Source organism: Lynx rufus, unplaced genomic scaffold, assembly GCF_022079265.1.
Source record: "Lynx rufus isolate CCGP_SWC_20201006 ecotype Redwood Valley unplaced genomic scaffold, mLynRuf1.p SCAF_8, whole genome shotgun sequence".
Taxonomy (NCBI): Eukaryota; Metazoa; Chordata; class Mammalia; order Carnivora; family Felidae; genus Lynx; species Lynx rufus.
The window spans coordinates 119,946,668-120,233,789 of record NW_025814896.1 but is presented as its reverse complement, the minus strand read 5'-3'; the positions used below and the strand labels follow the sequence as shown (position 1 = coordinate 120,233,789).

Genomic DNA, 287,122 nt, shown 5'->3' with positions numbered 1-287,122 from the left:
ACACACTCAGAAAGTTGCATTACATGAATACACCACTTGAAGAATTATTATAAACCAACATCCCTGTACCAAACACCCAGGCTAAACCCAGGACATTGCTGGCATCCCAGAAGTCCCCTGCGGGACCATTTGCAACCACATTTCTCTCCCTCCTCTCTAAGGTAACCACTCCTGATTTTTATGATAGTCACTTACTTGCTTCTCTTTGTCCTTTTACCATCCAAAGAGTATGGTTTTGGGGCGCCTGGGTGGCTCGGTTGGTTGGGCGTCCAACTCTCGATTTCGGCTCAGGTCATGATCTCACAGTTCCTGAGTTTGAGCCGCAAGTCGGACTCTGTACTGACAGAGCCGCGTGAACCTTCTCTCTCTCTCTCTCTGCTCCTCCCCATCATGCATGTTCTCTCTGTCAAAATAAATAAGTGAATTAAAAAACAAACAAACAAACAAACAAACAAAGAGAACAGGTTTGTTTTGCCCATTTTTTAAAGTAAACTCTATGCCCAATGTGGGGCTTGGACACATGACCCCAAGACCAAGAGTCATGTCCTCTACTGACTGAGCCAGCCAGGCGCCCCAGTTTTGCCCATTTTGGGGTTTTATGGAACTCGTGCAGTGTGTATTCTTTTGTATCTGGCTTTTTTCTTTTTTCGTTTATTTGATAGACTCATCCATGCTGTTGGTCTGTTGTGTGGAGGGTTATTACCCTAAACCGTTTCACTGTGTGGCTATACCACCTCGCATCTGCTCTTGATGGACATCTGGGTTGTTTCCAGTTTGAGGTTATTACACATTATGCTGCTATGAGCATTCTCGTTTATGTTTCTCGTGCACCTTGAACCGATTTCTTTTTTTTAAACTTTATTTATTTATTTTGAGGGAGAATGAGAGAGGGTGAGAGTGCATGCATGAGTAGGGGAGGGGCAGAGAGGGAGAGAGAGAGAGAGAGAGAGAGAAGGAGAGAGAGAATCCCAACCAGGTTCCATGCTGCCAGCAGGGAGCCCGACACAGGGTTCAATCTCCTGAATCATGAGATCGTGACAGCCGAAATCAAGAGCCAGATACCTAAGCGGCTGAGCCACCCATGTACCCCGGACCCATTTCTGTTGCGTATATTCCTAGGAGCATTGCATATATTTTCTATGATCCTGTGCTGAATGATAGAGAATGCAACCTTCAACTTCAGTTGATGATGTCAAACTGTTTGCCAAACTGGGTGTAACAGGTTGTACTTACAGCAGCCTGTGAGAGCTCCGGCTGCCTCACGTCAGAAGCAACACTTAATATTGGCGTTCTTAGTTTTAGATACTTGGCAACTCATGGGGCGCCTGGGTGGCTCAGTCGGTTAAGCGTCCGACTTCAGCCAGGTCACGATCTCGCGGTCCGTGGGTTCGAGCCCCGCGTCGGGCTCTGGGCTGATGGCTCAGAGCCTGGAGCCTGTTTCCAATTCTGTGTCTCCCTCTCTCTCTGCCCCTCCCCCGTTCATGCTCTGTCTCTCTCTGTCCCAAAAATAAAATAAATAAACGTTGAAAAAAAAAATTTAGATACTTGGCAACTCGTTATGGTTTTAATTTGGATTTCCCCGATGACAAATAAAGCTAAACATCTTTTCATAGGCTGGCTGACATTTCATATCTTCTTTTGTGAATTGCCCCTTCTATCTCTTGTTCATTTTTCTACTGAGTTGCCTGTCCCGTTCTTGTTGCTTTATAAGATTTCTTTTATATTTTGGCTTTGAACCTTCTGTGGCTTATATGTGTTGCAAGCATTTTCTCTGTAGCTTGACATTTCATTCTTTTCACGGCACCTTTTTATAGCCAGTATTCCTGAAATTTAATGCACACACACGTCTCCAGTTTTCTTTCTCAGGTTAGCACTTTTTGTGTTCTGCTTTAAAACTCTTCCCCTACCCAAGGTCACAAAGATATTCTCCTATATTATTTTCTAAAAGTGTTACTTAAAGAAATTTTTTTACACTAAAATGTTTGACAATTTTATGCAAGAACCACTGAAGTTTAATATTTAACAGGACAACAGACTGAAATCCAAGATATAAAGTTATCGTGTTCAAGAAACCGGGGAGAATCACTCTATCAACTCACTATACAGTATGTGATAAGAAGAACACTCACTTTATCATAGAAAACCTGTCTACACGTAGTAGTTGCTTCAAAAAACAATTTGGGGGGCACCTGGGTGGCTCAGTCGGTTAGGCATCCAGCTTCAGCTCAGGTCATGATCTCACGGTTTGTGAGTTCGAGCCCCGCGTCGGGCTCTGTGCTGACGGCTCGGAGCCTGGAGCCTGCTTCGGATTCTGTGTCTCCCTCTCTCTCTGCCCCTTCCCAGCTCATGCTGTGTGTCTCTCTCTGAAAAATAAATAAACATTAAAACATTTTTTTCAAAAAACCATTTGGTCTTCTCTTGGCTTGTAAAAATGGTGTTCCAGATTTCAGTGTAAATTAGCAACCTTCGACTCTCTGGTGTGGCAGAGATGTGGTTTTCACCTTCCGGTTCTTCCACCCCAGCCTGTGCCTCGAGGTCTGCAATGTTTTCTCCAGATCGTCACTGGGACTACCCATGTCGTCACTTTGCTGCAGGAGGGTCGGTACCACCTGGGTGAGATCCTGCACCGTCTTGGGGTCAGACTGGGGCATCTCTCTGGTTCCCAGCTTGACAGTGAAATCTCAACCGTCACCTACACTCTCAAAGTGTTACTGTTTTATTTATTTATTTATTTATTTATTTATTTAAATAAAATTTTTTTAGGGGTCCCTGAGTGGTTCAGTCGGTTAGGCATCCGACTTGGGCTCAGGTCATGATCTCACAGTTCATGGGTTTGAGCCCTGCATTGGGCTCTGTGCTGACAGCTCAGAGCCTGGAGCCTGCTTCAGAATTTGTGCCTCCCTCTCTCTCTGCCCCTCCCCCACTCATGCTCTGTCTCTGTCTCTCAAAAATAAATAAATGTAAAATAAAATAAAATAAAATAAAAAACTTTTTAATGTTTATTTATTTTTGAGAGAGAGAGAGACAGAGCGCGAGCAGAAGAGGGAGACACAGAATTTGATGTAGGTTCCAGGCTCTGAGCTGTCAGCACAAAGCTTGACACAGGACTCAAACTCACGGACTGCGAGATCATGACCTGAGCTGAAGTTGGACGCTCAACCCACTGAGCCACCCAGGTGCCCCTATTTCTTTCTTTCTAAAGTAGTCTCCATGCCCAACGTGGGACTTGAGCTCACAATCCTGAGATCAAGCGTGTTCTACTGACTGAGCCAGCCAGGAGCCCCTAAAAGCCTTGTTTTAAATGATGACTTAACTTTATAACTGTTTTCAGATCATAATGCATTTCAGATCATTCTCTCTATTGTTGCACATTTGGGGTGACCTTTTTGTTTTTCTTTTTGCAAATACTTCTTTTAAATTTTTATTTTATTTATTTATTTATTTATTTTTATTTTAGAGAGAGAGTGCGAATGGGGAAGAGGAGCAAAGGCAAAGAGAGAGAGAGAATCCCAAGCAGGCTCCACACTCAGTGCAGAGGCCGATGTGGGGCTCAGTACCAGAACCCGGGGATCATGTCCTGAGCCAAAATCAAGAGTCAGACATTTAACCAACTGAGCTACCCAGGCGCCCCCAAACACTTATTTTAAACGTTGTGGGAACAGCCTCCTCCAAGCCCTCTGGCACTTGGGGAAAGGAAGTGGTGGGAGGTATTGCCCACTAACATTCTAGCCTTGCTCTCTCTCCCGAATTCTAGATATTTCTCCCAACGCCCGCCAGCCAAGCTCACCATCGTCACCAAACGCGGGAGGTGCCTTCGGTGGAAAGTCAGGAGACCTGACTCTGGCCGCTTTGGCATTGACCTTGACTGGAAAAGCACCCGACTCTGCCTCATCCGACCGGTGTGTGTCGGTCAGGGCACAGAATCCTGCATCACCAGACTGCCTGCCTGGTGCCCTTTCCCCTGGTCCACCACCACCAATCAGCAGTGAGGCCAAGGTCCTGGCTTTCACATCCCGGAATGTGGCAGGGGCGGTTTTCCTGGTGTGATTCACAAACTGCAACAATGTTTCAGCCGGACACGGAGACAAACTAAGGGGAGGGGGATGCGGGTGTCCTCAGCTAGGAAGCTTCCTCAGAGCCTCCCCGTCCCCAGGGATCTCTGCCTCTCTGAGCTGGTTGTGTCTCTCATAGTGGAGGGTCATGGGCCCGCCCTCCCCCGCCTTGAGAGGGCACTCACACCATCCTTCTAGCTGTTTCTCACGTGATGCTGTCTCTCCAGCTGTGAGCACCCGCAGGTCAGGGGAGCAAGCATGCGTACACTTCTGGGCCCCTCCCCAACCCCGTGGCTGGACAAGGAACGATACTCACCAGCTGAGAGAGTGAGCCACCAGACGGTGTTTGGAGGAAGGATTCCAAAGTGGTCCAAAATGCGCACCTCTGGCCTCCCTGCTGGCTGAGCGCTGTCACAGAGGAGTGACAAAAAAGGAGCTGGGACAAACTCGCACAGGCCACGGCAAGTAGACTTTCAAAACCCAAGTCCGACGCTCCCGGCAAAGGCTCAAGCGTTCTCGGCAATAGCTCCACCCACAGGCCGTGCTAACTGCCGTGGGGACGTCGATCCCCTCGGAAGGTCCTCCCGCCTGTACCCTCTGCGGGTTTAGAAGCTAAAGGGAACGACAGCTGTTCTGAGCTGGGAGCGAGTGGCCCCAGGGCTGGGAGCACGCTCTGAGCCCGAGTCAGGAAACCTGAGCTCGGGCCTGGCTCGGCCACAGTGTGCCCTGGCCTCCTGGTGACTTCACCCCTCTGAGCCTGTGCCCTGATATGCCCAGCAAGGGGCAGTCCTGCACAGCCACTGCACAGGGATGGAGTCAGAACAAGTGACACAATGTGTATAAAATTACTTTGCAAAGCTTAGAGCGTTGTACTGACATGAGGGTCATTAGACAGAAAAGCACGGACAGATGAAAGGGGTAGGCCGCTGATTTCTCAAGGTACTTTACTCAGTAGTAGGAACAATCCTTTATTTGTTCAGTGCTTGATAATTCACAAAGGGTTTCTGGGTTCTTTATCTCACCTGAGCCTCACAACAACCTAGCAAGGCAGGACAGGGATTATTCTCCCTGACCACTGAGCAGGTAAAGAAAAGGAGGGCTATTTTCCCATGGTCGTACAGTCACAGAGCCAGGACTAAAACCCCCTTGTGATAGCTCTCTATGCTCCTTATGATGGGCCCATTATGGTGTTCTCTGTTTCAGTTACTGCAACCCCATGGGGCAATTTCCCACAAAACGTGTGAGCACATCCTAGCAGGCCCCAGAGCCCCCCTGTGACTGGAAGGGGTGGGGAGGGTGGGGAGAGAGTAAAGAAGGCTGCGGTTATCTCATTAGCAATGGGAAGTTACTAAAAGCAGGAAAATACTGTGATCAGATCTGTGTTTTGTTAAAAAATGCTTTCCTTCTCCACCTCTTCCTTATCTGCTCCTTTTTTTTCCTTCTTCCCTCTTCTTCCTCCTTCTCCTCTTTATTCTTCATTTACTTTGTATAATTCCCCACAAAGAGAAAGAAAGGAAAATTCTGGGACTTTCCATCACCAAAACCCTTGCATGTTCATCAAGCTGAAGTCCTAACTGGCTGGCTCCTTGTATTTATAGGACACCAGGGTCCCGCCCAGAGACTCCGCTCTCTGGGGTGGAGGAAAGGGGGGAGGGGGCGTTCTAGAAGCTTCATGCTCCAGGAGCAACACCAGGATTCAGCGAAGGAGTAGGATGTAGCAGGCATGTACGGCTGGAACCAGGCCCCTGGTCCCTCCCTGGCCTTCTGGAAAGAGCCTTGCCTCAAGGACTGCCTGAAATAGCCCAGAACCTGAGATCCTGGCCGTGTGCTCTTCTCCACTGGGTGTCTGCCACTCAAGAGTTCACACTCCCCAGGCCACTAGCAAATGGCCAAGTGGCCGATGTGTAATCTGGGGTGCCCCCGCCCCAGGACGTCTTCCTCCCCAGTTCCCTTAGATTACAGGCCTAACTTCCTCTCCAGTTGGTGTCTCCTACATAGATCACATGCCCAGCAGCTGGGTCCCCAGTCAGAGAGTTTGGGGAGGATCTGAACAGAAAAGGCAAGCACATCTGCCCATGCACGTGTGCGTGCATGCGTGTGCATGCGTGACGAGTGTGTGACATCTTGGGAGGAAGGGGTTCACGCTGTCTCTACAGAGAACCTCTGCCTCATTCATCTTGCTCAGTATCATATCGCCAGCACCACGCAAGTGGTTGGCACCTAACAAATATTCTCTGAATAAATGAATGAATGAACAATGAATGAACCGGTGAGGATTGTGGCCTGGATATAGCAACCAGAGAGGCCTTGGAGACCTCGCCAGCACGTTTCTAAGGAGTCCCAGCAGGGCAGGCTGGTGGTGATGGTAAAGGAGTCAGCAAGGCAGTGTGGGAAGCCTGTAAGGGGTCTGGAGGAGGCTGCAGGGCACAGGAGGGGTGGGGGGTGGCGTGGGGATGGGAAAGACTGTTTGAACAGAAAGCAAGAGTCCTGTTGAGAATGTCACCGGCCACAGGCCCTCTTGCACCCGCATCCATAGCAGCAGTCTCTCTTTTCTCGTGTGTGTATGTGTGTGTTTAATTTGAGAGAGAGAGAGAGAATCTCAAGCAGACTCCGTGCTCAGTGCAGAGGCCGAGGCAGGGACCTGAGCCGAAATCAAGAGTCGGACGCTCGACCGACTGAGCCGCCCAGGCGCTCCTCTATGAAAACGTTAAAATTCAAGAGAAATGGGAGTGATTTTTGTTGTTGTTTTTAATGTTTATTTATTTTTGAGACAGAGAGAGACAGAGCATGAACGGGGGAGGGTCAGAGAGAGGGAGACACAGAATCAGAAGCAGGCTCCAGGCTCCAAGCTGTCAGCACAGAGCCCGAAGCGGGGCTTGAACTCACGGACCGTGAGATCCTGACCTGAGCCGAAGTCAGATGCCTAACCAACTGAGCCACGCAGGTGCCCCTGGGAGTGATTTTTGAAGGTGATGATTTCTTTGGCTCTTCCTCCACACTGGTCCCCTGTTTGTCCAAGGCCTGTCCTCCCTTCAGCCCCCAGTCCAGTGACACTGGAACTTTTTCAGCACCTAGAGCCTCTTGGGTGCCCATGGACCCCCTCAACCTGCATAGTTTAGTATTGAATCAGCTATGGTCTTTTACTGTCTTGTTTATTTGTTTTTGAGGAATATTACCGTTAATTTCACAGTTCACACGTAGCTCATCAGCACTTACGGATGAACTGGGAACAATTTTGGGTCCCAGGAGACCTCCCCCTCTCCTGGGATGTTTAACACTCCTACTGTTGCCCAGCTGGTGTCTGCTCGGGGAGTTCATGATAATTTTAATTTTGGCCAAAAATGGAAACAAAGAATCCTATGGGTTGAGCTGTTCCTTAAGGGCTTCACGAGCCTTGTTCTCTCTCTAGTTCCTTAGTAGCCTCCTCCAGGCCAGGAATGGTGTCTCCTGTTCTCTACCTTTCATAAGACCAAGCGCTGGTGAACATATTTTAAATGTGCTGGTTGATATCCCTGTTAGGTGATTTCAAAGTCAATCTTGTTAAAGAAGCAGAAAAACAAGCCAAAAAAGCTCAGTTGGAAGGGTTTCTACTCATAGCCTGGTTCACAGAGTCCCCGGGGCCTGCAAATCTCCCACTGACATATGGCCCCGTGATATTTACTCTAGTCTCAGAATCCTGGTGTAACTATGGGCACCTTTCCTGGGTTCCATGTTCTGGAACCTCCCTCCTCCTTAGGGAGTTACCTTCTTACCACTTACCTCTCCAGAACGACTCCCTTTGTAGCCAGAGCCAACAGAGATGCTCCTTCCCACACTTCTTGGAATGCCTCCATCAGTCCCAGTTTCTACTTTAAGGAACATACTTTGTCCAAGTAACTGGAAGGAAGGCAGAGCCTGAGCGTGAACTTCACTTTCCAGAAGGGACCCTGCCTTCTCTGGTACACAGTGGATAATCCCTTCCTTCCAGCCCAACAGGAAGGCCTACTTCAATCATTTAATGCCCTGAACAAGCATACAAGACAGACATATAAAGCGTCATGAGGACTCAGGGACAAAGAATGTCAACCCAAAGAAATCTTTTTCTTTTGCAGGGATATTCTTCATGCTGGCAGGCTGTCGGGAAGATACGTGGGGACCCTGGGATTTTCCTTTCGCTTTCTTGTGCTCTCAGAAACCACCCCCTGGTGACTCAGAAACATGAAGGTAAGGGCCAGGTAGGTGGGGCACAGCTTCCCATCCAGGTTTACCCAGTTTTACCAGACAGAGGAGCGCGCTGAGGCTGTAAGCAAGAGAGGAAGCCCCAAAGAGAGGAAGGACAGGGTGTTGGTTCCTCAACTTGTTGAGACCAGAGTTGTGTAGCAAGACAAACTTGAGTGTGCTCAGCATTTCTCCTTCCTGACTTGGGTTCACCTTAGCCCCAGTTCAGTGGCAGCCCTGTTGGCTCAGAGGGCTGAAGGATCCAGGAGGAAGAAGCTTGTACGATCCTTCATGTAGTGGGGTGGGGGTGGGGGTGGGGTGAACCTTTAAAGTAAACCTCTGGCAAGATCCCAGTGGGTTATGCTGCCCCAACTCTGGATCTGACTTCTCTCGCTTCTCTAACCTACCCGCTCTGCCCTCCGCTCATAACAAATTTCTTATCATTCCTCACCATGACAGGCATGGCTGCTGTGTACAGCTTCGTGGGTTGTGCCCTGAACAATTCTTAGAGGTGCCATTTCCATAGACAGAGGAAAAAATCATGCACAATCTTACCGGGCAGCCCTGAGACAGTCCTTTTATGACTTCTTTCCCATATATTTCTTCCTCCACCAAGAATGCCCTTGTTTGCTTTTCCTCTCACCATATATTCACCTGGTAAATCATCTAACACTTAGCTTTCAAACTCGGCTCAAATGATGTTGATGAGCACAAATGTAACAACTGAATGCATCGGGAAATGCTCACACAGACATTGGGAAGAAACACCGTATATATAGGAGTCTCTGGGCACCTGGGTGGCTCAGTCGGTTAAGTGTCCAACTTGGGCTCAGGTCATGATCTCACAGTTCTTGGGTTCGGGCCCTGAGTTGGGTTCTGTGCTGACAGCTCAGAGCCTGGAGCCTGTTTCAGATTCTGTGTCTCCCTCTCTCTCTGCCCCTCCCCTGCTCATGCTCTGTCTCTCTCTGTCTCAAAAATAAAGAAAAACATAAAAAAAATTAATATAGGAGTCTCAAGCTGGCACACCGTTAGCTCATTCTGCCTGGTAGTTTGATTATGCCCATGGGGTGTTCTGAAAGGCAATGTAACTAAAATCCATCAGAATGAGTCAAATTAAAAAGATATAATAACGAGTGTTGGTGAGGATATGGGGCAACTAGAACGCTCATACAATGCTAGTAAGAGTGTAAATTGGGATGTCTGCTTTGGAAAACTACTTGGTGGTATCTTCTAAAGTGGAAGAGATTCCTAGCCTACGATTTAGCGGTTCTGGCAGAAACGCATATGTACACACACAAAACATGTGCAAACATGATCATAAAGGCACGATTCATAATAGGCCCAAACTAGAAATAACTTCAATGTCCACCAACAAGACACTAGAGGAAAAATGTGATATATTCATCAAATAGAATATTACACGGCAATGAAAGTGAATTAATCATTGCTTTTGCATAACAACGTGAATGAACCTGACAAATATAAAGTCGCGTGAAAGAAACCCAGACCTAAAAGAATACATACACTGCGTGACTCCATTTATGTAAAACGAGCACTGTGGTGCCAGAAATGAGAATGATGGTTACCCTGGGAGGGCAGGTAGTGACCGGAAAAGAACACGAAGCTTCTGTGGTGCTGGCAATGTTCTATTTATTAACATGGGAGATAGTCACACAGATGTGTGTTTATTTTGTGAAAGTTTATCGAGCTGCACACTTAGATTCGTACACGTTTATGTGTGTATGCTACGCCTCGATAAAAAAAAGATTGCTTAAAAGAATAAAAGCAACGCCGACTTTGGGGAATGATGTAGTAGCAGAATCTAGATTTATCCTCTGACTTCATCAGTTATAAAATGGAACAAAATATAGGAAGCAATGGTTTGAAGACATTGGATGGCAGGCGTCTCCGGACAGGGATCCCCGAGAGACGGGAAGCAGATGAGATGAGTCTTCTGGGGGGGGGGGGGTCCCGGCTCACTGCCTGAAGAGACAGCTTCCAGGCTACCGCACAGAGAGAGGGGCAGAACTCTTGGAGATGTGCAGAGGAATGTCCTCGAAAGTTTTGCCTGGGCACCGATCGGTACGTGTGATTGTGGACATGCCCAGCACTGGGAAAAGAAGCCCCGTAGAGGCGAGGAGATGGACGAGCCCCCAGAGCGTGTGCGAGGCTGGGAAGAGTGGGTGTGCCCACCAGCCAGAGCAGAAAGTGCTCCCCAAACACGGGGCTTGGAGCCCTCAGAGGAGGGTGGCCTCAGGGGTCATGCCAAATGAGTCCCAGGAGTTGTTCTGGACTCCCCTAACAAAGCTGGAAAGCAAGCCTTGTGAAGGTCAGACGATTTCCAAGTAATTTAACCGCAGCCTATACTGAAGCCACCAGATATTTCAAAGAATTAAAAAAAAAAAAAAATTCTGGTACCAGGACGCCTGGGAGGCTCAGTTAAGTGTCTGACTCTTTTGTTAAAAATTATTTTAATGTTTATTTATTTTTGAGAGACAGAGAGAGACAGAGCACGAGCAAGGGAGGGGCAGAGAGAGAGAGGGAGGCACAAATTCTGAAGCAGGCTCCAGGCTCTGAGCTGTCAGCACAGAGCCCAACGTGGGGCTCAAACCCACCAACTGTGAGATCATGACCTGAGCCAAAGTCGGATGCTTAAGCAACAGAGCCACCCAGGTGCCTCAAGTGTCTGACTCTTTTTGTTTTTTTTATTTAAAAAAAATTTTTTTAATGTTTATTTTTGAGAGAGAGAGAGAGAGGGACAGAGTGTGAGTGGGGGAGGGGGAGGGAGAGAGAAAGACACAGAATATGAAGCAGGCTTCAGGCTCCGAGCTGTCCGCACAGAGCCTGACTTGGGGCTCAAACTCACGAACTGCGAGATCATGACGTGAGCCAAAGTCAGACGCTTACCCGACTGAGCCACCCAGGCGCCCCTGGTTTTTATTTTTTTATGTTTTTTTATTTTTGAGAGAGAAAGAGACAGAGCATGAGCAGGGGAGGGACAGAGAAAGAGGGAGACACAGAATCTGAAACAGGCTCCAGACTGAGTGGTCAGCTCAGAGCCCAACCCGAGGCTCAAACTCACGAACTGAGAGATCATGACCTGAGCCGAAGTCGCACACTTAACCAACGAAGCCACCCCGATGCCCCTCCAAGTGTCTGACTCTTGATCTTGGGCTCAGGTCATGATTTCACAGTTCATGGGATCAAGCCCCATGTGGAGCTAACATGCACTAACAGCGTGGAGCCTGCTTAGGATTCTCTCTCTCCCTCTCTGCCCCTGTCCCCTGCTCACGTGCTCTTTCTCTCTCTCTCTCTCTCTCTCTCTCTCTAAAATAAAGGAATTCTGGTACCCAACAATATAAACTTCAAAATATCTGGTATCTCATATGGTTTCACTTATATGGAATATAAAATAACAAAACAAACGAACAAACAAACCCAAACCCACAAACAGCCCCATAAATACAGAGAACACACTGGTGGTTGCCATAGGGGAATGGGGTGGGGGAGTGGGCAAACTGGAAAAGGGGCGTGGGAGATACAGGCTTTCAGGTATGGAAGGAATAGGTCACAGGGATAAAAGGTACAGCATCGGGAACATAGTCGGTGGGATTGTAATAGGGCTGTGTGGTGACAGATGGCAGCTACTTATGGGGACCACAGCATAACCTACACTTGTCCAATCACTAGGCTGTTAAAAAAGCAGTGTTTCGGGGCGCCTGGGTGGCGCAGTCGGTAAAGCGTCCGACTTCAGCCAGGTCACGATCTTGCGGTCCGTGAGTTCGAGCCCCGCGTCAAGCTCTGGGCTGATGGCTCGGAGCCTGGAGCCTGTTTCCGATTCTGGGTCTCCCTCTCTCTCTGCCCCTCCCCCGTTCATGCTCTGTCTCTCTCTGTCCCAAAAATAAATAAACGTTCAAAAAAAAAGAAAATTAAAAAAAAAAAAGCAGTGTTTCTTGGATGTTACCTAAACTTCTTGTGGTGATCATTTCACAATATACATGTGTATTAAACCATTATGTCTCACACCTTAAACGTACACAATATTGCACGTCAATTATAGCAATAAAACTGGAAAAAACCCCACAAAATATTTGGTGTCTAATAAAAAATTACCTGTCACTCAAATAAGCAGGAAAAAAAATCAATCCGTAGAAACAGAAACAGAAATGATACAGCTAATAGGAGACAAGGGCATTGAAACAGCTACTATAAATATATCCCATATATTCCAGAAGGTACAGGACAGCATGAGCATCAGGAAGAGTGAAATAGAAAATCTACAAGATGCCCAAATCAAAATTCTAGAGATGAAAAATATAGTGAATGGAATTAATAGCATAGCAGATCAGACATTAAATAAGAAAGCATTCTTGGCTATGAAAACATAGCAACAGAAAAATCCAAAATACAACACAGATAAGAAAAAAAGATTCATCTCTAAAATAAGAATATTGGGGCACCTGGGTGGCTCAGTCAGTCGAGCATCTGACTTCAGTTCAGGTCATGATCTCACGGTGTGTGGGTTCGAGCCCCATGTCAGGCTCTGTGGTGACACTTCGGAGCCTGGAGCCTGCTTTGCATCTGTGTCTCCCTCTCTCTCTGCCCCTTCCTCACTCGTGCTCTGCTTCTCTCTCTCTCTCTCTCTCTCAAAAATAAATAAACATTAAAAAATGTTTTTAAAAATAAAATAAGAATATTGGGGCGCCTTGGTGGCTCAGTCAGTTGAGTGTCTGACTCTTGATTTTGGCTCAGGTCATGATCCCAGGGTTGTGGGATTGAACCCCATGTCAGGCTCTGTGCTGAGCATGGAACCTGCTTAAGATTCTTTCTCCCTCTCTCTCTCTGCCCTTCTCCCCTGCTCTCACTCCCTCTTTCTCTCTAAAATAAAAAATAAAAAAATAAGCAGAACATCAGTGAGTGGCGGCAGCATTCAGGGCCTCACGTGCGTGTACCTGGAGTCCCGGAAAGAGGGGATGAGGTGAGAAGAGGACAGAAAACGTGTTTGAAGACATAATGGCTGAAAATTACTTAAATTTGGCGAGAACTATAAACCCACCACAAATCAGAGAAACTCAACAAACCCCACTCAGAGAAAAAATGAAGAAAAACCACATCAAGGCGCATTGTAGTCAAATTGCTAAAACACGATGATAAAGAGAAAACGCTAGAAGCAGCCAGAGGGGAAAATACACTCTGTGCTGAGGAACAAAGATAAGGACAGTAGCAGACATCTTCTTGGCCACATGCAAACCAGAGGATAATAGGGAGACATCTCCAAGCCACTGAAAGAAAAACTGCCAACCAAGAACAAAAATATCTTTCTTTTTTTTCCCCTTTTAAAATTATTTTTTAAACCATGTTAGGGTGCCCGAGGGGCTCGGTCGGTTGAGCGCCCGACTTCAGCTCAGGTCATGATCTCGTGCTTCGCGAGTTCAAGCCCTGCATTGGACTTGCTGTTGTCAGTGCAGAGTCCGCTTTGGCCCTTCTGTCCCCTGTCTCTCTGTGCCCCTCCTCCACATGCCCGCGCACATGCTAGCTTGCTCTCTCTCTCTCTCAAAAATAAATAAACATTAAATATTAAAAAGAATTTTTTTGAGAGACAGCACGTGCTCATGGGGTAGGGGGAGAGAGAGAGAGAGAGAGAGAGAGAGAGAATCCCAAGCAGGCTCTGTGCTGTCAGCCCATCGCCTAAAGCAGGGCTACATCTCACGAACCACCGGTGAGATCCTGACCTGAGCCGAAATTGAGTCAGACCCTTAACCGGCCGAGCCACCCAGGCGCCCCCAAAAATATCTTTCAGTAATGAAGGTGAGATAAACTTTTTCAGAAATACCAAGGCTGAGACTCTACTTCCGAGTGTGATAAAGATTTTACCATGTGACTCTTCACTGCAGAAAACAGTGATCAACCCTGAGCTTAGTACAAAAAGGAACTACGTGAAAATAGCGGAGCGAGAACAGAATCAGATGGACCCCCCCACCCCCCGCCTCTCTGACCCACCTGACTCACGCACGCAGCCCAGCCAAAGGCACACTGGACGGAGGCTGAAGCTGGCATCTTGCAGGTGGTGGCGGGAGAGCAGAAGGAGACAGGTGGAGGTGTACAAAGAAGCTCTCACCTTCGAGACATTTAGCCCAGGGTGAAACGCATCCCATGTTGTACACAGAAGGCAGCCAGGTTCACAAGAAAAAACAGGTTTTATGATGTGAGAAACCAGAAAAGAAGAAGCCAGGACAATAGCGAAAACTGACCGGAGTGGAACCCCGGGGAAAAAAAGACCCAAGGGCTCCTGGCTGGCTCATTCGGAAAAGCATATGACTCTTGATCTCGGGGTGGTGAGTTCGAGCCCCACATTGGGTATAGAGATTACTAAACAAACAAACAAACAAACAAACAAGTGAATAAACTGAAAAAGAAAGAAAAAAGAACAGAAAGAACAGAACCAGAGAGCTCTCCAAACTGTCGTATCTCTGAGTGATGCTTGCACCACACTTGGCACGAAACAAGAATGAAGATACTGCACAAGACGTGGGATTTGCCATGCCAGCCTAGCCAAGAAAATCACCTGCTAAAACAAAGGAAATAATACTCATTGGTGAAAAACAGCTGTGTTAATTAGTCAGGGTTCTCCAGGGAAACAGAACAAAGTATGTATGTGTATGTGTGTCTGTGTGTGGACAGGGGGTGAAAGAGAGGGAGAGAGGAGGAGGGAGTGAGAGAGACAAATCGATTGATTATAGAGAAGTAGCTCTGCTGGCAAAATTCCTTTTACATCAGGGGAAGTCAGTCTTTGTTCTATTAAGACCTTCAACTGATTACATAAGGCCCACCCACATTATGGAGGATAATCTGCTTAAAGTCCATCCATTTAAATGTTAATCTCATCCAAAAAACACCTTCACAGAAACATCCAGAATTATGTTTAGGCAAATATCTAAGCCCAGTGACCCAGTCAAGCATGCACACAAAAGTGACCATCACAATAACAGTCTGAGTAGCTCCACAAATTCACATTCATGACATTCATATAAATAGCAACCCAAAATTGCCTGCAAATAAAAGACCAAGAAAATAAAACATATTCTCAGGAGAAAAATCAAAATTGAAGCAAAATTGACAGAATTAAAGGGAGAAACATACAATTCCATAACCAGAGTTGGAAGTTTAAACTCTCCCTTTCTGGCAACTAATAAAATAACTAAATTAAAGAAATTGAAAGCTTGAGTAATTCTGTATTTGGTGAAACTGTCTTTATTTGTAGATGGCACTGTTTGTGAATGAAAAAAAAAAAAAAACCCTTAAGAATCTACCAAAAAGAACTTACTACAATAAATAAAACTTGCCAGTTGGGCATAGTACATAGTCAATATATGAAAATCGATGGTATTTCTATATACCAGCAACAAGTAACTAGAAAATAAAAATTTAAAAGTCAACTCCACTCATAATAACATTAAAAAAGCTCACATAGGAATACATTTGGAGAAAGACTTATAGGCTGGAAACAATAAAATATTGCAAAGGGAAGTTGAAGAACTAAATAGAGAAGATAGTGTTATAGTTTGGAAGGCTCAATATTGTTAAGATGGCAATCCTCCCGGTTTGTTCTTTAGATTTATGTGGTCCCGGTCAAAATCTGAACTTTCTCTTTTGAGGAATTGACAAGCCATTTTTATTTGTGTGTTTATTTTTCAAGTTTATTTATTTATTTTGAGAGAGAGAGCAGGAGAGAGAGAGAGAGAGACCGAGAATCCCAAGCAGGCTCTGCACTGTCAGCACAGAGCCCGATGTGGGGCTCAATCCCATGAATCATGAGATCGTAACCTGGCCTGAAATCAAGAGTCGGACGCTTAGCTGACTGAGCCACACAGGTGCCCTGACAGGCTATTGTAAAATTTATATGGAAAGTTGAAGGACTTAGAATAACTAAAATATTTTGAAAAAGAAAACCAAAGCCGGAGGACTTACACTGTCTGATCAAGACTTACTAGAAGAGGGGCGCCTGGGTGGCTCAGTCGGTTAAGCGGCCCACCTCGGCTCAGGTCATGATCTCACGGTCCGTGAGCTCGAGCCCCGAGTCGGGCTCTGTGCTGACCGCTCAGAGCCTGGAGCCTGTTTCAGATTCTGTGTCTCCCTCTCTCTCTGACCCTCCCCTGTTCATGCTCTCTCTCTGTCTCAAAAATAAATAAACGTTAAAAAAAAAAAATTAAAAAAAAAAAAAGACTTACTAGAAGAGGGTGCTTGGCTGGCTCAGTTGGTAGAGCATGCAACTCTTGATCTTGGGGTCATGAGTTCAAGCCCCATATTAGGTGTAGAGCTCACAAAAAAAAAAAAAAAAAATTACTGTAAAGCTTCAGTGGTCAAGAGAGTGTGGTTTCCCCATAAGGGTAAATATAGACCAGGGGTCAGCAAACTTTTTCTTTAAAGGGCCAGATAGTAAATATTTTAGGTTTGCAGTTCACATGGTCTCCGTAACAACTACTCAGCTATACTGTAGCTTGAAAGCAGCCAGGCAGAATACAGAAATGGATGAGTGTGCCTGTATTATAATAACACTTTATGTAAAAAGCCAGAGTAGGCAGGATTTGTTGACCCCTGATATAGATCAGAGGAACATAACAGAGTCCAGAAATAAACTCTCACCCATCAGATCAGCTATTTCTTTACAAAAGTTCCAGGGTAATCCAATTTCATTGAAAGGATAGTATTTTTTTCTTTTAACATTTATTTATTTTTGAGAGACAGAGAGAGACAGAGCACAAGTGCGGGAGGGGCAGAGAGAGAGGGAGACACAGAACCTGAAGCAGGCTCCAGCCTCTGAGCTGCCAGCACAGAGCCCGACGCGGGGCTCGAACTCACGGACCGCGAGATCATGACCTGAGCCGAAGTTGGACGCTTAACTGAGCCACCCAGGTGCCCCTGAAAGGATAGTATTTTAAACATACAGTACTCTAGCGAAAGGATATCTGTATGGAAAGAAATGAACCTTGACACATACCTCATGCTAAACTCAAAATGGATCACAGACCTAAAACTGTTAATCTTCTAGAACGTATAACGGGAACATTTTGTGACATTTGCTTAGGCAAAGAGCGTGATAACAAAATCACAAATTATAAAATAAAAATTTGATAACAAATGACAAGAGACCTCAGCCCGGCATGGCCCTTTTCCAGGATCCTCTCTTTTCAGTTTTGCAGATGTTGGGCCTCAGAGAAGGAATCACATTCTTATGCTTTAATTTTCAAAGTTTCATCTTTCCATTTACATCTTATTCCTTTTTTTGTTTTGTTTTTTTTTAACTCACCAGTATATGTTGAGTAACTACTATCTTTCATGTTGTGGCCAGGTGCCAACAGGATTTCAGTGAACAAAACCTAGATATATATTTGTGTTTTTACCTATTAAGTCTTGTTTTTATTTTTATTTATTTATTTTATTTTATTTTTAAAATGACATCTGGATTTTATTTTTTATTTTATTATTATTTTTTAATGCTTATTTATTTATTTTTTTAACGTTTATTTATTTTTGAGACAGAGAGGGACAGAGCATGAATGGGGGAGGGTCAGAGAGAGAAGGAGACACAGAATCTGAAACAGGCTCCAGGCTCTGAGCGGTCAGCACAGAGCCCGACGCGGGGCTCGAACTCACGCACTGCAAGATCATGACCTGAGCCGCAGTCGGACGCTCAACCTACTGAGCCACCCAGGCGCCCCAATGCTTATTTATTTTTGAGACAGAGAGAGACAGAGCGTGAGTGGGGGAGGGGCAGAGAGAGAGGGAGACGCAGAATCCAAAGCAGGCTGTAGGCTCCCAGCTGTCAGCACAAAGCCCGACGTGGGGCCCGAACTCACAACCGTGAGATCATGACCTGAGCCCAAGCTGGACACTTAACTGACTGAGCCACCCAGGTGCCCTACATCTGGATTTTAAAGGCAACCTAAGGACAATTGCCTCTACCAAATACTTTCTCCTCCCTGCCTTCAAAGTTTTTCACTTCAAAACCAAGCTCAAATAGTGAAGAGATTGAAAGGTACATACCACCAAATTGTTATCAATGGTGGCTTTCAATGCCCTTCGTTTTCTGTATTTTCTAAAGTTGCATCATTTGTTATTTTTGGAAAGAAAATACAATCGAAGTTATGTAGGAAAAAAACTCTCTAAAACCTCAATTTAAAGATCCTCTCCTGAGGGAAATTTTCCCTGATCACACCTCTCAGTATGACTTAGGGATCGTCTTCTCTCCACACAGTCACCCCGCATTTTTGTCACTCCTAGCCCATAGAAGCAGCAGGGGAACCATAAATGTGGATCTTCTTCCTTGGACTGCGAACTGGAGGGCGGGGACCATGTCTTAGTCATTTCTGAATCCCCGGCTCCAAACAAAATGCTTCGTGTTCAGTAAGAACTCAGAAAGTGTCTGTTGGATGAACAAATGGATGAGGTTATCAAGTCGTGGGTAGGAAACAAGATGGAGGTCCATGGTCTAGAGCGCTGTGGTGGTAAAGGAGGCTGTGGGTCTTTAGTTATTGAAACTCAGTTCTCAGGGTCCAGGACAGATCAGAGAGGAAATTTCATGCTGAGGCCTCTGGCCTTGGGCTAAAGCTTCTTAAGTTGACCTGGGAAAGATGAGAGGGGGAGGGTTGCAGAACCCGGAGTACAGCTGAGCCTGTTGGAAGGAGTTCAGTAACCCTAGGTGGGGAGTATCACAATTTGAAATTATCTATTGATTTGTTTGCTTTGTTACATGTCACCTCTTGTTAATGAGAGCACTCTATGAGGATAGGACCTTATCTGACTTGTATCACCAGGGCTCTGACCAATGCCTGGCACATAGATGACACTCAATAAATATTTGTTGAATTAATGTTGAATGAACAAACTCACTCTCCACCAAGCCCACGAGAAAGAGCTCAGATGCAGCTTTATTCATTCATCCTGTAAAATATAATTGACAATAGATCTGAAGAAACCCCAGTCAGCACATTCTTTACTCTGTGGGAAGGCGTGCTGCGGAAGCCAAAAGTAGATCTGAGAGTTGCTTGGTAAATACAGAGTTGGACTAAGGGGACTTGGAAGATCTTAAGAGACTGTGTCATTGAGCTGGGGCACCCTGATGAGTCATGCTTTCCTACATGAGGACAGACGTTCCTTGCCAAACAGGATCCTGCCTTGCCCAATGCTGCCATCTTTTCCTGTCACTGTGGGAGAAACACAGTCTGCCCCATTCCCCCTTCTCAGCAAGACTTATCAGTCCTAATGTTTCTTTCTTTCTTTCTTTTTTTTTTTTAAGGCTTTCCCTCACATTACCGTGCCCAGGATTACAGAGTGTCCCTTGCTGGTTACATTTTCCACTGTGGCTTCCCAATGAGATTTTTGGCTATAATTCACATATCCTGCTAAAGATGAACAATTCTGGATCCCAGACTGAAACCTTCTACTATTCTAGTTGCAAAAGTTACTCGTTGTCACTCTATCTCAATTTATCTTTAGAAAATGAAATAATAATACCTTTTCCATGTGTCCCACAGGCTATTAAGCAAAAGAAATTGAAGACGATAAATATGGGTGGCTCAGAAGTTGTGCTTCGATCCTTTTAATTAAAGTTCCATACCTGATTTGCCACTGATGAGCTACCGGACATTAAATAAGTCATTTTATCTGATACTTAGCCCATTGTCTTGTTCTTAATAAGCGGAAAATCCTCATATGGTTCTATCGCCATAGAGTGACCTGAGACACCTCCCTACTTTCCCAAGCAGCCTGAGGAAAGATAGTCGGTTGCTTTTTTATGTAACTAGTGGGCTTTTACTCTGTTGACTGTGTTATATAAATTTGAGACCAGGGGCACCTGGCTGGCTCAGTTGTTAGAGCATACAACTCGTGATTTCAGGGTTGTGAGTTTGAGCCCCACATTGGGTGTAGAGATTACTAAAAAAATAAATAAATAAATAAAATTAAAAAAAGAAAAAACTTGATAACACAGCTGAATGGTTTGAAAAAAGAAGGGAATTTCAGAAGTTGGGTAGTAGGAGGGATGGAGAGAAGAGACTCCGCAATGGAGAAAACTTTGAAAAAGAACAGGTCTAGCAAGACAAAAGAAGGGATCTAGTTAAGCTTGGCTATGCGATGCAATCCTCTTCTCCATCTTCCCATGAAACCTTCAGTATAATGTCATTAGTCATAAATAGTTTTTTTAAAGTTTAGTTTTGAGAGAGAGAGAGAGAGAGGGAGAGAGAATCCCCAGCAGGCTCCATGCTGTCAGTGCACGGCCCAACTCAGAATTCAAACTCACAAACCGTGAGATCATGACCTGAGCCAAAATCGAGAGTTGGCCACTTAACCGATTGAGCCACCCAGGCGCCCCCAGTCATAAATACTCTTGACTTTGAATGTATTAGGAGGAGACAAACAAGTGCCCAGTCTGGCCTTGATGCATATATGGTGTGTACAGGCAGTACAGGTAAAAGCCAATCATCTTCTGGTTATATAATTAAAAAATGAAGAGGTAAATTGTGTAGTCTTATGGGGTCTTACAGCTCTAATATTGTGTGATTCTATATATGGTATAAACAGGATGTTACCAGGAAATTCCTTTTCTTGTTTGTTTCTGAACTGTAGAATCTTTTTAGGCTTTATTACCTATCTTTTTTGTTAACTTCTTTTTATAGATTAAAAAAATGTAATTATAGTATAGTTGACATATAAACATATAGTTTCAGGTGTAAATATAGTGATTTGACAATTATATACTTTAGGACGTGCTTACCATGCTAAGTGTAGTTACCACCTGTCACCACACAAAGTTATTACAATATTATTGACTATATTCCCTATCCTGTACCTTCTATCCCCATGACTTATTTATTTTATAACTGGAAGTGAATTCCCCCCCCCCTTTTTTTTTAATGTAAGCTCTATGCCCAATGTGGGGCTTGAATAGAGGACCCTGAGTTCAAGAGTTGCATGCTCTCTGATTGAGCCAGCCAGGTACCTCAGGAAGTGTGTACCTCTTAATCCCCTTCACCTATTTCACCTATCTCCCCACCCTGCCTCCAGGAAGTTATGATGCAGTGGGTTAGGGTGAGGCTTGGAGATTCCCATTAAAAAAATTTCCCTAAATGATTATGATGCACACCAAACTTTGGGCATCATTGTACAAATACTTATCACATTCTGTGGTCAATGTTTAATTGCCCACACATGATCACTCTTCTCCCAGTCCTTAGCATGCAATATTGCTGACAGAAGCAAATGGGGTGTGTTCAGAGAATGTAAATTCACATTAATATTATTCTGAGTGAAACATGCTTATAAAAATAATATATCAATGGGAAAAAGAATACAACAAATGGTGCTGGGACAACAGGATATCCATATGCAAAAAAATGAAATTGGGCCCCTACCTCACACCATATATATATGGGCCATCCAGGCTCCCCTACCTCACATCATATTAAAAGAAAAGAGAGAGAGGAAAAAAAACTCAAAATAGATCATAGACCTAAATGTAGGAGGTAAAACTATAAAATTCTTAAAAAGCAATACATAAGTAAATCTTCTTGACCTTGTCTGAGGCAATGGTTTTTTTTTTTTTTTTTTTAATTTTTTTTTTCAACGTTTATTTATTTTTGGGACAGAGAGAGGCAGAGCATGAACGGGGGAGGGGCAGAGAGAGAGGGAGACACAGAATCGGAAACAGGCTCCAGGCTCCGAGCCATCAGCCCAGAGCCTGACGCGGGGCTCGAACTCCCGGACCGCGAGATCGTGACCTGGCTGAAGTCGGACGCTTAACCGACTGCGCCACCCAGGCGCCCCTGAGGCAATGGTTTTTAAGACATGATACCAAAAGCAGGAATGAGAGAAAAAAATGAAAGATAAATTAGACTGTCAAAATTTAAAACTTTTGGGCTTTAGTGCACATACCATCAAGAAAATGAACAGAAACTCCACAGAATGGGAGAAAATATTTATAGATCGTATATTTGATAAGACATTTGTATCCAGAACATATAAGTAACTTCTACAAATTAAAAAGACAACTCAGGGGCATCTGATCAGCTGAGGCAGTAGAGCATGTGACTCTTGATTGATCTCAAGGTTGTGAGTTCAAGCCCTATGTTAGGTGTAGAGCTTACATAAAATAAAATAAAATAAAATAAAATAAAATAAAATAAAATAAAATAAAATAAAATAAAATAAAATAAAATAAAAGAAGACAACCCAGTTGAAAACTGGGCAAAGAATTTGAATATACATTTTGCCAGAGAAGCTATACAAATGGGCAATAAGAACATGGAAAAATGCTCAACATCATTAATCATTAGGGAAATGCAAATCAAAACTACAATGAGATACCATTTCACCTCCTACTGGGATAGCTAAAATTAAAAAGAAGACAATAACATGTGCTGCTGAGGATGTAGAGAAACTAGAAGCCTTAGACATTGCTAGTAGGAATTTAATATTGTTCATTCAGCTACTTTGAAAAAATAGTTTGGTGATTCCTCAAAAAGTTAAACATGAAGCTATCACATGGCTCAGCAATTCCATTCCTAAGTATGTACCCAAGAGAACTGAAACATATATTCACACAAAAACGTAAATACATAAATGTTCATAGCAGCATAATCCATAATAACCAAAAAGTAGAAACAATGCAAATATACATCAATGATAAATGTACACACAAAATGTGATGTATCCATAAAATGAAATATTATTTACCCATAAAAGAATAAAGTACTGGGGCAGCTGGGTGGCCCAGTCGGTTAAGTGTCTGACTCTTGATTTTAGCTCAGGTCATGATATCACAGTTCGTGAGTTCGAGCCCCACATTGGGCTGTGCACTGACAGTGTGGAGCCTGCCTGGGATTCGCTCTCCCTCCCCCTCTGTATCTTCCTTGCTTGTGCTCTCTCTCTCAAAATAAATACATAAACTTAAAAAAAAAGAGAGAATGAAGTACCGATTCATCCTACAACATGCGTGAGCCTTGAAAACATTATGCTAAGTGAAAGAAGTAAGTCATAAAAAGCCATATATTGTATGATTTCATTTAAAAATTTTTGTTAATGTTTATTTATTATTGAGAGACAGAGAATGACTGTGGGAGGGGCAGAGAGAGGAGGAGACACAGAATCTGAAGCAGACTCCAGGCTCTCAGCTGTCAGCACAGAGCCAGATGTGGTGCTCGAACTTGTCAACTGTGAGATCATGACCTGAGCCGAAGTCAGACACTCAACTGACTGAGCCACCCAGGCGCCCCTGTATGATTTCATTTATACCAAATGTCCAGAATAGGCAAGTTCATGAAGACAGAAAGTAGATTAGTGGTTGGTAGGGGTTAAAGGAAGGTTGGGAGGTGGGTGTTGGGGAGTCACTGCTAATAGATACAGTTCCTTTTGGGGGTGATGAAATGTTCTAAAATATGATTGTAGTAACAGTTGCACAACTCTGTGACTATACCCAAAATCATTGGATTGTGTACTTTAATATACATTATGGTATGTAGATTAGATCTCAATAAAGTTTTATAGGGTGCCTCGGTGACTCAGTCGGTTGTGTCTGACTCTTGATTTCAGCTCAGATCATGATTTCATGGTAGTGGGACCGAGTCCCGAGTTGGGCCCCATGCTGAGTGTGAAGCCTGCTTGAGATTCTCTCTCTCTCTCCCCCTCTCTCTCTCTCTCTCTCTCTGCCCCTGCGCCACTCAAAGTAAATAAACATTAGAAAATAATAAGGTTGTTATAAAAATAGTGCAGCATACACAGTATGATCATACAAAAATTCTACATGAAACACAACATTTTAGATTACGCATTCCATTGCTCAACCCAAAACACACTGTATTAGTCAGTGCTTTTGCAAGTGACAGAAATCCGGCTTAAACTGGTTTATAAAAAGAATACAATGTATTGGCTCATGTAGCCAAAAATTACAGGGGTTGTTGGCTTTAGGCAAAGCTAGGTTTAGTGGCTCCAATGATGTCATCCAAGAATCCTTTCTTTCCATCTCTCAGCTCTGCTATCTATCTTCTATGTTGGTTTCTTTCTCAGGTAGACTCCTTACAAGTGGTGGCAAGATGGCCACCGATGTCTACAGGATTACAACCTTCCAAATTAGCAAGATTTGCCTTTCAACAACAACTCAGGATTAGATTTTTGACTGTCATGGCCTGGGTCATATGGGTGCCCTTGGAGTGTGACTGGCCCAGCTTTATGGTATGGGACAAACTATAGTGAGTTATAGTTTGATGCTATACATTTCAAAATTAGGTTACTTAAAATAAATGACCTTTGGGTGTTTTGGAAAAGAAACATGGGTACTTGGAACCAACATTAATCCACATGGACAGATGGATCAAAACTCCTAATTAAAAAAAATAATGCTTGGAGTTTTGATTTCAATGATCAGAAGCAACTAGGTGCGAATGTCCAGAATCAAGACACAAGAGCAGGGCTTGGTCGCAGGCCTGAAACCTTTGCTATCAGCCCAATGTGAGCAGGAAAGGCAAGGTGAAGGCAATGTCAAGGCTAGGGGAAGGAAACCGATGTGTGCTGTGCACTTACTAAGTGCTTTACGTGCACTACTTTTTTGGGCCTTCACAACAAACCTGCAAGGTAGGGATTTCGATTTCTATTTTACTGATGACAAAACTCAGGCTCAGAGACATTAGTGACTAGCCCAAGGTCACATATCCCTAAGTCTCCATATTTCCATTGGAGACCAAATTGGTCTCCATATTTCCCCAGAAGCGGGTTCTTCTGGGCTTGAGCCTAGGGATGGAATCCTCCTCTCCAGGAGAGGAGCAGTGTCTTTATATTTTTTCTGCTTTTCACCGGAAGTAAATCCTAGAATCTCCTAGAGAAGGAAGACTTCCTTTGCAGATAGTAGGAGATGCTGGTGTCCAGCTCATTTTTTTTCTGTCCCAGGAAGAGTCCAGGGTCCTGTCCACGTCTCCAACAGCTGGGAGGTGGTCTTTTGACTCCCTTCAGGGTTCAAGTTTCAGGCAGGAGGTTGCTGCTTTGGATGTCAAGGGAGGTGCCAAGGTGGGAACCCCAGGTAAGAGTGAGGGAACAAGAAGCCATCCACTGAGGAGGAAGCTGGGATGGGGCAGGGCTGGGCTGGGCTGGCCCAACCGGTTCAGACCAGCCAGGAAAGGGCAAGTCATATCTGGCTCAGCAGTGGGGGCTGGGCCGGGGGAGTGGCGCTGACTCAGGGCCTGGCAAGTCAGGTGACAGCCCAAGGACAGCTGTTGCCTGGGTGTTTTTAGAAAACTTTGGCTGCCAAAGACTCTCTCTTGGGCTGCTTCTGTACCTCCTCAGAAAGAGGCAGAGAAAATGAGGGCATCTTCTTTATAATAAGCTCTAGGCATGGAGAATTAATATCTGGCTATACTCTGTTGATCCTTGCCAAAATTATACCTGGAAAACAGGAGCCGAAATTAGCCAAGAGGTCTCTTAATGCCCCCCCTTTTTTTGTTTGTTTGTTTTGTTGTTTTGTTTTGTTTTGTTTTGTTTTGTTTTGTTTGAGAGACAGAGAGAGAGAACCAGTGGAGGAAAGGGGCAAAGGGGGAGGGGGGAGAGAGAGAGAGAGAGAGAGAGAGAGAGAGAGAGAGAGAGAGAGAACCTTAAGCAGGTGCCACGCTCAGCACAGAGCCCGACTTGGGGTTCAATCCCATGACCCCGGGCTCATGACCTAAGCCAAAAATCAGGAGTCAGATGCTCAACCAACTGAGCCACCCAGGCTCTTGTGGATTCCTTTTGAATCCTCTGAAGATCATTAAGGTTTTCCTCTTAGATCTTTTCAGGTTCCTTGTCAAGAATCCAGGATAGAGGTTAAGAGAGTAGGTGTTGAGGTCTGTCGGATCTGGAATCAAAACCCAACCTTATCACTTATTATTTGTACAGCTTTATTCAAGTTTCTTAGCTTAAAAGAAAGTAAAACATAATTTTAATTGTGGGAAATTTCAAGTGTATCCGTATTAGACATAACAGTACGATGAATTTCCGCATATCTATTATGCAGCTTGAGCAATTACCAGCCTGTGGTCAATCTTGATTCATCTCCCACCCCTCTAGTTAGTTTGCAGGAGATCCCAGGCATCATCCATTCCATCCCTCTCAACTTCTTCAAACTTCAAACAGAAACTTTTAACGCTTTATTCGTGTAACTAACCTCTACACCCAACCTGGGGCTTAAATTCCCAATCCCAAGATCAAGAGTCGCATGGTCTTCTGACTCAGCCGGCCAGGCTCCCCCAAACTCTTTTATTTTTTTATTTTAGGAAAAGGGAGAGAGAGCTTGAGGAGGGAGAGGAGCAGAAGAAGAGAGAGTCTCAAGCAGGCTCCACGCTCAGCACGGAGTCCGATGCGGGGCTGAATTCCACGCTCTGGGCTCATGTCCTGAGCTGAAATCAAGAGTCTGAAGCTCCACTGACGGAGCCACAAAGTCATCCCACCCTGTTGTTTTTGTTTTTGTTTTTTTTTAAGTGAACTCTACCCTCAATGCAGGGCTTGAAATCACAACCTCAAGGTCAAGAGTCACAGGGCGCCTGGGTGGCTAAGTCGGTTGAGTGTTGGGACTTCAGCTCAGGTCATGATCTCACGGTTTGTGAGTTCGAGCCCCATATCAGGCTCTGTGCTGACAGCTCGGAGCCTGGAGCCTGCCTCAGATCCTGTGTCTGCCTCTCTCTCTGTCCCTTCCCCACTTGTGCTCTGTGTCTGTCTCTCAAAGATAAATAAACGTTAAAAAAAAAAAAAAAAGATCAAGAGTCACATGCTCTGCAGACTGAGCTAGTCAGGCAACCGAACTTCTTCAAACTCTTGTTTCTTCCTCTGAAAATAGGGATTATAATAGTCCCTACTTTCAAGTATTAATGTGAGGTCATGCTCTAAAGGGCCAGCACAGTGCAGGAACTCAGTAAATGACAATCTGTATTATTAAATTAAATAATAAGAATAAGAACAGTCTTGCTACCCTCCCATCTCTCTGCCTGTGCCCCTCTTACCTCCTAGTGACACTTCTTGTAGCATCTAAGGAATCTCTCCCCTCTCAGCACTAGGCCAGCGCTGACATCACAACAGGGTTAAGATGACCACCCGGACACCTCAGGATGCCTGAGTCCTAGGGAGGGGGCGAGAGGGAGGCCATGGAGTCATGGGAAAGAGAGATCAAAGGTACAGCAGCCTTACAAGACAGACTGGTGGACACGGGCCAAGTTTGAGCAGAGGTATGGCAGGTCCACGGGGCAAGGTCAGCAGAAGATGACAAAGAGAAAGTGGAACATGATGGGCACGTCAGGCAAAATTGGAGTCACTGTAGGAGTTCTGCCAGAAGAGAGTGTGACAGTCAGGGATCTGGGTTGCAACACAAACTGGCTTTCGCAGATAGAACCTGAAAGTAAGTGCATTGAAGGGTTATTGGGAAGCTCTCAGAGTTACTGGGAAGGCTGGAGAACCAGGCTAAGGGATGAGAGGACAGAGACAAGGCTGCACCTGCAGACGGCACGGGGTTAGGGGCCATCAGTCCCCCCTGCACACCAAGGAGGTGCTTCAGCTTGCAGCATCAGCGTGGGCAGCCCTGGACCTGGGATACTGTCCTGCTGGGGCTCACAGCCTCCCTGGAAACCAAGTGCTGCTGCTGGGCCCCACTGCCTTCTCAGGACATTCCCCCCTGCGCCTTCTTTTTTGTGTCATCAGCCTCTGTACCGAGATTTTAGGCTGGTGCTTCAGGCTGGTAGAGCTCAGCTCATGTCCCCACAGCCTAGACGCGTGCTCAGGGGCACGGGTGCCGGGAAAGGGAAATACAGTGGGAGGAGGGCTCTGTATACTGGAAGCTCACCGTGGGGAGTTTCCTTGTCAAAGGAAGGGGGTACGGTACCGAGCAGCCAAAGACCTGACAAATGTCTGTTACACAAGGACGTGAGTGCGAATATGGGTGAGGGGTGGGGGACTGGCACTGGTAGGAACAAGGCAAAAAAGCAGGACTTCCATGTGGCTGTCACGGACACCATTGCCCCCAGGGCAAGGCAAAAGGCAGTGAGGGGAATACTGGATGTACAATCTACGTGGCAAAGGCCTGGTTTCCTCCTGGAGTATTTTGGACATTTGAGATGGCTGCACTCAGATATTATCTCGGCAGTGTCTGACTCAACTGGTATGTAGCATGGAGGCTTTTTCTTTTCTCTTCTGTTTTTTTTTTCTCTTTTCTTTTTTTTTCTCTTTTCTTTTTTCTTTTCTTTCCTTTTTTTTTTTTTTTTTTTTTTCTGTATGGAGTCCAACGCAGGGCTTTAACTCAAGACCCTAAGATCAAGACCTGAGGGGCGCCTGGTTGGCTCAGTTGGTTAAGCGGCCGACTTCGGCTCAGGTCATGATCTCGTGGTCCGTGAGTTCGAGCCCCACGTCGGGCTCTGTGCTGACGGCTCAGAGCCTGGAGCCTGTTTCGGATTCTGTGTCTCTCTCTCTCTCTGGCCCTCCCCCGTTCATGCTCTGTCTCTCTCTGTCTCAAAAATAAATAAACGTTAAAAAAAAAAAATTTAAAGATCAAGACCTGAGCTGAGATCAAGAGTCAGATGCTTAATCGACTGAGCCGCCCAGGCGCCCCTATAGCATGGAGGGTTTTGACACCCCGTGCTTCTATCCTCTCTCTTGCTCCAGGAAAGAGATGGGACAGCCTGCAGATAACTGAGTATTTAGTCCGAAGAGCTGGAAGCGGGGCTGGGTGAGGGCTGACAGGTGACCGCTGAAAGCTGAGCTCCAAGCTTCGTGAACAGACAATTCCATGATGTCTGAGCTTCCATTATGAATCAAGGTGATCAAATAAATCTGTCACAAATTTTAAATGTGCGTTACTGTTGTTATATTATGTGGTAATTAGACATAGAAACAAACAGCCAGAATCTATTCTTTTTTCAAGCCAAACCAAATACGGTTTTTTTTTTCTCACTTTGCTATTATTCTAATATCCATGAAAGGAGTATCAATATTAATTTCCTCTATCTCTGTATCTCTCTGTACAATTGAATCCCTTCCTCACTTTTGTTTAAAAATTTAGATCTGGGGGCGCCTGGGTGGCGCAGTCGGTTAAGCGTCCGACTTCAGCCAGGTCACGATCTCGCAGTCTGTGAGTTCGAGCCCCGTGTCGGGCTCTGGGCTGATGGCTCAGAGCCTGGAGCCTGTTTCCGATTCTGTGTCTCCCTCTCTCTCTGCCCCTCCCCCGTTCATGCTCTGTCTCTCTCTGTCCCAAAAATAAATAAACGTTGAAAAAAAAATTTTTTTTAAATTTAGATCTGGGAGGCAAAGCACTGAGTCACTTTCCTCATTTATTTTACACACTGAAAATTTTTAATGTATTTTTAAATGTTTATTTTTGTGAGATTGAGAGAGAGAGAGAGAGAGGATCCACTGTCAGTAGAGAACCTGATGTGGGGCTTAAACTCACGAACTGTGAGATCATGACCTGAGCCAAAGTTGGATGCTTAACTGACTGAGCAAGGCACCTCTGACATTTCTAATCTGTGCAAGGTTCCTCCCATTTTATTTCATTTCATATTTTTCCCTTCTTCCTCTGTCATTGCCTTACCTTTCCAGGTTCCCTCTGTAATGTATTTGATGTACATTATTAAATATGTGTGAAACCTCATGTAATATAGTTTTGTATGTTTTTAATTTACACAAATGGCATTGTACTATAAATCATTTTCTGTTTCCTTTGTTCTAATTGCTGAATGTGCAGCTAGTTACTAGCTTAATATTGCTATACAGTATTTTATAGCATGCAGGGTAGGCCATGGACAGGCCTGCGGCTGGCCCAATAGTACAACAAAGAATTTTCTTACATGGTAGATTATAGGCCCTTGAATGCTGACCCAGTCCCTCACCAAGCCTAATCCTATAAAAACTTAGTCCCGACTCTGAACTCATTAGATCCATCTTTCTCCCTCCAAATGGCCTGCACTGATCACCAGAATTTGGGCATGTTTCTGGGAGGAACTAGGAAGGCATTGTTCTTTGCTTTACTTGTTTTCTAGTTTATCAGCGAACTGAAGTGATAACAATGTAGCCTTGGGTCTGAGTTGTCATATTAGCCAGCTTTCAAACCAAGCTAACCCTTTGTGATCTGGACTACCTCAATGTGCATCCTTCACAGTTTATTTACTCCACCCTGGTAACAGATGCTTAGATTGATTCCAACAATAGCTGTCACAAACAAAGCCGTGATGAACCTATGTGAGAATTTCTCACAGACACACCCAGGAGTGGTATTGTGGGGTCATAGGCATGTACAACGTTTATTAAATACTGCCTCATTGCTTTCCAGAATGGCTGGGCCAGATTGCATTCCTGCTAGCTAACGGCAAGAGTTCTTGTCCCGCCCTATCCTCACCAACACTTGGTATTATCCGTCTTTTTAATTTTTTGTCATTCTGATGGGCAGAAAATACTATCTTGTTTTAATTTGAATTTCTCTGATTACGAGTGAATTTAAACAACTCTTCATACATTCTTATACTCCTGTGAATCGTCATTTCCCTCCTTTGTTTATTTTCAATTTGTGTATGTAAGAGGTAATTTTTATCTAAATTTTTTGAAAAGTTTAGTAACTTAAAGAACAGTTACGAGGCGCCTTGGTGGCTCAGTCGGTAAGCGTCCAACTTTGTCTTGGGTCATGATCTCGCGGTTCGTGAGTTCAAGCCCCACGTCGGGCTCTGTGCTGACAGTTCAGAGCCTGGAACCTGCTTTGGATACTGTGTCTCCCTCCCTCTCTCTCTCTCTCTCTCTCTCTCTCTCTGCCCCTCCCCGCTCACACTCTGTCTCTCTGTCTCTCTCTCAATAAAAAATAAAAAAAAAATTAAAAAATTAAAAACAAAAGAATGGTTACAAGGCAAGGTTGATCTGGAAGATAGTTTCTTCTCAATCAGGCACCAAATCACCTCAGTCTTAGGGAGTATCCCAATTGGCCCTTATTTCTATAACCTGTTAGTGGTAGCCTGATCTGGGCGTTTCCACAGGGTCATGTCCTTAACTCAAATAATGCTCAATTATGGGTGCCACATTCCACTGGAGGGACATATACAAACCAAAATGGTAGTGCTGATAGTTATCTGAGAGTCATCTTATATGAAGAGAGTTAGCTTGGAGCAGCTTAGAGGAAAATACCAATGTTATCTTCAAATACTTGAAGAGCTGTCATCTGAATGTGAGGGAAAGTTCACTCTGTGTTGCTCCGGAGCACAGAGTTAGGACAAATAGGTGATGTTACAGGGAAGCACACTTAGACTCAGTGTGTGGAACACTTTTCTGTCGGAAATACCAAGCACTGGGGGCACCTGGGTGGCTCAGTCTGTTGAGCATCCAACTTCAGCTCAGGTCATGATCTCACGGTTTGTGAGTTGGAGCCCTGCATCAGGCTCACTGCTATCAGTGCAGAGCCCGCTTCAGAGCCTCTGTCCCCTTCTCTATCCGCCCTTCCCCTGCTCATACTCTCTCAAAATAAATTATGAAATACCAAGCGCTGTAATCAGTCCCATTGGCATCAGCAAGCTAACTGGTGGTGTTCAACGACTGGACAGACCACTGGTTGGCTAGGGCATTTCTGCATGGAGCAGGGAATTAGTTGAGATGCCTTCCAAGATTTCCTCTAATGCAGATATGATTCAATTGAATTTACACGTATTGAGCCCCTGGTACATGTAAGACTCTGGGTTAGGTATTACAGGAGACACAGCAGCAGTCCCTTAGATGGTTTACATCTTACCAGGGGAGGAGAATCGACATTTAAGGGACTGCTAGCCCCACTGCCAGGGTCTTTACATGGATTATTTTAATCTTCACAATCACTTGATTTGGTAGCTCCTGGTAACCTTACTTTCCAGATGAAGAAACTGAAGTTCAGTTTGATTAGTAATTGCTTAAAATGACCCAGCTAGGCACCTGGGTGGCTCAGTCGGTTGAGCGTCCGACTTCGGCTCAGGTCATGATCTCACAGTTCATGGGTTCGAGCCCCGCATCAGGCTCTGTGCGGACAGCTCAGAGCCCGGAGCCTGCTTCTGATTCTGTGTCTCCCTCTCTCTCTGCCCTTCCCCCACTCACACTCTGTCTCTCTCTCCTTCAAAAATAAATAAACATTAAAAAAAAATTAAAAAAAAATGACCCAGCTAAGTGAGATGGATCAGGGCTTCAAGATCAGATCACTGTGACTCCATCACGTCATGCCATGAGTCTATAAATTTGTAAGTCACAAGTGTAGCTTCAAATTTCTTGGCTTGGAAAAGGGTTAAAGCATTCGCCTCCCCTGGTTCTGCCTCTGGAAAGTGACTTTTTCTCTCTCTGTTCTCTTCTTACTTTTGGTGCTTCTGTGATTTTTCCAACCGTCTCATGCAGGTCAAGTTGTCATACCTTATGCTCTCCCCTCTTCTCTCTCTCAATCTACCTAAAGCCTTCTTTGCTCTTCAGCGCTCTGACTTTTGCTGTTATAAAAATTCCAGTTCCTGTGATGGCTCATGTGTGCCTTGTAGCCCATTTTGCATTGATGCACCCAGGAGTTTACTCTGCATATCTTCATGTTAAAAGAGAACTACTATGTTTGTGTCTTGCTGCTCTCATTTTTTTAAGTAGTGCGAATTGAGCAGTTATTACTTTAATGCCTAGTTGAATGGCCAATTATTAGAAAATAATTATCCTTTGCCTTGGATGATTCTTTTTTCTTTAAGACATGAATAAATGGTTAATTTACATATTTACATTTTTATATGTAAATATTCAACCTGTAGATTGGTGAGGGTTCCTACTGGATCCATAATCACTTTTATTTATTTTTATATTTCTATTTTTTATTTTTTTATTTTTTTTTTTTAAATTTTTTTTTTTAAATTTTTTTTCAACATTTTTTATTTATTTTTTGGGACAGAGAGAGACAGAGCATGAACGGGAGAGGGGCAGAGAGAGAGGGAGACACAGAATCGGAAACAGGCTCCAGGCTCCGAGCCATCAGCCCAGAGCCTGACGCGGGGCTCGAACTCACGGACCGTGAGATCGTGACCTGGCTGAAGTCGGACGCTTAACCGACTGCGCCACCCAGGCGCCCCATATTTTTTAAAAAAATGTTTATTTATTTGGGTGCCTGGGTGGCTCAGTTGTGAAGCATCTTGACTTCAGCTCAGGTCATGATCTCATGGTTCGTGAGTTTGAGTCGCACATCGGGGGAGCTAGAGCCCCGCTTTGGGTGAGCACCAGCCCCGCTTCAGGTGAACAGGAGCCCTGCTTCTAGCCCTGCTTCTCTCCCTTTCTCCCTCTCTCTTCCCCTCTTGAGATTCTCTCTCTCTTTCTCTGCCCCTCGCTCATTTGCGCACGCTCTATCAAAAAGAAATATTTATTGGGGCGCCTGAGTAGCACAGTTGGTTAAACGTCCGACTTTGGCTCAGGTCATGAACTCGCAATTTGTGGGTTTGAGCCCCACGTCGGGCTCTGTGCTGACAGCTCAAAGCCTGGACCTGCTTTGGATTCTGTGTCTCCCTCTCTCTCTGCCCCCCACCCCCCCGGCTTGCACTCTGTCTCTCTCTCTCAAAAATAAATAAACGTTAAAAAAGGTAAAGTAAAATGTTTAAGAGAGCACATGCACGTGAGTTGGAGAGAGTCAGAGAGAGAGGGAGACCGAGAATTCCAAGCAGGCTCCTTGCTGTCAGCACAGAGCCCAACGTGGGGCCCAAACTCAGGAACTCTGAGGTCATGACCTGAGCTGAAATCGAGAGTCAGATCTTTTACTGACTGAGCCACCCAGACGCCCTCTCTTTTGAGTTTTCAGTTGTTTTTTTTCTGACACTGAGAATTTCTCCAAATTAGTATTGTTTTCTAGGGAAAAAAGCGAGCTGGTGACTTTCATTTTATTTTCTCTTCAATAAACATGTTTTGACTTTCTGATATGTTGAAGACTCTTTGCAAAGTCATGAATATAATAGTCACAAGCTCTTAAGGAGACTCCAATTGGATAAAATATGTACACAAATACCTTTATAAATGTGGAAAATGTGTAAGAAGTGTCTAAATAAAGAGCTACGGGAAGAATATTTACATGGTTATTCATCAAAATACTAATAGGGGCTATCTCTGGGGGTAGATTTTTTTTAAGTGTGCTCTGTGTCCAACATGGAGCTCAAATTCGCAGCCCCAAGATCAAGAGTCACGTGCTCTCGGAGTCAGCCAGGTAATCCTGGGAGTAGAATTTTTAATAATTAAAAATTTTGGTTTTGTTTATCTGCAGGTTCTAAGTTTCTAAAGATAAATATGTATTACAAAAGAGAAACAGGGGCGCCTGGGTGGCGCAGTCGGTTAAGCGTCCGACCTCAGCCAGGTCACGATCTCGCGGTCCGTGGGTTCGAGCCCCGCGTCGGGCTCTGGGCTGATGGCTCGGAGCCTGGAGCCTGCTTCCGATTCTGTGTCTCCCTCTCTCTCCGCGCCTCCCCCGTTCATGCTCTGTCTCTCTCTGTCCCAAAAATTAATAAACGTTGAAAAAAAAATTAAAAAAAAATTTGTTTAAAAAGAGAAACAAATTCCTTCCAGCAAGAGTGTTGCAGAAGACAGGCTATGGCGAGGATATTTAAGCTGAAGGCTGAAGGGATAGAGGTGGGGGGTGGGGGGGATGCATTTCACATGGAGAGAACCACGTGAAACTAAGCGTGAAGTCAAGAAGATGCATAGTAATTGCAGAAAAAAACGACCAGTTCAGTTTGTCTGGAGACTAATGTGAGGAAGCTGGGATAGGAGATAAAGCTCGTTGGCTAGGGCTTGCCATTAAGTGCCAGCCGAGTAGTCCAGCATTTCAGAACTGAGGTATCCCCGGAGAAGCTTAGGACAAACACATCCAATGGGATGGGGAAGGCTCATGGGACAATCATTCTCTAACAAGAGGTAGGACTAAGTCAAGATATGTAGGCAGAGCAGAATATCGGCAGGTGATGGAGAGAAGAATGGCTGCAGCCTCTCAGCAATCGGGGATGTCTAACAAAGACCTTTCTCATGGAAATCTCTGCTGAAGGCTGGGAGAGTGAACGCAGGAGGTAGGCACTAGCAAATAGGCAAAATCCCTGAGATTGGAGTGGTAGCTTTTATGGCCAGGTGACGACATAGCAGTTGGACTGCCATTCACGGGAATAACTCCATTTTTCAGGATAGAGAGAGCAAGGGGCAGAGAAATCAGAGGAAGAAATCAGGTACAGAGGATGGAAGATACATGCAGGAAGAGGAATAATGATGAGCCTGAGGCATAATAATGATCTTCTGAGGCAGGAATTTTTTTTAAAGTTTGTTTGTTTGTGTCTGTCTGTCTGTGATCTCTACCCCCAACATGGGGCTCGAACTCAAGACTCAAAGATCAAGAATCACATGCTCTTTGGACCCAGCCAGCTAGGCGCCCCAAGGTAGAATGTTCCTTTTTTTTTTTTTTAATTTAAATGTTTATTTTTGAGAGAGAGAGAGAGAGAGAGGGAGCACAAATGGGGGGGAGGCACCAAGGTAGGAATTTCCTATAAGCTTTATTTTTTTTTTTAAGTTTTAAAAAAAAAAATTTTTTTTTAACGTTTATTTATTTTGAGACAGAGAGAGACAGAGCATGAACGGGGGAGGAGGGTCAGAGAGAGGGAGACACAGAATCTGAAACAGGCTCCAGGCTCTGAGCTGTCAGCACAGAGCCCGACGTGGGGCTTGAACTCATGGACCGTGAGATCATGACCTGAGCTGAAGTCGGCAGCTTAACCGACTGAGCCACCCAGGCGCCCCTCCTATAAGCTTTAAAGGCAGGTCCTAAAAGTTGAAGCAGAGGACTGGAAACATGACTTTGGTCAGCTGCATGTTCTCTAGAAAGATACAGAAATAATACCTTAACTAATAATATGAGCATATAAATATATCTATTTTCTTTCTTGGCTTTGCAAATATTTGGGCAAGATTTACAGAGAAAAATTTTTAAGGGCATAAATCCTAAGCTAGTACTAACTAAATTGGCATTTTCTTTCACTAAGTTTTAGGATTTATCAAACATTTCTTCATAACACTAGGTTTTCCTTTTAGGCCTACATAGACCCCATTTTATTCTTTTTTTCCCCCTAAAGTCAGAGGCCTTTCATGCCTTGATCATTCCAGCCACCTTCCATGGCAACGTAGCTTGATGCTTAGGTCTTACTCCAGCAAAACTTTTAATTAACTTTGGGGAAGCCGAACATCGAGAACTGGCTGAGCCTCCCAATTCCCACCTCCATACAATGTGATGTCCTGTAGAGGTCTTCCTCCCTGTCCCCTTGCATATAGTGCTGGCTCTGCCACTAATGTGTGACCTCTGGCAAGTCTCTAACCTCTCTAAGCCTTAGACTTATCTGTAAATTACACACAGGAGTTGAATTATGATGTAAAAGATACGAAAGCTCTAAAATTCTATGATCCGGACCCAATAATAAATACAATTTGTTAATAAGTGCAGTTCACTCCTAAGGTTTCAGAATATGGAGCCCATGGAGAAAAGGCTTCAAGTGCTATAACTGCTCCAAACACCTGGGATGGGGTGCCTGGGTGACTCAGTCAGTTAAGCATCTAGCTTTTGATTTTGGCTCAGGTTATGATTTCATGGTTTGTGGGTTCAAGCCCCGTGTCAGACTCTCCGCTGACTTCGAGGAGCCTGCTTGGGATTCTCTCTTTCCCTCTCTCTGCCCCTCTCCCACTTGTGTGCTCCAGCTCTCCCTCAAACCAAATAAACAGTAAAAAAAGAAAGAGCTAGGATAAAACATGAAGTTTCTAAATTTATTTTTCAATTTTTAAAAAAATGTTTTCAAGTTTATTTGGAGGGGGGCAGAGATACAGAGAGAAGAGTGAGAATTCCAAGCAGGCTCTGTGCTGTCAGCACAAGGCTGATGTGGGGGTGGATCCCATGACCCAGAGATCAAGACCTGAGCAGAGATCAAGAGTTGGATGCTCAACCGACTGAGCCACACAGGCGCCCCAATTTATTTTTTATATGTAACTGCCCTTATTCCCAAATTTTATGTCATGGAATTAATTGGGCTTTCTACATTTAGAAATAATAACATTTAAAAAATGCTTTACAACACTGGGGCTTGAGTTAAACTTATTTGAAAGGGAGAATCACACTAACACTCCGGGGTGCTCAATGTAATGCCTCTTAACGGACGACAAACCTGTGAAGCACTGATCATAGCTCATTTTGTGATTTGCATAGCCAGCCTATATTAGAATTGTTGGCATTATCATAAGACATTCCCAACTATAGAAAGAATGATCCATAGAGGATAAGGTTTAAGTGACAAGAGCAATCACAGAAACAAACTGAAGAGTGACATGTATCAGAGAAGACAAGCATTTTCAGTAGTGAAGCTTCAGGGGTGGTTGGGAAGGAAAAATGCAAGCCAAGTCTTTAAAAAATGGGAGGTTGAAATATGATTACCCTAACGGCCTCGAAGACCAATTTTAATTACGTATTAAACGCACAAACGTTTTGGGGGTGGTGGCGGATGTAAAAATGTAGTTTTTACTTCTCTCTCAAACCCTGTTTCCAGATGTCTCAGGGTTTTCTCTTGTAGGAGTTTGAACTAGCCCACCAGGTTCAACTACCCTACCACCACATCCTGGGTGTGCTTGGCAGCGATGAAGCACATTGAGAATGGCAGGGCAGGGGCGTGACTCTTTAAACGACGGAAAGGAAAAAGAGGAACAGGAAAGGATAAAGACTAATAGGGATGAAAGGGTGTAAGGCACAGGAAAAGGAAGGGCAAGGAAGAGGCAGCGTCGGGTTGGGGTTGGCTTCACTGTCCTTCAATTTTGGACAACGGTGGTTAGCTTTTGGCCGCAGGGACCAGCCCTGCTGCCTCTGTATGGCGCTGCTGGGCTCTCGGGCATTCCAAAAGGACGGCAAGGCCTGGAGCGGGTCCTGGGCGTAGAGCACAGCACCGAAGCTTCGACTTCTCCCTGCACCCAGGTGTTCTTCAGTCCTTCTCCCCTCGCCCTGGAAGGCGGATTACATCATTCCAACCTGAGCAGCCCGGCCAGTTTTTCCATTTCAGACTCCTGTTCTCTGGAACGTCAACTTTTGCTCCTGAAGTAAACCAGGACGTAGCTCTAATGCTTCTCCTGTTACCATTAGCCACCAGGGAGGGCACTCCAGGATGCGTCTCATCTTAGCAAAGAGCCTATTAATGACCCAGGGCGCCACTTTTTCTGGCGTTTACGAACTACAGCTACACAGGAACTCACGGCCATCAAGGGCTGTTGCTGCGCCAAGCCCCTCAGCTCGACACACGCGACAAACACAACCGGGGGCATCCTCAGCGCGGCCGGGGAGGCGGCCCCGGGAGGAAAGAGGGTGTCAAGGGGCTACTCCAGCGTGCCGCGCCTGCGCAGTCACCAGGCAGCGCCTCCCCGCGGGGCGTACTCTTAACACGGCGCACCCTATCAGGCGGCCGCAGGGAGCGCGCCCGCGGCCTCGCCCTCTCTCGTCCCTCCCTTCTCTCTTCTCCGTCCTGCCTCAGACAGCGGCTCGGAGAGCCGGCGCACCACTCCCCGCCCCCGCGTGCCCCTACGCGCTCCGGCGCGCGTGCGCAGCGGCGATCCGCAGGGCTAGGGCGCGAGGGAAGGGCGGGCGTACGTCCTTGCGTGCGTCTCAGGCAGCGCGCACGCCGGCGTGAGAGGGCACGGGGAAAAGGTGGCTCTGGCCGGGGCGGCTCGGCTTCCTGTGGCTATGTAGCTGAGCTCGTCGGCTCGGGGTCCTCCACTGCTACCGCCGCGTCCTGGCGCGGAGTTTCTGCTTGGGAGGGAGACTGTCCTCACGCCCGCCGCACTCCCTCGACAGCAGAGCTTGCTTGCTCGCCCGTGGGAGCGTCCCGGCCGAGCAGCCCTGAGGGGGGAGGGGAGGCCATTTTGTCCCGACCGACTCCCCGGAACCGGGCGGAGCGGCTGGGAGAGGCTGCGGAGCCGCGGTCGCCGCCCTCGGAGGCACCGGACGCCGCCACCGTCGGGGGGCTTCCTCGACGAGGCCGTTCGCAGGTCGCCCGCGCCCTCTCGAGCCCTCGTTTTTCCCACGCTTCCCCGGTCCTCCGGCCTGAGAACGCCCGAGCGAGGAGTTGGCTGTAGTGAGAGGGACCGATCCCTTGGGGCCGCCGGCGGCGAGAGCCTGAGCCGCTCCTCCCAATGGCGAAGAAGACGTACGACCTGCTTTTCAAGCTGCTCCTGATCGGAGACTCGGGAGTGGGGAAGACCTGCGTCCTTTTTCGTTTTTCGGATGATGCCTTCAATACCACCTTTATTTCCACCATAGGTAAGACCTGTGGGAAGATGGTGTACGGTCTGGGTAGCTGCAGACCGTTTCTGTTACTCCAGACATCTTGCTTCCCGTAATAAACGCCTTTGTTTCAGTGATTCCGATTCCAAGCGACAGACCTAAGTTACTGTTTGAATCGACATCGAGCTTACTGGGGCGGGGTCTTCTCCTGCTTTCCATCCGGTCTTTTGCTTTCAAGTCTCCTACTCTGTTCGGTGCCTCTGATGCAAAATATGCAGCATTAACCACGTTCCAGAATGCTGTTTCTTTAAGCGACTGCACTGGCTTTTTCCATATTTGTGTGGCGTTACTAGATGCACGATACTTGTAAGGGATTTATTTTAGTGGTTGGGATTGAAGCCGTAGGTCATTTGGTAAAGGCCTGAATTTATACTTCAGGGCAAAGAGAAGATTCTGTATGGTCATAACTTAGAGTAAACTTGAGGGTTTGTGTGAGGAATAATTAAAGCAAATTAGAGGGGAAAAGTGAGTTCCCCCGCGTTGACTAATCCATTGATGTGTCAAACAATCGGAGGCTCTTAGTGCTTGGGGTGGGACTCAATGGCATGTTTGCCTCACAGTGCTTTTCCAGACATCAACAGAAACAGTAATCTAAGGGAGATGATCAGTTTCTGTCCTCAAACCCGAAAGAATGAAGTTCTCCCTTCTGTTAGACTTTACGCTAGAATTTACGGGAAAACGTTTGGCCAGTCCTAGCCGAAGAACTTCTAATGTACTTTCACCTTATGTTTCAGAATTACTTAGTGTGGAAGTAAGAACTAAAGATTGACCTTTTTAGTTGGTTTCTGGTTTTGGAAAAAAAAAGGGGGGAAGACTCTGGGAAAATTCCTTTGGATTCTGGTTAGAAAATTTAGTGGCATTAAGACGACTTGTGTTAAATGAATTGTATGCGAAAAATGTCCCCCCCCCCCCCCCCCCCGCAATAAATATCTTAAAGGATACATGATTGCCCGTCATTTGGAACCCAGCACTCAGCATTGGGGCAGTGCAGTGAAACCCAATTATACATGTAACTAGTTTCATATTTGAGATGATTTTAAAAAGCAACTGCAGCCTTTTCTGAACTCTGGGAATTGCAAAATTAAGCTGATTTCAATTTACAGCATTATTGGAATGGTTGATTTGGATTTATGACAAAATTTTTGTTAGCTACTTAATTCATATGAAATTATACTGAAATTAAGTTGGGCAGATGATAATTTTAAATAGATTTTTAATTTTACTCTTCCTTTTTTTGGGATGGGTGGGAGACATTGCAATCATTATTGGATGTGTATCATACTATTCTCTTGACCTGTCATAAATTCCCTGAAATTTAGAACTTGTTTTCTGCTTGTGGATTAGCACTTCCTACCACTAAGTTTGCTTTTAATATGCCACCACTTTTAGCTGTAACTGGGTGGGTCACATGGTTAGATAGTTCAGCAAATATTTATTGAGCACCTGATGCTAGGCACGGTTTTAGGTATTATAAGTGGTGAACAGGGTAGACCCCTTGAGCAGTCACAACAGAGCGTGGGAAGTGCTACAAAGGGATGAACATAGGGAGGAGAGGTGACCAGCCTAAATCATGGGGGAATCTGAGTAAGCTTGCATGGAGATGGTATCTGAAATGAAGCCTGAAGGACATAGGAATTGGACCAGTGGAATAGGATAGGGCCTAGAAATTCTGGAAAAGGGAGCATAGTGTAAACCTTTAGCAAGATCAAGATCAACTTTAACCTGCCATTGAGAAGGGTGGAATGAGAGTAGGAAGCAATGCATTAAGCCCCATCTATTCTAGTCTTTTCGTAATGGGTACGTACACACAACTAGAACCCAATCCTATAAGATAATGACTCAGTCTTGTGTAGTCTTTCTTTTTTTTTTTTCTTTTTTCTTTTTTTTTTTAAGTTTTATGTATTTATTTAGTGATTTCTGTACCCATCGTGGGGCTCAAACTCACAACTTCGAGATCAAGAGTTGCATGCTCTTCCAACTTTCAACTAGGCAGCCCTTGTGTAGTCCTTTTTTTAGGGAAAATGTGTGGTGGTTTTGGTTAGAGCTTGCTTGGTTGGAATCCTACTTCCACAGGCTGTGGGACTTTGGCAAGTTACTTAACCTCTTTGTGCTTCAATTTTTTCATTATTTTATTATTATTTTTTAAGCTTATTTATTTATTTTTGAGAGAGAGCACTCGAGCAGTGGAGGGGCAGAGAGAGAAAATCCCAAGTGGGCTCCACACTGGCAGTGCAGGGCATGATGTGGGGCTTGATTTCCTGAATTGTGAGATCATGACTTGAGCTGAAATCAAGAGTTGGATGCTTAAGCAACTGAGCCACCAAGGTGCCTCTCAATTTCTTCTTTAAATAGAATCTACTACATAGGGTAGTTGTGAGGATTTTATGGGTCAGTGAGAGTAAAGCATCTAGCATGGTGCCAGGCATACTGTAGGAGCAGAGTGCTTATTAGCTAGATACAGACTATATGTACCTTTGGCTGTTGAAGGATAGCAGAACAAGTTACTTTATGGATTGAATGCCCTGCGCACATAGTCACTCAAATATTTGTTAGTCTCTGCTAAACAGTTTCACATTAGACTCTGAAAGTTTCATATTTTGATATAAAAATATTTGATATGTTTGGTATTTTGATATAGGGGATAGGCTGAAGAGTGTGAACTGAGAAGTGAATAAGTATGAAATTCTAAGTATAGCTCCAACAGATATTGCATGTATCACTCTGTGTGCAGGTTTAGAAGTCTATTAAACCAGTGCTGTTTAAAACAAATAGAATCCGAGCCACATATTTTTTGATACTGAAAAAAGTAAAAAAAGGTTTTTTTTTTACATTAAAATAAAAGAAGAATTTAATTAATGTTTTAACTCATTTTACCCCAAATGGTATGATCTTATTATGTAATCAGTATTTAAAAATTGTTGAAATATTTTCTATTGTTTTTCTTCAGTGTGTATGTTATACACTGAAACTAATTTCTCTTTGGGTTTGGCACGTTTCAAGTGCCTGATAGTCACCTGTGGCTAGTGGCTACCATATTGGACAGTGTATGTCTGAACAGTCTGAACTAGCTAGTTGGCTAGAAATGACTTTGTATGCTATTTTTTTACTTTTTAAAAAATGTTATCAGTTGACTAGGGTTATCTCTTTAGTTTTGTTTTTTAAAAAATCTAGAGCATTCGCTAATTATGAATGATAGTGAAGTTTGAGTCGTTACTTGATTGTTAAAACCTCTTGAGGTTTGAGTAAGTAGTTACCTTGCTAAGTGAGTATTCAGAAATAAATAGAAGTAGGTATTCACAAGGACCAAACTGCCGATAGAAGGCAGACCCTCATTATTTCAGATGGAATCATTTTAGTTGTTTGTTGGTCATTGATTCTTAGAAGAAAGAATTTTTATGGGCTTATTATGCCCATAGTGCTCACAAAGACTACAGTATTTAAATTTTTCTGTGTACTTTCAATTCCCACACATTTATAGCAGAAATTATGATATTTATGGTCAGATTTATTGCAGAGTTGCAAAAACAAGTTACTGTTATGTCCCACACTCACCATTCTCAAAGTGAATCCAAGGGAACTAGAATATAAGCTGCATGAGGGCAGAGGTTTTTTGTTGTTGTTTTTTGTTTGTTTGTTTTTTGCAGATAGAGGCTAAACACTTAGAAGAGTCTCTCTTGAGGCGCCTGGGTGGCTCATTCAGTTAAGTGTCCGACTTCAGCTCAGGTCATGATCTCACACTCCATGAGTTCAAGCCCCGAGTCGGGCTCTGTGCTGACAGCTCAGAGCCTGGAGCCTGCTTCAGATTCTGTGTCTCCCTCTCTCTCTCTGCTGCTCCCCTGGTCATGTTCTGTCTGTGTCTCAAAAATATATGTGCTGCCGAAGCGAGCACTCTGTGTCTCAAAAATAAATAAAAACATTAAAAAAAATTAAAAAAAAAAGTTTCTCTTAATGGGTGTGAGATAAATAATGAATGAAGACAGGCAGACAAGTAATACAGTCAGGACCCTTTAATATAGAATAGGGGCCAGTTTTATTTTAATATTTTCCTTCCTGTCTACTTTCTGAACATTGTATATGTGAAGTATATTGCAATCAGATTTTGCTTAAGAATAATAGCTGTTTGGCTAGTAGAATAATTTTAGGGTAAAACTGGTTTGAGAAATATTTGCTAAAGAGAGCTATTCAGGGGTCCATTTGGTTATAGCCCTCTTGGCAGTATGAGGTCAGGAAAACATTACCCTTTAATGGTAGTTACATGGACTTGTCCTAAGGCAGAAATTTTTAGTGGGCTGTATTACTGAATGTGCTATTTTTTGGTATTAATTCCTCATTCCATGCCTTGGTGTATTATTACCTTTTCCATAGGGAATACCTTTTGTTGGGAAATGGATTGTCTGGGCTCCATGCAAGAAGTTAAATTGGTAAAGGCTCTTGCCTCTGGAGAGGTATAATGAATGCATCCTTTTTGCTAAGCTTTATTAGAGTAGGATGGTTCCAGTAACCTGCATTTAAGAATTGGTTGATTTAATTGAACTGAGCCCATTTATATGGGGAGGCTGCTTTTTAGAGAAATGAGCAAAACCCCTGTCATATTAAACATGCCTGGACTTTGCTGTGATTCTCAGTCAGCAGCTCATGCTATAGGAATGCCAGGGTGCCTAAGGAATCTTTCATTTTAATACCTAGTTTTAGGATTGATTAAAAACTATCCAGACATTTTTCCAAAGGAGGTCTACAGATGGCCAGTAAGCACATGAAAAGTTGTTCAGCATCACTAATAATTAGGGAAATGCAATTCAGAACCACTATGAGATGTTACTGCAACCCATTAGGATGACTGGCTTATCAAAAATGAACTTTGTCAGGGGCTCCTGGGTGGCTCAGTTGGTTAAGCATACGACTCTTGATATCCGCTCAGGTAGTGATCTTTCAGTTGTGAGATTGATATCTGCATTGGGCTCCGTGCTGAGTGTGGAGCCTGCTTGGGAGTCTCCTTCTCCCTCTCTGCTCCTCCCCTGCTCACATACTCTGCCTCTCAAAATAAATAAACATTTTTTAAAAAAATGAACTTTGTCATACAGTTACCTGTTCAAGTTCTTTCAGTACTTTTGGGTTTAGACCCAGAAGTGGAATTTCTGGGTCATGTGGTAATTCTATTTTTAAGTTTTTGGGAAACCACCCTATTGTTTTCCACAGCGGCTGTACTCTTTTGTATTCTTACTGTCACTGCACCAGGGTTCCAATTTCTCCACATCCTCACCATACTTACTATCTATTCAGCAGCATTATTCACAATAGCCAAATGGTAGAAACAACCCAAATGTCCACATGAATGGATACACAAAATGTAGTAGTATATGCATAGAGTGGAATATTACTGAGCCTTAAAAAGGAATGAAATTCTCGCATATACAACAACATGGATACCTTAAAAACACTGTGCTAAGGGAAACAAGGCAGACCGAAAAAAGGACAAATACTGTGTGAAATCATTTGTATGAGGTACCTAGGATAGGCAAATTCATAGAGAAAGTAGAATAGTGGTTATCAGGGCCTGGAGACTGGGTAATGGGGAGTTATTGCTTAATGTGTACAGAATTTCATTTATTGCTTAATGGGTACACAGTTTGACTTTGGGAAGATGAAAAAGTTGTGGAGATGGTAGTGGTGATGATTGTATAATAATTAGAATATCATGTAATGCCACTGAACTGTATGCTTAAAAATGGTTAAATGCACAAAAAGACATATTCACTATATGCTTGCACTTACATGAGGTATCTAAAGTCAAATTCATAGAAACAGAAAGTAGAATGGTGAAAGGTAGAATGATAGTCCCTCAGGGACTGGGAGAAGGGGGAAATAGGGAGTTGTTTAATGGGTATAGAGTTTCAGTTTTGTAAGGTGAAAAAGTTCTGGAGATCTGTTGCACAACAAAGCGAATATACTTAACATTACTGTACCATACACTTAAAACTTGTTAAGATAGGTAAATATTTTTTTTAACTTTTATTTATTTATTTTGATGGAGTGGGGGCAGACAGTCCCAACAGGCTCCACTCTGTCAGTGCAGAGCCCAACATGGGGCTCGAACTCACCAACCATGGGGCTCGACCTGAGCTGAAACTAAAAGTTGGACGCTTAACCGACTGAGCCACCCAGGCGACTCATGATGGTAAATCTTATATGAATTTTTACCACAGTTTTTAAAAACTGGTAAATTTTATGTTATGTGTATTTTACTAAGAATCCAAAAAACAAAAGCTACCCAACACTTGACCTAGTTCTCTGTAAGAGCATTTAATCACAGGCAGTTCCTCGGTGTTCCATGTGATAGTTACTGTTAACCAGTGGTCTTTGAGTCAAGAGGATCCTATATGGTACTTTCCCACACTTTAGTATCATTGGTCTGTACTCGATACTGAAGGCAGGTTTGTCTTTTTGTTGTGTGTACCTACATGGAGCTCCTTGGGATGTTAGAAAAAAAAACATCAATGCAGGAAAAGAATCCTGCAATTAATTTTAAGTCAAGAAACAGACTGGTGAAGTGAAGTAAGTTCCAAAAGATTTTATGGGTAATTAGTGAAAGCTTTTTTACTAGAATCCAGATCTAGTTCTATGGCCATATTTCTGATTCTGAGAACTTCATGGTTTTGTTTGAAAAAAAATTAATGATGGCTAATTCTCCCATTCATCAATTTCTATTTGAAAAATGAAGTTGCAGTGTTGTTTTTTGTTTTTGTTGTTGTTTTGGCAGGAGTGAAGAAGTAACAAGTATCAGCACCAAATATCAAGGAGTTTTGTTCGGGTTACTTGTCCTTTGCAAACCTAGAGCTTAACAGAGTAGAGCTAAGCTGATGTTAAGGATAATTATTTTCACTTCCAGAATTACAGTGTATAAGAGTGTATAAATAAGTTAAAGGAATACCTGTATGCCTGTTCGGTTTGAAAAAGAGAAAGGGTGATAGAAATATTGGCAATCTCTTTCAACTTTTAACAGTACCAGTTTGCCCAGTCAGTGCTGTGGTAGGAACTGTAATTAATAGAGAACTGTTAGAGCTCGTTGAGTGTTGATTTACAAATTAGAAACTTTATTTAGCATAAAATATAAATTGCTAAAGATGTATTCTGTATAAATATGAAATATAAATTAGCTAAAGAGATATGCATGGGAAAAATGCTTATGGAGTTGGTTAGGTCAGAAAGGAAGAGTTCAAGGAAGCTACAGAGAATGTTAATAGAACATTTTCTGAATCTGTAAGACCAATAAAAGTCTTGTAAAGATCATAGATTTGCTTCCTTTAAATCGATAAATATTGGGGGTTAATGGAATCCTGTTTTTTTTTTTTCTCTTGAAGATTTTATTTTTAGGTAATTAGGTGAACTCTACATCCAACATAGAGCTTGAATTTAACAACCCCAAGACCAAGAGTCGCACATCCTACCTACTGAAGCAGCCAAGCGTCCTTGGAATAAGTTTTTTTTTTTTTTTTCAACGTTTATTTATTTTTGGGACAGAGAGAGACAGAGCATGAATGGGGGAGGGGCAGAGAGAGAGGGAGACACAGAATCGGAAACAGGCTCCAGGCTCTGAGCCATCAGCCCAGAGCCCGACGCGGGGCTCGAACTCCCGGACCGCGAGATCGTGACCTGGCTGAAGTCGGACGCTTAACCGACTGCGCCACCCAGGTGCCCCTGGAATAAGTTTTTAAAATTTGAATTATAAGATAAAGACTTTGAAAATAAATGGTTAGAATAAAATATTAGTGCAGAAAACTCACCTGAAGAGAAATCTGAAATGAGAAAAAATTTTCTTTGAAAACAGTACTGCATATTTTGGATTACAAGCAAAAGTGATTGCTTGATGTTTATCCTTCTTTCCAGAGATGAGATTTTTTTTTTTTTTTTTTTTTTGAGGAAAACAGCCATTGGTGGTGGAACACAGAGTTTCCAGTATGGCCCAGAAACAGAGCATCCAAGGTTGTAAATCATTAGAAAAAGGAAAAACAGTTTTGTGGAGACCCAAATAGTATAATGTATCAAAATCAGTATAGAAGGACAGTGTTGATTTGTTTCTTTCATATTAATAGCGATGTATATGCAGACGTGTTTTAATAGAAATTTTTATTAAGGCAATTGTAGATTCATATGCAGTTATAAAAAATAATACAGTGGGAATTCTTGTGCATTCTACCCAGTTCTCTCAGTGGAAACATTTTTTGAAACTTGTGTAATATCACAACCAGGATATTAACATCTGGCACAGTACATCAGTCTTATTTTACATTTGCATACATACATACATTACATATTTATGTTTCTCAGGTGTTTTTTTTTTTTTTTAGTGTTTAGTTTTGAGAGAAAGAGAGCGTGAGTGGGAGGGGGCAGAGAGAGAGAGAGAGACAGAGAGAGAGAGAGAGAGAGAGGAAGACACAGAATTGGAAGCAGGCTCCGGGCTCTGAGCTGTCAGCACAGAGCCTGACGCAGGGCTCGAACTCACAAGCAGCGAGATCATGACGTGAGCTGAAGTTGGATGCCCAAGCGACTGAGCCACCCAGGCGTCCCTGTTTCTCAGTTTTACTTGTTTTGATTTGTATATGTTTTAAATTCTCCATAGTTTTATCACTTGTGTATGTTAATGTAGCCACTACCACAGTGAAGATACTGAACAGTTCCAAGAAACAAAGATCCCTGGTGTTCTTTTAACTATACTCCTACCCCTGCCCCCATGTATCTCCTCCAGAACTTTGTTTTTCATTTATAAAATTTTGTCGTTTCGTAAATGTTATATAAATGGAATTGTACAGGGTATACCTTTTGGGGTTGGCTTTTATTCACATAGCATAATTCTCTGGAGATTCACCCAAGTTGTTGTGTATATTGGTAGTTCTTTTTTATTGTGTAGTATTCCATGGTATGCATTCACCAGTTTGTTTAACCATTCACCTGTTGAGGAACATCACTGCTGATTCCACTTTTTGGCTGTTGTGAGTAAAGCTGTTAGGAATATTTGTATATAGGTTTTTATATGATCATAAGTTTTCATTTCTCTGGGATAAATGCCCAATAGTATAATTACTGGGTCATATGGTAATTGCATGTTTGGTTTTATAAGAAACTACCAAACTGTTTCCAGAATGGCTTTACTATTTTACATTCCCACCAGCAGTGTGTGAGTGATCTAGTTTCTCTGCATCCTCACCAGCATTTGGTGGTGTTACTATTTTGTATTTTGCTATTCTGGTATCTGTATAGTGATATTCTCAGTGTGGCTTTAATTTGCATTTCCCTGCTGGCCAGAGGTGTTGAAAAATCTTTTTATGGCCTTATTTACCATCTATATATCTTCTGATGAAATGTCTGTTCATGTCAGTTGTCCATTTTCTTTGATTGTTTTTACTGTTGAGTTTTGAGAGTTCTTTGCACATTTTATTTATTTATTTATTTACTTACTTACTTACTTACTTACTTACAGTTTATTTTGAGAGAAAGTGGGAGTGGGGGAGGGGCAGAGAGCGAGGGGGAGAGAGAGAATCCCAAGCAGGCTCTATACTGTCAGTGCAGAGTCCAATAGATGTGGAACTTGAACTCGTGAACCGTGAGATCATGACCTGAACTGAAGTCCGATGGTTACCTAAGTCACCCAGGCACTCCTCTTTATACATTTTAGATACTAGTCCTTTGTTGGATTTGTGGTTTGCAGGTATTTTCTCCTAGTCTGTATCTTGTCTCTTCTTCATTATGTGGACGTTCATAGAGCAGTTTTAATTTTGATGAAGTCTAATTAATTTTTTTTTTTACGGATCATGCTTTTGGTGTCTAAGAACTCTGTTTAGTCCTAGATCCTGAAGATTTTCTTCCATGGTGTTTTCTAAATTTTATCGTTTTACATTTTACATGTGAGCCTGCAATCTATTTTGAGTTAATTTTTGTATATGGTGTGAGTTTTAGGTTGAAGTTAATCTTTTTTGGCTATGGAATGGATATTCAGTTGCTCCAGTACCATTTATTGAATGTACAGGCCTTTTGTTTTTTGTTTTTTTAAATCTCATAATCAGGTGGTGCAGATGTTCTGAAGGCTTCAGAGATTATGTATAAGAGTGAAAGTTGACTCAAGTGACTCTTTTATATAATAGCAACTTATACTCTGCTTTCTGAAAGATTTTCAAAATTTTTATCAGTGATATATATTTGAAATAAAATACTGGTATAAGATTTTTAGTAATAAAGAAATCTCTCGTCCTATCCCTGTCCATCCCCAGTCTTGCTCTTGAGAGGCATCATCTAGCTCTTCTGTTACCTACCTCTATATTTTTATTCGTTTTGTTTTGTTTTGTTTTGTTTTGTTTTGTTTTGTTTTGTTTTGTTTTGTTTTTGAGAGAGAGCAAGCACGTGTGCATGGGCCGGATAGAGGGGCAGAGGGAGAGAGAATCTTAAGCAGGCTCCATGCTTGGTGCAGAGCTGGACACAGGGCTTGATTCCATGACCCTGGGATTGTGACCTGAGCTGAAATCAAGAGTCAGGCGCTCAACCAACTGGACCACCCAGGCGCCCCACTATTTTTTTTTAATTTTCAATGTTTATTTTAGAGAGAGAGAGAGAGAGAGAGAGCGAGCGAGCACGAGTGGGGAAGGGGCAGGGAGAGAGGGAGACACAGAATCCAACGGAGGCTCTGAGCTGTTAGCACAGAGCCCAACATGGGGCTCAAACTTACAAGCCATGAGGTCATGACCTGAGCCAAAGAAGTCAGATGCTTAACTGACTGAGCCACCCAGGCGCTCCTTATTTTTATTTTTTTAAGTAAGCTCTGTGCCCATGGTGGGGCGCAAACTCACAACCCCCAGTCACATACTCTATTGACTGAGCCAGCCAGGTGCCCCTACATACCTCTGTTTTCAAATGATATGTCCATATATCTCTTGAGTCATTAATTTTCTGTTTAAAATTTTTTAATGTTTATTTATTTTTGAAAGATACCAAGCACGTGAGAATAGGGGTGGGGCAGAGAGAGGGGGACAGAGTATCCAAAGCAGGCTCTGCGCTGACAGCAGCGAGCCGGATGTGGGACTTGATCTCACAAACTGTGAGATTATGACTGGAGCCAGAGTCGGATATACCAACTCAGCCGCCAAGGCGTCCCATTTTTATATTTTGAAAGTTTATTTTTTTGAAGTGAGAGAAAGTGCGCACACATGCGTGCACACGCAAGTGGGGAGGGGCAGAAAGGGGGGGCAGAGAGAGAATCCCAAGCAGGCTCTGCATTGTGGTGAGTACAGAGCCTGATGCTGGGCTTTAAACTCATGAACCACAAGTTCAACGACTGAGCCGAAGTCAGACGCTTAACTGACTGAGCCACCCCCGTGTCCCATTAATTTAATATTAGTTGGGAATTTTAACGTTTTATAATCTCATCCTACTCTTTCTCCTTTTTGTCAGATTGGTTTCTGGTGGTTCCATGCTCATGTAAATATTACCTGTTAAGCCAAATAATTTATTATGACTCTCTCTTTCCTTTGAAGTTAAAATTCTCTTTATTTGATTAATTTCATTTTACCCATTGTCAAGTTTTCCTTCATCCTCCAACAACCTCTCAGAATGATTATCTATACAGTCATACTGTCAGAGAGATAATTTTTTTTTTCCTGGACACACCTCTTCTAGATCTTTTCTCCTTCCTGCTTCAGTAATAGATTGGTTAGTAACTAAGCCTATTGTACTGCTATTGCCTTGGGACTTCCCTTAACTGCCTCTTTGTGATACTGTTTTTTGGTTTACTGCCTTGGATCCTTTCCTCTTCTAAGTAGCTTCTTGAAAAAAGGTTGTATGGCAAAGGACATTTTTTGAGACTTTCCATTTTGACAACATCTTAATTCTTTTTAATTCAATTGAAGGTCTGATAGGGATAGAATTCTAAGTTGAAAATAATTAATTGTTCCTTAGGGTTTTGAAAATATTAGTCTATTTTCTAGCTTCTGATGTTGCTAACAAATCCGGTACAATTCTGATTCTTTTTTTTTCCCCCTAAGAGAAAGAGCACACAAGTAGGGGAGAGGGGCAGAGGGAGAGAGAATTTTAAGCAGGCTCCCCACTCAGCCTCATGTGGAGCTCAGTCCCACCACCTTGGGATCATGACCTGAGCTGAAGTCAAGAGTTGGATGCTCACCTGACTGAGCCACCCAGGCACGCCCTCATTCTGATTCTTTATCCATTATTTGTGATCTAGTTTGTCTCTAGAAGTTTTTAGATTTAAAAGTTTTTTTAGGGGTGCCTGGATGGCTCAGTTGGTTAAGCATCCAACTTCGGCTCAGGTCACGATGTCACAGCTCGTGGGTTTGAGCCCTGCTTCCGGCTCTGTGCTGACAGCTCAGAGCCTGGAGCCTGCTTCAGATTCTGTGTCTCCCTCTCTCTCTGCCTCTCCCCCACTGTGTTCTCTCTCTCTCAAAAATAAATAAAAATGTAAAAAATTTTTTTAAGTTTTTTTGATGACTGGTAACAGATTCCAGAATGATGTATCTTAGTGGGTGGGGTCTTTTTTTTTTTTTTTATGAACCCATTTTTCTAAATACTTGGTCTTTATGTTTTTTTCTTGCATTTTTACCCCGTATAATTTTCTTCCCTTTATTTTGTTTTTTGTTTGTTTGTTTTTTTTTTTTAGTTTATTTATTTATTTATTTTGAGAGCGAGCAAGCAGGGGAGGGTCAGAGAGTGATGGGGAAAGAGTGTCCCACACAGGCTCCATACTGTCAGCATAGAGCCAGGCATGGGACTTTAACTCATGACCTGAGCTGAAATTTAGAGTCAGCCGCTCAACTGACTTGAGTCACCCAAGTGCCCCCTTTATTTTGTTTTTAATTGGTGTTTGGACTTTTTATTGTGTAATTTCCTATTTTCCAGCTTTGTTAATTGGTTTTCTTTTCTTTTTTTTTTAATTTTTTTTTTTTAACGTTTATTCATTTTTGAGACCGAGAGAGACAGAGCATGAATGGGGGAAGGTCAGAGAGAGAGAGGGAGACAGAGAATCTGAAACAGGCTCCAGGCTCTGAGCTGTCAGCACAGAGCCTGACGCGGGGCTCGAACTCACGGACCACGAGATCATGACCTGAGCCGAAGTCGGACGCCCAACCGACTGAGCCACCCAGGCGCCCCTAATTGGTTTTATTTTCTGGAAGATTTCCTCAACTTTATCTTTTAACTTTTCTATTGAAGGTTTTAGTTCAGCTGTCGTATTTTAAAATTTGTAGTAGTTTTTTCTTGTTTTTTTTTTTAAAGTGTACTCTTTTCATGAATTATTTTTTTCTTGGGAGATAGCTTGTTTGACATTTCTATTTCTTGCCTGTTTTTTCCTTCAAGTTTTCTGTGCTCTCCCCACATTTGTTTTATTCCGTATTTTAGAGGCCTTTCTCAAATGATTGGTAATTTCAGGGTGTATGTTCATAATTAAGAATGGGTCATTATTATTTTTTTTTTAATGTTTATTTTTGAGACAAAGAGAGAGCATGAACGGAGGAGGGTCAGAGAGATGTATATATATATATACACACACACACACATACACACGTATATACACACACACACACACACACACACACACACACACGTATATATAAATGCTCTTACCCTTTGCCCTAGGTTGTGATCTTCTCATTTAATGATGATTTCCAACTGCAATAGTGATCTAGTTAACCACAGTTTGCTTTTTCAACATTTTCTTCAGTCTTGGGTAACGTCTCCATCCTTGACATTTTGTCTACCCTTGGAATACTTTAGCACCATAAAAACGTTTCTGCTGAAGGGACTCTTTCTTCAAACAGTGTTTTTCCTGATCTCTTAATGAGTTTTAGTAAATTCTTGAGTTTAAAACTGCTCAGTGGAGTAATAATTTTTTTAGGGAACTTTTCTCAAATATAGCTTTTCTTTTAGAATTTATTGATTGATGGGAATGAGTGGCTGCAAGGAAAGAATTGGAAGTCTTAAATGATAATCTTATAGAAAGCCTTATAGCTAACAATTTCAAGAGTAAATACATTTTTTGTAAATTTGTCCTTGATTCTTTTACTTGTAAAACACATCTTTCTGAAAGCAACGGTGTTGTGTGCTTACTTGGTGTTGCATGATCATACGTTGTTTTGTGGATTTTGACATGCACTGTGGAATAGTATTACAGCTTGTCGCATCTTTCTTGCTATTTGTCAGTTAAATTTTCTCACATAACTGCCATGAATCTGCTTCAGTGGATGATTTGCTTTTAGGTAGTATTTGGCCTTCCTTTACCATTATAAAATTTCGACAGTGTGTGGTGGGTTGATTTTCTTTAAAGATGATAATAATGATCCATTTTTAAAAATGTGCAGTGACTGTGAAGAAAGTGGTTCCAAAGTGTCTTTCTTAACAGCAGCAGCACCAGCATCACCAGAAAACCTGGTGGAAATGCAAGTTCTCACGTTCTACCTCTTTTTTTTCTTTTTTTCTCTTTCTCTTTCTTTTTTCTTCCCTTATTTTACCTTATTTTACTTTATTTTATTTTATTTTATTTTAATTTATTTTTAGTTTATTTTGAGAGAGAGAGAGAAAGAGTAGGGGATGGGCAGAGAGAAAGAGAAGGAGAGAGAGAATCCCAAGCAATCTCCACACTATCAGTGCAGAGCCCAATGTGGGGCTTGATCTCACAGTGAGATCATGACCTGACATGAGCTGAAACCAGGAATTGGATGCTTAACTGACTGAGCCACCGAGGCACCCCCCCTCCCACCTCTGATTATTATTATTATTATTATTTTTTTTTTTTTTTTAGAGATGGCACAAGTGAGCGAGAGGCAGAGAGAGAGAGAGAAAGAAAGAAAGAATCAGGGCTCGTGTTCACCTGAGGTGGGACTCAAACTCATGAACTGTGAGATCATGACCTGAGCCAAAGTCAGATGCTTAACTGACTGAGCCACCCAGACACCCCTCTTTTGACTTCTTTGGTGGATGGTTGGCAGTGGAGGTGTCCAGAGTCCAGTTCAGGATTGTATATTGAATTTAGTTGTCCTGTCTCTATAAATTTTCCTTAATTGAGAACAAAACAGATCATGACATTGACATTTTCAAATGAGTATAAGTATTTTGTTAATAGAATGTCCCACATTTTGGATTTGCTTCCTCATGATTAGATTCAAGTTAAACATTTTGGCAAACATACTAACTAGGTGATTTGTCTTAGTGCGTCACATCAGGAAGTGTGCATATGTCATTTTGTCCATTATTGGAGACAATAAATTTGAACCCTTGTGTAAGATACAGTCTGCGAAATTGTTAAGGTATTTTCCCAAATGTAATTAATAATTAAGAGGTGTGGTGATGCTTTGAGACTGTGACTATTGTATTATCTAAAAACATTTTAGGGGCGCCTGGGTGGCGCAGTCGGTTAAGCGTCCGACTTCAGCCAGGTCACGATCTCGCGGTCCGTGAGTTCGAGCCCCGCGTCAGGCTCTGGGCTGATGGCTCGGAGCCTGGAGCCTGTTTCCGATTCTGTGTCTTCCTCTCTCTCTGCCCCTCCCCGTTCATGCTCTGTCTCGTCTCTCTCTGTACCAAAAATAAATAAACGTTGAAAAAAAAAATAAAAATAAAAACATTTTACCCAGTGGTTTGATCCATGAATGAATCCGTGATTACATTTGGGGTTGCAAAAAAATATTTCTCTTTCTCTCATTCCTTTTTGTCTTCTTCGAAGACCATAAAAACTCTCACCAGAGTCCTTTGGCCACCTGCTGTCACTTTTCAGTAGTCAAAATTGTGTTAACATGGACATAATTGAGCATTTTTTTGACTTTTTTAAAACTACATGCACAACCATAATAGGCTTTCTTTAAAAAAATTTTTTTTAAATGTTTATTTATGAGAGAGAGAGAGAAAATGGGGGAGGGGCAGAGAGAGGGAGACACAGAATCCAAAGCAGGCCCCAGGCTCTGAGCTGTCAGCACAGAGCCTGATGGGGGCCTTGAACTCACACAGTGCAAGATCATGACCTGAGCCGAAGTCTGATGCTTAACCAGCTGGAGCCACCCAGGCACGCAGTCTTTTCTTTCTTTAAACAAATTTCAAAAAGTTTTAATCAAAGTAGTAACTATTTGTGGTTTAAAAAAGTTACATTGTACTGCATGATTTGCAATGAAAAATAGGTGTTCGCTGTACCATTGTTTCCACTATGAGTCCTTCTTCCCTATGACAGCCCTTTCAACTCCTAGCTAATTCTCCTGGTATTTACTATTATATTTTTCTTTTTTCTTTGTTTTAATTTTTAATGTTTATTTTTGAGAGAGACACTATGAGTGGGGGAGGGGCAGAGAGAAAGCGAGACACAGAATCTGAAGCAGGCTCCAGGCTCTGAGCTGTCAGCACAGAACCCGATGTGGGGCTTGAACTCACGAGCCGTGAGATCATGACCTGAGCCGAAGTCGGATGCTTAACTGACTGAGCCACCCAGGCATCCCATATTTCTAAATAATATGATTATGTTGCTGTTTATCTATCAATTTTAGACATTATCTGTTGATTTCCTTTTGTGAAATATGAGAGTTTCAGCCTAGACATACTGGCTTCATAATCCATGCTGCTGATTAGTCTTATAAAAGGTGAATGTTCTATTTTAGGGATGTACCTGGGTCTTTTATTTGCCCTATATGTCTCCTTAATTCTGATATTCCTTCATATATCTTTAATTAGCTTTTGTTTTTTAGTGTTCTAATTGTGATTTCTTGATTGGATTTTTAAAGGGCAGTTAAAAACAACAGAAGTCACTCATGTGCGCACATATACACATGTACATATAAACACACAGATGACTCCCTGCCTGAATAATGGAATAGTTACTTAGTTTTCTTTCTGGCATGTTTTGAACTTAATTATGTGTGTAAGTAATTTCATATTGTTCTCAGTATCTATACTTACTTGCTATTTTTAGTGTTTCTTTTATGTACCCCTTTCTGTATCTGTATTCTTGTTATTTTTCATGTCAAAAATAGCACTTTTGATGTACCTGTTAAGTGCTAGGAGCTTATTTTCCATTTTTTGGCCATTTGTTGCTATTCAGTTTTTGAATGGATACTAAGAATCTGAAGTAAATTGGTCCAGTGTCATACCTGAAAAAGAGTATTTCTAATTTTCCAGAAAGAATTACCTTGAAAGTCTAAGTTTCTAAGGGTCTTGATCTGGGTACTAATAAGTCTTGCTGGACATGTAATAGTTTTGCTATTGGTGAACAAACCAAAGAAAAGCTTTTAAATTTTATCTCAAATTAACCTTATTTACTTAGAATATATTTGAGCAGTGCTAAATTTTAGCTCACAGCATATGTCAGCTAATTTTCAGGTTTAAAAAAATGGTTGTGGGGTGCTTGGGTGGCTCAGTCGGTTAAGCGTCCGACTTCAGCTCAAATCATAATCTCGCGGTCCGTGGATTTGAGCCCCATGTTGGGCTGTGTGCTGACAGCTCAGAGCCTGGAGCCTGCTTCAGATTCTGTCTTCTCTCTCTGCCCCTCCCCTGCTCATGCTCGCTTGCTCTTTTTCTCTCTCTCAAAAATGAATAAACGTTAACCAAAAAAAAAATGAAAAAATGGTTTTAATCGAAAACACAACAGATCTTTAGGTTAAAAACACTACTTCAGGGGCACCTGGGTGGCACAGTTGGTTAAGCGTCAGACTCTTGATCTCGGTTCAGGTCATGATCCCACAGTACCTCAGTTTGAGTCCTGCATCAGACTCTGCGCTGATGGCGCGGAACCTGGTTAGGATTCTATCTTTCCTTTTCTCTGCCCCTTCCCTGGCTTGTGTGTGCTCGATCTCTTTCTCTCAAAGTAAATTTCTCTCAAAATAAAAAAAAAAACACTATTTTAGAAATATGTGTGTTAGATACGTGAGATATGGAAATAGGTGAGATATGGGAACACCTCTAATAGTGTGTTTCACCTCTTTTGGTAGTGAGTTACAGAAAAGAAATCGTTGACAATAGAAAGGAAGGTTGTTTGAGGTGTGTTTCTTTGTAATTAAAACTTTTTAGAACCACCAGTTGAAATCTGAATGATGGCAAAACAAGCAAAAACCTTTTCAACCAGTAGCAGTAAGGTATTTGGTTTATTCAGTAAGCATTTATTGGGCATATATTGTGTATAAGGGCCATGATGATTATATAGAGATGAAAGGTAAAAAAAAATATGAAAGTTTCTCTTTTGAAGAGTTCACAATTCAGTGATCGAGTCACTCACCTAATTGTTCAGTAAAATGTGTAAAAGATAATAAAGCTATTATGTGGGAAACGGGAGGGACTTGTAAACTTTGAGATTATAGACCTCACAGAGGAAGTCATTTAAGCTGAGCCTTAAAGCATGATTAATAAGGTGCCAGGGGGTTAGAGGTATTTTCAGGTTGAGGGAATTGCATAGGAATGGAGTCATTGGTACATGGTGTGTTTGGAGACTACAGGTAGAACAAAGTGACCTAGAATGGGAGGTATGGCAGGAAATAAATTGGGGCTGGATTGTAGAAGGATTTTCTAAGGTGTCGTCAAGAGTTTTGTAGCAGAGGAATGGTGACTTTAGATTTAAGATAGGACTTTTTTTTTTTTTTTTTTTTTGGTTTAAAAGGTGTGTACTATATATACTTTGATATGTGTAGAAAAGACTATGAAGAGGTATGTATCAAAGTGTTAACATGGAAGTTAATGGAGGGAGAGAGACAAATTTGCAAAATGCTGGGTAGAATCTAAGAGGGATGATGAGGGTCTGAGCTACAAAGGTGAGGATTAAGGTAGTAAACAAATACACTTGATTTAGTGTGATTAGATATTGGGGACAGGATTGGTGAGAGCAAGGGGCCAGTTAGGTTTCTAACTGGGGCATCTAAGTAACTGATACTATCTTTAACTGAAATAGTTAATGGTAGTTGACAGAGGCAGGAGGAGGTTTGGGATCATCCTCCCTTATTTGTGACTTCATTTATGTGAGGTCTCTATCAATCTGTATAAACCCTATTGGAAAGGTTTTTCTTTTAGTGATGATGGGCATATAAATTTGGGTGGAGTGTAAAGTGTTAATGGCAGAAATGTTCCTGTTAAGCTAAAAAGAACTATAGAACTAAAAATATACTTGGAATGACTGTGGAATGCACATTGTTCTAACTGCTTATGAAGAGGCTACGATTGGGAGTGGGGAGGTGGACAAAATGGGTGAAGGGGAGTGGAAGATAACAGGCTTCCAGTTATGGAATGAGTAAGTCATGGGAGTAAAAAAGATGTAGAGCAGAGGGAATGTAGTAAATGGTATTGCAATAGCGTTGTTTGGTGACAGATGGTCACTCTGCTAGTGGTGAGCACAGCATAAGGTGTAGAGTTGTTGAATCTACGTTGTATACCTGGAATTGATGTCCCATCACGTGTTAGCTATGTTCAAGTAAAAATAAAATGGGGGTGGGGGGAGAGTGGGAAGGCGCTGCAATATTGTATCTACCATTCAAAAGATAGCTTTAGGTGTTAACATTTTGAAACCCACACAATGACTGAGGTACACAATTTGTGATCAGGCTGCTGCTGCTGATTTATATATACATACACATGACTAGCAACATGTGATTCCACTTTTTACATGTTATCAATCATTTTGGAAATGTTTGAGCTCTTAAAGAACTTCATAAATCTACCTAAGTGTCCTACAGTGGCATTGAGCTTTTTTGTAAATGTCTTATAAATTTTGGTTGCATTTATTTGTGTATATATATTGCATACACATTGTATAGTAGACTCTGCACCCAGTGTGAGGCTTGAACTCCTGACCTTGAGATCAAGAGTCACATGCTCCACCCACTGAGCCAGCCCGGTGTCCCTTGGTTGCATTTTTTTAATCAGTTGGAAGTATTTGAAGTATTCAGCGAGTTGAAATGCCAAAAAGTTGAGGTTTTGTAGTTTTTGGCAAATTAAAGTTACTGAAAATAAAACCTTGCAAGCAGGTAAGTGCCAGATGAAAGTGTCAACAATTTTCAATATATCAATCTTAAAAAAAAGTTTGTTTTTTTTAATGTTTATTCATTTTTGAGAGACACTGCATGAGCGGGGGAGGGGCAGAGATAGAGGGAGGCACAGAATCCTAGACAGGCTCCAGGCTCAGAGGTGTCCACACAGAGCCCAATGAAGGGGTTGAACCCACAAATTGCTAGATCATGACTTGAGCTGAAGTCGGATGCTCAAGCAGCTGAGCCACCCAGGTGCCCCAATATATCAATCTTTAAATACAACTTAGGGGACTACAGAAGACTGTTAAAAAAACACAACCATACTGGAAAAAACACATTTTTCAGAGAAATAAATACAAGAGACATGACATTAGATGAAGCTAATAAAGATACATAAATATGACACAAAGAATATGTTTTTGGAATGATCTAATTTTTAGAAATTACATTTTTAGTGCCAAATGTATTACAATATTAAGCCAGGAGACAAGGTTCTAATCATCGTTAATTTGTGAGCTTGAGTAAGTCATCTAACCTCTGAGCCTCTTTTTTTATTTGTAAATTGGGCATGTTAGAGAAATACGTGTTTAACTTAATCATGTTAACTGCTTAACTGTAGTTAACATATGGGGTTAGTCTTGCTGAGTCATTTTCTCAGACTGTGGGTAAGGCTTACTTAAAGCCGGCTTGGCAAACTTCATGACATCTCATATCTGTCCTGTAGAAGTCAGAGGAAAGAAGTTGTTTCATGGATGTTTTATATATTGTTTTTTAATAAAAGTTTTTTGCAGAACAGTGTATCAGTTCATGCAGATTCTTCATTGAGAGAGAATATGGTACATTGTAACTAGGGGACAGGACTGATGATACAGTTTGCATTTTAGTGGCAGTTTGAATTTAAGAATTTTTAAATTTACCTTATGCCTCTCTGTAATTTCATATATATATATATATATATTTTTTTTTTTTTTTAAATTTCAGCTGTTCCAAGAATGATGCTGGATTGTAGTGTTCCTTAGGATTTATAGATTTATGTTTTTCCACAATTTAAACTTTTTGAGGCATATTTTGAAGATCTTAATGCCTTAAATAGCAAAGCATTTAAAAAACTTCAACTGCTCAGTTTGATGGTAACAGTTTTGGTTTTGGAGCAGTGTAGTTCTGTGTGTGTCAGTCTTAGATTTATCTTTGGACTGTCTGTTATATTGAGCTATAATGGATGTACAGCTGTAAGTATTCTACTTGAGCTCCTTGTTTTTAGGGCTCAGTCTTCTTGGACTTGAAGTTAAGCATCCTTGGCTTTCTCTTGGGAGCTGGTCTTCTTTGTCTCACATTTCCCTTTTTCTGGGTTTGGCTTCCTGGCTTTTCCACAAAGAGTGGAGGACTTTAGGTTCTTCTGAGAAGTTCAGAAGTTAGGTTTTGTTCAGAGGGATAAGCTGGAGAGCTCAATAGGAAATGGGGGGAAAGAGTAGATTATATTAAGAAGTTGTGATTGGAGCAAAACAGACTCAAACTCAACCTATACTACTTGCCACAATCAGCACAGCGCAGTTCTACCTGTGAGGTGTTTGTGATCATATTCTTTTTTTTTTTTAATGTTTATTTTTGAGAGAGAGAGCATGCAGAGAGAGAGAGAGGGAGACACAGAATCCGAAGCAGGCTCCGTGCTGTCAGCACAGAACCCGATGCCAGGCTCAAACTCATGAACTGTGAGATCATGACCTGAGCCGAAATCAAGAGTCAGACACTCAACCGACTGAGCCACCCAGGTGCCCCAGTGCTCATGTTCTTGATGAAAAACCTCGGGTGACCTGGGGCATTGATGATTGTGATGTAGTATTTCTTGGTCTCAAACTTCCACAAGATTTCAATGGTGATTTTTTTAAACCTGTTTTATTTTATTTTATTTTATTTTATTTTATTTTATTTTATTTTATTTTATTTTTTTTATATATATATGAAATTTATTGACAAATTGGTTTCCATACAACACCCAGTGCTCATCCCAAAAGGTGCCCTCCTCAATACCCATCACCCACCCTCTCCTCCCTCCCACCCCCCATCAACCCTCAGTTTGTTCTCAGTTTTTAACAGTCTCTTATGCTTTGGCTCTCTCCCACTCTAACCTCTTTTTTTTTTTTTTTTCCTTCCCTTCCCCCATGGGTTCCTGTTAAGTTTCTCAGGATCCACATAAGAGTGAAACCATATGGTATCTGTCTTTCTCTGTATGGCTTATTTCACTTAGCATTACACTCTCCAGTTCCATCCACGTTGCTACAAAAGGCCATATTTCATTTTTTCTCATTGCCACGTAGTATTCCATTGTGTATATATACCACAATTTCTTTATCCATTCATCAGTTGATGGACATTTAGGCTCTTTCCATAATTTGGCTATTGTTGAGAGTGCTGCTATGAACATTGGGGTACAAGTGCCCCTATGCATCAGTACTCCTGTATCCCTTGGATAAATTCCTAGCAGTGCTATTGCTGGGTCATAGGGTAGGTCTATTTTTAATTTTCTGAGGAACCTCCACACTGCTTTCCAGAGCGGCTGCACCAATTTGCATTCCCACCAACAGTGCAAGAGGGTTCCCGTTTCTCCACATCCTCTCCAGCATCTATAGTCTCCTGATTTGTTCATTTTGGCCACTCTGACTGGCGTGAGGTGATACCTGAGTGTGGTTTTGATTTGTATTTCCCCGATAAGGAGCGATGCTGAACATCTTTTCATGTGCCTGTTGGCCATCCGGATGTCTTCTTTAGAGAAGTGTCTATTCATGTTTTCTGCCCATTTCTTCACTGGGTTATTTGTTTTTCGGGTGTGGAGTTTGGTGAGCTCTTTATAGATTTTAGATACTAGCCCTTTGTCCGATATGTCATTTGCAAATATCTTTTCCCATTCCGTTGGTTGCCTTTTAGTTTTGTTGGTTGTTTCCTTTGCTGTGCAGAAGCTTTTTATCTTCATAAGGTCCCAGTAATTCACTTTTGCTTTTAATTCCCTTGCCTTTGGGGATGTGTCGAGTAAGAGATTGCTACGGCTGAGTTCAGAGAGGTCTTTTCCTGCTTTCTCCTCTAAGTAAACCTGTTTTAAAACAGGTTAGTTTTCATAATCAATAAGGTAACTACATCTTTTTGAATTTCAAGGATTTTCCCCCCTTCTTGGAATTGATTTTTATTTGTTGCATAATACTGCTAAATACAGTTAAGAAAAAATTTTAGACTACTATTTTCCTTCTTGCGAGCCTTGCACAATGCTGTGAAGAGGGCAAAGTAGGTAACAATTACTATTTCACAGATGAGGAAGCAGAATTGAATGATGCACCCTTGATAATATGTCAGTTAGAGCCTGATCTTAAACATGGTGATTGGAAGCTCTGGGGTTAGAAACAGTTGGATTTGCTTTTTTGGCTCTACCTGAATTTCCTTCTCTGTTTAAAAAAAAACCTGTTTCAGGATTGTTGCAAGGAACAGATGAAATACATAATGATCACGTCTAACACATGGTATGACATGTAAATTCTCAACAAGTGTTAGTGATAGCTCTGGGATTTTCAAAATTTGAATCTCCACAGACTGGGGGTCTTTTATGACTAGAAAGTCAAAACTATTTCATATTAATTTTTTTAAATATTTATTGTGAGAGAGAAAGAAAGCGTGCTCTCACAGCTCACAAGCAGGGGAGGGGCTGAGAAAGAGGGAGAGAGAGAATTCCAACTAGGTTCTGTGCTGTCAGCACAGACCCCAGTATGGGGCTCCATTCTTCCAACTGTGAGATCGTGAGCTGAGCCAAAATCCAGAGTCGGCCACTTAACCAGCTGAGCCACTCAGGCGCCCCTCATATTAATTCTAAGATGTTGGCTGTTTTTCACCATGTTGATGCTTTAACTGATTGTACAGAAGCAATGGTGTGTAAAATTGCTGGCCTTGCCGTTAACAAAGACAGTTGCATCAAGCTGGACTAGTCATTGTTTTCTTTACCACCATGGACTCACAGGAAAAAAAACAAAGCTTAATTTCACTTAGCAGTGTCCTTGATGAAGCAGAAATAATTTTTATTTTTACTAAATCTTGATCCTTCACGTATCTTTTTTCCTGTGTGACAAAATGGGAAGTAAATGTAAAATATTTCTGCCTCATTCTGAAACAAGTGATGGTTGTCTCAAGGAAAAGCACTAGTGAAAGTCTTTGAATTGGCCACCTTTTCCATGGAACACCATGTATTCTTGAAAGAACAACTGGCACACTGTAGTTGTTCCACCTTGAGTATTTGGCAGACACTTTCTCAAACGAATGATAGTATTTGTTGCTAGTGATAAAATTCATGCTTTTAAATGAAAATTAGAGTTTTGGAAAACTTGTGTCTGCCTTCATGAGCTTGACAGTTTTCCAGTACTTAGAGATTCTCCTGATGAGGTCCATGGTGATATTAATGAACATTTTTTTTCCATGTTGTGTAATGAGATGTGTCAGCAAGTAGAAGAATTATGTTGCTAGTGAACCAGTATTTTCCAAATGACCAATACATGATGTTGTAAAATCAGACATGGATAAAAAGATCCACTCAAAATATAAAGTAACCGATAGATTTAATGCAATCGAATATGAAAAATTTGTTGATATGGTTTCAGATTCTGCACTGCAGCTAATCTTTGAGAAAGTACCACTTGTTGAGTTTTATAGCATCATAGAATTATCTGAAAATGCTCTTAAAATATAACTCCCCCTTTCAGCTATATATCTGTATGCAGTTAGACTTCATATGTCATAGTCTTCATGTTTCAACCATAACAGCATATTGCAACAGATTGAATGCAGAAGCAGATTGAAAATCCATTTGTTGTCAATTAAGCTAGACATTAAAATTACAAAACTATTAAATCATGCTATTCTTCTCACCGAATTTGTTTGTTTTTAGAAAATATAATTACTTTTCATAAAAATGTTATTTATGGGTTTATTATTTTAAAATACATTAATAGTTAAAAGTTTTTTTAGTTTTAATTTTTAGTATGGTAAATATAAATTGACATAACCTACATAAACTAAAGCCTTTTGGAATTCTCAGTAATTTTAGGAATCTAAAGGAGTCCTCAGAACAAAAAGTTTGAGAACTGGTGGTGTACCTCTTTCATTGCTTCTATATTCCCTCCTAATTCCATTTATAATGTAGCATAGGAAGCTGACACAAAATGAAAAGTGAAATGATAGGATAACATATGAAACAGTTGTACTGAGAAGAGTCACCTAAAGAGAATCCATTCAAAGCCATGAACAAATTTTCTTAGCAAATAATGGGGGGGGGGGTGGGGAATGTTGGGAACTTGTTGAGAAATGAAATTAAAACTTATGAAAGCAAGTTTGCTTTATCTTGTATTTGACAAAATTGGATTATAAATTTAATTCTTGGTTACTATTTAGCACTGGGAGAAAGAATCTAGTGTTGGAAGGGTTAGCATACCTTTTCTGACAAAACTGTGTAGATAAGATCCTTTAATCTTACTTTTGACTTTTATATTATGAACATAAAAGTCATTAAAAATATATTTAAAAGTCCATTTCCTCAAGGGACTCTTTTAGTCCTTTTCATATCATTTTAATTTTAAGCCCACTTGTGCTGTCATCCTTATCTATTTCTGTTCATCTGTTAACTCTCCATTCCTCATTTGCCAGTGGCTTAACAGTTGGTTCTACACTAACATTTTTCACTGCATCTTTTATTGGAGTCACAGTCTCTCTGTAGTTAAGTTTACACTGTTACTGGACCATCTGGTAAGAGATATACTAACGATGTCCATGTGATGAGTGAAGTATTTTCATATTGTTATAACTTGTTTTTGCAACCTTGTGATTTGAGAGTTTAGATAAGGAAGATTTGGTGTAGGGGAGTGATGGAATCACTTAAGTAGAAGCATTTAGTGCAGCAGGGTGTGTAGGTTGCAGGTGGGGTGTTTCAGGAAATGTAAAGGGCAAGTGAAGGTACTCCCTTTAGGCTATCTGGAATTAATGCTTTCTATATAAAACAATTGTTCATTTTCTCTTTGATTTAGAAATAAAATTAATTTTAACAGTTTGTAAGTGGAATGCTTTGTTTTTAGCAGTTTAGGACCCCTCAAATGGAAAAATAATTCCTTATTCTAGGTTTGCAGTGAAAGATAATGGGGATAACTAGTTAATGGGAGGGGTTTTTTTTCCAAGGTTTTATTTTAAAAAGTTTTTTAAAACGTTTTTATTATTTGTTTTTGAGAGAGAGAGAGACAGAGAGAGAGACAGAGAGAGAGAGAGAGACAGTGCCAGTGGGGAAGGGGCAGAGGGAGGAGACACAGAATCTGAAGCAGGCTCCAGGCTCTCAGCTGTCAGCGCAGAGCCCGATGTGGGGCTCGAACTCAAAAACTGTGAGATCATGACCTGAGCCGAAGTTGGTTGCTTAACCAACTGAGCCCACCCAGGCGCTCCAGGCGTTTTATTTGTTTATTTATTTAATTAAAAAAATTTTTTTAGTGTTTATTTATTTTTGAGAGAGACACACAAAGTGCAAGCAGGGGAGGAGCAGAGAGAGAGGGAGACACAATATCCGAAGCAGGCTCCAGGCTCTGAGCTGTCAGCACAGAGCCCCATGCAGGGCTCAAACCCACGAACTGTGGGATCATGACCTGAGCTGAAGTCGGTTGCTCAACCTACTGAGCCACCCAGGCGCCCCAAGTTTTTATTTTTCAGTAATCTCTACAGCCAACGTGGGGCTCGAATTTACAACCCTGAGATCAAGAGTTGTGTGCTCTACCAACTGAGCCAGCCAGGGACCCCTAATGGGAGGTTGATGTAAACCAGTGTGAGTTAGAAATGGTTTTGAACTTCTTAGATTTATGCCTTCCATCATCATTTTGTAGCACAAAGAGTAGAAGAAAACTCAGATGGTGAAAGTTATGGGATGAAGAGGTTGAGCATTGAATGCTAATTGAATCATTGGATTTTTAAATTCCAGAAGCTATAAACTGGAATACTTTGTTTCTTTATTCTGTTCTGTAGTAATGTTTTGGTAATGTAGGTAGTGGATGAAACCTTGTATTGGAAACAAAACTGGCTTTGTCAACAATTATTGTTTGTTTGTTTTGAGAGAGAGCTTAAGTGAGCAAGGGGTGGGGGGTGGAGATGGGAGGGGAGAGAGAGAGAGAGAGAGAGAGAGAGAGAGAGAGAGAGAGAGAAGTAGGGCTCATCCGATGTGGGACTTGAACTCAGGAACCATGAGATCATGACCTGAGCTGAAGTTAGATGCTTTACTACTAAGCCACCCAGATGCCCCAACAATAGTTTTTTTAAATAGGCAAATGACTTCATCTCTTGGGCTTAGTTTTCTGTTTATAATAAAAGTAATATGATCTAACACTTAGGCTAACTATGTGCCAGCAACTGTACTAAGTGGTTTATGTGGATTATAGTTGTAGTTATTAACACAGTTCAAGAGATGGTTTGTAGGGTCCTATGTATGGGGAAATAGGAATGTACCAGCTAAAGCCTTTGGGAAAAAAAGCAACATTACATTGAGACATTTGGAAGAAAAGTGACTTAAAATGATATGTAAAATAATTTACATGTTACTTTAGGGCTTTGGAAGGAAACAGTAAAAGGAAAGGCTGTGGAAGCATTGGTAGTGTTACACTGGATCCTGAGGACTCCTTGCCCCTTCTTTTAAATCTTTCCATCATTTTTTTTCTCATCTGGCATCTTGGATAAAACCTAAGGTTGGATTATAAAGGAGGGAGAACTCTTGTTTGCTCTGATTTCTTGCATGGGCATTCTGTAAGTTACAGGGTTTTGTTTAAGCTTAGAAAAGATAGCATTCTGGGGCACCTGGGTGGTTCAGTCAGTTAAGCTTCTGACTTTGGCTCAGGTCATGATCTCACAGCTTGTGGGTTCGAGCCCCATGTTATGCTCTGTGCTGGCAGCTTGGAGCCTGGAGTCTGCTTTGGATTCTGTGTCTCCCTCTCTCTCTCTCTCTGCCCCTCCCCTGCTAACACTCTGTCTCTCTCTAAAAATTTTTTAAAAAAAGAAGAAAACATTCTTAGTTAAGAGCCTGGACTATGGAGTCAAACTGATGAAGTTGAAATGTCAGTCCTGGCACTTAGTAGCCGTCTACCCTTGGGTAAATTACTTATCCTCATGTGCCTTTGATTTCCTCATCCACAAAACCCTGAGAAGTACTATGAGGATTAAATGAGTTAATGTTTGTAAAATGCTTGGAACATGTCTGGCACGTAGTAAGCACTATATAAATGTTTGTGAAATAAAACAAAAAGAATAACAAAAGCCAAGGACCTCAGAAGGGGATAAGAAGTTGGGGGAAAAAGCAGCGGTGTTCTTTTTCTCTTTTGTTGAAAGTAGAAACTGCGCTTAATTTGGAGTTCTTAAGAGACTGGCCTTGTTCTAAATTTTGGAGCAGCTAGATAGAACAGTACGAGAGTACAGACTTCCTGGAGAATTGAAGAAAGATGACAAGAAGAGGTAATTGAAGGTTGGAATATTGGTAAGGAATTAGAGAATATTATGCTAAAGTTTTATTAGTATATCCTCTTTTCCCACGTCAGACATTCTTAACAAGCCAACGTCTCCTAAATTCTTTAGTGCCAAAAGAACTTTCTTTCATTTTCCAGTAGGGAAAACAGTCCTCATTTCCTCCATTAAGTCATTTATTGACTGATCCCATTTGAAGATCCTTCCCAGCCACCTCCTCCCACTTCTCTGTTGGAATGAAATGGTTTTATGCCTTGGTTGGCTGGTGTCCTGAATGGATCAGCGCAGATTTAACTTGTTTAAGCAGATGTTTTGTCTCTCTCATAAATAAGCTTGGGAAGGGGCTGTTTGAAAGGTTGTGTGGTTTTATTCTTTACCAAAACAAAACAAAACAAAACATTAAAACCTGAACTGGAAGTGAGAGGAGAGGAGGGTAGTCAAGTCAATTAGTAGGAATTTAAAGTGGCTATGTTTTATCTAATACAGAATAAACCAATGCCATTGCAAACTGTTATTCTAATGTGAAAGTATAATGGCCAAATGACAAGTTGTCATGATATTATATGGAGATCAGCATTATACATTAATAAGTTTGAAGCATTTAATCAAGTCTTAGATTCTGAAGATTTGGTGACCTTTGGAGATCATACATGAACTCATAATGATTCAGAAAAACTTTTAATATGTGAAAAGTTATAAATTTCCACAAAAAAGGAATAAAGGTGGAAAGTGAGCAAAGGGTTAGGAGATAAGTGAGCAAGTTCTGGGCAAGTTGAGTAGAGAGCTGCTAACCTGACAGTCATGCTGCTGCCTGGGATACAGTTTGGGCTGGATCAAGGAGATGTGTCAGAGGAGTAAGATAAGGACAGGCCAAAAAGAGAATAGACAGTTTGACTCACTAGTGGCAAATCAGTAGACTGGAGAAGCCTGAAATCGAGCAGAGTAGAGTTCAGAACCGCCTTAAGAATAGCTTAATTGAAAGCTTGTTAGGTACCCTCCTAGACTTTTTACACATGATCTCATTTAACCTTTACAACATCTTGGAGTTGGAAATTATAATTCCTACTGTAGTGGGAAGGCAACAAGAGGTCTAGAGAGGTTAAAGTTTCACCCAATGCCACATAGCAAGTATGTGACAGAGCCAGCAGACCATGTTTATCAGGGTACTCTTAATCACTATGCAACACATGGCCTTTCTTAATTCTTAAAATGAATTCACTGTCAACAGCATACTTGTATTTGCTTATGGAGGTGTGGTGTATAACCTAACATATCATAAAAATATGATTGGAGTAGCTCTATAGAGAGATTAAGATAGGTATTTGAGGTAGGGTTACTCTTGATGCTGTGATACCAAATAAGAATATAAGGAGATACTGCCATGTTCTGCAGAACACCTTCTGGAAGGTGCCTCCAAAGTTTTGGACAGTGGAAGTGACAGCAGAAGCAGCAGAATAGTGTTTCATCACACACATACTGCGTCACACAAGCAAGAATTTACTTGCTCAGTTCTTTGACATGAAAAAGTTCCTCCTTCTTTTTTTTTGGATAAGTGTCAAAGGAGCATATAAAGAGCTCAGGAATAAAGGAAATGAAGGAAATTCATGAGGGACTTGAGGAATTAACTACACATGCCAAATTTAAAACTACTTTTGGAAATCTATGACTCCAATGAAATACATCTTATGGCTTATGTGAAACAAAGCACAAAGCTCATTAATTTCTACTGTACTAATTTTGAGTTCAAAATAATTAAGACACAGTAAGTGTGGTTGTGTTTTACTTAGAGCTTTTGATTTTTTAGAAATCAGATTTTGTGAAATAATACTTAAAGTGCTACATGGGTATTATAAATCTATATTTACTAGGGGCGCCTGGCTGGCTCAGTCAGTCAAGCATGCCACTTTTTTTTTTTTTTTTTTTAAGATTTTATTTTTCAGTTATCTCTATACCCCACATGGGCTCGAACTTAAGAACCCTGAGATCAGGAGTTGTATGCTCTACCAGCTGAGCCATCCAGGTGCCCTGAGCATGTGACTTGATCTCTGGGCTGTGAATTTGAGCTTCCCATAATGTGTGTGTGTGTGTGTGTGTGTGTGTGTGTGTGTGTGTGTGTGTATCTATACACATATATATATACACTTACACATGTATATACTTATATATATATATACATATACTTATATACACACATATGTATTATGTGCTTATATATAATACATAAAGTATTAGAGGAAATTTTAAATTTTCAAATAAGAAAATTTAAATTTAGCAGGGTGAATAAAGATATTACATCTTTTGTGCATAGACAAACATGTTAATTTTCTGTTTTTGTGACATTGCTTCTCTTGCTTTTTTTTTTTTATCCTCTGTTATCTGGTATTGTGGAATTAGATTTTCCAGTTGTCTTCTGTAACTATATTTACTTCTGAGAATCTTAATAAATTAGAGGAGTGTCTCTAAAATTAGTGCATAGCAGATAAGACTTTCTTCCTCCTGACTTACACCTATAGATTCAGTAGTTTTTGAGTTTTATTATATACTACTTTGTAATGTCAGCTTCTTTTGTTAGATGAAGTTATTTTTTGTTAGAATGACTTTTGTTATTTGTAATGTAATTTTAATGTAATACAATGTATAGGTACTTCAGAATAGAATAGCTACTTTGCTTTTTAAAAGTCCATAAATAGAATACAGGAACAGTGTACAGAAATCAAAAGTATTTCTGTACATTAGTAATGAAATATTTACAAATGGAATTAAGACGTTAATTCCACTTATACTGGCTTCAAAAAGAATCAGTATTTAGGATAAATTTAACAAAAGAAGTACAAGAGTCGTACACTGAAAACACTATTGAAAGAGACTAAAGAAGATCTCAGTAAATGGAAAGATACGCATTGTTCATGGATCAGAAGACAATATTAAGGTGGCAGTACTATCCAAATTGGTCTACAGATTCAGTGCAGTTCCTGTTAAAATACTAGGAAGCTTGTGTGCAGAAGTTGATAAGTGACTCATAAGATTCGTATAGGAATGCAGAGGGCCCAGAATAGCCAAAATAATTTTGAAAAAGAAGCACAATGTTGGAAGACACACATTACCTGATTTCAAAACTTACAGCAGGGCTACAGTAATCAAGACCATGTGGTTCTAGCATAAAAGTAGGCATTACAGATCGGTGGAATAGAATTGAAAAGTCCAGAAATAAACCTTTATATTCTGGCCAATTGAGTTTTGATAATTAAATATCAAGCACTCTTGTGGCACCTGGGTGGCTCACTTGGTTGAGTGTCCCACTTCAGCTCAGGTAGTACACAATCTCATGGTTCCTGTTTGAGCTCTGCCCGCATTGGGGTCTGTGCTGACAGCTCAGACCCTGGAGCCTGCTTCAGATTCTGTGCCTCCCCCTCTCTCTGCCTTTCCCCCGCTCGTGCATGGTCTCTCTCTCTCTCTCTCTCTCTCTCTCAAAAATAAATAAAACATGAAAAAATTTTAAAAAATAAATATCAAGCACTCTTAAATGTTCTCCTTTACTATTTACCTTTCTGTCTTTATCTTTTCAGCTTCTGTCCATTACTTTTTTTTTAAAGTTTATTTATTTTGAGAAAGAGGACAGGGTAGGGGCAGAGAAAGAGAGAGAGAGAGAGAGAGAGAGAGAGAGAGAATATCCCAAGAAGGCTCCACACTATCAGCACATGGAACCTAATGTGGGGTTCCAACTTAAGCACTGTGAGATCATGAGCTGAGCCAAAATCAAGAGTCGGATGCTTATCCAACTGAGCCACGCAGGCACCCAACTCCCTCCCATTATTTAAAGCAACAGGTATTTATTGCTGAGTATGTGGGACTAGGGTGAATTCTGAAGTGATATTTACTGACATCCATCTGGCCTGACCGAGCTGGCTTATGCTGCTGTAAGGACTAGTAACCTAGGAGAATGCCAGTTTTTAACAGTAGTTAACAAAGAATGAATGTATATATGAAGTGTATATATTTATAATTCAGTATCAATATTGCTGTTGCTGGTGGCTAGATCAGGATAATAAAAAATTGCTTTTTAATAATTATATAACAAAAGAATGCTAATTAGGATATCAGATAAAAAATCTAAATTATTTTGGCTTGGTTTCTTTTTTTTTTTTAATTTTTTTCAACGTTTTTTATTTTTTTATTTTTGGGACAGAGAGAGACAGAGCATGAACGGGGGAGGGGCAGAGAGAGAGGGAGACACAGAATCAGAAACAGGCTCCAAGCCATCAGCCCAGTGCCTGACGCGGGGCTCGAACTCACGGACCGCGAGATCGTGACCTGGCTGAAGTCGGACGCTTAACCGACTGCGCCACCCAGGCGCGCCTTCAGTGATTTTTTTTTTTAATTTTTTTTTCAACGTTTTTTTGGCTTGGTTTCTTTAGTCTGTAATATCAGACTGCCAGTATATCATCATGTAGATATGTGAGAAATATTATCTGCCACATGTGGGGAAAGAATAATAGCTGTATTGTTTCTGAACTTTGTATTAATACTTTTTTTTAAAGTGTCTTCTTTGATAAAAAAAAAAAATGTTTTTCCTTGGTTCAAATACTTGAATTTCAGCCTTAGCAAGTTTTTAGTGAATACAAATTGCCTCTAAAGCTTTGAAAGAATGATAGTGTAGTGCACCAGTGCTATAAACCACAACCCTCTGGTGGAACAGTAGAAGGTGGGGGACTGGGACAGAGGCTTTAAACTCCCTGAAATATATACAGTTTGGTGTAAGGGAATGGGCAAAGGATCCATGATTTTCTTTAGGTTCTCAAATGATTTGAAACCTATTCTAAAAAAGGTCAAGGATTACTTAACCTTCAAAAGACAATAAAGCTGTTGAGAGATCTTCCATTTCTGGACATCATAGAGTAACTGGCACCAGAATAGCCTTCTGGCTATAAACTGCTAGACTACCAGACAAAACATAAGAAACAGCTGTTTTTAAATATTTGGTAACAGGTGCGGCAGAATTGCAATCCTTGAGAGAAGGAAAACAAATAAATAGAACCCTGCAATCCCCCTGGCTTTCTTTCTGAAACTAGATTCCAATTCAGGATCTAAGCAGAGCAAGGCAGTCTTGTTGGGCCAATGAGTTAGAACTCAGAGAAAGACTGAGGGGGAGGCTGGAATTTGCAGGATTGTTTATCATAGAAGATGGCATTATGTGGACAGTGAGATCCAGAAAGGAGTCCCTTTGAATCTTTGGATGCTAAGCTGTGTGGGGCTCCATGGCTGAGCAGAGAACAACTATTAGGGGAAAGAACAACTACCAGATAGTTGGAAGAAGTGTTGAGACTTAAAATGGGTTGGGAGACATTCTAGTTCTGACCACCCAAGAGAGAGAGATCTCATTGAATATAAAGGCCATTTGGGGAAGACCCTAGAAATGGCATTCATTAGGAGTGGGGCTAAAGTAATAACTCTGGAGAAAAGGCTGCTGTAGCCCTTCCTTAAAACTGTGCTGAAAAACGGACCTCAATAGGGTTAAGCTGATTCTCAACTAATTTAGCTGCCCATCTTAACAAAACTCAACATTTAAAAAGTCTATACGTTAACAAAGTCTGTAAGATGTTTAGCATCTAATCTGAAGTTACTAGGCATATGAAGAAGTAGGAAAATGTAATCCTTAACCAGGAGAAAAATCAGTTTCTGGAAAAAGACCCAGAAATGACAGAGATGATGGATTTAGAAGACAGATGTTGAAGCATTTAAAGGAAAGCATGAACATGAAGGAAATGTAGATGTAAAAAAGACCCATTGGAGCTTCCAGAACTGAAAAATATGGTATCTGAAAGGAAAAATTCAGTTGATGGGGCTTAACAGCAGATTAGATATGCAGAAAAAAGATCAGTGATAGGATAATAGAAACTGCCCAAAATGAAGCACAGGGTAAAAAAAGACTGGAAGAAAAAGAGAGCCCCAGTGATGTGTGAGACATTATCAGATAGCCTGCCTAATACCATTTGCATTTGGAGGCTGCAGTTGAAGAAGTATTTGAAGAAATATGGCTGAAAAAATTTTAAATATAATGAAAGCTATAATCCCTTAGACTTAATGATCCCAGATAGGATAAACACAAAGAGAGTCACACTGAGGCACATCCTAATCCAATTGCTGAAAACTAGTTTTAAAGAGAAATCTTAAGAGAAACTAGAGGAAAGAAAAACCGCATTATATATACAGAGGGCAAAGATAACAGCTGTTGACTTTTCAAGAAAAATAATGTAAACCAACAAATGAACCTAACTTTATTACAACTGGACAACAACCACACTGAGGAGGAGGAAGAGAATAAATCATCAAAGTAACTTCAGAAAATAGTATTTTGACTAGATATTGTAAGACTAAAGATAAAAAGAACTGTATACAAGTATTATATTCTAGTTAGTAAATCTGCCCTTTCTCATAAGGATATGGGTTAGTAAGCCTGAAACTGCTCTGTGTATATACTACTTTATGTATATATTAAGATTGAATATATAAGTAAATCTAGTTTAGATCATGATAGCCAGATACCTAACTGTTAAAGGAAGAGGTTACAAGTAAGGAAAGGAAAATGGCTAGAATGAACTTTTTGGTCTTGAATTGGAGGTATCAGTGTTAACTCATGGTTTTATGTAATATATACAGATAAATAGGTCTAGAAATGTAGATGTATGTATATGCATGGGTTACTGTGCATAAATGTATTTCCTCTCTCTGTCCTCTGGGAATGCGTAGAAGCTGTGACACTCCAGGAGCAATGAGCATATCTTGTGCCCAGATCTTGGACTCAACAATTCTTCATTAAGACGTACCACGGCACTTTGAAGAAAGAGCTGGGATAGAGGCAGAAGAGGATGATTCTGAAGCATCTTTGGTGCCAGAAAACAAAGAAGTGCTAGAAAAGGGTGGGACATGTCAAAAGGATGTAAGAGCCAACTTGAAAGAGCTTCTGATGGCCAAAGCTGGAATCAAATAATTCTAGTATTACATAATCAGTAGAATAAAATATCTATGAGTCCATATTGGTAATATAAATAATTAAATAAATAAATGAATGGGGAGAAGGAATAAAATGTAAAAGAATTAGTTATTAAGTGTAAAGTAGTGACTAAACACAGCATCACCATTAGCAAATATTACAGTAATAGTTGTCACGGGCACAAATCGATACGGAAGGTAAAATCAGTGAGTGAAGGTATGGTGAGAAACATATTTTCATAGCCTTAAAGTATTTTCTCCAAAAAATTTATTAGTTACAAAGAGAAAAAATGAATTTATAGTGGAGAGAAACTCTGTAGATACCACCATAACCAAGTTATCAAGGTTAATAGCACAGCAATAAGACATTCACAATGTATATACTCCCTGATAATGAGCTAAGAAAGGCAAAATATTTCATCTGTGGTGTTCTTACCAAAAAATGCAAAGCCTTGCTCTAATTATGAGAAGACATCGGACAAACCCAAATTGAGGGAGGTTCTACAAGATACCTGGCTAATATTTTTCAAAATTATTAAGGTCATGCAAGATGAGAAAATATTGAATAACTGTTACAGATCAAGGAAACGTGTCCACTACATGCAGTGTTGGGAACCTGAATTGGATCCTGGAACAGAAAAAGACATTAGTGGGGTGCCTGGGTAGCTCAGTCGGTTAAGCACCCTACTTTGGCTCAGGCCATGATCTCATGGTTTGTGAGTTCGAGCCTCATGTCATGCATGCTCTGTGCTGCCAGCTTAGAGCCTGGAGCTTGCTTTAGATTCTGTGTCTGTCTCCCTCTCCCTGCCCCTCCCCTTCTTATGCTGTCTCTCTCTCTCTCTCTCTCTCTCTCTCTCTAAAGTAAACATTAAGAAAAAGAAAAAGACATTAGTGAACAAATTGGTAGATTTAAGTCTGTAGCTAAGTTAATTGCTTCATACCAGTGTTACTTTCTTTTTTCTGATAATGATTATCTAAGTGTTAACATTAGAAGCTGGATGAAAGGTATATGTGGACTCTGTTTTTGCAACTTTTCTGTAAAGTCGTTTCAAAATAAAAAGTTTCTTAAGTCTGGATTCCTCCCAAAAGGGGTGTGTATGTGGGTGGGGGGTGTCATGCAAGCCAGAAGACAGTGGAGTAACACTTTTTAAGTTCTGAAAGGAGGGACACCTAGCTGGCTCAGTTGGTAGAGCATTCGACTCTTGATCTCAGGGTTGTAAGTTTGAGCCCCATATTGGTTGTAGAGATTACTTAAAAATTAAATCTTCTTTTTTTTTTTTTAAGAAATAGATCAATCCTTTTTTTAAAGTTTATTTTTTGAGAGAGGGAGGGAGAGATGGAGGGAGGGGCAGAGACAAAGGGAGAAAGAATCTCAAGTAGGCTCCACGCTGCCAGCCCAGAGCTGACACGGGGCTCAGTCCCACAAACTGTGAGACTGAGTTGGTGGCTCACCTGACTGAGCCACCCAGGTGGTCCAAAAATACAATCCTAAAAAAAAAAAAAAAAAAGTTCTGATGTGAAAAGACTATCATTAGAATTTAATCCTGACAAGCATATCTTGCAGAAATCAAGACAAACTGAAGACATTTCCAGGACGCAGGTGTGGCTCAGTTGATTGAGTGTCTAACTTCAGCTCAGTCATGATCTTGTGGTTCTTGAATTCGAGCCCCACATTGGGCTGCTGCTGTCAGTGCAGAGCCTGCTTCAGATCTGCTGCCCTCTCTCTTTCTCTGCCCCTCCCCTGCTCATGCATGCTTACACGTGTGCTCTGTTTCTTAAAAATAAACATTTAAAAAGGCATTTTGCAGACAAAAGCTGAGAGAATTTCTTGCTGACAGTCCCGCTCTATTAAAAATGTTAAAGGGGGATGCCTGGGAGGCTCAGTCAGTGAAGTGTCCCACTTCAGCGCAGATCATCATCTCATGGTTTTGGAGTTCGAGCCCTGCGTTGGGTTCTCTGCTATTAGCACAGAGCCTGCTTCGGATCCTCTGTCCCCCTCTCTGTCTGCTCATTCTCTCTCTCTCTCTCAAATTAATAAATAAACTTTAAAAAAAATCTTTAAAAAATATTAAAGGAAATTTTTCAGGCTGAAGAAAACCATTTTGGGTGGAAACTCAGATACACACAAAAGAATGGAGAAGATAAATGGTACACATGGGGAAATGCAAAATACTTTTTTCTCAAATTTAAATTTATTTCAGACAATTGACTAGTAAAATTCAGAAAATGTAGATGTAAAAAGTAAAAGGTAGATGTAAAAAGTAAAAGCCCAGTAATAGGGAGAAAATGGAAGCACACTGCTGTAAGGTTCTTACATTAATATGAGAAGTGGTATAATACTGTTTGAAGGTGCACTGTGCAAAGTTAAAAATGTGTGTTATGAAGTCTAGTACAACCACTAAAAAATACCTTAGGACTACCTAAGAAGCCAATAATTATAAAAAAGCCCAGGTGGCTGTATTAATAGTAGACAAAGTAGATTTCAGAGCAAGGAGTATACTTCCAGGAATAAAGAAATTTTTTTTGTAATGATAAAGGTGTCAGTTTATCATATTTATATACCTAATAACAGAGTTTCAAAATACTTGAAGCAGAAACTGACAGAATTGGAAGGAGAAATAGAAATCTATAATTATATAGTTGGATACTCAACGAATATTCTTCTGTAGTGATTGATAGAATAGACATATATTAAAGAAATAGAATCTTAATTTAAGTTTTTTCTGAAAGAAATTTTAAGGCTCAGATGGCTTCACTGGTGAGTTTTATCAAATGTTTAAGGAAGAAAATACTACTATTTCAGTAAATGGTGGAGGAGGGCACACTTTAAATCATTTATGGGACCAGCCTTCTCTTGGATATTAAGACCAGACAGAGAGATCCCTAATGAACATTGACATCTCCTTCATGAACATGTATGTAAGAATCCTTATCTAGGGGCACGTGGGTGTTTTAGTTGGTTAAGGGTCTGACTTTGGCTCAGGTCATGATCTCGCAGTTCGTGAGTTTGAGCCCCACATCAGGCTCGCTGCTGTCAGCTCAGAGCCCACTTTGGATCTTCTGTCCCTCTCTCTTTCTGCCCCCTCCCTGCCCCCAAAATAAACAAACATTAAAAAAATAATAATTGCACAGCATTTCTGGGAACTTATAAAAAATAATATGTCATGACCAAGTAGACTTTATTTTAGGAATACAATGTTGATTTCACATTCAAAATAAATTTTTAAAAATCATTATATCTGTCTATCTATCTATCTATCTATCTATCTATTTAGTGCTTGTTTACGGGTGCCTGCATGGCTTAGTCAGTTGTGCAGCCAGCTCTTGATTTCGGCTCAGTTCATGATCCCAGGGTCATGGGATTGATCCCTGTGCCAGGCTCTGCCCTGAGCAGGCACCCTGCTTAAGATTCTTTCATTCTCTCTCTTTCTCTCTCTCCCTCCACTGCCCCTCTCCCTTGCATGCTTGTTCTCTCTATAAATAAAATTAAAAATGAATAAATAAATAAAACAAAAAATTAAAATAAAATAAAATAAAATAAAATAAAATAAAATAAAATAAAATAAGGGTGCCTGGGTGGCTCAGTCACTTAAGTGTCTGACTTTGGCTCAGGTCATGATCTCACAGTTGGTGGGTTCGAGCCCTGCATTGGACTCTTCACTGAAAGCTTGGAGCCTGGAACCTGCTTCAGATTGTGTTTACCTCTCTCTCTGCCCCTCCCCCATTTGTGCATGTGTGCACGTTCTCTCTCTCTCTCTCTCTCTCTCTCTCTCTCTGTCTCTCTCTCAAAAATAAATATTTTTTAAAAACTTATTTTTGGGGCGCCTGGGTGGCTCAGTTGGTTAAGCGTCCGACTTCAGCTCAGGTCACGATCTCACGGTCTGTGAGTCCGTGAGTTCGAGCCCCGTGTCGGTCTCTGGGCTGATGGCTCAGAGCCTGGAGCCTGCTTCCAATTCTGTGTCTCCCTCTCTCTCTGCCCCTCCCCTGTTCATGCTCGGTCTCTCTCTGTCTCAAAAATAAATAAACGTTAAAAAAAAAAAAACTTATTTTTTTAAATTTTTTTTCAGTTGATTTGTTTATTTTGAGAGAGAGAGAGAGAGAGAGAGAGAGAGAGAGAGGAATCCCAAGCAGGCTCCATGCTGTCTGTGCAGAGCCCAATGCAGGGCTCAAACTCATGAACCACGAGATCATGACCTGAGCTGAAGCCAAGAGTTGGACACTTAACTGACTGAACCACCCAGCTCCCTTAAAGTGTTTAATTTTGAGGGAGGGAGAGAGGGAAAGAGAGAGAGAGAGAAGAGAGAGCACGCAAGTGAGCAGGGGAGGGGCAGAGAGGGGGACAGAGCTGACAGCAAAGCTGTATGCGGGGCTTGAACTCATGAACTGTGAGATCATGACCTGAGCTGAGTCAGCTGCTTAATCAACTGAGCCACCCAGGAGCCACTATTTTATTTTATTTTAGAGACAGAGAGTGAGTGTGTCTGAGAGCAAGGGAGAGGGGCATGGGAGGGGGGAGAGAAAGAGAAAGAAAGAGTCTTAAGCAGGGTCACTGCTCAGCACAGAGCCTGGGACAGGACTTGATCCCATGACCCTGGGATCATGACCTGAGCCGAAGTCAAGAGTCGGCCGCTCAACTGACTGAGCCACCCATGAGCCCCCTAAATCAATTTTAATTAGCTCCCTTAATGGGGTAAAGAAGAAGGGTGCCTGGCTGGCTCAGTTGGTAGAGCATGTGACTCTTTGGGGTTGTGAGTTCAAGCCCCAGGTTGAGTGTAGAGCCTACTAAAAAAAAAGAAGAAGAAGAAGAAAAGTCATGATCATCTTAATAGGTACGGAAAAAGCATACGATGGGGTGCCTAGGTGGCTCAGTTAGTTAAGCATCCAATTCTTGATTTGGGCTCCTGTCATGATCTCATGGTTCGTGAGTTTGAGCCCCACATTGGGCTCCATGCTGACAGTGCAGAGCCTACTTGGGATTCTCTCTCTTTCCTTCTCTCTTTGCCCCTCCCCTGCTTGCTTGTGCACTGTTTCTGTCTCCCTCAAGATAAATAAATTAGCTTAAAAAATAATAAAAGCATTTTACAAAATACTCATTTGCATCACGATACCTTAGCAAACTAGGAGTAAAAGGACATTTCCTCAGCCTACTAAATGATGTACAGTTAACATGATACTTTAACAGTGAAGCTTTCACTCTAAGCTTTCTTTGTTAAGGATCAAGTACAAAACAACATTGTATTAGAGGCCCTAGCTGGTAACAATAAGGTGAGAGAAAGAAGGATATCAGAGGTTCGAAAGGAAAATGATTAAGAAAGTGCCTTTTTGTAGACTACCTGATTATATATATGACTTACATACATAGAAAACTCTAAGCACCCTACCTCCCAAATAAAGAGCAGCTAGAATTAAGAAGTGACTATAGCAAGGTTACAGGATAGGGATCAGTATACAAAAATAAGATGTATTCTGTATTGAGCAACAATTAGAAAATGAAACTCTTAAAAAAGTATTATTTATAATAGCACCCTAAACATGAAAAATGAAATGGGGATAAATTTAACAAAATGTAAGACCTAGGCCCTGAAGACTACAAAATACTGTCGAGAGAACTTAAGACCCAAATAAACTGAGAACATCTTATGTGGATTTTACCTCAGTAGAAAATACACAAATAAAAAAATGGAATTATGGAACTTAATTTAGGTTAAGAGCTTGTATGGTGTGAAAAAACAAGTGGAATTGAGTACTGGTTCTGCCACCTTAATTCTCTGACCTTATTTAAATTACTTTAAACTTTCCTTTTCTTTAAAATAGGCATATATGTAGTTTTGCAGAGGATTTTCAAAAATTAATTAATGTTTAATTTACATTCAAGTTAGTTAGCATATAGTGCAACAATGATTTCAGGAGTATATTCCTTAAGGCCCCTTGCCCATCTAGCCCATCCCCCCTCCCACAACCCTCTGTTCTCTATATTTAAAAGTCTGTTCTATTTTGTTCCCCTCCCTGTTTTTGTATTATTTTTGCTTCCCTTTCCTTAGGTTCATCTGTTTAGGATCTTAAATTCCTTTTATGAATGAAGTCATGTGATATTTGTCTTTCTCTAATTTTGCTTAGCATAATACTCTCTAGTTCCATTCATGTAGTTGCAAATGGCAAGATTTCATTCTTTTTGATTGCCGAGTAATACTCCATTGTATGTATGTGTGTGTGTGTGTGTGTGTGTGTGTATACCACATTTTCTTTATACATTTAGCTGTCAATGGGCATTTGGGCTCTTTCCATACATTGGCTATTGTCGATAGCACTGCTGTAAACATTGGGGTGCATGTTCCCCTTCGAAACAGCACCCTTGTATCCCTTGAGTAAATACCTAGTAGTGCAGTTGCTGGGTTGCAGAGTAGTTCTATTTTCAATTTTTTGAGGAACCTCTATACTGTTTTCCGGAGTGGTTGCACCAGTTTGCGTTCCCACCAACAATGCAAAAGAGATCCTCTTTCTCCTCACCTTCGCCAACATCTGTTGTTGCCTGAGTTATTAATGTTTTTAGGCATTCTGACAGGTGCGAGGTGGTATCGGTATCTCGTGGTTTTGATTTGTATTTCCCTGATGATGAGTGATGTTGAGTGGTTTTTCATGTTTCTGTTAGCCATCTGGATGTCTTCTTTGGAGAAGTGTCTATTCATGTCTTTTGCCCATTTCTTCACTGGATTATTTGTCTTTTGGGTGTTGAGTTTGATAAGTTCTTTATAGGTTTTGGATACTAACCCTTTATCTGATACGTCGTTTGCAAGTATCTTCTCCCATTCCATCAGTTGCCTTTTAGTTTTGCTGATTGTTTCCTTCGCTGTGCAGAAGGTTTTTATTTTGATGAGGTCCCAGTAGTTCATTTTTGCTTTTGTTTCCCTTGCCTCTGGAGACGTGTTGAGTAAGAAGTTGCTGCGGTTGAGGTCAGAGAGGTTTTTGCCTGCTTTCTCCTCTAGGATTTTGTTGACTTCCTGTCTTACATTTAGGTCTTTCATTCATTTTGAGTTTATTTTTGTGTATGGTATAAGAAAGTGGTCCAGGTTCATTTTTCTGCATGTCACTGTCCAGTTTTCCCAGCACCATTTGTTGAAGAGACTGTCTTTATTCCATTGGATATTCTTTTCTGCTTTGTCAAAGATTAGTTGGCCATACGTTTGTGGGTCCATTATGGGTTCTCTATTCTGTTCCATTGACCTGGGTGTCTGTTTTTGTGCCAGTACCATACTGTCTTGATGATAACACCTTTGTCGTAAATCTTGAAGTCTGGGATTGTGATGCCTCCAGCTTTGGTTTTCTTTTTTAAGATTGTTTTGGCTATTGGGGTGCCTGGGTGGCGCAGTCGGTTAAGCGTCCGACTTCAGCCAGGTCATGATCTCGTGGTCCGGGAGTTCGAGCCCCGCGTCAGGCTCTGGGCTGATGGCTCAGAGCCTGGAGCCTGTTTCCGATTCTGTGTCTCCCTCTCTCTCTGCCCCTCCCCCGTTCATGCTCTGTCTCTCTGTCCCAAAAATAAATAAACGTTGAAAAAAATTAAAAAAAAAAAAACATTGTTTTGGCTATTCGGGGTCTTTTCTGGTTCCATACAAATTTTAGGATTGTTTGTTCTAGCTCTGTGAAGAATGCTGGTGTTATTTTGATAGGGATTGCTGCAGAGGATTTTTTTTAAGTTTATTTATTTTGAGAGTGGATGTGGGGGAGGCGCAGAGATCAAGGGAGAGAGAGAAAATCCCAAGCTAACAAGCACAGAGCCTGATGCGGGGCTCGATTCTGTGAACTGTGGGATCATGATCTGCGCCAAAATCAAGAGTGTCAACTGACTTGACAGTTGCCCCACAGAGGATAATTTTGAATAGTAAATGAGATAATATGGGAAATGCTTAGAACACTTAGTAGTTATCCAGTAAATATTGTTAGTACTACTGGATTTTAATTTTATTTTTCATTTGTAGTTTGTAAATAAAAGTATAGGTTAGGACTGTTCTGAGGATTTAATGCTTTAATCCACTTCAAAGGGCTAAACACATTATAAATTTTCAAGGTGTTTACTAAGCTATTACTATTACATGGAAGGATCTTTTAAAAAAAAATTAATGTTTAGAGAGAGAGTGCATGCATGGGGGGAGAGGCAGAGAGAGAGGGAGACACAGAATCTGAAGCAGGTTCCAGGCTCTGAACTGTCAGCACAGAGCCCTACATGGGACTCGAATCCACAAACCACGAGATCATGTCGTGAGCTGAAGTTGGATGCTCAACTGACTGAGCCACCCAGGCGCCCCAATAAGAAGAGCTTTAGAGGAAATTTCTGCATTCTGCATTTTCACATCTGCATCCAGATAAGCTAATGGCTGTATTGGGAAGTGGTCTTTTCAAAACTTGTGCTATAATGGTAGAGCTAGAGCTAGGACTAAGAATCATGTTTCTTAAATCATGTTAAAGAATTATGTTTCTTAAATTCCAGAAAAAGCTATATTCAAAGGATTGTAGGTAATAGGATTCTTATTTCCTTTCCTGATGTGGTGAAAATACTTTATTTTCATTTGTTAAAAACCACAGATATTGATCGTTTACCTATGAGCTGTTAAACTTTAGTTGTCTGGAGTTTATTATATTTCTTCCTACATTAAATACTATGTATTGGTGTGTCATCAGAAGCTAAGCTTTGGAAAACTGATACTTACAGTGGCTAGAAGTTGCAGTTAACTTTTCTTGCCACTGGATGGTGCTTCTGCAACATCATTAAGGCAAATATTTTGGCTGATACGTGTTTCTCACTTTCTGAGCAGCTGAAAATTGATAAAAGTTAGAGTGCAGTAAATTGAAATACTCGTTTGAGCTGGGTCCCAGGAATCTGTAAAAATGAGAGATTTCCTTTAGTGTGTTTTCATATAAATACAACCTAAAAGAGAAACACTGGTTGGATTAAATCCTATGTTTGCTCTAGTCTGTGAAAATTTAGGAAATGATAGTGTTGCAGGAGAATCTGATTATTTCTCTTGGCAGAATCTTAAATTTTGTTTACTGTTTATTTATTTTTGAGAAAAGGAGAGAGAGCACGAGCAAGGAAGGGGCAGAGAGAAGGAGGGAGACATAGAGTCTGAAGCAGGATCCAGGCTCTGAGCTGTCAGCACAGTGAAGTTGGATGCTTAACTAGACTGAGCCACCAGGTGCTCCTCCTCCTGGCAGAATCTTAAAGGGTGATATAGGTTTTCCTACCTTCTCTTGGCAGTTGAGTTACTTATTTTGCTCTAATTCCTAAATGTTATCAAAAGCTTTTCTACTCTATCTTAAGTTTTTCCACACTTAGGTGTGTATGTTTTGGGGAATGTAGAAACTACTTGATGGAGTGACAAAGGTATTTACTTGGAAAAAGTACACAGCTTCTTCAAAAAGTTGTGTTTGAAGGTGACTACCGGAGGCCAACTGGAAGGAAATGAGACTGCAGGGGTGGCTGAGGGCCATGGGAGGAATACAATGATCAAATTGAAGTGGTTAAGTAGTGGAGAGAACTTATTTGTAAGCGTCCGTCTGTTAACACAGTTTTTATTTCTATTAAAGTTAATAGAGCAGAATTTTAGAAGTCACAGTATTTCAAGGTCTGTGAGGACAGTAGCAACAATAGAGTTTTGCCCTGTGCCTACCTGTGTATTTCCTTTTCCAAGCATTTTATGACCTTTTTATCTGTTATTCAACACCATATTCCTTAGTCTTGGCTTTTAACTTAAAAAAAAAAACACCACGCAAAAAGAAAAAACTAACATTAGAAATTCTCTCTTGGGGCGCCTGGGTGGCGCAGTCGGTTAAGCGTCCGACTTCAGCCAGGTCACGATCTCGCGGTCCGTGAGTTCGAGCCCCGCGTCGGGCTCTGGGCTGATGGCTCAGAGCCTGGAGCCTGTTTCCGATTCTGTGTCTCCCTCTCTCTCTGCCCCTCCCCCGTTCATGCTCTGTCTCTCTCTGTCTCAAAAATAAATAAAACGTTAAAAAAAAAAATTAAAAAAAAAAAAAAGAAATTCTCTCTTGTTACGGGAAATGAGAATCAATTATTCCAGACATTCCTGGTGCCTCTCTCTTCATCTTCTCAAATAGTTATAACACATGTTTTTTATTAACTGTTAAACCAAGTAGTGTACTATAATCACATTTCCTTTCTTGGATGATTTTTCTGTTTTTACTGTAATTTACAGTTCCTTTATTATTACATTTGCTTAAATTTCAAGACACTGTACATACTTTATCCAAAATCGGCAACAGAATTGCCAAGCTCTCTGAATTTCTGCTTTTCATACAAATTCCATTAGTACCATTTATTCCCTTCCCTCTCTTAGTAGATATATTTCTTGGAATTTTCTTCTCATTTTATTCTGTCCTTTTATGTCCTCATTCGCTTCTGAACTGGTTGCTCTGTAGGCCAGTTTGAGCTCCCATTTACCTCACTCTTTGCTGGATTTCTTCCTGGTTTTGGCAAAGCAACCTCTCCTAGTAGTTGTCTTAGAAGAGATGCATGGGAGCTAACTCTTGAGATCTTTCATGCCTGGAAATGCATTATTTTACTCTCACTTGACTTTTGACTGGAAAAAGGTTGAAAACAATTTTTCTTTTCTTAAGTGGGGCTTAAACTTAGGTCCCTGAGGTCAAGAGTCACATGCTGTACCTACTGGGTCAGTTAGGTGCCCAGGTTGAAATATTTTTTAAAGACATTATCTTTCTGTATTCTAGTGTTGCTGTTGGCTGTTGAGAAGTAGAAGTTCAGAGTTGTCACTTCTGATTATTTAATATGGCTTAGTTTATGTGTGTGCAAGCTTTTATAATATCTTTATTCCTGGTGTCTTGAAATTTCATGGTTATATTACTTGGTATAGATCCAATTTTTTTCATTATGCAAGCATTTGGTGAGTCAGTCTAGAATAGATTCTTTTGCTTCTGTTAAGTTTTCATGCACCATTTTAAAAAAGTTTTTACTTAAATTCCAGTTAAAATACAGTGTAGTTTTAGTACAATATAGTGATTCAGCATTTCTGTATATCACCTGGTATTCATCACAAGTGCATGCCGTAATTCTCATCACACATTTAACACATATCCCCCCCCCCCCCCCCCCCCGAACCATCAGTTCTCTATAGTTAAGAGTCTTCCTTGGTTTGCCGCCCCCCCACCTTTGCTCATTTGTTTCGTGTCTTAAATTCCACATATGAATGAAATCACATGGTATTCACTTAGCATAATTAATACTCTCTAGCTCCATCCATGTGGTTGCAAATGGCAAGATTTCATTCATTCGTATGGCTCAGCAATATTCCGTTACACACACACACACACCACATTCCTTATACATCCATCATTCAGTGGACATTTGGGGTTTTTACATAATTTGGCTATTGTAGATAGTGCCACTATAAACATTGGGGTGCATATATCCCTTCAAACTAGTAGTGCAGTTGCTGGATTGTAGGGTAGTTGTATTTTAACTTTCTGAGGAACCTCCATACTGTTTTCCAGAATGACCACACCGATTTGCATTTCCACCAGCAGTGCAAGAGAATTCCCCTTTCTCCACACCCTAGCCAACACCTGTTGTTTCTTGTGTTGTTGATTTTAGCCACTCTGACAGGTATAAGGTGATATCTCATTGTAGTTTGATATGCATTTCCCTCATGATAAGTGATGTTGAGCATTTTTTCATGTGTTTGTTGGCTATCTCTATGTCTTTGGAAAAATGTGTGTTCACGTCTTATTTTTTAATTGGATTGTTTTTTGGGTGTTGAATTTTATAAGTTCTTTATATATTTTGGATACTAACCCTTTATCGGATATGTCATATGCAGATATCTTCTCCCATTCAATAGATTACCTTTTAGTTTTGTTGATCGTTTCCTTTGCTGTGCAGATTTCTTGCACAGTTTTTATTTTTTATTTTTAGAAATTTTTTAAATGTTTTCATTTTTGAGAGAGACAGAGACAGAGTGTGAGCAGGGGAGGGGCAGAGAGAGAGAGGGAGACACAGAATCTGAAGCAGAGGCTGGGGTCCAAATGTCAGCACAGAGCCCAATGTGGGGCTTGAATTCATGAACCGCGAGATTATGACCTGAGCTGAAGTTGGACGCTTAACCGATTGAGCCACCCAAGCGCCCTTTTGCACAGTTTTTAAATTATTATATTCTATGTGTCATTTTCTTTGTTCTTTCTTGAACTTCTGTTAGTTCAATATCAGACCTCCTGGTTTGATCTTCTAACTTGTCATATATCACATAAATTCCATTCTTGGTCATTTTGTTAATATTTTCTAGATCTCAGTTTTCTCTTGGTCTTTCTGTTGAATATATTATTTCTTCCACTTCCTTTTTTTTCCCCCCTTAATTTTCAAGAGTTTTTCTGGTTCAAGTTCGTTTTCCTGCCCCCGCCCCCGCCACTCTTGTTCCGAGAAGATAAAAGGAACTATCTTTTCTCTTTCTCTGCATTGTCCCTGTTTCCTTCAGGTTCCCTATTTTGGTTTGCTTAGTTTTTAGTATTTCATTGAAACTTTCATCCTTTGTGTTTTGGCCTGAGGCTCAAAAAATCTGGATGCTAAGTGGACAGGTGTGGAGCTTGTCAAGTGGTAAGTTTCACCCTAATGCTGAAATAAAATAAATAAATATGTATATATATGTATATGTGTGTATGTATATATATATATTTTTTTTAATTTTTATTTTTATTTATTTTTTTCTTTGGTGCTCTAGTAGGAAAGAAGGGTAGAGGAGGAGAGAGAGAGAATCAGAGAATCTTAAGCAGGTTCCATGCTCAGCATAGAGCCCACCACGGGGCTTCATCCCAGAATCCTGGGATCACGACCTGAGCCAAAATCAAGAGTTGGACTCTCAATCAACTGAGCCACTGAAGCACCCATCTATATGTATCTTTTCTCGGGTATCATTTCACTTTCTCTAGAAAACATCATTTATCTCCTCATTCAAATACTTTTTGAATGCCTGCTTTTATGTCAGGCTCTAGGTGCTGGGAATTTAACTGAATTAAATAGATAAAAATTCCTACCCTTGTGGATTTTATAGTTTTGCATAGGGAGACAGAAAATAAATAACAGGAATAAGTAAATATAGCATATTTAAGGGATGTTAAAAAAAGTAAGGAAGAAGCGTAGGGATTATTAATAGACAATGGACATGGGGTGGGGGACTTGGGAAAATGTTGCCACTTAGGAAAGGACAAGGGGAAGGAGCCATAATGGAGAAGAGTGGTCTAAGTTGGAAGAACAGTTATATGCAAAGTTCTTGAGGTGGGAATCTTTCTGACTTGTGTGTGGAACAATAAGGAAGCTGATCTAGTTAGCTAGATCAAAGAAAGATACAGAAAATTATGAGGACAGCATGGAATATGAGGGGGTAGGCAGAATGTGTAGGGCCTTATGAAACATTTTAAGGACTTTTGCTTGAGTCTTAGTGAAAGATGGGATTTGCAGATAGGCAGTAAACGGTTATCTCAAGTTTGGAATTCAGGAGAGAGGTCTGGGCTATGATATAAATTTGAGAGTTACCAGTGCGTATTTAGAATTTAAAGCCATGAAATTAGGGAAAATCACCATGGGAATGAGTAAAGATAGAAAAATTCACTTCGGTTTTTAGAAGAGTTCAGAGAGGCAAGGAGAAACTAGTAATGAAGATTGAAGAATGAATGGCCCAGAGGTAGGCGAGGAGAGTTTTTGTGCAGAAAAGAATGAAGAACTGCTTTAACCACTGCTAATTAGTTTGAGGATAGACAACATTGAGAGAGAGAGAAAAGAGAAACTCAAGGAGTCTAGGATGAGGTAGGTGACTTAAAACAGCCTAAAAATCTTAATTTTCCAATTGTACCTGGTTTCTGTCTCTCAAAAGATTTGGAGCTTTCAGACTGTGTCGTAATTTCACTTGTCTTTGGAGAAGTTTTCTGAAATAGTATTGGTTGTTAGGTTTGTTATATAGGTTAATTAGCAAATTGCATGCCTAATTGGAATTGTTAGTCTTGTTCAGAGTCTCAGTAATTCCTAGAGAAACAAAAACATGGGCTGTAGACAAAGTCTGAGGTTTATAAATGCCAGGCACATCACCCTTTTTTTTCTTTTGATTTGATTGTGGGAAACTCAACCCAAGCTGAAGATTTTGGTTGATTAAGGAATAGACAGATCTGGGAGATTTGTATTACTTTTGCCTCATGTATTTTGAAGCTCTGTGTTATAAGATGCATAACCATTTAGTATTTTTGCCTTCTTAATGAATTAACCCTTTTATCATTATGAAATGACCCTCTTTATCCCTGGTAGTAGGTTTTTGCTTTGCAAGCTAGTTAAGGCTATTTTTTTTCCCTAGTGGGAAACTTTTTTTTTTTTATTTTTTTTTGCATTAAAAGGGGCACCTGACTGGCTAAGTTGGTAGAGCATGCAACTCTTGATCTCAAGGTTGTGAGTTCAGGCCCCACTTGGGTGTGGAGCTTAGTTTAAAAAAATTAGATATTTTATTTTTTTTTAAATTTTTTTTTCAACGTTTATTTATTTTTTGGGGGGACAGAGAGAGACAAAGCATGAACAGGGGAGGGGCAGAGAGAGAGGGAGACACAGAATCGGAAACAGGCTCCAGGCTTTGAGCCATCAGCCCAGAGCCTGATGCGGGGCTCGAACTCACGGACCGCGAGATCGTGACCTGGCTGAAGTCGGACGCTTAACCGACTGCGCCACCCCGGCGCCCCAAAAAAATTAGATATTTTAAAATCTACCTTTTCATTTCTTTATTGTAAAAACTCTTTTTATATAGCTGTTTCTTCTGCCATGTTGGATCTTGTATTACTCAAGTTTAAAATTGAATAATTTGTTCAGAATATGCATACTTAGAGGCTATCAAGAGCCAAACAGACACAAATTTTAAAAGTATATTTGTATTTTTTACTCCCAGTTAATTTTGGGAGAGCCAAGTTCAGAGCCATAGATATAATTTACCTTTTTTTCTTCTGTGTTGTAGGAATAGACTTTAAGATCAAAACAGTTGAATTACAAGGAAAGAAGATCAAGCTACAGATATGGTAAGTGATGCTAATTTACCTACTTTATAAATAGAATACCAAGTTCCTGAAGGATTGGCAGTGAAATCCTTCCTTGTCACCTGTTTAGTTTCTGTGAGACTTTCCTTTGTTAAGCCAGCAATCAGGACACCTTCTTTCAGTAAAGTAAAAAAAAAAATTATTGACATGGGGCACCTGATGGCTCAGTCAGGAGAGCATGTGACTCTTGGTCTCAAAGTCATGAGTACAAGCCCCATGTTGGGTGTAGAGATTACTTTAAAAATAAATGGGTGCCTGGGTGGCTCAATCGGTTCAGTGTCTGACTTTTGATTTTGGCTCAGGTCATGATCTCTCACGGTCACAAACTTGAGCCCCATGTCCTCTGGCTCTGTGCTGGGTGTGGAGCCGCTTAAGAGTCTCTCTTTCTCCCTCTTCTTCTGTCCCTCCTCTACTTGTGCTCTCTTTCAGAAAAATAAAAGAAAAAAAAATATATTGACATGGACTTTGGAGTCCATGAGATCTGGCTGGATGTTTTACCTTTTCCACTTGCTCTTTGAACCTTGAGCAAGTTACATAACACTGTGAGGCTGTTATGTCTTCATACATAAAATAGAAATAATACCACTTATCTCAAAACATTGTTCTAAGGATTATATGAAATAATCTGTGTAGAGCCTTTATTTAGCACCATACTTTGCTCACACTCAATAACGAAAAGTTAATATCCTTTCATTGCTTTGAGACTCTTAAGCTAGAAGATTTTCTTTAATGTGTTTATCACTTTTTTTTTTTAAAGATTATTTCTTTATTGTTGAGAGAGAGAGAGCACAAGCAGGGGAGGGGCAGAGATGGAGAGAGAGAATCCCAAGCAGGCTCTGCACTATCTGCACAGAGCCCAATGACGGGCTCTATCCCACGAACTGGGAGATCATGACCTGAGCCAAAACGAACAGTCTGATGCTTAACTGATTGCACAACCCAGGCGCCCCTATAACTTTTTAATTAGTTTATGTAGGGTTTGCCCCATAGAAATAAAATGAAATTCTTTAAATTTGTATTCAAGTCTGAATCGTAGACTTTACAATTAGAATAGCAGTATTGTGTGGTGAATATTAAGTGTTTTACATGTATGTATTAACCTATTAAATACTCGAAATGACCTTGCAAGATGTGTTATTCCATTTTTTAAACAGCCTTGTTGAGGTATAACAGTTTATATAACAATAAACTGCACATATTTAAAGTATACAGTTTGGTTAGTTTTGACATATATATATATATAAATCTGTGAAACCATCACCACAGTCAAGGTAATGAACAAATCCATCACCTTAAGCCTCTTTGTAATCTCTTCTTCCTCCCAGTTCCTGGTCCCCAAGTAACCATTCTTTTGGTTTCTGTCACTGTAGACCAGTTTCCATTTTCTAGTAGCGTATATAAATACAATCATATAATGTCTTTTTTTTTTCTCATCTTTTTTGGGAGGGAGGTCTGGCTTCTTTTACTCAGTATAATTAATTATTTTGAGAATTGTGAATGATTTTATGTGTTATCAATAAGTTCATTACTTTTTATTGCTGAGTATTATTCCATTGTTACATCGTAAGTGGGTTATTCACCACAAAGCTGCTACAAATCTTTGTGCAGGTAAATATTTTCTTTTCTCTTGGGTTATCCCTGTTTTACAGATAATGAAATGGACAAATTTTGAAATAACTTAGCCAAGATCTTTAGCATGTAAATGGTAGAGCAGGGATGCATTACATGCTCAGAATGTAAGGTCGAGAGTAACACTCTTTAATTTTTTTTAATGTTTATTTTTGAGAGAGAGGGAGAGAGTGCGAGCGGGGTAGGGACAGAAAGAGAAGGAGACACACAATCCGAAGCAGGCTCCAGGCTCTGAACTGTCAGCACAGAGCCCAACGCGAGGCGAGGCTCAAACTCACAAACCATGAGATCATGACCTGAGCCAAAGTCAGATGCTTAACCAACTGAGCCACCCAGGTGCCCCTAAAATGTAGGCATTTTATTAAAGATTTTCTTTGACGCACGGTCCACCTGATGATCACTGATTTTTTTCTTTACTTTGGGAAATAACTCAGGAAAGGAACTGTGCCTCATACTCTGTTTCCTTATAACTAAAGCTGATCTCAAGGGAAAGGTTGTCAGTTATTCTCAATTTCAACCAACTCCCCCCCCTCCAGCCCCCTTTTTTATCACCAGTGCCTTATCCCTGCAGCATTGACCCTACAGGGTAATCTAATGTGTGTTCCAAGCTCCTCTTAGGCTCTGCCACACTGGTTGGCTTTCCTCTCAACTGCATCTCCTCTGTATACACCTTAAACTCATACTGTTCAAACTTTTTGGCGGTAACAGATATATTTTACATTGTGACTCTGTGACTCAATATGTATGTACATGTGTGTGTGAGTGTATGTACAATGGACACAAAAGTGCACACACCACTTTTTTAGGATACAGTTTTCTCTATATAATACAGAAAACCTTTGCCCTACTAAATTTGCCCTGTTCCTCCTATACTGTCTGTCTTCCACAGACTTTCCCTTCTGTTTCTTGTCCTGTGACTTTAAAATATTTTTTCTCCCTGTCATTTTAGTTTTTGTAGCATCTAGAAGTAAACAGTAACAACTAACACTTGCTTTTTTAAAAAGAGAGCCTTCCCAGAACACTTTGTTTTGCAACAGTAATTAATCTAGAAAAGATTTCTACTGTACCTATAAATCTCAAGTATGGCACAGAAATGGTAACATTTCTAATTTAGAATTGTTTGATTTTAGGCATTATTAATATAACCGTTTTTGGGTAAAAGCACCTTAAAAGGAAAATTGCATTTAGTCTAGGTTTTCATATATAAAACTGACCGCTTTTAATTTGAAATATCCATTTTCCAATAAAGATTAGGAATGAGTGGTTAAAATTTGAGGTTGATGGTTTTTAAGAGGTTAGCATTATACTGGCTGATTCTGTTTCTTTGGTTTTGAAAGTTTGCATGCTGACAATCCAAGGAGAAGGCTCCAAGTTAAGAGATCTGGGATATGCCACAATAATTCAAGAAGGCTTTTAGCATGAAAAACCCGTTGTTCATAATTCAAAATGCTATCTTCAACGTTAAATGCTTTGCTTCCAGTTCCTAAAAAAAGCACAGTGATCTTTATCTGTCTCTAGTTTGAATGAATATTTTCAGATTCTTGTTTCAGCATGAAAAATTTCTGTGCTTTGATTGAATATTGATTTGGGAAACTTTTTTTTTTTTTTTAATTTTTTTTTTTTTTCCAACGTTTATTTATTTTTGGGACAGAGAGAGACAGAGCATGAACGGGGGAGGGGCAGAGAGAGAGGGAGACACAGAATGGGAAACAGGCTCCAGGCTCTGAGCCATCAGCCCAGAGCCCGACGCGGGGCTCGAACTCACGGACCGCGAGATCGTGACCTGGCTGAAGTCGGACGCTTAACCGACTGCGCCACCCAGGCGCCCCGATTTGGGAAACTTTTCTTCAGTCTGCGCTAAAGATTTTTTTTCTTTACTTGAATGATCTTCACTTCTCGTCTTATTTCTAGGGGTCTTTTAGTGTATCTGTTGCCTAAGGGTGGAGATGTGTGTCACCCTGGCCACGGCATATATGAGTAGGCCTGAAATTTGTTTGGCTGATAGAGAAGCAGCTGTGGCTATTTATTTATTTAATAAGATTTTTTAATGTTTATTTTTGAGAGAGAGAGAGACAGAGCATGCATGGGGGAGGGGCAGAGAGAGAGAGAGAGAGAGAGAGAGAGGGAGACAAAGTATCCAAAGCAGGCTCCAGGCTCTGGGCTGTAAGCACAGAACCTGATGCGGGGCTTGAACCCACAAACCATGAGATCATGACTTGAGCTGAAGTTGGCAGCTGTGGCTTTTTAAATCCCAGATCTCTAGAAATTCCACCACAGTATCTATCTACATTTTCCATAGAGTTGTAGGTCTTGCCAGGAAAATGGCCATAGTGAAGTATTTCAAATTTGCCTTTCCTTGTTTTGTTTCATTTTGTTCTGTTTTGAAGGGAGGGTGGTCAGAAATGTTTGTTACTATTGGCATCTGTATCTTGTACTTTCAATTTAACATCAGCATAGTAACCAGAAATCAATAGTGTCACTTTGTAGAATTAACCATTTATCTATGTAAGGGAGTCATCTTTGATTCTTCTCATTCCCTTAATCCCAGCATCCTTTTTGGTAAACCCTATGATTCAATCTTATAATGTCTAGAATCCAAATACAATTTGCCATCTCCATTGTTAACCCCCCACCCTCACCCCTGGTCCAAGCCACCATTACTACTTCTTTGAGCCACTGCAATAAGTAGGCTCTTAATATCCTAACCGGTTCTTATTTCCCCCTTTTGCCGCCTTCTCTTTTGCCTTTTCCCACATAACAACCAGAGTAATCTTTTTTCCAAATACAATCAAATCTAGATCATGGTTTTTATTCCTTCCCCATTTATAACCATTTTGAGTTTCATTGCATTGCATTTCAGGTTTTTTTTTTTTAATGTTTATTTCTTTTTGAGACAGAGAGACAGAGTGAGCTAGGAAGGGGCAGAGGGAGAGGGAGACACAGAATCTGAAGCAGGCTCCAGGCTCTCAGCTGTGAGCACAGAGCCCGACGCGGGGCTCGAACTCAACTAACTGAGAGATTGTGACCTGAGCCAAAGTCGGACGCTTAACGGACTGAGCCACCCAGGCCCCGTTTCATTGCATTTCAAATGAAAGTCTAAATTCCAAATCCAAATTCTTTACCACAGTTAACAAAGTGGGCCTGTTTATCAGTTTGTGTTCTCTTTTGTAAATATAGTCTCTACCCCCTTCTGATCTCCTTTCAATTGCATGGACATGGCAAGTTCTTTTTCAATTTGGGACCTTGGTGCATGCCTTGTAGATCTCCCTTAAACAACCCCACCTTCACACCCCCACCTGTGGCTAGACTGAACATTCTGAAGTACCACGTTATTCCAGAAGCTTCCCATGTCATCAGAAATAAAAACTGAAAATGTCAGATTGTTAGTACTGGTTCTGACCTCATCATGTCTCACCAGCTTTACTCCAACAGTGTGGCCATTTTCTCTCCCTTGAGCATGCCAAGCGTGTTTCCTGTCTTAGGGCCTTTGTATACTGCTTTAACTGTTCTTCAGCTTGGAATGCTTTTTGTCAGATCTTTGTCCTGCTGCCTTCTCTTACTCAGATCTCAGCTCCACGTTCTCTGAGGTAGGCCTTGCATGATGCTGAGCTAAAGTAGCCCAGTCCTTCAGGCAGTGTCACATGTATCTTAATTTATTTTTATCATAGTATGTTTTTAGTATCTAAAGTTACCATATTTTTTTTTAATTTTTTTAAACATTTTTTAATTTTATTTTTGAGACAGAGACAGAGCATGAACGGGGGAGGGGCAGAGAGAGAGGGAGACACAGAATCAGAAGCAGGCTCCAGGCTCTGGGCCATCAGCCCAGAGCCTGATGCGGGGCTCGAACTCACGGACCGCAAGATCATGACCTGAGCCGAAGTCGGACACTCAACCGACTGAGCCACCCAGGCGCCCCTAAAGTTACCATATTTTTAAAAAGTGTCCATTATTTCCCCCCCTTTGAGGGTGGGGATTCTTTCTGTCTGATTTGTGGTTATTGTGATGACCATCTAGAACAGAGCCTGGCAAATACTGATGCTCAGTAAATATTTGGTGACTAAATGACTTTGTTTGGTTGACCTCTGTTCATACTTCCCACTCCCCTTAAGCATCAGGGACCTCCCTGATCATTCTATCTAGGTTACTTCTTCCTTCCCCCATACCTCATTCTTCATCTCTCCACCCTATTTACCTTGTTAGCATCTATCATAATATGGGAGTATATATTTATTTGTTTCTTTCCCCATTGGAATGTAAGCTCTGCAAGGCCAGGTTTCAGACTTTTTTCTTAAATGAAGATAAATATTAAAACTCATATTTTTGAGTAGAGAAATTGCATATCTATGAGGAAATCCAGGTCTTGCTAAAATAAAACTTAGTGTGAGACGCCTGGCTGGCTCCGTTGGTGGAGACTCCTGATCTTGGGGTTGTAAGTTTAAGCCCTGTGTTGGGTGTAGAGATTACTTAAAAATAAAATCTTTAAAAAAAATAAAAAATGAAATAAATAAAATCTTTAAAAACAAAAAACACTTCAGTGAGAAATTTGACATCTAATTTACAGAGCAAGAAATAACCTCATTATGTTACCAAAAACACAAAGTTATGAAATTTGGGGTCTCTTCTTTGCAGAGCAGATTGATGTTGTCTCTGACCTGTTCCAGTGCTGTCAGTGCCCAAACTAAAAATAACTGTCAGAATAGCAGCCAGGGTACACAACTTCCTTGACCCTGCATGTGGGACTAACAAGGAAATAAACTATTTTAGTTCCTAGGAACATATATCACTCCTTTTATAATATGTCAGTGGAGGGGGGAAATAGGATTGTCTTAGCTGTGTGTCTATTATTTTCTGTAAGGGAAGTTCTGTTGCCACTGGGTTGTAATTTTAGAAACCTTAAATGTAGGCTGAGAAGAAAAACAATTATTTTTTAATTTTTTTTAATTTTATTTTTTATTTTTTAAAATTCACATCCAAATTAGTTAGCATATAGTGCAACACTGATTTCAGGAGTAGATTCCTTAGTGCCTCTTGCCCATTTAGCCCATCCCCCCTCCCACAACCCCTCCAGTAACCCTCAGTTTGTTGTCCATGTTTATGAGTCTCTTCTGTTTTGTCCCCCTCCCTGTTTTTATATTATTTTTGTTTCCCTTCCCTTATGTTCATCTGTTTTGTCTCTTAAAGTCCTCATGAGTCAAGTCATATGATTTTTGTCTTTCTGTGACTGACTAATTTCACTTAGCATAATACCCTCCAGTTCATTCCACGTAGTTGCAAATGGCAAGATTTCATTCTTTTTGATTGCCGAGTAATACTCCATTGTATTACACCATACCGCATCTTCTTTATCCATTCATCTGTCGATGGACATTTGGGCTCTTTCCATACTTTGGCTATTGTTGACAGTGCTGCCATAAACATGGGGGTGCATGTGTCCCTTCGAAACACCACACCTGTATCCCATGGATAAATGCCTAGTAGTGCAATTGCTGGGTCGTAGGGTAGTTCTATTGTTCATTTTTTGAGGAACCTCCATCCTGTTTTCCAGAGTGGCTGCACCAGCTTGCATTCCCAAGAAGAAAAACAGTTACAATAGGAGAAGAAAACCAAGTTGAGTGGGTTTTTTTTTAAGTGTTTTATTTATTTTTGAGAGAGAGAGAGACAGAGACAGAGAGACAGAGTACAAGTGGGGGAGGGGCAGAGAGAGGAAGACACAGAATCCATGAAGCAGGCTCCAGGCTCTGACCTGTCAGCACAGAGCCTGACATAGGGCTCAAACACGTGAACCATGAGATCATGACCTGAGCCGAAGTCGGATGCTTAACCGACTGAGCCACCCAGGCGACCCCAAGTTGAGTGGTTTTGAAATAGGCTTAAAACCTGCATTATGGTACATAGAAATATATTGTGAGTACATACAATGTTTAATTGCTTTTCAGATATTTAATACCTGGCTTTGCTTATTGGAGTCAACCTGCTGTCTTTAATCTTGGGTGTATGTATGTGTGCATGCAAGCCTAAAAATACTTTGGGCAATGAATAAGCAGCTGTGGCTTTTTTTTAGCCCTGGCAGAGGCTCATCAGTTAGCTTAGGGGTAGTGAGCAAGGACTGTTTCTGGTTTGAAATAAATGATTGCTTGCCTTAACAATTGGTAGGGGCTGGTAAGAGTATCCAGGCACGGCTCAGAAAAAAGGTAATTGGAAATCAAGGGGCTGAGGAGCCAGATCATCATGTGGGGTGAATACAGTCATGTTGGGAAGTATAAATATATGGCATGTGTAAATGCAAATGAAAATGGGATATAGAAAGCCTTAACAAAAAAAAAAAAAGACTTCGCAGGGAAAGCATATAAAGAGGGAAGGAAGGTTCTTGGGTGTAAGAGATTTGGAAAGGTGGAGGAGACCAAAGAGCCGATGGGAGTAGAATGCCATGGATCAGAACAGAAACTTAGCTCTGAATCTAAATAGTGATTACTCTCTTTTCAGAGGGGCCATTAATATTTCAGTATCTATTGACATTTCGTATGTAACCAGTATTATACCTCCTAAGTGCTGTTAATTTAGATTTAGCTAAGTAGTTTATTTTGCAGTGTATTCTCTCTTGGTAGAGAATGTAGTTATAGATTTGACACTGAAATGGGTGTATAATTTGCTAGTTTTGTAACGTGAATGGTTTTCATTGTTGAAGAAGAACGATAGAGTTGGGGGTGGCTGTTCATAGTGAGGTGCTGTAGAAATCTCTTAAATTGTTATTATGACAAAAAATGAAGTAAAAGTTTTCCATGCCTCCTGTACCAAAGCTAGTAGGCACTACTGAGTGAGTACATTTCCATACTGGATTTTAGCTAGGAGACTTTAACTCCTCTTCCAGGGTATACAATTATTAGTTGATTTATACTTTTTAGCAGTTCAGAAAAGAGCTAAACTATTTCTAATGTGTTGAAACAAAATTTTTGTGGTTTTTCCCCCATGAAATCATAAATTATGCCTGATTGCAGGTACCTTGTGACTAAATAGGATTAATAAAAGATAAAACAAGAATTTGGAATTGGGGAAAATGGAAGATATAAATACATGATCTCTAAAGGACAACTTCTTTTGCTATGCTTAATTTGTAAAACTTAACCTAGAAACTTCTTAGGGGCCAAGGCAAAAAAAAGGGGCGGGGGGACTGGGAAGGGGGGCTTTCCACAATAGATTGCATTACTCTTTTCAGAAATAATATGAAGAATGGGGAAAAAATGGATCAGAACAAAAAAGAATACATTTTCATAAAGCTCCTTCCTGTGGTGATTTTTAATAAATTAACACATTAAAAGGTAGTGGTGATAAAAACTATGGTCTAAGAATGTGAATAAACATGTAAATACAAATACATATGTGTGCCTGTATGTGTGTGTAGTCTTTACCAGTCTAACCTGATGTAAGAATACAACCTGGAAGAACTGGTAGTGTGTCTCTTAGATGTTTTTTCTTAAATGACAGTTCTGTTGACAGTTTTTTGGTGTTGCATTACCTCCTACCTCTGCTTCTGCGCACACACCCCTTTTCAACACAGTAAATAGAATGATTCTTTGTAAACCCCGGTTAAATTACTTCTTTTTGTAAAACCCTCTAGTAGACTTCCCATCTCAAAGGAAAAGCTGAAGTCCTGTTGACCTCTTTACTCTTCCCCAACCATGTGTCAGGACTTTTGTACTTGTTCTTCCCGTCTTCTTGGAACACTGTGATGCCCTGATACTTCCTCTTTCCCTTCACCTTCTCACCGAAGCCTTCCCTCACCACCCTGTTTAAGATTTTACTTGATTGCACCATCTCCAGCATTAGCCCCTATTCTCTTTACTTTTTGTGTTCTTGGTACTTGAAGATACATAGTTCTAGGAATTACGATTTATTTGTTTGTTATCTGCCCCCAGGAGCATATAAACTTCATTAAAGCAGGAGTTTTTGTTCTGTTTATAGCTTTCTCTCCAGTGCCTAGAAGCGTGTCTGGCATGTACTGTTTGTTCAATAAATACCTACAGAATGAATAAATGGGATTTTATATTATTTTAAAGGGCAGATCCATGTACTTTGAGATGAGATGGGCAAGTGACAGACCTGAAATTCTTTCTCTTCTGAAAATTGAAAAGTCCAGCCAGGTTGTCTTTAACTTGGCTAAATAAAAAATCATCTCATTTTATCTTTATACAGAAATAGGTTTCAGGGAAAGCCAGGGATTTCCTTGTAAAGCAGTTTTGAGTACAGCTTAAACACTGACACACTAACTTGAGAGCATCTGCAGAGATGGTGTTGACTTGGGACAATCACAAAATGACATTATTGCATCTTTGTATATTTTTATTCTACGGATTGCTTTGAGGTTATCTATAACACATACACAAATAAATTATGGAATTTTACTTTAGTTGTTTCTTTTAGTTGTGAATGAAAAAACAAAGATCCAGAAGGGTTGCAGTACCTTCAAGTTCACCCACCTGGAAGGATTAGAACCTGAGGATAAACTTGGATCTGACTCCAAACCCATGTTCTCTGTTTGTTCTTGTATAATGGTTAGCACACAGTAGACAGTCAGTACATATTTGAATTGATGGATAGATGGATAGAGGGCAGATGTACGAACACTGTAATTGTACACCAGGATTGAGCGTAAGGAATATTGATGTATTGGTAGTTGTGTTCTATTTCTGGCTACACATATTTTTAGGCATATAAGCATTATTTTTAAATATTAAAAAAAAATTTTTTTTTAATGTTTATTTCTTTTTGAGAGAGACGGAGACAGAATGCGAGTAGATTAGGGGGCAGAGAGAGAGGGAGACACAGAATCTGAAGCAGGCTCCTGGCTCTGACTATCAGCACAGAGCCCGATGCAGGGCTCGAACTCATGAGCTGCGAGATCATGACCTGAGCTGAAGTCAGACACTGAACCGACTGAGCCATCCAGGCACCCCTAAAAATATTTTTAATGTTTATTTATTTTCGAGAGAGAGAGAGAGAGAAGGGGAGGGGCAGAGAGAGGACAGAGGTTCCGAAGCGGGCTCTGTGTTGACCGCAGAGAGCCTGATGCCCAGCTTGAACTCATGAACCACGAGATCGTGACCTGAGCTGAAGTCGGACACTTAACCGACTGAGCCACCCAGGTACTTCTGAGCATTATTTTAAAAATACGTTTTTTAAGGATTATATAACTGAATTAGAGTGGCTTGATTGTAAAATAATGAAGAATGCAAGATAGGATTCTGAAGTACTGACTCATTAACATTTGAATGCTTGTTCTCCCTTGTAAAGACCATGGATTCTGCGATGAACAAGACAAATCTGATGGAACTTAAATTTTAGAGGACATGGGAGACAGTAAAGAAATAAATCTGTAATAAGTTTTATACAGAGAAGTGAAGTAGGGAGTCGGAATGGAGAGAGACTGGATGACTATTTAAATTGGGCGGCTGGAGAAAGCTTCATTGTTAAGGTGACGGTTCAGATGTGAACATGAGGAGCCAGTGAGGCTGAGTTTTCAAGTGAAAGCAAGCTTGTGAATTTGGTGACGTTAAAAAAAAAACGTGAGACCAACGAGCTCAAATTATTAAATAAAACAAAAACAAAAAAACGCGGCTCTAGCTTTGAAGGAAAGGAATATATCAAAATATGGGGGGCTGGAGAAAAGAACAAGTCCTGTAACCCTTTGAAAGCCTCGAGATAAGGTTTTGAAACTGGTTCTGGTTATAATGAATTGGAAATTTTGTTTTGTTTTTTAGCCTAGTAATCTTTTGTGTTTGTTTTGTGATAGCTTTATTGAGATAAGACTTAATTCATGTACCATGTAACTCATCCATTTTAAAAGTGTACACTTAGTTTTTTAGTGTATTTACAATGTATATATTCACCATCATCACAATTTTAGAACATGTGTATATTCCAAAAAAGAAACTGCCCATCCTGCCCAAACCCTTCAGCCAGGGCAACCACTAAATGTCTGTGGATTTTCCTGTTGTGAACATTTCATATTAATGGAATCATACACTATCTGGTCTTTTGTTTCTGATTTCTTTCACTTAACATAATGGTATCAGTTATCAAGTTTCACCCATGTTGTAAGCAGATAATCAGTACTTTGTTTTGTGGCTGAATAATATTCCATTCTCTGACTAGATCACATTTTATTTATCCATCAATTATCGGACATTTAGATTGTTTCTACTTTTTGGCTATTAAGAATGATGTTGTTATGAACATCCGTGTATGAATTTTTGTGTGGGCATATGTTTTCATTTCTCTTGGGTATGTACCAAGAAGTAGAATTGCAGAATCATATGGTAGCTGTATGTTGCACATTTTGAGGAACCGCCAGACTGTTTTGCACAGTGGCAGCATTAGTTTAAAGAAGATCACTCTGGCTACTATGTGGGGACTGTCAGCCTGTGTATCTCTGAATGTTAGAATGCTAGGCAGAGAAACTGAGAATGAGCAGCCAGCGCCATAGAGCTAAGAGCAGAAACAGGTGGTGTCAGCAGAGTCATGAGAATAAAATGTTTTAAAATGAGAAGGTGGTCAATTTTATGGCATCCTGATGAATGGTTAAAATATACAAAAAGGAACTAAATCCTGGATTTAGCTATCAGTGGTTTCTGGAGACCTTTTGAAGAAGAGCAGAACCTTGCTGGGGAGATTTTTTTTTTTTTTTTTTTTTTTAGATCTAGACAAGCTGGTTTTAAACTTTTTAAGATTTTTTTTTTTTTAACATTCATTCATTTATTTTTGAGAGACAGAAACAGAGTATGAGCAGGGGAGGGGCAGAGAGAGAGGGAGACACAGAATCTGAACCAGGCTCCAGACTCTGAGCTGTCAGCCCAGAGCCTGACGTGGGGCTCAAACTCGCGAACTGTGAGATCATGACCTGAGCTGAAGTCGGACGCTCAACTGACTGAGCCACCCAGGCACCCCAGGTTTCAAAATTTGAAACTTTTGCTCTTCAAAAGACCCTGTCAAGAGAATTAAAAAACTGGGTACAGAACCCTAAACATGCGACAGTTTAAAAAAATAAAATAAGCAATCTAATTAGAAAATGCGCAGAAAACAAGAACAGCATTTCACCAGAGGGGATACATGGATGGCAAATAATTACATGAAAAAATGTTCACCATCATTAGCCATAGAGAAATGCAAATTAAAATGATGAGGTATCACTCGCAACCTATTTATTAGATTAAAAAATAGAGCGACAACACCAAATGCTGATGGATGCAGAGAAACTGGATGTGTTATGTTACATTGCTAGTCAAAATATAAAGTGGTGTAGCCACTCTAGAAAAGTTTGGCAGTTTCTTATAAAGTTAAACATATACGGCTCAGCAGTCACATTCCTGGATATTCATCCCACAGAAAAGAAAACTTAATTTCCACACAAGAACTTATACGTAAGTATTCATAGCACCTTTATTTGTAATGGCCCAAAACTGGAAGCAACCCAAATGTCCTTCCATGGATGAGTGATTAGACATATTGTGATATGTCCATACCATGGAATACTATTCAGTAATAGCACAGAACAGATTATAATACAACAGATTGTATTATATGCAACAACGTGGGTGGATCTCAAAGAGATTTATGGTTAAAAAAAGTGAAAAACGACCATTTCAAAAGGTTGTATGCAGCATGATTACATTTATATAACATTCTGGAAATGACAAAATTATAGATACGGAAAACATAATTGGCCAGGGTGTAGGACTATAGGAGATGGAAAGGTGATGCAACAATTTTCTATCTTGTTTCTGGTGGTGATTACACGTATCTATACATGTGATACAATTGCAGAGAACTAATACATGCATGTGCACATGCATGTTAAAAAAAAAAACTCTAAATAAGGTCATTTGATTGTACCAATGTAACTTTCTTGGTTTTGCTTTTGTGAGATGGTGTATGATGTTACCATTGGGGAGAGCTGGGTGAAGGATACACAAGAATACATTTTTGTAACTTCCAGTGAGCCTGTAATTATTTTAAAAAGAAAGTTCACTGGGGAGGGGAACAGAAATGTGATGTTAGTTGAAGAGATGTAGGGTTGAGAGTGGGTTTTTTTGTTTTAATTTTACTTTTTTACGAAAGATAAGGAGCCCACCTGGTGGCTCAGTTAGTTGGTTGAGCGTCTGACTCTTGATTTCAGCTCAGGTCATGATCTCAACAGTTTGTGGGTTTGACCCTCATGTCAGGCTCTGTGCTCATAGTGTGGAGCTTGCTTGGGATTCCCTCTCTCTCTGCCTTCTCCTGCCCGTGCTTTCTCTCAAAATAAATAAAGTTTAAATAAAACTTTAAACAAAACAAGAGGGGGCACCTGGGTAGCTCAGTTGGTTGTGTCTGAAACTTGATTTTGGCTCAGGTCATCTCACAGTTCGTGAGTTCAAGCTCCACATCGGGGAGCTGTGCTGACAGCATGGAGCCTGCTTGGGATATTCTCTCTCTCTCTCTCTCTCTCTCTCGCTCTCTTGCTCTCTCTGTCTCTTAAATAAACTTTAAAAGATAGGGGATACTAAAGCATGTATGTATGCTGATGAGAAAGATCTATAAAAGGAAGATATAGGTGATGCAAATAAGGGGGAAATTACAGGAGCAAAATATAGATCTTAGATCTCTGACATGAAAGAACTGAAAAATACTATTTACATATTTCCATCTTGTTAACTTAAAAATGAAGTTATGACATTTTGAAAATGATTCTAAATGGGTAAATGTGGCTGTACTACGGTGTAGTCCTTTAATGTTCTAAACATTCCACATGCTTTTGTATTACATTGTGGAACTAGATCACTGAATAAAACAGAATTTTAAGAGTTTTTATTACACTTGCTGGTGTTCATATTAAAGTAATTTCCCAAGAGTTTTACATGTCATTCTTCTACTGTTTTCCCTTCCAGATTTTCATCCAGTATAGGTAGGTCATTAAATTCTTTAACTAAAAAAAAAGTTATATATATTTATTCTTAAGAATAAACCAGAATTATTAACATCTAAGAATTAAATGAGTGGTTCAGTTTTGCTTTGTGGCATATAATGGATTTTTGTGTTTTTCTTACCAAACCATTCTGTTTTGCCCTTTATCTAGAATGTAGTAATATCAAAATGCTCAATACAAATTATTGCTGTTTATTTCAGGGATACGGCAGGCCAGGAACGATTTCACACCATCACAACCTCCTACTACAGAGGAGCAATGGGTATCATGCTAGTATATGACATCACCAATGGTAAAAGTTTTGAAAACATCAGCAAATGGCTTAGAAACATAGATGAGGTAAGACCTAGAAATTGTATAAACCCCTTATAAAGACACATTTTTGTGTTAAGAATAAATATTCTAATTGATGTTTAGTATATAATGTACTGTCTTTATTAGTTATTTCTCCTTTTTAAAGGTTAATGTTATATTTTGCCTACCTTTGTCTTAAAGTTTTGGGTCTGTCTAGAACCCTGTCTAAGGCAGTTACTAACTTACCCAAAACCTTTATGCAGCCATCTTCTAAGATGGCCCCACATAGAAGCTACCAGTGGTTTTACACAGCTCTCTCTAAATGAATTATTTCTCAGTGAATTTTTATTGAATGAATGAATGAATTACTACCTTTTTCAGTAGTAATTTAAAAACAACAGAAAGGTCATATCACTTCTAGACATTTTGAAAGATACAGAGTAGTAATGTGTTAAAAACCTAACCAAGAAAATAGAACCATACCATTGCATGTGAACATGTGAGTTTTTATAAGGTAAAATATGTGTCAAAGCGTGTCTGCTTCTGTGCTGCAGCATAGGTAGCTTCTTGTTGAAATTATTTTTCATGTCTTAGTGCTGCCTTCTAGACTTTTAATTTCATTAAGACTAATAACTCTTTAAAGCATTTTTGGCTAGGTACATGAAGATCAAGGCTTAAGCCAGCATTAGACACAAGATCATGGTATCTTCAGTGGTACCAGTCCTAACAGCTCATTACTACCTTTTCCATCGCTACAATAAATCTTCAAGGAGAAGCCTGTTATTAGTATTTAATAATCAGTTAACAGTTCACAGATTTTTGACACAAAAGGCTCCATTTTCGATTTCTTTTAGCCTTTATTTTATGATTCAGCCAAGTAGCATGTGTAGTAGGAGCAGTTTATAAAGAGACTGTGCAGTGTTGTTCTAACAGCAACCAGTTTTCTGAATTCTGTGACATGAACTGGATGTCCTACAGTTCAATGCCATTCTGGCTCCACAAGTTTAAGGACTCAGTCACACAAGACTGCCCTTCCTTCAAATGTTAAATCCTGGTTCCCCAGGCTACCCTCACTTCTCTCTGACTTGGCTACAAATTTGGGAGTTCCTAGGACCCACTTTTGGCTCAGTAGTTGGCTAGAATGTCTCACAGAACTCAAGAAAGTGCTGTATTTACATTTATTATTTTATTATAAAGAATACAGTACAGGAACAGCTAAATGGAAGTGATGCATAGGCATATAGGTATTGGGGTTGGGGAACACTGCTTCCAAGCCGTCTCTGGACATGGCACCCTCTGGGTATTTTGATTTGTTCAACCTGGAAGGTGCCGTAACTTCATTGTTTCAGAGTTTAATCCAGGTTTTACTGTATAGGCATGGTTACTTAAATCATTGGCCTCTGGTGATTGAACTTAATCTCTAGTCCCTTCTCCTCATGGGAGATAGGGGAGTGGCTGAAGTTCCAATTCCTTAATTACATGTTTGGTTCGCCTGGAGACCACCTTCCATTTTGAAGCTCTGTAGGCACCCTCTGCCCTAGTCTTCATTAGCATAAACTTAGATAAGCAGAAAGGGCATTGTTACGAATAACAAAAGACAATCTGTCACTCTGGAAATTAGGAGTATTGTGCCAGGGGAGAAGGACCAAATATGTTTTTTATTATATTACAGCCTTACATACTTAACTAAGGCTGGATGGCTTAAGTTTCCCAACATGAGAGTTAAGATACATAACTGACATATATAAGCCATCTAAGATATTGGTGGGAGCACCTCGATGGCTCAGTCTATTAAGCATCTGACTCTTGAGACTTGATTTCCGCTCAGGTCATGATCTCTCAGTTCTTGAGATCGAGCCCTGTGTTGGGCTCTGCACTGACAGCACAGAGCCTGCTTGGGATTCTCTGTCTCCTTCTTTCTCTGCCCCTCCACTGCTCATTCTCTCTCTCAAAATAAATATACATTTTTTTTTTTTAAAGGAGTTCTTATCTCAAAGAAGAATGGTGCTGCCTAATTTTCACTTTTTTTGTAGAAATTAAAGCTTTAACTAAATGAAAAGAAGCTGAACTGATCCAACAACATTTTTATTTTTTTAAGGAAACTTAAAAAAAAATTTTTTTTAATGTTTATTTTTGTGTGAGAGAGAAAGAGATACATAGCATGAGCAGGGGAGGGGCAGAGAGAGAGGGGTAAACACAGAATCTGAAGTAGGTTCCAAGCTCTGAGCTGTCAGCCTGGAGCCAGATGCGGGGCTCGAACTCATGAACGGTGAGATCATGACCTGCGCCCAAGTCAGACGCTCAATCAACTGAGCCACGCAGGCATCCCGATCCAACAACATTTTCTAAAGGATTATATATCATGATCAAGAGGAATTTACTTAGGAATGCAAAGGTGGTTTAATATAAGAAATCAATCAGTATAGGGGCACCTGGGTGGCTCAGTTGGTTTAAGCATCTGATTTCGTCTCAGGTCATGATCTCACGGTTTGGTTTCTGAGTTCAAGCCTCTTGTTGATCTCTGCACTTACAGTGTGGAGTCTGCTTGAGATTTTCTCTCTTTCTCCCCCCTCCCCCCACTCTCTCTCTCTCAAAATAAAATAAACTTAAAAAAGAAATCAATCAGTGTAATATACCATATTGATAGGAGGCAAAGAACCAGCACCCTTTCATGATAAAAGCACTCCACAAACTCGAAATAGGAGGGAACCTCCTTAGCTTAATAAAAGATGTCTGTGGGGTGCCTGGGTGGCTCAGTTGGTTAGGCGACCGACTTTGGCTCAGGTCATGATCTCACAGTTCGTGGGTTTGAGCCCTGCGTGGGGCTCTGTGCTGACAGCTGAGACCTTGGAGCCTGCTTCGGATTCTGTGTCTCCCCCTCTCTCTGCCCCTCCCCAGCTCACACTGTGTGTCTGTCTCTCAATAATAAATAAATTAACAGAAATGATTAATAAAAAAAGATGTTTGTGAAAATCCCACAGCCAACATCATACCTGCCCCCTGCAACTAAGAAAATGAGAAGTATGCCACCTGTAATTCTTAATTGTAGTGGAGGTTCTAGCCAGGGCAATTAGGCAGAGGAAAAAAAGGGGGCTCCCAGATTGGGAAGTAAAACTATATTTGTAAATAATGAGATTTTGTATATAGAAAATCCTAAGGAGTCCATACACATACACCAAAAAATAAAACTGTTAGAACCAATAAACACACTCAGTAAGCTTGGAGGAAATAAGATCAGTATACAAAAATCAGTTGTATTTCTATACACGAGCAGTGAAAAATCCAGAAGTGAAATTAAGGATATAATTGCATTTACAGTAGCATCAAAAAGAAGAAAAACAATAAATTAAAAAAACAAAAGAGGAAAACTAGTTATGAAAAATGTAACCAGACATGTACAAGACTTAAATACTGAAAAAATGTTATAAGAAATTAAAGAAGATCTGAGTAATTGGAAACATACTTCATGTTTATGAATTGGAAGATAAAATTCATATGGAAATGGAAGGGACCCAGAATAGCCAAACCCTCTTGATATAAGGAATGACATTTATGCTGAGACGTGAAGAAATGAGTACAAGTGACCCAGAAAAGAATGGGGCTAGTCAAAAAGAATGTGATGGGTTTGAATTTAAGACCAATCAAATCTCAAAATACTCCGTTATCTAGAAAACCTGTACCTTGGCTGCAGAGACATTCAGGGAAAGAAAGGTGTGTTGGGCCAAAGATAGATGATTTGCAAATACTTTTGGTATTCCGGGGGCTGGTTGCCTTTTCACTCTGGTAGTGACCTTTGACACACACAAGTTTTTAATTTTGATGAAATATTAATTTGCCTATTTTTTCCTTTGTTGTCTATACTTTTGGTGTCGTATCCAAGAAACCATTAACAAATCCAGGGTCATAAAACTTGTTCCCCTGTATTTTCTTTTATGAGTTTTACAGTTTTAGGTCTTATATTTAGGCCTTTGATACACTTTGAATTTAGTTTCGTATATGGTGTAAGTTGCGGGTCCCAACTTCATTCTTTTGCTTATTGATATTTGGTATGCCCAACACTATTTGTTGAAAAGACTTCTTTCCCCCATTGAATGGGCTTGGTACTCTTGTCAGAGCACTTGTCAGATGCACGCAAGGGGTTATTTCTTGGCTCTGGATTCTGTTTTATTTGCGTATGTTTTTTTATGCCAGTGGCACACACTGTTTTGATTATTGTAGCTTTGTAATAAGTTTTGAAACCAGGAAGTAAGTATGAATCTTCCAACTTTGTACTTTTTCAAGATCATTTTTGGCTGTTTAGGGTCCCTTGAGATTACATATGAATTTTAGGGATGGGTTTTTCTATTTGTGCAAAAGATGTTACTAGGATTTCAGTGCTCTAGCAGTATAGCTTTTTTTTTTTTTTTTAATGTTTATTTTGAGAGAGAGAGCATGCGCAAGTAGGGGAGGGGCAAAGAGGGAGAGAGAATATCCCAAGCAGGCACTGTGCTGTCAGCACAGAGCCTAGAGCGGGGCTCAATCTCTCAGACCGTGGTGAGATCATGCCTTGAGCTGAAGTCAAGAGTGACTGAGACTCCCAGGCACCCTAGCAGTATAGCTTTTTGAGATTTTAAGGGCTCTATAGAATTTATAATTAAGGCTTCTACAGGGTAATACATATTCTCCAAAATCATCATCCTTCTTGGATTTAGATTATTCATAAGAGATTCCAGTTTCAGATCTTTTGCCTAAATCTCTTTTGGTGAGAATATATTAGAAACTATACAGCCTCTTATTGGGGGAAAATAATATTTGACAGCAATATTAGGGATTGTGTTTCTTTTTCTAAGTAATTTATGAATTTGTGTAGGCCTTAGCATGGGGATGATTTCAGGACGATTGCTTTAAAACTTTCAGATTATAAAAATGACACTGAAAATTGAGAAAAATAAAGTCATTTTTAGAGAATATTAAGCTATAATTGGTGGTAGTGTGTAAATTTAAAATTTTTTCCATTGTAGCATGCCAATGAAGATGTGGAAAGAATGTTACTAGGAAACAAATGTGATATGGATGATAAAAGAGTTGTACCTAAAGGAAAAGGAGAACAGGTAAAAAGCTCTGAATGAAACTAATATGCTTTCTTTGTAAAGATGGTATTGCTTTAGATTGGCTGGTACTGGTAATGGAGGATGCTGAGCTATTCACAATGTTTTATAAATGCTGTGGGAAACAATAGTTTATCCTTTGAGTGAATTTTTTCAGTCCAACATGTATGGGAGAATCAAACCTGTGGTGGTAGTATTGTTAACCTTATTTAAATTACAAAGAGGTTCTCAATTTTTAAACTTCAGACTTTAAGTACCTCACTTAGGCTATCTGAAGTAAACTCCTGAAGTGAGAAGAGGATTCTTTTAGTATTTTTGTTTACTTATTTATTTTTGAAAGAACTTGGCCATTTGAATCTTGACCCATCGAAATAACTTTGTTTTATATAACCTAGTAGAGACTGCCGCCTTTAGAATAATATTTTTTCCTCCAGGATACTAACGTCAGCAGTCAGCACCCTATGCTTGATAATTTTATGATGACCTTTTGCTTCTGTTTTAGATTGCAAGGGAGCATGGTATTAGATTTTTTGAGACTAGTGCAAAAGCAAATATAAACATCGAAAAGGCTTTTCTCACATTAGCTGAAGATATCCTTCGAAAGGTAAGATCGTATTTTTACTTTTGAATTCTAAGGTGCCAGTGTCACAATTGAGCATTTAGTCTTTTTTGAAGTACTAGATTAACATACAGAAATTAGATTTGGGTGGTATTGTTCGTAACTGTTTACCTATCACCAACATCTAACCCTCCAAAGTGAAGTAGGACCTGGGGAGAACAGAGAGCCACTAGAAATCTGTGGCTTCTGGTCAGTGGTAACACTGTTCTGAACTCCCACAGTGACTCTCAGGTCCCTAATTTCATGCTCGATTTTTCAACTTTTTGTCCGGTCCATGGTGTTGTGGCTCTTTTGTTTACTTTTGGACTCATTTCTCTTAATACATTCTTTGCATTTCCATAGGTAATTTCTTAAAATTTAAGCTAATGGTGATTTGTACAGAATCATTTTTTTTCTATATAGTCATTTCTCAGATATGCCAGTAAAGGGCACATATCTGTTATATACTGAATAAATACAGTAAATCCATCTCTATATTTCTTTTAGCCAATCATTTCAATCTGTGATGTGTTAAAAATGATAAAATGTAATCTCAGGGAATTAACTTTGCCTCAAGATTAGTTTCTGGGTTTAATTTGTGAAACTCACCACTACAAGTAACTTGTAGCAAAATTGGGAAATCTGATTTTCATATTTTTCCTCAGATGGTTAGATACAATACACAGATTTGGTTATGAATCCTGAGTTCTCTATTCACTCTATAGTACATTTAAATGCACATAAAAACAGAACAAATCTGTTTTTACACAAATCCTATAGGAGAAGCAAGCATTGTATAGGAGAAAATTTAATTGCTCTGGTAACTTTTCTATTTTTATAATTGAAATAATATTTTTTTTCAAAAAACCAATCCCGGAATTTATCATTTATGTATATATAATTTATGTGTGTGTGTATATATACATACATAGATATAAAACATAAGGTGTAATAGAAATGGTATCTCAAATACAAATCTAGTGAAATTTCAGAGAAATCAAACAACTTACTTTTGTATATAGCAAAATGTAGTTGTCAACTATAATTGTGTGTTCAAACTGGAAAAAACTCATCAGTTATTGCTATTCAGAGTGACTGTAAAACAAACTAACAAAAATGAAGTTAAGGATATAATTCCATTTACAGTAGCATCAAAAAGAAGAAAAACAAACAGTAAATTTAAAAAATAAGAAAAACCAGTTATGAAAGTAAAATACTAGGTGGACAAGGAAAAATGTTTGTACTTTTTAATTTAAAGTTTATTTATTTTGAGAAGGACAAAGCACAGGCGCTGAAGGGGCGGAGAGGGTGGGGGAGGGAGAATCCCAGGCAGGCTCCACAGTGTCAGCACAGAGACCAGTGCAGGGCTCAAACTCATAAACTGGGAGATCCTTATCTGAGCCGAAACCCGGAGTCAGACAGTTAACTAACCAATGGAACCACCCAGGCACCCCAAAATGTTTGCATTTTTAGTTACATGAAGGGAATAACAGGGATAGAAAAATATTTTTTTTAAATTTTTTTAAATACTTATTTTTGAGAGAGAGAGAGAGAGCATGCGACCATATGTGAGCATGCGCGAGCAGAGGAGGGGCAGAGAGAGAGGGAGAAACAAAATCCAAAGCAGGCTCCAGGCTCTGAGCTGTCAGCACAGAGCCCAACGCAGAGCTCGAACTTGTGAACCGCGAGATCATGAAGATGGACTGAGCTGCCTAGGTGCCCCACAAAATACTTTTTAAGTTAGTGATAATATACTTTGTATTTCAGAGCTTTGTGTGTCACAGTGAAAAATTATTCCAGTACCCATAAGATTTACCATAACACTTGTTAATATTCTTTTGTGTTCTTTCTCTTTCTGGATTTTTTAGTTTTCTCCATGGTTTCTGATTTCTTTCTGTCCATACTGTAGCCCTCAACTTCTCACTAATCTTGGAATTTAAAAAAAAATGCTTATATAATCATATAATCTGTTTCCCTATGAAATAGGTTTTCCTTGTTCTCATATTAAAGGCTCAGAAGTATGGATACACCAATACAGAAAGATCTCAGTCTGGAGTCTTCCCCATGTAGGCAGGCCCAAATGTGAGGTTACATTTTTTTTCTATGCACATACATAATGCTTTTCATTGTGGTCAGGTTATGAGTTAAAACATCAAACATGAACTTGTTTTACATTGGAATATGGGAAACAGGAGTGATGCTTGAGAGAGAGACAGAGAGAGAGCAAGCAGGGTAGGGGCAGAAAGAGAGAGAGAATCCCAAGCAGGCTCCACACTGTCACCATGGAGCCTGATGTGGGGCTTGAACCCACACGAAATCATGACCTGAGCTGAAGTCGGACACTCAACTGGCTGAGCCACCCAGGTGCTCCAAGAAAAATTAACTTCAGAGTGAAAGCAATTTAAACCATTTTTTTAACTTAATCATTAGACTAGGTAATTCATTCTCATGGTTCAAACATTTAAAATAAAGAGAGTGAAAGTGCAGAGAAGTTTCCCACTGCATTCCCCCAACTCCTCATTTCTCCCCCACAGGTAACCAGTTTAACCTCTTAGTTATTAATATAGGTGTTAATATGAATATATTTTTATTCCCACTCTTTGGGTAAGGCAGCGTGTACACTGTTTGGCACTTTAAATGTATACGTAAAGTCCACTTTTTAAATAATTGAATGCTACTCCCTTGAGTTGATTTGTCATAATTAAACAGGTTTTCTCAAGGACATTTGAGTGATTTTCAACCTTATGATCTCATAAATTGTATTGCAGTGAATAATCCTGTATTTAAATCATTTTGTTAAGTACATGATTATGTGCAAATATATGAAGGACAGATACCTGGAAGTGGCCAAAGAGAAAATATACGTGTTTTTTAATAATTGTGATACATGGCGCCACATGCTGTCCTGAGGGTTGTACCCATTAACATTCCTGCTAGCAGTGTATGGGGACATCTGTTTACTCACACTCTGACCACATAGTGGGTTGTAAGACCTTCAGATCTTCCCCAACCTGACAGGTTTAAAAACAAGAAACAAAGGTGGATTTAATTTGCAGCTCTCTTGAGTAAGGTGAGCATTTTTAAAGATCTGTTTAACAATCACTTTTGTATTTCCTTTTCTGTAAACTTCTTTTATTCTTTCCCTCACTTTTTAAATGTAGTTATTGGCCTTTCTCTTATTCTTGGCTGGGAACAGCTTGGAGTTGTACTTAATAAACTTGATTAATACTTTTGGCTCTAAAATGTTTTGCTCTGCATAGAATAATTCCCTTTTTTAGGGAGTCTCTTTCAAGGCTCTAAGTTAAATTGTGAAGGGATGGACTGTGAATGAAATGCTAAGTGAATAGATATAGTGACCTCCCTGCTTACAAGCACCCATGTTTGTTTGTTTTTAAGCACCCATGTACTTTTAACTGACCCACACCTGGAAGTTACCAGAGAAAGAGTATTTCCTGTGCAATCATATTCTTCTGCTATGGGCGAGGTGCTGACTGGCCTCTTTCTCTTCTGTTCATTTTTCTCAAGATCTGCAATAGGAATAAAGTTAGTTCAGGAAAACTCACAAAGGTTTTTTAAATGCAAAGCTTGTAGCTATAACGTACAATGAGGAGAAGAATCCCATAAAGTAGTGAGAATAGGTAGGTGACCTCGAAGTGCAAGTTGAAATTTCACCTCAGTATTAGTTAAGCAGGTTTCTCTTGGGCTACATGCCTTTAAAATATTTTGTTTCCCCCCCCTGGGTTACCTTAACTTTATATTGTTTCTAGGAGAGAATATATTCCCAGTTACACCCTAGCTTTTAAATTTTCACTCATGATGAGCTACTGTTAACACACAAAACAATCTGGATACATTTCCCAGACTGATACTGAGTAAAGGGAGTCATGCATAAAAGAATACATAAAACATGGTTCCGTGTATATGAAGGTCAAGAACAGAAAAAAACCTAATCTCCGGTGACAGAAATGAGAGTACTGGTTACCTTTAGTAGGGTAGTACTGGCTAGAAAGGGATATAAGGGAGCCTTCTGGGAGTATTACATTCTAGATTTTGATCTGATAGTTTCACATTATATACTAAGCACAGTTAAGATTTGGTGGCTCAGTCGGTTAAGCATCTGACTGCGACTAGGTAATGATTTTGTGGTTCGTGAGTTCGAGCCCTGTGTCAGGCTCTGTGCTGACAGCTCAGAGCCTGGAGCCTGCTTCAGATTCTGTGTCTCCCTTTCTCTCTGCCCCTCCCCTGCTCGTGTTCTGTCTCTATAAAAAGTAAACATTAAAAAAACAAAAAAAAATTGTATACTTTACTAAATACAAGCTGTTGCTAAAAAATGTTCCTTTCATACATACAGTGTAGGCTGTCCATTGAGAAGATGATACTCTTATGATTTTAAAAGTACTATTTAGGATATTGGGGAAATACAGGAGTATTCATAGAAGAAAATAAAATCACTCAACCCCACTACCTAAGGGTTACTGCTGTTGACATTTGATGTCTCTCCTTTTGACTTTTTTCTGTGTCCATCTTTAACATGAATTCTACAACTTTGTGTTCTGCCCCACCCATTTCCTTCCACTTAATGTTAGCATATCATTGTTGAGACTGCCTTTTTAAAGGTATGGTAAAGTATCACAAGCTTCAGTCTCAAAAGGCAAGTTAACTAGACAGAAAAGGGCTGGTTCACTTCTCTGAGGTTAGACTCGACCCAACATTGGTTTTATACATTTGCCTGATGATGCTTTTTAAGTCCTAAACACTCAGGGGTCAGGGCTAAGAAAAACCTCTGTGCAAACAGCAGAAAGGATATTGGAAGCTTTATTAAAAGGATGCCAGGAGGCCTCTAGACATTCACAGCTTGGAGTGAGCAGGCAAAATGTAGATCAGAAACAAAGCTGCCAAATGTTTACTTTTTGCGTGGGAGAGAACACCTATCTTATGTGACCGCAATTACGTTTTGTTACATTTATGAGAATATTTGTGTTGACTCTTGATTTTTTCATAGCAGTGTTTATTCATGGGTTACTTTCCTTGTGTGTGTGTTCCAGACCCCTGTAAAAGAGCCCAACAGTGAGAATGTAGATATCAGCAGTGGAGGAGGCGTGACAGGCTGGAAGAGCAAATGTTGCTGAACATCCTCCTGTTCCGTCAGTTGCCATCCACCACCCTGTTGGCTCCTCTTGCTGCAAAATAAACCACTCTGTCCATTTTTAACTCGAAACAGATACTTTTGTTCCTCATCTTAATTATCCAATCCACCTATTTTATTTGTTCTTTCATCTGTGACTGCTTGCTGACTTTATAATTTTCTTCCAAAAAAAAATGTATAGAAAAATCATGTCTGTGACTTCATTTTTAAATGTACTTGCTCAGCTCACCACTGCATTTCAGTTGTATTATAGTCCAGTTCTTCTTATCAACATTAAAACCTATAGCAATCATTTCAACTCTATTCTGCAAATTGTATAAGAATAAAAGTTAGAATTAACAATTTTATTTTGTACAACAGTGGAATTTTCTGTCATGGATAATGTGCTTGAGTCCCTATAATCTATAGACATGTGATAGCAAAAGAAACAAAAGCCAGGAAAACACTCATTTTCGCCTTGAATATGTAAATGGGATTAATTTTGTCCTGTGCCTTATGTGGAAAGGAACCGCTTTGGTTTTTCTTTTGTGTTTTGTTTTGTTTTGTTTTGTTTTGTTTTGTTTTGTTTTGTTTTGTTTTGGTGGAAGCATGTGCAGGAGACATACATATCATCCAAACATAAACCATTCAAATGTTTGTGGTTTGCTTGGCTATAATTTTCAAAGTAGTTAACTGAGGACAAAGGGTAATGCAGAAATGATAGCTTTGGTTTGCTGAGTCTTAATTTCAAGTGGCCTTGATACTTCAAATTGTTCCTGCCACCAGTTCTTCTGTTTGGCCACTTTCTCCTTGCTGTCTTCCTGCATGCTGCTTTATTTGCTCCCCCGCCCCCCACCACCACCCAATGGTATGAGTTATTTAAAAATGAAAGGGGCAAACTAGTAGGTTTTTCAAGTTTAACATAAAGTACTGATTTAACTTGCTAAGTAAACTGAAAGAGAAATTCTAACTGCCTACTACTATCTAATGTCTTTCCCTCATTTTCTCTTTCCCCTAAAACTTCTGCCCCAGGTTCCTTCATCAGCTCTTTTACTTCATGCTCCTCTTCCCTCTCTGTTCCCTTTCTATCCATTGAGTTTATGAAATGGAAGAGTTAATTGCATGCACTAGTGTTTGGAGGGTGTTGTGGTTTGTCTTTCTAATTAGGTGTATAGCCTATTCACTTTCCTAGAATAAATCTCTTAACCTAAATTTGAAGAGTCTCCATTTTGGCAACTCCTCTAGCAGTTTGGTAGCCCAGTAAAAGTTATGTTTTTTGTTTTGTTTTTTTTTTTGTTTGTTTGTTTGGTTTTCTTTTTTTTTTTAAGGTGGGAAGGAGGAGTGAGATTTATTAACATGTTTGCCAAATATACTGAGATTTGGCCTTTGAAGAACACTTTTTCAGTGTTAAGTTGTCTTTACCTTAAGATTAGAAGTACTTTAGAGTATTATTAATTTTAAGTCCTATCTTCACATCCCTTTGGAAAACTTGTATTACCATGGATTTGGGAAAAGGACAACAAAAGGCTTTTCATGTACAGATCAGATCTCCGGCTATCTCTAACCCTGTCCTTTTTCACTTCATTTTTCTAGTTTCGCTTCATTGCTTATCATCAGGATAGGGTAAGTTAAGTTTGCTACGCTGCTAGCATCCTAAGATGATACCTTTGTTGAAATAATTGTGAATAGCATGATTCATTTCTAGCAGAGGCTGAGTTTAGGACAGCAGCTTCCATTGAAAAGTCTTTCTGTGTCGTGGGTAGCATTTTAATGCCCTCTTGGCTCACATCACCAACATAGGGACGTATCTGCTCTGAACATCCATGAATTTTTCAGATAGTGCCCTAAAAACAATTTTATATGCCTCACTGGTGGTTGTTCTTAGGTTTTTTCCTTCACTTGACTTTATCATTGTTTACTAGTAAAAGCAGCATTGCCAAATAATCCCTAATTTTCCACTAAAAATAATAATGAAATGAGGTTAAGCTTCTCGAAAAGTTATAGGTTAAACCTACTGTCGTTAGATTAATTTTAATGTATGTGTTGCTTTCCTTTATCTGGAATGTGGCAATAGCTTTTTTATTTTTTAACCCTCTTTAATCCTGATTCAATTCAGTGACTTAAGGTTTGAGAGCTAAACACTGGGATTTTTGGGTAACAGACTGACAGTTTTGTTGTTTGCATAATTATAATCGGCATTGTACATAGAAAGGATATGGCTACCTTTTGTTAAATCTGCACTTTCTAAATATCAAAAAAAAAAGGGAAATGGAGTATAAATCAATTTTTGTATAACCTGTTTGAAACATGAGTTTTATTTGCTTAATATTAGGGCTTTGCCCCTTTTTCTGTAAGTCTCTTGGGATCCTGTGTAGAAGCTGTTCTCATTAAACACCAAACAGTTAAGTCCATTCTCTGGTACTAGCTACAAATTCGGTTTCATATTCTACTTAACAATTTAAATAAACTGAAATATTTCTAGATGGTCTACTTCTGTTCATATAAAAACAAAACTTGATTTCCAACTGTGTGGCTTGGTTTTCATTTATTTATGGAGTTGGAGGATTACTTCTGAAAACAATGCAAAATAGCAAACTGAGTATCAGAGGGGCAGAAAGTTCAAGAACTACCTTTGGTAAGAAACTGCTTAAAAAACGGAGCTCTCTGGGGCACTAAAGCAGCATCGTCCTGGTGTCCAAAGAGACGCCACGGTCCTAGGGTCATGGTCCCTCTGCGGCTGACAGCGCTGGACTCTGCCGAAGGCCAGCTGCCACCGAACGCAGCAGACTCCCCGGGGGCACCGCGGTGGGCTCCCGCGCTGGAGGGCCGAGCACTTGCTGCGGCAGTGACCATCCTCTTGTCCGAAAAAAAGTATTTCCTTTTTTGTGAACCATCAGCAACAGCTTTGTTTTATAGAGAGAAAACGCTTGATCCCGTATTAGGGTGTTATTAGTAGAGATAAATGTTGACGAGATGATCTCTGCTGGCAGGGTAATGATTAGTTTTCTCCTACTGCGATGTTGATAGGAGCCCCCGAGCCCCCGAGAGTGTTTTTAATGATTCCCCATTCACTCCAACTGTCTCTGTTTTGTACGTCTAGGATGAGGCCCACGATTCTCTTTTTGATATTGGTATGGGAAGATAGAACACGGTCTCTGCCCTTAAGTGTATGATTTTGTTTAGAAAGCAAAAGCAGTAATGAGGTAAGCAGACGTAAGAGCCAACTAGGGGCGCCTGGCTGGCTCAGTCGGTGGAGCACGCAGCTCTTGATCTCGGGGGAGTCATGAGTTGAAGCCCCACATTGGATGTAGAGCTTACCCAATTAGATGTGATTCAGGTTTTAAGTGCTGTATTGTATTTAAAACTTTAAAAAATTTTTTTTATTTATTATTTTTGAGAGAGAGAGACAGCAAAGCAGGGAAGGGTCAGAGAGGGAGAAACAGAATCGGCAGCAGGCTCCAGGCTCTGAGCTCTCAGGACAGAACCCGACGCGGGGCTCGAACCCACAGACCGTGAGATCATGACCTGAGCTGTAGTCGGCCGCCCAGCCGACTGAGCCACCCAGGCGCCTCAAGTGCTGTATTAATATTTAAGAGCAAGTTCAGTTGGTGGGTAATAGTTGGGGTGGCTTTTGAGGGAATAGGGACATGAATTGGTTCTTAAATAAGTGAATTGTTTAAGGGGGAGGGGAAGGAGGGTCCACAAGTAAATTTGTAACAGGCTTTGCTTACGTGAGAAACCAGAAGCCCAACCGGTCGATGATTGGCAGTGGGGAATCCTGGTAAGCTCTCGGAAGTGGCAAGAGAGAAGTGTGTCTGAGGAAAACAAGTCTGGAGGTGTTGGAAATGGAGAAAAAGCAGGAGGGTCCTAGAGATTGATCACCTAGGAAGTTAGGTGAATTGAGATTTGAATAGGACCAGGCTAAAATGATGGCAGAGGGCAATGCAGGGTTTTCAGTTCCAGTAGGTGAAAGGGAAAGAATATTTCTTGCCTACCAAGGAGCCTGATAGATACTGTGACGTGGTTCTACATTCTTTGGGTTATGTCCACAACTACCTGGTGAAATGGTATCCATTTTACAAAATAAAACATCTCAGATTAAGTCTTACGGTTGCACATCCAGTTGGTGCTGGAGTTGGGTTTGGAAAACAAGCGTGATGCCAGTGCTCGCTCCTTCTTTTCATCTTCACTTTACCAGTTTCTCAGGATAAGAGTCTTAGGGTTTGGTTAGAGTGATTATAATGGGGGTGATCAATGGCTCTGTGGCCAGAGCCCACAGAAAGAGTGCTGGAGTGTAGTCTTAATCTAGTTTTTAAAAAACAATTTTATTTACTTAATCTCTACACCCAGCACGGGGCTCGAACTCACAACCCTGGGATTAAGGAGACACGTGCTCTTCTTACAGCCAGCCGGGTGCCCCAGGTCTTACCGAGCTAATGTTAACCATTGAGCTTAACCTTGACACTTTTCTAACAGAGTAAAGTCCTTGTTAGTTTAAACCTATATTCCCCCTTGCCACCCGACCAATTTTATGTTTCCTCCTCCTTCCAGACGTCTTTAGCCTGAAGGTCAACAATAAGGCAGTTGCTTTTCACATTTCTCTTAATTGGCTTTCTAAGGGTAGACTTTGAGAGGGACCTGGGTTGCTTATGAATTGCTACCACAAGTAATGGTGAAATAAAATACAGGAGAAGGGAAGGAAGGTAGCTGGATATAGTTTTTGCCAAATTCTTAGGTGGATTTGAGATCGTTTGTAACAAATGACTAGTACGGTATAACTTCATATAAGATTAAGTCATACAAGCTTTTCTGGGACACTGAATTTAGGTCTGAGATTTCCAGCACGGAGGTAAAAAGGTGTGTAGTCTTGTTACATCTTAAAGAGAATGGTTGCTAAGGAAAAAATCTCTGGCACAAAATTCAGAAATTCCCGCCATTAAGGTTTAGTGGCCTACAAGTGAAAATGTCTCCAATGCAAGTTCCTAAAATGCATACATTTGCCTGTGTACTTCTACCCTTTTTGTGAATTTCCATAGAACAGTAAATTGAAAACCAGTGGTGGCATTTGTAGCTTTCTGGTGATTTGACTTACTGTTTATTTAAAGGTTCTTCAAGAGAGGGTAATTCACGTTCTCATTTGATTCAGAAATGGGCTCAGCTCGTCTTTTGACTGAAGCTAGAGAGTAGTCAATCCAAGATTGCGCTCTCCCGTGACTGCTTGAAGTGCAGGGTCTTGGTGTTCGGTGAGAATGGTCCATTTACTTTCGACCAGATGTGCAGGTAACAGAGTGGATATTGCTTTGAACACATGATCGGACTCCAAGGAGAGGCCCTCCACCCGGGCCTCTTCCGAAGTGCTTCAGGTATTCCGTTAAAGCCTCTTGAGTTTCACGAATTACAGAAACCACTTACAGAAACCACTTAGGTCTGGCAGATTTTGGAGGCAGATGCTGCAGCGAGCTGTGCCTGTGAGGTGAAGGCACTGACTTTCTCCCCGGCGAGCTGTGGGATGAGATCGAGCTCTGGAGTGACTGTAGGTCGCGGGGCCGTGGCTGGGCGCCTTTCTCTGTGGCGCCTTCCACGGGCCGCCGCGTGAACAGCCGAGCGAGGGCTGCGCCCTCCTCCCATTCCGCGTCATCAGCACAGCCCTCCCTCCCCGCTCCCTCCCTCCTCACATCCGCTCTCTCCTTCCTCCCATCCTGCGTCAACACAGGCCACGTCAACACAGGCCACGCGCTCTGCTTTGCGCTCTGCTTTCTAACTGGCCGATGAAGTATTTCCTAGGAAAGAAATGTTTGAAGAGAACTGTGTAAAGAATAAATTCCTAGGACAGGGATCACTTTTCTGCTTTCAGCCCGAGGTCCCTCGTGTGGGAGGTTACATTCCTATTTTTCTTATTAATCACCCAGCTTTGAGACCTCAGCCGCTGCCCGCCCTTCCTCTCCCCGTCACCACGTACTGTTCAGTCTCTCCCACTCCGCCCCCATTACTGCCCGCCTTCCCCTTCATACTCCCACCGCTCTAGTTTTGGTGCTCGGTCCTCTCTTCTGGACACTGCACCACTTTCTGGGCCCATCACCCCGTGTTGGCCTACCTCTCACACACCCCTTGTCTATCTTGCACGCATCAGAAGTTCACCTTCTGAACCCCCCTGCTCAGGAATCTCCAGTGGCCCAGTTGCCTACAGCAAGGATGTGTCCTGTGCTTTGATCACAGTTTGTCACCATCCAAGCTTCCGGGGAAATAAAACGGTGAGTCGACCTAATCCGACAGTTGAAGACCTTCTCCAGGCCCCAACCCATGTTACAGCCTTAACTGTCAACCAAAGTGCTACACAAATGTACTTAGCTCTTTGGAGGCTTCAAAACAGGTCAGGTGACAAATCCTTGCCTCTGCCATCCCTTTGCTTTAAGACCCCTCTGTATCCGTTTTGGTTCTTTGCCGCGAATGGTAAAAACCAGCGTGGCTTTACTTACACGATGGAGGACATTTGTTACGAGGTTGTTAAAGGTGCATTTTTATAAGAAGGTGGTAGCAGTGGCATAATTTTCCATTTTCCACAAAGGCCGCCATAAAAACACAGCACGTAGGACAGCAAAACCCACGAACGATGTATACAGCCCAAGTAGTTGATGACGTTCCCCCACAAGCCTCCAAATCTGACAGAAACGGGAGCTGCATAATAGCATCTGCGCAGAAGAAAACGGGGAAGAAGTGGGGCATCTGATGGATCGAAGAACTCCAAGATAACCAGCAAGCGCTTGGAAACTCTGCCAGCCAGTGTTGGAGCCGTGGCTGACACTCACATGGGCTTGCACACTCCAACAGCAAATGCAGGGAATCTTCTATAAACGAGGGCTACCACAGACTGGGCCCTCAGCAGAAGTTCCTTTTTCCCACTAAAAGAAACCAGAGTTTTGTGAAGAAATGGCAGAGTCCATGTTTGTGACAGGAAATGTATAAGATGAACCAGAAAATGTCATACCAGAGAAGTTCTGAAAATCTAAGCGATGAAGTTTTAGGGTGGTGGGGGGTGGGGGGGTTAGTTCCGGAGCCGATGGCCAAGAAAGAATTCTTGAAGATGTCTTTGCTGCAAAAAGGTGATTTTTATTAAAGCACGGGGACTGGACCCGTGGGCAGGAATTGCTACACTGCGGTTTTGACAGGTCACTTATTACATACCCTCGGGTTGGGTGGGGGTCAGGGATGGAGTAAAGTCTCTAAGGTATTTTGGAAGCAAGGTTTCCAGGACCTAGAGGGGTGAGCTGTGCTAGGAAAACGCCATTTATTACCATTTAGCAAAACCTCAGTCATGAGACCCTTCAGGTGTATATCAGGGGGCCATAAGCGTGGAGTATGATTGCCAACATATATCTTGGGGCAGTTGAGATAACGGAAGTTTCCAAAGGAATTTTTATATGTTAAGGTAGACTTGCAGGTTCCTGGTTGGGGGGGGGGGGGTCAGGATAATGTTAAGCCAAGGTTCTCTTTGGCCACTAGCAGTGTCATCATGCAGGCAGCTGAGCTCGTAGAAGGTGGTCACTCTGCCAGTTTCAAGGGCTTGTCAGTGGACTATAGACAGCAAGGGAATTTAATGTTTCATTTGCTTTAGTTTCCCACATCATCATGGCAAGCACTTACACCCCTTTCCTTTGTTCGTGGGTAGCCAGGAGTGTCCGGGGAATATCACACAGATCCCACCTGGGGTGGGGGACGGGGCGGGGTTTGCTGTGAACTGCACTTGGCTCTCGGCCTGCCCCACGCTCCCTCATCATAAGGATGTATGGCTTGGATGCCAGCTTGAAGAAGCCCACTCTGGCCAGAGGGAGGACATCTCAAACACATCAAATACTGTTAAATCTGTGTTTCCATAATGATGTGATACACATGTACGTGCACACACGCCCCTAATTGGTCGCTACTGGAGGTTGCTTGGGAAACCGCTCTCTCCTCCCAACCACACCTCTCCCTGGTAAAGAAAACAATCAAGAATTTACCTTGATTTCCCCATGCAAACTATATCACTGGGTGAGTAAAAGAGTGAAGGGGCCAGAATAAGCCACTGTGGCCTAAAAATTATTTTGAACTTAAAAGTATCCGAGTTTCTGAAATCCCTTATCTGCCTAAAAACATAGCTTCCCAAAAGAAGTCACTTGTCACTAAGGAGCAACTCAGCTTTTGGACAGATTTGTATCACATCCAAATACATCGTCGCAGGACTATTTTACCCCCTGTCCTCCTGAGGGATCATTTATCTTTCCAAAAAGTCACTTAAGTGCTCCATCTCCCCCTCCCCCCATAAGAAGTCATTTGTCCCCTTAGAAGTGCCTCTCTGCCCTTCCCTATCCTCCATTAAAGTGGTATATATAAACCCCAAATTCTAAGAGACACATTCTTCTGTGAACGCACAGATACATAGTGAATAAAAATCTGCTTTTCTCTTGCTAATGTGTCTTTTGGTTGAGTTTGCAAGTTTCCCAACAACTGCCCCTAGGAGGACAGACAACATTTTTCTTCTCAATAAATAACAAGGTGAAGTTAGTCTACAGAGAAGTATTCCACCAAAGAAGAGAGAAGCAACAGAATTTTACTGTTTTGAAACTGCTAATCAATTAATGGATCTAGGAATGACTAATGGCTAACATCACAAAGGGAGATTCAACAAAACAGAGACAGCCAGACATGTACTTCTGACCATTAACAGAGTGCTTCCTGTGATGAGGCCATACCAAAAAATCTCAAGCCTCAGATCAAACCTTTGGTTTGGATGCAACTGCCAGTTTCTAGGAAATCTGAGGACGGAGGAACACACTGAACTGCATCAATCAACAAAATCCAGACCGGTAAATTTTACAAGACAACTGATCCAGTCTCTTCAAACCATTAAATTTCAGTGGGGTCAGAGAGAGAGAGAGAGAGAGATTCTAAATGAATCAAAGACTGAAAGGGGAAAAGAAAAGGCAAAACTAAACTATAAGGTGTTTAGGGAACCACAGAGGTTATATACTATAAAGAAAATTAATGAAATGATTACTCTAAAAGTCAGGACAGGGATATTCTTAGCAGGGAGCGAGGAGTTATAAGTGAGGTTCGGGGACAGCAAAATCATCTGGCATGGGTGTTTACAAGGGTGTTTGCCTTGTAACAATTCATTAACCCATGCATTTGTTTTCTGGTGTTTTAAAGTGTGAATTATATTTAATCATAAAGCCTCTGTGTGGGTTTAAACTGACAGTGGGTAGCCCCCGATCTCTGGGACCACAGAAGCAACTTCAGAGGCTGTGCAGCCCAGTCCCCTGCTCAAAATCAGGCTGAGCAGAATTGGTCTGCTAAGGTCTGACGGTTCCTGCTGCTGCATGTCGTGCCCCAGGAATCGTCACCGCTGCCTCTGGGAACAATGTAGCTGCCACCACTGCCAGAATCCTGGCTAAGGTCAATACCGTGCAGCCTCCGCTCCTTTCAGTGGCTCTTGCTGCGAAGTCTGAGATGGTTAAGTTGGTTGGGGAAGCCCAAAGTGCACACTTGTGCCCCCCGATGCTTGGGAAGTGGGGGAAAGGGTATCTCTTGATTTTAGCTTCAGTAGTGTGGGGGTGGGCTCTGACTCTAGGTGTGTGGGTGGGTGGGGGGGGTTTCAGGTGCTGGGTAGAAAGAGTGACAAATGTCCCCCACATCAGTGATGTTCACACCTTACTCTGCATTAGAATCACCTGGGAAGTGCTTTTATTTATTTATTTTTTTAATTTTTTAATGCTTATTTTTTATAGAGAGAGGCAGAGTGCCAGTGGGGGAAGAGCAGACAGAGAGGGAGACAGAGTCTGAAGCAGGCTCCAGGCTCCGAGCTGTCAGCACAGAGCCCAAGGCGGAGCTCGAACTCACAAACTGCGAGAGCGTGACCTGAGCCGAAGTCGGACGCTTAACTGACTGGGCCACCCAGGTGCCCCTGGGAAGTGCTTTTAAAAATACCAATGCCAGGGGCGCCTGGGTGGCGCAGTCGGTTAAGCGTCCGACTTCAGCCAGGTCACGATCTCGCGGTCCGTGAGTTCGAGCCCCGCGTCGGGCTCTGGGCTGATGGCCCAGAGCCTGGAGCCTGTTTCCGATTCTGTCTCTCCCTCTCTCTCTGCCCCTCGCCCGTTCATGCTCTGTCTCTCTCTGTCCCCAAAATAAATAAACGTTGAAAAAAAAATTTAAAAATACCAATGCCAAAGTCACACCCTAGCCCAATTAACACAGTATCTCTCAGGTGAGACTGGAGTGTTAGTGGTTTTTTGTTCAAGAACCAGTGCCTCCAGCCTTGCTGTTCGTTCAGGTAGGCCACACCGGAATCACCTGGGAGCCTGGGAGAAATGCCGAATCTCAGCACACACAATCTTACTGAGATACAATCTGCGTCTAAACAAAAGCCCTAGGCGCAGCAGATCCCAATTTGAGAAGGGTTGACTTCCACTGTTCTTCCAGAGCCAGCCCAAATCCCACCAGCAAGGGCACCCGCTCCTGAACAGGGAAGGGGCTTCTGCTCCGTATTGAGAGGAGCCCTTGTGACCTACCTTCCCCCGGGACAGACTTCCTTGGTTGCAGTTCACTGTCTCCTGTTGGCTCATCTCATTACCAGACTGTAAACTCTGCAGGGCGGGGACCCTGTCTTGTCCCCTTCGTGTCTTCACAACACTTCACACACTGTGGCAAGAGCTCAGGACGTGGGGTAAGTGAACCAGCGACTTTTACTTCTGTTTCTTTCAGGCCACCTCATTCCGCAGGGACTGCACTGGCCTCCTCGTTCCTACGGCCACTTTCATGCACTCACTTTTGTATTACAATTTGAAGGCAACTCTGAATATGACTTTAAGAGAATTTTAAAATTCAAGCCTAGGGTCTGTTCCAACTGACCACCTCCGGATATAGGACAGATTGGTTGATTCCTGTGGATCTCCATTCCCTTGTCTCTAAAAGTGGGTGGACCAGAAAGTAATCTGAGACTCCTTCCCGCAGAAATATCCTAGATTCCTGGCTCCCTTCTGCTGGATTTAACCAAGATTCACAGTACTTTTAACTCTTGCCGGTTGGCTGGGGTAGTGCGGAGAAACTAGAAATTAAATGTAGAGTCTCCGCGCCACCTTGTGACCATTTCTGGGAACTGCATGTCTCCATTGTGTCCATGAGAAATTTTCCCAGAGCCCATCAGTGTGAGATCCCGTCTTGTCGAATTTATGGTAAACATAGCCACACAAAATTAAGTGGGAGATGCAGACTTCCAGTTATGGAATAAATAAGTCATGGGAATGAAAGGTACAGCTTAGGGAATATAGTCAATGATATTGTAACAGTGTCGCATGGTGACAGATGGGAGCTACACACCCGTGATGAGCACAGCATAAGTATAGGCTTCTTGAATCACCATGTTGTGCACCTGAAACTAATGTAACACTTTGTGTCATTTGTACCCAAATTTAGAAAATATATTCAAAGGCAAGTGACATCTGTGAGGATTAAAAGTTTTATTTATGCAAATATTGAACTAAGTCTTCTAAAAATGAGAGATGGGGAACAGAGCTAAAATGTCCTAGAGCAGAAGTTACAACCTCAATGTTTTCAGAGAAGAATGCCAAAAAAGAGTGAGATTTGCCCTGAATCCCCAGTTCCAGGATTTAGGAGCACCGGGTACCATTGAGATGTCAGGCATGTGGCCATAGATGGAACGGGACAGGTAGAGAGTCCGTATAAGAAATAATGGGGGGCATCTGGCTGGCTTGGTCGGTAGCACGTACGACACTTGACCTCAGGATTCTGAGTTCGAGTCCCATGTTGGGCGCAGAGATTACTTAAAAGAATAAAATGTATGTATTTTTTCATGTTTGTTTATTTTTGACAGAGTGAGAGCCAGCAGGGGAGGGGCGGAGAGAGAGGGGGACAGAGCAGGCTCTGTGCTGACAGCAGAGAGCCCAACGCGGGGCTTGAACTCCCAAATGACCTGAGCCAAAGTCAGAAGCTCGACTGACTGAGCCACGTAGGTGCCCCCCCCCATAAAATCTTTTTTAAAAAAGGAATAATGGGGTCCCCAGGTGTCCCTGATCATCCCTTGCAGCCGGGAGTTGCAGGTTTTTATCTTGAAGGTTTATTATCTGCAGAAATGGAGTGACAGAGGTTCTGGACTCAAGGGCACCAGGCATAGGGAAAGGTGGGGATGAGGTGCAGGGTCAAAAGCAGGGCAGTGAACGGCTGCATCTTGAATGATGGGTTCCTCAGATTCTTGCCTTCTCGCCTCCATTCCCCCAGAATTTGGGGGTGTCCAGGCAGAAGATGAGAAGATCTGCTCTGGGAAACCTGGCGCAAGAGAATACTGTCGCTTGGAGTTATACCACATAAAAGGCCAGCTCGCTGTGGCTTATGCTGTGCTGAAGGTTTCCAGTCACCTAGTCGGACATACATGAAGTTTTCAATCTACCTGAAACATATATGAAATCACTCAAGCATACAGAAAAGTATAGAAAAACGAATAAAAATCCACGTACCTGATACCCAGACTTAACCGATACTTGCATTGAATCAGATATTCAGTTCTTCGTGGTGACATAAAAGAGAATAAAACAACCAACAGAGAGACAGGAAAAGGAAACAAAACCAAAAAAAAAAAAAACCTGGAGAAAACCAAAGAAAAACCTCAAATGCACTTTAATGAATATCCTTGGATACAACATGATGTTGAATTCATAAAGCAACTGTAGGATGCTGGGGCGCCTGGCTGACTCAGTCTGTAGAGTGCGTGACTCTTGATCTCAGGGTTGTAAGATCCCTGTGTTGGGGGTAGAGGTTACTTAAATAAATAAGAATAGGATGCTATATTTTAAATGTTTATTTATTTTGAGAGACAGAACAAGAGGGGAAGGGGCAGAGAGAGAGGGAGAGAGAATCCCAAGTAGGCTCCACCCTGCCAGCACAGAGCCCTACTCCTCCTCAGGGCTCGAACAACCAACCTACCTGTGCCGAAACCAAGAGTCAGATAGATGCTTAACGGACTGAGCCACCCAGGTGCTTCAGGATGCTATTTTAAAAAACAAAAGATGAAACAAAAACAATGAGAAAGAATTCACAAAAATAAAAATGGTCAACTGAAATAAAAGATTCAAGAGAAGAATTAGAAAGTGAAAATGAGGGAAATCTCCCAGAAAGTAAAACACACAAACTAGCAAAAGATGGGGGGGGGGGGGGGCGTGGAGAGGGAAATTGAGACATGGAGACAGAAAAGTGGAAGAAATGGTAAGGAATTCAGAGGGCGAATCCAAAGGCCACAATCAGATTAATTGGAGGTCCAGAAAAAGAAAATAGGAAAAACAGAAGGACGGTGATCATTGGAGAGAGAATGCAAGAAAACTGCCCCAAACTGAGAGATACTAGTCTCCAGATTGAAAGGGCCTGGCACAGAATGAAAAACTACCTGCACCAAGGGACGTCATCATGGCATTTCAGAACCGCAAGGATAAAAGAAAAGATTAAGAAAAAATAAAAAGTATTGGGGGAGGAATACAAAGGATCAAGAACCTGAATGATATACATTGTCCTAAAGTAATGCAGGCAGTATCTTCAAAATTCTGAACGAAAGGGATGTTCTGTGTAGAATTCTGTACTTACTCAATTTACTGTCAAATACAAAATGACATACTCAGATATACAAAGAGGTAAATTTTTCCTTCCCTTGATCACCTCAGGAATCTATTACAGGACATTCTTGCAAAAAGAAAAAGTGCCCCAAGAAAGAGGGAGCCCCGAGTCCCAGGAAGCCAGCCCTGGACGGCTGTGCAGCTGGCCCAGGAAGCAAGCCGCCTCCAGTGGACCCGGAGGACGTGGTCTCCAGAACAAGCAGGAGGAATCATATTAGTGCACTGTAAGAACTGTAAGTGTGTAGCTAAATTCTCAAGAAAGCAAGCACAATCTGAGGGACAGATAGGTCATCTAGAGATCTGGTTGTGGTGCTTTAATTTACAGACGCCGAGAGATGCCGCCAGACATACTCATGGTCACACAGCTGATGGGACCTGAGCTGCAGGGGGGCCCAGGTCGCTCTCTCTTCCCCATCAAGGCCATTTCCACTTTGTCCTGGCGCCTCTACTCTTACTGGGGAACGAGCAGGATGAAGTGCAGGCTTGTGGTGACCTGAAACCTTCCCATCAGGGCTGTGATTAATCCTCACACGCAGTAAGAGGCAGAAAGCAGGGGTGCAAAACTCCAGCCCCTGGAACGTCCCTTTTTTTTTTTTTTATTTTTTTTTTCAACGTTTATTTATTATTTTTTGGGGGGGACAGAGAGAGACAGAGCATGAACGGGGAGGGGCAGAGAGAGAGGGAGACACAGAATTGGAAACAGGCTCCAGGCTCTGAGCCATCAGCCCAGAGCCCGACGCGGGGCTCGAACTCACGGACCGCGAGATCGTGACCTGGCTGAAGTCGGACGCTTAACCGACTGCGCCACCCAGGCGCCCCAGGAACGTCCCTTTTTAAACTGGCTGCCGCAATTAGGAAGCCGTTACTCTGGGCAAATTCTCAGCGTTGACAAAAATGGACTGGATAACTCAGAGGGAAAATGTTTTCTGGAGAAATGGCTCCAAACCACCTAGAACGGGGAATCTCTTCTAAGGGCACAATATTGCACACAAGGGCAGGAAGACCACAACTTGAAAGATGCTGAAATATCTCTAATACTTAGCAAAAAATACAAGCCCTCTCCTTGGGATGCCCGGCTCCAACAGCCATTTCTCTGCTCTGCTTTATGCCAAATTCTCCGAAAGCACCATGTGTACTTGTCCCCAACCCTTCTAGAGCATTCCCTCAGGGCTCCTTCCCCTCCACCCCAGCCAGAGAGCTCCTGCCAAGGTCAGAGTGGCCGCTCACTCTTGAGATGTTGCCTCAATCTCTCCTTCCTGAAACACTTGCTTCACCTGGCTTCCAGAACCCTGCTCTCCATTCCCTCCCCTTCCCCCTCAGTCTTGCTGGTGTCTTCCTCTTGACCTCCAAGTGTCAGAGTGTCTCAGAACTCAGTTCTCAGAGCACTTGTCTCCCCTTTATCTGCACTCATGCCCCAGGGAATGCCATCAAACTCCTGGCTTCAGACACCATGTTTGTCCTTTTATTTTTAAAGTTTATTTATGTATTTTGAGAGAGAGAGAGAGAGAGAGAGAGAGAGAGCCAGCAGGGGAGGGGCAGAGAGAAAGGGAGAGAGAGAATCCCAAGCAGGCTCCACACTGTCGGCACAGAACCCCACGAGGGGCTCGAACTCATGAACTGTGAGATCATGACCTGAGCTGAAGTCAGATGTTCAACCGACTGAGCCTCCCAGGAGCCCCTGCCAGCCACCTTTTATAATCTGATTTCAACTAATCCTGACTTAGGATATATACTCGTTGCATCATTGTCCCCATTTGGCACATAAATAAATGCAAGCTCAGCAAAGTTATGTAATTTTCCAAGGTCACACAGCAGGGAGAAAAACTTTGGTTCAGTCCCAGGCGGGTCTGACTCACAGAAGTCTATGCCCTCATGAAGGGCTATTTTCACTCCTTGATATTTATAGTAAAATTAAGCAGTACTGGGGACCTGGATGGCTCAGTCCATGGAGCGTGTGGCTCTTGATCTCAGGTCGTGGGTTTGAGACCCATGATGGGTATAGAGATTACTTAAAAATAAAGTCTTAAAAAAAATGAAGCAGTACTTTAGGAAATGATACAAAAAGTATATACGCTACGATATCAAAATGGGACTTTGCATCACACAGAGGTGTAGGTATACAATTGATTAGCGTTTACAATTCCCTTTTACAGAACCAATTGTCTTTATTAACATTTAGTTTCCCAGAATACTGTAATAATAAGAATTCACATTAAAAAAACAAGTAGATTCGTGTCATTTCCAAAATAGCACTACATTAAACAAGTTTCAATACATTTAAAAACATTGAAATCATCAAAAAGCCCCTTCTGTCTTGAAAATTACAATGAGATACCACTTCACACCCGTTAGGATGGCCGTAACAAAAACAAACAAACAAAACCAACCAAAAACCCCACCGAGAAGACAAGTGTTCCTTAAGATGTGGAGGACCTGGAACCCAGGTACCTGGCTAGTGGGAACGTAAAATGGTGCAGCCACCGTGGAAAACAGTTTGGTGGCTCCTTGAGAAATGAAACATAGACCTACCAGATGACTCAGCAATTCCACTCCTAAGTCTGTAACCAAAAGAAATGAAACAAACAAGAACCTGTTCCCAACCACTAAAGCAGCACTGCTCACAATAGCCAACAGGAAGAAAGTACCCCAATGTCCGTCAGTTGGTGAGTGGATAAACAGAATGTGGTCTGTGTATACATTGGGCTATTTTTCAGCCTCAAAAAGGAACGAAGTACTCTTATATGCGACAAAAGGGATGAAATCTAGAAGACATTGTGGTTAAGTGAATGAAGCCAGACACAGAAGACCACGTGTGGTGTAGGAGTCATTTATATGATACATTCAGAATAGAACAATCCTAGGGGCGCCTGGTGGCTCAGTGGGTTAAGCATCTGCCTCTTGATTTGGGCTCAGGTCATGAGCTCGTGGTTGATGATATCGAGCCTGCGTCTGGCTCCGTGCTGACAACAGAGCCTGCTGGGATTCTCTCTCTCCCTCTCTCTCTGCCCCCCGCCCCCCCCCCAAATAAATATTAAAAAAAAAAAAGAAAGAAAAATCCCAGAGACAGAAAGTAGATTAGTGGTTGCCAGGGCTGGGGAAGAGAGGGCCTGGGGAAGGACTGCTTAGGGGGTGTGGAGTTTCCTCTTAGGGAGATGAAAATGTTCTGGAACTAGATAGCAGTGATGGGCACACAATGTTGTGAATGTACTAAATGCCACCGAATTGTACACTTTAAAATGGTAAATTTTAGGGGCGCCCTGGGTGGCTCAGTTGGTCTTGATTTTGGCTCAGGTCATGATCTCATGGTTCGTGGGTTCAAGCCCTGTGTCGGGCTCCGTGCTGACATTGCGGAGTCTGCTTGGGATTCTCTCTCTCTCCCTCCCTGCCCCCCACTCCTTCTCAAAAATACATAAGTAAACATAAAAAAAAATTAAAATGGTAAACTTTATGTTGTGTTACCACAAGTTTTTTTGTTACCATAGTTTTCAACAATAGCATTATATCGTTTTTCATTTTATCAGTGGTTCAGTAGTAAATTAAATGCTTTTCTTCAATAGAATTCCACTTAGAACACAAATAAGTTGAAATATATAATTTGCTAAAAACTTTGAAATTCTCATGTAACTGCCAGTGATTTCACAGTGAGTTTGGAGTTTCTGCCTTGATTGGGTATCTACGTGTGAGGCCGCGATGTCTACTTGTGACATGAGGATCGATCCAACTTACCAGGAGGGCGGTCCAGTCACTGTGTAGGTGACTGGGTAGGAGCTCAAGTTCTGGAAACTCCTTGGCTTGACTAGATCAGTTGCCGGGCCTCTCAGTTGCCGCCTTCCACCCCTGCTGCCAGGTGGCTGGAATCCTTGTTGTAAACAGCTGCAAAGCAGTGTCAGGGTAAATTTGTGGTTGATTTTCCTGGTTATGAAAGTATCAGCCATGTTGTACTTTTTTGTGTGATGGGAATAATTCCATTTCCCGAGGAAAAGGGGAAGCTGCCCTTTTCCTGTTCTGATTCAGATGTAGGCCCATATGTTAGTTCCTAGGATTTGTTGCCTTCTTCAAAATGTCAGATTTAAATCTGGAGAAGGAAGCTAACACTCTTTGGTAACCGTGAATATTGTCCACGCTCTATCCACTGCTCAGATTGGTAGAACAGAAGTTTGTAATTTTACTGAAGTCCAATTTCTCTTCCATGAATTTTTTCTTTCATGAATCGTGCTTTCGATGTCGTATCTAAAAAGTCATCGCCCACCCCAAGTCACTTACGTTTTCTCCTGTGTTAACTTCTATGAAATCTATAGTTTTGTATTGTGCATTTGGATCTAGAATCCATTTTGAATTAATTTTTGTGAAGGGTGTAAGGTCTGTGTCTAGATTCTTTCTGTATTTTTTTTACAATTTATTTTTAAAGTAATTTCTACACCCAACTGGGGCTCGAACCTACAACCCTGAGGTCAAGAATCACACGCTGCATGGTCTGAGCCAGCCAAGAGCCTCTAGATTTTTTTTTTTTTTTTTTTGCGTGTGGATGTCCTGTTGGTCCAGCAGCATTTGTTGAAAAGACTATTCTTTCGTTTGCCATTGAATGCCTTTGCTCTTTTGTCAAAGATCAGCTGAGTATATTTGTATGGGTCTATTTCTGGCTCTCTATTCTCTTCCATCGATCTAATTGTCTCATTGCTCAGATGGGAATTTCATTGGAATTATTGGACGGTCCGTCTCAGCAGACAAAGGCAAAGCTGTTAGATGCTCAGCTAATTCATCGACTTGATTCACGCAAAAGATGTTGGACAGTTTCTACAGTTTTGCTTCATCGTTTGCTGTCGCTTGGGCCCAGATGACACGAAGTCTATCCGAAATGTTTATTCAGGCAAATGTGGTTCTGAACAGTATGAACGACACCCGGCGCAAAATCTCTCTTTTAGAAAACAATTTGAATGAAGTCATTCTTTTTTTTTTTTTTAATTTTTTTTTAACATTTATTTATTTTTGAGACAGAGAGAGACAGAGCATGAACGGGGGAGGGGCAGAGAGAGAGGGAGACACAGAATCGGAAGCAGGCTCCAGGCTCTGGGCCATCAGCCCAGAGCCTGACGCGGGGCTCGAACTCCCGGACCGCAAGATCGTGACCTGAGCCGAAGTCGGACGCTCAACCGACTGAGCCACCCAGGCACCCCTTGAATGAAGTCATTCTTAAAGGATTCTGAAACTTGTCATATTGTGAAAATAAAAATATTTAAAAGCAAGACACAAAAAGGATAATGAAACATCAGATGTAAAAACGCCTTAGTGGGGGGGCACCTGGCTGGCTCACTGGGCAGAGGTTGCAATGGGATGGGGGGCGGCGGGGGGTGGGTTCTGAATTCAAGCTGCACCTTGGGCATAGAGCTTACTTAAAAACAAAACAAAACAAAAAGTCAGGCACCTGGGTGGCTCAGTCAGAATGCCAGATCTAGATTTCAGCTCAGGTCATGACTGTAGGGTCATGGGATCGAGCCCCCACGTGGAGTCTGCTTAAGATTCTCTTTCTTCTGCCTGCACTTGCTGGTCTGACGGCCAAGGGTGGGCACAGGTCCTTGAAGGCCCACAGCTGCAGACCAGACAAAAAGAAACCTTGGGGCCCCTGGAGTGCGGGCTGACGGGGCGTTGGGTTGGCTTTTCGTGCATGGTCTTGAGGCTCCTCTGCTGTTCAAGGGAGCGCGATGATGTCAAAGTGGCCACCCGCACTGGTCAAACCAGGGCCAGTTACAGTGTTCAGATCTCTGCATACGTTTGAACCCAGAGCTGCAGATGAACTGTACTTTGAGGAGAGGCGTATTGTCTACACGACTGACCTGAGAGGTACCAGCTGGTGGAAAGTCACCTCCAAAGGCAGGACCGGATTAATCCCAGGCAACTGTGTGGCCAAGCGGGCAGAATCCATCGCACGAGGCTGCAAACAGAGACGATTTGCGCTGGTTGAGAGAGCGTTTGGACAACCGGGTCGGTGTTAATGACTCAGACAAAGCCAGAAGCACTACTCTATACCGGGCCTGCCACGGGGGCCACACAGATACATCGGGAATGCTGTTCATTCAGCCAAACATCGAACTGAACCAACAGAACAAGTTGGGAGACACAGCTTTGCAGGCCACAGCCTGGAGGGGTCATGCAGATATTGTCCAAGAACAGACTTCAGAAACGATGAGAAGGAGCTGGCCCTGGACCCGGCCACTAACACTGCCTTTGCCTCTGTGCCGAAAAAGACACGGGGAGCAGATGCTGAAGAGACTCATAAATATGGAGAACAAACTGAGGGTTACTGAGGGGTTGTGGGGGGGGGGGGATGGGCTAAATGGGTCAGGGGCACTAAGGAATCTACTCCTGAAACCATTGTTGCAATATATGCTAACTAATTTGGATGTAAATTTAAAAAAATAAAAATAAATAAAACAAGTTAAAATTAAAAAAAAAAAATGAACCAAAAGACAACAGAAAATCATCGGCTATTCTGAGAAAAATAGACATTTTAAGAAACTGCTAAAAAAAAAAAAAAAGATTCTCTCCCTCTCTCTCTGCCCTCTCCCCCCAACTCTCTCTCTATCTCTCTGTCTAAACAAACAAACAAATAAATAGTTTTGTAAAAAAAACTTTTAGTGAGGGCGCCTGGGTGGCTCAGTCAGCTAAGCGACTAACTTCGGCTCAAGTCATGATCTCATGTTTCATGAGTTCGAGCCCTGAGTCAGGCTCTGTGCTGACAGCTCAGAGCCTGGAGCCTGCTTCGGATTATGTGTGTCTCTCTCTCTGTCCCACCCCTCCTCATGCTCTGTCTCTCTCTGCTTCAAAAATAAACATTAAAAAAAAAAAAAAAAAACAAGTCTTAGTAAGAGTGAAGTTTAATTAGAAGAAATTTTACAAAATAAAAAAGAGGGATTAAGGAAAGTAATGAAATGTATTGATCACTTAGGACTTTCTTAAGCTTAAAATACTATTTAGAGTCAAAATGTTTTGTTTAGGATAAACATGTATTATTTATTTTTGTAAAAAAAAAAATTTATGTTTATTTACTTTTGAGAGAGACAGAGTGCAAGCTGGGGAGAGGCAGAGAGAGGGAAACACAGAATCCGAAGCAGGCTCCAAGCTCCGAGCTGTCAGCACAGAGCCCAATGCCTGGCTTGAACTCACAAACTGTGAGATCACGATCTGAGCCGAAGTTGGACGCTTAACCCCACTGAGCCACCCAGGTGCCCCTAAACATGTATTATTTAGTTAAAAATAATAACTAAACGAAAATGAATAAAGAAACATATTCATTTAAAAAATACACAACTTATAAGAGGCATAGTATGATTTACTGTGTTCGACACTATTGACCCCAAACTTAAAATTCTAGCTTCCTGAGGTAAATATTTCATGAGTTATTTATTTTTAGGAAGGAGCATTTCAGAGACAGCCTATAGATAAGGATTAGGTTTCAATTCCTCTTTCTCCTTACAATAGTCTCTTTTTTATGATGAACCATAAACACACAAAAGAAAAAAAGCCCCTTGATGGGTTCCTTTCCATGTTTTCTTTTGTAATAACAAGCTACGTTCGGTAAATTGCCAGTCAATCAAATGGTGGTTCTTTTATATCTTGCTGTGTTCTAAGTAATTTCCTAATTCACACCACAGAAATAAGAAGGAAAATCTTCAGTGAACTATTCTTAACTGTAGAGGATGAATAAAAGTGAAACCACCACAGTGTTATGTCCTGACTTGAATGAGGACTGAAAGTCCACAAATTAAACTCAGTTTTTAAATGTCCTTACGAATGGCTCAGCTAAACTTTTTAAGATTATTTATCTATTTTAAGTTGTATTTATTTAAGAAATCTCTACACCCAACGCGGGGCTCAAACTCACAACCCCCAGATCAAGAGTCCCCCACAACTCCGATGTGGCTCAGCTTTTTTTGTTTTTTTTTAAGTGTATATATTTATTTTGAGAGAGACAGAGACAGCGCGAGTGAGGGAAGGGTAGAGAGAACCCCAAGCAGGCTTCACACCCCCAACGCAGAGCCTGACGTGGGGCTTGAACCCATGAAACCGTGAGATCATGACCTGAGCCAAAATCAAGAGGCGAACACCTAACCAATTGAGCCACCCAGGCGCCCCTGGCTCAGCTTGTTGTAAGAATGCGTGGTGACAGTACCCACATGGCACTCCAATCATGAGCAGTAAGAAAGACTTTCAGACTGTTCTTTGGTCTATGCAGCCTGCCAGCAGAGAGGGCAGTGATTATTATGGTGTTGCATCCACAGAGATAAGCAGCAGGTGGGCAGGATTGTGGACACTTTTCCCTCAGGTGACAACACAAGCTTCTTACTTGTTGTCATCTCTGATGAGCATCTCTCCTCTGGACTCAAGATAGTACTGCCCTAGAGTACCATCCACGGATCACTAACAGGAAGCAGCACTTCTTGAATAAATGGCTGAGTCCATTCTTAGGTGAGGCAGGGAATGCGCGGAATGACCCTGGAACGTCCTGTTGCTCCAGAAAGTAAGAAAAGTTCCAAAGAATTATGGGACCATGACAGTGGAACCCAGGAACTAGCTGAAAGACGCTCCCACCGGTCAAATAGACTTCAGTGTGAGCATCACAATAAATGAAGAATTTAGAAGAATTCGTGAATTGTTAATAAGTAAAGGGAGGGTGGAGGGCAAGGTCCTCTTACCGTAGAATGCCAACTGATTCATGAGGAAATGATATAGTTAGGAAATCAGCATGTGGCAACCATCACAGTGGTAGCTGGCCGAGGAACCAGCAATGGATGCTATCATGGGATGTGAGAGTGTACTGGAAACAGCATGCCGACTCAGTCAACATTTTCCCACCAATTCTTCATTAATCACAAAGGGGAAAAAGGTGCCTTTGCAGTGGGGACACCCAGCAGACACCGCCTTAACCAAGTGATCCGAGTTAATATCATGAAAAATGGGACAAACTGACATCACCTGTCTCCTGATGCAACGTGCTGAGTATTCCTGACAGTGATGCATCAGCCCGACTGATCATTCTGCAGAGCAAAGGGTCTGTATTCTTGGAGGTGGTCAGTTTCACAGAAGTTCGACAAAGGCTGAGAAACTGTTCTAGATTAGAGACATAACAACGAATTACATACAATGCATGAGCCTAGATCTTAATCTTGAAAAAAAAAAAAAGAACTCTATGCAGTATAAAGGTCAATATTGGATAATAAAAATTAGATATGAACTGAATATTATGTATTAAGATTAAATTTCCTGAATTTAGTAATTGAATTCTAGCTGTGTAAGAGAATGTTCTAGTTCTTAGGAAACACACGCTGGGCAAAGCAGCATGATGTCTAGAACTTACTTTCAAATGGTTCAGAAAAAAGAAAGAATAATAGGTATACGTGGTGAATATGGGACTTTGTGGTAATATTCTTGCAACTTTCCTATTGGTTTAACTTAAAAAAAAAAAGGCTTAATTGAAAATTAAGTTGGGATACATCGTCTACTTTGGTGATGGTTGAGTAAGATCCTGCCAGAGCAACTTTACACAGGAAAGAAAAAAAAAGAGAAACTCTGGATTTAACACACACACACACACACACACACACACACACAGCTAAATTAAGCCCCTAGGGAGTGGACTGTAAATACCAAACAAAAGTAAAAGGATATTTTTAAAGGCTGAAAAAAAAAAAAGTGTGTCAACTCAAAATTCTATATCCAGCAAAAACGTCTTTCAAGAATAAAGGTAAAATAGACATTCTTAGATAAAAGATAAGAGAATTCACAGATTTGCACACGATAATTGCTAAAGAAAGTCCTACAGACTGCAGGGAAATAATATCAGGTGGAAACTTAGATCCTTAGGAGTAAAAGACCATCAGTGGGTAAGTGTGAAGGTCTGTTATTTTCTTCTTAATTTCATTATATGAGTCACTCTTTTTAAAATCTTTTTTAATTTTTAAAAAAATTGTTCATGTTTTTATTTATTTTTGAAGGAGAGAGACAGAGCATGAGTGGGGGAGGAGCAGAGAGAGAGGGAGACATAGAATTTGAAGCAGGCTCCAGGCTCTAAGCTGTCAGCACAGAGCCCAATGCAGGGCTCGCACTCACGAACTGTGAGATCATGACCTGAGCCAAAGTCGGACGCTTAACTGACTGAGCCACCCAGGCGCCCCTAAAAAAATTTTTTTAATGTTTATTTTTTTTTTGAGAGAGACAGAGTGTGAGTGGGGGAAGGGCAGAGAGAGCCTGACATGGGGCTTGAATTCACGAACTATGAGATCATGACCTGAGCTGAAGTGGGAGGCTAAACTGACTGAGCCACCCAGGTGCCCCTATATGTGTGACTCTTTAAAGTAAAAGCAACGACATTGTCTTGTGGGGTCAATAAGATGTATCTAGGAATCCATCTAGCACTATAATATATCGGAGAGGGGATAGATGGGTTTATATGTTACAAGTTTTCTACATTTAGTATGGAACAGTACTGGGTAAATGTAAGAATGAATAATGTAATTCCTAGAACACACACACACACACACACACACACACACACACACACACAATGGAAAGAAGTATAGTTAAAAAGCCAGTAGAAAACTTAAAAAAAAAAATCTTTAAATAGAAAGAAAAAGAGGCAGGAAAGGAAGAACAGAGAACAAAAAATAGAGGGAACAAACAGAAACAAAATATTAGGACTAGAAGGGAACTGCCTCACCTGATAAGTCACCTACAAAAACTCTACAACTAACATCGTACTCAATGGTGAAAGACGAGAGACTTTCCTTCTAGAAAATCAGGAACAAGGCAAAGATGTCCACTTTCAGCTTTCTGATTCAACCCAGGACTAGAGGTCCTAGCTGGTGTAGTGAGACACAAAATAAAGGGCATACAGATTGGAGACAATCAAATAAAATTGTCTTTGTTTACATAGGCAAGCAATTATGTGCATAGAAAAATCCCAAGGAAACTACAAAAACAGAAATGAAAACTGGTAAGTAAATTTAAGAAGGTTGAAGTTCGCTGTATACAAATCAACAGTGTCTATACAGTAGCAACGAACAATTGGAAAAATTGTCAGCCGACAGACATGTAAGGACACGGTCACAGTTCTGAGTCTGTACAACGCGTAGCTAGAGTCACTCACTGGAATAGTTATATTATTTATTTAAAAAGATTTTTTTTTATTTTGGGGCACCTGGGTGGCTCAGTCGGTTGAGCATCCGACTCTTGATTTTGGCTCAGGTCATGATCTCACATTTGTTTCAAATAAACACTTTAAAAAAAAAGATTTTTATTTTTATTTTTAACTAATCTACACCCAAGGTGGGGCTCAAACTCATGACCCCAAGATCAAGAGTTGCATGTTCTACCAACTGAGCCAGCCAGATGCTCCATATTATTATTTAAAAATTTTTAATGTTTTATTTATTTTTGAGAGAGAGAGACAGAGCACGAGTCTCGGGGAGGGACAGAGAGAGAGGGAGACACAGAATCCGAAGCACGCTCCAGGCTCTGAGCTGTCAGCACAGAATCTGATGTGGGGCTTGAACCTACAAACTGTGAGATCATGACCTGAGCTAAAGTGGGACGCTTAATCGACTGAGCCACCCAGGTTGCCCCCCCTTTAAAAAATTTTATTCAATAATTAACTCATATACCCCTTTAAATGACGAATCACTAAATTTTATTCCTGAAATCGTTATTACAATATATGTTTTGTAACTTGTATTTAAATGAGAAAAATAAGTCATATACCCCATAAGGAGCAAGTTGGGGAGGGGCAGAGAGAGAGGGAGAGCGAGAATTTTAAGCAGATTTCACACTCATCAAGGAACCCAATGCGGGGTTCAGTCCTACAACCCTGGGATCATGACCTGACTGGAAATCAAGAGTCCGCGGCCCAGGCACCCCAGTTGTCTGATTCTTAATGTTGCAAACGACAATCTGCAACAACCTGTAAACACAGGTTGAACAAAATGTTGGGGCTGTATCCATGGAAATTACTTAGGGATTGTAAGTGAAATGAAAGGCAACTCCAAATAAAGCAAACGGTTATGTATGTTTAGTGCATGTAGTAAGTGCCTGAATTTGAAATAAAGAGGTAGTGAAAGAATTTTTCTTTTTTTCTCTGAAAGAATTTCTTTTATCAAAGAAACAGGTTGAGTGAGGACACTCCCTGGGTGTCCTATGAGGAGGGAAGTTGGCTGCTACCCCCAGAACCCTCATGTGGTCCCTGTCCCCCCATCGGAGGCCTTCTCCCACCCCAGAGGGCGCTCGCCCTGCTGCTGTGAGGTCCCGCTGCTCCCTCTGGTGGGCAACATTCTCCATGCCTGCTTGGAGAATATTCACATACCAGAATCTTCGAGGTGAGCAGGGCCTGGGATACCGTCAGGTCCTACTCCCTCATTTGTATGCAAAGTTTAAACTGGCTTCTAACAAAAAATCCCTCTTTACTGTATAAAACTTCGAGTATTTTAAATTTAGAGAAACAATATCACTTACTCCAGGACCCAGACACAAACATTTTAACATTAGAGCCTGTTCCCTTTGATTGTTTCTTTTCCTTATTTTCATCCATTCATGAAATGCTATCCTGGCTTTTTTTTACATTAACACTATACAATGAGAATTTCCCCAAATCATTGCAATTCTTTTGTAAGCATCCTTTCTAATGGGTGCGTGGCCTTAGACATGCCTAATGACAGTACAGCTGCCCAGTCCGGATACAAATGAGGAGACACAAATCATATTTATGGCAAAATCATGGTGATGGTGGCACAAGATGATGAATACGCTGAAAACATTGAATTGTATGATTTATTAAAAATGTTTTATTTATTTTTGAGAGAAAGACAGCATGAACAGGTGAGGGGCAGAGAGAGGGGAAGACACAGAATCCAAAGACAGGCTCTGGGCTCCAGGCTGGCAGCACAGAGCCTGACATGGGGCTCGAGCTCACGAACCGTGAGATCATGACCTGAGCCAAAGTCGGACGCTTAACCGACTGAGCCACCCAGGGGCCCCTGAATTGTCTACTTTAAATGGATGAGTTGTTACAGTATGTGAATTAGATATCTCAGTAACACTTTTAAAAAACTTATCAGGAGGGGGAGTAAGCAGCTGCATAGAAATACGGGGGTTCATAAGCATATTACCTCTACCTTTGTGTACGCTTCGAATTTTCTAAAAGAAAAAGTTGGATGCAATATTTCCAAGATTTCTCAGAGGTGCTTACCCAAATGCTCTCTGGCCTCCCCCAGTTCATGGACTCAGAGACGGCTCTCTGTCCGCTAGACAGGATGGGGCAGGGCTGTTGCACACACCTCCCCAGCCACTTCAGGCCCCTTTCGCCATCTTTCTACTCCGTTGACCTCTGTGCCCCACTCGAGGCCTGCTCCGCTAACCCCTGCCGCTGCCTGGCCTCTGGGCCAACCTCGGGCCTCTACCAGGCTGTGTCCCCCGCCCTGCCCCCACCTCCCTCACCGTACTTCCTGGCTGTGTCCTGCCAGCCATCTTCCAGAAACCTCAGCCTAAGAGCTAAGAAGTTCTGACTCTAAGCGAGGCCGCGTTCCTTCCTACATGGCTCCTGAGGCCCAAGCAAATCAAGGGCTATATGCATCTGGGCACTTGTGTGGGGTCCCTGGGAGGTAGGCCAACCGTTCAAAAGCTCTGGAGAGACTCCGGAACAATTTACAAAAGTTAGGAAATGGGTCCAACAGGTTAGGCGGTTCTGCCCGACGTCTCACACCAGTGTGGCCCCTGACTCAGCCCAAATCCAGAGCTTCTGGGGCTTTGGGCATGGAAGATGAAGGGTGGCCCGGGGGAGAGAAGATTGGAGGAGGCACCACCGAAGGCACAAGCAGGGCTGGCGAGGAGGAAGGGCGACTCGTGACGCACGGTGGGAGCGCAAGCGCTGCCGCAGGGACTTGGCGACCAGGTGGATGTAAGTAAGGGTTAAGGAGATTTCCAGGTTGGGGGCCAGGTGAAAGGTGTTTCCTTAGTCGGGATGGAAGATAAAGGAGGAGCAAGTGCTGGCGGGCTTGTTGAAATGGAAGGTCTCTGAATGCCGCTGGAGGGGTGAGGGCGCCTGGCTGGAAGCTGAGGTCCAGAGCTGAGGTGGGACGGTACACGGGGCGTCTACATCCGGGGCTCACAGGTGTCCCTCGGGGATGGGGTGACCACATGGCCCAGTCCTGGTTTGCACTCTGTCCTAGAGTCTGGTTTATGCCTCTCGTTCCAGTTAGTTAGCACCTCTTTCACTCTCAAAAGTGTCCTCGTTCGGGTGACAAATTATATGGCCGTCCTACTCAAGAGAGGGCCTGCGAGGAGGGAAAGAAAAGTGACTAAGCCAGGCTCCTTTCCCTCACTTCCTTCTTTTGGCCTCCTCATCCTCCCGCCTTCATCCCCTCCTTAGACACTCGTATTTCCCCCTTTCTCTACCTCCTCCTTCCCTTCTGCCCTGTCTCTCTCTCCCACTTCCCCAGGAAAGAACTCACCCCCACCCCCACAGACCACCCCAAGTCACAACTCTGGTGGCTGAAGGAAGAGCGAGCCGGGGGACCCCCTGCCCAGGCTGCGCAGTGGACAGCGGGCCTGGGGCGAGGCGGCCTGGGCGGGACAGGGAGCGGGGCCAGCGGGGTTGTGGGGTTAGCCCTGGCTGGAGGCCTGCTTCCTAGTCCTAGTCCGGCTTTCCTGTTTTGTTGTCTCGGAGCGAAGCATCCTGCCCTTGGAGTCTCCCGTTCTGACCTCCGCAAAATATGGAGATTGAACAAGTGACCGGACGTGAATCTTCGCAAGGAGAAGTTGTGTTCATCTTATTTGATGCCAATTTTTATGGTGGTCGGGTCACACGATGTGGGAGGTTAGTCACCCTGAAGAGATGGTTTGTGTTGAATGTGTGTGGGGGTGGGGTGGGGGGGGCTCCCTGGGTGCAGAGGCTGAGAACTAGGGTCCATGGGGCCCTTTAAGGACCAACCTAGGGCCCACGGCCCCTCGGGAGCCCTGCACCAGCCCCTGGTCACCTGCAGAAGGCGGGCAGACACATTGAGGGCCAAGGGGGTCCTCTGGTAGGGTGGCCCTGCTGAAGTCACCGCAGCTTCTGAGAAGGGGCTTCCCATGAGGAACTCCGGAGCTGGAACCACGAGGGGTTGGGAGGAGGAGGTGAGGACAGCAGAAAAGGAAGCAGGACTTCAGGGCCTGAGAGCGGGGACGAGGGGTTCGGTATCTGCCTGAGAGAGAGGACTCCCAACAGTCACCTGCCCGGAGCTGTCCGCTCCTGGGCAGAGCGGGAGCAGCTTACACCGCATGTGTGTGTTCTGGAGCTCTCTGGCCCCCAGGACTTGGGAAAAGCGGTAAGAAGGCAGGGGGAACCTGGCAAGTGCTCTTTAGTTGGGGTTCAGGGGGGTGAGTACCGGGAAGGCAGTAGGTTTTGAAGCCAAACCAGAATTCAAGGCCGAGCTGCCACTTGACCTCTCTGAGCCTCAGTTTGCTCATCAGCAAAATGGGGTTCGTGAGGCGGCCTCGCAGGCTGTTTGAAGCCGGCGGTGATAAATGCCCTGGAGACCACGACCGCAGCTGCCGAAGATCAGGAGCTTCAGGGGCCGGGGCAGGGCCGGGGCAGGGCCGGGGCAGGGCCGGGGCAGGGCCGGGGCAGGGCCGGGGCAGGGCCGGCGGCGACTCCAGGAGGCCACCGCACGAGGGGCTGAGGAGAGGCGCCGCTGCCGGCGGGGAAAAGGGGTCCAGATCCACCCGCCGGGGTGCAGGAGGCTGACCCCCGCCGCGCCCCCGCCCCGGAGGTGCCGCCGCGCGTCTTCCTTTTCCCTCCAGGCGCGCGCCCGGGGTTCTCCGAGCCGGGCTGTCACCTGGACGCCCGGGCAGAGGGGCGGGCGCGCGGGGTCGGGCGGGGAGGCGGGACTTGGCGGCGGGCGCGGGCCGGGGGGTGGGGCGAGGGCCGGGGGGCGGGGGCCGGCGCCCCGCGGGGAGGCCGGCCACGTGACGCCTGCAGCCCCGGCCGGGCCACCAGGCGGGGAGCGCCGCGGCGGCCCCAGGAGGTGGCGGCGGGGCGCGGGAGCCCGGGCCGCGCGGGACTGGCCGTCGGGGCCCCGGGACGGTGGCCCCGGGGGCGCCCATGCCATGGAGAAGCTGGCGGCCGGGCTGGCCGGCCTGCGCTGGAGCATGGGCGCCTTCCCGCTCGACCTCATCGTCAGCCGCTGCCGCCTGCCCACGCTCGCCTGCCTCGGGCCAGGTACTGGGGTGCGGGAAGGGGGGCTGGGGGTCCGCGGGGAAATCGGGGGCTCTCTGGGCAGGTGCTAAGGGGGCCGTGACGATGTGGCCCCTGCCCTCCCGCTCCCGGCTTCGGCCTCGCGCGGCTCCCGGCACGCCTTCCCTGGAGACCCAGGGCCCACGAGCCGAGGGTCCGCCGCCTCCTGGGCCCTGCTCACGGGCACCGGACAGAGATCTGGGACAGGGACTGAGACCAGGCCGGGACAGAGTTTTCCCGGCCAGCTAGAAGCCGGAGCGCGGCGGAGGCCCCGCGGCCGCCCCGTCGGTGCATCCCTTTCCCTGCAGCCCTCAGACCCCCCGCCTGGGCCGCGCCCCCCTCCGTCCCTTTGTCTCTCGCTTCTCACCTCGATCCTCCCGCATCCCCTGGGCCTCGGACTGCGTCTTCCTACCGCCGCCACCACCCCCCAGCCCCGATCGGCCCCTGTTGGCACCCTTCTTGCGCTCTCCTTTCGCATCCCGGGGAGCAGTCTGCGGCCCCCGGCGGGCAGGTCACCTCGGGGAGAGGCCCGAATGATCGGGCCCTCCCGCGGGCCGTGCCCCCAAGTCCCGGCCCTCCCTCATGTTTTGCCCCACTTCCCAGGGGCCCAGGCTGCTCTGCCGATGGGACTGTGCGTGGGGGCCCGAGAGGGGACGCCTGGAGGCCGCACGGAGCGAGGGGACCGTTTGGAGGAAGGGGGGGGGCGACTGCTTGGCTGGAGGAGGGGCGGGAGCCGGGGCTGGCAGCCAGGCCGGGGGTTTTGTGTGCGAGAAGAATAGGGGTTTGGCCCGCGTTGGCACACTCGCTTCCCTGAATGCTAATGGGGCCCGCGGCCACAGGCTCCTCTCCCCTCCATGGGGCCCGCAGCCCCTCCTCCGACCCGCGGCGGGGTGGAACGGGCACCGTGAGCGGCAGCGTGTCCCTCGACCGACCGGGCTGCGTGTCAGTTTCCGAGCCCGGGGCCGTCGGGCAGGAGAGCTCAGCAGCCCAACCTCTTGCTCTCCAGATCGTTAGCGAGTGATCCCGAGGCTGTCCGCGTCAGCATCAAGGCTGTCCCCTTCTGCGTGTGAATGGGATAAGCTGGCCCTAGGTTCTGCCTGGCCACTTCCCACACGTCCTCTTTGGCATCTCCCTTTCCTGGGGGTCCTTTCTGAGCTCCCCAGTCCCAGCAGGCCTCCTCTGGGCTCCCGTGGCGCCTCGGCACCCCTGACTTGAATCTGTACACGCGTTTTTATAGTTTATTGCCTTCACACTGGGCTCCAGGCTCCTTGAAGGAGGATATCCCGCTTAACAAAGATTCTGGACTTACCGGAGGGATGAGTGAATGGACAACTGGTGTGGTGGCCCAGCTGTCTGCCTGTCTGTGACCTGTCTGTGGTGGCTATGGCTGTGGTCACTGTGAGTGCGAATACGTGAACAAAAATGTGTCTTTAGTCTTAAAGGCCCTACAGCCTATGCATTTGGGAGAGGCCCCTGTAGTTGCAGCCATGGGACTGAGTTGTGTCAGTGGGGTGACAAGCTCCTGTCACTAGGCCCAGGGGCTGTGCTGGCTCAACTGTTGGGGGCCATGAACCATAGCCTTTGGTGTGTGCCTTGTGTGGTTGTGAAGGGTTGCAGAGTAGGAGGGCTTCCTCTGCCCCAGGACATGAGGGGTTGAGGAGGAAAGCTCTGACCCCCTCCAATGCAGTGGGAGCCCGCCCCACTCAAAGGGCCTGAGCACATCCTCCCCACACCCTTCATGGAGCCCTCAGTCATCAGGATAATCAGGATAAACCACTTCCCATTTGCTTGGGTGGCAGCAATTTAGTAAGTTGTGTCTGAGAGGGCTGGGAAGGAGGCGTCCCCCCACCTTCCCCCTGCCCACCAGCTGCATCCAGGAGACCAGGCCCCCTGGAAGCTGGGCCAGCCCCTCCTGCTCTCCTGGAAACCGTTGCTGGGGTTGGAGCCTTCTGGGCCCAGGCCCCTCCCAACACCTCTGCCCTAGTGCAGCTTCCCCCAGAACTAGGTTCCCCCTTCAAGCTCCCCCCCACCTCATCACTGTGTTTCGAAGACAGGGGGGTGAAGGGCTGACAAGGGGAGAGCCAAGAAACAGCTTCTCTGAGAGGGGCTAGGGGTTATCGGAGACTTTGTCCCCTCTCCTTTGAGGTCCCCTGCATGTAGGAGACCCTTGTGGCAGTGGGTGAAGAGGGGCCGCCCAGGAGAGAGCCAGGAATCTCTGGGGGCCCCTCAAGCAGGGATCCACAACGGATAGCCCGTCTCAGCCCTGTCTGTGCCCCCGACAAGGCCCTCCTCGCCTGGCTTAGGCACTGACTTGGGGGCTGAGAATTCTGCTGGTGGTCCTGAGGCCCAGCTCTAGTGTCTGCTCAGGGAAGACCTCACCTAGTTTGCTGCTCCCGTCTGGGAGTACCCAGACACCCTCCACTCAGCACCTCCAACGTGGCCTGTTTTCTGCGTTCACCTCTCTTCCCACCTCCCCATGGGCCCAAGTGCTCTGGGAGGGCGGGGCTGGCTCATCTGCCAGAACCCCGGCTCGCAGCACAGGGCCTGGGACAGCAGGCCGTCCAGGCGAGTGGTGAATGAAGGACTGTGGCCGGGGTGGTTGCTGGGGCCCTGTCAGGAGCCAGAGCCCTGGGAGACCAGGCGTGACTCACAGCCCTGAGGCCACAGCTGGCAGCGCGCCTGTCCCCTGAGCGGTGTTGACCTGGACAGGGATCGTGGGCAGCCGTCCCCAGTCGGGGTCTTGGTGAAGACGTTAGCCTCCCTCGTCCCTCCTAATGTTCACTTTACCTTTCCTTCCTCTTCCCAGGGGAGTATGCTGAGGGTGTCAGTGAGAGAGACATCCTGCTCATTCACTCCTGCCGCCAGTGGACAACGGTGACAGCCCATACCCTGGAGGAGGGCCACTACGTCATCGGACCCAAGATTGACATCCCCCTGCAGTACCCAGGTGTGCCCAGCCAGGGACAGATGACACAGAGCCACTGGGGGATGCAGGCAGGAGGGTAGGGGGTAGGCCTTGGGGGAAACTGTTAGTGACCACCCTTTGCCTGGAGCCACAGGGATGAACGAGGACATGGCTGGCCGGGTGGCGGTTAGGGCCCTGTGGTTTTCATACCGTTTCGGCGGGAGTCCTGGGTTTCTGGTTGCAAAATTTTGATTCACATTTTATTTCGTTTAGCTTTTTAAACGTTTATTTTTTGAGAGAGGGTGAGCGCGAGTGGGGGAAGGGCAGAAAGAGAGGGAGACGCAGAATCCGAAGGAGGCTCCAGGCTCTGAGCTGTCAGCACAGAGCCCGATGTGGGGCTCGAACTCCTAGACTGCGAGATCATGACCTGAGCCAGAGTCAGACACTCAATGGACTGAGCCCCCCAGGCGCCCCATTCACATTTTATTTTAAACTGATGATCTAAAAATTAACCCCACTCTCACACTGCTGCAAATCAAACCTTAACCCTAACTAGAGACCTTGGGTGTGTACTGTGAGCTGCCTCATTGAGGCTTTTTTTTGTCCAGACCCTCGAAGAGAATGTCTCGTGCGGGGATCTTCTCAGTGTTTGGTGTGCAACCAAAATTCTTCAGAAACAAAGGGATGCTCAGGCTGATTTTAGAACTGCACTCGTCCACTCTAATCCTGATTTTTCCCAATTTTTGTGTTAAACTCCTTGTTTTCACTGACTGGCTTTATCAGCGAATGTGAAAATTTTACACTTAGATGATGCTAATGAACTCGTACTTTTATCTGTTATGTGTATGATGTTGATATCTTACGTACGATTTTGTTTGAAGAGAGGATTCTGCTGCTGGAAAGCACAGCCCTTGTATTTTACACGTGACAGAACAGAGGCTTTAAGAGGGAGGTGATTTGCCCAGGGTCACACAGCTAGGAAGCAGCGGAGCAAGGGCTAGAACCCAGGTGACCGGACTCCTGGGCTGATGCTTGCTTGCACCACACCAGCCACGCAGGGCTGTTGTCACCTGGGTGGGAAGGGTGGGAATCAGGTGGCCCTCTCCAGAGATGCCCCTATGTGCCCCAAAGATCCCAAAGCTCCTTCGTGTTAAACACACGCCGCCCTCCAGATGCTGAGCTGAGTGTTTCGTCATAACATGCTCACGGCAGCCGTGTGAGAAAGTCTTATTAGCTCCATCTAACTCACAAAGTGAGGCTCCGAGAGCTCTGGTAGCTCGCCCAGTTCTGTGTTTGTGACTGCTAGTCCCCTTCCCCTGCCCTAGTAGAAGTTGGGAACTCCTGAGCTGGAGCTGGGAAGGCTCCCATTCCTTTCCTCCCAGGTATTGGGGTCCCCAGCCCTTCTTGGGTCTCCTCTGAGCCAGGGGGACAGGACTAAGGCTTCTGCTCTTTACAAACAACGCTGTGAAGTTGGTACCCCCATAGCTCCCACACCCCATTTAAAAGATGAGGAAACACTCTGGTGTCTTTCTGACTCGGGGTTAGGCCCTGAGCCTGGAGCCCTTGAAAGGCCTGCTTAGCAGCTAGAAACTTCCCAGCCTGGCTATCTGGTATTGGTCCAGGAAGGGGCCCCAGATCTTCTTGGGATGAAAAAAACAAAAGATTGGAAAAAGCCCTCGCTGACAGAAGTGTGACTTTACTGTCCCATTTCAGTTGTGTTATTAAACATCGGGGAAACCAAGGCACAGAGCCTCCTAGGGAAGAGTGAGTGAGTGCAGGAGGCCTGGGGCCCTTTCCCTTATGCAATCTTCTGGTGCCCCTGTGTGCATGTGGACGGTGTGGTCATGGGGCGACGGCTGGCCTGCAGGGGAGTCGCATCCCTAGCTGCATCTTTCCGGTGGGTGGCTCGGTGGCCCTAGTGGGGGAGGGGAGGGACGGGGTTATAGCCTGGAAGCGGAGCGCGCAGCCCGACGCTAGTTCCTCCTAATGAATTAATAATAACGTGGGCGGGGGCAGTGGCGAGACCCGGGAGCCTCAGGGAAGGCGGGGGAGGGGAGTGCAGTGCAGCGCCCGTGGATTCGGGGGACCTGGCTGCCCGGAGAAGGCCCCCACCGCCCCGCACAAGGGGCTAGGTGGCTCAGGTCAGCGTTGGCCGGCATTCTGGGAGCTAAGCCGTGTGCTTCCATTTCACAGATGGGAAAACTGAAGCCCGGAGAGATTAAATAATTCGCCCAAGGTCGCGCGGCTGGTTGGTGCCAGAGATGGGATTCAACTAGGTCTGTCCGACCCCAAGCCTGTACATTTACTCGCCATTCTTTAGGGAACGGCGCGGCCGGGGTCGGGTGCTAAGAGGAGGGGGAGACTGCTCTGGCTGGAAGGGACGCCAGGGAGCGCGAATGTGACGTAGGAGGGAAAGGGCAGGGAGCAGGGGCAGGCTGGGGTGGGGCAGGTCCCTGGGGTGCGGGGGCGCTTGGGGTCTCACTACGGGGGAGGCAGGAGAGGAAGCTGCCGGGGGGAGCGAAGGCTTCCAGGGGCTGGCGCATCGCTCCCGGGAGGTCTCCCTTCCTTCCTCCCGCGGTAATGACCGGTGCTGGGCCCGCGCTGCGGCGGAGGGGGTGGTGCTGGCTACCATGGTTACATCGATCCGCCGGCCACATCCTCTCCCGGCTGCAGCCCTGACTTGGCTCCAGCTCTCCCCACAGGGGGCAGCGGGCAGCTCTCCCCGCTTGGCTGCTTGTGGTGGGGGGCTTGTGTGTGTGGGGGGGGAGGCTGCGGGAGGGAGGGGTGGCACCCGCAGTGGGATGGTAGCCGCTGTGCGGCCCCTGCTGCCCGACCCCCCCCACCCCAGACCCCCGTTCCTTGCCAGGCGCCTCCCCAGTTTCTCGCCGCTGCCCCGGAGGGCTGTGGCACATTTTCTTACAAGGGTCTCCTCTTTCTCCTGGGCACTTTCCCTTCCCTTTCTCAGCTTCACTTCTTTCCCGCTTCTAGGTGCTGACGGGCCCTTGGTTCTTCATTCTCAGCACGTTGGGGGCAGGGGGGGTGTCCTCAGTCTGGGATTCTGGCTGGGTCTGGGGGGCTCCAGGACCCACATACTGTATACAACGCGGTGTTTGTGTTCATGCCAGGAGGACGCTGACCTTTTTTTCTGGGAGGAGAGTTCCCAAAGGGTTGAGATCCGCCCTAGCTGAAGACCCACCTGCGGGTTCAGTCTGTACCTCCCACCCGGAGTCCTTAAGCCCTGCCCGCGCTTGCTCACCCCCTAGGAGCACCCCCTGGGGGGCCTCACTTGGCCTCCAAAGGACTGGCTCCTGCCCCACATGTTACTTCCAGGTTCCCAGTTTTGACTAGCAGCTCTGCCTGCTCCGTGTCGCGTTGGTTTTTCTGTTTTTTTTTTTTGGTAGTGCCAGGTTTTTATTTAAATTCCAGTCAGGTAACATACAGCGCAATATTAGTTTCAGGAGTAGAATGTAGTTGAGCGCCCGGTGCTCAACACAAGTGCCTTCCTTAATACCCATCCCCCATCGAGCCCATCCCCTCCCCCCCACCCCCCAGCCTCCCCCAGTAACCTTCAGTTTGTTCTCTGTAGTTAAGGGTCTGTTTTGCCAGCTCCATTTCTGACCCGGCTGGTGGCCTGCGTCCTTTCCTCCCCCTACCTGCACCTAATCCGCTGCCCCAGTCTGCCTCTTGGTCTGCTTGATTTTGCCATTTCCCCAGTGGCTGTCCCGGCTCTCCTGCAGAATGACCTCTCTGCTTTCTTTATGGAGCTCAACTTGGAGCTTGGCATTTTCTTGCTCAGAACACTGTGACGGCTTTCATTTCTTTTTTGGGCTGTGAGATGACCGTTTATTGAGATATTTTCCTTTGTAGTTCTTAGCCAGCTGGGTAGTCCACTGCATCACGTCATACAGGCTGTCCTGAAGGGGGCAGCCTTCAGCATTGCAGCCTACAGACTAGGCAGTCCCCAAGATCTCTTTAATGGTTCTAGAGCATTCTCTAGCTAAAGATGCATGCTGCTTTTGTTGGGCAACGTTGACACTTTCGTCAAAAGTGAGACTTCCACCGTGCGTGGTGTTTTTCTGCTTCTCTCTGTGTCCTGGCGGGTCCTTGAGGGCTTTGATCAGAGCGTAGGCGAAAGAAGGTCCCACTTCAGTGTGGGCCTGTTTGTTCTGAGTGGTCAGTTTCGCTGTCGTCCTCAGACCTTTCTGATCACCACTTGCCTTGGCGATGTCCTCACTAACCTTTTTGGGACGCGTACCCAGGGGGCCAGTCTTGGGGGCTCTGCAGACATGGCAGTGACTACCCCACCAGGGCACCTTCCGTACGTGACTTCGATCTTTTGGGCGTCGGACTTAGGTGGCCTGGCGGAGGTGGCTGGTGTCAGGTGAATCCGGATTCAGGACGATGGGAGAAAGTGGCACCTTGGCTTCCTCTGAGCTGAAAGCCAAAAGCTCATTTCTTACTGAGCAAAGTCTTTCTGCCTTAACCTGGCATTTAGAGCCTTTCATAACCTGGTTACTGCTTCACATGCCGTTGGCACTTTCCTCAAGTCCTGGGCATAGGCACTCACCATTTCGGGTAGGCAATCTGCTCTCGTAACTCCTGTTTTTAAAAAAAATTTTTAAGTTTATTTATTTATTTAGAGAGAGAGAGATAGAGCAGAGGAGGGGCAGAGAGAGAGGGAGAGAGAATCCCAAGCAGGCTCCACACCACCAGCACGGAGCCCGACGTGGGGCTCGAACTCACGAACCGCAAGATCATGACCTGAGCCTTACCCGACTGAGCCGCCCCGGTGACCCTGTCTTGTCCGTGCTATTTCTTCCATGTGGACTGTCTGTTCTATAAAACTTTTTTTTTTAATGTTTATTTTTTTATTTGGAGAGAGAGAGAGAGAGCACAAGCAGAAGAGGGGCAAGAGAGAGGGAGAGAGAGAATCCTAAGCAGGCTCCACAGTGTGGAACCTGGTGTGGGGCCCGATCTCACCACTATGAGATCATGACTTGAGCCAAAGTCAAGAGACGGTCGCCTAACTGACTGAGCCACCTAGGCGCCCCTGTAAAACTCTTTTCATTCTTAAGATCCCCTCGGACCGTCAGGCGGGTCTTTGGCTCTTCAGTCACGAGTCTGTTGTAGCAGCTGTCCCATCCTGCCATCATTGGGTGCTTTGTGTCGCACCAACTCTATCTGGGTCATCTAGGCTGTACCCTCTGTCTCAGGGCACATAAAGGGTGTATGTGACCGGTGAGGTGAGACAGTTTATACAAGGGGGTCAGCTTCATGGATTATCCTCGTTCTTTTAAAGTCTGTGCCTGCTGGGGGCATCTGCCGGGCCAGCTTAAAACAGCCCCCGACCGCAGGTTAGGAAGGCCTCGTCGGAGGGAGGGAGGGAGGGAGGGAGGGAGGCGGTTTTGTCGGGCTCAGGTCAGAGGCCTCTGGGATGTTGCACCAGGGGCTGAATGTTGGACCAGGGCAGGGTCTGGGAACAGAGCTGGAGTCTGAGCAGCCCTCCTGGGGTCTCCAAGGCCCGGGGCTGAGCCCCTGGTCTGCCAGGTGCATCGGTAGGGATCGGCAACCCGAGGTACGTGCGTTGGATGCCAGATCCACACAGGACCCCAGATCGTCTGCTCCATTGCCCTCCGACGAGGACCCCGAGAGGGGAAGGTCACAGCAAGTCAGTGGGGCTGGGACGAAGCCAGGAGCCAGCATCTCCAGTGCGACACTGATGGTTGGAGGCCAGTTTTGTCTGCAAGCATTTGGCTGCCAATGTGCATTCGGATTTCTCTGGGCAGGCAGCTGCGGACCTCCTCACCTACCCACAAGCTCTCCATGGGGTTCTGGTTGCTAGGTCTGTGCTCACCTGCCCCCCTTGAGCCAGCTGCCTGGCCCCTTCCACCTCAGGCTGTGCAAACCTGCCTTTCTGCAGTCTCGGTTCCAGAGGGGCTGGCTGACGCGAGGGGAGCAAGAAGGGGGGACCGGCGGGCAGGCCTGCCCTAGCAGCCTGTGTTCGTCCTTCGTAGGGAAGTTCAAGCTCCTGGAGCAGGCCCGGGACGTGCGGGAGCCGGTGAGGTACTTCAGCAGCGTGGAAGAGGTGGCCAGCGTCTTCCCTGACCGCATCTTTGTGATGGAAGCTATCACCTTCAGTGTCAAGGTCAGTCCTTGCCACACCAGGCCTGGTGTCCCCACGCTGGTTGGAGGGTTGTCCTTAGGGTCCAGGAGGCAGAAGGTGTCACAGTGCCCCTTGAGGGCCTTGGGCCATGTCGGAAGAGGCAGGTGTATGACCCACTGGCCTGCAGAACTTCCTGGAATAGGTGGTGAAGTGTGTGCGGAGGGTCCTGCCCTGACTTGGAGATCCTCAGGGCAGCCCGTCCCTTCGGTAGGAAGAGTGGTCGTTGGGGGCACACAGTCCCGGCAGACCCCCACTGGTGTACGGATGGCTCGTTTCTGTTTACAAACCCTTATCCACCAGTTCATTCCTCTTCACAGTAGCCTTGAGTGGATGGAGTATTGTTACTGCCCAGATCGTATAGGCAATGATAATAAAAGTTGCCATTTACTGGATATTTTAAAAGTATGGCACACCAACATGTTGCAGTTCTTCCAAGTAAGAGTTAACACACGAGGCAACTCAGGCCCCAGAAGTAGCTCATTTAAGGTTGCACTGCTGCTACGTGGCCTCTCCGGGAGGGAAGGTGGGTCTCCTGATCCTGCAGTCCGGTGCTCTTGATCCGGTCTCAGCCTGGGAAAGGCTCCCGGGTCGGGGAGCGCGGGGGTGTGCGCGCGCCTCAAAGGAGAGCTTTGCCTGGGCCACCGGCTAAAGCCCCACCCGGTCTCTGGGATCCGCAGGTGGTGTCGGGTGAGTTCAGCGAGGACAGCGAGGTGTACAACTTCACGCTGCATGCGGGCGACGAGCTCACGCTCATGGGCCAGGCGGAGATCCTGTGTGCCAAGACCACCAAGGAGCGCTCGCGCTTCACCACGCTGCTGCGCAAGCTGGGCCGGGCCGGGGCGCTGGCCGGGGTGGGAGGCGGCGGCCCCGGGGGTGCGGGGGCCGCGGGCGGCGGCGGCGGCGGCGCCAGGCCCGTCAAGGGCAAGATGCCCTGCCTCATCTGCATGAACCACCGCACCAACGAGAGCCTGAGCCTGCCCTTCCAGTGCCAGGGCCGCTTCAGCACGCGCAGCCCGCTGGAGCTGCAGATGCAGGAGGGCGAGCACACGGTGCGCGCCATCATCGAGCGCGTGCGGCTCCCCGTGAACGTGCTGGTGCCCAGCCGGCCGCCGCGCAACCCCTACGACCTGCACCCGGTGCGGGAGGGCCACTGCTACAAGCTGGTCAGCATCATCTCCAAGACCGTGGTGCTGGGGCTGGCGCTGCGCCGCGAGGGCCCGGCGCCGCTGCACTTCCTGCTGCTCACCGACACGCCGCGCTTCGCGCTGCCGCAGGGCCTGCTGGCCGGGGACCCGCGCGTGGAGCGCCTGGTGCGCGACAGCGCCTCCTACTGCCGCGAGCGCTTCGACCCCGACGAGTACTCCACCGCCGTGCGGGAGGCGCCCGCCGAGCTGGCCGACGACTGCGCCAGCCCGCGCCGCGCGCGCCTCTGCCTGCCCGCGCCCCCGCGCGCCCCGGCGCCCGCCCGCGCCCCCGGCCCGCCCGGCGACGGCGAGCAGGAGTACGTGAGCCCCGACTGGGCCGGCCCGCCAGAGCCCGGCGCGCCGCCCGCCGAGATCCCCTACGAGGAGCTGTGGACGCACCAGGCGGCCGAGGGCCTCGCCGAGGGCCGGACGCGGCCGCCCCCCGGGCCCGACCTCATCTCCTTCGGGGCCGCCGGGCCGCCCCGCCTGGAGCCGGAGGCGCCGCCGCCTCCCGTCCCTCCCAAGTCCGAGGCGGTGAGTGGCCGGGGGTGGGAGGCAGGGAGGGGGGCTGGGGGTCTCTGCTCCAGGGAGGTGGCCGGCCAGAAGCAAGTTCTCCTGCGCCCCAGCCTCGTAGCTCCGCCTCCAGCCCCTGGAGCGTGTGACAGAAGGTGTCCCAGGGGTGGGGGAAGGAGAGAAGGACAAGGAGAAGGACGCTGGAGCGTTTGTGGTATACCAGGGCCGGTGTGGATACCAGGGACGTAGATATGTATGGTATGTAGGTAAGCAGGGACGGTGGCACTGGGAGTTCTGGAGACAAAGATGCTCGTAGGTCTCTAGCTTGAGAGAGTTTGGGGATGCGCTCAGAAGGCTCCACAGAACAGGAGTCCTTTAAGTTGTCCGGGGAAAAGAAGGTCCCGTGGTGGAATAAGTTTAGAAAATGTAGTGGATGATTCCTAACCCACCGCCTCCTCACTTAAGAACCACAGAACGCTGGTTCATTAAAGGCTCTGAGAAGTCCTGCACTAAGGAACCCTCTCTGTGCCTACTGCAGAATTTTGCAACCGCACTGGTCCACGGCAGTGGACTGCAGCCGTTAACGTCCCAGGGAGTCCACTTGGAGTATTTGACCTATAAGGAAGGGATCTTGATGACCGATGGCCCTTTCTTCTCCTTGTCACACCATTTTCTTCCTCTCCTTTTCCTTGAGGAGGGACTAGGTTTACTTATCTGTTTTGGATCTCCTCATATATACATATTCTTACATTCACGATGGCTTTCCAAGGCCACAGGAGATGGTGTGTATGTCATGGGCTCTCGTGGAGTGAAACAGGCTGGAGAGACTTAGAGGGCCAGGGTGGGTGAATGGCAGAGGTGAGTAAGGCGGAGATAGCCTCTTGGCAAAGTGGGGCAGTGTCCATCCCAGACACCCTCCTCGCCCCGCTGCTTGGGAAGGGCGAGGCAAGGGGTGTCCGCCGCCTGGGGACAGGACGCGGAGTCACGGCCCTCTGCCTGCAGGTGAAGGAGGAGTGCCGCCTGCTCAACGCCCCACCTGTGCCTCCCCGGGGTGGCAATGGCAGCGGCCGGCCCTCGGGCAGCCCCCCGGTGCCCCCTCGCTTCCCCAAGCTGCAGCCCATCCACTCCCCCAGCTCCAGCCTCTCCTACTACTCCTCTGGCCTCCAGGATGGGTGAGCCCCCTCCTTCTCTCGGTGCTGGGTCCTCCGGAAGAGGCCTGGGGAGGGGAGCCGGTGCTGAGGAAGAATCCAGGCCTGGGGGTTCGGAGGGCGTCCGTTCCTGAGCAGTACCTGAGCTTGAGGGCGCTGGGGGCTGGGGCCACGCCTCGCTTTCCACCTTCAGTTTGTTCCTTTCCTAACTGGTGTTGGTTGGGTGGGGACACGGCCCGGGTTCCCTCCAGACTGGGATCTGCCACGGGATGGAGTGCTCCTTGCCGTATGAAAATTTTACGTGATTCAGCGTAGTCTCATTTTCCCGGGGGCGGGAGAGGCTGGAAGGAAGACTGGGGCAGTCCCGGGCGGGGGGAGAGGGGGAGGGGGGTGCCTCAGGCCTTGGGGGCCGGGGCGCGAGCCTGCGTTGCTGAGATCAGCGTGGCAGTCTCTGCCCTGGCAGAGCGGCCTGTCGCATTTCCGCGCGTATCTGTGTCTCTGCCCGCAGGGCAGCCTCCCGCAGCGGCAGCGGCTCACCGTCACCGGATGCCTACTCCCTTTACTGCTACCCGTGCACCTGGGGAGACTGCAAGGCCGGTGAGGCCTCCGGCCGCCCACCCCCGGGACCCCTGCCCTCCACCACGCAGCCCAGCCAGGCCGCGCGGGCCCTCGCAGAGCCCCCGAGCAGTCGGGCTGCCTCCGTCTTGGGGGCTGACACCCCCGTCAAGGCGTACCACGGCTGCCCGCCTCTGTTCAAGCCCTCTCACCCACAGAAACGCTTTGCTCCTTTCGGAGCTCTCAACCCCTTTTCGGGGCCTGCCTACCCCTCGGGCCCTTCCGTGGCCGCCTCTCCTGGGCCCACGACCACCTCGGGCCCCCTGGCTACCTCCAGCCCTGCCTTTTCTCCAGGCCCAGGCTCACCAGGCCAGGCCTACTCAGCTGCTCCCCCCTCCTGTCCCACCTCCTCCTCCTCTTCTTCCGAGTGGCCGGAACCAGCCCTGGAACCCTTTGAGCTGGGCCAGGGCGGTTCCCCGGAGCCCGAGCTGCTGCGCTGTCAGGAGCCCAGAGCTGTGGGGGCACCTGGGCCCGGACCTGGCCTCTCGCCACTCGGACCCCCCAAGGCCTTTGAACCAGAAGGTCTGGTGCTGCGGCAGGTCCCCACCCCACTGTCACCGGTGGCCCTGCAGGGGCCTGAGGCGGGCGGAGCTCGGCTCCTTCTCGCCCAAGGGCGCCTGGAGGGGCCTCCTGCCAGTCCCCGGGAGGGGGTCGCAGGCTGGGGAGGCCGGGATGCCTCCTCCTGGCAGCCCCCCGCTGACCTGTCTGCACTCTCCCTGGAAGAAGTCTCTCGAAGTCTGCGTTTCATCGGGCTCTCAGAGGACGTGGTGAGCTTCTTTGCCAGAGAACGCATTGACGGCAGCATCTTCGTGCAGCTCAGCGAGGACATCCTGGCCGATGACTTCCACCTCACCAAGCTGCAGGTCAAGAAGATCATGCAGTTCATCAAAGGCTGGCGGCCCAAGATCTGATGTTCCTGGCTCGTAGCTGCGCAACTGGAAGCTGGCACGGAGGCCCCGGGGCTGCAGGGGGACAGCCTGCGGGACCCAGGAGCCGGTCCCGCCTGCGAGGAGAATCTATGCCAAGACTGAGGCGGCCAGGCAGCCCCTCAGAGTGAATCCAGACACACTTGGAAGTGGAGGACTCTGGGGTCAGACCCCTACACGGGGACATCTGGCCTTTGTGCAGAGTATGTGGGGAGGAGGCTGGAGGCACCGGGGCACACCTGGGCCTGGGGCCACACTGCTGTGATTCCCGTGGAGGAAGGGCATCAAAAGCTGGCCTTCGTGGTGACCTAACATCTTCCCGTGTCCTTGTGCAGAACTTCACAGGCCTCTTGCACTTCTCAAGCTTGTAGGTTGAGGTTAGAGACCAGGGAAGAAGATGGTCCGTAACTTAAGCACAAATTCCCCAAGTGCCCTCTCCCCTCTGCCCTGTGGGCTTTTGGCCTAAGCTGCCCCAGAGTCTGGGTGCCGTTTCTGTATCTCTGGGACGCCCTTCCTTCCCCCTTCTGTGAATCAGGGCCCTGGCCCCGAGCACTGGGGTAGCGAGTACAAGCCTGTGCCACCGTGCCTCGGGGGCTCCAGCTCTCGGGGCCGGTTTGCGGGTGAAGACCCTCGATGAGAACGGCCCTGCTGTTGACGTGCTCTAGTCGGGGAGCCGGGTGGTCCCCTGACGTCTCCGGTGCCCAGGCTTCCGCCTTCCATCTTGCCAGGCTGGGTCCGGTCTGCGAAGTTTCTCACTCCGCCGAGGAGCAGGTAGATTTAGGTCAGCCGCTCCTGGATTCTGGAGGCGAGTGGCCTTCAGTCTCTCCCACTTCCCCTCTGCTCCCACTTCGCTTGATTCTGGCCAGCACACGGTGCCCTCCTCTTGCTCTCTGTAGCTGGCACAGGTGGGGTGGGTGGGGAGAAAGCACGGTGGTTTGGGGAAACCTGCTCGTTCCCCGTTCCTGGAGCCCAGGCCTCCTGCACTTGCTCATGTGCCTCACAGCAGGCCCTCGTCCCCCAGATCTCGGGCACGACGACCTGCTTGGCACCTGGAGGCTGGCCATGGTGTACGAGCACCCATTACTCCCCAGCCCCCGGGCTCTCCGTCTCCTCACCCAGGACCACACTAACTCTCGTGCCGCTGGCCTCAGGCCCCGGGTTACAGGCCTCTTCTGCCTTACCTAGCCTTCCTAGATATTTATTTCCTGTTTTTCTCTTAAGAGTAGTGAAGCCATGCTCAGGCCCTGAGCTGATGCCTCCGCTCCAGGGCAAGGGGAGTCGGGAAGCAGGACACACAAACTGATGCTGAAGCATTTGGTTTCCTTGTCGATCCCTTAGTGAATCCTCCGGGACTAGTGAAATAAATGCTAGAGCACTGGACAGTGCAGGTGGAATGCTGGGTGTCGGCGGCTCTCTTCTTCCGGACCACGGGGACCGACAGGTACAATGTGTAGGCCTCCAGGCAGAAGGCTCTGGAATGGGTGTGCCCGTGGCCCACTGCTGGGTTCTCTTCTGAAAACCCCTCATCAGCCCCTACCCTACAGGAACCCTCTAGCTCCCTCAAAGGTTTCAACATCATTCCTACTTTCCATTGCTGCTGAGTGGAAAACTCCAGCTCGCCAGCCAGGCCCCACCAGGGTTTTCCTGCACTGGCCAAATGCCTGCCTGAGGCTCTCCCAGAGCGCCCTTTAGAGCCCGTTAATGGCTCTGGTGTGAGGACCCGTTCTCTTTTGGTCACCTGAGAACCCCTAGCACCGAGGTGGCTTGATTTTAGAGTCTGGCTTTGTGGCAACCAACCAACCAACCAACCAACGGTGAGTAGTCAGTCAAGCCGGAGCTAAGCTCCCTGCCCACTGGTCCCGGCAGAGCTGGGCCCGGGATGGTGTCTGGAGTCCCGGCAGCTGGAGCAGATGCAGGAGCAATGGGTCACGGTTCAGAGCCCGACACGGTGTGACTTGTTAGGATCCTGTGCACACGCGGTGGGGGGTCCTTCTGCCAGGATGGTCGGGGCCCCCTAGCTGCTTACACAGACTGGGTAGTGCTTCTGCCGGAAGGTGAGCGTAGGGCCTCTCCGGCCCAGGGGGCACCGCGAGGGCGGAGGGGGCGGCTCTCGCAGCGTGTGGTGCTGGCGGGCCGCTCGGCCTTTGTCCCGCTCGTTGCGCTGATCATCCACGCATCCATCCTTCCGTGCTCTGGGGCAGCCAAGACGTGCAGGATCTATTGGCCAGGAAAATATTCATTCCTGTGCCTCATGCCCATGCTGACATCCTGAATATGCGTCCTGCCACACACACAAACCCTGGATGACATTGTGCGATGAGGAAACGCCGTCTGGGGAAAGAAGCCTCTTAAACCCCGGCCTCCAGGCCTCTCGCCCTTCGCCTGCTCTGGTCAGTCGGGCCTCTTTCCCACGGCAAGCAGAAGCCTGCCCGAGTCTGTAAACACAGCCGGGTTTCGAAGGGTTTAGTTTGTGAAGTCCCCTAAATCCCCCCATGTCACGGTCTCTCTCTCTCTCTCAAGGGGCTGTCTAGAACTCTCCCAACACATGCACACCCCGAGAGCCCGAGGCTTTATTCCGACTCCTTGAAGGACGGGTTTAAACCAGAAGGGCAAAGAGCGAAGAAAAAGGAGCATGCAGACAGGCTGAGAAGAGTTGGGTTTTATTGTTCTCGTGTACTGGGTAGGGTGCAAAACTGCCCTCCCCGCCACTGGCCCGGGGGCGGGGGCAGGATGGTTCCGGAGACTCTGCCATTTTGAGCGTCAAGGCTTATGGGTTCACGAGCATGGTGGGTTCCACCTTCTAACATGAAGTGCAAACTAATTCACAGCCACATTTCACCAGGAGGGAGAGACAGTCCTAGCTGAAGGCACTTGAATCCCAGCACACCCCAATGCCAGAATTTGTTTTCCTTCTGGTTACCCTGATAAATCTAGATGCCACTCTCCTGGAGAGCCAGCACCGCCGGCAGCTGTGTTAGCCGGGGGGCAGGGTGTGAGGGCCTGTCACTGGTAGAACTTCTTGTTGGGGCTGTTAGCGTGGTCGATGAGCAGCTGGCACGGGGTGAACGGTTTTCCGTAGGCAGCCTCGTACTTCCTGAGCCTGTCCACTATCTTCTGGGCGCCATACAGATCCACATAGCGGAAGGGCCCTAAATGGAGAAACAGGACTTCGTTGAAGGCGACAGCAAAACGAGCTCTGGGGTAAAACAAGCTACTTTCCCAACTTGCGAGACCAACCTCCAAGGCACGGGGGAAAGCCAAGCCCGAAGACGGCTCCGATGTCTCCCTCTGCGGGCGTGGCCAGGATCCCTTCCTGCAGGCACATGACGGCCTCATTCACAAATCTTGTCACCAGGCGGTACTGGAGGTCTTCGTCAGAGCAGCTGCCGAGAGAGAGGGACGCTGAGGTAGATGAAGCGTCACGGGAGGGACGCGGGAACTGCGCGTGCGGGAAAGAGGGTTGCTGCCGCCAGAGCCCAGAGGGTCAGCCAGGACAGAACTTCCAATGCTGGACAGAAGGAGCCACTGGGAAGCCGCCCTTGCCCTTGGAATAGAGTCTTAGGGCTGCTTGTCCTAGTCGGCCTGAAACTGGCGCTTAGAACAGGGGAAGGGAGGGTGGACAGAATCTCTTGACATCATCAGCTGCCAATTACAAATGATAAAAATGGTCTGGGGCTTGAAGGGACCCAGGACAATCGTCTTTCTAGTTCTCTCCAGACCTTCAGAGGGAAGGCTGGAACAGGGGTCTTTCCAAGGCTTGGCTGCAGTCCCCACCCCGATGCTTGGCAGAAAGCGAGGAGGCACGTGGAAGGGCAGGAGTATTCTGGTCAGGCCAGGTGAGTGTAACAAAGACGGAAGAGGACTGAGAAACTTTGGGCCGAAGAGAAACACGTTTCCACACTATTAGCTACTCGAGTTAACTCACACGTCAGACTTAGGAGGCACCTTCAGACTTGCCAAAATACCATCCATGTCAGAATTCAAACTCTTATTCTTCACACCCTCCTGGTAGATGTAAAAGCCCTTCCCAGACTTGCGACCTAAAAGAAGCCGGAAAAGGGAGGATTACCATTTCTCAGAGCGCCAGCCTGAGGATTCTCTCCTCCGCTAGTCTGCTGCGAAGCTCTAACCTCTCGACCGTACTCCTGACCTGGCTGGCTGGCTGGCTAACCCTGGAAATTCGGGGTTTGCCAGCAGCGTTGGCAGAGAAGGAAAAATGACGTTGTGTTTCCCGGAGCTTGGAACTCTGTGTATGTGGCTGGGAAAGGCCACCTGGATCAGCTTTAAAGTCCAGACACGCAACGCCAGGCCCTAGTATGCCGTGCTCCCGGTGCCGATTTTGCCGCGGCTTCGACGAGAGAGAGAGAGAGCCACCTCTCCCGGGCCTCCCCATATCCTCTGTGTTAGAAGCATCACCTTCTCTGCACGGGTGGCCAGACAGCATGGTGACGCCTGGGTGCAGAACTTGCTCCTGCAGGATGACAGGTGTATTCCAGGCCTTGGGCCCCGACGAAAGTGCCCGTCAGTCTTGCATACCTTGGGAGGTGGCAGAGCCTCAGGCCAGAGTCCTGCCTTTGTCTGTAATCTACGGGCCCAGCCTAAGGGGTTGTCATGAAATCATTTAAAAAACTCCCTGTGACAGTGGGCTCTGTGTCTAGGAAGAACTCTTCCACACGGGCCTTCTGTGACTGTGTCTCAGGAAACTAGAATTACGTGTCTCTGAGGCTACTCACCTAGGAAGCCCCTGGCCACCATCTGCTTCAGCAGCTCTACGCTTCCACCTTCAAACCGCTCCCCAAAGGCTTTGCCTAGATCTTCTGCCACGTGTTTTGCCACGTCCACGCCAACTTCATCGACCAGTGTGGCAGCACCCACGGGAAAGCCAAAGCTTGTGGTAAGGGAATCCAGCTTCTTGGGGTCAACTCCTTCCTGAATGGGAGGTAAGCAGGGACCTCAAGGAAAGGCATTCTGGGCCCTCCCACAAAGGCTCCCCATGCGGGCCCTCCGAGACCGGGCTGCCGCAACACCCGCTTCTCTCCCGGGCGCCGCCTGGCCAGGCCCAGGACTGGGGCTGTTCCACCCAGGGAGGCAAAGGAGCTTTGGGAGTCAGCAGGGAGAAAGTCTGAGGCTTCCCGAACCCACAGCACTTTAAGGAACGAACAAATTCATTTAGAGATGAACACACTGTTCATTCCCTTCTCGTTTGCAATTCTGAATCTCGGGAGTAATGAGATCCTGCGGTGCACAGGGCGAAGTCCCCCATAACCAAGAGAAGAGGCCTCGCCACGGAGCAGTGCTGCGGAGCCCCCGAGCCAGCGTCTGACGAGTGCCCGGCGAGGGGGTGCCACCGGAGGGGTGTGTGCAGCAGAAGCCGGTCCAGCACCCATCAGGCCAGTGGGCCTGCGTGTTCTGGATGGTCCCTGCCTCCAAGGGGATGCAGAAACCGTGAAGAGCATGTCGGGAGGCCCTGGGCCTAGTGGAGCGGGGAGGCGGTTAAGGGAGCGGAGCTAAAATTCTGCCCACTGTAGGGCAGCAAAGCCCATGATTTCCGACCACCGTGTGGAAGGACCAGGCAAAAAGATCCCCAGGCATCTTGGGGATGCACCAGGACTTAGTGTATTAGAAGGAAGCCTGTTCCTCATCCCGACAGAACCAATTTGGAGGACTGGTGTAAGGGGTGGAAGATGCCTCCGACATTCCAAGAGCGGTACCAACCTGGAGGATTCGGAGGACTTCAGACATCATGGGTGCGAGACACCGGGTGGTATAGAAGCCAGGTCCGTCCTGCCAAGGGAGAGAACGTGAGCTCAGCGGCTCCTCTGCTTCAGGTGCCCCCCAAGTGTGAAAGCAGCTCCCTTCCCCAGGTGTCGCTTCAAAATTCAAGGCGGTTTATACTTTCCAACAGAATCGTTAAAATTACATTGCAGGGGAAGCCACAGCCAGAGCAGCGTGGCTTCAACCAAACGGCACAGCACAGGGTTTCACAGTCACCTGAAAGGTCTGGAATGGCTGGGAGAGCCCGCCGTGTCCCAGACACTCCCCTCTCCGACCGTGACTCAGCAGTACCATCCACAGCACTGTCCATGAGGCAGACAACCAAGGGGAAATCATACCCAAAGGTGACATATTTGCCCCAGAATAGGTGTAAACAAGCCCGGAGGTGTAAGGAGTCTTGACAGAACTTTCCCCAAATCTGCCGCTCTGTTTCACAGCTCTTTACCTTAACCACAACGATGACCTTCCCCTGCTTGAGCCCGACTGCCACGACGGAAGCAGTTGTGTCCTTAGAAGTTTTCTCGGTTGTGATAATCTCCAGCAGTTGCATCTTGTCCACCGGAGAGAAGTAGTGCATGCCAATCACCTGGCAAGGGGAAGGCAAAGCCGACAGATCTAAGAACACCGAGGAGAGAACCCGCCAGCACGCACGCTTTGCTAGGAGAGCAAGGGAGAGAAAGGCAGTTGGATACAGGAACGCTGCTCGGCACCGCCGAGCCGTGTGGCGCTGTGGTTCTCTGAGAAAAAGTTCAGTATGTTCATAGGGCTCATTGGAATCCTCTTCTTCCATCTGCTTCTAGGGCTTTTCACTGAGGGCAACAGATCCTACTGACAATTAGCACCAAATACAGCGAATGGCCAGATTAGATTTATCAGGGAAGAATGAACGAAGGCTCCACTCATATTGATGGCACTGAGTTTAGGTGAGAGGGCCCACTTTTTCTGGTGGGGAGGCAGAGGGAGGCAGAAGAGTCAGTATGCAGACTGTCAGAGCTAGATCTCGAGTTTACAGATGGGCCTCACCACCAGGATACCGGGTTTAAATAACATTTATCAACATTCAAATGCACCTGAAGACTCATTAAACCGATGATTCTCAAAGTGAAGTACTGGACCAGTAGCATTAACATCGCCTGGGAAATGTTCGAACTGCAAATTCTCAGGCCCGCCCCAGACTCACATCTACTGAATGAGAGACTGGGGGCAGGGTCCAGATCTGTGCTCAAGAAGTCTTCCAGGTGATTGATTCATGCTGAAGTTGAGAACCTCCTTCTTAAGCTAACAATTGGTCCTTCCAAACTGAACTGCCGTGGGAGAGAACAATTTAACCATAGAACTTAGTTTTGCTCCCCCTACCCTCACCTTAATTGTAAGATATAACTAATAATATCTAATAATATAACTAATATAATAACAGCAATACTGATTGCTGGCTATGCACTGTTCTTTAATACATTTGCCATTATTCCTTACACTTAATCCATCGCTCTGTGAACTAGCCAGTCTTATCTAGATGAGGAAAAAAGACATCAGGAGGTTAAAAGTGGTAGCTCAGGGTCAGTTAGTGAGTGGCAGTGGGATTCTATCACAGTTGGCCTGTTTCCAAAGCCTGCCTACCCTCCATTATGTAATACACACATCATTTACATGTTCCATAAACTTACCAATCCAAAAGTTACTTTTCACCCCTCAACTGTTCTTTAACTGATGTCTAAAGCATTTAAAAAGGCAGGTCCTTATTCAGACTCAGTACTTCTGAGCAAAAGGAATTAGCCTATATGACCTATAATTTATACACAAAATGTACAGACTTTAAAGTGTTCATATTGATGGGTTTTAACAACTGCATATACACTCGTGTAATTACTACCCTAAGCAAAATGTATTTACATCACTCAAGAAAGTTGTGCCAAAGGTGACCAACTTGTCCCGGACTGCCGGGACTTTCTTGGTTGGAGCACTGGAGGTCCTACGTCCCAGGAAAGCCAACAGATGGCTGGTGACCCTACCTATGCCCCTTTGACCTTAATTTTATATAGCAAAGGAGAAGCAGGTGGCAGAAGCTATCCAAGATACCTGGAGGCCAGGACTGCAAAGCATGATGCTTGTTCCACTCCACTGGGAAGATGAGAAGTTAGCATCGAAGATTCTCCTTTATGGACTTTATTCATTTATTTTTTTTAAATGTTTACTTATTTATTTTTGAGAGAGACAGAGAGCACAAGCAGGGGATTAGCAAAGAGAGAGGTGAAGAGAGAATCCCAAGCAGGCTCTGTGCTGACAGAGGGCTTGAACTCACGAACTGTGAGATCATGACCCGAGCCAAAATCGGGAGTCAGATGTTCAACCAACTGAGCCACCAGGGCGCCCCTCCTTTATGGACTTTCAATGTTGCAGAGGTGCTCAGAGTGATATGACATGGCCAGACTGTCCATCTACCTTTATACTGTTTTTGTGTCTCCCCTCAGTGTCACACTATCAGCCGCCACTTCTCCCTATGACCTTCTCCTGCCGTCCCTGAACCTGCCTCTATCAGGTCCTACATCACTTCCGATCTGCTGTGTGCTAGGAAATGAGATTACCTTGCATTAGCAAACTATTAGAATAGGAATAAACAGACTTTTGTGTTTTCAGTACAAGGACTTTGTGTTAACAAATCCAGCTGCTTAAAGGTCCTTTATATTTCTTGCCTACTTTTGGTTGACTCTGGCTAGCTGAGGCTAATTGCTATCCTCCAGAGAGGTGAGGTGTTTTATTTCTCCTTGGGTGATTTCACTTTCCTAGTGTTACTCCGGTAGACAGAAGCCCAAAGATGAATCTCTAAGCATCATTCCAAATGCTCACTGAAAGTGCTTCTACCCTTTCGTGTCCTGGTGGGAGGTCTGAGTGAACCCACAGGCGGACACATCTCAACACACCTCCTGATTTTCCATTCCTGGATATGAAGTTGGAACCAAACAGGTCTCAGTCACCGGTGTCTGCTCTGTAGCTTATGTGAGATTTTGAAGTATCCCCTCTTATTTTGGGGTCTATTTTTATTTTTAAAAGTTTTTCTTTTTAATTTTTAAAGATATTATTTAAGTGATCTCTACACCCAATATGGGGCTCAAATTCACAACCCAAGATCATGAGTCACACATCACAAGCTCTACAGACTGAGCCAACCAGGTGCCCCTTGGGCCTATCTTTAAATACCTTATTATAGGGCACCTGGGTGGCTCAGTCAAACATCTGACTTTGGCTCAGGTCGTGATCTCACAGTTCGAGGCTGCTTGGGATTCTGTCTCCCTCTCTCTCTCAAAAATAAATAGACATTATTTATTTAAAAAAAGATTTTTTTAAGTGTTTATTCATTTTTGAGAGACACGGAGAATCAGACCGCAAATGGGGGAAGGGCAGAGGGAGAGGGAGACATAGAATCCGAAGCAGAATCCAGGCTCTGAGCTATCAGCACAGAGCCTGATGTGGGGCTCGAACTCACCAACTGTGAGATCATGACCTGAGCCAATGTCGGACACCCAACCGACTGAGCCACCCAGGTGCCCCCAAAATAAATAGACGTTAAAAAAACCCTATTGTAATAAAGGTAGGTTTCATTATTCTTTTATGTTTATTTTTGAATGAGAGTAAGCGGGGTAGGGGCAGAGAGAGAGAGGGAGACAGAGAATCCCAGGTAGGCTTCGTGCTGTCAGCACAGAGCCCAATGTGGGACTCAAACCCACAAACCATGAGATTGTGACCTGAGCTGAGATCAAGAGTTGGATGCTTCACTGACTCAGCCACCCAAGCGCCCCAAAGAAGGTAGGTTTTATAGTCTGAACCTAAAAAATCAGAGTCGTTAGGGATGCAAATCACCTGTGAAAGTACACTTTCACTGTGCTTCCCTTACGCCAGCATCTCACAGTGGTCATGGGATGAGCTGCTCTGTGCCCAGTTTTTGGGGAGACCCCACCACCCCTCTACTTCACAGTCCACACCAGTCCCTTCTCATGCTCTAAGTCTTCCTCAGGGAGCCTGTGGTGGGAAAACATTTCAGGGTTTTCCCTCTGTTCAGAATTTACCTTCTCAGGTCTTTTGCTGACAGAGGCAATTTGACGGATGGGGAGAGCAGACGTGTTACTGGCAAAGACACAGTGATCTGGAACCACCTGCAAAGGAAAAGCATTTAAGAACGTGTCCTGTAGGCCTGAGAGATGACTGCAGTCCAAAGCAAAGCTAAAGTGACACCTGGGTCCAGCCCTGCTCTCCCACAGAACCACTCAGATGGTGGATACTATTTGCCCAGGGCTTCCGAGATGGGGAGTGTGTCGGCCTTGTTCTCTTTCCCATTCAGCTGCCTTCTAGCTCTGGCCCGGCATCCTAACCTGGAGACTACACCTCGGCAGTTAGGTAAATGAGACAGCTCAGATAAACACTGACAAGATGGCTTTGAATCAAATCTCATTCGTTTCAAGATCTGGCATGGGTGCCAATTCCTCTTCTTGTCTGGATCTGCACTCAAGTCTGAAAGCTCATGATACCCCCACCCTTCACTTTGATAAGAACAAGCCATACAGTGCGTGCCTAGCTCATTTTATGGTGTTATTGGAAAACGGTGCACCACGGTAATTAATCTACGGCACGTGAATACTATTAACTATTAGCTTTATCAACCTGGAGAATAGTCTTTAATACAGACTGTGTCATCATTCTGTCCATGATCGCAAGTTATTCATGTTTTTATTCAGCTGCCTATATAAAAACATGGACAGCGCATCTGTCAAATTTGCGCAAACTGGGACAGGCAAAATTTTAACATCAGAGATGGGAATCAGGTTCAAGACACATTCAACACACTGAAAGGTGAGTATAAAATATTCTAACCCGGCAAAATACTGCATTAAGATTTTTTTAAAAAGAAAAAAGGGAAAACTCTAGAGAGGCCCCTGGTGGACGAAGCCTGGCTTAGCGGTCAGCTTGTGGTGAGGCCCCCAGGATCTCAGTTAATCAGCAGTGAGTTGACAGCAGAGCGTAAGTGCAAGGAGCTAACGGACTCTCCGGGGGCATGTCTTGGCGGTGAGGCGTTTCATGCTGGTGGTGAAACTCTCTATGAAGAGCAAACCAGTGTCTCCAAAGGCGGTTGGCAACAACTCCCCCCCCTCCTCGTTCCGGCGTCTCTCCTCCCATCCAGAGGTGGAGACTGCTTCCTCCCTCGAGTCTCGTGACTTGCTTTTACCAACGGAAAGCAGCAGTGAGGCGCTGAGCTCCAGGCCAGGCCCTGAGAAGCCCCCACCGCTTCTGCTTTTGCTCGCTCGGCAGCCAGAGGCACCGCTGTACAGGCTCGTTCACAGTCTGCACTTCTCTTGATCTGATCCCTCCTCCCTCTCTTCTCCTTGGCCGCTAGTTTCCCAACCGCTAAAACTAACAAACCTTTCTCCGTGCCGGCACTCCCAAACCCAGACACTCCGGAAGCAAATACCATCACCCGGTCACCCAGCAGACGCTCTTCTCTCCATGTTGCCTGTGTCTGCTTTTGCCGGTCCTGAGGGTCTACCTGCCACTGCCTCGGCAGGTGCCCCCGGAGCCGTGGGAACACCACCTACACACGTGAGCTGACATGCCACCCGGCACAGATGGAACATAAATCTACCCGGCTCTTCGAACTTTTCCCCTCAGCTAATCGACATCACACTTTGTCAAAAGGGAAGATTTTGCAACGTATGGACTTCAAAGTGGAAGCTGTCCCCAAAAGAGCTGCTTGTCTTTAGTTTCTAAACCCCCCTTAGGTTCAGTCTATCACACAGCAGCGACCGTCCTCACACAGAAGGGCGTCGTGAGGGTACAGCCACTACTCAAGACACCCAGAGTACTGCCAAGTCTGTGCCATTTCATTTGCACAATTTATTAGCCCACATTCTATTGATATAACTATAGGCTGGTCAAGACCCCGGTTCTATCTTGTGTCCGGATTATTGTCATTTCTTCTCTGGGCCTTTTCTTATACTACCCACTATAACACTTGTTTTATTTATGGGAGGTAGAGCATTTGGGGTCAAAACCAAAGCAGCATTTCCACAAAGTGAGCATCTGAAACCTGCCAGGGGAAAAATTTCTCCCCTACTTCCTTTGTGGACTAGACCTGAAGAAGTATAGTTACGGCTTGTAGCCAACCAAAAACGTCAAGAAAGCTGGCTATACTCCATGAGGTTATCTGTAGGTCTGGGTGACTGAACTCCCACGAATGCTAATGAACCCTGTGCTTAGGTTAATAAACTACTTGATTTTCTTCCCTCAGGACTCAGATTTGACTTTTGTAACTACGTAGTGTGCACGAATTGACATAAAAACTGATGTTTGGAAATGAAAAGCCCTATAAAGGGAACCATGAGTTTCTGTTTAAAAAACAAAACAAAAAACAGCCCGTGTCCTCCACTCACTGGGATTCAAGTACAACAGGCCTCTTACTTACCGCTTCTACTTCCTTTAACACTCTGTGTTTAACATTAAGATCCTCAAAAACAGCTTCAATCACCATGTCGGCCTTTTCAAAACCCTGGTAATCGAGCTGTCCAGTCAAGTTGCTAAAAATGGAGTCCCTTTCAAATGATGTTAGAGCTTTCTTCTTCACTTTATCATTCAATCTAGAAGAAACACAGTCCTAGTCAGAGGGGAAGAATAGGAAACTTAACATCTACTGAGAGTCCATGGGCCAGACGGTACACTATGTATTTTTCAACCAATACTGTGAGGCAGTTCTTTTACTCCCGTTTTGACAAAGAAGAGTTCCTCAAACAGGCTCAAAGGGATTCACGGGCAAATGGCTAGGTACTAGGGGGCCAAAGACAGGCTGGCCCCCAAATCCACATTCTTTCTCCTAGAAGATGCCTCTAAATGCAGAACTTACATAAACTCTATTACTCCTGAAACAGTTAAATTTGTCCAGAAGAGTAAACGCAAACACTAGAGTGGCAAAACAAAGGAGCAGCTCTAGTAACTCTCTACACGTGTCCTAGACCACATGGACTTCTACCTGATTACGCATCATTTTGTTATTCTATAATTAGAACCTTCTGGAAAAGAGACCAAGCATGACTTCTTATATTCTTTCTCATTTATTTATAAGTTTATTTATTTATTTTGAGAGAAGAAGAGAGTGCATAAGCAGGGGAGAAGGGCAGAGAGAGAGAGAGGAAGAGAGAATCCAAAGCAGGCTCTGTGCTGTCAGCATGGAGACTGAGGCAGGGCTCAAACTCACAGTGAGATCACGATCTGAGCTGAAATCGAGATTCAGATGCTTAACTGACTAAGCCACTCAGGCACCCCTATTTCTTTTATTCTTAAATCCACTTCCCAGTTAGCATGTGGTAGCACATTGTATTGATTACATAAAATATTAACTCAAGGTTTCTTATTTCCCATAGGGAGTTAAAAAGGATTTCTGCGATTTAGACATTTAACTGATTACTTTTCACTGCCAAGAAAAACAGGCTCTCTTAGGTTTTAATCTGACCACACTTTCAGAATAACTGACCTAGAGTTTTCCTCTGAAGGAAGAACGGAGCTGAATCACATTCACTAATTTCCTTAACCAAAAGAAAAATTCAAGCCACAGGGTAAGTTCAGACAAGTAAGTATTCAATCAAATTTCTTGGTTTCTGACAACCGTGTCAGCAGTCAGCAAACAAAATGCTCATCAGAGTTCAAAACATCATTAGTTGCTCTAATTCTAATGCCTAATCTTGAAACTGTCTTCAAGAGAGGCTAGGAAACATGTGTATGCCCAGTCAGCAGTATGGTGAGGGGCACTTGCCAGAGGCTGACGTTTCTGAAGCACAGAGGGAAACCTGGGGCACCTAACTCCAAGAGAGACAGAGTGGCACCTGTTCTCGAGCAGCAATTTCTCATTTCAGTGACCGTAGGAGATGGTGTTTGGGGATGCTTACATGCTAGTCTCAGGGCAACGCTGTTATCTAGCTAGCACATGCCAATTTTGGGGGGGGGGCCTCAGAATCGTTTACTCCAACTCCTTGCTATCTTACAATAATCTACCAAAATGATTAAACCTGCCATGTCTTGGGTAGCACAGTAGTAGCAGCAGAAGACTCTGCAGAAAAGAGGTCAAACATGATTAAGCTACATAACGCATTGAAGAAAAAAGCTCATTCAACTACAAGTCACGTGTAGGGCAGTCCAAGTGCAGCAAGCTTATTCATTACACTGGAGCGGAGAACTGAGCTGAAACCAGTTCCTAGTTTGGCCAAGCTGCTGCTCTGCTTTTCTCCCTCTGCAAAACAGGGAGTGGGGACCAGGGGAGGAGGAGGAGGATGTGGGCAGGAGGGAGAATAATATTCACCTTTTATTAATTCAAAGGTAAGATGGAGACACATTCTGTAAAGACTCAGACATTGTGCAACCAAATCTGTTACCTGCTTCTCCACAGTAACGCAGCCAAGAAATATAAGGTACACGAGTTTTGATCCCAGCCCCAACCTTCAATTTGCAGTTATGACACATTTCCTCACATCCTCTTCTTCCACAGAGTCATGCTGTTTCAATGTTCCATGACAATACAGCAGTGAAATGGAAACTATCAAAATTCACAAACACGAGGATTTCTAGTCTTGATACCAAAGCATAAAATAAATGGCATTTAAAAATATCTGATAGTTTTCTCTTCTGCATTCAGACATTACAGATTCCAGTGATGTTCATGGTTTATAATATGTACAACAATATGAAGGGAAAGGAATCACGGTTTCTAAAAATCAAAGGAAACAGCTTAACTACTGAGCATCCAGTACTCACCACGTTCAGGAAACAGGAACCTGTAATGGCAAAAAACAAACAGCATTCTGCTGACAGAGGCGGAGAGCTGGCTCACCCTTTGAACACTTGCTGCTGTCCTCGGTCCAGGCCGGCTAGTGTAGCATCTTTAAGGATGGTCTTTATGCCCTTATCCACAGACACCTGGGCGATGCCGGCCCCCATCAGCCCTGCACCAAGAATGGCTAGGTGCCTAGAAGGAAAACATAAATGACTTTTGGTAAACTTATCACTTCAGTAAAAGTGGGAGACTGTCCAAGTTATAATCCAGTACACCAACTAAAGTGGGCACAATGATAAGGTATTTTAAACAATTTTTATCTGTAAAAATATGCCTTTAATAAGTGATTTTCGGAGTTAAATGCAAAAATCCCTTGGGTCTACAAGAGTTGGCCTACACAAGAAGACAGAACTATATTGATCTTCAATCATACCTTAAGATCACTGAGAACAAAACAACCTGGTTTATTCTGAAGTCAACATGAGTATTTCTGTTTTCCAAACAAAAGCCAATTTGCAGTGATGTGTCCAAAGACATACCACTTCTTCCACTTAACTTGTTAGTGATTTTACCATTTTCCAGTAAGTTTTCATTTCTCCTGAAATTTGTGCCAATTTTACTCCTTATATGGATTAGATCAAAATTCTCCTGGATGGCTTCTTCGCTTCTAGACCTAACCCTGCTATCCCCCAATAATACCTCCATATATCCACATTATTTTTGTCCTCTCAATTACATTCTAAGCATTTCATGGGCCAGAGACCATACCTGATTACTCTTTTTAAATTTTTTTTTAATTTTTTTTAATGTTTATTTATTTTTGAGACAGAGAGAGACACAGCATGAGCAGGGAAGGGGCAGAGAGAGAGGGAGACACAGAATGTGAAGCAGGCTCCAGGCTCTGAGCTGTCAGCACAGAGCCCGACGCGGGGCTCGAACTCACGAACTGTGAGATCATGACCTGAGCTGAAGTCGGACACTTAACCGACTGAGGCACCCAGGCACCCCTCTTTTTAAATTTTTAAAAATGTTTTATTTATTTTTGAGACAGAGAGAGACAGAGCGTGAGCAGGGGAGGGGTAGAGAGAGAGCGAAACACAGAATCCAAAGCAGGCTCCAGGCTCTGAGTTGTCAGCACAGAGCCCGACGCGGGGCTCCAACTCACAAACTGTGAGATCATGACCTGAGCCGAAGACGGACGCTTAACTGACTGAGCCACCCAGGCGCCCCTCTTTTTAGTTTTCCATAGTTCCGGAGCAATGTGCCATACTCCCAGAGCAAATAAAAAATTTTTTCCAGAACGATTTCCTTCAAAAAAGACGCCTAAATTTACAGCACTATGTAGACATAAATTAGAGTTGTAATACAGGTTAAAGTTTCATTCCTAACAATTCTGATTATAATGTTCAGAAATCATATTTATGACCCAAAAAAGGAAACCTAATTTCAAGTCCTGGAAGCAACTTTCAAATGTAACTTTGTAGTAACACACTTACATGGTTAATGTTAAGAAACTGGAGAACAATGAGAAAACAGGATAGAGACATACATAGAAAGAACAGACTGAGGGGCGCCTGGGTGGCTCACTTGGTTAAACATCTGACTCTTGATTTCAGCTCAGGTCATGATCTCACATTTCACGATCGAGCCCTGCACGGGGCTCTGTGCTGACAGCGCAGAGCCTGCTTGGGATTTTCCTTCTCTCTCTGCCCCTCCCCACTCATGCTCAGTCTGTCTGTCTGTCTGTCTGTCTGTCTGTCTCTCTCTCTCTCTCTCTCTCTCAAAAAAACACAAAAAACAAAAAACAGGGACTGAAAAGATTGATACATTTATTGTGTGAAAACTAAAAATTTCTGTTACACAAATGACTGCACAAAATTAAGATAAACATAGGATAGGAGGAAATCTGCAACATATAGCAGCAAAGAATTACAACTTGGGAAATAAAGAACATGCATATTATCAATTAAAAAAAGACAACCCAGTGGTACCTGGCTGCCTTACTCAGTGGAGTGTGTGACTTTTGATCTCACCGTCATGAGTTTGAGCCCCAAGTTGGCCATGGAGATTACTTAAAAAACAACAAGGGGCACCTGGGTGGCGCAGTCGGTTAAGCGTCCGACTTCAGCCAGGTCATGATCTCGCGGTCCGTGAGTTCGAGCCCCGCGTCAGGCTCTGGGCTGATGGCTCAGAGCCTGGAGCCTGTTTCCGATTCTGTGTCTCCCTCTCTCTCTGCCCCTCCCCCGTTCATGCTCTGTCTCTCTCTGTCCCAAAAATAAATGAACGTTAAAAAAAAAAAAAAAAAAAAAAACAACAAAAAAGGACGGGATGCCCCAGTGTCTCAGTTAAACATGACTCTTGATTTTGGCTCAGGTCATGATCTCATGGTTTGTGGGTTTGAGCCCTGCATTGGACTCCGCATTGACAGCATGGAGCCTGCTTGGGATTCTCTCTCTCCAGCCCCCTCTCAAAATAAATATACTTAAAAAAAACAAAAAACAAAACAAAATGGACAACCCAGTAAAATGGGCAAGGGCTTATATAAAGCAATTCACTAAAGAAAAAAACTCAAACTGCCAATAAAGATGCTCAACTTCCCTGGGAAATGCAAATTAAAATGGGATATTCTTCCCCTACCAGATTAGCAAAAAGTTTAAAAGCATCAGTGAGGGGCGCCTGGGTGGCTCAGTCGGTTGGGCGGCCGACTTCGGCTCAGGTCACGATCTCGCGGTCCGTGAGTTCGAGCCCCGCGTCGGGCTCTGGGCTGATGGCTCAGAGCCTGGAGCCTGCTTCCGATTCTGTGTCTCCCTCTCTCTCTGCCCCTCCCCCGTTCATGCTCTGTCTCTCTCTGTCTCAAAAATGAATGAAACGTTAAAAAAAAAAAATTAAAAAAAAAAGCATCAGTGAAGATGTACAAAAACTGCTTTTTTCACTGCATGGCTGATGGAAGTATGCATTTGCCCTACTTTGGAGGGCAAATTTCTTACAGCTAAAAATCACATACTCTATGACCCAATGATTCTACATCTCATTCTGTACTCTAGTGAAATGCACTTATGTACACAATGACAGGCTGTGATGAACAGTTGTGCAATGTTTGTAATAATGAAAAATCAGAAACAGCCATCAATCCAGCAGTAAAAGATTAAGAGGAAGGAGTTAATTGATATGTACCAATATACATAGTCTCCAAGTCATACTACTGAATAAAAAGAGCAAGTTACAGGCTTTATACCGAAGGGTCCCTTTTATATTACAACATTCAAACCATAAACACAAAAGAGTATCAGTTAATATTTAATCTCATTTAAAACAGTTTTCTTAACATTTATTTATTTTTGAGACAGAGCATGAACGGGGGAGGGGCAGAGAGAGAGGGAGACACAGAATCGGAAGCAGGCTCCAGGCTCTGAGCCATCAGCCCAGAGTCCGACGCGGGGCTCGAACTCACGGACCGCGAGATCGTGACCTGAGCTGAAGTCGGACGCTTAACCGACTGAGCCACCCAGGCGCCCCTAAAACAGTTTTCTTAAAGAGAATAAGAATGCATTCTCTGCATAGAGAAATTAATTTATAAAAAGAGAACACAGATAAGGAACTCAAGTCTTTATCCAAGGTGAGGGGGAAGAGCCCAGAGAGACAGAAGTGGAGGAAGCAGAGGTGTTACAACTGGGAAAGCAGGAAAAAGGATCCCCTTTCTTCAGTTCTTCGAGGTTCTTTATTCAATTCTGTTCAACCTATTCTGCCCTGAGTACCCTATAATGAATTCCCAATTAAATCCTCATTTCTAAGATGATGTTACCTTTTTCCTCAATTGATTTCCCAAGTTAGATCAACTCTTATAACATCCTATTTTTCTGCCCATTTAGTTCTAAGTTTTTGAATGTCTTAAAAAATTTTTTGTTTTAATGTTTGTTTTTGAGACAGAGAGACAGAGCATGAACGGGGGAGGGGCAGAGAGAGAGGGAGACACAGAATCAGAAGCAGGTTCCAGGCTCTGAGCTGTCAGCACAGAGTTTGATGCGGGGCTCGAACTTACGAACTGTGAGATCGTGACCTGAGCCGAAGTCAGACGCTTAACCTACTAAGCTATCCAGGCGTCCCTAAGTTTTTGCATTTCTGAGCCAAGGTGATTTTTTCTTATCTGCAAATACTTATTTAAGGATATTTAATTCAAGTTTGGAAGTGTTGTGTTACAGTTTTCTTCTGTATTATGGTTGTTTTTTGTATTTTGATTCTCATTTTTTAATTTCTTCTTATAGGAGATTCATGTGGATGTTGCCTGTCTTTTTTGTGTATTTGGTATAACAACACCTTTCCAGATGGTATATGCTATCTACATATGACAGTAAAAAGTATATGCAGACAGGGGTCTGCATATATGAATCATACTCATATATGAGTTTGGAGTGGCTCATTAGGTTTCTTTCTTTTTTTTTTATTAAAACTTTTTTTTTTTTTTTAAGATTTATTCATTTTTGAGAGACAGAGAGAGACAGAGCATTGAGCAGGGGCGGAGCAGAGAGAGGAGACACAGAATCTGAAGCAGGCTCCAGGCTCTGAACTGGCAGCACAGAGCCCGACACGGGGTTTGAACTCACTGACCACAATGACCTGAGCCGAAGTCAGACGCTTAACCGACTGAACCATCTAGGCACCCGTTTATTTTTTATTTTTTTAATGTTTATTTTTGAGAGAGACAGAACATGAGCAGGGGAGGGGCAGAGAGAGAGAGAGAGAGGGAGACACAGAATCTGAAGCAGGTTCCAGGCTCTGAGCTGTCAGCCCAGAGTCTGACACGGGGCTCGAACTCACAAACCACGAGATCATGACCTGAGCCAAAGTTGGACACTTACCGACTGAGTCACCCAGGCGCCCCAGACTAGAGGCCCGTTTCATGCACTGTAGGGTGTTTAGTAGCATCCCTGACCTCTGGCTCATTAGATGCCAGTAGCAGCTGTGACAACCAAAAATGTTTCCAGACATCTTCAAATGATGCTGTGGGGTGGGGGGGCAACAATGCCCAGGATGGAAACCACTGAGCTAGAAGATGAGTCTAGTAGCATTATTAAATTTTGTTTTTTAAATGTTTATTTATTTTTGAAAGAGAGAGAGAGACAGAGAGACAGAGTGCAAGCAGGGAAGGGGCAGAGAGAGGGAGACACAGAATCTGAAACAGGCTCTGGGCTCTGACCCGTCAGCACAGAGCCCAATGCCGGGCTCAAACCCACAAACTGTGAGATCATGACCTGCGCCCAAGTCGGATACTTAACCAACTGAGCCACCCAGGCACCCCGGAGCATTATTAAATTTAAAATGCTGAAGAGCTATTGGGCAGTGTAGCATTGAAAGGCTTTCTGAAAAGAAGAGACATGAAACAGGCAAGTAGAATCTTTAATGTTTAGGCTGTAAGCTAGAGGAAGGAAAAGCCTTTAATAATCTGAACGAGGCTTTATTTTTTTTAATGAGAAAGTATGAGTTCCCAGAGATGGTATCTCAAGTCACAGAGAGAGACAAGACCATTAAACAGTGCAGAGTGTGTTTGGTTTGGGAACAGGGGATGTAAACCAGACTTCCAGGGGACATCAATAGTGAGACAAGAAAGCCTCTATAGAAGCCTTTTGTGGGGGGGCGGGGGGGGGCGCCCAGGCAGCACTTTGAAAGTCAAAAATTTCTTAGTAGGAAAAGGGATCTAATGTGCTCAGGACAGAGGAGGCGTAGGGAAGACCGAAGGTATAAATCTAGCTCTGTAGAGAAACCCACAAAGGCGCCCTAGGTGGCATTTAACTTACTTCACGTCCTTCTGCGGAGTTCCAAATTTATTCTTCTTACACAGGACCTGACCATGATAAAGTCCCATCAAGGCCTTTGATTCTTTGGTCATTGCAAGCTCTCCAAATTTCTGAAAAGTAAAGGAGAACAAGAAAAGGTGGAACTTCACAGTCTCAGTGACGGGGGTTCCTTCGGTCAGGTTTGTCTGCAGAGCAGAGGTAACACACGTGAAGCCCTGGGTGCTCTGGGGTGCGGTGGGGCCTTCTCACCTGCAGCACTTTCTGACAACTGTTTTGAAGACGCTATGGATACATTGGAGCTCTCAGACTATGTACACCAGAGGTGGCAGTAACCAACCTTTTTCATGGAACTGGAGTGTCAGGGCCCAAAGAGACCTGCACAGTCATCTCAACCAACCTTCTCATTTTAAAGGCTGGAAAGAGGAGGCCCGGACAAATTAAGCTTAAGACCACACCACCTAGAGTGACAGAAATCGAACTCACACCCAGGCGGTAGGACTCCCAACTCTGGTCCACCCCACGTGACAACTGCCACTTTGAAAAGTGCCCTAACACTTATGGAGAGCAAATCTCAGCATGAGACTTAGAGTCTGGGTTTGACAGAACCGGGTTTGAATCCTGACCCTGCCATTTCCCAGTTGTGAAGCTTTCTTTATCCTTAAACGGGAAAAACAACACTTATTTTACAGTATTGCTGGAATTAAATGAGAATGCTAGTGAAGTGACTAGGGTCTCAATGTCAGCTATCATCATCATCAATATTACTAGAATTAACTGGTATGGTTACAGATAGCACTTCAAAGGAGGAATCCCCATAATAAAGTTGTTCTCATGTCCTAATATAACATGAAACAATAGAACATAAAACAATGTTCTACTAATTTTTGTTTAATTACAAAAAAATTTTTTTAACGTTTATTCATTTTTTGATAGAGACAGAGCATGAGTGGGGGAAGGGCAGAGAGAGAGGGAGACACAGAATCTGAAGCACGCTCCGGGCTCTGAACTGATAGCACAGAGCCCGATGTGGGGCTTGAACTCACGGACGGTGAGATCATGACCTGAGCTGAAATCGGATGCCTAACCGACTGAGCCACCCAGGCACCCCTAATAATGTGGAGTCTATTCAATAAACCAGTGATATTCAAAGTGCAGGTAGAGATCCATCAGTTGTCGTAAATTTAGTGGGCTGTGGTAAGTAGAACAGATAGGACATACTGCATACAACGTACGTGGTGAGGCCAACAATTGATCTGTGAAACCTATGCTTCAATTTTTCTGTACATATGTATACATGTACCTGGATCAGAGACAAAAGTCTAAATCAGAGTGGACTGTAATAAGCGACCCAGTACACTACATGTTTTCTCTTGAACTAGTCCCAAGCTCTTCAGATACCTTTTGTCTTATTATCAGATAGCAATCCATTCTTCAAGGACTGCTTAAAACTTAAAAAACAACCCACACCACTTAAATCTGCAATATCACCAACTTGTTGGAAAAGTGGGAAGAGGTAAGGCTGGTTCATATGCCCCTCTGTCTTCTTTTAGTGGGTATGTGACAGTTCCTTCCATTTTCTAATTCACCAAGAGAGGCTGGCCTTCAAAGTCTTACCTCAAGGCCCTAACAAGTAAGAAACATAATTTTCTATCAATGTATTCATTTTATCACAACAAAACCAGCTCAACTCAGAACAAAAACATCTAAGTGATTCATTTTGAACGGATTAGAAGTCTGGCCCTGCTCTCCCTAGTTAAACCCTCATTACTGAAAGGAAGTTGGAACAGCTGGGACCACCAAGGTGTTCTTTAGCATCTACTCACTCATTGAGATTAATCAATCCTAAGCAGTGATAACCACTGGAAGAAAAAAATTTGGGATAGGCTTTGGGCACTTTTTCTTTTTTCAGCTTTATACAGAGTTTTAGATCTTGGCTTTCCTGTATCCAGTAATAAAAAGTTGAAAGGAAATAACTTTACCTGAGATTCAGAGACATAGCCAGCATCATTCCCTTGCTCAATTCCAGTCTTTACCGCCTAAAAAATACATAAAACACCTGTTCATTGTTGCGATGGGTAGGCAAGATGTCTAATAATGCTGAATAAAATTGGTAGTTTGTTAGTATTCAAAGAGTAAGTCAAAAGTCTGGAATTGGAGTAAGAAAGCCAGGAGGACTGAGCGGCTGCTTAAGATTGACTTTATTGTCCATCTCCGAGGCCTTGCATAAAATCCAAGGAAATGAAACAGAAGGGAATAAATAAAAGTCAGAGTAGGAAAGGAAGACAGAGTTTCCACAGCTCAAACTCTACCTCCTTATCCACCTCTAGACCCTGTTATCTTGTCAGAGAGAGAGAGAGCTGCCATCAGCTCTGTCCATTTCTTGGATTTGGAGCGCTGCCCAGTCCATGAAAAGATTTCCCTTTTCTTCTTAATTCCCTTCCCTCCTGCTTAAATTGCTCTTCCAGACTGTCCCCTGCTTTCCTAACACAGGCACGTCCCCAGAGGTCCCCCCTGAGCCCTTTTCTCCCTCTGTGCGTTCTTCCCTAGGCACATCATTTAGTTTATCATGTGGCTCATGAACTCTATAGAGTCAACTTAACGTTTGGGGGAAGTACTATCTCAAGTACAATGGCAAGTATAAACGACGAAGAAGTGACCCTGTAATCACTCACCATAATTTATGGGAAAGACAAATTGATTAAAAACAAACAAACAGATAAATAAACCTACATTCTTAATTGACTTGTGTACACTCCTGTTGCTTGAGTTTCCTGAAACATCTAAACTCAACACTTCTAAAATTTAACTCACGATCTCTTCTCTTTGGCAATTCTGTTACTACCTTCGTGTTTTTACTATTCAACCTTGGGGTCTCACTCTAACATCAAGTCTGAGTTACCAAGATGGCTTCCGACTTCAGGTGGCTACTTTGTCTCTCCTTCTAACCTGTTTTTACTTGCTACTACCATGATCTCTATGATCTATCCAGAACAAAAGTCAAATTTCCAAACTCATTACTTGTCAATCTTCTAAAATCTAGGCTCATTCTGCCTTCTGGCAGACATTTCACTATTCTCCTACAAAAACGACCTCATGAAATGTTCCCTGTAGAGCCTCATGCTTTCTGGCTTCTGTAACTTTGCTCAAAATGCCCATCCTACCAGGTACTACTTTCTCTTTGCCTACTCTCTATACATTTTTCAGGGCTCAGGTCAAATTCTATGAGGCTCTTCCTAATCTCTCTGGTTCACAGTGATTGTTCCCTCTGTGCATTTAACAATCTTCCTCTTTCCCCATTATCTGACTGTGATCCCATGCTGGCATCTAATGCCTCTTGTACTCCAGTTACCTGCCTTACCACATACACATGTCTGATCTCCCCAGCCCAGGCTGGGAGATGAATAGGGGAAGGGAATTACGTGTCATATTTTACACATTTTGGTGTCTTTTCCTCAAAACATATCTGTTGACTGATTTATTCTCCATATTTGAAGTCTTTGATTATATGTTCTCTTAATCTTCGACTTTCTGGATTGAAGACTGAAGAGTTTTAGACAGAAGTTCTTAACCCTGGGATCATTTTAATTATCCTCCTTGACCTTTTCTTTTTAAAGTTTATTTACTTTGTGGAGGGAAGAGAGAGAATGCGTGAGCGAGCGCAGGGGAGGGGCAGAGAGAGGGACAGAGAGAGAATCCCAAGCAGGCTCTGCATTGCCAGCACAGAGCCTGACGTAGGGCTCGAAACCACGAACCAAGAGATCATGACTTGAGCTGAAATCAAGAATAGGAGGCTTAACTGACTGAGCCATCCAGGCACCCCCTCCTTGATCTTTTTCAGAACTTTTCTGTATCACTACCTCTTTTTTATAATAATGGCAAAGGAGAAGTCAATGAAATATTTTAGGTACTGACAATGGTTTAGACTGAGGCCATCAATTTTGTTTTGACTACCTCTTAATTAATGCCCAATCTTTTACTGGCCTTGTTATACTGATATTATATAGGTTCCTTTCCTGGTTTATAACCGGTAGTTAGTTTTAAACGCATTATGCCTGGCACTACTTATTACCAAATATGTCAGTTTATGAGCCCTCACATAGCTTGCTATGCTCCTCCTTCATTTTTAGTGAGTACTGCACTAGCAGAATTAAGAACTTTAGTACTGGAACACATGGTTCAGAATGCCAATAAAGGATACTGCTCTATTCAAAGGGAGGAAATATGAGAAATGTGGGAATATGGGGTGAAGACTCACATCGATTATTTTCAGAGGTGCAGGATAAAGGCCTTTGGTCTGTTTTCGTACTTTTTCTTCCACCTTTTTATAAATCTGTTGCCTGACAAATGGAATGCTCATGGCATATGATGTCAATTCTGTAAAAAAAAAAAAAAAAATGCTTTTAGATACTTCATGGAAAAAGCCTAGCCTTCCTTGTTAGTTTGTTCTGTAAACTCCATAAAAATGCAATAACTGCAGCTATCTGAAAGAACTTCTCTTTACTCTGATATAAAAAATCCAAATTGCAACCTAAGCACTTCTATACACATGGTTTAATTAGTTGATAAATGCTAAAGCTGGGTGTTGGGTGCACGGGTATTTATTACACTATTATACTATTATTCCACTCTCGTATTAATGCTTAAAAGTTTCCAAAATAAAAAGTTTAAAAAAAACGGCTTTAACCAACCAGTGTAAGGTTCAGAACCCTAGAGCAGAGTTGTTGTTACACTCCTTAAGGATGCCTCTATGCTTGGAGTAGATAATGCATTTATTACCTCTTTCTCATTTCAAATTTACAGCAAATAAAATTAAACTCCCTGGAAAGAACCTTTGTCTCTGTTCTTTAATAAAGACACTCACTTTCTACTAATCCCTTGTCTCTCTTTAGAGAGATTTTCTTATCAGATAGTTCTTTGGCAAAAGTAACTGCAACTTCTTCTAGATATTCAATTGTCCGTTCCTCTGAAGGTTTTAGTCCTGGTCCTGTAAAAATGAACACAATAGATTGGAATGTAAATCACTTTCAGCACAGCTTTCCAAGTCAGACAAGAGTCCTGAACTATGGACTCAAAAAACAAACAAACAAACAAAAAAAAACACCTGAGCAATGGTGCAACAATGTCCTCTAGATAGAAAACAATGTCTTAAGCCCTTTCAGTCTGGCTTCCAACAATTCTGAGTCAGATGAAGAAGGTCTCATTAGGCCTGTATTCTTGCTGCAAAACTGGACAAAAATGAATAAATCGTAAAATCACATTTGTAAAGAAACTAGAGAGTGGTGGAAGCAATGAGGACCATATGAACTAAAATTCCAGAGAGAGAAAAGCCTGTCTGAGGTGAACTGATGATTGCTGGACATTTTCTTTTCTGAGGGTATGTTATGCTTTTGGGTGTCGGCTGAAGATTAGACTTGGCTCAAGCAGAAGGATGCTCCTGTGGGCAAGTGAAATGATCAGTTTTTGGTGGTCATGCACAAAAGATCAGAAACTAGAAGAAGCCAAATGCAAAGCTAGTCTTCCTCAGGGAACATTTGTGGAATTCTAAGGTGATATAGGAAGCTGGAAGAGCTGTGTCAAAAAACTAGAGAGAAATTTCAGTTATCATAAAATTTAGTACACAAAGTACACTTCTATACAGAAAGGGGCATGCTAAAAATATGGAACGGCCCCAAATTTGTTTGACTTCAGCTGGAACACGTGCACTGGGAGATGTGAAATTACTGAATGGATAAACAAATTATGGTATACCTGTACAATGGCATAACGTTGAGCAATGGGAAGGAATTGTTGATATATGTGACAACTTGGATGAATCTCAAAAACATTAGGCTAAATGAGAGAAGACACAAAAAGCTATATACTAAAAACATCCTATTATATGATTGGGGTAGTGTTTACACAGCTATATACACTTGTCAAAACTCAAAGTGTACATTAAAAATTGGTAAATTTATTGTCACATAAATAACATCTCAATAATGCTGTGTTGTTTTTTTTTTTAAAAGAGAGAAAGTGCACATGCACGAGAGGGAGAGGGGCAGAGAGACAGAGTACCTCAGGCAGGCTCCACCCAGTGTGGAGCCCGACACAAGGCTTGCTCTTATGACCACAACCACGACCACGAGATTATGACCCGAGCTGAAATCAAGAGTTGGATGCTTAACTGACTGAGCCACCCAGGTGTCCCTCAGTAATGCTGATTTTTAAGAAATGCAAGACAGTGACAAACACACAATGTGGAATAGTGGTTTCCTTGGGTCAGAGGAGGAAAAGATGCTGTATGGAGGAAGTGGCACATTGTAGATGTCAACTGCTGTTAATATCCTCAGGTTGTTTCATACATGTTTATTGTAGTATTAAAACAGATGCATAAAACTGAAGGAAGGTTTTTATGAATAATGATACAGGTAATTTAAGAACCAAAAATAATGACTTGATTCAATTCTGCACTCTTGATGTGCAATTTATAAAATAAAACAAGAAGTTGGGGTGATGTTGGAAATGATTTAGTATTAGCTATACTTAGAAAACTTCACTCTTCAGAATGACTCATTTCTTAAGAGTATGAATTTTACTCTAACCAATATTCAAGACTTTAACTCTTTAATAAATAAATTCATAAGGCCCAACTCTGAGGCACGCTACCACTTACCCAGGGGTTCCACCAATTGGTCAACTAGTCCCATTTTCTTTGCTCTGTCTGCACGAATGTTTCTACCAGTCAACATCATGTCAAAAGCAGCAGGCACACCCACCTAACATGCAAGCAAGGATCAGAGTACAGGGGAAAAAATATGAGAGTGACAATTACAGTTTACAATTCATTCAACTGAGCAAATATTAAAATGAGAAAAATCAAACCAGATTTCTATGCTATCTACCAATCAGTTAATTTTTACACACCAATACACGTTTTAGGTAACTGTGGGATTAGACACCTCCAGTGGAAGCTAAAATGTCTGTATTTCTTCTTTCAATTCAAATGTTAAGATTTCTGTCTTATGAAATAGATAAGGTGGAGAAATAATTTCATGTTTCCTAAAATTCTGCACTTACATATTATGTCATTTATATAATACTTAAAATTCCTTTTTTTTTTTTAAATCTTTATTTATTTTTTAGAAAGAGAGACAGGGCATGAGCAGGGGAGGAACAGAGAGAGAGAGAGAGAGAGAGAGAGAGAGAGAGAGAGAGACAGACACACACAGACAGAATCGGAAACAGGCTCCAGGCTCTGAGCTGTCAGCACAGAGCCCAACGTGGGGCTCGAACTCACGAACTGCGAGATCATGACCTGAGCTGAAGCCGGATGCTTAGCTGACTGAACCACCCATGTGCCCCGATACTTAAAATTCCTTTATTGGAATTAGTGGAGGTTGAGAAACCTGGTAGTTTTGATAATGTCTTCGATAAAGAACTTTAGGCTTAAATGGGTGCCTGGGCGGCTCAGTTGGTTGAATTGACCAAACCAACTCAGTTGGTTTGACTCTTGATTTCAGCTCAGATCACAATCTCACAGTTTAGGGTACTGAGCCTCATGTTGGACTCTGCCCTGACAGCATGGAGCTGCATGAGATTCTCTTCCTCTCTCTCTGCCCTTCCCCTGCTTGTGCACACTTTCTCTCTTTCTTTCAAAATAAATACACACTTAAAAAAATGTAAAAAGCATTTTAGGCTTAAAAACAAAACTCAGCCAGGGCTTCTTATGCAGTTACTAGAAGAATGGTTTCTAGCAACATACCAATTAAACAACAAAAGAAACTCAGCAGTATTTTCTATACCCATATCAATTCTTTCAATAAATTCTCTTGAAAATTTCAGTAAAGGAATGCACACCTATTATCAGAAAATTAACACCATAAATCTTCCCATTTTTCTGTGCCCAGCTGATATCAACTTCCCTACAAAGAGTATTTCTGCGGAGCCTTGTTTTCACTGAGCAGTCAATGGTGCCCAAAGCTGTAAGGCTCAGCGGGCCCTCAAGTCGGATATTAAGATTGCTCTGCGGCCTCCAGGTCTGATATGCTTCCCTTCTCCTTAAGAATTCAGAAGTCTGGGGGCGCCTGGGTGGCACAGTCGGTTAAGCGTCCGACTTCAGCCAGGTCACGATCTCGCGGTCTGTGAGTTCGAGCCCCGCGTCAGGCTCTGGGCTGATGGCTCAGAGCCTGGAGCCTGTTTCCGATTCTGTGTCTCCTTCTCTCTCTGCCCCTCCCCCGTTCATGCTCTGTCTCTCTCTGTCCCAAAAATAAATAAACGTTGAAAAAAAAAAAAATTTTTAAAAAAAAGAATTCAGAAGTCTGGTTGGCTGCTGGTTCTACAGAATACAGCAATGAGATCATCCAAGTCAGGAGAAAGGGCTGCCTCTTACATTTATCATGAAATATGACCCATGGATTTGAAAAACCGGTAAAATGGTACTGTGCACAGAAGGAACAAAGTAAACCGTAAGCTCAAAGGGCACTGGACTGGCTTAGTCGGTAGAGCATGCAACTCTTGATTTTGGGGCTGGAAATTTAAACCCCTTCATGGGTATAGAGATCACTTAAAAATAAAATCTTAGGCGCCTGGGTGGCTCAGCCAGTTAAGTATCTGACTTCAGCTCAGGTCATGATCTCACAGTTCGTGAGTCTGTTGAGTCCCACATCCGGGTCTTTGCTGTCAGGACAGAGCCCACTTCAGACCTTCTGTCCCCCTCTCTCTTTGCCCCTCCCTGCCTATGCTCTCTCTCAAAATAAATAAACTTTAAAAAAAAAACTTAAAAAAAAAAATCTTTAAAAAGGTGAAAAAAAAAAAAAGGTAAAAAGGTAAAAAATAAATAAAATCTTTAAAAAACTGCAAGTTCCAGAAAGACAAACATATATCTTATTTATCTTTATACTTCCTCAGAGACTAACAAAGAACCTTGATCAAATAAATAAAAAATTAAAAAACATTTTTTTAAGTTTTAAAAATGTTATTATTTATTTATTTTGAGAGAGAGCACGTGCATAAGCAGGGGAGGGGCAGAGAGAGGGAGAGAGAGAATCTCAAGCAAGCCTGATGCGGGTTCAATCCCATGAACTGTGAAATTATGACCTGAGCCAAAATCAAGAGTTGGACACTTAACCGACTGAGTCAGCCAGGTGCCCCCTTGATCAATCATTTTGATCAAGGAATTAAAAAAATAAAAAGTGGAATTGAAAAACTAAACACCAGGAATAAAATTTGTTATTTTTTTAAAAGTTTATTTGTGCACACATACACACAAGTGGGGAAGGGGCAGAGAGAAGTGGTTGAGGCAGAGAGAGGGAGAGAAAGACTCCCAAGCAGGTTCTGCATTGTCAGTGCAAAGCCCGACATGGGGCTTTGAACTCACGAACCAGGAAATCATGACCTGAGCCAAAGCTGGATGCTTAACTGACTGAGCCACCCAGGTGCCCCTAAAATTTGTTGTGGATCCTATACACTCGTATTTTATTTTGGTTCTAAATTCTACAATGAATACCCATGTTATACCTTTTGTACCAGAGGAAATAGATCTAAAGGGGCCTATAGGTAACGAGGTTCTAAAGGTCACAAGGGGGCTTATACTCACCATTTTGGGCAGCCTTTGTGTGCCTCCTGCTCCTGGTAAGATCCCCAGCAAGACTTCAGGGGTACCTAATACTGTTTTCCTATCTTTTGTCGCTATTCTGTATTGGCAGGAAATGGCAAGCTTCAAACAAATGAAAGAAAACCAGAATGTTAGAAAATGTACATTTATAAAACCTTAGGTTATGTGAGGGTCTAAAGATTACTTAATGCAGGAATGTGCCCACAGAATAAATGGAAATTCACTAGGCTGGCATTTGATGCTTTCTATAATTTCTCTTTCTAGCCTTATTTCATACTTTCCCCTTAATTTATTAACCTTTTTTTGGGGGGGTGTGGATCTCCCTAAAAATCTGCTGAAAGCTATGGAAGCTCTCAGTAGAAAAGTGCACACACCATGTCCATTGCATGCCAAGTTAAGAAGGCCTGTACCATCTAGAGACCCTCCTTTTCAATCAAGAAGGCCTACTTATGATGTCCTAATAAGTTTTGCTTACCCTTGTCTTTGCTCATACCATACCCATAGGTGGAATGATTTTGTCTTTTAGGACCAGGCATATGTTTCCTTAATTAATATATATCAAAGTGTTTATCACAGAGCTCAGCATGTGATAAATGCTCAATAAATGTTATTTTATTTTTCCCTCTCTTTTCCTACATGCTCCAGTCTAGTAAGCATCTCTTCTCAGATCTGACATTATTCACCATCTTTACTATTTACAAAGCACTTACACACATATTATGCTCTGTGTGTCTCATCTAGACTTCAGTAGCTCAAGAGCATGAATCACACTTCTGAATCTTTGCCCTGCAAACCTGAACCAGGTTTTTGGAATTGAAAGAGACCTTAGAGATCTAGTTCAAAACTTCTAAATTTATAAAAATGAATACATCACACTTTGGTTTACTTGCTCTGTGCCATGAGGATGACTAAAAAGCTGATTCTCCTCCAAGAACTTTTTGCAGGCAAAACAGTAGCCTACAGGTTAGCAGTTTGTAATTCCCACCAACATGCTCAACAGTGTCTCAAAGACTTTGGAATAAATCTATACCTCAAGTCCTCCTCCTAAGCAGGATCCACTGATGGCAGCCACAATAGGCTTTGTGGACTTCTCAAGTTTCTCAAACATTCTCTGGCCTTCCTGCGATAGCTGCGTTACCTCTTCCGCGCTCTTACAAGAGGCTAACATGCTGCAGCAAACAAGAAAGCAGAGAAAAGAAACAAAGATGAAATTATACCCTACTTTGGTTCAATATGTCATCCACTGTATCCTTACCCTATCATATGTCAATACTTGATAGTGAATCTTCAAATACTCAGAAGTTTAAGAATGGTTTTGCCTCAGCACTAATATCAGCTACATCATCTCTCCATAAAGAATGTTAGATTTCCGGATTCAGAGAACACGAAAGAAAACATGTTGCAAAATTTTATTTTCTATTAAAAAAATCATTAGATTACAAAACTCTGTACATGAGAAAAATCATCTTCTGGTAAATATTTTCCTATCACATTAAACATGTTCACTATAAGTAACCCTCAGATTGAAAGCTAATCAAAATGACAGTGGAAAAAAAACGCTTTCAAGTTGTTTTTAGATCTCCTAATGATTAAAAAAGATTCACCACACTAATGTTGCATTCAATGTCCTTTCATTTCAGTTTGTTTCACTTGTTACTTTGGTCTTGAAAACATTTAAACTGTGAATTTTGTATGTTTGGTCAAAGATAACAAGTTTTTGTCATTTTATATACTGGGAGCTGCTCAGCTAGCTTCACAGAAGCTGCAAGTATTTTCCCATGGATACAGAAAGCTACAGCCAAGTAGCTTAGTGAGACATCCGTGTCTTTTTTTTTTTTTTTCAATGTTTTTATTTATTTTTGAGACAGAAAGAGAGCATGTGCAGGGGACGGGCAGAGAGAGAAGGACACACAGAATCTGCAACAGGCTCCAGGCTCTGAGCTGTCAGCACAGGGCCCGACCCGGGGCTCGAACTCCCAGACTATGAAATCATGACCTGAGCTGAAGTCGGACGCTTAACCGACTGAGCCACCCAGGCACCCTGAGACATCAGTGTCTTGCTAGGCTCAAATAACTGAGCTAGAATAAAAAGCACTTGATACAGATAATTTTGCTTTTTCTAAGAAATACACATTAAATATTTATAAATTCTTAATTACTATGCACAAACAAAAAGAGTACACAATGTGGAGCAAGGTTTGAAACTATACAGACACCTTAGGTACAAATTACTCAGCCTATAATGCAGGCTATCGTTGTATAAGGTACAAAGAATAATATAACAAATACTCATATTTTGACAGAATTAACAACTGTTAACATTTTAAGCCATTAAACTAACACTAAGCATCTCACCTGCTTATAAATGCTTTAAAAAATTTTTTTAATGTTTATTTATTTTTGAGAGACAGACAGAGTGCGGGCAGGAGAGGGGCAGAGAGAGAGGGAGACACAGAATCCGAAGCAGGCTCCAGGCTCTGAGCTGTCAGCACAGAGCCCGATGCGGGCTCGAACTCACACACTGTGAGATCATGACATGAGCCAAAGCCGGACGCTTAACCGACTGAGTACCCAGGCGCCCGTTTTTTTTTGTTTTTTTTTTTTTTAATTTTTTTTTCAACGTTTATTTATTTTTGGGACAGAGAGAGACAGAGCACGAATGGGGGAGGGGCAGAGAGAGAGGGAGACACAGAACGGGAAACAGGCTCCAAGCTCTGAGCCATCAGCCCAGAGCCCGACGCGGGGCTCGAACTCACGGACCGCGAGATCGTGACCTGGCTGAAGTCGGACGCTTAACCGACTGCGCCACCCAGGCGCCCCGGCCCAGGCACCCGTTTTTAAAAAAAAAATTTTTTTAATGTTTATTTTTGAGAGACAGAGTCCTTATAAATGCTTTAAAGAACTGTAAACAAATTATATATGCATAAATCTTACCATTAAAAAATAACAAAATATTAGCTGCATCACTAAAGTTCACTCTGACAAACTCAAGTTTTTAACAGTCACTTCATTTACCCTGAAACAACCATTTTCGAATGTTTGCAGTGTATTCTTCCAGACCAACGACACATTTGTATCCATAAATAACATAACACATTTTATGTGTGATTTTAAAATGTTTACATAAAGTAGGGCGCCCAGGTGGCTCAGTCGGTTAAGCTTCCAACTCTTGATTTTAGCTCAGGCCATGATCTCCACGGTTCATTGAGTTCGAACCCTGCGTCAGGCTCTGCACTGTCAGTGCTTGGGATTCTCTCTCTCAAAATAAATAAACTTAAGAAAAAATATTAAAATGTTTACATAAACTACATACTGTATAGAACATTCTACAACTTGCTTTTTTTTTTTTAAACTTAACATTATGTCTTTAAGTTCTAACATTATGTTGTGGATCTAGTTAATTCCTTTGAATCGTTTTGTAGTATTTTATCATGTGAAAATACCACAGTTTACTTATCCACTTCCCTACGGACTGACACTTAATTGCTTTAAATTCTTCATTATTTTAACTACGCAGGGCTGAACATCCTCATAAATGGGTCCTTAAAAACAAAGGGTGGGATTTCTCTAGCATGTATAGCTAGAAGAATATCACTGAATTATATGATACATGCATTTTCAATTTTATTAAATGCTGCCAAAATGTTTTCCAAAGTTGCTATACCAACTGGCATTCCTACTAGTAATATATTAACTGTCTCATTTCTCCAAGTCCTTGTTAACATGGTATTTTCAAACTTTTAAATATTTAATGGTCTGTTGGGTTAAAAAAAAAAAAGAGGGGCACCACATTGTTAGCTTAATTTTATAGTATTTTTTTATTCTACTCAAATATTTTTCTTAGAACTGCTTTCAACTTCTTTAAGGAAAGGTTAGTCTTACATGGTTTAAGCAACAAGCCCCCCCCCTTTTTTTTTTACCAACTTTAACACATTTGTGTAAATAATTTTAAAAAAGAAAACTTTCAGAGAATTTACTTCTGTCTTCTTTTAAATGGAGGAATGATTAGGCCTAAGAAACATACTATTAGCCAAGATCAAAGGTGACTTCAAATTTCTGAAAACTTACTTGATGTCAGCACCTGCAATAAAGCAGCCTGGCTTTGATGAGATAAGGACGGCACTTCTGATTTGATCATTAGCCCAGATTTCATTCATTACTTCTATGAACTCTGATTGCAGTTCTCTGCTTAGTGTATTTACCTGCCAAAGGGAAATACATATAAATCTAAGGGTTTAAATCTGAAGTATCAGATGTGCAAATCACCATGAAATGCTATTTTGATCGTAGGAAATTTGTTTATCCAGCAGAAATATATTGTTAGAAGCAAGAGAGGCAGGGGGAAAAAATCTAAACCCAGTAGTTTTCTATTCAGCTTTGGCCAACCATAAGCACCCTCCCTTTAAAAATAGATCTACTCAAAGAAGCAACTCAGGGTCATACTCTTAAAGAGTTCAAAACATATGCAGGCTACAAATAAGTCTATGGAATTTGTTGGTATGGAAAAGTTTGTATAACATTAAGAATAAAAGAACTCAAAATTAAACCTATAGTATGATTTTACTTTGTAAATATTATATGTTGAAACTAGATTAAATGTTAAAAGTGGTTATCTTTGGGTCTGTAGTATGAATGATTTGTTATTTTCTTCTTTATAGCTTTAAAACTTCCCACTGTAGGCATGTGTTGTTTTGTGTTCAGAAAAAATGGTCAACTTAGAAAATTCGGAAAAAATAGCTTAAGTTTGAATCATTGGTCAGTGGGCACCAAAATTTACTCTAGTGAGGAAGACTGGCTCTTCTTTTCCTTAATTTGTGATAGTTGTTAATTGCCTCCATTTAGGTACTGTTGTTCCCTCTAGACCTCTAATAACAAAACTTGACACCCATTTTAGATGGGGGAAAAGCATGAGCTCCTGCAACAGAGGTCTTCTTGGCAAAGACTGGATTAATGCTTTGTTGAAGTTGCCAAAAACAAATGAAGCTCCACTTGGAACAGAACTTGACTTCCAACATGTGAACTGCACTGTCATTCCAGTTCCTCAGGAATCTTAACACCCACATTTAACCCAGGCAATTTTCTATGAATAATGACTACAGCGGGCAGGTAACGAAGAATGCCTGTTTAACAATCTGGTAGTTAAGATGGATAGGTGAGTTCTGACTCTTATAAACAGAGCGTGCGCTTTGGTTCTTATCTAGTAAATCACCTCCATATTCTACACAGTAACAGAAGGCTAATTTCACTAATCCTTGATGTTAACCTGACACTTAAGGTCAACTAGAAGGAATTCTTAGTCAAGGACCTCTGCTCCAGAAAACTGTATTCCTTGAGCAATTTGTCAAACTATTACAACTACAAATTCATATAAGATTACTGTCAGACTGGTGGATTTCTCTTTCTTTCTTATTTAGCACTGGATTCATGAATGTAGTTAGTAGACATAGATTGCAGCAAGTTAAATTAGGTACCTTTGAATTGGGTGAGTTAATTCGAACAACAGCCACATCCCCTTTGACTCCATAGTTAATATGGGTTCTGGCTAAAAAGAGAAGGATAATTTATTCGTAAACATGTTTATTGCTAAACAAATCTAAAAAGCAATGTAAGCGTGTCGACAAGAAATTAAACTTACTTAGCAAAGCAGAGGATGCTGAAAAGTTGCGGCAGGTATAACCTGCAAGAAAAAGGTATTCAAGTTTAATTACTATTTTGATTCAAATTCAATTACAAAATTAAGAGTTTCTGTAGTACCTGCTAAATATAACAAAGCTGGAGTTTATAACCACAAAAAACCAAAATGAGATTAATGTATTCTGGGCCATGATTGTGACTACTACCATACCTTTTTCATTTTAATTATCAGCTTATAAAATTATTTAGATATTAAATGTGGTAGGTAGAAGAATCCCCCCTCAAAGATGTCCAGGTCCCTGGGGCACCTGGGTGGCTCGGTCGGTTAAGCATCCAACTTCTGCTCAGGGCATGATCTATCTCATGGTTCACAAGTTCGAGCCCCACATTGGGCTCTCTGCTGTCAGTGCACAGCCCACTTCCGATCTTCTCTCTCTGCCCCTTCCTCGTTTGTGTGCGTGTTCCCTCTCTCTCTCTTGCTCAAAAATAAATAAACATTAAAAAAAAAAAAAAAAGATGTCCAGGTCCCAGAAACTGTAAATATGTTAGGTTATACGGCAAAGGAAATCATGGGTACGAATGGAATTAAAATTGACCCAAACATAGGGAGAGTAGCCCGGATTATCCAGATGGGCCCGATGTAATCACAAAGAGAGAGTCAAAGAGGACCATATAGATGGCAACATGAGAACTTAGCCCTACTTTGCGGGCTTTGAAGAAGTCAAGGAATACAGGTGGCCTTGGAAGCTAGGAAAGACAAGGAAATGACTTCTCCAGAATGAACACAGAGCATCCTGAATGAACACAGCCCTGGCAACACCTCTGATTTTAGCCCAATGAGACTCGTTTCTGACATACATAATAAATTTGTATTGCTTCAGACACTGAATTTGTGGGAATCTGTTAGAGCAGCAATAGGAAAGAATTCCAAGAAGGCTCCATGCACAGCACGGAGCCTGACACGGGGCTAGATCCCATGATCCTGGGATCATGACCTGAGCCGAAATCAAGAGTTGGACGCTCAACTGACTAAGCCACCTGGGCACCCCACATCCTCTTGTATTTTTATGGAGAAATGATCCAAAGTAAAATTATATAGAATGGAATATTAGCCCTAAAAAAGAATGAAATCTTGCCATCTGCAACCATACGGTTGGAGCCAGAGAGTACTATGCTAAGCAAAATAAGTCAGAGAAAGACAAATACTGCATGATTTCACTCTTATGTGGGATTTAACAAACGAAACAAATGAGCAAAGGGAAAAAAAGAGAGAGGCAAACCAAGAAACAGATTCTTAATTACAGAGAACTGATGGTTACCAAAAGGGGGTAAGTGGGAGAATGGGTTAAATAGGTGATGGGGGGTGCCTGGGTGGCGCAGTCGGTTAAGCGTCCGACTTCAGCCAGGTCACGATCTCGCAGTCCGTGAGTTCGAGCCCCGCGTCAGGCTCTGGGCTGATGGCTCAGAGCCTGGAGCCTGTTTCCGATTCTGTGTCTCCCTCTCTCTCTGCCCCTCCCCCGTTCATGCTCTGTCTCTCTCTGTCCCAAAAATAAATAAACGTTGAAAAAAAAAAAATAAATAGGTGATGGGGATTAAGGAATGTACTTGTGATGAGCACTGGGTGATGTATGGAAGTGCTGAATCACTATATTGTACACCTGAAACTAATATTACACTGTATGTTAGCTAAACTCAAATAGTTAAAATAAAAATAAAATAAGAAAATAAACTCAAACAAAATTCAAGTAAAAACTTTAAAAAGAAAGTGAAATCAACGGGCACTAGTGGCCATTTATGGAATAGTCCAGTCATACTCTTAAGAATTTCCAACTGAACAGGTCCATATTGCACTCCACCAAGGATATTCCTACCCTGGGGATGACACAGACCAGCTCCTCTTCTCCCTTTTTCCTAGTCACTTCACTACTTCACGCTCTCCTGCATAACACTGATGAGATGACATACTGAGCACAAGTCATCACGAGAGGAGTCCTGACAGGGGGTCTTTCAAACTGGACTACAGATCGAAAGTAAGGAACACTGGGAAATTCCTACGCAAAAATTCAGTTTGTTCTGGGCATTACTATACGTCCTTTCTAGCATTGAAGGTCACCTTTGCCCCGCTCTCATACAAACGTCTTGCTCTAAGCAGTAACCAAGCTATTCTGGAGGCCAGCACTGGGTCCATATCTGTTAGTTACAACTTCCAAACTTCTTTAAAAACACCTTGCTCTTTCTTCCTTTCTCTTTCATATTCATGCTGCACTTCAGACCACATGTCACTTCAAACCATATTAAACCACTTCAAACTACGCCTCTTTAATTGCTTTCTCCTCCCTACCCACATCTTCCAAACCTTGTCCAATATCTTAGAGAAGTTTTCTCTTTAGCTCTAAAAATAAAAAAAATCATCCCTTAATAATTATTAACCATAATAGCAGTACACAGGAAACACATGTATCCAGGAAAAGGCATAAGTTTTAAAGTAATATCAAATACAATAAAGAATTAGTGCTTTATTATTTTTTAAATGTTTATTTTTCAGAGAGAGATAGAACATAAACGAGGGAGGGGCAGAGAGAGGGAGACACAGAATCCGAAGCAGGCTTCAGGCTCTGAGCTGTCAGCACAGAGCCCGATTCTGGGAGCTGTGAGATCACGACCTGAGCTTAAGTAGGACGCTTAACTGACTGAGCCATACAGGTGCCCCAAGAATTGGTACGTTAATAATATCCAGTGGCTCCTTCATGTATCCCTCTGTGCTAGCTTTCCCTCAGTATTTATTTCCTTCTTTTTAAAATAACTTATGTACATTTACCTTTATCAATTCATACACTAAATATTAGTAAATTTAATTTCTTTCCTTTTATATATTTTTTCACGATAAGTGCACTCTTTAATCCCTATCACCTATTTCACCCATCCCTTCTACCATCTCCCCTCTGGTAACCATCAGTTTGTTTTCTATAGTTATGAGTCTGTTTCTTGGTTTGTCGCTTTTTTCTTTTGGTTGTTTGTTCTTTAAAAATTTTTTTTTAAATGTTTGTTTATTTTTGAGAGAGAGCACAAGCAGGGGAGGGGCAGAGAGACAGGGAGACACAATCTGAAGCAGGCTCCAGGCTCCGTGCTATCAGCACAGAGCCTGACACGGGGCTCAATCCCACAAACTATGAGTCATAACCTGAGCTGAAGTCGGCACACTTAACCAACTGGGCCACCCAGGCGCCCGTTTGGTCTGTTCCCTAAATTCCACATGAGTGAGTTCATATGGTATCTTTCTCTGACTTATTTCACTTAGCATTATACTCTCTAGCACTACTCACGTTATTGCAAGTGGTTAAGATTTTATTCTTTACAGTTGAATAATATTCCATCATTATTTCATTCATAGTTACTAGTATTAAAACTTTTTTTATGTCTAATTTTCAGTGAAACCATACTGCATTTGGACTACATTAGGGGCTATATACAGTCTTGGAATCCACAAGCATAATTAAAGAGAGTGTGGAGTGCGCGCCTAACTTAGGAGTGCATTAAAAAAAAAAAAAAGGTTGGGGCACCTGGGTGGCTCAGCTGAGCCTCCAACTTCAGCTCAGGTCTTGATCTCTCAGTTTGAGAGTTCGAGCCCCACATCGGGCTCACTGCTGTCAGCCTGTCAGGGCAGAGCTTGCTTGGGATCCTCTGTCCTCCTCTCTCTGCCCCTCCCCAACTTGTGCTCTCCAAAAAAAAAAAAAAAAGAATACTACCATGACATAAAATGACCAACATGGTTTAATTTTATTGTTCATTACCTTTGATTATCACTGCATGCTAAGGCAGTCTTAGACTCTTGAGATCCCTCAAAGTCTAAGCCAGATAAAGGTAAGGGATTTGGAGAATGAGAGAGTAGTCACAGAGAAAGACAGATGGTCACAGGCTGGTGGAAAGGTTCAGCTGTTGAGAGGTTACTAGGGATTTTAACCTTTTTTTTTTTTTTTAACTTTGAGAGAGAGAAAGAGAACATGATTTGGGGGAGAGGCAAAGAGAGAATCCCAATCAGGCTCTGTGCTGTTAGCACAGATCCCAACATGGGGCTTATGTTGAGGGTGGTCTATATTTGACAAGGAGGCGGGGACCCTTCTGGATTAGGTAATCCTGGTCTTTGTGGTGCTTATATTCTACAGCAGCAGGGGATTATATATATCAGGAAGAATATCATAGGAAGAATCACTTCCTCCTCAGTAGAGATAAATGAAGAAGTGAAAATAGGTCTGGCATAAAAAGAACTTTGCCCGTAGGGTGGAAATTCCAGTGGGAGGGGAACAGGGAATAGAACAGGGTAGAGTGGATGAGAGTGGGGATGGACTGACTAGGAATGCAGGGTGGGAGGGACAGGGTGGAAAAACAGCCGAAAAACAAGAAACATAAATACATGTAAAAAAAGTAAGTTAGGAGGTAAGTGCTAAGCAAAAAGAAAATAGAGCAGGTGCCAGGGCTCGGGCATGGGTTGCATTTTTAAAGACCAACTATTTGAGACAACAGGTTGGTGCTCATTAGCTTATGGATTAAACCATTTTTTAATGTTTTAAAATGTTTATTTATTCTTGAGGGAGAGGGAGAGACAGAGTGTGAGTGGGGGAGGGGCAGAGAGAGAGGGAGACAGATTCTGAAGCAGGCTCTGAGCTGTCAGCACAGAGCCAGACGCGGGGCTTGCCGTTAGATCATGACCTGAGCTGAACTCGGACACTTAATGGACTGAGCCACACAGGCGCCCCATGGGTCAAACCATTTTAAACTCTTACCACTAATCTGCCTATGCTGCACACACACCCATATACATATACACAAAACACCTCCTCCAAATCAATAAAGACAAAAAACGAAGGGGAAAATAAGGGTACAAACATATCTTGAAACGAATTCAAGCCATAGAGACCAAAAAAAAAAAAAAAAAAAAAAAAGAACCAAGAGAAAATAAGTGTATAAATGTATCTTGAATTCAAACCACAGGCAACTAAATTAAGTTGGTAGCCACAAGGTAGCTTTGCTTTTGGAATCTAGCCATATCCATTACCAAATCTGGACAGCTTACTCCATAGCAGCTAGGTGAACTTTAGCCTATATCAACTGTGCCAGCAAAAGAGATAAGCCTTTGTCCTACTTCTTAATCATCCCAATAACTTAACTCAAAAGATACCTACAAGACCTAAAACTACAGCAGTGGAGAGAGTTGGATTACAAGGACACAAATTTCAATACAAAAATGTTACTTGGTTTATACAATCAAAAGCTTTTCTCAATATTCAACCTGGGGGAAGACATAGGATTAAGGAAGTGAATCAAATTTGTTTATTTATTTATTTTTTAAATGTTTATTTATTTTAGAGAGAGAGAGCTCGAGTGAGCGAGCAGGGGAGGAGTAGAGAGAGAGGGAGACACAGAATCGGAAGCAGGCTCCAGGCTTTGAGCTGTCAGCACGGGGCCTGACACTAGGCTCAAACTCTCTAACCACGAGATCATGACCTGAGCCAAAGTTGGACACTTAACCAACTGAGCCACCAGGCACCCCGGGAAGTGAGTCAAATTTAAATACACATCTTCTACTATGGTATTTGCCTCTAATTCATTTCCTGTGAAATTATTTTACCACTTACATATTAGAAATCGAGACTGAGGGGCGCCTGGGTGGCTCAGTCGGTTAAGCGGCTGACTTTGGCTCAGGTCATGATCTCACGGTCCCTGAGTTCGAGCCCCGCGTCGGGCTCTGTGCTGACAGCTCAGAGCCTGGAGCCTGTTTCAGATTCTGTGTCTCCCTCTCTCTGACCCTCCCCCATTCATGCTTTGTCTCTCTCTGTCTCAAAAATAAATGTTAAAAAAAAAAAAAAAGAAATCGAGACTGAGGAGTAGGAATTAAATAAAATATCTTGGTCAAGTTGTGGCTTTCATTTCACAGTCATATTCATAATTACAGAATTTGTGGAGGAGGAATGGGTTAGAACTTTGAGGATTAGAAATCAGTTTCAAGAAAATTTACCCATCCACCAGTAAATGTTATAATCTCATTAAACATTTATTAATGACCATGGCACAGACTTTCATTTAGACTCAGTATTATGTTGAGTCTAAATGGCAATCCAGGTCGCAGGCAACTTTGAATTCACTTTCTAGACATGTTTTCAAAATTCCTAAGTTGCTATTCAAAGGGGTAATAACCATAATAAGCCACATTTTCTTATTGGTGAAAGCAATGCAAAATATATAAACATTTATATGGGTATATATATTTCTGTACAAAAAATATAGAAAAGTTAAGCTTGTCATTTATTCTCAGATATACAGAATCCTAGTTCTTTAGGGCAGGAAAGAGTTAATAGCAGCATGTACTGAGAATTAATGAAAAATTGCTTTTAACCTAAAATAACTCCTTTGAAGTTCTCAAAAGTATTACTCCCCATTTCACAAATGAGAAAACAGACATAGAAATTAATTGTCCCAGGTCACTAAAGAATAAAAGGCAGAGCCAGATTCAAGCCTAAAAGACTCCAAATTTAAATGCTTTGAATTGCTCTTTCATGGTATTTCTAATGTCTAAGAAAATCCAAAAGTCTCATTCATTTCACAGGTGAGGAAAATAAAGCTCGGTTACACTAACATATTTGTTCAAAGTTACACAGCTAGTTAGTGACCAGAAATCACACGACCTGACCACCACCTCAGTGTTACACAAGCTGCTAATCCATAAGAAGTACCTTAAAACCAATGAGGAAGCTAGTTCAAACATACGTATTTGATTTCCAGAAAGCCTTAAGCCACAAATGTGGAAAAGAAAACAAGACAAAACTGTAAGGTAACATATCCAAATGCTAACAATTAATGTATGTATTAAGAGAATGGGTGACTCTTTTTTCTTAACCCTTCCCCAAACTTTACATTTCAATTTTTTGTAATATAATGATTGGTATATACACACACAGCAGTCCGGGGGAGACTAAAATCACACGTTGAAATAAGAAGGCAGAAAAAGACTGACTCATCCAAAATTAATCCCTTACAGCAGACCCCAGCTACGTCTACAAAAAGCATACTATTTCGGTGGTCCAGGAGGAAGGCATATTACGAGTTAAAATTCAAACTAGCCGGTATTAAGTGTAACATGCAGTAAAAAGTCACTTTTCACCTTACAGATTTGAGATGGGAGGAAAATGCTTGATTTTCCCTAGGCACCCACTTTAACCCTTTCACTGCCAGTCTGAAAAGAAAAAAGATAATATAGCTAACGCAAGCCTAACTGGGTACCATCAGAAACAAAATTAGAACAGTTCTTAAAATTATCTAACATTTTATTCCTTAAGGTACAGGTATCTTATTTTTTCGACACTCCGCCCCCAGTGTGTCCACAGGCAGGACAGTGGTATTTGAGTATTTTTTAAAAAAATGTTTCTTCTGGTAAACTGCAGAACCTTCCCTTGAAATTTAACATACTATATATTCACACCGGGATTATTGGAACTGCAAGAGTCGAGCTCTCTATTGAAATGTGGTAATAGGCACACCAAAAAAAAGGTTTTGTGGGAAAGCAGCGGGGAGTGGCAGTAATTTGCAAAGCTGGTTAATACCACCTAAGAAGCTTTTAAGACAGCTCTTGTTAAGAGTAAGGTGCGGTGGGGCCACAAACATGTGACGGATTTGGATTGCCCCAGTCCTCCTGGAACTCCTGATCTAGAAGGGACAGGTCCGAGGCCATCGTAAAAGAAAAGAAGATGGGCATGAGCACAGAAGTGCCACGAGAATTGCGGAAGGTGCCAGACCCGGGAGACAGGACTCATAAACGTTAGGGGTTACGGAGCCTGAAATCGTTGCAGGGCATGGGAGCAGTGAGAGAAGAGGTGTCAGTGTGCGCAAGGACACAGGAAGGGGGTCCAAGAGGGGCATCCTTTCCCTGCAGCCAGGACAGAGTTTCCCAGGCGGGGCTGGAAGGCGACAGCGAAAGGGAGACGCGCCTCCCCAAGAGTTCTGCCTGGGGCTGCGGGGTGCTCCCACCCAGGTCTCACCTGGGCAGCGAAGCGTCCTGGAGGCAGTGAAGCGGCGGAGACTGCCTATCGCCCGGGAGGCCACCATCTTGAGCTGAAGAGGACGAGTGGAAAGCACTCAGGTGGGGGCTGCGGGTGGAGGATTTTTCTCCTTCAGCCTGGCCCCACCCAGGCGCCCGACATACTGCCTGACTAAAACCCCCAATGTCGAATTGCCCTGGCTCCTTGCCGTGCCGTTCGCTTCCAGCTAACAGGGCGGGGAGGACTCTTTCTCCGCTGGAAGGAAGGAGGCCCATGGAGGAGGAGGCGCAGTGCTCGCTTTTCCATACAGGCGGCCAGTGGGCAGCCCGTGGAGTTCGCTGGCGGGAGTGAGGGGTCCTTTTGGGCAGGACCCGCCCCTTGGTCACGTCTAGTCCAGGCACTTGGGTTAAAACCTTGCTTGCCCGCAGCGAGAGCCGGAGAGGACTGAGGCTAAGGTGAGTCGAGGCGTGCGCTTGGCTTTCCGCCTGGTCTTTCCCAGCGGCGACATCTGCCTTTTCTTTCCCGTCTACTGCATCAGTAGCCGCGGCCGCCTCCCTTCTCGCGGGGAGGGGAGTTCCAGGGAGCGAAAGGAGGCCCCTCGGACAGGGTCTCCAGGACCAGTGCAATAAGGGCAGTAACTGGGACTTGCTCGAAGTCGGTAGCTCTGAGTAGCGGTGTCAGCTGTGTCTTTAAACTTATCACCGCAAGTTAACGAGTTCTTTGCTCGTGTGTCGGCATAAAGCGCTGGGCTATGTTGCGTTGTGTGTTTTTGTTTCATCCGTTTTGCCTGTAGCCAGGTCAGCGGCAATAGAAATTTAGAACGGGGAGTTGGGATTACCTTACACCAGCTACCTGGAGCGGGGCTTGGTCATGTGACCTTTCGGGCCGCCAGTGTGGGAGGAGTAGCGCTATTCTTCTATCCTGCTGGGAGAGCCAGGGCTCCAGAGGATTTTCCAACGTCAGAAGGGCCTGGCCATCATCTGGCCATTTATCCATTTTATCGATGAAGCCCGTGAATCAGCGTCAGCGGGCTCATCCATGGCCACAGGTGGTGGAAATAGCACTAGAGCCGCTCTACTAACTTCTAGTCATGAGCTCTACATTGCATAATAGTTTTTTGTGTGTTGAAAAGAAGGGTTCGAGGCCTTAATGCAATTGATTCCAAAACGAAATAACGTTAATTTGCAAAAAGGATTCTTGATGATCTCCAGAAGCCCTCCAACTCATAAGATTTTTTTTTTACAGTTAAAAGCTTGTCTCCTGCCGTCATAATGCGATCTTCTGCATATAATTACGTTTAGCCACATTATTTAGATAAACGGTGGCAAATTCTTATATTAAGGGCTAGATAGTAAATAGTTTAAGTTTTGCAGACCCATATTGATCTCTCATATATTCGTTGTTTCGTTTTCTTCAGTTCTACAATTCTTTAAAAGTATAAAAACTCTTCTTAGCTAAAGGCCTGTGGACTGTAGTTCGCCATCCCTTTTGGCTCTTGACTTTTTTGTTCCTTGTACTCTCAAAATCATAAGTTCCATCAGAGCAGAAATGTTATGCTTATTGTGGCTTACATAGAGAGGAACTAAGTGTATTTCTACCACCATCCATTAATATTAATAACAAACATCTTTGACCCTTACTGTGCATATCAGGCACCGTTCTAATTGCTTGTCTGTATTATTTAGTTATTCCTCACAGCAACCCTATGAGGTATGTACTGGAATTATCTACATCTTACTCTAAGAAAGATTAATTTGCTTAAGGTCAGAAAACTAGGGTGGAGCCAGGATTTGGCTTTAGGCTGATTTTAGAGTCTGTGCCTTCCATTATATTGTCTTTTTTTTTTCTCTATTTCATTTCATTTTTTACTTTATTTATTTAATTTTATTTCTTAATTTACATCCAAATTAGTTAGCATCTAGTGCAACAATGATTTCAGGAGTAGATTCCTTAATGCCCCTTGCCCATTTAGCCCACCCCCCCCAACCCCTCCAGTAACGCTCTGTTTGTTCTCCATATTTAAGAGTCTCATGTTTTGTCCCCTTCCCTGTTTTTATTTTTCTTCCCTTCCCTTATGTTCATCTGTCCTGTGTCTTAAAGTCCTCATATGAATGAAGTCGTATGATATTTGTCTTTCTCTGACTAATTTCGCTTAGTATAATACCCTCTAATTCTATCCATGTAGTTGCAAATGACAAGATTTCATTCTTTTTGATTGCCGAGCAACACTCCATTGTGTATATATATATATATATATACTACATCTTTATCCATTCATCCATTGATGGACATTTGGGCTCTTTCCATACTTTGGCTATTGTCAATAGTGCTGCTATAAACATGGGGGTGCATGTGTCCCTTTGAAACAGCATACCTATATCCCTTGGATAAATACCTAATAGTGCAATTGCTGGGTCGTAGGGTAGTTCTATTTTTAATTTTTTGAGGAACCTCCGTACTGTTTTCCAGAGCGGCCGCACCAGCTTGCATTCCCACCAGCAACACAGAAGAGATCCCCTTTCTCCGCATCCTCACCAGCATCTGTTGCCTGAGTTGTTCATGTTAGCCATTCTGACAGGTGTGAGGTGGTATCTCGTTGTGGTTTTGATTTGTGCTTCCCTGATGATGAGTGATGTTGAGTGTTTTTTCCTGTGTCGGTTGGCCATCTGGGTGTCTTTGGAGAAGTGTCTATTCCTGTCTTTTGCCCATTTCTTCCCTGGATTATTTGTTTTTTGGGTGTTGAGTTTGATAAGTTCTTTATGGATTTTGGATACTAACCCTTTATCTGATGTGTCATTTGCAAATATCTTCTCCCATTCTGCCAGTTGCCTTTTAGTTTTGCTGATTGTTTCCTTTGCTGTGCAGAAGGTTTTTATTTTGGTGAGGTCCCTGTAGTTCATTTTTGCTTTTGTTTCCCTTGCCTCCGGAGACGTGTTGAGTAAGAAGTTGCTGCGGCCAAGGTCAAAGAGGTTTTTGCCTGTTTTCTCCTCTAGGATTTTGATGGCTTCCTATCTTACATTTAGGTCTTTTCATCCATTTTGAGTTTATTTTTGGGTATGGTGTAAGAAAGTGGTCCAGGTTCATTTTTCTGCCTGTTGTTGTCCAGTTTTCCCAACATCGCTTGCTGAAGAAACTGTCTTTATTCCATTGGCTCTTCTTTCCTGCTTTGTCAAAGATTAGTTGGCCATACGTGTGTGGGTCCATTTCTGGGTTCTCTATTCTGTTCCATTGATCTGAGTGTCTGTTTTTGTGCCACCATTATATTGTCTTAATGACACTGTAACAGTGAACTGTTAAGCCGCTCCATTTGGCTTTCATTACTTACCTAGGGTGTTTTTCCTTTTCTTTACACCTAGGTGCCTGTAACTTCATGCATGTTTCTATAGTTCCACACCCAGCTCTAGACTACTCTGCTGAGTTTCCACGCTTCCCAAATTCTTGAGTTCAAATGTCTCTTTCCTAAAGGTTAGAGCAAATGACAGTAAAGGTCAGCCTTCCATAGGGTAGTTTGCTTTGTCTCTTTTTTTAAAATATATTTTTAATTATTTCATAATATTAAGTATTTTTCAGAAACTACAGAGAATAAAATAAATATACCTATAATTCCACTACCCAGAGATAACTACTGTTAACATTTTGCAATGTATTTATCTGGACATTTTTTATGCATTTGTGTACTTACATGTATATAAATATTTATGTAGACTTTAAAACTAGAATTAAACTGTACATAAAAAGTAAAATGCTCATTGTAACAAAATTTTTTTGAGAAGACAGAAGAATATAAAATGAAAGCCCTTTATTCATTCCATGTGTAGACTCGTAGCTTTATGGACTTGTTTCTCCCTCTGCAATAAGAGGGTGTCTTACTGTATATATTGTTCTGCACCTTGCTTTTTCATTTAATATATATTGCGGACATCTTTCTACTGTCAGTATTTACATGTATACTGTGTTTCATTTTTCTTCCAAACTGCTGTGCAGTGTTCCATGGTATATTTGTAGTGTATTTAACCATTTCCTACTGGTGTGCTTTTACATTAGTTCCAGTGTTCCACTGAGGCAAACGGTGCTACAATGAACATCTTGACTATTTCTGTAGGCCAGAGATCTGTGTATGCTACATATACGTCTTGAGTATTTCTACAGGTTAAAGACCAATTCGAGGATTCACAATTCAGATTTTGTCAGATGACTAAAAAGTGCCTGCCAAAAAGGCCTTAGCAGTTTGCACCACTACCAACTGTATATGGAAGTGCTCAAATAGATCCGTTCTTACTAGAGTTATGTATTAACCATATTTTTAATTTTTGCTAATCTTACAACCCCACAATGATACCTTGTTTTGATTTTAAAAATATTTTTATTGTTAGTGAGGTTGAACATTTAATATTTTATTTATTTGACATTTTTACTTCTGTGAATTGTTCATTTGTTTTTGTCTTTTTAGTGGTGTATCAGTAAGGAGGCTTTTAGTTTCAAAGAACAAAATTAAACTCAGCTTGGCTTATTAAAGGGGATTTACTGACTGATAGCTGAAAAGCACAAAGGGAGGATGGACTTCAGATATGATGCAGTTTTCCTTTTTTCTAGTTTCCTTTTGTGAAAGTCTCGGCTCTGTCCTCTTTTGGGGGTCAGCTCTCTATGCTTAGGCTAACTTTTTTCATGTTTGCAAACTGTGGTAGCTGTGCCAAGCTGCAGAAGGAAAGATTTATATTCCAGAATTCCAGGCAGAAGATATGCATGTCAGACTTACTAGATTATCCCTAAGTCAATACCAGCGGTCAAGTCAATACCATGCACAATTGTTTTAGGCCTCGGTTATCCGAACCAATGATCTTGACAAAGAAAATGAAATTATTCTAATTGGTTTAAACCCTGGAGTTGGGCTGGATTCAATCCCATGTAAACGACATATGGCAACTGCATAGCGGGGTGAAATGGATATTTGGGTGAAAACCACAGATTCCATTGTATATTATTTCTCTTTTTTCTGTCATTTGTAACAGTTCTTTATGGATTATGGATACTAACCCTTTGTTTTACTTAAACCTTTGTTTTATGTGTTACAAATATTTTTTCTGAATCTATTGTTCGCCTTTTAACTTTCTTTTAGTATCTTTTGCTGTGTAGATCTTTACATGTTAATTTAATCATATCCACTAGTTTCTCTTTTCCTTTATGCCTTCTGGATTTTATGGCATATGTTGGAAGCCTTGCCCCATATAAGATTACGAAAATATTCTCTGACACTTTTTTCTAGTACTTTTATAGTTAACTTATGAATAATTAGGTTAATCTGTCTGGACTTGATTTGTGCGTGTATGAGTTATGGACCTAAAGTTTTTTCCAAATGATTAGCCATTTCCCCCAACGAATCCATTGAATAATTCATCTTTCTCTTGTTTATTTGAAATGTTATCTTTATTACATACTTAATTCTTTTGCACTTGAGTGTGCTTCTGAACTTGCTACATCCTGTTCTATTGACTAGTTTTATTGGCTCCTGTGGCTGCGTTGCACTACTAGTTCCTCGTGTTGTTTTTTAATTTTTTAATGTTTATTTTATTTTATTTAAAAAAATTTTTTTTAACGTTTATTTATTTTTGAGACAGAGAGAGACAAAGCATGAATGGGGGAGGGTCAGAGAGAGGGAGACACAGAATCTGAAACAGGCTCCAGGCTCCGAGCTGTCAGCACAGAGCCTGATGTGGGGCTCGAACTCACGGACTGCGAGATTGTGACCTGAGCCAAAGTTGGCCGCTCAACCGACTGAGCCACCCAGGCGCCCCAATGTTTATTTTTTTTTTGAGAGAGAGAGCGTGAGCGTGAGTGGGGGAGGGGGAGACACAGAATCCGAAGCAGGCTCCAGGCTCTGCTGTCAGCACAGAGCTCGATGCAGGGCTCAAACTCATGAACAGCAAGATCATGACCTGAGCTGAAGTTGGATGCTTAACTGACTGAGCCACCCAAGTGCCCCAGTTCCTGGTATTTCTATAGAAAGTTTTGGTATCTATTGGAGCAAGGTCCACTCCTTTTTCTTTATCGACATTTGCTTGATTATTTTTATGATGCTTAAGATGAACTTAAGGGCATTTGTATCCAGGACTCATGTGGCATCATGGGTAGCTTCTGGAAACAGTGGTGCTCATCTCATGGGCCAGTTTGTCTCTCCCTGGCCAAAGTCTTTTGAGCATCCCTAGGCTGGTGAGCCTGGAGTTTGGATTCCTTCATCTCTTTTCAATCCATATATCTGGAAAAATGTGATTTTTTTTTCTTTATTGAAGTCATAGGGCATCCTCTTTTTAGTCTGTAAAGACCCAAGAGAAGTTAAACAAGGCTTTTGTATTTTCTATTGTATTTTTGTAACAAATTACCCCAAAATTTAGCAGATTAAAACAAAAATTTATTATTTCATACAGTTTTTGGGGGGTGACTTAGTTCGGTGGTTCTGACTTAATTTCTCATGAGGTTGCAATCAGAATGTTGCCCAGAGCTGTCATCATCTGAGAGCTTGCCTCTGCTTGAGGGTCCACGTCCAAGCTCATGTGACTGTTGGCAGGAGGTGGCAGTTCCTCACCATGTGAATCCTTTCACAGGTGTTGGCTCGAGATGTGCCAGCTGGCTTCCCCCCGGAGTGAGGGATCAGAAGGACCAAGAGCAAAGTTGCAGTGTTTCTTATAGCCTGATCTCAGAAATGACACAGTCACTTGTGTTGTGTTCTTTTGTTTACATGGGCCACCTGCTGTATGATGTGGGAGGCAACTGTACAAGGATGGGAATACCAAAAGGTGGAGGTTATTGGGAGCCGTCTTGGAGGCTGGCTACCACAGTCTTCATAGGCAAATCTCACCAGCTTTTTTTTTTTTTTTTAAATTAAAACATGTTTCAAAATTGAGAAATTATAAAAGACAGATGACAATTCTTCCTTACACCTTGCCCCCTACTCACTCAGTTTCTTTCCTCTTTTTTTATTTTTTAGGTTTATTTACTTATTTTGAGAGAGAGAGAGGTGGGGAGGGGCAGAGAAAGAGGGAGAGAGAATCCCAAGCAGGCTCCACACTGTCAATGCAGTGACACTCACAAACCGTGCCCAGCGAACTCACGAACCGTGAGATCGTGACCTGAGCCGAAATCAAGAGTCGGACACTTAACCAACTAAGCCACCTAGGCGCTCCTCAGTTTTCTTCCTTTTTAATGTGTTTTTCTACTTTCAGGGATATTTTTACACAGATACAAGGAAATAACATACATTATTTTTTCTCCTTTTAACATGAACAATACCTGCTGTCCCCTATTTTACACTTTTTCCATTTAATAATGGTTACCAATATACTATATGGTACATAACCATTTCCTTATCTTTCATAGCTGCATAATATTTCACTGGGTGGTGGTTGTTTGGTTTACTTAACCAATTCCCTATTGACTCTTCTAATCTTTCACTGTTACACGCAGTAATGAAATGCATCCTGTCTCGTGTGTAGGTAACGTCCTTGAAATAGATTCATGGAAGTGGAATTGCTGGGACAAAAGTTCTAGGCAATTGTAGTTGTGACAGTGAATTGCCCAATTGCCCTCTGTAGGGATTGCCCCAGTTTGCCCTCTCTACAGTAGTATGGAGAGCTCCTGCTTGTGCATACTCTTAGCACACAGTATATCAAACCTTCCAGCCTTTGCCAGTTTCACAGGTCAAATATTCTGTCTCTATGGTTTCAATTTGCCTTTTCCTTAGTAACTTCTCTTCATGTATTTAAGAGCCATTTGTATTTCTGTTTTTATGAATAGTGTGTGCATATCTTTTGTCCATTTTTCTTACTGATTTGTAGGAATTCATTTTTGAAGAATTTAGGGAAGCAGTGTATTTTAAATATTTTTAATATCTAGGGTCTTTTCATTTTTTTGTTATTTTGAAACAATAGCGAGCTTATTAAAAATAGCAAGTGCAGGGGCACCTGGGTGGCTCCATTAAGCTTCCAGCTCTTGGTTTTTGCTCAGATCAGGATTTGTGGGTTCAAGCCCTGCACTGGGCTCCTTGCTGACAGCAAGGAGCCTGCTTGGGAGTCTCTCCTCTCTCTGCCCTTCCCCAGCTCGCTCACGCTCTCTCTCGCTCTCTCTCTCTCACACACACACACACACAAAATAAATAAACTTAAAAAAAAAGTCGCAAGTACAATACATGACCTTTTTTTTCTTACAGCAGTTGGTAGTAAGTTGTTGACATGACACTACACCATTCCTAAATTCTTTAGTGTACATTTCTTCACATACAAACATTGCACAAGGCATTATATCTAATCACAGCATAACCTTCAAAGTCAACAAATTAACATTGGTGGCTTCATGGTCATGTCCAGCAATCTCTCTACTCCTTTGACCCTAGAGAAGGATGTAACCTCTGGAGCTGGACTGCCTGGCTTCAGATCCCAGCTCTGCCCCTTACCTGCTGTGCATCTTTGGGCAAATCACTCAGTCCCTGTGTGCTTCATTTTTCTCGTCCCTACAAAGAGTGTAATAATAATGCTTAAAATAGTGGTTTACGCACTATGAAAGCCATGTCAATGTAGCTATATTATCAGAGAAAGGATAGTTTGTAATACAGTAATTTTATAGTACTTTATAGCCACCATGGATAAGATGAGATCATAGACTATAAGCCACAAAATTGTTCAAGTAACCCAGGATATATTTTTGGTCTCCTCTTTTTAGATTTCAGAATGACTTCCATCTTGACTTACACACTTAAAAATCTTCCCAGTACATCAAAATGGGCCCTCAGATTTTGTAAGTATTTCTTCTTTCTTTTTAAGATTAGAGTTGGATTTATAAGTAACTTACACAGACATTGAATTGTTCTGCTTTTTGTAAACAGTCTGTTTTTATCTTCCAGCTTTAAGACCTCTAAGCTGTTCCTCCCAGCTACGAGCTGCCCCAGGTACAGTAATTTATAAAATAAACATTTCTGGTTTAAAAGTTAGATTCTAGATTTGTGATTTATGAATAAAAACCAAGACTAATATGCCAATTCTCTCTTTTTTCTGAGCAACAGGAACATCACGATTGCCTTCACATTAAAACAATATAGGGCTAGCCAGTAATAACGTTACATGGTGTAGGGTTGCCAGGAGGCTACTGATGGACTCACGGCAGTTCCGTGTACCTGCTGGTCAGTGTAGTCGGCTGTCAGTCCTGGAGATGATTAGAATACAGACATTTTGAGACAAAGTTCGCTTTTTTACATTTGCGGTGAATGATGTGGGTTTCTCTGTCAATCCACATGTGGGAGAGGACCCATTCCTGAAATAGGGGTGATTGGGGAAGTCGTTAATAAAAGAATGTTGTTTAGTCGGGAAATGTGTTGAATTTATATGGTCATGTAGACCCTTGGTAAGCCCAGTGTAGGTATGTAAATCTGCTGTAGGTATGTATCTTCACTGACCAGAGCTAAAAACACTCTGACGTGTTCATGCCATTATTCTCTTTGCCCGGATCCTATACTGACCTATGATTTAACGATTTTGGTTTTATTATGCTATTTCTACTTGGACGATAGCTTAATAGAAAAGCATCTTGCCAGGATTCAGAAGACCTTTACTCTGTTCCATCCAGTTCTGTCTCAAGTCACTGTGACCTTGAACTGGTCATTTTACTTCCCTGTGCTTTTAATTTCTTTGTCTAAAAAAGAATAACAATTGTAGTCTTGTTAGAGTCTCAGATAGTTATGAAGGTATCTCAAAGCACTTTGAAAACTAAACTCAATATAAGTGAAAAATGGTATTTTTAGATACATATATATTTTTACAGTTTTTTAAAATGTTTTTTTAAGTTTGTTTTTTTTTTAATTTATTTGAGAGAGACAGACAGCAGGAGTGGGGGAGGGACAGAGAGAGAGAGGGAGAGAGAGAATCCCAAGCAGGCTCCATACTGCTGGTGCAGAGCCCCACGTGAGGCGCGAACCCACAAAACCACGAGATCATGACCTGAGCCAAAACCAAGAGTTGGATGTTTAAATGACTGAGCCACCCAGGCACCCCTATATTTTTACAATTAAAAAAAATTTTTTTAAAGCAGGATCCCTGCGCAACATGGGGCTTGAACTCATAACCCTGAGATCAAGAGTTGCATGCTCCACTGGCTGAGCAGCCAGGCACCCCGATATTTTTATATTTTACATATAGTATATTCTCAGAGGTCTATTGCCTAGTCCCATCTAGCGAAGTTTAACGTTGTCATATAACAAATAGATTTCTTCTAGCCTCTAAAGTCTAGCTAGAGTATTGATTTGTTTTAGTCTCATGAAGAATAATTCCTTTCTGTCTCATTTACCTTTTCCCTAATTCAGATGCTTGCCCTGATGCCTTTGCTATGCAGTCACATAAATAGACCTGATTCTTGCCAACTGGGAGAAGGTCAAACCGAATACCAACAGAGGGAAAGCATTTACCCAGCATTTAGACTATTTTTCTTTACACTTGTTTCTATCTCCACAACTGTATTGCAAGCCCTTGTGAGACCTGAACCTTTTTACATCCCTGGTGTCTAACAGTGATTTCTTTTTTTTTTTTTTTTTTTTATAATTTAACTTTATTTTTTATTTTTAAAAATTTACATCCAAATTAGTTTGTATATAGTGAAGCGATGATTTCAGGAGTAGATACCTTAATGCCCCTGACCCATTTAGCCCATCCCCCCTCCCACAATCCCTCCAGCAACCCTCGATTTGTTCTCCATATTTATGAGTCTCTTTTGTTCTGTCCCCTTCCCTGTTTTTATATTATTTTTGTTTCCCTTCCCCTTATGTTCATCTGTCCTGTGTCTTAAAGTCCTCATATGAGTGAAGTCATACGATTTTTGTCTTTCTCTGACTAATTTCACTTAGCATAATACCCTCCAGTTCCATCCACGGAGTTGCAAATGGCAAGATTTCATTCTTTTTGATTGCCGAGTTATACTCCAGTGTATTACACCATACCACATCTTTATCCATTCATCCATCGATGGACTTTTGGGCTCTTTCCATACTTTGGCTATTGTCGATAGCACTACTATAAACATGGGGGTGCATGTGTCCCTTTGAAACAGCATACCTATATCCCTTGGATAAATACCTAATAGTGCAATTGCTGGGTCGTAGGGTAGTTCTATTTTTAATTTTTTGAGGAACCTCCGTACTGTTTTCCAGAGCGGCCGCACCAGCTTGCATTCCCACCAGCAACGCAGAAGAGATCCCCTTTCTCCGCATCCTCACCAGCATCTGTTGCCTGAGTTGTTCATGTTAGCCATTCTGACAGGTGTGAGGTGGTATCTCGTTGTGGTTTTGATTTGTGCTTTCCTGATGATGAGTGATGTTGAGTGTTTTTTCCTGTGTCGGTTGGCCATCTGGGTGTCTTTGGAGAAGTGTCTATTCCTGTCTTTTGCCCATTTCTTCCCTGGATTATTTGTTTTTTGGGTGTTGAGTTTGATAAGTTCTTTATGGATTTTGGATACTAACCCTTTATCTGATGTGTCATTTGCAAATATCTTCTCCCATTCTGCCAGTTGCCTTTTAGTTTTGCTGATTGTTTCCTTTGCTGTGCAGAAGGTTTTTATTTTGGTGAGGTCCCTGTAGTTCATTTTTGCTTTTGTTTCCCTTGCCTCCGGAGACGTGTTGAGTAAGAAGTTGCTGCGGCCAAGGTCAAAGAGGTTTTTGCCTGTTTTCTCCTCTAGGATTTTGATGGCTTCCTATCTTACATTTAGGTCTTTTCATCCATTTTGAGTTTATTTTTGGGTATGGTGTAAGAAAGTGGTCCAGGTTCATTTTTCTGCATGTCACTGTCCGGTTTTCCCAGCACCATTTGCTGAAGAGACAGACTGTCTTTATTCCATTGGCCCTTCTTTCCTGCTTTGTCAAAGGTTAGTTGGCCATACGTTTGTGGGTCCATTTCTGGGTTCTCTATTGTGTTCCATTGATCTGAGTGTCTGTTTTTGTGCCATAACAGTGATTTCTGTTGATGATGATAGTGTGCAGGAAGGCACATGATAAGACAAAGGAATGTGACCAGCTGGTGGGGGTGGGGTGGGGGTGGGAGGCATATGCTGAACAGGTTTTAGGTTGCAGTAATTTTATAACTTACTCCTCTTGAAGCTCACGTGAATGTCCTTGCTTGACAGAACTCTTAGGATGAAGGATTTAGAATAGAGGGATACAGAATTTGTTGGTGTTTTCAGTCATTAGACAGACTGGAGATTATGGGCTGGTTCAATGTTTATATCTATATGTTATGTGTCTATATACACACGTGTGTATACCACTGGGATAATATGTAACACATATCTGCTTTGACTTTAATTATATATGTAAAATATAGAATGTGTATCAGCCGTAAAATCCTAGGTTTTGGAGTTGGGAGGAGCCTTTTGAGGCCATCTAGTTCAGCAAATAGTAAAGTTTTGGCAGGGCAGGGACTTGAACCCAGATATTTTAATCCCCAACTCAGTTTCTTAGAATACATTGTGGAATACATAAAAAGGAGCCTTTGAGAAAATTCTGATGTGGTTGGGAGCCAGTGTGCACAAGAAACAGAATGAGAGACCGTTGGGTGACTCCAGTACATAATGAGTAGCAAATATTATTTTTAAATGTGGCTTGTAACATTAGTTTAATTGCTTTATAATATGCCAAATTGTTTTGAATAGCCAATTTTTTCCCCAGAGGTTGCCAGAAGTTCAGAGGCAAGAACCATAGGTAACCTTAGTTATCAGGGACAGGTTTCCTAGGAGGTGGAATGTGAACCAGCCTTGAGGGATAAGTAAGAATTAGCAGAGGCCACTCGGATGGGAGGATACATGAATGAAGGCAGGGAGGTTGAAATGAACCCACGAGCAGTGTGAGGGACTGGGGCTCACTCTTCTTGTTACGTGTTGAATAGGGGAAAATGCTTTGGGAGAGTTGAGGTGGAACCTAGTGAAGCCGGGAATTCATTAGAAGAGTTAGGAATTTGAATTGTATCTGGAAGTGTATAAAAGGGACATGTGGTCAGTGGAAGGACACGATGGCATGTCATCTGACTTCCCCTTATTTCTTTATTGTCTCCAAGGTCAGTCACGAGTAATCTGCACATCTTCCAATTTCATGGCCTCTTTCCAGTCCTCCTTCTCCTTGAGTATTGAATCATTTGACCATCTTGTGCTCCTTGATTCTCTCCTCTTTTGCTGTCAGGCATTGATCTCTACTGACTCTCCTGCTGTCTCTCAAGTTCACCTTCTGTCCCACACCTTCCCCCTGCCCTCTGAATGTAGGGAGGTCAACAGATCCAAGTCCTTAATTGTGAGTAATGGACCTGCTCAAGTGAAGGATAAGAGGGCTTGAGTGTGCTGCAGCTGGGAAGGCGGTAGGAACCAGGAAGCCCTAGGGGCCAGCTACGCTGTCTTCTCCTGGACATGTGGTGTGTTCTTTCCTGGCTTTTCTCTTCTTTCTTTACATCCTTCTTCACTCTGCCTGCTGGCTTCTTTGCTCACTCAAGGTTTTTGCTTCCCCATAACTGGCTTACAAGTGACTTCAGTTTACCAGTGCCCTGGTTTTCCCTCAGCATCCTTTCAGCTTCCACTAATTAGTATTTGTCTTCATGCTTCTTTGCATAGATTCCTAAGAGAGAGAATCTGACTGGCACAGCTTATCACTTACAGGCAGGTGACATGGGTTACTGGCTGGCCACTCTCTGGATTGTCCCTTGGTGGTCCAGGACCCACCTGGAATCTAATCAGCTTTGGCCGTGGGCTCAGGGATGAAGTATCTGTGGCCGCCCAGCTCCCTTTAGAGGGGGGATGGGTGAGCTGCTGCTGTCAAACCTGCCTCTTGTTCTTCCGTGTTCCGAACCGCAAGTACTTCATGGGTCTCCCATCTACACCCCATTTGTCTTCAGAGCTTTACCTCGTCAAGCGGACATACCCACCTGGGTGTCTCTCTGTCACTTCGAAGTCAGCATATTTAGGAGTGAAGTCATTTTTCTTCCCAAACCAGTTGTTACTCTGTGTAGAATAGTTAGGTTTTCTTAGTCTCTAAGCTTCCTTTATAATCCTGTTGTCCTTTCTTTCCATATCTGATTGGTTACTAGGATGCCTCGTCTTCCTTGATAAAATCTCTTGTCTAGGTCCCTTCCTTCCATTCATACACTGATACTGCCTGTATCCTGGCTTTTAGCACCACATGCTTGAGTCTGCCAGAGTCTCCTTGCTGATCTCCCTGTGCCTTTGTGTCCTGCACCAGCACACCTCTGTTAGAGCTGACGGGGGAATCTGTACCCCATTTTATCATGGTTCTTAGCTCTGACCACTGTTGCCTTCAAGTTGATTGTGGATATTATAAATAGTTCTCTATGATATCAGTAGGTGTGGTTAGGTCAGAAGACTGTACATAACACATAAGTGTATGCATGTATGTAACTTCAAAGAGAAAAAAATTTGAAAGTTATACACCAAATTAGCAGTATCTCCTTCAAAGGAAATGATAGGACAGGGGAGGGCATCAAGAGGGAACTTTAGTTTTACTCTCCATCTTTTAGAGTTGTGTGTTTTTGTGTCTTTGCCACAAGCATGTATTCATGTTTGTTTTTTTTTTAATTAAAAAATTAGAGAAAGGTTGCTCTTTTTTTTATTGAAGTATAATTAACTCTGTTATATTAGGGTCAGGTGTGCAACGTGATGATTCGGCAGTTCTGTACTTAGTGCTCATCAAGATAAGTGTATGCTCAATCCCTTTCGTCTACTTTACCCATTTCCCCCACCTACCTCCCCTCTGGCAACCCACCAGTTCTCTGTATTTAAGAGTCTGGTTTTTTGTTTGTCTCTTCTTGTCTTTGTTCATTCGTTTTGTTTCTTAAATTCCACATATGAGTGAAATAATATGGTATTTGTCTTTCTCTGACTTACTTCACTTGGCATTATACCCTCTAGGTTCATCCATGTCGCAGATGCCAAGATATCATTCTTTTTTTATGGCTGAGTAATATTTGATTGAGTGCGTGTATGTGTGTGTACACATCACATCTTCATTCATCTATGGGTGGGCGCTTGCGTTGCTTCTGTATTTTGGCTATTCTCAGTAATGCTGCAGTATACACAGGGGTGTGTATATCTTTTTGAATTAGTGTTTTTGTATTCTTTGGGTATGTACCCAGAAGTGGAATTCCTAGGTCGTATGGTATGTCTTGTCTTTTCTTTTTTCTTGTCTTGTCTTGTCTTTTCTTCTCTCTTGTTTTCTTCATTGCTTATTTATTTTTGAGAGAGAGACAGAGTGTGAGTGGGGAGGGGCAGAGAGAGAGGGAGATACAGAATCCAAAGCAGGCCTTAGGCTCCAGGCTGTCAGCACAGAGTCCAATGCACGGTTCAGACTCACGAATCGTGAGATCATGACCTGAGCCGAAGTTGGGCACATAACTGACTGAGCCACCCAGGTGACCCTAGATCATACGGTATTTCTGTTTTTAATTTTTGAAGAACCTCCATAATGTTTTCCACAGTGGCTGCACCAATTTGCGATTTTCCCAGTAGTGCACAAGGGTTCCTTTTTCTCCACATCCTCATTAACACTTGTTATTTCTTGTCTTTTTGATTTTAGCCATTCTGACAGGTGTAAGGTGATCTCATTGTAGTTTTGATTTGCATTTGCCTGATGATTAGTGGTGTTGAGCATCTTTTCATGTGTCCGTTGGCCATTTGTATGTCTTTTTTGGAAAAATGTTCAGACCCTCTATCATTTTTAATCAGATTATTTGGTTTTTTTTTTGGTGTTGAGTTGTATAAATTCTTTATATATTTTGGATATTAACCTCTTACCGGATGTATCATTTGCAAATATCTTCTTCCATTCAGTAAGTTGCCTTGTTTCGTTGATGTTTTCCTTTGCTGTGTAAAAACTTTTGATTTTGATGTAGTCCCAATAGTTTATTTTTGCTTTTGTTTCCCTTGCCTCAGGAGACATATCTAGAAACGTACCGCTGCAGCCAATATCAAAGAAATTACTTCTTGTGCTCTCTTCTAGGAACTTCATGGTTTTGGGTCTCACATTTAGGTCTTTAACTCATCAAAGTTTATTTTTGTGTGTGGTGTAAGAAAAAGTAGTCCAGTTTCAATTTTTTGCATGTCGTTTGATTTTCCCAACACCATTTGTTGAAGAAACTGTCTTTTCCCCATTGTATATTCTTGCCTCCATTGTCATAGATTAATTGACCATATAAGCATGGGTCTATTTCTGGGCTCTCTGTTGTGTTCCATGGGCTCTGAGTCTATTTTTGTGCCAGTCCTATACTGGCATGAGGGTTGCTCTTTTGATGTTGGAAAGTAACTATATAAATTGAGTCAAACAGAATCAGGAGGCATTCTAGGTTTTTGCAGAATGGCGATAATCACCAACCAAATGGCTTTTATTTCTACATAAAAAACAAGAATACTAAGCTATGTGAAGAGTAGATATCGTTTATTGAGACTCCTTTTTTTTTTTTTGAGATTTTTATTTTTTAAAGTAATCTCTATACCCAATGTGGGGCTCAAACCTAACAACCCTGATATCAAGAGTTGCATGCTCTCAGTTGCAGGACTAAGCCATCCAGGCACCCCGGGACCTCTAATATTAAGGGAAGACCTGTGACACATTGGCTGCTCTCAATGTGATTGTCAAACACTTGATAAAAAGAAACAATTTTGTTAATGGCATGAATACTCTCATTAATGAATATACCATTATTAGGTATAATCTCTGTATTTACCTTAAATATCGTTTGGAAACTTGTAAATGCTAGTCAGTTTCTTAGCCTTTTTTTTTTTTTTTTCCAACGTTTATTTATTTTTGGGACAGAGAGAGACAGAGCATGAACGGGGGAGGGGCAGAGAGAGAGGGAGACACAGAATCGGAAACAGGCTCCAGGCTCTGAGCCATCAGCCCAGAGCCCGACGCGGGGCTCGAACTCCCGGACCGCGAGATCGTGACCTGGCTGAAGTCGGACGCCTAACCGACTGCGCCACCCAGGCGCCCCAGTTTCTTAGCCTTTTTAAAAAATTTTTAATTGAACTGGTTTGGTAAGTGGCAAATGCAGCTTGGCATTGAATGTTGTAATTCTTCTTAGAATGTCTATTTTTGAAAATGTAAAAAGTCATCTGACTTCATATATTTGAATTAATAGTTCTTTGAACTTTACCTTAAAGCCGCCCAGACCAAGTCGAAGAAAACCTTAGCCAAACCCAATATAAGGAATATTGTGGTGGTGGAGGGTGTTCGCATTCCATTTTTGCAGTCGGGCACTTCGTAAGTATTAAATGATTGTGTTCTCTTCTTTTTTTCTTTTTTCTTTTCCAGCTTTATTCAGGGTATCACTGGGAAATAAAAATTGTATATATTTAGGTTGTACGACATGATTTTTTATGGTATACAATGTGATGATTTCATACGTGTATACGTTGTGAAATGATTACTAAAATCCGGTTAATTAACACGTAACTTTATTTATTTCTTCTTTTAAGACACTTTCGGAAGTGGTCTTTGCAAATGTAACCCAGTCGGTAATACTGTCGCTAGTGGGTTAATGTACGCATAGCATTCTTTATGAAATTAATGCCGAATAAGTCAGGCCAGTGCTAAAATAAAATGGCAAAATTTGTTTTTCATCCTTTCTCATGAACAAGCCTATTATAGTTTTAGATTGAACCAGGCCAATTTTGAAAACCTAGTGTGGATCCAGATGCCTTGGTTCCAGCAGAGGTATGCTTTCCTTGTCTGGAGATAAGTACCTTGTTTCTGTCCTTGTTCAGAAGTTTGAATACTGAGGCTGTGGGCCAGTGGGTATTCAGAAGGGCCTCTAATTCATTGCTTTGGCTTCCTGATCAGAATTGCAGTTGACAGGCTGGTCGAAATCCCAGCATAGCACAACCCCAAGTAAATAGAACCAGAATGATCCTAGACGAGCACAGAAATCTCCCAGAACCAAACTGCTGTTCTCCTTAGACTTGTCTGCTGCTTTGTATCCCCAAGTGGGGCCTAGTCTGTCCAAAAGCTGATAATGGGCTTTGGTAACTAGGTTCAAACTAAGTGAAACACTAGTTCTGTTTTGTTTAGGTTGTTTTGATACTCATATTTTGAACAAGCAGTCACTATACTGCCCTGGGGAATGTTGGGCATCTGCTAAGAGGAGTGAGGCCTATCAATATATACTAATATAGAAAGTTTCTGAGGATGTGTTAAGTGTAAAGAGCAAGGTGCAGAGCAGTGTGTTTGTCAAAGATGCATACCTTTGTGTGTGTGTGTACATACACAAACAGTAAACGTTCTTTTTTAAACATATGGTTTAGAACCTAGAGAGTATTTTCTTACAGAATTAATGCTGTAAGTGAGTGGTGGTGAAGATTCTTCACTCACCCTCTTGTCTCAACATCGTAAAGCCATTTTTCTCTATAATCTTTTCCTCTACTGACAAGAGCAGTAAAAGTAAGAATCTCAAGCTGTAGCAGCAGGAAAGTGAGGACAGGAGAGCCTCGTACTTCGCAGCAGCAGGGTAGAAAAAGAAAGTTCTGTCAAGAGCAGAAAGTTCTAGGCTAGGAAGACGATTCTTTTTTTGTAAGGGTTGCTTATATACTATGTAGGTATTTGTTTCCAGCTGTTTTACTAGTTATTAAGAAATTTGAACACGTTCAGCTATATCATTTACTTACGTTATTTAAACACTTTCTTTGGTAATTGGTATTTGCCTAAAGTTTGATTTGAGATATTCAGCACATTGGTATGGGGTTCCTTTTGTTGTTTGTGGTTGTGTTTTAGTTTAATTCAGGATCTTAACTGACTGAGATGACAAAGTACGTGGGCAACTTAGTGGTACAGAGAAGAGATAAACTTGGAATAACATAAGAAATTAAAGTTGATAGAAAAGAAGGAAAAAATTTCAAGGTAATATTTATGTAAAGAACGAAAGTGACAATATAGCGAGAAGAATTTATAAAGAAGACAAATAATCAAGTCATGAGATTGATGTTATGATTGAGGTGACAAATAGGTCTTCTATATAGAATAAATGATTTTCTAGGTGGAAAAAGATCTTCTGTTCAATTTGAGGAAACTTTGCTTTTAACTTGAGTGCTATTTGGAAGACAAGGTTCTTAAAAGGGGAGGGCATTTGGGAAGCACTCGTAGGAATGGATGCCAGCAGTGGGATTTGGGAATCTGCTAATCATCCTTGTAGAGAAGGGTGTAGGAATGTGAGCGTTAACATTGTAAAATGATAATTTAGTGTTTGGACATTTTAAAATTGACACACAATGTTTCCCCAGATTATTCTGTTCTAAATTTGAGGGAACTCATTTTACCTCTGAAAGATTTGGAAAACTACAGATAATTCTTCTGTGATTCAGAGTTAAAATAAAAACATTTTTGGATTTTTAGGTTTTGATTTTCAGGAACTTGTAGAATGAACTTATTCAATCCAGTGGCCTAATCTTTGACTTAAAGGGAATTTATTTTTGACATTTAAACAGAGTTTGCATGCAGAGCTTGGTTTCTAAATACCGTTCTTCAGTATAAGGAGCCAGGCCTGCCTAGAAGAATGACCAGGGCTGAGCCAGAGAAAATACAAGATGAGGCTGGAGCATTTTGTAGTGCCTGGAAGTGAAGAAGTGCTTTAAGAAAAAAAAAAAAAAAAATGACATGAGAAAAGGACAAGGGACCAATCTGAAATAACTTCCAATGATGAAAGCTAGAACAATTTGACCAATAAAATAGAGTATTACATCATAACCCAAAGAATAAATATTTATGTGAGTCCCATCTTACATAAATAAATAAATAATTGAATAAATACATAAATGAGAGAGAAGGGACACATCATCATCATCTTTACCAAAGAATTTCAGCTAATAAATATAGAAGGAATGATGAAATGAATCACCATTGGAACACCACAGTAATAATTGCTGCAAGGAGGATCTATGAATGAATGCTAAAATTAGGAGGTGAGAAACGTTGAGAAACGAGATACTTGCGTTGCCTCAACTCTTTCCCCCTAAATATTTATTAATTACTGTGGTGCTTTTAACATGTCCACAAATCCTTTGTTACTCCTTCCAGTAGGAAGTAGAGCTGAATTCTCCTCCCTTCGAGCGAGGTCCAGACTGATGACTCACTTCTATACTCAACTTGAGTACAGAAAGGGAAAAATAGTGATGAAAACTGGCAGATACTGCTTTAACCAAGTGATTCACTAGTAATAAGTCATGTTGCTATCATGCACGTTCTGATATGAAGCAATGAGAAGGGCACTTCACTTCTCTCGTAGTCTTCCCCCAAACCCATGACCCTAGTCTTCAAATGTCAAGGTCACAAAGACCAGGAAAGGCTGAGAAACTGTCACAGATTGGAGGAAACAAAGGCATGACAACTAAGTACATGGATTTGGTATTAGAACAGAACAGGAAGCAGGCATTAGTAGAAAAACTGGTGAGATCCAGATAAAGTTAGCAGCTTAGTGAATGTTGTAGCAGTACCAATTTCTTAGTGTCGACGGGTGCATCATGGTTGGATAAGATATTAGCATTAGAGGAAGCCAGGCAAAGGGTATTCAGGATGTCTGTTCGGTCTTTCCAGTTCTGTCGTAGATCTTAAATGACTTCAAAAAGTTTCCGAAAAAGTCCTAATACATCCCTCAGGTCCCTTTGGACGTTGAAAAATAATCTATTTTAAAAAATGAAGTAAAGAGAACTGAGAAGATGGAGTTTAGTTTTAAAGAGCGTGCAACATATGTCATGATGAACAATAAGATACTGGGCCACATCTTGGTTAGATTCTTAGCCAGCTCAGTAGGAGTTCAGGCCCGCCAGATTGCGAAGGATGACAAATAGTAGTCACAATATTGCTTCATTTGGAATGCTGGACTGCCTTAGATCATGAAGTGCATTTGCAGGAGCATATTAGATGGTATCTCTAGGTATTTCAAATAGAATGAAAACACTGTTAATGTTCTAGGCTTTTAGTTTAAATTGTTTCTTTTCTTTCCTCAGATATAAGGAACTGATGCCACATGATTTGGCTAGAGCAGCACTTTTGTAAGTAAATGCAGTTTTATTTTAGTTGTTACTCTAGTTTTTACATGCGAAACATGTTTAATAGGATTTCCATATCTAGGATATATTACCTTTTATGTGGTGAGAAACACACACCTACTAGCTTTTTCAAGATTTACTGACGTCCATTTTGGCCATGTGTGCAAAACAAATTCAAGCAGCTGGTAGGTGTCAGCAGTGTTTATTTTGCGGGCTTGACAAACAGTTTCTTAGTGTGACAGTATTCCTTCACGAGCACTGTAGCTAGGTAGCTGGTTATAACCGATCAATGCAAATACAATGTATGTATTTGGTGATTTATTTTATTTTATTTTATTTTATTTTATTTTATTTTATTTTATTTTATTTTATTTTATTTTTTTTATTTATTTTGAGAGAGAGAGAGACAGAATGTAAGCGGGGGAGAGGCAGAGAGAGGGAGACACAGAATCAGAAGCACGCTCCAGGCTCTGAGCTGTCAGCGCAGAGCCCGACATGGGGCTCGAACTTACAAACTGGGAGATCATGACCTGAGCCGACTAAGTCAGACACTTAACCGACTGAACCACCCAGGCGCCCCTGATGATTGTTTTAGATGGGAGCTAATATTTATCTACAAAGAAGCCTAGAATGAGACTTGAAGATCCATGTGTAAGCCAAGTAAGAATGTAAAATTAGGTATGGTTACAGGAGATTGAGCCAGGTGAGTAATTTGGTGAAAGTCCTACAATGTGTGGCTGTTTCTGCAGTGGGAGTAGCATGTGAAGCATCACCTCATTCATTTTTCATCAGTGCCTTGTTTCTGTGTCTTCAGAAACCAGCCACAGGTCTCTTCTAGTTTGAAAAAACCCTCAGGTGACATTTCTGCCCATCTGATTCTTTTTCTTCTCTTCCTGCCAGACTTTAAAAATGAATGAAAGCAGCAGTTGCTTCTCTTTTCTTACCATTCATTTCCTTGAATCTCATAATAATTATTTCCATTCCTACTGTTCTTCAGTAACCATACTTTCGGGAGCTTCTCTCTGTAATGGCTTTTGTGGTCACTAAATGCACAGGCCTTTCCCCAGGCCTTGGTCTCTTTGTATTCTCTAGCATTGACCTGTCAGCTGTACTTGACCCCGTCTTCCTTTGACTTATTCATATTATGCCTTTAAGATTTTCCTTTCATCTTCTGAATGATTTTTCCCTACTTTAAAAAACTGGATCTTTTAAACTTTCCTACAAGTATTTCGCAAGTTTTAGTTCTTACAGCATTGCATTTCTATGTATGCATGCTTTTCCTTAAAAAAAATCTCATCTACTTAATGTTTATTTTGTTATGTGGAGGGTTCCCAAATCTCTAAACTTGACCCCTTAGACACTTCCAAGTGCAGTGTATCAAAAATAAAACTTACCAGGGTGCCTGGACTCAGTAGAGCGCGGGACTCTTGATCTCAGGGTTGTGAGTTTGAACCCCACATTGGGTATGGAGCCTACTCAAAAAAAAAAACAAAAATTGAAAAATAAAAATTATCTTTTCCCTAAAACTAGCTTATTTTTCCATTAAAAAATGTTTTTAGTGTTCCTTTTTGAGACAGAATGCGAGTGGGATGGGGGTGGCGGGGGGGGCGGGGGCGCTCAGGCAGAGACAGAGGGAGGCACAGAATCTGAAGCAGGCTCTAGGCTCCCAGCTGTCAGCACAGAGCCCGACATGGAGTCAAGCTCAGCGAACCGTGAGATCATGACCTGAGCTGAAGTCGGATGGATGGTTAAGCAACTGAGCCACCCAGTTACCCCTTGTTTTCCTATTTCTTTTTTTTTATTTTTTATTTTTTATTGTTTTTTAATGTTTTATTTTTGAGACAGAGAGAGACAGAGCATGAACAGGGGAGGGGCAGAGAGAGGGAGACACAGAATCTGAAACAGGCTCCAGGCTCTGAGCTGTCAGCACAGAGCCTGATGCGGGGCTCGAACCCACGGACCGTGAGATCATGACCTGAGCCACTTATAAGCTGGCCACTTAACCGACTGAGCCACCCAGGCGCCCCGTCCTATTTCTGATTATGATCCCAGACTGGTGCTTTGCAAGTTTTTCCACAACTTCTTGTTTTAAAAACTGTCAAGTGTACAATAAAATTGAAAGAATAATATAGTGAGCACCTAAATACCTCCCACCTAGATTTAATAATTGTTAACCATTTGGCCATGTCTATATAGTTTAATAAAGCATTTGACAGTGAGTTGCAGACATCTTGAAACTTCAGCCCTAAATACTTCAAGTGTTTATCTCCTGAGCATAAGGACCTCCAGGATGTTGTTACTCCAGCTAAAACAGTAACAGTGATTCCATAACTAGTAATGTTCAGTTCATAGTCAATTCCCCCATAATTGTTCCAAGAATGTCTTTTCTTTCATTAGTTTTTTTTTTTACCCCCAAACCAGGACGCAGTCGAGGTTCATATTACAAATGGATAGGTCTCTTTTAGTCTCTTCAGTTTAGAACATTTTCTTTCTCCCCCAACATTCCCGTGCCCCAAAGGACAGGGACTTTTGAAAACTCTAGGCCACCTGTTTGATGGAATGTCCCGTATTCTCAATGTTTCTTCATGGTGATATTTAACTTCCCTTATGAATTTCCTGTAAACTGGAGATGCGTTCTAGAGGCTTGATTAGTTTCAGGTTAAACAGTATTTGGGAAGAATGCTTTATGGGTTTACGCATGTGGTATTCTGTCATGTCAGGAGGCACATGATATGCGATACTAAATCTAACCACTCAGTCATGGTCAGACTGCCAGGTCTTTTGATTATAAAGGTACATTTTTTTCTTTTGCAATTAGTAATCTGTAAAGTGGTATCATAGCACCGTGTGACTAGCCCATTCCCCAACGGTCTTTCACCAGATGGTTTTTAGCATTCATTGACAGTTTTGCCTGAATCAGTTTTATTACATCAGAGGTTACAAATTTATGATTTTTCTAATTTTGTTATTTCTCCTACATTTATCGGCTGGTATTTTTCTGTAAAGAACAGCTTTTCTTTGTTTTAAGACTTACGAAGTTTTACTTACTGTGTTTTTTTGAAGGTTTTATTTTTGGACTGCCTGGGTGACTCAGTCAGTTGGGCATCTGACTCTTGATTTTGGCTCAGGTCACGGTCTCACAGTTCATGAGTTTGAGCCCTGCGACGGGCTCTGCACTGACGGTGTGGAGCCTGCTTGGGATTCTCTGTCTCTCTCTCTCTTTGCCCCACCCTTCCTCTCTCTCTCAAAAAATAAAATATATAACCATTTAAAAAGATTGTTTTATTTTTAAGTAAGCTCTATACCCAACATGGGGCTCAAACTTCCAACCCCAAAATCAAGAGTCGAATGCTCCACTGACTGAGCCAGCCAGGTGCCCCATTTTACTTACTGTGTCATAGCTAAGGTTAGTCAATATTCTTTTTGAAGCTCACGCATTTTATCTGTGGGAGCTCCTGTCAAGTTGTTTCTTTTTTTTTTTTTAAGTTAGCTCTCCACCCATTGTGGGGCTCAAACTCACGACTCTGAGATCAAGAGTCGCATGCTCTACTAATTGAGCCAACCAGGCACCCCCAAGTTCTTATGTCCCTTTGTTTTTTAGCATAATGTTATTTTCTGAGGTATAACTTGAGTATAATAAAATGCACAGATTTAAGTGTATAGTATGATGAACTTTGACAAATGTGTACACCCATGTTCCTGTTTTTGATATCCCGTTAGTCTTTAAGTACTTTCTTATTTTTGGCACAAAAAAGATCAGTGAGATTTACTTTGTACTTGTCTTGCCTTAGACCTAGCCTCAGTCATTTTTTTAAAAAAGCTTATTCCTGGGGCACCTGGCTGGCTCAGTTGGTAGAGCATGTGACTCTTGATCTCAGGGTTGTAAGTAAGTTTGAGCCCAGTGTTGGGTGGAGAGATTAATTACAAATAAAATATTTAGGCACCTGGGAGGCTCGGTCAGTTAAGTGCCCGACTCTTGGTTTAGGCTCAGGTCATGATCTCATGGTTCATGAGATCAAGCCCTGCCTCGGGCTCTAGACTGACACCAGGGAAGCTGCTTGGGATTCTCTCTCTCTCTCTCTCTCTCTCTCCTCTTTCTCTCTTTCTCTTTCTCTCTCTCTCTCTTGCTCCTCCCCCACTCTCTCAAATAAGTAAACTTAAAAAACAAAATAAAATCTTTAAAAAAAAAAAAGTAAATAAGCTGATTCCTTTAGTGGGGAATGGCATTTAGAAACCAAGTCTGAAAAAAAAAAAAAAAGAAGTCTGAGTTCAAGATTGGCTCTCCTGGGGCGCTTGGGTGGCTCAGTCGGTTGGGTGTCCGACTTCGGCTCAGGTCATGATCTCGCAGTTCATGAGTTTGGGCCCCGCATCGGGCTCTGTGCTGACAGTCAGAGCCTGGAGCCTGCTTCGGATTCTGTGTCTCCCTCTCTCTCTGCCCCTCCCCTGCTTGCGCTCTCTCTCAAAAATAAAATAAACATTTAAAAAAAACCCAAAAGATTGACTCCTTCCTTTCCTACTGGAATGTGACTGCTTCTAGTCTCTATCAGTGGGTAAAACTAGACAAATGTATAGCTTCAATTATGGGTTTATATTGGTACTCCAAATTTAAATTTAATATACCTGGGATTTTATTTCATCTCTTTGATTTTACACTTGTCTCTCTTTTCTCTTTTGACTGAAACTTTGGTTCCTATTAACATTACTATATTTATATATCTGCTTTATCCTTTTCTAAATTATTTAATGTTTTATTTTTGAGAGAATGTGTGCAAATGGGGAGGGGCAGAGAGAGAAAGGGGACAGAGAATCTAAAGTGGACTCCACACTGACAGCAGTGAGCCCGATGCGGGGCTTGAACCCATGAACCACGAGATCATGACCTGAGCCAAAGTCAGACGCTCAGCCAACTGAGCCACGCAGGCACCCCTCAAAATGATTTTTGATTCTTCCTATTTAGCTTGTCATTTTAAAAGAATTACAGTGTTTTATGTGATGACCTGCGGCACTGTCTCGGTTTTTATTGCTTTGGACTTCTCTCAGGGGTTTGCTGCATCGGACCAATGTCCCGAAGGATGTTGTTGATTATATCATCTTTGGCACAGTTATACAGGAAGTGAAGACTAGCAATGTGGCTAGAGAGGTGAGTAAAACGAACTTCATGTTGTTCCGAGAGATTGATAGGAGAATCAATTGAATTTCAGTGAACAGAATTATTCTTCAAAAGTTATTAAAAAGTTTTAAGTAAGGTTATATTTGACTTAAAATGTGATTTTACAATTTGAATAATGAATGTTATTTAATGTTTGAGAGAATTATAGTATAAACCAAATGACTTGCCCTGTAGTAGTGTATATTCATACTATAAGTCAAATCAATTATTTGAGCTGCTTTGGGATATGTTCATTTTTCTATCCCTTAGGATAATAGAGATCGTAGGGAAGTATGGCTGATGTGGCCTTGATAATGTTATGGTGGCTACTAATTAACTCAAAATTTTAACACTATGCAAAGAACTTATTTCACAACATGGTTTTTGTTGGAGGTGGCATTGCTGATTCATTTGTTCCCATTAACGACACGACACGTAGGGTGTGTGTCTAAAACCATCTCATAGGAGTTTACCTTTACCCTAGTTGGCGTAGCTCCAGGTAGCGTTCACTGGTGGCAACTGAGATTATAACAGACCTTAAAACTTGTGTGACACGTCACACAGGCATTTCCTGGTGAAGAGTCCAAACACATCTTCTGGGCTTTGTTTCAATTTGAAAGTGATTATTTGGATAAAGTTGGCTCCAAAGCACATTTCAGCGTGTTAAGCATTTTCTTTATTTCTAGCTTTGTGCCTGCCGTATCTCTGTGTTCAGTACAGTTGTGGGGGCAATAATTTCCATCACTATCAGCCAGGAGGGGACATGAGCAGGGCCGGAAGTATTCGTTCTGCCCCACATTTTTACCTGCCAGTAAATGCTAATATTGCTGAACATCTGGTGTTACTTAAGCCCACAGAATCAACTGTAGGATGTTAGGGAGGCAGAAAAAAAATTATGAACAGAAAATGGTTTTTTTCCCGTCCTGATTTTTTTGGTTTTTCCCTGGGCTTTCACGTTTCTGACTGGGTCAAATATGACAATTTTACGACTGCATCAAGCTAGTCATAATACATTTGCAACTTTTATATTCTGCAAAAAGCAAAGTGGCTCTTATAAGAGCACTTGAAAACTAAATACCAAGCGTTTCAGTTTTTTCAGTATTTTGTTCTAATACTTAAAGGCATAATGTTTTTCCCTAAATTCTGTCAGAAAATTTTACATCTATGTGCAAATCGCAGCTATGAATTGACATGTGGTAGTTGCCTCTCCCTGCCCTGTACCAATACCAGGGGCATTCACTCCAGGGGAAGGTTGCCCTGGGGGAGGATGTTATGAGGATGTCTCTCCGTAGTTGTATTGTAACCTAAAAGCTAATGTACCTTCCAACTAGAGAGCTTTTGAAGGACCTGTTGTCTGTATTCATCATGTTTATAGGAAATGCTAAAGACTTCTGTTGCTGAGTTCCCATGAGCCTGACTTTACTTAAAGGCCTCTGCAGATTTCCCTGCTCTCCTCCTTGACTGAGAGGCGTCTTCCTGCTTTTCTCTTAGTGTGCTATCTAGAGCCTAAGCGTGCCTTGAGAGCTGTTCAAGCTTTAAATAGAAGCATGTGGACGAGGTTCCCCAGAAACCACTTCTATTTAAAGCTCTTTCAGGGCTGAGAGTCAACTGGGGCCAAGGGTGGGATACGTGCTAGAAAGGACCTTATGAGGATCGGGCCATACGACCTGAGTGCCCTTTACACTTGCCCCACTGGTGTGCTCTCCTCCCTTGGCCCCTGGAGATTTGCTTCTTTCTTCCTTTTTTGAATTGGTCTTCATTGAGAGGCTGACGTGCCGTTGCCAGGGTGTAGTTTTCAGCAGAGTAGGTTGGGCACTGAGTATCAAGTCTACCTGGAAAGACCAGAATAAGGTTATACTGTATGTATGGTACTATGACGTACTTCTATTTCTACAGATGATGATATATGGGTAGTGTAAATATAAAAGTGGGGCGCCTGGGTGGCTCAGTTGGTTAAGCGGCCGGCTCTTGGTTTCAGCTCAGGTCATGATCGCACGGCGTTTGAGTTTGAGCCCCATGTCGGGCTCCACACTGACAGTGTGGAGCCTGCTTGAGATTCTTTCTCTGCCCCTCACCCACTCTCATGCGTCCTCAGGCGCTCCCATGCGCGGGCTCTCTCTCTCTCTCTAAATAAACTTTAAAAAAGTAAAACTTATTTAAGAAACATTCAGCCTCCTTCATCTCGACTTTCGAAACAGGTTTATTTTACCAAATTACAGGAGATCTTGTATTCTGAGCATAGTTAAATAGTTTCAGAAAAGGGCCACTAAAAAAGAATTCCCCTCATGGGAACCAGAATCTCATAGTTAAATAGTGGTGGTGGTGGCTGGTGGGGGGATAGTGAGAGCATTATTTTTAAAACGTAACTTTAATGTTATGAAATATTTTGTTATTGTATCTATGCGTTAATTCTTAAGCAAAAATGGAATCAGACATTGATTTTTTTTTTGGCAGCATTATTTTCCCCAATAAGTATTATAATAAAATAATAGGTGTCTTCATGTTATGTGTAACGTTTACTGTGCCATAGAGATAGAGGCCATTTTGCAAGATTAATGGAGGGCCTCAGTTCTTTTTTTTTTTTTTTTAATTTTTTTACATTTATTCATTTTTGAGAGACAGAGAGAGAGACAGAGCACAAGCAGGGGAGGGGCAGAGAGAGAGGGAGACACAGAATCCGAAGCAGGCTCCAGGCTCCCAGCTGTAAGCACAGAGCCCGACGCGGGGCTCGAACTCAGAAACCGCGAGATCATGACCTGAGCTGAAGTTGGATGCTCAACCGACTGAGCCACTCAGGCGCCCCTGGAGAGCCTCAGTTCTTGTCAAGACCCCTCAAATTGTTCTCTTTTGAAGCGACTATTGTGTCATCATCCTGGACAGGTTTGTCTTTTTCCAGTTGGTTAGCTGGTCTGACCTTATTTCAAAGATGCTTACTTGGGGCTTAGGCACTTTTGCAAAGTTTCTTTCATCAACTTGAACTCCTCCTTAATGGCAAGTTTTCCAAGTTGCCTTTGCATTGGGTCTTCAAGGTGCTGTCTGAATTCTGCGGCAGTCACAAAGAGAGACGGACTAGCAGTGGGAGGAATGAGTGGAGAGCAGGCAGGGACCTGAGTGGGAAGGCTGTTAGGGGAGTGGTTGGTTCTTTAGAAATCACTTTCTGCTTTGGTAACTTTTGCTTTGCCACCAAGCCTTTCAAGTGCAGGAACACAGATCGTGAGGATCTTACTCCATGACCTATTTCATCCTTCCACCAGGTGGATTTAAAAGGTTTACTTCAAGGCTATTTGGAAATTTAGATTAAAATCCAGTTATGTATTGATATTCTCGAAGGCCCAGAGCACAGCATTGCTAAGGAATTAGGTGACCTGTAGCCTGTTCACCACACTGGAAACCGGCTACCAAGAATTTCGTAGAGCGCTTGTCGGTTAATGGCTAGATGAACAATGAGTGGGCCGTTTCCATGATGGGCCTAATTTCATTCTGAATATTACTCTGTAGAGTATTAACCTCAAACCCTTTCCCGATTCACCACACGGAGAAGTGGTGCTCACGTGACGTCATTTCCACGTAACGCTTCCTTTAGAAGTGACCGTTTCGTTCCTGTATTTCCTGAAGGCTGCCCTGGGAGCTGGCTTCTCTGACAAGACTCCTGCTCACACTGTCACCATGGCTTGCATCTCTGCCAACCAAGCCACGACCACAGGTATGTTTACTTGAAAGCAGAAGGCACATGTTAATTCTCCTTGGTCGTTTATACGATCATAAAAAAAAGCACTCTTAACAAAAGTATATGATCAGCAGAGATCTCTGAATTTGTGTCGTTTTTCAAAAATAAGGTCATATTTAACGTTTTCGATCTCTGGAGTAGTTCTCATCTTTTCTTGCTGTCTGTGCCTGAGGGACACAACCATTCATGTAGTTTCTCCATCAGTAATGTGGCTGGCCACAGCAGGGATTATCAGCTGGAGAAGTATGTCTCTAGGAGGGTGCTTCTGAATTTGACCCATGAATAATTTATAACCTGTTGGGTTTGTTTTTTTTTTTTTAATTTTTTTTAACGTTTATTTATTTTTGAGACAGATAGAGACAGAGCATGAACGGGGGAGGGTCAGAGAGAAGGAGACACAGAATCTGAAACAGGCTCCAGGCTCTGAGCTGTCAGCACAGAGCCCGACACGGGGCTCGAACTCACGGACCTTGAGATCATGACCTGAGCCGAAGTCGGCCGCTTAACCGACTGAGCCACCCAGGCGCCCCTAACCTGTTGGGTTTTAAAGTCAGGTGAATCCCAGGGCGGCTGGGTGGCTCAGTCAGTTAAGCATCTGACTTTGGCTCAGGTCATGATCTCACGGTCCATGGGTTCAGGCCTTGCATTGGGCTCTGTGCTGACAGCTCAGAGCCTGCAGCGTGCTTCGGATTCTTTGTCTCCCTCTCTCTCTCTCTCTCTGCTCCCTTCTCCTCTCAAAAATAAATAAACATTAAAAAAAAAATTAGAAAAAAAATGGTTAAGTTAGGGGAGTCTAATACACCCCCATGAAGGTTGTGGCCCAAGTGATAAATCACTGTGTAAGAAGTACAGACTCTTTCCTCTGCTTTCTCCCCACACCTGTGGAATTTTAATAATTAGTTGCAAATTCTCCTGACAAACTCTAGCAAAATAGTGGGACATTTTGCAGTGGCAGTGCCTGTTGTGCAAAGACCGAAACCTGAAAGGTGACTGTGCTCTTTTAGTAACATCAAGGCCAGGTTGCAGCCTGCCTCATGAGTGGCAGAAAATGATGCCACAGGCTGTGATTGGGGGCATTCACCACTGTATGAAGCATGTGACAACTTCCAGATAGAGCAACAAAATACTCGCCAGTGGCCAGAAAGAGGAGCAGAGGCTGCCTTACATCTTCAAAAGCTAGACTTTCTCTAGCTTGTAGTAAAAATTCCTGTTGTAGGGATAAAAATCTTTCTGAAAACTAAAGCTGGGAGTTTGTAAAATATGCAGAATGTTCTGGTTTAGACTGATTTGAGGGTTGGTCCAGTGGATATTTCCAGAAGCTGTTGTCCATATGGACTGAATGAAACTTGTTTTTCTCTAGTGCATTGAATACAGTTTTAGTCATTCAAAAAAATTATCTTAATCCCTCTGAAAAAGTTAAAATCGTAATTACACATGTTATAGAATGCTGATAACTGTCATACAACAGGAATTTAATCAAGAAGCTTCAATTATCAGTGGTCTGTTAATTTCTGCAAAAGATGCTCATGTTCCTGTAACCTGTGCCCTGTAGGTGTTGGCTTGATCGCCTCCGGGCAGTGCGATGTGGTCGTGGCAGGTGGTGTAGAGTTAATGTCTGATGTCCCTATTCGTCATTCAAGGAAAATGAGGAAGATGTTGCTTGATCTCAATAAGGCCAAGACTCTGGGTCAGCGGCTGTCTTTAATCTCTAAATTCAGATTGAATTTCCTGTCACCTGAGGTAAGACTTGGGAGCTCTTATGTAAAGACCTGTGCTTCCAAAGCATCCCACTGCAAAGATACATAATTGGTTATACGGTCGGTTATGCTCATTTGTAGATTCTATTAGTTACAGGGAAAGGTTAATTATTTGCTCAAGATGGGGGAAAAAGATGGTGCTTAGAAAATTTGAATTTGTAAGCCCTCCTGAGAGACACCCTGCTCACAAAAAGCTTCTCCTGTCTTGGTCTTGACTTTCCCAGATAACCCTGGGCATGGTATAACACCTGTTGACAGCGTACCTGATCCTGTACGTTCCCTTCCCCAGCTCCCTGCGGTGGCCGAGTTCTCCACCAGTGAGACCATGGGCCACTCTGCAGACCGACTGGCCGCTGCCTTTGCTGTTTCTCGACTGGACCAGGATGAGTACGCGCTGCGCTCTCACAGCCTGGCCAAGAAGGCCCAGGATGAAGGACTCCTGTCTGATGTTGTGCCCTTCAAAGTACCAGGTAAAATGGTTTCCCTCAGCTTTATAAAGGAGGATGCTTCGTGCCACCTGTTAGGGAGTTCTGAGAGTTCTGAATCGCTTCTGAAACTCCAAAAGCCCCAAATGACTTCTCAGTAAGTATGTTGGTTCTGTTTCCAGAACACTCACTTTTAAACATGGGCTCAAGGTTCGATTTATGTTATAATAGGTCAATATTTTATTTTTTTTAATGTTTATTTATTTTGACAGAGAGCATGTGCACAAGTGGGGGTGGGGGCGGAGGGGGAGAGAGAGAGGGGGAGGGAAGGAGACAATGAATCCCAAGCAGGCTCTGCACTGCCAGTGCAGAAGAGTGCAAGGGGTGGGGCTTGATCTCACAACCGTGAGCATGACCTGAGCCGAAACCAAGAGTCAGACATTTAACCAATTGAGCCACCCAGGTGCTCCACAACATTTTAAAGAGAAGTTTTCATAAGAGTCTGCTTTTACGTCTTCCTGCTGTATTTTAGTTTTTATGTAGATGCCCATTTAAAAATTCTTCATTCATGTGATTTCTGAATAGAAGAATAGCCAAATGTGAATAAATACCTCAAGAAAGTAGGGTGTCCTGGGCACCTGGGTGGCTTAGTCGGTTAAACGTCTAACTTCAGCTCAGGTTGTGATCTCACGGTTCGTGAGTTCGAGCCCCGCATCGGGCTCTGTGCTGACAGCTCAGAGCCTGGAGCCTGCTTCGGATTCTGTGTCTCCCTCTCTCTGCCCCTTCCCCGCTCATACTCTGTCTCTCTCAAAAATAAATGAACATTTAAAAAAAAAAAGAAAGAAAGTAGGGTGTCCTTTTGTTAGATCATTTAGATTATTTCCCAGATGTCTTAAAAATATAGTTCAGGGGTGCCTGACTGGCTCAGTTGGTAGAGCTTGCGACTCTTGATCTTAGGGTTGTAGGTTCAAGCCCCATGTTAGGGATAAAGATTACTTAAAAAAAAAAAAAATCTAAAACAAAGTATTGATTAAGATTCGATGACATCTTAATAACTGTAAAAGATTTTCTTTTTAGTAAATAGCTATGGGTTACATTTCATTTGTTCTTATAGTTTTTAAAACATTTCTCTGGAGAAGATATATAAAGCTTGTACTTCTTTAGAGTTAAAAAGTTCATGTTTCTTTTAGGAAAAGATACAGTTACCAAAGATAATGGCATTCGTCCTTCCTCTCTGGAGCAGATGGCCAAACTAAAACCTGCATTCATCAAGCCCTATGGCACAGTGACCGCTGCAAATTCTTCTTTCCTGGTAACTATGTGTGCTCTATGTGTTTACTAGTGACTTTTGTATCTGTGGCCTTTCAGTAGAAAAGCCTACAATAGATCTATTTATATGTATTATAGAGGCGTAAACATCTAAGTTATTCATTATAAAAATATTAAAATGGGATTATTAAAAAAACAAAAAGAAGCCTAGTTTTAAGGCCTTCACAGTCACCTAATCTAGCCACCATTCTGATACAAAAAGCTGTTCACTTCAGGCATTTAACCAGTCAGGAAGCTCTGATTAGCTCTCCTAGGCACTGGGGGTAGAAAGGCCAGTGATGATAATGCCAGGAGAAGATGCGATGGAGGTTGTAAGCGCAGGCTAACAGAGAAGACGCACACGGGAGGAGTCAGAGAGGCTCCGTAGAGGAGGTAGCATCTGAGCAGCAAATCTTGAAGGAAGGGTACAAGCCAGTTCAAGAAGTGTAATAAATGCATTCTAGGCAAGGGGAACAGCAAAGAGGTATGAGAGCGAGGGTTTCTTTGGGGAAAAGCTTGGTTGGAGCATAGGATGTGAATTTGAGGAGTTGTATGAGATGTGGAAAGTAGGCAGAGAGTGTGACAAGTTATCTTTTAGCTCCGCTTGTTAGAAAATGATGCTCTATACTGGTCCCCAATTACGTTACTATAAGCGATTTCTATAAGCGTTTTCCTATAAAACCTATAGAATAAGTATATCTACCTTCATTTCTTGGGGTGGTGGTTTTATTTATCAGCATATAGCTTCATATCCTTCCTTGTTTTTTGGCTCCTCCTTAACTAAACATCCCTTTGATTCTGTTTCTGCTCATAAGATGTGGTTTCTTTTCTCCTACCACCTTGGGGTATAGTCCTCTGGATAGAGTCTAGCTGGTCAGCATTTCTTTTACAATGTATCTTCCTTACCTGCATGGGTAACATGGGTACATGTTGACATGTTTGACCTTGTTAAGTGACTACTTAACGCCCACTCTTGGGCTAGGGGAGGGGTGCCTGGAATGGTTCCAGCAGGATGGTACGCCACCATCTTGTTAGGCGTGAGCAGTGAAGGACTGGTTAGATAATCATTTCCACCACCAAATTGAATGATAGGGCCATATGGGGTGGGCTATACTCTTGCCAGACCTGAACTTCCTTGATTACTTCTGGTGTGTGCTAAAGGGGCAGGTTTAGTCATTGGAAGTCAGAAATGCAAATCATCAGAGGCAGCACATCACAGATAGGTGGGTTTTGGGCAATGTGTTGATGCACCACATTCATTGTAACTTTGCACAATGGCACATTGAACATATTAATGTAATGTCCATAAATCATTATTATGTATGGTCACCGCTGTTTCCAGACCTTATGGCTCCTCTGTTGGTGGTAAGGTAGCTCCATCGTGACTTCAGGGTTACTAAGTTAAAATAATATCATAGAATGTGGTAGAAATTGTTCTTTCCATCGTGATTTCAGGGTTACTAAGTTAAAATAATATCATAGAATGTGGTAGAAATTGTTCTTATGTTGCAAACTCCGAAGTAGTGGGTTTTGGATTTTTTTTTTTCTTTTTAATGTTTATTTTTGAGAGAAAGAGAGGGCGAGCAGGGGAGGGACAAAGAGAAAGGGAGACACAGAATCCGAAGCAGGCTCCAGCTGTCAGCACAGAGCCCAACGTGGGGCTCAAACTCATGAACCATGAGATCATGACCTGAGCTGAAGTTGAACACTTAAACAACTGAACCACCTAGGTGCCCCTGGATTTTTTTTTTTTTTTTTTGAGCTTTCTTTTAGTCATGGTATAAGGCTTTTTTTCAGCGGTAGCTCTTTGTCTCTCAACTTGATTTCTCAGTTGGTAAGAAGTATATGGGGTGTGTCCAGAGAGGAAAGACCATGGTTCTAATGTTCTCAGCTGCCTGCCTGTTTCTTTCATATCACCTCGAAGCCTGTGTTTCCTTCCACAGGCAGGAAACAAGTTCAGAAACAGTCTATAAAATGTAAAAATAAGTAAGTAAATGAGAGACTATTTTAATTCATAAGATTTCTCATATTCTGTGCCAAAAGCAAAAATCTTTTGGCTTAAGTTTATTATGAATACATACTTCTCATGTTACCTATTCTCTTTGTCCATTTTGATAACGATGGTACTTTTGGACAGGTTTTTCTACCCTCTTCCTTAAAACAATGGGTCAGTGTGTGTATTTGGGTCGCCCATTAATTATGGATAAAATGAAAATAGTTTTGTTTTATAAAATCTCTGTATACAGTGTAATTAGTTGATAGATTCAGGAACACTACATAGAAAATGGTTGTACAGAGACTTCCAGAAAGGCTGAAGAATTTAATGTTATTGTTCTGCTTAACATTTCAGACTGATGGTGCATCTGCAATGCTGATAATGGCAGAGGAGAAAGCTCTGGCCATGGGTTATAAGCCAAAGGCATATTTGAGGTAAAGTAAATGTTCAAATAAATGGCCGCCTCGGTTTCTTTATTTTATTACTGGAGCTAACCCCTCTGTTTTTTACCTAGGGATTTTGTGTATGTGTCTCAGGATCCAAAAGATCAACTTTTACTTGGGTAGGTAACAGTGTAGAAATATCCTAGGACTATCATTAGAAGTATTTGATTACCCACATTTATTATATAGATTTTAAAGTACATTAAGTTCTGAGTTCATAATTGTTTTGTGTGTTGGATTCTTAAAAATAATCCTTTATGTTGGTATATTATTTTACAGTTTTGGATTTTTTTCCCTCTTTTTCGTATACATTTCTACATATATATATAACGTATTCTTTTTTCATTAAGGTGTCATAAGCATTTTTTCATATTGCTACATAGTCTTTATAATGGCCTTTTATGAAAGCCTCCTGGTGTTTAGACTGTCTTCCCATCCCTCACAGCTCTGTGTTTTTCTAATTCTTCACATTATTTGTTTGCCCATCTCTTTCATAGTTTGTTTATTAGCTATATCCCTGACTCTAGAATGTAAACTTTGTAAGGAGAGAGGCTATGTCTGTTTAGTTCACTATTGTGTCCCCAATACTTAATATTTGTACAGAAGCAGTGAATGAGTGGAGGGCATGATAATACCTTATGTAAAACTCACCTTGGAGAATAAGGAGTTCTTAGATTAAAAAATTAAAGTTTTAACACATTACTTATTTTTTCTTTTTAGACCAACTTACGCTACTCCAAAAGTTCTGGAAAGGGCAGGATTAACAATGACTGATATCGATGCTTTTGAATTTCATGAAGCATTCTCAGTAAGTCACTTAAAAGATACATATCAAAGGACTGTAATCATAAAAAATGTGTTGGGGAGATCCAAGTGTGTTTTATGATAGTGTTATAAAACACAAGTAGAGCTTTATATTTGAAATACTGACTATACTGTTGGAAGGGATGTTAAATGGGGGGAATCCAGTCGTGCAGTTTTGAAGATATACCTTTTGCTGTGATCTCTTAGAGGCCCTTCAAAAGAAGCAAATGTTTCCTTAGGAAGATTTCACTGAAAACTGATGTAAAGATTTGCTCAACTTTAATGTCAAGGGACATTAATAACAAGGTCCTTTCCCTTGTAGGGTCAGATTTTGGCTAATTTTAAAGCCATGGATTCTGATTGGTTTGCACAAAATTACATGGGTAGAAAAACCAAGGTAAGTGATTAAAAGTATGCTTGAATTTCCAAAGCACAGTAATAGTTGGGCTGTTAATAAAAATATGAAGGGGAAAACAATTCCTTTTTACGAAGAATTTTTTATTTTATTAAATGTATTTATTTCTTAGTTGGAAAATAGTTCCTGGAAATCTTTAGAAAAAATGAAAGTAAAATTCTATATTGTCTTTTGTTGTTCTAGTTCTGGTGTTAGGTGAAGGTAAATAGACAGTGGCTTTCAGAATTGACCTAGAATTTCTTTCTTTACGATAAAGTAATACGTGACGTGTCTCAAGTTAGTCATTTTCTCCATCTCTGTTACCTTCCTCTTGCTAGGAGCCTGGCCTGATTCTTAACCTTAAGTAAACTCATCATTATATTTGTGTCTGTTTTTGTGGGAGCCAGGTTGGGTCACCTCCTTTGGAGAAGTTTAACAACTGGGGTGGATCGCTGTCCCTGGGACACCCATTTGGAGCTACTGGCTGCCGGTTGGTCATGGCAGCTGCCAACAGATTACGGAAGGAGGGAGGCCAGTATGGCTTGGTGGCTGCCTGTGCCGCTGGAGGGCAGGTATGTCACAGCAGCTTCAGAGGTGCTTCTGGAAAGTCATTTTCTTGGAAACCAAACCAGCTCATTCCAAGCACGTTTCATTTGGTTCACTTTGAAACATCCTTAGAGCGGTATTTCTGATGACAGACAACTAAAAAAAAGCAGCCTATTTTGAGGGAGGAGGGTACAACTTTAATTCTTGATAGTACTTTGGAAGGAAGATAGTTTTTAAACTCGAGCTATTTCTATTCCTAAAATAATGTTTATATATATTTTTTAATTTTCAAAGGAATACATCCTCATTATGTTTCTATATACAAAAAGCGTGTAGAAAAAAATGAGAGTCGGGGCACCTGAGTGGTTTAGTCGGTTAAGCGTCTGACTCTTGGTTTCAGCTCAGGTCATGATCTCATGGTTTCGTGGGTTCACGCCCCACATCGGCCTCTGTGCTGAGTGCGAAGAGCGATCCTCTCTCTACTTCTCTCTCTGCTCCTCCCCCAGTTGCACTGTCTCTGTCTTAAACTTAAAAAAAATTTTTTTTTTAGATAAAATTTTACTCATTTATCTAGTCACCCTGAGGTCATATTTATAAAATCTCTCCGAAAAGTAAATTATCTTTCCTGAAAACTGAATTATACCTTAATTAGAAAATTAATTTACTGCTGGGTAACTTATTGCTGTTTATTTGGGGGGAATTTGTTATTCTACAGATTTCTTTCATTGGCCTTACTTGCATTACAGACACAACTTCCTACCTGCTACATATGGCATTTCACTCTGGGAATAAAATCCAAAAGGAGGGCTGATTGTAATCTTTTTGTCCCCAGTCTGAAGGAAACAGATCTGGTTTTCTTCCAGATTACAGAAACTTTCTGTTGCTGATCAAGATAAATAATAAGCTATATAAAAGTTTAAACATCTTGCATTTAAAAGCCTTTATTTATGACCTATCTCAGAAACTGAAGAAACAAGGGGTCAGTTATTTGTAGGCTAGAGTATTTCAGACTTCATGATGAAAAGCACTTTACAGTCTGTGTACCTTTGTACAGAGAAAACCATAGTCAGGACTGGAGCCCCCCCCTCCCCCGCCATCTGTCTGTGCCAGGTTTAACTGAGGGAGATAACGAGGGCACAGTATCGTGCGGGGTGGGCAGCCCACGTGGGTTAGTGTCTTGTGGTTTCTAGTGTGTGCTCCCTGGTTGTTCACCTAGCACACAGAGTAAAACCCAATACCGGATGCTTTTGTGGATGAATGAAGAATACCACCCAGTACCTTTCTTCTAGAAGTTTACAGTCTGGTGAAGGCGAGAGGAGATGATTAAAAAGTAGATTAAACTTGGCATTGTTTCATCAAGAGCCAAATAAGTGATGCAAATGTGACTGGGAGACCAGAGGAGGAATCCCGCATTGTGGATATAGAGTAGAGTGTCTCGGCGTTGTCTCTGTTAACATTTGGGGCCAGATAATTATTTGTTATGGGGGGGTTGTGTTCCGTGTTGTAGGATGTTTAGCGGGATCTCTACCCACTAGATGCCAGTGGCAACACTCCCCTTGCCCATACACACACAAGATCACACAGTGTTTGAAAGGCAGGCCCAGGATTGGACTCCAAAGCCCGTACTTTTCCCATTGTTCCCTTTTGCCTCAGGACTGGCTGGATTCATTGCCTTCCGTTGCTCTAACGGAGCTCTTTTTTTTTCTCCTTTACAGGGCCATGCGATGATAGTGGAAGCTTATCCAAAATAATAAAGGAGAGGTGACCTGGAGTTTCTGCGCAACACTCGCACTAGGCAATGCCATTCCAATGCATTACTAACTGACATCCTTAGTTCCTATCTCCTCTTAGGAAAAGACAATTTGTGGCCTTCTGTTCAATACTTTGCAATTAAGCTTTGCTAGTATTCTGAGCTTTCCAGTAATCACGGCTTACTACTCTTTCAGGGATTTCTTAATCAGCAGAATCTCTCAGTGTTATGTTTAAACAGTTGTTTGGGGGCTCTATTTTCATTAAATACTTAAATGAGTGGTTGCAGTTCAGGGGAGAGGTTTTCTGAGATTTGGAATCATCTTTGTAACATTTGCAAAGTATACTCCTTCCTATTTGTGACCTAAAGATGTGTGTTTTCTATAAAATACAAACCAATGTGCCTAAAGAAACTTAATTATGGAAAGGTAATTCAGAGTTTAAATGTCACTGAAAACTTACAGTAAATGTTTAGATATATAAGTACCTTGTTACACTTAATAAAGTGAGGGAGTATTGAAGAACTGTTTGCCTTAGTTTTTACCAGAGGTAAAGGGTGGTTCCCTTGGCCTGGGGGCAGATTTTGCCTTTAATTACTCATTTGTAACTTTTAGCCATTTTAGTCAGTCATGTGGCTGCTAGGGGTATAAAGAGGGTCCTGCTTTAGAATAACACCTTTTTGGGACTCCTGGGTGCCTCATTCGGTTGAGCATCCGACTTCTGCTCAGGTTACGATCCCACGGTTCGTTGGGTTCGAGCCCCGCGTTGGGCTCTGTGCTGACAGCTCAGACCCTGGAGGCTGCTTCTGATTCTGTGTCTCCCTCTCTCTCTGCCTCCCCTGCTCATGCTCTGTCTCTCAAAAATAAATGTTAAAAAAAAAAACAAAAAAAAAACACGTTTTAGAATAACACTTTTTTCCCCATTGCTCCTTGGGGGTAAATTTATTTCACTGTTTGGAGATGTCTCTGCCACGATTTAAGTCAAGTGTAAAGAAATTTTATAAATAAAAACATTAAAAACCTTTTTAAAAGAGGGGTGCCTGGGGGGCTCAGTTAGTTAAGTGTCCGACTTTGGCTCAAGTGATGGTCTCACAGTTCATGGGTTCGAGCCCCACGCTGGGCTCTGCTGACAGCTCCAGGCTGGAACCTGCTGCGGGTTCTGTCTCCTTCTCTCTCTTTGCCGCCCCTCCCCCCCGCCTGCCCGCCGTTTGCGCTCTGTCTCTCTCAAAAATAAACCTTAAAAAAAAAAAATGCCTATGTTGAAATAAGAACTTTTGTTTATGTGACAGAATGGAAAGACAAACCACAAAAGGGACAAAGATAAGATACATCCTACAAAGGAGATACGTCTCTCTCTCTCTCTCTCTCTCTCTCTCACAATCTATGTCACCCTGATATAGATCTATCTTTCAAGGGATCCAGGTTATATGAAGAATTCCCATACATCAGAAAGAAGAAAGATGACTTACAAAATAATGGGCAAAAGATATGAACCGGCATTTTTTAGAAAATAATGTAGAAATGGAGAATAAACATGAAAAGAGGCTCATTAGTAATGAAAAATCAAATTAGGATCACAATGAGCTATTCTTTTATACCCATCAGGAAAAATGAAGACTCAATATCAGGTGTTGATGAGGATGTGGAACAATAGGAATGATCACACACCACTGGTGAGAATACAAATTGATATGAACCACTTGGAAAACAGCTTGGCATCTTGCACATTTGAATAGAACACACGGTCTGTGACCCAGCACAGGAATGCCAGGAGACGTGTGCAAGAGAGTGCATAGCACCATTGTTCTTTAATAGCAAAATATTGTAAATAACAAATGTTCATTGACAGGACAGGTTCAAAAACAGGCAAAACTTAAGTCTGTTTCTGAGATGCCTACGTGTGAGATAAAAATGTTTTCTAAAACAGTTAAGGGAAGAGAAAAGAGGTCTTTCATACAGAAGAATTCCAAATAATACGTGTAGACTCTGTGCTCCAGGAAGTGGGACATGTCCATCCTCGGTTGAGTGTGGGCTGGACTTCATGTCTCAACTCCAGCAAATAGAGTATGAGAAGGGAAAACAAGGCATCTTTACAGTGGAGAAACATGGCAAGCACTAATTTCACTAAGTGGCCAAGGTTAACATCAGTGCTGGCATGTAGATACCACATACTTCCGGCATGATGTGATCAAAGGGGCACTTCACTTCAGGGGTATTCTTTCCAAATACCCATTAGCCCAGTTGGGTCATAAAAAAAACATGCAACACAAACTGAGGGACATCTGCACAGAATGTGTTCAAAACTATCAAGTTCATGGGGCGCCTGGGTGGCGCAGTCGGTTAAGCGTCCGACTTCAGCCAGGTCACGATCTCGCGGTCCATGAGTTCGAGCCCCGCGTCAGGCTCTGGGCTGATGGCTCAGAGCCTGGAGCCTGTTTCCGATTCTGTGTCTCCCCCTCTCTCTGCCCCTCCCCCGTTCATGCTCCGTCTCTCTCTGTCCCAAAAATAAATAAACGTTGAAAAAAAAATTTTTTTTTAAATAAAAATAAAAATAAAATAAAATTTAAAAAAAACTATCAAGTTCACAAAAAATAAGAGAATACGGAGAAACTCAGACCAGAGGAAGCTAGGGAGACATGACAAATGTACTATGGTATCATGGGTTGGATTTGAAACAGAAAAAGGACATTAGTGGAAAGATCTGGAAATAATGGTGTTTTGTTTTTTACCTTTTTATCCTCTTTAATCCTATAATCACAAAATAAGAAAAGTTTAGATTTCAGTTGATGTTAAAGTCCGTTTCTATTTCTAGTGGCTTTTAAAAATGTACATACTAGATACATATTTTGTAAAAAATCAAATGAATACTTACAGGCGTGCCTGGGTGGCTTAGTTGAGCATCAGCTCTTGCCTCTGGCTCAGGTCATGACCCCAGGGTCATAGGATTGAGCATTGGGCTCCACACTGAGTATGGAGCCTACGTAGGATTCTCTCTCTTTCTCTCTCTCTCCCCCTCCCTCCCTCCCTCTGCCACTCTTTTCTGCTCACTTGCATTTTCTCTCTCTGTCTCTAAAATAGTAAAAAAGAAAATGTCATTGCCAATCCAGTGTACGTACTATAGGGAAAAAAAAAAAGCATAGCTTGAGATTGATTTTTCTGTTAACTCATTCACTTTAGTAGACCAGTCCCAGTGACCATCTGAAGTATATGAAACTCAAAGACTTACAGGCTCTTCAGCTCTTCCTCAGACTCTGGTTGCTACTGGTCACTGTCAAAGATGGACTTTCAGACACATCTTTCCTAAGGTTCAAAAATGGCACCTGGGTGGCTCAGTCGGTTAAGCCTCTGACTCGATTAAGGCTCAGGTCATCATCTCACAGTTCGTGGGCTCAACCCTGAGTTGGGATTCTCTCCCTTTCTGCCCCTCCCCCGCTCATGCACACGTGCACTCCTGTGAAGGATCTCTCTCAAGCCTTTGTTTTCTTGTTCAAGTTGAAATATTTGTTCCAGTACCTTGCACCCCTGTTGCTTTTCAGTTTCAATGGCTTTCCTCGTTACTGCTGTCATTTCCGTTATCTGATCAACATGCAGTTGGAATTTCTGATTTGCTTCCAAGTGCCTCCTCTCCGGTCCATGTTGCGATGTTTCAAAGATGTGTCAAGATGCATCAAGGAAGACTCCAGAGCTGTTACAACAACCCATGTCAGTCTGGGAGTTTTGCTCTTTTGACTTCATCATTATATCCAGATCATCTTTTTTGCTAGCCGTTAGCAGTCTAACTATGGATGTTCTTCCAGGGATGTATGCAATTCTTTGTTCTTTGGTTGTACTTCTCTGATTTGTCTGCTTTCTTGCTGGATTCCCATAACCAACTCGGACTGTGGCCGATGCCTTGCAACTTCGTTAAGCTCTTGAATTTCTTCCTGATCCTGCTCATCACGTCTGCTCACTTGTTGAGAGCGGTGGTTTGCTCGGTCGGAGATTCTGCTGCGTCATCATGATCTCTCAGTCTTTCAGCAAGAACATCAGCATCAGTGAGTGCCTTGTCAGTTGTGCAACTCATTTCTAAAGGAGTATTCTGGTCTCCCTCCCCTGCAGCCATCAGCTGTGGTGTTAGGACCCAAAGCCCCTGCTAACTGGGGCCCACGCGCCCAAGGGAAGAGACTCCTCTCGCCTGTTCAGCTTCTTCAGCGAGCAGACGCAGAACCCAGCAGAGGCAGTCAGTGGAGGGGCGGCTGGAGGGGGCAGCAGGGCTGAGCCCCATCACTGGCCCAAGGAGAACCTTCTGGAGATAAGTTGGTTTTTGTTTAAGCCCAGAAATAGATCTGATGTGGTCCAATGATTTTTGGCAAGAGTGCTAAGACCGTTTAATGGAGAAAGGACAGTCTTGTCCGCAAATGGTGTTGGGAAAATGGGCCACCTGCAAAAGAATGAAAGTTGGACCCTTACCTTACACCATGTACAAAAATTAACTCAAAGTGAATCAAAGACCTAAACATAAGAGCTAATTTGATAAACTTCTTAGAAGAAAACAGGAAAAGCTACATGACATTAGATTTGGCAATACTTTCTTGGCCGTGACACCAAAAACACTGGCAACAACAGCAACTAAATAGGTTGGACTTCATCAAAATTAAAAATTTCTGTGCATCAGGGGCGCCTGGGTGGCTCAGTTGGTTAGGCATCCGGCTTCGGCTCAGGTCATGATCTCATGGTCCGTGAGTTCAAGCCCCGCGTCAGGCTCTGTGCTGACAGCTCAGAGCCTGGAGCCTGTTTCAGATTCTGTGTCTCCCTCTCTCTCTGCCCCTCCCCTGTTCATGCTCTGTCTCTCTCTGTCTCAAAAATAAATAAACGTTAAAAAATTTAAAAAATAAAAAATTTCTGTGCATCAAAGGGCAACCTATGGGAGAAAATATTTGCAAGTCATATATCTGAGAATATCCAGAACATACAAAGAACTCTTACAACTCAACAACCAAGAAATAACCCAGTTTAAAAATGGGCAAAGGATTTAAATAGGCCTTTCTCTAAAAAATATATACAGATGACCGACAAGCACATGAAAAGATGTTCAATATCACTAGTCAACTAGTTCAACATCATTAATCAAAACTACACCGAGATACCACCTCACATCCATCAGGATACCTGTTATCAAAAAACCAGAAAATAGGGGCACCTGGGTGGCTCAGTCTATTGAGCATCTGGCTTCGGCTCAGGTTATGATCTTGTAGTTTGTGAGTTCAAGCCCCGCGTCGGACTCTGTGCTGACAGGTCAGAGCCTAGATCCTGCTTCTGAATCTGTGTCTCCCTCTGTGCCCCTTCCCTGCTCGCTCGCTCGCTTGCTCTCTCTCTCAAAAATAAATAAAAATATTTTTTAAAAAAACCCACAGAAAATAGCACACGGTGGTGAGGATGTAAGAGAAACCAGAGCCTTTGTACCCTGTTGGTGGGAATATAAAATGGTCCAGCTGCTATGGAAAACAGTATGATCGTTCCTCAAAAGATTAAAAATAGAATTATTATATGATCTAGCAACTCCATGTCTAGGTACGTACCCCAAAGAATTGAAAGCAGGGATTTGTGCACCCACATTCGTAGTGGCATTATTCACAAGAGCCAATAGGGGAAAGCGACCCGAATGTGCATTGACAGCTGAATGTGTGTATACGTATACACACGGTAGAGTACTATGCAGCCTCAAAAAGGGAGGCAGTCCTATCACGTGCTACAACATGGATGAACCTTAAGTGAAATAAACCAGTCACCAAAGGACAAACACTGTATGGTTCTACTTATATAAGGTATACAAAATAGTCACCTTCGTTGAGACAGGAAGTAGAATGACGGTTACCAGGGACTGGAGTGGGGGGAATGGGGAGTTGCTGAATAGGTATAGAGTTTCAGTTTCGAAAGATGAGTTCTGGAGATTGGTCGCACAGCACTGTGAATGTACCTTCCACTGTGCAACTGTACGCTTGGTTAAAGTGGTAAATTTTCCGTGTTTCACCACAAAAAATTTTTCTTAGTGTTACGTTGATCACATTCAGAGTAGAAGTTACCTCTGGGCGGGAGGCAGTGGGATCGGATTGGAGAGGGCTTTCGTGGCGTCTCTGAAGTTCTAGGTCTGCAGTTAAGTCACGTTCACCCAGCTTCACATAAGTTATATGCTATTTCTAAACATTCTTTTATTTATATTAAATATAATTTATTGTCAGATTGGTTCCCATACAATGCCCAGTGCTCATCCCAACAGGTGCCCTCCTCAGTGCCCTCCCCACCCTCAGTTTGTTCTCAGTGTTTAAGAGTCTCTTATGGTTTGCCTCCCTCCCTCTCTGTAACTTTTTTTCGCCCTTCCCCTCCCCCCTGGTCTTCTGTTGAGTTTCTCAGGATCCACGTATGAGTGAAAACATATGGTATCTGTCTTTCTAAAAATCTGGAACGCTGCACGAATTTGTGTGTCCTCCTTGCACAGGGGCTGTGCTAATCTCTGTATGGTTTCAATTTTAGTATATGTGCTGCCGGAGCGAGCACTGTTTCTAAACATTCTATGCGTAAGAGAAACTGAGCGATTTTCGGTAGTGTGACTGCTACAAAAGACGACCCTTGGCTGTCATGGTTACAGATGCCTCCATCTAAAGTACACATTGCTGGGGCACCTGGGTGGCTCAGTCGGTTAAGCGTCTGACTTTGGCTCAGGTCATGATCTCACAGTTCGTGAGTTCGAGCCCTGCATTGGGCTCTGTGCTGACAGCTCAGAGCCTGGAGCCTGCTTCGGATTCTGTGTCTTCTCTCTGCTCCTCCCCTGCTCATGCTCTGTCTCTCTCTCCTTCAAAAGTAAATAATAACATTAAAAAAAAAAATAAAGTACACATTGCTGTTTGTTCTCAGGTACCTCGAACTGGTTACGCTATTTTTTTAATGTTTATTCATTTTTGAGAGACAGAGAGGGAGAGAGTACAAGTGGAGGAGAGACAAAGAGTGGGGGACAGAGGATCCAAAGCGGGCTCTGCCCCGACAGCAGACAGCCCGACGTAGGCGGGGCCGGAACTCACAAGCCCACAAGCCATTGGATCAGGACCTGAGCCAAAGTCAGATGCTCAACCCAGTGAACCGCCCAGGTGCCTGCCTCCCTCCCCCGTTATGCTCTTCTTAAAGATCCCAACTTAAGTGCCTCCCTTTTCATGTAAAACTTTAATTAGACCCTTTGTTCCACCAAATAACCATTTGGGAGGAGAGCCTTGACTTGCCCTCATCTTTCATTCACACTTCAGAAGTGCACTTCCCCCCTGTGCTCCCCTCCTTCACCGGCCACCCCCCCCCCCAGGCCCTCCAGCTGTTTGCTTCTCATGGTCTCTGATTCTGAGCAAAAGTCCATGTTCTTGCTGTGGTCTGTATAGTTCATTCATTCAATAAATACTTAAACTGAGTGCCTGTTACATGTCAAGCATATTTTAGATGCTGAAGCTACAGCAACCAGCAAACCAGACACATTCTTTGCACCTTTGCATCCATCTTTCCAGAGAGGGGAATCCTAATTCTCAGCCTATCTTCTCCCCCTACCCTTTCTCATTTACGTTTTAAATTTTTTTCTCCAGGTCTCTCCAATTCCAGTCTCTCTCAAGGAATGAAAAGCCGTAGCAGAGTCTCCAGTCTTCTTCTGGGACTTAATGGATGACTCAGAGGTCCTCTGTCTGTGTCCGCTGTGGTTTATCTGGGACTCTGAACTGGTATGTTATGCTCTTTCAATGAAGAGGGATCATTGGTTGAGAGGAAATGGGAGAATGTGGGGATGAAGGACAAAAACACTGAGGAAAAATACTACTCTGGAAAGAAATGCATCATTGTGAAAGAGACCAAGCATTTAGACATGTTGGCAATGTTTGTGCCTGCCCTAAACTCAACCAGGAGCCCCTTTCCCCCTCCACGCTTAGGGAACTGTCAGCAATCAGACAGAATTGATTCCCAAAACAGAAGTCCAAGCTTCCTCGAGAACCTCTAATGTAGTCCACCCTTCTGTACAAATCTAAATTCCAGGGGGTATTTTGTTTATGGGTTTGTTTTTTGTTGTTGTTGTTGTTTTTTTTTTTTTGCTTGACAAGTTTCTATTTTTAAATATGCAAAATGTTCAGAAGAACTCTTTCTTTTAAATGTTTTTTTCTTCGTTTTTATTTATTTTTGGGACAGAGAGAGACAGAGGATGAACGGGGGAGGGGCAGAGAGAGAGGGAGACACAGAATCGGAAACAGGCTCCAGGCTCCAAGCCATCAGCCCAGAGCCCAACGCGGGGCCCGAACTCACGACCGTGAGATCGTGACCTGGCTGAAGTCGGACGCTTAACCGACTGCGCCACCCAGGCGCCCTAGGGAAGAACTCTTTCAAAATAACGTTTTTTCTACCATAGAAACACATGCTCATTGTAAAAAATAATTCAAATAATATTTACAGAGCAAGAAAAAAGTGAAAAATCAAGTAGCAAGATACCGTTAATATTTTGATATCTCTCTTTTTCAGTGCACACATATTTGGACACAAAGGGACCCAATTTTGGTATGGACCAAAATTGGCTGGTATAATGCTGTTCTGGAACCCTTTTGTCTTACTTAGCTGTAGAGCCTAAACATTTTCCCGTATCAGTAGGTGTAGCTATACGTCGTCATTTTCAATGACCACATAGCACTCCTTTGGTAAATATATCCTCATTGCGCTTTGTGGAGGATATAAACACACTGGAACGCACATCCTTGGTACATTCATCTGCTCACTTGTCTGCTTATTTCTTTAGGCCGTCTTTTTAGAAATGGAATTTAGAAATGAAATCTTTACTTTCTTATATTTACTTCCAGAACTTTCTTTTCAGTCTTTCTTTATGTGACAACCAAGGGAACGAAGGCTTAATGTCACTTCATTTGTCAATCCTAACGTGTGTTTTTAGCAGCAAAGCATGCATTGAGTGCCGTCATTTGAGAAGGAAATATGAGAACGTGTATTTCTACAGAAGCACACTCAGGGGTCTCTGCTGCTTTTAAAGCGAACGTGTATTATTTGAACTCTTCACAAATAATTTTATAATTTAAAAAATTGAGACTGGGGGCGCCTGGGTGGCGCAGTCGGTTAAGCGTCCGACTTCAGCCAGGTCACGATCTCGCGGTCCGTGAGTTCGAGCCCCGCGTCGGGCTCTGGGCTGATGGCTCGGAGCCTGGAGCCTGTTTCCGATTCTGTGTCTCCCTCTCTCTCTGCCCCTCCCCCGTTCATCCTCTGTCTCTCTCTGTCCCAAAAATAAATAAACGTTGAAAAAAAAATTAAAAAAAATTGAGCCTGTAAATATTAATGAAGTACAAGGGCAATTGAGACAGGACCCTGTGGCCAGGGAAACCAGCAGGCAAAACCCTCACTGTTTCGGTGGCTGCCCGCCTCCCGTGGGGGCTGGAACAAGTCCGAGGCATAGAACGGTTACAAGTGCCCTGCTGAGTTGGTATCTTCTATTTGAACGAAACAGTTGAATCCATGTAGGGAACTATTCAGGCTGACTTCTGTACAATGAAAATACACAGATCCATGTTTATAAGAAAACTGTTTTCAAGAGCATATTCATTTCAACAGAAAGCACTCCCATTCCATTTTATAAAAATAGCCATGACTTTTGTAATTTAACAAAGGCTCATTCATAAGAATTTTTTTCCATTTCTCTAGTTGAAAAATTTTTCAGAACCCTCCCATCATCTTGTGGATTCCATGAGTTAATTCAACTAGATGTCTTGGTATCCTCTCAAGGCTTTAAAAAAATTTTTTTTTCTTCTCCATATCTAGTCTTAGCTTGAGCCTGTCACATTTATTGATTGGTTGATTGATTTGTTAGTTTATGTTTTTGTTTACTTTTTGAGAGAAAGAGAGCAAGGGAGGGGCAGAGAGAGAGGGAGACACAGAATCCCAAGCAGGCTTTTTTGCACTGTCAGCGCAGAGTCTGATGTGGGGCTCGAACTCATGAACCTCGAGATCATGACCTGAGCCCAAATCAAGAGTCAGATACTGAACCGACTGAGCCACCCAGGGGACCTGAGCCTGTCACTTTTAAATGCCCCTTTTTGTCATCTTGTTGCCTTAATTCTTAGCGGTCTGTGGCAACTTCCTCTCTACTTTAAAATCATTAATGCGCTCTTACAAAGGTTCTTAGATCGGTGATTGTATACATTCGTACATCGATGAAACTTACAGTTATACTGATATTGTTGGAAAAGTTAAAGAAAGAGGGACCTATTAACTTCACCTTTTCCTAAACTTTGAAAAGAAACGAACCAAAATCTGTCCTTCACCTTTAATGTTTGCAAGAGTAGAGTTCCTGTCATCAGTCATCCTTTCATCATAGCTATGGAGAAGAAATAATCAGAAAAGAAATCACTGAGTAGTTAAAAATAAAACAATTTTTAGCAAATCTATCTGTACCAGGAACTGTCGATTGGTCAAAAACTGGTTGAGACGGTTTTACTTGCAATTATTTTGAACTTTAATATCTGTCGATTACGTTTACAGCAAAGGCAGGCTTATTCAACAGGTAGCTTTAGCTAGTTTTTCATGCTCTTTTTGCTTGGATAGTTTAGGGGTGTGGGCAGGTGACCTGCGAGAGAAGGGAACGTGACGAGTGGAGACATTAGCCTGTCTGTGCGGGGGCGCTGAGCTCTCGGATGGCGGAAGGGCTCAGAGCCCCGGGCCATGGCTCATCCTGGTGGATTCTGGCACGTTCCCCCAACTCCCTCGGATGGGCTCTGCGTGTGGTTCACTCAAAGCCTCTGCCTTCTCCGCGAAAGGGCTCGCCCTGAAGCTCTGGGCTGGTGAAGCAGACCTTTCACCGCCTCTGCAGGCTGCCCACCCCTCTGGACACCAAGCCCACCAATGGCGATTCCTTCAAGGCAAGGGTTTTCCAGGACGATTAAGAATTTGACAGCGCACAAAGGAATTTTCAGAGTGGACTGAACCAAGGCTTGGTGGTGGTAAAACTCCCTGCTCTCTGAGGTCTCCGCCTTCCCCGTCCCATCAAGAAATGTCTCTGCTGGAAAAGTCTGTTTTCCACCCGTGGGCCGGGACCGTCAATCACGTGAAGAGGAGCCTTCTTGGCCAGGAAGCCCTTTGCTAGCCTCCGCTTCCGTCCATGCCACGCACGCTGCCCCCAGGAAGGCCTGCTTCTCACCTGGTGTCTTCACTTCTTCCTTTGCTCTGCTCCGGGATGTAGGTTTCATATGTAGCCTAGGAAGGGGCCGGAAGGCCCAATTGCAGGGCGACTATTATTATTATCGACTCTCTTTTGATGAGCTTGTGCCCATTTTCACGTTCTCACCTGCCTGGGGCCGCAGTAGCCCTAAGGAACTTGGTTCTCAGCTATGCTGACTCCCATGCTTACCGATCCTACATTTCCCTTCATATAGTAACTGGAGGCAGATTTTCAAATGGAGAAACCAGGGGCTAAGAGAGTCCCCAGCAGTCCAGGTTGTAATCAGGAGCCCAGGAACCTGACTCCGACTGCTCTGACGGAGCTCCTGTCTCCATCGTTGGGGACTTCGAGCCTGGAAAGTGCTCATTCTAGAAGACAATCCCAAGCTTCTCTCAGCCTCTAGCTGTGCCTGTCTCCTCTCGGGAAGGCTGTGGAACGGCTGCGTCTGACCCCGTAGTGGGAGAACTGAGAATTTGAAGCCAATAACTCACCAGGGAGATGGTGGAGTTGGGGGACTGGGAGCGGCAGAAGCGTTTGAGTAAAGCCTCTCGTATCTGCAGGACAGGTAACGCCCTCGTTACACCAGCCAAAGTCCTGGCCTGGGCACCGCAAGTTGGGCGGAGGTTAGGTGGGCAGACTCACCTTCTTGTCCATGAGGCAACCAAACAGTAAGATGAAGACACCCTTAACAGGGGGATACGGGGATAAGTTAGTCATGGAGGAAGGAATCAACCGAAATCGACTCCCTCCCCTCCCCTTCCTTCAGCCTCTGTCATCCTGTCTAAGTTGTGTCCCGAGGCTTCCCATCTAGGGTTTTCTGGGCATTAGCACCGCTCGGTGCATAGAATCCATTTCAGGTGCTTCTCTGACCGCTTTGGTTACCAAGGGAATATCAATATCAGTTTGGGTACTGACAATTCCCTGACGTCTCTGCCCAAACCAGATACTGTTTCGCAGATGAGAAAACCAGAGCTCCCAGAGGTTTGTCCAGAGTCCTCCAGCGAGTCCGTGGAGGGACTCTGGCCCAGACCTACGTCTCCTAAAATTCCTGAGACTGCTTCTCCTGCTCCACCTCGACCCCTCCTCGAGAAGGCACTGGCAGTGCCCATCTAAAAGGGCAAAAGCACAGCCGGCGCTTTATCACCCACCTGGGTGGTGTTGAGAATCGTGAAGATGTAGTGAGGCACTGCGGAGACTTCCTCCAGCAGGGTGGCCAGGCCCAGCCCCCAGGTGAGGCCGAAGATGGGCGTGAGAACGAGCAGGGCTTTGATCACCGCCAGAAGGGCTTGGCGCCTCTCCGCCCGGGGCCCCTCTGACGGCGAAGGCCTCAGGAGCTTCCGCACGGCCATGGCGAGTACCAGCCCGTTCACGCCCACTATGGCCAGCACTGGCCCCACGAAGGTGTAGAGCGCCCCTCCCTTCCCACTTAACCAGCACGCCCCCTCCCTCAGGTATTGCCCTCGGGGTAGGTAGAGGGCCAGGGCGGCACCTGCAAACCCCATCGGGCACACGTAGCCGAGGACCACCATCAGGGAGAGTACTCGGCACTGGGACAGCTGATCGAAGACGAAGAGCAGCTGGTGGGCCAGCATCAGGGCCTGAGCCAGCATCCAGAAAAAGGTGGCCAGGTAGAGGAAATGACAGAGGAAGGCAGCGGCCAGGCAGAGCGGGCTTCGGGGCCCCGGAGGAAGCAGTGGGGCTCCCAGGAAGCAGGCGTCTGCGGCCAAAAGGCAGAGCACCACGTTGAGCAGGGCCGTGTGGCGTAAGTAGGTGACTTTGCTCTGTACCACCACTCTCCAAACCAGCCTGTACACACCTAGGCACACAAGCAGTGCCACGATGGAGGCCCCCAAGCCCACCTGACTCAGCCGCTCCAGGGTGAGGTTTTCCGGAACAGTGTTTGGGGACGTGAGGACGGAGAAAGCGGTGAGGTGCCGACAGACGCACCGGGTGGTGGGGCTGGCACGAGCTGTCTGCACCTGGCACCCTTCGTCCGACCAGCCCCCCTTGCCCCGGAAGAGGCTGTGGTCCCAGAAGACACAGTGCGGAGTGCTACCCGTGCCCCCGAAGTCCATGATGACTTCTCCCTGGCCGAAGGCCTGCCCACCTGCCATGACGGAGATGGCGAGGACCAGGCCGGGAGTGGCATAGACGGAGTCCCCCAGCCCCTGCCCGTAGCTTGAGGGCAGAAGGCGGTCCAGTTTCTGCAGCACCAGGCTAGTAATACTGACGTTGGTGCCGTTACGGCCCAGCGGGGCCAGGGAGCACCTGGGAATGTGGGCCCGCAGTGGGGGCTGAGTGCGGAAGGAGACTCTGTAGTCAGCGGGAAACGGCCCAAGCAGCTGGGTCTGCAGCCGCACGTTTTGCAAGCTGAAGGAGAAGGGGTGATCCTGAGGGCACAGACTGCGTGCCAGGGTCTCCACAGCCAGCAGGAGATCTGAGCCTGTCGAGGGCTTCTGGGCCTGGGCTGCGGTCCACAGAGAGCTGGTGTCCAGGTCTAGGACCTTGTCTGTGGTTTTCAGGAGAGCCTGCGGCACCCAACAGAGAGCCCAGCAAAGAGATGAGCGCTGGCCGCTAGAACCCACGGCGCCGTGTCAGGGGCGCTGGGAACCAGAGGCCCCAGACCTACCTTTCCTAGGCTTGCACAAGAGACCCAAGAGGGGAGGGAAAGGGGAAGGGGAAGACAGGCCCGAGAAGGGAGAGTTTCTAGATGGGAAGAACGGGCAGCCGTTGGGCTAACCACCAGGGTGGCTTCAAGTACGTGGTCTCCCGATGCGCATCAAGCGCCTCCATCTGACGACCTTTCTCTCGCCTCCATCCCTTGGGCCACCCAGGGTGAAGGGGGCCCCTCTCCAATGCCTTGACCCCAACAGGTCTGTAAAGCTAGGAGTGGGGCCCAGTGGTTAGCGGGCACGATGTTCTGAAGTGGAAGGCCACATGCATGTCTGTCCACCCACATGTAACATACATTCCCGGATGGAGGGTGCAATGTCATTGGCGCTGGTTATTCTTTTGGATGCAGCTTAATGGTCGTCAGTCGTTGCCCACGCTGGGAGCTGGTTCAGGTGAGTCCAGCAAAAGCTGAGGGCGTGGGGACCTCCATGTAGGTATCGTGTGTGTGCGTGTGTCTGGGCACGTGAGTTTACACCATATCCACCCATCTCTGCGTGTACATAAATGCTTCTGAACTCGTGTCTTCTCATCCCTTCCTGCCTTCCCCGACCTCCCATGTGTTCCCAGCCTCAGACCTTGTCCATATTCCATGGCCTTGGAAACTGATGTCCAAGGGGCGAGATGGACCAGGAGAGCAGACACTCAGACTCTCTCGAAAGGTCTGCCTTCTGACAGCCCATGGTGATGCCAGAGGGACAGAAGTGCCCAGAGGTAAAGAGCTTCGGGCCCCCACCACCCCGGCGGCCCCCCGCCGTGGCTCAGAGATCTCACCTCCAGGGCGCTGCGGTTAAGCTGTATTCTGGCATCCACCACCACCTTGGCCAGGAAGGATATGGTGCCCAGCAGTGCCAACAAGTCAGAGGGCGAGCTCACCACCTTCGCCTGCTCCGACAGCTCAGCCAGGATCTGTGGCGCCTCCACAGCAGGCCAGCCCTGGCCTGCCCGCAGCAGCTGAGACAGACCAGACACAGCAGGAAGTGGGGGGGGGGGGAGGGGGGGATGGGCGAGTCGTCACAAGGGAGGGGCCGCTCCTCCCCCATCCAGCTCTTTCCTCCCCAGCCCTGCTCCAGTCCCCGGGGGAGCGGGAAGCCACACGGAAGGAACTCACACCCGTGTTAGTGGGCTGGACACTTGGTGGGACTAGGATTGGAGGAGAGCGCCCTCCCCACCATGAGAGTCCCGGGCATCTGTGGCCCCCACCCTCACACCCTGGTTCTGCCAGGCTCCGGTTCAGGGAAGGTGAGGGGCCTCCAGGCCAGGCCTCAGGGGGAAAGGGTTCTAAAGCTAGGTCCCGAGCGAGAAAGGGGTAGGTCATGGAGGGCGAGGCCCGGAGCAGCGGGGCCTGAAGCTTTACCCAGGCTCTGTGAAACAAGGCCAGGACCCCTGCGTCCGTGCAGCCGCCGTGGATGGGCTCCCAACTGCCATCAGGCCCGCAGGTCCGCTTCACCACACCTGTCCTGTTCACTGGACACGGGGCCTGTGCCACGTGGCCAGCCTTGGTGACATTCCAGGCAACAGCTGAGGAGTCCTCAGGGCAGGTGGCGTCTCCGTCTGAAGAATGATATCAAGGAGGCTCAGCAACCGTGGTCTAGCCCCAGCCTCCCCCGCGTTTGGGGTCTGGAGACTGGCCGTGTGGCCCAGTGTGGGGGAAACGTCGAGGAGCTCCCAGGGCGAGCAGGTGAGAGCTTGGACCCAACCAGCTGGACCCCGAGCCCCACGTACCCTGGATGATGGTGACAGAGACGGGGACCCTGAGAGGGGTCAGTCCTGGGCTCTGCAGCTCACAAGTATACGTGGTGTCAGCGGCAGGGCAGCGCTGAACGGTCAGCACGAGGCACCAGGAGCCTGGCGTGTTGACTAAGGAGGCTGAAGGTGACACGAGAGAGAGGGGAGCGGTTACTGGGCCTGGAGCAGACCCAGAACCCGGCCGGCCCAGAGATGCCCTTTCAGTCTCTCTAGCAACTTCGGAAGCAGATGATGCCGTGGGGCAGAGCGGAGTTGTGTGCGAGCTTCAAACTGCAGAGGCGGAGCTTGGATCTTGGTGAAGGGCACCTGGGGGTCTCTAACCAGCCCCAGGACTCGAAGCCAGGTTGCAAAATGGGGACTATCACCAAAGGAACTTCACAGAGTGTGTGGCCAGAGTTCATTAAGGTCGTGGGAAAACATTTTGTGAGCAGTTATCTACACTCATGCGGTTACTGCTGTATCAGGAGGGTTAGGATCGCTCACGGGGTAACCACGGTATTGAATGAACTTGGACCCGGAGCCCCACGTTGAACTGCAGCCTCTCTGCTTCCTGGGAGTTGAACAGCCAGCTGCTTGGAGGACACCAGCTGCCCCTTGTCCCCTGAGCCAGACACAGCGCTCCTTGTACCTTTGCTGCCCTCTGCGGGGCTCCAGGAAGCCGTGTAGACCAGGTGTGTGCTGGGGAGGCAGCAGCTCAGCTGGAAACCGGGGCTGGTGGTGCAGGAGATGGAGAGCTGGTCTGGAAGCCGGGCCACGTCTGTCGCCTGCAGGGGCACCTTCACCACCTGGTACAGCTCCCACCTGAATCCCTGAGCTTCGAAGCGGCACATGTACTCACCTGCAGATACACACCTGCTGTACCTCCCAACTCCTCTGGCCCCACCCCTGCGCCGCAGAAGCTCTCCTGCCAGGTCTGGCCTCTGCTTAAGCCCAGCAAGAAAGATCCCTGCCTGGGTGGCTCAGTCGGTTGCACATCTGACTTCGGCTCAGGTCATGATCTCACAGCTCGTGGGTTCGAGCCCCACTTCGGGCTCCGTGCCGACAGCTCAGAGCCTGGAGCCTGCTTTGGATTCTGTGTCTCCCTGTCTCTCTGCCCCTCCCCCACTTGTGTGCGTGCACTCGGGCTCTCTCGCTCTCAAAAATAAATATTAAAAATTTAAGGGGGCGCCTGGGTGGCGCAGTCGGTTAAGCGTCCGACTTCAGCCAGGTCACGATCTCGCGGTCTGTGAGTTCGAGCCCCGCGTCGGGCTCTGGGCTGATGGCTCAGAGCCTGGAGCCTGTTTCCGATTCTGTGTCTCCCTCTCTCTCTGCCCCTCCCCCGTTCATGCTCTGTCTCTCTCTGTCCCAAAAATAAATAAACGTTGAAAAAAAAAATTAAAAAAAAAAAAATTTAAGAAAGAGAGAGAGAGAGAGATCCCTGTCTTGGAAGGGGTTTCTAGGAGGAAAAGGACTGGAGAAGAGGCTCCTAACTTTTGTTTTTAATAGCCTGGAACCTCGAATCCTAAGGTGAACCTCTTCTTCACCAGGAGATGCCTTTCCAGCACTGCCCGCTGCTACTGCAACATCTTGAAGAAAAACAGGCGTCTGTTCTCTGCTGAAATGGAAGCCCGTTCTCTGGATTGTTCACCTCCGGGCCTTTGTTTCCCCAGAATGGGTAAATGGGAAGATGAAAAGGGAAAAGAAGGGGAGAGAAGAAGAGCAGGAAGGAGAGGAGAGGGAGGAGGGGGAAGGCAAGGTGCGGGAGGAAGGACAGAGAGAAGAGGAGGACGGAGAAGAGAGATGAGAGGAAGGGCAGGCTGGCTACCTGCCCATTTATGCGAGATGTTGAGGATGCTGAGGACAGCCTGGCCCGGGCTGGAGGTCAGGGACACCTGTGTCCCCGGCTGCAGGAGGATGGGTCTGGGGCTCCCCGCAGGCCGCAGGAACCAGTTTAGGTTGGTGGTCTCATAGCTCGTGACGAGGGTCAAGTTCAGCGTGTTGCCAGGCATCTGCACCTGGGAGTTCAGGCTCAGTGTTCCGGGGACTGTGGGGAGGCAGGAGGCAGGGGCCGCTTAGAGGATGAATTGTGGCCCTCCACGTGGCTAAGCTCTCACTCCTTCCCCATCGTCCGAAACCCATTCCTCCTCGCTTCCTCCCCACGCCCCCAATACTGTTTTGTTTTGTCCCTGGCTGCTGCAGTCCAGACCTATCTGTCATTGGGAACCAACGGGGAAGCCTTTTGGCCGGTGATTTCCACTCCCCTAGGTAACCTGGGGCCGCCGGAGCCCCTTCCTGGCCTTCCGGGGTCAACAGCAGTCACTCTAGCACTTTCTCTCCGTGTCCATATGTCTCAGGAGCTCTGTTGTTCATTCGTCTCCCTACTCGGGCCCCAGGCTCAGGGCTGTGATCTGCCCGGATAACTGGCATTTCTCCCACCACCCGGAGCCACTGGGCTTGGGCCGGCTGGCAGAAACACAAGGGTCAGAGAGGAGAAAACACGGGCTTTCTTTCACTTGGGCCCATTGGTTTCCAAGTTCCCAAACCTCCTCACCAGGTGGCAGCAGCTGGCAGTACCCGGCTTCAGGAGGGCTGAAGACCAGACAGCCACAGGGCCCGCGGCTGCGGGGACTCCCGCAGGGACGGCGACGGGAGCAGGCGCTGGCATTCCACTGGTACCCAGGGAGGCAGGCACAGTAGGTGCGGCCATCGTGGTGGACATTACACTCTGGGGCAGAAGGAGGGGACGAGAAGTGGGCAGCCTGTGTGAGACAGCCAGGTAGTCAGGACCCGATGCCCGAGAGGCTCTAGGGCTGGGTGCCTGGAACAATCCCGAAGTCACAAGAGCCTCAGCCATCCGGGACTGCCTCCTCAGGCCAGGGTTCAAAGCAGCAAAGGTCCTGCTGGGCAAAGTCCTCAAGGGTTGGGGGCGGAGAAGTGCCAGCCCGCCACCGGCTGCCTCTTGGGCCTCTGCAGAGTTTCGAAGAGGGGGGCATAGAACAGGAAGGAAAGGGTCTGTCTGGGGAGGGAGATGGGGAAGGAGCTGGGCCATGCAGACCCTCCAGGAAATGGAAAGGGGCAGCCGTTCAGGCAAGCTGGCCGCAGGCCTGGGAAGCCCAGTTCCTTTCCGTCTGAGCCTCCTTCCCCCACAAGCAGTGTAAGGGCCGCTGAGAGCTGAGAGGCAGGGCTCCGTAGAATCCCCCCTACCTGTGGTGAGGCCGAGGCCAGCGAGAGTTGCTGGGGGAGAGGAGGCCGAGGCAAAGGGGGGAGTCAGGGTCCTGGAGAGTGTCAATGGCCAGGTCTGATTTGAAAAGTCCAGCTGTACGTAGACTGAGACCAAGACTGATTCTACAGAGGAGAGACAGCAAGGCCAGGGTCCCCTTCTGCCTCCCACACCTGGCTGGTGACTGCCAGGACCCAGGGCAGGCCCCACCTCCCATAGGCCAGCTAGGAGCTGACAAGCCTCAAGAGGGCCATAGCCCTCACTAGCTGGGGTGCGGTCACACGCAGCTCCACGCCACCCTTCCCCCCAAACCCTCAGCTCACAGACGAGCCTCTCCAAGATGGAGGATTTTCTCAAGGCCTCTCAGCCAGAGAACTGGAATCTGGACCTGTGCGGCCGCCATGACCAGCCGTGGATCGGTACCTCCACAAGTGTGCCCTCTTCAGCCTCATTCCCCGCTCCCTCTGCTCCCCCCGCTTCCCCTCCCTCCCCTCACCCCTTCCTCCTCCTCTCCACTCCATCCACTCACCACCTGCTCCACTCTTTTGGTTCAGTTGCTGCCCCGATTCCCCTCCAGCCTGACTCTGTCCCTGGAACAGAGCACGAGGAGAGACCTCTGAGAGGGGGCTGACCCCACATTTCTTCCAGGGACACCTTCTTCCCCAAGCAACTTGGGGACTAGCCTGAGTCATTTGGCATGACTCTACCTCTTTGAAGCTCTTCTCTCTCTTTTTTAATGTTTACGTTTGAGAGAGAGAAAGAGAGAATGGGGGAGGGGCCGAGAGAGGGTGGGGGGACAGAGGATCTAAATTGGGCACCGTGCTGACAGCAGTGAGCCCCAATGTGGGGCTCGAACTCATGAACTGAACTGTGAAATCATGACCTGAGCCGAAGTCAGACGCTCAACCGACTGAACTCAGACGCCCCCTTGAAGCCCTTCTTTTTGCCTGTAATCCAGCAGGCACATCAGGAGGGGAAAGCAGGCTTCTGGGAGGAGGCGGCAGGGATACAGCCCCAAGGACCCCGCCAGGCCCTGCAAACGCCACCTGAACCCAGGAACCAGGCACACCCTGGAGAGTCAACATGCTTTGCTTAATTCCTTCCTGAATTTACCTGTCCCTGGGCCTCTAGGCTAATTGAAACGCTGTGTCTGGAACACCGGTGGGGAGGGCTGGGCAGAGCTGGCTGGGGCTCAGAGGCTTGGGGACTTCTATTCCCTCCAAAGGAACTGCGACCGAGGGTGGGCATAAGGCAGCATCTTCCCTCGGTCTCTTGTTCCTGTAAATTATTTCCTCACCAACTCCTCCCTCTCCCAAAGTTGTACATGAATGTGGGTATCTATACAGATACAGATACAGATACAAATACAGGTACAGAGAGATACAGATATAGATATAGACGCTACCTGGGAGAAAACAGATCAAAAAGTGCTAACTTCAACTCTGCTGTCTTTCTTCAGATTCTCTCCTGTCCTCTATGCCGGTGGTTCCCAAATCTGGAAAATTTTTCTTTTCTTTTCATTTTTTATTTTTAATTTATTTTGAAGGTGAGACAATGTGAGCAGAGGAAGGACAGAGAGAGGGAGACACGATCCGAAGCAGGCTCCAGGCTCTGAGCTGTCAGCACAGAGCCCGATGCGGAGCTCAAATCCACAGACTGGGTGATCATGACCTGAGCCAAAGTCAGACACTCAACCGACTGAGCCACCCGGGCGCCCCTTTTCTTTTAATTCTTAAAGGGCAAGCTTGACTGGGAGAGCCTTCTGGCATCACTGGAGTTCACAGTGACTCAAAGAAATAAAAGCTATCCCACAGCCTGGAAAATGAGACTGACCTCTCAGAGATTTTACAACAAACTGGCCTTTCTTTTTTACATGACTTCTCCCCCTGGCCCTTGCCCCTCCACCTGTCCCTTCATCCACAGCTTGCTGCGTCTTGCCTGGGCCCTCCCCCCAGTTTTACTCACAGGTTGGGATACTTGAGCAGCTGGTGACCCCACCAGAGGGAGAGTCACAGCCAGGAGTAGCAGGGGGACAGCCGAGTAGATCATGGTTCAGTGGATCAGTCCTCCTGAGTCCTCAGGCTGCTGCACGATGCAGATTTCCTCCAAGAGTTGTTGGCGAGGCCCAACACAGCCGGGATGGGAGGGAAGAGGGGGCAGGAGTCGCCAAATTTACAGAGGAAGTGCTACAGCCTGTGACTAAGTCACATGGGCATCTAGGTCCCTGTGGGGCCACCTGGAACCCACATGCCCCAGTGAGAATGGTCTGCTCAGGTTCTGGGGTCTGAACCAAGAACTCAGTGAAGTGGAGACGGCTTGGGGGGGGGGGGCGGCTCCTAGGTCACAGCCAGCAATGTGTCAATAAGCTAGGTTCAGTCATGTCTCCAGGGATCTGGGAAATCTGGATTGTCCTGAAACTTCCAGGAAGCTGGGTCATTGATCCCAGAGCCCAGAAAAGACGAACATTAGGGCTGTATGTATCATACAGCCTAAGATAATTTCCAGAGTCTTAAATTTAACAAAGAACCTGGGAAAATGCTGGGAGAGATTATCAAGTAATTTCACAAAATGGTTTTGAAGTGTGGATGGCTTTTCTAAACAAGACACAAAACCCAGAAAGCCAAAAAGAAAATGAAGCTTTAATTTGGGGATGAAAAGGGCATTAGGATAAAAAAGGCAAAAGATAACATGTTTGTAGTATGATGACTGAATAAAGGGCCAAACTTAACATAAGAAATTTTTATCTTACAGCATTAAGATAGAACATGGATAAAAATAAGAAAAAAAATCAGTTTACTGAAAAAGCAATGTCAATAGTTTGATATACATAAAAATCCACATTGAAATAAGAAAATACTGTCATCTACTAATTATCAAAAGACAAGATATGTATTGATCATATTCAGTGTTGACAGAAGTGTAGTGATACGTGGGTACAAAAATGTGTGTATAAGGATGTTCAAGGCAGAGTTATTTGTGATAGTAAATGAGTTAAACAACCAAAATATCCATTCAAAAGGGACCATTCCAAACAACAAGACATTGTTGTGGAAAAAAAGTCAAGTAAACACTATTTTGGACTGCATCTCAATATATATGGTGAAGTTTAAAGTGTATATTATGCTCACCTTTATGTAAAAAAAGGGAATCTATATTAAATACTTGTGCTTTCTATACCTAGAAAAGATATTTCTAGAATGGCTATTTCTGGAAAAACACATCAGAAAGTTGGCGAGTGTTGCTTCTGGGAAGGGGAGTAAGGATCTGGGTGTGTCTGTTTGGCATATATTTTTTCTAAACAGAGGCATGTATTTTTGTAATCAAAACAAAAAAAAAAAAAAGGAAAGGGTTGATTTAAACACACACACACACACACACACACACACACAGATCCTAGAGTAAAAATCCAGTCTCAGTACATTTCTACTTCACTACCTCCTCAAGTCTCCCCTTGCTAGACGGCTATGGAAGGCATAGGGGACACATAGAACAAATACATGCATGGGAAACAAAGACTTTGTAAGTAATTCATTTCAGAAAGCTTGAAAACGGTGAAGAATCGGGTTTGAGAACCAGAGTGAGAACTACGATGCTGGGCGTGGGATGCTATCAGCATGGCGAGAACCGTGCAGTGTAGCGGCAGGTGGTCTGAGACGCTCCTGGGGGATACAGGACACTAACAGCATCTGCCACGGTCACCAAAGTGCACCAGTCAAAGCATGAAGTGGCCCCGGACAATGCTCGACAGGGGCTCCCGAGGAGCAGGGACTACAGAAGAGAGAAATGGAGCTGTTTCCATAATTTTAGAGAAGTTCGACACATCCGTGCCGGCACAAAACAATGCCTAGAAAAGATTGGAAGGAAATGCTACAGGCTCTACAACGCGTCCGTTGGCTTGACCTCAGGATTCCCCAGGACCTAGTACCGTGCACCAGAGGCCTTAAGTAACATTTGTTTCAAGTGAATCAATCCACAGATGAAACACACCAAGATGTTAACGGTGGTTCTAACTAAATGGTAGGATTTGGCATGTTTTTCTGTGTTTCTGTATTTTTCAATTTGGTACTCCATAATGGAAAAAAAGCCTTAATAAAAATGTCAAATCTGACAGTCTCAACTCCTTTCTTATGTACCAACCGGGTTCAGAGTTCTTCATGTTTGCCCAGGTGTCCTCAGTTGCCAGGAAGCACCTGCAGGTTGACTCAGGTCTCAGGCTTAGGGTGGGGTTCAGACAAACAGGTACTTATTGCTGCCTCCAACGTACTCCCCAAGTCCAAGGCCAACCATATGGCTATTGGCCTCTATTGGCGTCTGCCCTGCCGGCAGCTTTTCGGTTGCACCCTGGGGCAAAGAAATTTCTTTTCCGTTCCTTTGGGCTTTGAGCCCTCCAGGACACGTCAGCAGGGTCTTCGATAACAAAGGTTTGCGATCTGGGCTTCTCTTATCTGTATCCAAGCAGGTTATCTTAAAACCTCCTTTACTATATAAACTACTAATAGGTTACTAAAGAATAAATGTAGCTTAGACCTTTATCCCATGAGAATCCTAACTTCTTATTCTCTTTCCACCAGACATGGCATTACATTATTGGCAACAGTAAATGATAGATTGTTAGATTGGGAAGGGAACTTAGCTGAGATATTGATGCAGGCAGGCTGGGTCCAAGGATCCATCGTGGGGGGGAGGGGAGGGGGGGGTCCTGCAGGACCAGGCAAGAGGCTACAGGGTAGAAGTCAAATGCAAGCTAGGAAGAAGTGAAAACAGAGTTTACTGAATAGCACGAGTGACAGAATAACAGATGAGTGCCTGGGAGACTCAGAAAGGAAAGGAGAGTTAGTCTCATTGTAGCTTGGGGTTAGCGGTTTATATTGGAAAGGGGTCCTGTATACGTGTTCCTTCAGGAATTCAGGGTTGGTCCGTCAAAGGTGAGTGACCGGTGAATAATAGGTTTTCTCCCTTCCGTCCTTCCTTCCTTCCTTTCTTTTAAATGTATTTATTTATTTTGAGAGAGACAGAGACAGCATGAGTGGGGGAGGGGCAGAGAGAGAGGGAGACAGAGAATCCCAAGCAGCCTCCATATTGTCAGCAAGGAGCCCGATGCAGAACTCGAACTCATGAAACTATGAGATCATGACCTGAGCGAAACCAAGAGTTGGATGCTCAATCAACTGAGCCACCCAGGCGCCCCGATAGGTGGTATTCCATAAATCGTTGAAGGTGGGGACTACCGATGCCACCTTCAGCCAGGTTTGTTTGACGCTAACGTTCTGGAACATATTTGGGATCCGGCTCTTCTTAGATCCTGTCAGGTGTTTGGGGCCTGAGGACCAAAAATGATTAACTCTCTTGCTTTCCCCCTTGGAGTGGAAACCCGGGTAGCTTCTCTGGTTTTTACTCAGATGCAAATAGAAATACAGAACATGAGTCAATAGGGCCGAGCAGGAAAACGGAGATGGAGCCTTTTAAATTTTTTTTTTAACATTTATTTATTTTTGAGACAGAGAGAGACACAGCATGAATGGGGGAGGGGCAGAGAGAGAGGGAAACACAGAATCGGAAGCAGGCTCCAGGCTCTGAGCCATCAGCCCAGAGCCCGACGCGGGGCTCGAACTCTCGGACCGCGAGATCGTGACCTGAGCCGAAGTCGGACGCTTAACCGACTGAGGCGCCCCGAGATGGAGCCTTTTAAAAATGGAGTCTCTTCCTCTTAAATACAGAGAACAAACTGAGGGCTGCTGGAGGGGAGGTGGGCGGGGGGGGGGGGGGTTAAATGGGGGATGGGCACTAAGGAGGGCACTTGTTGGGATGAGCACTGGGTGTCATAAGTAAGAGACGAATCACTGGGTTCTGCTCCTGAAGTCAAAACTGCACTGTATGTTAACTAACTTGAATTTAAGTAAGTAAATAAATAAATAAACAAACAAATAAATGGAGTCTCCTCAGTTTCCCTATCTCAGTATTATCTACTTCAGCCTTCTCATAGAGGAGGAAAAGGAGCCCAGAGGAGAAACTGACTTGGCAAAGATCACACAATTAGTGGATGGCCGAGCCAAAGCTTGAAGCCAGGTGTTCTGACTTTGAATTGAGGGAATTTCGATACAGGGAATTAAGCTGGATTAATTTTAAATATAGAATAACTAGAACTTCTGGCTACAAAAATAAAGATAATATGAGATAGCATTGATCCCACAAAGAAAGCAGTTCTTCAAAAAGGCTTCTTTTCCTAAGGAGGAGAGGAAAATAAATACAATCTAAAACCAGGCAAGGGTAGGAGGGTATGAATCAGGCAGTTTCTTTGCAAGTCAGCTCACGAATACCTTACTTATCTAGAGGTCCTTATTTGGCAAATGTGACCATTGGGAATAAACCTGTGATCTACAAGGAAAAATACGAAATACCTTACACAAATCACCAAAGGCTTCCAGATGGTAATATAACTCCGCGAAAGAAGTTTTGTTTTGTTTTGTTTTGTTTTTTCTTTTTCTCCTCTGAGTGAACAGCTATGTATTAAGGTTTGATGAGGGGCAACTAATGGAGAAGCAGACACAGGAGTCAGACAGCTGGGGATCCAAATCGGCTTCATTACGGGAAGAGCTGAGTGGGAGAAGGTGGTTTGGATCTCAGCCAGATGCACTTCCCAATACATCCTCCTCGAACTGAATTTGCGAAGCTGGACCCTGATACAGCCAGGCATCTCCGGGTCTCCCTTGCGGGGACGGGCTTGCTGAGAGCGAGTCTGGAGGATGGGCCACTCCCAAAGAGGGTACACCCAGAGCCTGTTCTGCATGTCTTATCAAGCAGTTAAACCACTTTTTTGCTTGGGGAAGAGGTTGGGGGGTGAGGCGGGAACAAACGGTCTATCCTTCCGGGGAGGAGAATTTCCCTCCCTTCAGTGGAAAGAAAGGGGAGAAGAATTGAAGAAGCTTCCTTGCCAGCACCATCCAAGATGATAACATGGTTTGTTTCAATATTCTAGTGAAAGAGAAAACTGGAAAACTTCACTTAACTAATTGACGAAATATACAAATGGGTAGATTTTATCAAGTCAGTAAACCTAGAAAATGCGTTTCAATATAAGCCATATAGGAAGGTGTGCGAGAGCAAAACATAGTAGGTACTTGTACTGGAAAACCTACTTTCATGCTTATATTCTACTTACTTTTTGACTCGCTTCCTAGAATTACCTTCCATCCATAATCCCCGGTTTACTGTGGAACTAGTCGTTTTACACCGTCATGCTGCTCTCTGATCACAGTGGAGTCAGTGAGGACACATCTAATGCCACCTTGGGAACATTTCTCTCTTCTGAGATATTCTAGGAGATGGGACCTAGTAAGAGCCTGAGGTCGGACCTGCAACACGTAAAACTCAGCAGCTACTGTTTTTCGGCTGCGTGGACTGGGGAGATGGTCCGGGCTTAAAGGAAGAGTGAGACTAACGTGTGGACGGAAACAGAAGAAGGGAAAATTGGAAGGTGTGTGGAAGAGGGAAGGAAACGGACAGTCCATCGTTTCAACTTTAGTTTATCCTTTCTTTTTTTCTTTTAATGTTTCTTTATTTTTGACAGACAGAGCGAGCAGAGGAGGGGCAGAGAGAGAGGGAGACAGAGGATCCGAAGCAGGCTCTGCGCTGTCAGCGGGCGATGCGGGGCTCGAACTCACCAACCTCGAGATCACGATCCCAGCCAAAGTCCGACGCTTAACTGACTGAGACACGCAGGTGCCCCCAACTTGAGTTTATTCTGGATGCTTATTTGCACTCCTGATCTTGAGTCCCATCAGGGACCCCAACTTCTTTCAATGATTTCCCTTCTTGCTTGAGCTAGTTAGGGCAGGTTTCTGTTATTTATAATTAAAGGAATGTGTATGGACACGTGCTCAGAAAAGCCAAGGAAGCTATAATAATAGTGGAAAAGTGGTTATTGTATTAAACTACAGGATTACAGGACCTTGTGATTCAAGACAATCACTTCATCTTTCTAGAGACCTCACTTTTCACACCAGTACAATGAAGGAGTTGAATTATATGATCTTTGGAGCACAGTTGACCCTTGAACACCATGAGTTTGAACTGCGCGGGTCCACTTATATGCAATTTTTTTTCGGGGCGCCTGGGTGGTTCAGTCAATTAAGTGTCCGACTTCGGCTCAGGTCACGAGCTTGTAGTCCGTGAGTTCGAGCCTCACATTGCCCTATGCTCTACCTTTTATTCCCATGACCTATTCATCCCATACCTGGAAGTCTGTACCTTCCATTCCCTTTCACCCCTTTCACCCATCCCCCTCCATTCCCTTTCTTATGATTTTCTCAAGATTTCACTTTCTCTAAGTTACTTTATTATAAGAATGTAGTATATAATATATGCAACACACAAAATATATGTTAATTGACTGTTTATATGATCAATAAGGCTTGCCCTCAACAGTAGGCTATTTGTGGTTAAGTTTCTGGGGAGTCAAACGGTATACGTGGATTTTGGACTGTGCTAGGGGTCAGCACCCCTAACCCTTGAGTTGTTCAAAGGTCAACTGTACTTTATTTTTTTTTTAATTTTTATTTTTCAACGTTTATTTATTTTTTTGGGGACAGAGAGAGACAGAGCATGAATGGGGGAGGGGCAGAGAGAGAGGGAGACACAGAATCGGAAACAGGCTCCAGGCTCTGAGCCATCAGCCCAGAGCCCGACCCGGGGCTCGAACTCACAGACCGAGAGATCGTGACCTGGCTGAAGTCGGACGCTTAACCGACTGCGCCACCCAGGCGCCCCAAAGGCCAACTGTACTTTAAAAATGTTGTTCCACTTCTTTCTGGCCTTCATGGTTTCTGATGAAAAATCCATGGTTATTGTTCCCTTGTAAGTAATGTATCATTTCTATGGCTGCTTTCAAGGTTTTTTCTTTGTCTTTAATTTTTAGCTGTTACAAGGTGGCTAGGCTGGGCCTTTTTTTAAGGCTTACCCTGTTTTGGATTCACTGAGCCTTTTCCATACGTAGCTTTATGTGTCCCATCAAATTTGAGCCATTATTTCTTCAAATAGTTTATCTGCACCACGTTCTTTCTCCTCTCTTTCTTGGACTCTAATGCCAAATATTAGACTTTTATTTTCTGTACTTTTTCATAGACCTGTGTTCAGGTTTTCAAATTTTTTCCCTCTGTTGTGAATAACAGGTGTGATTTACTTAAGGATGTTGAGATAGGAAAATTATCCTGGATTATCTGGGTGGGCCCAATGTAATCACACACTTCCTTATAAAAGGACGACAGGAATATGAGGGACAAAAAAACACAAAAAACAAAACAAAAAAAAACAATCTACAACAGAAGCAGAGGTTGGAGTGATGCACTTCGAAGCTGGAGAAAGGGACCACGAGCCAAAGAACGCAGGCAGCCGCTAGAAGCTGGAAGAAGGAAGGAAATGGATTCTTCTCTGGAACCTTCAGAAGAAATGCAGCCCTACCGACATCTTGATGTTAACCCTGCAACATTCCTTCAGACTTCTGATCCTCATAACTGTAAGATACGACGTTTGTTTTGTTTTAAATCCTTATGTTTGCAGTAATTTGTTACAGAAGCAATAGGAAACCAATACAGAGTCTATGCAGTAATTTAAAAAAATTATGATTACGGCATTACCATTTGGTTCTTTATATTTTCTATGTCTTCGCTGAGACTTTTCATCTTCTCATTCAACAATGTTCATACGACATTTTTAAAATACTTGCCTTAATGTCTTCTTTTTGATCATTCCAACGTCTGCGTCATTTCAGCATTGGTGCCTGTTGATTGTTGTTTTTTTTCTTTTTTTTCCCCATGTGAGTTGAGATTTCCTATTTTTTTATATGCCAAGTAATTTTGGATTGTATCTGGACATGTGATATTATGTTATGAGACTGCAGGGACGCCTGTGTGGCTCAGTTGGTTGAGCGACCAACTTCGGCTCAGGTCATGATCTCACGGTTTGTGAGTTTGAGCCCCGTGTCCAGCTCTGTGCTGACAGCTCAGAGCCTGGAGCCTGCTACGGAATCTGGGTCTCCCTCGCTCTCTGCCCCTCCCCCACTCACGCTCTGTCTCTCTCTGTCTCAGAAATAAATAAACATTAAAAAAATTTTTTTAATTTAAATCCTATAGAAAATGTTTCTATTTTTGTGTAAGCGGGCAATTGACTGGTTTGGTTCATGTCATGAGATCTGCCCAACCTACCGTGGATTGTATTTTTCACATCAGTTCCCTTTTCACCAGCCGGCACAGTGCTCTTCAGATCTGCTGCGAATATGCCCCCTAGTGGTCAGTTTGCGCCCTGGTGACGGTCTGTCTCTTACTGTAGTTCTGTCTACGGTATGCTGTTTGGGGTCAGATTCACGCAGGCACAAGTGGAAGATGAACTCAGGAGTTCATAAAACTCAATGGGGTCGTTTTTCTAAACTCCCTCTCTCTCAAGTTAGTCAAATGACTCTGGAATGATACTCTTGTCAAAGTAGCAGGCACGTAGCACACTTACAACGGTCTCCATTGCATGTGTTTAAAAACATTGTTAAGAGCATTGCAGAATGTTTATCACACCGATTCTCTTAAGTAGCACTCTTCTCAAAGTAGCACAGCACTCTTATAACCATCTTTATTACATTTTTTAATTTATTTTTTTTAATATAATGTACTGTTAAATTAGCTAACATACAGGGTGTACAGAGTGCTCTTGGTTTTGGGGTAGATTCCTGTGATTCGTCACTTACATACAGCCCCCAGTGCTCATCCCAACAAGTGCCCTCCTCAATGCCCATCACCCATTTTCCCCTCTCCCCCCACGCATCAACCCTCAGCTTGTTCTCTGCATTTAAGAGTCACTTATGGTTTGCCTCCCTCCCTCTCTGTTTGTAACGATTTTCCCCCCTTCCCTTCCCCCATGGTCTTCTGTTAAGTTTCTCAAGATCCACATATGAGTGAAAACATGATATCCGTCTTTCTCTGACTGACTTATTTCAATCAGTGTAATAGCTTCCAGTTCCATCCACGTTGCTGCAAATGGCATAATTTCATTCTTTCTCATTGCCAAGTAGTATTCCACTGTATATATAAACCACATCTTCTTTATCCATTCATCAGTTGATGGACATGTAGGCTCTTTCCATAATTTGGCTATTGTTGAAAGTGCTGCTATTAACATTGGGGTACATGTGCCCCTATGCATCAGCACTCCTGTACCCTTTGGATAAATTCCCAGTAGTGCTATTGCTGGGTCGTAGGGCAGTTCTATTACATTTGTCTGTGTTTTTTAAATTTTCTAAATGAATTCTAGAATGACAATCATATCCATCTCCTTAAAACATTTTCTTTATAGCAGGTGAGTGGCACTTTTACAGTCATCATTATTACATGTGTTTTTAAACACTTTTCTAAATTTAGAAGAGCTAAGTATTCTTAGAACACTCAAGGGGCACCTGGGTGGCTCAGTCGGTTGAGCTTCTGACTTCGGCTCAGGTCATGATCTCACGGTCTATGAGTTCGAGCCCCGTGTCGGGCTCTGTGCTGACAGCTCAGAGCCTGGAGCCTGCTTCGGATTCTGTGTCTCCCTCTCTCTCCCCATCCTTGCTCACGTTCTGTCTCTCTCTGTTTCTCAAAAATGAATAAACATAAAACATTTTTTGAAAAAAAAAAAAAGGAATAATTCTTCAGCAGGACCAGGGTGACAGTGACCATGGCTGCCAGGGACCCCAGCCACAGGCACCTTCTTCATGAGAGAATTATTTCTTCTAATATATACCTAGGCTTTCATTTCTCAAATGAAATTTCTAGCACTGCATACAATTTAAAGGCTGTGCCTGGATAAAGATGGGATTTTTAGAAATAACCTATCAAGAGTGCTTTATCCTACTTAATTCTCCCTTGGCTTTTTACCTATTGCCTTAGTTGCAAGCCTTGTTCCTTTATTTATCCATTCCCACTTTATCAAATGTTAGAACTGTATGGTTTTATGCTAAATTGTAGGACTTTACAGTTCTACGGTGTTAGCTCTGCACACTTTGCTATAATCTGGCAGATATGTCTTTAAAGGTAGTACATTTGAAGCAACTCTACCAAAATAATAAAAGGCCCGATAATAATAATAAATAAAATAATAAAACACCCTATTCCTGGTATTCTTCTGTCTTTCCCTACTGGCCACCAATACATTTTTGGTTGGAAGAGATTTGTATGTGTTATTTTGTGCTTTTCTTTTAAATACCATGCTGTTTTACCTTTTTAAGTTGAGATAAAAATTCACTTCATATAAAATTTTAAAGGGTACATTTCAATAGTTTTTAATATATTCCCAAGGTTGTGCCACAACTATCTAATTCCAGAACATTTTCATCACCCCGAAAGAAACCCCATGCCTGTTAGAAGTTATTCTCAGTCCTCCTCACCCTCATTGCCTGGCAATCGCTAATCCACTTTCTGTCTCTATGGGTTTACCTGTTCTGGAAATTTCATACAAATGGAACCATACAATATATGGTCCTTTGTGCCTGGCCTCTTTCACACAGCATAATGGTTAAAGGTTCATCCACGTTGCAGCTCGGATCAGGCCGCCGTTCCTTTTTTGTGGCTGAATAATATTCCACCGTGTGGATATACACATTTTGTTCATCCATTCATCAGTTGAAAGACATTTAGGTTATTTCCATTTTTTGGCTATTATAAATAATGCTCCTGTGAGCATCATGTACAGGTTTTGGGGTATATTCCCAGGAGTGGAATTGCTAGGTCATATGGTAACTCCATGGTTAACTTTTTGGGGAACTGTCCAACATTTTTGCATAGGTGCTGCATCATTTTGTAATTCTACCAGCAACACACGCAAGAATTCCAGTTTCTCCTCATCTTTGCCAACAACTGTTATTTTCTGCGTTTTCCTCCTTTTTTTTTTTTTTTTTTTTTTTTGCAACCACTCACCTTTCTTTTTAATGACTGTATATTTTACCACATTGGTTTACCATTGTTTACAGTTTGGGTCCTTAATTCACTGGACATTTTGATTGCCTGCATTTTCCCCCTCCAGTGATAAATATGGCTCTTTAAAATCTTGGCAATAAAGATTCTTTTCTTTCAGCTTACTTCCTGGAAGTATATTCTTCCAGTGTGGGGTCACTAGGGTAATGAATACGAAGAGTTTTATAGGACTTCCTGGTGACAGCAACACATATTTCTTTATCCCCTCACAGTTCATTTAATTCAGTGAAAGCTTAACGAAGCCCCTCTCTTCCTCGCCGCTCACTGGGGGTGAGCAGCCATCTCCTACTTGGCATCACAGCTGCCCTCAGACCTTTGGTGAAGCCCGAGATCATTAAAAAGAGGACCAAAAAGTTCATCCGGCACCAGTCAGACCGATCTGTCAAAATCAAGCGTGACTGGTGGAAACCCAGAGGCATTGACAATAGGGTACCCAGAAGTCGATGCCCAGCACTGGTTATGGGAGCGTCAAGAAAGCCAAGCATGTGCTGCCCAGTGGCTTCTGGAAGTTCCGAGTCCACAACGCCAGGGAGCTTGAAGTGCTGCTGATGCGCAGCAAATCTCACTGTGCAGGGATTGTCTACAATGTGTCCCCCCGGAGACCCGCGAAGCCATGGTGGAAAGAACAGCCCAACTGTCCATCAGAGTCACCAGTCCTGATGCCAGGCTGCACGACGAAGAAAAGTGAATAGACAGCTCATATGCATATTGTGCTTATGTTAATAAAACCATAAAAGTACCAAGGCGGGGGCGGGGGGGCGGCGAAGGGACTTACTGAGGACTTGCTGAGTACAAGGCATTATGCTAGGTTCCGGGGTTTACAGTTGTGGTCCTTACCCTCAAGGCACTCAGAATCCAGTAAGACAGATAAGACAATAGAAAATTTCTGGGGCGCCTGGATGGCTCAGTCGGTTAAGCATCCGACTTCGGCTCAGGTCACCATCTCGCAGTTCGTGACTTCGAGCCCCCGCGTCGGGCTCTGTGCTGTCACCCTGGAGCCCACTTTGGATCCTCTGTTCCACCCCCCTCTCTGTCCCTCCCCAGCTCGTGCTCTCTCTCTCAAAAATAAATAAACATTAGGGAGTGCCTGGGTGCCTCAGTTGGTTAAGTGTCTGACTCTTGATTTCGGCTCAGGCCGTGATCTCACAGTTTCATGGGTTCAAGCCCTGTGTCAGGCTCTGCGCTGACAGCATGGAGCCTGCTTAGGATTCTCTCTCTTCCATTCTCTCTACCCCTCCCCCACTCAGGCTCACTTGCTCTCTCTCTCTCTCTCTCCCTCTCTTTCTCTCAAAATAAAGAAATAAACTTAAAAAATAAATACACATTAAAAATAGAGGATTTATAACATGTAAGTGTGAAGAAAGAGGTATGTACAGTGAGAAGGGAAACAAAGGCAAGAGAAATGTAGCTGAAATTAAATCTCTTTACAGCCTGCAGCCCACTGATAGACACCTGAAACACGCAGAGCGTGACCTTCCTCAAGCAACTCATGGTTGCCTTACTTCCTTCATGGTTTTGTTTTATTAAAGACTAAAAGTAACCTTATCTTAACAGTAGCTAGCCCCTCAAGGTCCTAAAAGCCTTGCTTTCAAGTTTCTTAGAGATCTATGCGATCCCTAACCCCCACTAACTTAAAAGTATATAATCAGTCACTCCTCGCAACCCCAGTGCAGCTCTTTCTGCCCTCAGGTCCTGTCCCCGTGCTTTAATAAAATCACCTTTTTGCACCAAAGATGTCTCAAGAATTCTTTCTTAGCCATTTGCTCAAGAGTCCCATCACACAGGATGCTCTAGAAGCGCAGAGAAACAGTGGGATCAAGCCCGTGTGTGTGTGTGTGTGTGTGAGTGTGTGCGCGCGCGCGCGCGCGCGCGCGCGCGCGCGCGCGCGCGCGCGCGCGAGTTAAGAGGAGTCAGAATAAAAACAGAATTCAGAGCAATCACGGGAGGAAGAGGTTTCAAGGAAAGACAGCAGGCAGTGTAAGCCGATGAAAAGTCCGATAAGAAGTCTTAAAGAGTCTATCTGATTTAACAACAAAGTGAGGAGCCCCGAGGCAACCATTTCAGGAGAGCTGGTGAGGTTGGAAACCAGAGTGGAGAGGGTTGAGAGTGGGTGGGAGATTCGGAAGCAAGAGACAGCTTATGTTAATTAAAGCCTTGGGACAAGGGGTTTTACTGTTTTAGTTTGTTTTGACTTCTTTTTGATCAATACCTTAAAAGAATTCACGGGCAATTTAGTGGTTTTGAAATCTTTTCCTGATGAAGCTTACCTTACTGTCTTCATTCTAGCTAATCTGGGGTGGTAGAGTGTTTGCAAAGATGATTGCAATAATTCCCTCCCATTCTGTGCAGGCCCCCTTGCCAGGTGACTTTGCCATTCCATCCATTAAGAAGTGAAATCTAGAGGCGTCTGTGTGGCTCAGTCGGGGTTAAGCATCCGACTTTGACTCAGGTCATGATCTCGCGGTTTGTGGGTTCGAGCCCCGCGTTGGGCTCTGTGCTGACAGCTCAGAGCCTGGAGCCTCCTTCGGATTCTGGGTCTCCTTCTCTCTCTGCAAGAAGTGAAATCTATTTTCCTTCCCACGAATCTGGGCTGGCCTTGTGATTTACTTTGTCCAGGAGAATGAGACAGAAGTGACACTGTGTGATTTCTGAGCCTAGGCTTTGAAAGGCCTTGCAGCTCCTACTTACCCCCTCTTGAAACAGCCCAGCTAAGTCCACTCCAAATTGCTGACCCACAGAATTGTAAGCAAATAAAATGGCTGTTATTTTAAGCTACTAGGTTTTGCATGATCTGTTATGTGGTGATAAATAACTTTTACATCTGCTTCACCTTTTATTTTCTTAGGGCACCTGGGGGGCTCAGTTGGTTAATCATCCAACTCCGGCGCAGGTTATGATCTCACGGTTTGTAGTTCGAGCCCCGCGTCCAGCTCTGTGCTGACAGCTCAGAGCCTGGAGCCTGGTTCGGATTCTGTGTGTGTGTGTCTCTCTCTCTGCCTCTCCCCCACTCATGCTCTGTCTCTGTCTCTCTCAAATATAAATAAACATTAAAGAAAAAACCTTTTATTTTCTTGCAGCTTATGCCAACTGATACAGAATTTCATTATGAAAGACTATCATAGTATCATTAGTACACTTGAAGAGCTGTTTCTGTATCTCATCCTCTAGATTATTTATTTAAATTTTTTTTCCATTTATTTAGTTTTGAGAAACAGAGTGAGACAAAGCGTGAGCGGGGGAGGGGCAGAGACAGAAGGAAACACAGAATCTGAAGCAGGCTCCAGGCTCTGTGCTGACCGCTTGCTCCGAGCAAGCGGTCAGCACAGAGCCTGATGTGGGGCTTGAACCCATGAACTGTGAGATCATGACCTGAGCCGAAGTCAGACACTCAACCGACTGAGGCACCCAGGCGCCCCTAGATTATTTATTTAAATGTTAAATCAACATCTATGAGATTTCAGAGTTTTTAGAAAGTTTAGTTTTGGTTCCAACCCTTTGTTTCCAATCTTCAAGTCAATTCTCTGAAACAAAATATCTCAAACTTTTAACAGTGAACTTTTCTTTTTTTTTTTTTTTTTAACGTTTATTCATTTTTGAGAGACAGAGAGACAGAGCGTGAGTGAGTGGGGGAGGAGCAGAGACAGAGGGAGACACAGAATCCCAAGCAGGCTCCAGGCTCTGAGCTGTTAGCACAGAGCCCAATGCGGGGCTCGAACACACTGACCACGAGATCATGACCTGAGCTAAAGTCGGACGCTTAACCGACTGAGCCAGCCAGGTGCCCCTAACAGTGAACTTTTTTTTTTTTTTAACGTTTATTTATTTTTGGGACAGAGAGAGACGGAGCATGAACGGGGGAGGGGCAGAGAGAGGGGGAGACATAGAATCGGAAACAGGCTCCAGGCTCTGAGCCATCAGCCCAGAGCCCGACGCGGGGCTCGAACTCACGGACCGCGAGATCGTGACCTGAGCTGAAGTCGGATGCTTAACAGACTGCGCCACTCAGGCGCCCCAACAGTGAACTTTTTTTTTTTTTTTTATATTTAGTTTTTTTTTTTTTTTTTCAACGTTTATTTATTTTTGGGACAGAGAGAGACAGAGCATGAACGGGGGAGGGTCAGAGAGAGAGGGAGACACAGAATCGGAAGCAGGCTCCAGGCTCCGAGCTGTCAGCCCAGAGCCCGACGCGGGGCTCGAACTCACGGACCGCGAGATCGTGACCTGGCTGAAGTCGGACGCTTAACCGACTGCGCCACCCAGGCGCCCCCAACAGTGAACTTTTTAAAGGGGGTGTGGTGAGAGGCGGGAAGAGAGAAACTTTGAAGAGCTAGGGCATTGGATGGTACTGGTCATTCACAGAATGCAGTAATAATGTATCGCTTGTGTGGCATCCACGTTTTATTCCATTTTGCATCTCCATGGTCTATAATGGTATCTGTATTTGGCACATGGCTGGAGTGCAACAAGGATACAGGAGGAGATAACGAACTGCTATTTCTACACATTGTTTCATATTTGTAAGCCTTGTTTCCTGAAAATAGAACCAGCTTCTGCTAGAGTTCTGGTCTAGCAGGCAGCACAGCCTTGGGTATATCAAGGAAGATCTCAAAGCCCTATGCAGTAGATATCTATGTTGACAACTATTGCCTGAACTCCTGCCCTAGATTTCTGGGGATTCTTACAGGAAAATGAATTACAGCAATATTCCCTTCTCTCTTGCTCCTCTTAGGTTTCTCTGCTAGTATGTTTCTCTTCCACGGAAAACTAAATAACTGTTGATCTCAACTCCAATGACTCAAAGTTTTAGGAAGACAAAAATAATCCTCAAAAATGGGGTGTCTTGTATGGCTCTATATCCAAACTGAAATAATAATAATAATAATGAAGAGAATAGTGGTTATATTTGGTTGTATCTGCAGACCTGGCATTAGATGAAGCAAAAAGGAATAAGGAGATGGGGTGATGGCACTCTGGCTACCCATCTGAATGATTTGTACTTGGTTCACCTAGAGTTCTGCTTCCATTCTAGTGCGATAACGATGGGGCGGGGGGATGTTTGTGTAGGAGGGGTATCAACTCTCTGCTTGGAAAATCAGATGCTGGGTCATTGCCAGAACTTCAAGAATGCTTAAAATAAGAGTTTTCCCACTATAAAATTTTGCCTGAGATCAATTTTTATTTATTTTTTTTATTTATTTTATTTTTTTTAATGTTTATTTATTTTGGGGACAGAGAGAGACAGAGCATGAACGGGGGAGGGGCAGAGAGAGAGGGAGACACAGAATCAGAAACAGGCTCCAGGCTCTGAGCCATCAGCCCAGAGCCTGACGCGGGGCTCGAACTCACGGACCGCGAGATCGTGACCTGGCTGAAGTCGGACGCTTAACCGACTGCGCCACCCAGGCGCCCCTGAGATCAATTTTTAAAAAAGATTTTATATTTAAGTAATCTCTACACCCAACATAGGGCTTGAACTCATGACCCCGAGAACAAGCGTTGCATGTTCCACCGACTGAGCCAGCCAGGTGCCCCTGCCTGAGATCAGTTTTTTTTTTTAAGTTTATTTATTTTTGAGAGAGAGAGAGAGTGAGCGAGAGAGTGAGCAGGGGGAAGGGCAGAGAGAGAGGGAGACAGAATTGCAAGCAGGCTCCGTGATGTCAGCACAGGGCCCATTGAAGAGCTTGAACTCACGAAGGGTGAGATCAGGACCCGAGCTGAAGCTAAGAGTCGGATGCTTAACCCATTGAGCCACCCAGGTGCCCCTGAGATCAGTTTTTTAAAAATAACTCTCCTTTTATGTATAACAGCCATGCTCATGAATAATGGCTATAAAAGAATAATCATTCATCTCCAAAACAAAGAATGGTAAGTATGTAGAGAGTGTAAATAAATTACTAGACTTGTCATTTTATTCTTTTAAAAAAAAGGTTTTTTTGACATTTATTTCTGAGAGACAGAGCGTGAGTGGGGGAGGGGCAGAGAGAGAGAGAGGGAGACAGAATCGGAAGCAGGCTCCAGGCTCTGAGCTGTCAGCACAGAGCCCGACACGGGGCTCGAACTCATGAACTGTGAGATCATGACCTGAGCCAAGTCCACACACTTAACCAACTGAGCCACCCAGGCGCCCCTGTCATTTTATTCTTACTTCATATGACACTAGGTTGAAACTTTACAGTGATTATCTGGGTTTTGAACGACTATGGACACAATTGAATTTGTATTCAAAGGTTAAGGGAACAAAAATGACCAGAAAACCATTGGGAGGCAGGTGGGATGACAAGTCACAGAACAGCAGAGAGCCTCTCCTGACTTGGGGAGTGGGAAGTACAAAGCAGTATTAGCTTATACTGAATCTCAGTATGTTGCACAGATCTTTTCTGTGATAATTGATTGATGACCCATTCAAATAGAGTTCTCTACACATTTTTACTTAGGATTATGTTTTTGAAAAATGTGAAAAACAGCAAAAACCAAGCAGACAAAACTTAACTAGAGAAGGTTCACTCTAGCAAGGGAATTCTATTTTTAGGAAACAATAAGCAATTTAATGAGTCTGTTCAGTTCTTTCCTAGTTTTTTTTTTTTACCCCCCCTCTAGCCTTGATTTAAAACTGACTTGTGAATTTCCCCTTTTTAAATATCTTTTATTTATTTATTTGTTTTATTTTATTTTTAAATTTTCTTTTTTTTTAACGTTTATTTTTGAGACAGAGAGAGACAGAGCATGAACGGGGGAGGGGCAGAGAGAAAGGGAGACACAGAACCAGATGCAGGTTCCAGACTCTGAGCCATCAGCCCAGAGCCCCAGGCGGGGCTTGAACTCACAGACTGTGAGATCGTGACCTGAGCTGAAGTCGGACGCTTAACTGACTGAGCCACCCAGGCGCCCCTCCCTTTTTAAATATCTTACTGTGGTAACTTGTAGAAGCAAGGTGTAGTGGAAAAATTATTTTAAAATTATTTAAAAATTTGATGACCCCTGCTCTTATTCCAATTTTACCACAAACTGGGTAATTTTTGCGTGAGATATAATAGAATACTTCTGCCGTTCCGTTCTGTACAATTAGAACAACTATCTGGCCCATGGCTCAGGCTTGTTAAGCTGATCTAGTGAGATACCAAATTCCTTTGAAAATCATAGAACTTATTACTATAAGGCATCAGAATTATTTAAAAATGCAAACCAAATCAGTATCTTTTTATAACCTTCCTTGGGAAACCTCAGCCATTTTTATGGCTTTAATAACTTATGTTGGAGTTTTAAACTATGTTAGTCCTTAACTTCCAATTTTCTAGGTATCTATTTATCTGACACCCTCATACTTAAAACTAAATAAAGCAGGAATGCCACGAATGAAAACACTTTTTTTTCCCCAGTTTATATTACAAAGGTGGTAACATTGCTTCTAGCACAAATATTTTCTATGATGATTATTTTGGAAAGCAGAAAGCGTGGTCAGTGTATGAGATAGAGAGGACAGATAAGCGTCAGTGGGTGATGGATAAGCACAGGCCTTAAATCAACAAGCATTTGATGCGAAGATTTTTTTTTCCTCTTCATATTGATTAGAAGAAACACAGCAGATGAAATCTGTAGCGTATTACTTGGGACGGTAGCCTCAGTCTGATTAATACATTGTCCAAAACACATATTTAGGGCAGAGACCTTGTCAATTCAGTTTTCTTATCAGTACACAGAAGGGATTTAAATACAGTACATGCACAAGGGAAATACTTTTACACGTCGAAGAAGGTGGTTTCATAGTTTTCCTTTCATTAGAGGCAATTTTCTTCCTAGATTAAAGGGAGATCCACATTTCTAATGTCCTCAAAGCAGACACCGCACAGCATAGCAAAGAGATCGCTGCTCATTCATTCAAGGAAAGGTATTGACCATGTATTATCTGCAAGGCACTGGACTATAAGGACAAGGGAAAATTAAGGTGTACAAGATACAAGTCCTTTCCTCAGGACAAGTGAAGGAAAATGATGTTCAAGTTTATTGATCATCTGCCATGTATCAGGTGTGATGATAGATGCTTTATATCTATTACCTCATAAGAACCTTGTACTTTAGAAAGTGAGATGAGACACACGCAGAAATAATAACATTCTTGGCATATATTGAGCACCCGATAATTATGTTTAACGAGTTAATATAAGGAACATAAGAGATCTTAAAAGAATCACCCTTGTTTCAGAGACCCAGAGACTGAGAATCTTTCTTAGGTAGTGTTTTCCGACACCAAGAACCTCATTTCGTGTTGGGTTGACCACTTCCGAGCTGTATAATTAATGGCCTGATCCTGGGCAAGTTAGGTAATCTCAATTTTTATTTCCTAATCTGCGAAATAGGGAAAGTGCCTTCCACTTAATAGTATTGTTATGGGGTTGGTGATAATGTATATAAAGTTCCCCTTATAGTTGGTGCTCAAAAAAAGAAAAGGGAGCAATTATTACTATTATTAAATTTTATTATTAGCTTGATACACACTTAGCCATTGATCTAGTGTTCTTTCTACTATTGGCTCCAGTTACGTGCATGCACTTCCTGCAAACGCACTTAAAGATCCCTAGAGACTCAGAGACCAGTGCTTTTATCTGGTTGGAGACGTGAGCAATTTCAATTTGCAACAGTTTGACAGAGCGGAGAGCGAAGAGGTCTGAGGGGTTCGTCTCCAGCGCCCTTCCACGCCACTTTACAGACGGAAAAAGCCTTTCCCCGAGGCTCCCCACTGGTTTCTCTACGTCCAATCACCTTCCTGAGCTCCTACAGCCTGCCAGGAGCCGCAGCGCGCCGGGCACACACCCTTTCTCTGGCAAGTTCACGTCACGGCTCCTTCCTGGGTACTTCTGAACTGGTTCGCAGACAACCACCGCAACCCGAACGAAACCAGAGAACCGCCCCAACCCCCGGAGGGAGGAGCAAGGCCCCCTGGGAAATTGACCTTTTACCTCCACTCTCGCCTTACTTCAGCTCACCAATTTTGACGTTAGCGAATGAAGAGACGAGAAGACCTGGAAGGCGGGACTTCGTGTTGTCCGATCCACGCTGATTGGACTGCGACGGCGTGAGGGGGCGGACCTCGTGAGCAGGCTAGCGATCCTCCCTCGGTGGGCGGGGAGAGGTGGAGGCTGCGCTTGCGCCCTGGGAGGCGGCGGAAGTGGCCTGAGGCCGCTACGCGTGCGCGGTGGGCGGAGCGCAGCTCTCCTACCACCTTTGCCTGCCCAAGCCTTCCCATCCTTGCTCTGCCGGTGTGGTGCTCGTGTTTCCGCACCTCGTCGCGGAGAGTCGCTGCCGAGTGGGCGCTCGGTGTTCGGGTCGTCATGGCTGGTTACGAATACGTGAGCCCGGAGCAGCTGGCTGGCTTTGATAAGTACAAGGTAGCGCGGGGCCCCGCGGACGTCCCTCTCCCTTCTCGTCCCGGCCTCTCCCTGGCGGCTGAGGGGCAGGCGCGGTCCGTGTCACCTTGTGCCGCGTGGCCCTGGGCGGGCGGGCTGGCCGGCGTTTCCCCGCGGGTCCTGCCGAGACCTGGGGCTTAGGGGTCAAGGTGCGTGGGAGCATCCTAGGGCCGTCGCCTTGACTCGGTACCCTCCCCGGGGGATTGCCTCTACCTTGGGAGACCTCTCCACGGGAGTGGAACCAGAGAATTCCCTGCGCTTCTTTACTTCATCTTCATCATCACCACCACCACCATCATCATTATTAGCTGATGCAGGTCCTTTCGTGGTGTCTTAGTTGTCTTCATTTTAATGAAATCTCCACCCGCCTCTTGCACACAACTTCAGATGGAGCTAGTCTTTGGCAGATGAGGCCCGGGGAGTAGGAGTAACTACTGAGGTCGCACTGCTGATGCACTCCACTTCAGTAGCTTGTGGCGCTTGGGCTGCCAGATGAAGTAAATGTGTACCGAACGAACTGTGTAGTAGAAAGAGCGCGGGCTTTGGAGCACATAGAAACCTGATCCCAAACTCTAATTTCTTTACTTGGCTTTGGGCCAAATAATAGTCTCTATGGTGCAAAATGATTATAGGAATTTGCGAAGGGCCTGACACGTAATGAGCCTCCAGTCAATGCTGGTTGTTAACTTTCCTCCAAATCTGGTTTTACTCCGCTGCTCCCTTATCAGTGAATGACTCCCCTGCCCATCCAGTTTTCCTAGCCTGAAATCTGGGCTGTAACCTTTCATCCTTGCTCTCTGTGTCGCTTTCACTCTCAATTCCTCTACCTCACCCACCAACTAGTGAATCACTAGGTCCTGTACCTTCTATCATTTTTAGCCAAAGCTAGACGAGTGGTTCCATTACCACTCTTCCCACGTACGCTTTAAGTCATCTTTTTATTTTAGAATACTTTTAGAATAGATTCACAGAAAAATTGTGAAGATAGTAGAGTTCCCCTATGCTTCATACCCAGTTTTCTCTATTAACATCTCAGATTAGTATGGTACATTTGTCACAATTAACCAATATTTACACATTATTAACTGAGGTCTGTACTCAGATCTTCTTAGTTTCTACCCAATGCTCTTTTTCTGTTGTGGGATCTCATCTAGGAGATCACATTTCATTTAGTCGTCCTGTCTCCTTAGGCTCCTCTCGGCTGTGACGATTTCTCAGACTTCCCTTGTTTTTGGTAACCTGGATAGTTTTGAGGAGTTCTGGCTATGTATTTTGTAGAATGTCCCTCACTTGGGATTTGTCTGATGTTCTCATGATTAGGTAAGGGTTATGGGGTTTGGGGAGGAAGAGCATTAGATGAAGTGCCATTTCATTGCGTCATGTGATAAGTACGTGCTATCAGTATGACTTGTCACTCACTGTTGATATTGATTTGGACCACCTGACCAACGTAGTGTTTGTTAGATTTCTCCCTGTAAGGTTACTCTCTTTGGAAGGAACTCACTCTGCACAGACCTCACTTGAGAGTGGAGAGGTATGCCCTCCCTCCTTGAGGTCAGAGTAGTGACATAATTTGTTTGCAATTATGTACGGGAGATTTGTCTTTTCTTCCCATTGTATATTTATCCAACTATTTATATCAATGTGGATTCGTGAATATTTAGTTTATACTTGGGGTTATAATCTGGTACTACTTTATTTGGTTGCTTGCCCACATTCCCTTTTTCCCTCATAGTCTTTTCTCTGGTTCATAGTGATCTTTAAAAAAAAAAATGTGCATCTGGTCACATCACTCCTTTGCTTAAAACCCACTACTGTCCTCTCATTGCTCTTGGAATGAAGTCCAAACAGTCCATAACATGATCTACATGACTCTGAATGTCATGGTCCTTGCTGGTCTTCAGCTTCATGTCCATGTCATGCCTCTCACTCTCCTCCCTCCTGCCATTTTTTTTTTTTTTTTTTTTTTTGCTCAGATCTTTAAGTAACGTTGTTACTTCCGCCAGGAATGTAGCTTCCCTTCCCGTTTATGTTCATCTTCATGTCTTAAATGTTACTTCCTCAGAGAAGCATTCCCTAAGCTCTCCTCTCTTCTCTTTTCAAAAAAACAAAATGTTTATTTTTTGAGAGAGAGAGACAGAGCACATGCAGGGGAGGGGCAGAGAGAGCCGGAGACACAGAATCCGAAGCAGGCTCTGGGCTTCGAGCTATCAGCACAGAGCCTGATGCAGGGCTCAAACCCACGAACAGTGAGATTATGACCTGAGCTGAAGTTGGACGCTTAACCAAATTGGCCACCCAGGTGCCCCTCTCCTCTCCCCTTAAGTGTGCTGTCAGAGCACCCTCTGCTCCCTTATGGAATTTGTTAGTGTGTTTCCCTATTAGAATGTAATATCCAAGGTTAGACTTGTACGGACCACCATGACCTGAGCACAGTACTGTTGTGCATACTAAGAACCCATTAAACATATGTAGAATGAATGGATTGCTGAAGGAAATCATAATGGATTTGGCCTAGTTGGAATTGGAAAAACTGTAAAGGACCGTAGCAAGTCATATAATACATTCCAATGCTTTCAAGCAATGTAGTATCATACAATTTTGACCTGGGGTGCTGACATGTCTTAAAACTTAAGTGGAAAGAAGTTCCAGAGCCTTCTCGGTAACCATGACTGGGGCTTTACAACTTCATTAAAGAAGGTCATTAACCCAGATGCCTCCTGTTTTGCCTTCAGCTCTACCCCCCTTTCTGTTATCTCTTCTGCACTGTAAATATTGACATATAAAACTTTTTCTGGGAGGGGGGAGAGCGGAAAATGGGTGATGGGCATTGAGGATGGCACTTGTTGGGATGAGCACTGGGTGTTGTATGTGAGCCAATTTGACAATTATGTTAAAAAAACCAAAAACCAAAAAACAAACTTTTTTCCCCTACTAGGATCTGCTTTCTGGGTAAGTGCCAGTAGGATAGCTGTTTCCTTTGCAGCAGTGTCTGTAATATGGAATCTACTTTTTCTTATAAGCAGAGTTCCCTAAATTTATATTTCCAACTAGGTAGGTGTTCTAGTCTACAGGAGATTTTAGTGTGCTTTTCTATTCCTATCTTTTCCACTCTTCCATTATCTGACTCACTTCCTGTGTCTGACAGCAGATTTCCTATCATCCTGGAAAACAAAGGTCATTTTAACAAGTGTCCAACGTTCACGAAAATATAGTGCGTTGATGTTATTTTAAAAGAAGGAGGGTCACAAATGTATAACCTCAGCTTCTTCTAGTAGAGGGTTCCTTACTGAGTATTGTGTTTATATTAAAAATATGAATCTAAAGGTGTTTCAGGAAGAATCTGTGTAGTCAGTTTCACTGGAATGTGAATTGCCCTAGAGACACTTCCTTCCTAAAGATCACACATTCCCATTGTGTGGTCTTCACCAGTAAGTGCTTTATAAATGCTTATTGAATTAAAACAGCTTTTTTTTTTTAAAGTTTATTTTTTTATTTTGAGAGAGAGCACAAATTGAGGAGGGGCAGAGAGAGGAAGAGACAGAATCCCAAGCAGGCTCTGCACCATCAGCACAGCCTGATGTGGGGCTCAAACTCACAAACTGTGAGATCATGACCTGAGCCGAGCTCAAGAGTCAGGCACTTGACCGACTGCGCCATCCAGATGCCCCTAAAGCAGCTTAAAAAAAAAAAAGTTTATTTTTGAGAGACAGAGACCGCGCATGCGTGCGCGCAT

At 43.5% G+C, this 287,122-nt stretch overlaps 6 protein-coding genes, 1 long non-coding RNA gene, 1 other non-coding gene and 3 pseudogenes across 9 annotated transcripts in view; 7 read left to right on the top strand and 4 right to left on the bottom strand.

The window, feature by feature from the left end:
• The first annotated feature begins 8,148 nt into the window (after nt 1–8,148).
• On the top strand, nt 8,149–19,919 carry LOC124504275 (uncharacterized). Its single transcript, XR_006960364.1, has 2 exons — nt 8,149–8,255; nt 19,546–19,919. It is a non-coding gene; the product is annotated as an uncharacterized LOC124504275 (long non-coding RNA).
• Nucleotides 19,920–38,881: 18,962 nt separating this feature from the next.
• RAB10 (RAB10, member RAS oncogene family) lies at nt 38,882–116,205 on the top strand. Its single transcript, XM_047067590.1, has 6 exons — nt 38,882–39,567; nt 90,068–90,128; nt 104,934–105,072; nt 110,028–110,117; nt 110,617–110,718; nt 115,758–116,205. Exons 1-6 carry the CDS (start codon nt 39,441–39,443, stop codon nt 115,839–115,841), a joined length of 603 nt encoding a protein of 200 aa, XP_046923546.1. The 5' UTR covers nt 38,882–39,440; the 3' UTR covers nt 115,842–116,205.
• Nucleotides 116,206–134,949: 18,744 nt separating this feature from the next.
• Nucleotides 134,950–135,791, top strand: LOC124503584 (osteoclast-stimulating factor 1-like; annotated as a pseudogene).
• Nucleotides 135,792–145,617: 9,826 nt separating this feature from the next.
• Nucleotides 145,618–159,190, top strand: GAREM2 (GRB2 associated regulator of MAPK1 subtype 2). Its single transcript, XM_047069901.1, has 6 exons — nt 145,618–145,729; nt 148,551–148,691; nt 154,664–154,794; nt 155,490–156,530; nt 157,512–157,681; nt 158,166–159,190. The coding sequence occupies exons 1-6, from the start codon at nt 145,618–145,620 to the stop codon at nt 159,181–159,183; spliced, it is 2,613 nt and encodes an 870-aa protein (XP_046925857.1). The 3' UTR covers nt 159,184–159,190.
• A 2,652-nt stretch (nt 159,191–161,842) lies between these two features.
• On the bottom strand, nt 161,843–202,946 carry HADHA (hydroxyacyl-CoA dehydrogenase trifunctional multienzyme complex subunit alpha). Its single transcript, XM_047068617.1, has 20 exons — nt 202,825–202,946; nt 194,796–194,837; nt 194,632–194,702; nt 193,229–193,362; nt 190,191–190,329; nt 189,143–189,262; nt 186,221–186,323; nt 184,430–184,552; nt 183,824–183,942; nt 181,548–181,604; nt 179,569–179,678; nt 173,834–173,968; nt 171,422–171,593; nt 169,035–169,121; nt 165,419–165,559; nt 164,914–164,982; nt 163,932–164,127; nt 163,124–163,238; nt 162,436–162,581; nt 161,843–162,347 (listed from the first exon to the last, which is right to left on the bottom strand). The coding sequence occupies exons 1-20, from the start codon at nt 202,889–202,891 to the stop codon at nt 162,202–162,204; spliced, it is 2,292 nt and encodes a 763-aa protein (XP_046924573.1). The 5' UTR covers nt 202,892–202,946; the 3' UTR covers nt 161,843–162,201.
• Nucleotides 202,947–203,201: 255 nt separating this feature from the next.
• Nucleotides 203,202–242,933, top strand: HADHB (hydroxyacyl-CoA dehydrogenase trifunctional multienzyme complex subunit beta). Its single transcript, XM_047069005.1, has 16 exons — nt 203,202–203,279; nt 211,534–211,608; nt 211,715–211,759; nt 220,003–220,102; nt 223,837–223,881; nt 228,919–229,018; nt 232,643–232,730; nt 234,307–234,494; nt 234,801–234,981; nt 236,127–236,248; nt 238,595–238,674; nt 238,755–238,802; nt 239,404–239,491; nt 239,810–239,884; nt 240,289–240,453; nt 242,143–242,933. Exons 2-16 carry the CDS (start codon nt 211,542–211,544, stop codon nt 242,176–242,178), a joined length of 1,428 nt encoding a protein of 475 aa, XP_046924961.1. The 5' UTR covers nt 203,202–203,279; nt 211,534–211,541; the 3' UTR covers nt 242,179–242,933.
• Nucleotides 242,934–245,350: 2,417 nt separating this feature from the next.
• On the bottom strand, nt 245,351–246,238 carry LOC124503693 (FGFR1 oncogene partner 2-like; annotated as a pseudogene).
• A 2,367-nt stretch (nt 246,239–248,605) lies between these two features.
• LOC124504420 (U6 spliceosomal RNA) lies at nt 248,606–248,709 on the bottom strand. The gene has a single exon (XR_006960403.1). It is a non-coding gene; the product is annotated as a U6 spliceosomal RNA (small nuclear RNA).
• Nucleotides 248,710–253,711: 5,002 nt separating this feature from the next.
• On the bottom strand, nt 253,712–261,691 carry ADGRF3 (adhesion G protein-coupled receptor F3). The gene is made up of 11 exons (XM_047068858.1): nt 261,529–261,691; nt 260,984–261,124; nt 260,331–260,504; nt 259,605–259,823; nt 258,429–258,638; nt 257,777–257,920; nt 257,409–257,605; nt 256,826–257,005; nt 254,530–255,909; nt 254,024–254,065; nt 253,712–253,935 (listed from the first exon to the last, which is right to left on the bottom strand). Exons 1-11 carry the CDS (start codon nt 261,689–261,691, stop codon nt 253,774–253,776), a joined length of 3,012 nt encoding a protein of 1,003 aa, XP_046924814.1. The 3' UTR covers nt 253,712–253,773.
• A 9,578-nt stretch (nt 261,692–271,269) lies between these two features.
• On the top strand, nt 271,270–274,673 carry LOC124503977 (60S ribosomal protein L32-like; annotated as a pseudogene).
• An 8,548-nt stretch (nt 274,674–283,221) lies between these two features.
• Nucleotides 283,222–287,122, top strand: part of SELENOI (selenoprotein I) — a 40,364-nt gene continuing 36,463 nt past the window's right edge. For both annotated transcript variants that reach the window (XM_047068855.1, XM_047068856.1), the window contains exon 1: nt 283,222–283,368. In XM_047068855.1, the coding sequence (XP_046924811.1) occupies nt 283,312–283,368 (57 nt within the window). In that variant the 5' untranslated portion in view covers nt 283,222–283,311. The remainder of the gene's footprint in view (nt 283,369–287,122) is intronic.

What these genes read in the sequence shown, in the direction of transcription:
- RAB10 (XM_047067590.1), top strand. Translation starts at nt 39,441, where the DNA reads ATGGCGAAGAAGACGTACGACCTGCTTTTCAAGCTGCTCCTGATCGGA. An exon ending in CTAAAGGAAAAGGAGAACAG is followed by an intron (nt 110,118 to 110,616) that starts GTAAAAAGCTCT and finishes CTTCTGTTTTAG; the next exon opens with ATTGCAAGGGAGCATGGTAT. An exon ending in CTGAAGATATCCTTCGAAAG is followed by an intron (nt 110,719 to 115,757) that starts GTAAGATCGTAT and finishes TGTGTGTTCCAG; the next exon opens with ACCCCTGTAAAAGAGCCCAA.
- GAREM2 (XM_047069901.1), top strand. Translation starts at nt 145,618, where the DNA reads ATGGAGAAGCTGGCGGCCGGGCTGGCCGGCCTGCGCTGGAGCATGGGC. An exon ending in CATCCCCCTGCAGTACCCAG is followed by an intron (nt 148,692 to 154,663) that starts GTGTGCCCAGCC and finishes CGTCCTTCGTAG; the next exon opens with GGAAGTTCAAGCTCCTGGAG. An exon ending in TCCTCTGGCCTCCAGGATGG is followed by an intron (nt 157,682 to 158,165) that starts GTGAGCCCCCTC and finishes CTCTGCCCGCAG; the next exon opens with GGCAGCCTCCCGCAGCGGCA.
- HADHA (XM_047068617.1), bottom strand. Translation starts at nt 202,891, where the DNA reads ATGGTGGCCTCCCGGGCGATAGGCAGTCTCCGCCGCTTCACTGCCTCC. An exon ending in AAGTCCTCCGAATCCTCCAG is followed by an intron (nt 164,128 to 164,913) that starts GTTGGTACCGCT and finishes CCTCCCATTCAG; the next exon opens with GAAGGAGTTGACCCCAAGAA. An exon ending in GGTGGCCAGGGGCTTCCTAG is followed by an intron (nt 163,239 to 163,931) that starts GTGAGTAGCCTC and finishes GGCTTCTTTTAG; the next exon opens with GTCGCAAGTCTGGGAAGGGC.
- HADHB (XM_047069005.1), top strand. Translation starts at nt 211,542, where the DNA reads ATGACTTCCATCTTGACTTACACACTTAAAAATCTTCCCAGTACATCA. An exon ending in TTTTTGCAGTCGGGCACTTC is followed by an intron (nt 220,103 to 223,836) that starts GTAAGTATTAAA and finishes TTCTTTCCTCAG; the next exon opens with ATATAAGGAACTGATGCCAC. An exon ending in CCTGTGCCGCTGGAGGGCAG is followed by an intron (nt 240,454 to 242,142) that starts GTATGTCACAGC and finishes TCTCCTTTACAG; the next exon opens with GGCCATGCGATGATAGTGGA.
- ADGRF3 (XM_047068858.1), bottom strand. Translation starts at nt 261,691, where the DNA reads ATGACTCAGGCTAGTCCCCAAGTTGCTTGGGGAAGAAGGTGTCCCTGG. An exon ending in CCAAAAGAGTGGAGCAGGTG is followed by an intron (nt 261,125 to 261,528) that starts GTGAGTGGATGG and finishes TCTCCTCTGTAG; the next exon opens with AATCAGTCTTGGTCTCAGTC. An exon ending in CTCTGTCACCATCATCCAGG is followed by an intron (nt 257,606 to 257,776) that starts GTACGTGGGGCT and finishes ATCATTCTTCAG; the next exon opens with ACGGAGACGCCACCTGCCCT.